At 42.1% G+C, this 273,000-nt stretch overlaps 11 protein-coding genes and 1 long non-coding RNA gene across 13 annotated transcripts in view; 3 read left to right on the top strand and 9 right to left on the bottom strand.

Annotated features, from left to right (window-relative positions):
- LOC117271672 (cyclic AMP-responsive element-binding protein 3-like protein 3-B) overlaps positions 1-2,960 on the bottom strand; it is a 15,479-nt gene extending 12,519 nt beyond the window's left edge. Inside the window, exons 1-4 of the mRNA XM_033649999.2 lie at positions 2,794-2,960; positions 2,426-2,524; positions 856-1,129; positions 42-172 (exon numbers count right to left, since the gene is read on the bottom strand). Coding sequence (XP_033505890.2) covers positions 42-172; positions 856-1,129; positions 2,426-2,524; positions 2,794-2,814 — 525 coding nt within the window. The 5' untranslated portion in view covers positions 2,815-2,960. The remainder of the gene's footprint in view (positions 1-41; positions 173-855; positions 1,130-2,425; positions 2,525-2,793) is intronic.
- Positions 2,961-17,248: 14,288 nt separating this feature from the next.
- On the top strand, positions 17,249-28,852 carry LOC117272281 (elongation factor 2b). Its single transcript, XM_033651116.2, has 14 exons — positions 17,249-17,440; positions 18,766-18,980; positions 20,203-20,384; positions 20,485-20,696; positions 20,788-20,963; positions 22,815-22,920; positions 23,247-23,499; positions 23,645-23,840; positions 23,975-24,098; positions 24,238-24,480; positions 25,413-25,766; positions 25,886-26,068; positions 27,853-27,985; positions 28,178-28,852. Exons 1-14 carry the CDS (start codon positions 17,438-17,440, stop codon positions 28,369-28,371), a joined length of 2,574 nt encoding a protein of 857 aa, XP_033507007.2. The 5' UTR covers positions 17,249-17,437; the 3' UTR covers positions 28,372-28,852.
- A 1,678-nt stretch (positions 28,853-30,530) lies between these two features.
- Positions 30,531-39,415, bottom strand: btbd2b (BTB (POZ) domain containing 2b). The gene is made up of 9 exons (XM_033651382.2): positions 38,844-39,415; positions 38,624-38,743; positions 35,683-35,839; positions 34,502-34,607; positions 34,210-34,407; positions 33,911-34,103; positions 33,536-33,623; positions 33,283-33,429; positions 30,531-31,611 (listed from the first exon to the last, which is right to left on the bottom strand). The coding sequence occupies exons 1-9, from the start codon at positions 39,398-39,400 to the stop codon at positions 31,450-31,452; spliced, it is 1,728 nt and encodes a 575-aa protein (XP_033507273.1). The 5' UTR covers positions 39,401-39,415; the 3' UTR covers positions 30,531-31,449.
- Positions 39,416-48,738: 9,323 nt separating this feature from the next.
- On the top strand, positions 48,739-106,501 carry LOC117272199 (protein unc-13 homolog A). The gene is made up of 42 exons (XM_033650982.2): positions 48,739-49,114; positions 57,383-57,412; positions 57,643-57,742; positions 62,828-62,945; positions 63,054-63,177; positions 66,726-66,796; positions 67,003-67,057; positions 67,497-67,526; positions 70,431-70,644; positions 73,106-74,200; positions 74,342-74,444; positions 78,278-78,321; positions 78,943-79,021; positions 81,290-81,295; positions 81,405-81,479; positions 81,618-81,837; positions 82,566-82,793; positions 84,379-84,520; positions 85,221-85,390; positions 85,566-85,681; positions 87,228-87,391; positions 87,795-87,948; positions 89,644-89,712; positions 89,959-90,048; positions 90,387-90,521; positions 90,636-90,763; positions 92,952-93,037; positions 93,193-93,319; positions 93,408-93,504; positions 96,154-96,297; positions 97,899-97,976; positions 98,479-98,556; positions 98,640-98,728; positions 98,826-98,969; positions 100,266-100,389; positions 101,024-101,080; positions 101,173-101,253; positions 102,797-102,944; positions 103,430-103,486; positions 104,298-104,384; positions 104,495-104,651; positions 104,977-106,501. The coding sequence occupies exons 1-42, from the start codon at positions 49,093-49,095 to the stop codon at positions 105,263-105,265; spliced, it is 5,625 nt and encodes a 1,874-aa protein (XP_033506873.2). The 5' UTR covers positions 48,739-49,092; the 3' UTR covers positions 105,266-106,501.
- An 8,661-nt stretch (positions 106,502-115,162) lies between these two features.
- LOC117272024 (RNA-binding protein MEX3B) lies at positions 115,163-122,568 on the bottom strand. Its single transcript, XM_033650686.2, has 4 exons — positions 122,246-122,568; positions 121,137-121,712; positions 117,972-118,219; positions 115,163-117,831 (listed from the first exon to the last, which is right to left on the bottom strand). The coding sequence occupies exons 2-4, from the start codon at positions 121,645-121,647 to the stop codon at positions 116,611-116,613; spliced, it is 1,980 nt and encodes a 659-aa protein (XP_033506577.1). The 5' UTR covers positions 121,648-121,712; positions 122,246-122,568; the 3' UTR covers positions 115,163-116,610.
- A 5,867-nt stretch (positions 122,569-128,435) lies between these two features.
- Positions 128,436-144,137, bottom strand: mbd3a (methyl-CpG binding domain protein 3a). The gene is made up of 7 exons (XM_033651452.2): positions 143,969-144,137; positions 140,412-140,577; positions 137,782-137,919; positions 137,388-137,478; positions 137,115-137,292; positions 131,241-131,399; positions 128,436-129,369 (listed from the first exon to the last, which is right to left on the bottom strand). The coding sequence occupies exons 1-6, from the start codon at positions 143,980-143,982 to the stop codon at positions 131,246-131,248; spliced, it is 741 nt and encodes a 246-aa protein (XP_033507343.1). The 5' UTR covers positions 143,983-144,137; the 3' UTR covers positions 128,436-129,369; positions 131,241-131,245.
- A 3,739-nt stretch (positions 144,138-147,876) lies between these two features.
- On the bottom strand, positions 147,877-152,354 carry uqcr11 (ubiquinol-cytochrome c reductase, complex III subunit XI). Its single transcript, XM_033649620.2, has 3 exons — positions 152,231-152,354; positions 151,340-151,470; positions 147,877-148,242 (listed from the first exon to the last, which is right to left on the bottom strand). Exons 1-2 carry the CDS (start codon positions 152,278-152,280, stop codon positions 151,350-151,352), a joined length of 171 nt encoding a protein of 56 aa, XP_033505511.1. The 5' UTR covers positions 152,281-152,354; the 3' UTR covers positions 147,877-148,242; positions 151,340-151,349.
- Positions 152,355-154,253: 1,899 nt separating this feature from the next.
- On the bottom strand, positions 154,254-186,943 carry tcf3a (transcription factor 3a). 2 transcript variants are annotated; one of them, XM_033650282.2, is made up of 20 exons: positions 186,405-186,943; positions 183,093-183,189; positions 182,637-182,709; positions 175,157-175,230; positions 172,939-173,014; positions 172,209-172,249; positions 171,925-172,060; positions 170,172-170,221; positions 168,650-168,749; positions 166,961-167,097; positions 166,680-166,824; positions 166,504-166,562; positions 166,314-166,392; positions 164,545-164,615; positions 164,226-164,399; positions 163,958-164,069; positions 163,696-163,828; positions 158,602-158,837; positions 157,135-157,266; positions 154,254-157,033 (listed from the first exon to the last, which is right to left on the bottom strand). In XM_033650282.2, exons 2-19 carry the CDS (start codon positions 183,144-183,146, stop codon positions 157,142-157,144), a joined length of 1,875 nt encoding a protein of 624 aa, XP_033506173.1. In that variant the 5' UTR covers positions 183,147-183,189; positions 186,405-186,943; the 3' UTR covers positions 154,254-157,033; positions 157,135-157,141. The 2 variants fall into 2 exon arrangements, with proteins under 2 accessions (XP_033506173.1, XP_033506172.1); XM_033650281.2 differs by lacking the exon at positions 158,602-158,837 and adding an exon at positions 160,951-161,189 and having other exon boundaries at positions 186,405-186,942.
- A 7,346-nt stretch (positions 186,944-194,289) lies between these two features.
- On the bottom strand, positions 194,290-202,542 carry map2k2b (mitogen-activated protein kinase kinase 2b). Its single transcript, XM_033649648.2, has 12 exons — positions 202,364-202,542; positions 201,626-201,763; positions 201,303-201,513; positions 201,041-201,187; positions 199,064-199,141; positions 198,620-198,671; positions 198,237-198,361; positions 197,698-197,911; positions 196,803-196,855; positions 196,659-196,720; positions 196,493-196,538; positions 194,290-196,282 (listed from the first exon to the last, which is right to left on the bottom strand). The coding sequence occupies exons 1-12, from the start codon at positions 202,525-202,527 to the stop codon at positions 196,172-196,174; spliced, it is 1,401 nt and encodes a 466-aa protein (XP_033505539.2). The 5' UTR covers positions 202,528-202,542; the 3' UTR covers positions 194,290-196,171.
- A 3,772-nt stretch (positions 202,543-206,314) lies between these two features.
- On the bottom strand, positions 206,315-218,483 carry LOC117272399 (organic cation/carnitine transporter 2-like). Its single transcript, XM_033651312.2, has 10 exons — positions 217,652-218,483; positions 216,660-216,763; positions 214,148-214,302; positions 213,706-213,877; positions 211,614-211,755; positions 211,394-211,488; positions 210,038-210,252; positions 209,752-209,934; positions 207,254-207,389; positions 206,315-206,990 (listed from the first exon to the last, which is right to left on the bottom strand). Exons 1-10 carry the CDS (start codon positions 218,006-218,008, stop codon positions 206,933-206,935), a joined length of 1,617 nt encoding a protein of 538 aa, XP_033507203.1. The 5' UTR covers positions 218,009-218,483; the 3' UTR covers positions 206,315-206,932.
- Positions 218,484-226,239: 7,756 nt separating this feature from the next.
- On the bottom strand, positions 226,240-243,495 carry LOC117271662 (uncharacterized). The gene is made up of 3 exons (XR_004502902.2): positions 243,218-243,495; positions 228,885-229,047; positions 226,240-227,348 (listed from the first exon to the last, which is right to left on the bottom strand). It is a non-coding gene; the product is annotated as an uncharacterized LOC117271662 (long non-coding RNA).
- onecut3b (one cut homeobox 3b) lies at positions 236,720-260,293 on the top strand. The gene is made up of 2 exons (XM_033649983.2): positions 236,720-237,805; positions 252,828-260,293. Exons 1-2 carry the CDS (start codon positions 236,728-236,730, stop codon positions 253,184-253,186), a joined length of 1,437 nt encoding a protein of 478 aa, XP_033505874.2. The 5' UTR covers positions 236,720-236,727; the 3' UTR covers positions 253,187-260,293.
- The last annotated feature ends 12,707 nt before the right edge of the window (positions 260,294-273,000 follow it).

Genomic DNA, 273,000 nt, shown 5'->3' on the forward strand with positions numbered 1-273,000 from the left:
TTCTAATCTTTAATAGAAGTATTCAGCTCTTCTCCACTTACACTCTGCCCGGGGCTGGAAAGCAGCAGGTCCTTAACTGTGAGAGTCTGACTGGAGGACAGAGGGGAGGTTTGGCTCGTAGTGAGGTAGTGTGCAATGCCAAATTGCTCTTGGAGGTCATCCGACTCGCAGCCTGCAGATTGAACCGGTGAAACAGCAGGCAATGATTCTCAAAATTGCCCACATATGCCATTCAAGCAAAACACAAAATATTTAGGTTGTTGCCTTTGTCTTGGAGTGGACCTCTGTGACTGCTGTGCCCCGCTGTTCTTTACAAGACACGACAAAATACATGTCACATTTTTCTCTGTGTTTGATAATCTTTGTGTGGTTGCAAATTTGGTTTGCTCATTCAATTTCAAAGTATTTTCAACACTGAGGGGGTGAATAATCAGCAGTGTGAAAGGGGACCATTATTCAAAAGCCACCCTCAAAAGACATTTTCCTCACGTGATTAATTGCACCTTTTATTCTTTGAAAATATTCAGAAATAGGAAAAACAAATTATTTGCTCCCTGAAAGAGTCCTTAATTGTCTAAAGGCTCAGACAGTCAGTCAGAGGCAGTCAGTCAGTTTGTCTCATTGTGCTGAGACAGGAAGCACAAATGGATAAAACTCACAACAAGGTCTTGGATTTTGACCTGGCTCACGATGTTCATCTAGTTTTTGCGCATCTTTGTTCTCTCTATTGAAACTATTCACTGTTCACAGCTCACTCTGTAGTTGTGCTTGTCACAGATATTTTTTACCAATATGAAATGCCAGTATTTCATATCCTAATTTCCCTTTTCCCTTTCCCAATAAATCCTGTCTTACCTAGCTCAATGAAAACGTCAGACGTTTTTTCATTTGGTGGTGCCTGGTTCTCTGGAGGTAAAGGCTGAGGGAAAGGCTGTGTGTTGAAGGCTGGAAAAGCTGTGCAGAAGGGTGGGTGAAGACTGTCTCTGTGATCTGACGGGGTGTCCTCGTTGATGCCGCTATCAGTGGTGCAGGGTGACCACAGGGGGGATGCTGGAACGGAGGAGGAGTCGCTCCCACCCAGCAGGGCGTCCAGGAAGTCATCAGCAGAACTTCCCTCAGGGCTCTGAGTCTGAGGAGGAGGAGGAATGTATGTATGCATCATCCCATGACACCACCACTGCTGCTGGTTAGATCGGCTTAATGAGTCACATCAGCACACACAAACACAGACAAGAACATCAATACACCAGACTTTCGATTCCTGTCTGACTTTCCTGTCCTGTCTTTACATTTAGTTAGGCCTGTTTTACCCTTGTTGATGTCACTGTTGCCTTCTAAATCTACAGCAAATGTATCAGGAGCCCTTTTTACACAGAGATCAGGCTATAGGGACACAAGAAGAAGTTCCCTCTCTATGCGGCCTTTGTATTTTTACACACAACCAAACAATGGCAGCATCATGCTGCTCCAGTGCATGATTTTAGACAGCATGCCGGAAGCGCAGAAGCAAAAGAGGCGTGATTGGTGTGACATGTAACACAACAGCCTCAGCCTCTAGTGTGCCTTGAAACGTATGCATCAGCAGCGCTTTATAAACAATAACAATGGCATAACATGGCAATAACAATAAAGTGCTGTTCCTGTTATATGGTGGCTGATCTTTTTCTCTGCTCTGAGGGCAAGGAGCTACCAGACCTCATTGTTTTCCCAATTTGTGGACATTTTCAGCTGCTGTTATCTGTCTTTGAGTTAGCTGCTAACTGCTGAACAAAGGAATACTTTACACATCTATTTCCAAACAGGTGCATCGAAGAGGTATGAGCAGAACCATCACGCCATGGCATTAAAATCATTATTTTTGCAAGTAAGATAGCGTGCGGGAGTCTTTCTGCAAGCTGTGTGCAGCTGCTAACTGCTATCAGCTACTTTTAAAATGTCCTGCGGTGGGTTGCACACATAACAAACATGTCCTGCTGGCTGTCACTTTTATACAGACCTCATTTCGGCGCTGTTACTACCTCCAATACTGGCTTGAAAGCAAGACAGATCTGGACCCCGTGGCGGGACCAGGTGGGATCCACTGGTTTATATAGAACAGAGAGATGGCATAATGGCGCGAATTCCTGCCTTAAGGAGGCAGTGTAAAAGGGGCTAGAGTGGCCATGGCCCCCCTTGGTCCCCCCCTTGGGGCCACCATTTTTTCTCGTGACTCTTTGCCTCATTGCTGTCAGTCACTGTTGCATTCATAAACAATGAAACTGAATGAGCTCCTACATATGTCATGATTCAGTCCAGTATCACATCACCCTCGTTGAAAATGCAGCTCGCCCTCAGATTTTCATAATGAGATTTGTGGTTGTGATCCCACTGTCCCCTGAGTGACTCTGCTCAGGAGCCAACAGTGCAGAATGGCCGCTGTACTCACTTCATGAATTGTTGTGGTCCATGGTTGGTTGTTGTGGCAACCGGTGGTTTCATCTGTGTTCCTGAGAAGGAGGTCGATGAGGTCCATCCCACCATGCACCTGAAATGAAGAACTGTGAGCGATGGGTTTAAAGTGGAGGTGTTCCTCTTATTCTCAGAGGAAAAGCCGTGTTGCCAGCCTGTGTGCCTGCTTTTAATAATATGACTTTGACTTCACTTGAGGTGTTGCAAACTCAGGTTGCTCAATCCCACATTTGCCTTTCACAAAAACTCCTGGAATCAATACACCTTTACCCACTCAGTCTGACTCATTCTCTTACACACAGACCTGTAGTTGCACCCAGTGATCTGACTACAAACGTATCTTACCGTGTTTGTATTCAGTGTCATAATTCCAACATTAAAGCAGCAGCTGATGAAATTACAGTGAAACTATCCAGCAGAAGTAAAAACAAGCAGGTCAATACATTCCTCTCTGTGACTCCGACGTCTGGAGAATGTCTGAGTCTGTCGCAAGAGACAAAGTTGAAAGGCCATTTCACACAAGTGTATTCCCCAAACCCAGCTGATCACCGTCCAATCACGTGTTTAGCAGGAAGCTGAGAGAGCCAATCAGCACAAAAGGAAGACGCTGACAGGATTGATTCCCTGTGTGGTTTCATATTCATTTTTTTTGTTGGGCAGGGGTGATTTAGAGATATTTTTAAGGCAGAATGTGGAGGGAGTCACACGTCTAACTTCATCTGTCACTGTCAGTAGACAACTTAAGATTATTTAAACAGGTTTTGGCTTGATCTGTCACTCAGGGAGAGACAAACACAACTCACTGCTCCTTTCGTCACTCAGTTGCATATATTTCTTGATTATTATAAATATCAATGGATAAACATAATTTTTTAAATATTTTTAATCAGTTCTCTATCACACTGTTTTCCAACCTGAGGATAGGGATTCTTACTATCATGAGATAATTACTCATATTTATTCTACAGATAATTAGTTTGTTTTTAGCAGCATTACCAGCCACTGTGCCAGATGGGATGGACAATGAGACTTTTTGTCCCCCCAGTTCCAGGTGGTGTGATAACACAGCCAGCCAGATTGCAGTCAGGTGCGTCCTACCAAGTGTGTTAGAAGTGTGCCAAACACACTTTTGTGTCATATCCAGGCTCCCTCGGTGCACCTGTGGCGTTCTTGGGCACAGATCAGAGAGAACTCGTTATGATAGGTGGGTGCATTAGAGGCTGTGAAAATCATGGCTTATCATATTCATTACTTCTACCACCGTTATTCAGAGTTCTCCTCGTCATGATGCACTGACAGTCTGTGAGTGCTGTAGAAAGTTTTCCTCAGAGGACACTTGTTGTCTGGGACTTGGAACGGAAATTTTTGAACTTTAGCTTTGCAACCAAACAGTCTCTATCACGTAATGTTACTCATCACAGCCACACATTTCCCTATAGGCTATTATAATTTACATTAAGGGGCTCCAGGAGACATTTTGGCCATTCATCCATTCATCTTCCTTAACCGCTTATCGTGTGAGGAGTCGCAGGGGGGGCTGGAGCCTATCCCAGCTGACACTGGGTGAGAGGCAGGGTACACCCTGAACAGGTCACCAGACTATCACAGGGCTGACACATAGAGACAGACAACCATTCACATTCACATTCACACCTATGGACAATTTAGAGTTATCAGTTAACCTGCATGTCTTTGGACTGTGGGAGGAAGCTGGAGTACCTGGAGAAAACTCACGCTGACACAAAACTGGTGGGGCTGCATGTGTCACTGTGTCGCCAACACACTCGTTGGTGTGCAGAAGAAACTGTGTAGAATAATAGAAACAACAGATTTGATAGACGCAAAAGCATGTGCTGATCTCTGGTTATTAAACAACAGTCTGATGCTGATGGCACAGATGTAACCAGGAGATCTGCCGTACGTCATTGCGGTTTCAACAGTGTGTACCATGACTCCAGTTAGTGACTATAGATGGAACAAATAGCTGTTGACTAAAGATGGCTGTAAAGAGAGTCACCAATATAAAGGCTGTCAGTATAGTACAAAGATGCACCAGAGAACATGAGTGTTGGTATTTATATATTGAAAAGACCCCTTCCCAGCACCTGCAAGCTATTGTAGCAAAAACTACCAAAAATAACTCAAACTCGATTAGAGCAAGCAGTCTCCTCTCGACATGATGTCATCCGAGGTTACCTACATTTTTTGGCGTCATAGTACCAGCATAGCATGGCTATACTGATGGCATACTGACATTTGTCCATCAGTGGGTTGTTTGGTCCACCACTTGTATATACACTCACCAGCCACTTTATTAGGTACACCTGTTCAACTGCTTGTTAATGCAAATAGCTAATCAGCCAATCAGGTGGCAGCAACTCAATGCATTTAGGCATGTAGACATGGTCAAGACGACCTGCTGAAGTTCAAACCGAGCATCAGAATGGGGAAGAAAGGTGATTTAAGTGACTTCAAACGTGGCATGGTTGTTGGTGCCAGAAACTGATGATCTACTGGGATTTTCACACACAACCATCTCTAGGGTTTACAGAGGATGGTCCGACAAAGAGAAAATATCCAGTGAGCTGCAGTTTTCTGGGTGAAAATGTCTTGTTGATGCCAGAGATCAGAGGAAAATGGCCAGACTCGTTACAACCAAGGTCTGCAGAAAACCATCTCTGAACCAACAACACGTCCAACCTTGAAGCAGATGGGCTACAGCAGCAGAAGACCACACCAGGTGCCACTCCTGTCAGCTAACAACAGGAAACTGAGGCTACAGTTCACACAGGCTCACCAAAACTGGACAATAGAAGATTGGAAAAATGTTGCCTGGTCCGATGAGTCTGGATTTCTGCTGCCACATTCAGATGGTAGGGTCAGAATTTGGTGTAAACAACATGAAAGCATGGATCCATCCTGCCTTGTATCAACGGTTCAGGCTGGTGGTGCTGCTGGTGGTGTAATGGTGTGGGGGAGATTTTCTTGGCACACTTTGGGCCCCTTAGTACCAACTGAGCATGGTTTAAACACCACAGCCTACCTGAGTATTGTTGCTGACCGTGTCCATCCCTTTATGACCACAGTGTACCCATCTTCTGATGGCTACTTCCAGCAGGATAACGCACCATGTCACAAAGCTCAAATCATCTCAAACTGATTTCTTGAACATGATGATGAGTTCACTGTACTCCAATGGCCTCCACAGTCACCAGATCTCAGTCCAATAGAGCACCTTTGGGATGTGGTGGAACGGGAGATTCACATCATGGATGTGCAGCCGACAAATCTGCAGCAACTGTGTGATGCTATCATGTCAATATGGACCAAAATCTCTGAGGAATGTTTCCAGCACCTTGTTGAATTTATGCCACCACAAATTAAGGCAGCTCCGAAGGCAAAAGGGGTCCAACCTGGTACTAGCAAGGTGTACCTAATAAAGTGGCCAGTGGGTGTATGTACAATATCTCAACAACTATTAGGTTGATTGTCATGAAATTTTGAAACAGACACTCATCGTCCTCAGAGAATGAATCACTCTAACTTTGGTGAGCCACTGCCCTTTAATCTACACCACTATGAGGTTGACATGAGCGTTTCTGAATGAAATGTCTCGACTACTATCGGATGGATTGTCAAGGAATTTGGTTGCAAGTGGACACTGATCTGTTTAGAAGGGACACATGCAACAAAAGTTTGGAACAGCTGCCCTCTCGTACTTCTCAGTGAGTCTGCAAAACTTCTACAAAACTCACTCTAAATTATATTTCGATTTTCAAAGTGGTCAAAGTGGACTTTTTTTCATATTTTTTGTGACGATCAAAGAGACATGCTGTTGAACAATGGCGATTTATTTTTGCTTTTCTCCACAGAACGACCTCACCACACCTCACCTTTTCTTATCTTTATTGCCACAATTAGGAGCATCTGTTTCATGCTATTTCAAGCATACACACCATAAAGCAAAGTAATTACGTAATATGTTCCCTGAGCAGTAACACAAGAGGAACATGCACACTTGTAAAGACATATCTAACTATTATCACAGTGGGGAGATTCTTTCTGTGGCAGAGCTATTATACTTCTCTTCAACACAGAAAAAAGTAGAATCAATAGTCTGTCCTGTAGTTTCCAATTTTTCCTAGTTTTCAACGAGACAACCCTTCCATCACTCACTTGACTTCAAAGTACTGTTACACCTCTGGGGAAAGAGAGCCTCATATGTAGATCTGGGAGCTCAAATAATTGAAAGCCATTTTCTTCTCTTTCCAGATGATTTCTTTTGACACTTCTACCTTCATCAGACAGTTCAAAGTAGACAAAGACATGATGTATTTTCTTTTGATTTTTGTAACTTTCTTTTCTGTGGGACATCCTCCCCCACTAATCCGCTGCAAAGTTTCAAAGTGGGGAGTAATGTGAAGTCAGAAAAGGAGACTCTCATGCCACAAAGGTCCCAGGTCAGATTCAGGTCTGGGGTTTCTTAAATGACACAAACCTTAGGAGTCGTTTTCTGAATCAACTATAAAGACAGGAAGGTTGTTTCTCATCTTTTCTGATTATGTGTCAGGCATGACACACTTTGAATAAATCAGACTCTCTGAAGGAGCTCTGAAGGGCGAGATTTCAACACTTTGAGGAGACAGACATTCGTTTTACAGCTCTTGTGGGCTTTTCAGTCAGAAATTGTGGAATAAAAAAACAGTTCAAGTGTCTCTAATGTTTAAAAACCCTCATACTTAAGGTTAAAGGAAAAGGTTCAAGGTTAGTGAAATGAATCCTTGTGGAGCCAGTGTGAGTCAGGGTTTCACTGATTCATGAAGGACTGGGCCTGATGAACTCATTTCTATTTTATAAAACTAAAATAATTCATAAACTGTGGCCCTTGCACGAACCCCATGTGATCACCATCCGTCAGTCTTTCAAGCACTCACCTTAAAGTGTATTTGTTGCATTAAAATCCACGTATCTATGACAGAGAGCCCAATATTATCAGCACTGTTATAGGCGTAATTGCATGGCAGCGGAGCTCTGCTATCTTTATTGTTGGTCTATCTTAGATTAGAGAGTTTCAAAGTACATGCAGATATTATCTAACCAGGACATTTAAAGCACATCTCTGGATATCAATAATAGGCTGCAGCTCAGTGAAGATAATTGCTGTGTTATTGCAGATTGTTGATGATATCATACTGTAAATCCTTACTATCTATCTGGATGCCTGAGACTGAGGGTCAAGAAGAGTTACCTTCGTTCATGGGTGTAATAAGGCATAAGGGAAAGGATATATATTCAATATTTCTGGAAGTCTTTCACCAAATAACATGAAATGTGCCATGAAATACAGTCGAGCTGCAGAATTCTCCTCCAGTGACTTTATTAAACCAGCACATATTTGTGAGTGCAACTCCAGTCCACCGAATATGATCTCAGAGTTCACACAGTCTGGTGTCCTCCACAAGGACGTATGGAATCGAAAACACACATGTTGGAAATACCAGGTTGAACCGGTGGGTGATGAAAAGTTACTGAATTGAATCCAGATATAGATGTGTTTTTCACACCCACAGGTCGGGTGGGAAGCAGAGCGTGCTCAAAGAATACAGCGTTATCACTCCACCAACTGTGAAATGCATGTTGGATGGCTCTTATCTAGAGCTCAGTGATAACTCTGACATGAACAGAGTGATTCAGTAGCTGCAGCTTGTGAGAAATCCCCTGTGTGTCACAAATATGAGAAATGAAAGCAATTCTGTGCTGGAGTGGAGGGAAATCGGTTGCTGGAGTTTGGAGCACTTAACCGGTAAAACCCTAAATTCAGCTTCAGGAAATGAAGTTCAAATACATGTCAACACAATATGGTGGCAGTCCAGCACATTTCCATTTCCCATCATTCTTTAATCGTCAAGATAAAAGGACAGTTCACCCCAAAAACAAAATACACATTTTCCTTTCACCTGTAGTGCTATTTATCTGTCTAGATTGTTTTGGTGTGAGTTGTTGAGTGTTGAAGATATCGGCCACAGAGATGTCTGCCTTCTCTCCAGTATAATGGAACCAGATGGCACTCAGCTTGTAGCACTCAGAGCCCCAGAAAGATAATCCACAGACCTTGTTGTGAGCAGTTTCATGTAGGATCTATCACCAACCGAATCACCGTGCAGAACGAAGTGTGCATTAACTGCTAGGGCTGGCCGATATAACAGCTATGTACGATATATCCATATATTTTCAAGCAAGATAAAAATTTAGACAACACTGTTTATACTGATATAGGGTCAAGTACATAACACATACCAGTGTGCCTCTCTCCTCTCTCACACTCTCCACACAGCTCCGTCCCACTGACTCACTCACAAGTTCTCCAGCAACACTACGAGACACAGAGCTGCTCCTCTGTTTAATCTGTCTGTTAATTTGTCTACAGTGCAACATCGGTCTATATGTTGAACAAGCTAAGGTAAATCAGTCTGTGAGATGAATGAAATTAGCGCAGTAGTACATATGCAATCCAGCACTGCGCTGATAGTTTGTGTGTGGGGTGGATCATAGCGTGTCGCCGTTCTTCTTGGTAGTTGTGGTCCAATGTGTGACATGGAGACAGCGCCTGGATGCAGACAACAGATTTGTTTAAAAAACACAGTGAGAACACGGACATTTTGTACACAAGACGTATATAACGCGAACGAAGTGTCTCTCGCTCCTTCCCTCCCTTGGCCTCTCTGAAATAAGATTCATAGCCTAAATAAATAAAAATATTTAAATCATTTTCCAGCACTAGATTCATTTGAAAGGCCAACAGATAGAAAACAACATTTTAACCCCCACAAAGATTTTTAATTGTTCCAAACTACAATGGATTTAGACCTACTTGATACCTTTATACTCATGCTATAAACCTGCAAACCTTTAAACCTCTGTAGCTTCAGTGCTGTGTGCAAAAAGTTAACTTACAGCCCTGACATTTGTTTTATTTAATTTTTCATTTTCATAATGTGCAGTATATTTTCAAACAGGAAAAAAATCCTGTCTTTGCATTTTATTTTGATCACAGTCTGTTTTTATAAAAGTGCTTTATCTACTGCTAGCTCACCTAGCACCACTGAGCTAGCTAACGTTACAGTTCAGCTGAGGAAGAAGCCATTAATGTTTACATCCTATGTTTCACAAGCGCAAGCCTCTTGTCCATGAATAGATGCACGCTTCCTTCAGCACGGTGATACAGTTGGCGGGGTGTAGTTCAGTAGAAAGAAAATGCTGATCGCAACAAGTCTGTGGATTATCTTGAGTAACCAGGTCATGATTTCTGGAAAGAGACATTGCTGTTGAGTTTTTCAAATGTGTTTTTTGGTGCTTTGAGCACCACAAGCTGAGTGCCATCTAGTTCCATTATATTCGAGAGAAAGTAGACATCTTGGCAGCTCACACCAAAACAATCAAGATTGATAAATAGCACCACAGATACGAGAATTGTACTTTTGATTTGGGGGTGAACTGTCCCTTTAACTTTAAAACTAAAAGTGTCACATCAGAGTTTTCTTGACTGCAGGACTTGTGCAGAATATAAAAATACAACTGGGTTTTTTTCAGTCCCTCAGGTTTTTGGTCAGCTCTCACATTTCCATAAAGAGCCTGACCTGCAGTGACTCCATCACTTATTTTAAGTCTAAATTCAGGTCAGTTTCTGTCGTGTTCCTCAGGGAAGTGGTGCAAAATATATCATCAGTATTTTATCTAAAACTGTATGTGTGACTGAATTTCATCAGCACAGGAACCAACACTTAAATTATGCCTGATGTTTAGAGGTGAATTATATCAAATTACCAGGAATTTTATCATCTGATAGGTTTGACTGAGCTTTAATATCTAGTATTCGATGCACCAAGTCTGTGCATTTCTCAAACCTTTTTTGCTGAGTGAAGGGAGCAGATTTCAGCTTCAGATTTCTCCCCTTGGTGTTTACAAAAGCTTTTTTCCAGCTAAAGCAGCACTGCAACAGTCAACATCCTACAGGGGGAAGCTTCAAGGCGACACCAGCTGTGCAAAAAATATAGGAAGATGTTACGCCATAAAGCAGTCACTATTTTTGACGTGAAGCAATCGGTGCTCATCACCTTGACTGACACCTGGAAACAGACACATTTGCACCGAGCATCACTGTTTCAGTAGGTCGACTCTTCTGGTGGAAACATGACACAGTGCTCCTGCAAATGAAATGACCACAGAAATTACTGGATTTTGGCTCTTGCTAGAAACTTTAATAACTTCCCTGCCTCCCTTGTGTTCATGAAGGTAGTAGAGATGAGTTAAGTTTTTACAGCCTGTTATTTTTAACTTTCAATTTCTGTTTGTGTGTTCGAGTTGTGATGTGGAGACAAAAAAAGGCAGCACCTCTTTCTACAATAGTCAAGTATTAATTGCAAATTTGGGGTTGTCAAGTTATGAAAAATACATTTGCTAGTGTGTATCCTCCTCCAGGTGTCACATCTGTCACTGGTTTATCATCTGCCATGTCCTCTACCTCTAATTCAGGGCCTCACTAACCTGCTGCCACTCCCTGAGTGGTCCTCCTCCTCTCTCCACGGTGTGTGTTTGTGTGTGTGTTTGCCTGCAGGTGTGTGACAGTCTGAGCAGAGCCACACCAGCTGCATTTCATCTCTGTAATCAATCTTCTACAAATACTCAGCCCTGCCACCTCCACTCTGCCAGATCGTAGTCTCTGCTATCAGTCGGTGTTGCTTTGCCACAAGCCAAGCTATTACCAGTTTTGCTGTTCTGTATTTAGTCCCTGTCGCCTGTTCTCATCCTGTCCTCCATTTGCCTTGTAGTCCTGCCTGTTCTGACTCTGATGTCTGATCCCTGCCTATCTTTGAACCTCATGCCTGCTGCTTTGCCCTGGAGCCCATAACTCAAGCTGGGTTTCCATCCAAATGTTGCACAAATTCTGACCACATTTTCAGAAAACAGGCAAAAGAAAATGAAAATTTATGTGTTTTACCATCCACTGCTGTTATGCAAATATTGGGCATTGTGTCATAGAGATAAGCACCAGCTAACTCTTCAGTCAGGTGACACTGCAGAGGAGGGTGCAATGAGATGACGTGAATAAAAAGGCAGTCAAACATCAAAAAATGGAAAACAATGGCTGTATGATTGTAGAGAGCACACTGGACAGTCGAAATATAGAGTTTTGAACAACTAATATTTGTGTTCAGACACAAGAGTATTAGAGATCATCATTCACTGAATCCGTTTCATTGCACTTGGTCGCATTTACATTTTATCGATATACGAACTTTTCAACCTCCCCCAAGTGTAAAACCTTTTCTGCAGCACTTTGTATGTGCACATTGAAAATGCACATACAAGAACCTTCAGTCTCCTCTGATCTCTCTCTGGACCTGCTTCCTCAGCCCTTAACTGCACTGGCCTCAGTTCCCGGCTGTCAGCTACCAGCTCAACCTTCTCCTAACCTGCAGCTCATCTTCCCCTGTGCACTGCAATGAATATCTTTAACCTTATTCCGGGTTCACCCGTTCTGCAGCCCCATCTGCTTTGTACCTGTATCATTCATATATTTATTTTCCATAACTGCTTATCCTGTTAGGGGTAGCTGGAGGACTGGAGCCTATCCTAGCTGACATTGGGCGAGAGGTGGGGTACACCCTGGACACGTCGCCAGACTATCACAGGGCTGACACATAGAGACAGACAACCATTCACGCTCACATTCACACCTATGGGTAATTTAGAGTCACCAATTAACCTAGCTTGCATGTCTTTGGACTTCCCCTGTGTCTTTCTCTTAAATTAATCAGGACAATGTCACTACCGATGCTTGTCCTCTGGAAAATAACTGAAGAGCATCTGGACAAAAGATCAGTTCCTTATTTTATCATTTTTCAACTGGTGAAAGAGATGTACCCATTAAAAAGTAAGTCGCTCATTTTTGCAATCTTGGTCAGAACCATTAAGCTGTCGGTCTGACTGCAATAAGCCTCTGGGGGCAACCATGGATGTATAAGGAGAACTGGACACAGCATTTGATGTGGGGCCGTGTTCATTCCTATGAACCTTTCTCAGTGGCACATGAAGCCAAAACTTCAGCCTCTGTGTGTAAAAATGATCTGATCTCCAGCTCTTCTTCTGCATTGCTGGACCATTAGAGCGAGCGCACTTGAGAATTATACTTTTGGTTACACCCTCTGCTGCTTAACCGACATCTCTTTCACAATGTAAGTCTATGAGAAAAAGTCTTTAGGCACAATAGCATCAGGACCCAAAAGTTGCAGTTACACAGTTTTGCCACTGTCACATTGGCTTTAAAGCCAGACACTGTTCTTGGGGGCAACGGCCAATATTCCGGGAGATCTTGTGTTACCAGGGGATATCTGGGCCAAGACTTTTTCTTTTGTCCATTCATTCATCCATCCATTTTCAACTGCTTATCCGAAGCCGGGTCGCAGGAGCAATAAGCCAAGCAAAGCATTCCAGACGCTCCTCTCCCCAGCAACGCTCTCTAGTTCCTCCTGGGGGACCCCGAGGCGTTCCCAGGTCAGACGAGATATGTAATCCCTCAAGCGTGTTCTGGGTCTGCCCCAGGGCCTCCTGCCAGTGGGAGGTGCCCGGAACACCTTCAATTGGAGGCGCCCAGGAGGATTCTGATCAGATGCCCGAACCACCTCAACTGACCCCTATGGACATGAAGGAGCAGCAGCTCTACTCCGAAGTCCTCTGGGTGTCCGAGCTCCTCACCCTATCTCTAAGGCTGAACCTAGCCACCCCGCAAAGGAAACTCATTTCAACAACCTGATTCCTGACCTCATTCTTTCGATCACTACACAAAGTTCATGACCATAGGTGAGGGTTGGGACGTAGATGGACCAGTAAATCGCTAGCTTTGCCTTCTGGCTCAGCTCTCTCTTCTCGCTCTTCTTTGGACAGTAACCTACTCCCAAACTGTCTTTACTTTCTCTTTTGTACAGCAGTTACTTCAGCTAATCTCTGTACACAAATACATGCATATAAATGTATATAAATATTTAAAATAAATCTAATAAATACCTAAATCGTAGTCAGACGACAGCTGATGCGTTCCACTTCTCACCACGGTCCATTTACCTGCCTCTCGATGCGACTGGTCAATACTACTCAGACTACAAATAGAAACCTAAACACTTCTGATACTAAAATCTTGTCTCTTTGCTACAGATTCTTCATATATCTGCAGATATCTGATTATAGGGATTGCAGTTTTTATGACGTTCTTTTTGTGAATTTCTTCCCAAGCTTTTATAAAGTCATATCTATTTTGTAATTATCCACAACAATAAACTGCTGTGGCAGGTACACCTCATCCACTCTCATACGGGTCCATTATATGCCTGTACATTCTTGAAGAATGGATTTTCAGTGTAGAAGTGAGCACATGGAATCCACTGGGGGTACAGGAAACATCCCATTACCCTCTGCAAACACACACATGTGCACATTTACACAGCAGCGATGTATCACCTGTTTCATTCAGCTTTTCCTAATTTCAGTGTCCCATTTCAGATTCGACCACGCTGAGATGTTCTGTGCTGCTCTGCCCTCAGCTGGTGGAAGGCTGCTTCAACATCCTGATACAACACTGCCACAGACCCTGTCCACAGAGGGTCTGCATTTTCCAAAGACAAAGACTGCTTATCATTTTTATTAAAAGCAGGGACAAATCCAACAGCAATGGCAGTGCTCCAAGTGCCTAGAAATATAATTCTGAAATGTATTAAAATAACCACTATACAGAGGCTAAACCATGTTAATCTAGGTGACAAAATAGCCTCAGGCTCCAAACTATACAATTTGAAAATAGCTAACTGTCCTTCAATTTTCTCTTAAATTTGTTCTATTGCTTTTTTCTCTTAATCACACAAACCCAGTGGAGGTGTTGTGTACTTGAAAGAAATGGATCCATCCACCAAACGAGTCACCTAAAGTCAACACTCAGTTACTACATTAGGCAAATTTGTGATGTTGGAAGATATTAAATGAACTGATTTGACCATCACTTGGGTGTGTGGTTTCAACCAAATAGATGAGAGCACACATCCAAGGCTAACTCAAAATAATAATAATTATATGTTAAAAAATACTATTGTATACATAAAAGATAATCAAAAACGATTACAAAAGTAACAGATACTCAAACAGATGCCAAGAAATATGTCAAACCCTGCAAAGTCAAAATGCAGCAATGACGTATTTAATTGAAACTTATTATGACTTGTTATGACGGACTCTAAGGCACACTAGTCATGCGCCTAAATTAGGTGCTCTATCATCTTATCGACACATGATAAAATAGAGACTTGACATTGGATAGCACCAACATACGTGTTACCCAGAAATCATGATCGCATATGTGTGACAAAAATACCAACAGAAATAAGGGATTATTCATTTAATTTAAAGTTTTTTATAGTTTATGGAGAGTAGGCATATATTTTATAACAATCAAAAGCATATATAGCAAATGGAGTTTTTCCTTTGAACACAGGCATATTTCTAAAGCCCAGTTCAAACCAAAGATTCGCACCAAGAAGAGTTGAAACAGGCAACTACTTGCAATGCGTCGTTCTGCAACGTTCTAAAAACCTGCCAGTTCACAACAATGCAACTAGATGAGACGGTGTATCATCTCTATGCAACAACTGTCTCTACTCTTGTTCTGGTTTCCAGCTTTTTTTGTGGCTGAATATAATTTGTAGCTTCTTAAAATAAAAATCTGGATAGTGATAGTGAGATACTGGCTACAGCTGCATTTGTAGTAGAGATGAAACGACGAAAAACAGAAACACAAAGGTAACTAGCCTAGCATATCAGGAAGCTAACTGCCATTTTAGACTCTTCTTCTCACTTTTAAAATGTAACTTAAGCTTTTCTCTTTGCTGTTGTAGGGCACCATGATTTAAATAGAATTAAATACATGAAATCCATGGTCAAGTTATTTTTCTTTCCCACTCAGGCTAAAACACAAACCCACCCAGCAGCACTAGCCTAGCATATCAGGAAGCTAAGTGCCATTTTAGACTCTTCTTCTTCACTTTTGAAATGTAACTTAAGCTTTTCTCTTTGCTGTTGTAGGGCACTGTGATTTAAATATGATTAAATACATAAAACCCATGGTCAAGTTATTTTTCTTTCTCACTCAGGCTCAAACACAAACCCACCTAGCAGCACCAGCCTAGCATATCAGGAAGCTAACTGCCATTTTAGACTCTTCTTCACTTTTGAAATGTAACTTAAGCTTTTCTCTTTGCTGTTGTAGGGCACTGTGATTTAAATATGATTAAATACATAAAACCCATGGTCAAGTTATTTTTCTTTCCCACTCAGGCTCAAACACAAACCCACCCAGCAGCACTAGCCTAGCATATCAGGAAGCTAACTGCCATTTTAGACTCTTCTTCTTCACTTTTGAAATGTAACTTCAGTTTTCTCTTTGCTGTTGTAGGGCACTGTGATTTAAATATGATTAAATACATAAAACCCATGGTCAAGTTATTTTTCTTTCCCACTCAGGCTCAAACACAAACCCACCCAGCAGCACTAGCCTAGCATATCAGGAAGCTAACTGCCATTTTAGACTCTTCTTCTTCACTTTTGAAATGTAACTTAAGCTTTTCTCTTTGCTGTTGTAGGGCACTGTGATTTAAATATGATTAAATACATAAAACCCATGGTCAAGTTATTTTTCTTTCCCACTCAGGCTCAAACACAAACCCACCCAGCAGCACTAGCCTAGCATATCAGGAAGCTAACTGCCATTTTAGACTCTTCTTCTTCACTTTTGAAATGTAATTTAAGCTTTTCTCTTTGCTGTTGTAGGGCACTGTGATTTAAATATGATTAAATACATAAAACCCATGGTCAAGTTATTTTTCTTTCCCACTCAGGCTCAAACACAAACCCACCCAGCAGCACTAGCCTAGCATATCAGGAAGCTAACTGCCATTTTAGACTCTTCTTCTTCACTTTTGAAATGTAACTTCAGTTTTCTCTTTGCTGTTGTAGGGCACTGTGATTTAAATATGATTAAATACATAAAACCCATGGTCAAGTTATTTTTCTTTCCCACTCAGGCTCAAACACAAACCCACCTATCAGCAGCAGCAGCAGCAGCAACAGAGCCTCAACATTAGGTTCGTTCGAGATGAGCCAGGCCTGCGCAGATTCGATCACCGGCGATCGGCGCACAATGCATGCCGGTTAGTTTTGTGTCCGACTTCATCCCGACTTGCTCTGACATATTACAAAAGTGGACGGCGATAAAACCGCGAGAGCGAGGCGGCCGCAGTTTTTAGAGCCAGGCGCTGCAGTTGCTCTCCACCGACTGCACCGCCTGGCTCTCACCTGATCTAACAGCTGATTGGTTCAGATGTCGACTCAACAAGATGACGTTTTAGATAAACTACTCATTTTTGTTGTATTTTAGAGATTAAGATTGTATTTGTCTGACCTGAAGGTTTATTCTGTGAACAGAAAACATGTTGTGTGACTGATGGTGAAAACAAACTGATATATGGGCCTGATCACTTTTTTAATGAATTGACATCATTCCAGACAGGATGTTAGTGTGTCTGTGACTTCCTGTACGGACTGAAGGCTGCTGGAAACTGTCGGGAAACTGTCCGACTTCACCGCAGCTTTTTGTCACCGCCCCCCGCTGCGGCCGCCTGCTCTCGTCTACTTTTCAGGCGAGGCGCAGTTCGTCTCGAACGAGCCTAGTGAGAGCAGTTGGCTCACCTCCATCATCTCTGAGTGTCCCGGCTGTTGAGCAGCAGCGCCACCTGCTGCCGCAGCCTCCGCCCTGCACCTTCACACGGCAGCCGCAGCAGCAGCCGCAGCAGCAGCGTCTCTCCTGTCACCGCCGGGACTGCCCGTTCCCCGAGGCAGTGTGTTAGAGCAATAAACCGCTACTCTCCAAGACCAGCGATCTGCAGACAAAATGGTGAGTCGATTTTGGGGCTCAAACCCTCCGACCATTGCTCATTTCATGTATTAGTAGCAGGTGAAAAGCAGGCTGAGAGCCGCCCCGCCGTGTAACCTTCTTGCAAGTTATAACGGTGCAACAAGCTGCAATGGAGCCCGTCAGGTGTGTGTGTGAAATGGATGCCGATGCTCTGGTGGTGTTATGTGTTCAGATAAAGGCTCAGTATGTGGTCCGTTGTAACATACGCAGCAGACAGCCAGCTGATAAGGCAGCAGGGCTGTGGCCTTTCCATGCACGGCCCGCTCTGCCTCTCTGTGACGTTCATAGCAAATCCTTTAATATCTGCTGCTGCTGGAACATGACTGCACAAATATCATGGGTGAAAATGCTGAGAGAAACAAAGCACATGCTGACATGTCCCATCGGAGGATCTTATTTTTATTAGGCTGTAGATTTAGGTGAGGTTACAAGAGATTGCGTCATAGCCATACTCTCATGTAACAGGCGACAAAATATATTATTACATATAATACGTCACCGGCCCAGAGAGCTGCAGTGAATTTGATTTCAGTGGTGGGATAAGGTTTTCTATCGGCTTATAATAAGTAATTATTATGATATAAGAGCCTGTGAATGTTTCAGTGAATGTCTGGACATCCCAAATTTGATATTTCTATTATTATTATTATGCAGGCAGACTGCATTTAACATGTGTTAAATAATGTTTTCTTATTATATATTGACAATTAAATTCATTATGCTGAAGCCCACATAGGCCTACAGTGAAAATGCCCTACCATACTAAGGGACAAACATCCCACAAAAAGCTTTCATCATCTTAAAAAAAAGGGGCTTAGTCTTCACTAAATTCCTGCATACATCCATTTTATTGTTAAATTCTAGGCCTCACTTGTATCTCACTTGTAATAGAGAGCATGAGCAACATTTATTGGTCTGTTCAAGATCAAATTCAGCAACTTAATATTAAGAATTTAAGGTATGAGACTGCAACACCCTGTCCCCTTGACTTGTGATTGTGAAATGGTTGAGCTGGGTCCATTCAGCCGCAGCATGTGAGCAGTGACTCAGTCATTCCTGATTTGTTGCTTGATTGGGAACCAGAAGGTAAAGTCTTCATGCGGTGCCCACACTCTGTCCTCCTAGTCAGGCTGGTGGATTCAGTTTCTAACATTTCTTTCTTTTTATAACTCTTCTTGGAATGGCTGCAGAGATCTGGTAGTGGACACCGATAAACATAATATGATGAATAAGATGAAAGCTCTGCTGGTTGTGAATGGATGAATATGTAACCCCTCACATACACTCGACCCTCCCCCCACCAGGTGAACTTCACCGTGGATCAGATCCGTGCCATCATGGACAAGAAGTCCAACATCAGGAACATGTCTGTGATTGCCCACGTGGATCATGGGAAGTCCACTCTGACGGACTCGCTGGTGTCCAAGGCGGGGATCATTGCTTCATCCCGTGCCGGAGAGACCCGCTTCACAGACACGCGCAAGGACGAGCAGGAGCGCTGCATCACCATCAAATCAACGTATGTGGTTCAGTAATTAAAGCCCTCAAATCACCCCCCAAAATGACCATTTGTATATCAATTACTCATCTTGTGTTATGCTGAATTCGTGAAAGTTTTTCCCCAAGCCTCTTTTGTGAACGAAGAATCCAAAAACCAAGAAACTCCACAATGAATTGAAGTCATATGGGTCTGCATTCGACAATGGCAAAACTATATCAAAACATCTGTCTCCAAACTCTCGTACAAATCATGTAGTATAATTCAAGTCTCATTTATCCAGTCGTACGCTCAATACTTCCCACACACATGCACTTTCGTTAAAAGTTTACTATTGAAAACATTCCTGCATAAGCAATCTCACATGAGGACGAGTAGTGTGTCTGCGCTGTTTATAATAAACTCTCCAAAGCAATTTTCTCTCCTGCTTCCTTTGAACTGGCTAACCTTTTATGCACTGCGAAACGTTGCCTGCAAAAATCATGGATGTATAATGAGAACTTGATAAAGCATTGAAGGTGGGGCCCCATTTATTCCCACTAAAGTTGCTAAAAATGTTTGACATCAATGGGTAAAATGACCTAAATCTTCCGTTCTGCTTCCGCTTTGTTTGGCCCATAGAGCAGGGGGGCACGAGAGACTTTCGCCAGCTGAGCAGCTAACTTCCTGTTTAGCCCTCCACTAACTTAAATAGAGATACAGTGGTTTCATTGTGCAGCTCTTCTAGACTTTAGAAATGTTATCAGACCAAATGGGTCAAGTTCTTCTAGTGAAACGAGTCATTTCGTGGGGTTGTGATACTAGAAAATGTATCCGCCGTCTCTTTCACAATATAAGTCTATGGGGAAAAGTCTTTTGGGCTCAATGGCATCATGTGACGTAACTGTAAGTTGTAAGTCCACAGTTTGGCCACTAAATCAAATTGGTGCTGTTGCTGGAGGCTTGGAGAGAATGTAAACATCGGCTCTTCCTGTTTGCTTGCCGTAAATTGTTTCGTCTGACTTTGTGGGGAATCAGACTCAGTGACAGGCGTTAAGAATAACTCTATAGAAATAGCCAATCCTCTCGCTGATGGTCTGCTTTGCTTATGTAGGTCAAATAGAGTTTCAAATTTAGACAGTTTTATATCCAGTTTAAACTCCTCATAGCTGCTTTAACTGGTGTTAAAGTTTATTTCAATGATGCAGTGGTAGGTGAACAGTGAACACGTTCCCAGCCTTCTCCTGTCCCCTCTGTTATTCAGGGCCATCTCCATGTACTATGAGCTTGGAGAAAACGACCTGGCCTTTATCAAGCAGAGTAAAGATGGAAACGGTTTCCTCATCAACCTGATTGATTCTCCTGGTCACGTCGACTTCTCCTCTGAGGTCACCGCTGCCCTCAGGGTAACTGACGGAGCCCTGGTGGTGGTGGACTGTGTCTCAGGTAATTACATAAAGGCTGACACCCTCCTAACCGCCTCCACATCTTCCTCGTGCACAAACTCGTTTTTCACCCGGGCTCACCTGTTTGTTTCCTGTGACAGGTGTGTGCGTGCAGACTGAGACCGTACTGCGGCAGGCCATTGCCGAGCGCATCAAGCCGGTGCTGATGATGAACAAGATGGACCGGGCTCTGCTTGAGCTGCAGCTGGAGCCCGATGAGCTCTTCCAGACCTTTCAGCGCATCGTAGAGAACGTCAACGTCATTATCTCCACCTATGGAGAGGATGAAGGGGGACCCATGGGGAACATCATGGTGAGGCAGATGCTCAAATAGCCGGCTAACTGTTGCTGTACATTTACAAAAGCTGCAATTTCAAAGAATACCGGACTTTTTGTTCCCTCAGATTGACCCTGTTGTTGGCACAGTCGGCTTCGGCTCTGGCCTCCATGGCTGGGCTTTCACCTTGAAGCAGTTTGCTGAGATGTACGTGGCTAAGTTCACAAAAGGAGACGCTCAACTGGGACCAGCAGAGAGGTGTAAGAAAGTGGAGGACATGATGAAGAAACTGTGGGGTGAGAGGTAAACATGATGACAAACATGTGTAGACAGAATTATGCTTCACATAGTGACTTAACACGAAGCTGAAAAGCAGCGTTTCTGCCTTCTCTGGTTGAAAGTTTCAAGCATCTTGTGTGCTACCTGGGACCACACCCAAACCTAACCAAATTTCCAGAAAATCGGCAAAAGAAAATTCGCATTTATGTGCTTTTCCATCCGCTACTGTTAGGTGAATATTGGAAGAGGGGTTCATAGAGCAGTAGATGCTGCGACTTCTCCAGTCAGGTGCCACTGCAGAAGTGGTCACCACGAGAGAACGCAACTAAAAGAGCTCCAGTGAAACCTCAAATGAAGGAAAACAATGGATATATGATACAGAAGAGCACACTGGTCAATGAAAATAGAGTTTTGAACAGCTAATATAACAGCTGTGTGCTCTAAGAAGAGTTTTGATAAAAGTCTTGTGTGCATAAGCGTGTCAAAGGGAAACTTTGGTATTATTGAGACTGGCCCTATGTTCCCATGTTCTTGCATCTAAATGGAGACGGCTTTTGAATTGGTCCAATATTGAGAGAGCCACAGCAACTGCAATGTATTTCCTACAGGCAATAGTGCACCGTCAATTTCCATCCACCTTCGGTGCTGTTTTTTTTTTTTTTTTTTTGCCACTGATGGGCTCATATTGTCATTGTCAGTGTCTGGAAACATTACAGAAAAGGACCTACAGAGAGATAAAACACTTCTCCTTACCTTTTGCTGATCTGGTGTGTTTGTTTGTGTGTGTACCCAAGTCTCGCTCTGATATCTTGACTTTCTCACATTGTTGAAATCAGCTAAATATTCAGCCATGACATTGACAGTTTTTTTTAGATAACACTAAGCTACGCTTTTGGTACTCCAACAACTACAAACTCATCCCGGCATTCCTCCTCCCTGACTCTCAGTAACGTCTCCGTCATTTGGATTTTTGTAATCTTATGTAATTTGTTCCATCTGATAGAGGTCCCAGACTTTTTGGATCCATGTATTGTATGTAGGAGGCTCTGGTTTCAGCCATCTGATGGCTACACACTTGCTGTAAGTGATACATATGTAAGAGGTATTTCCTATCCCCTACATTCAGACTTTCAGGGATAACAACCAGTAGTGCTACTGTAGGGTCTTGTGAAATAAACCTAACTTCAGACAGCCCACAGCCTAAATATATTGGTGTGATTGGCAGTGCATTTGTCAGACACTTATAATAACAATTTAAGCCTTACAGTGGCAAAAAGAAACACTGTTAGTGGATGTTAATTGATTGACAGTGCACAGTTTCCCATAGGGATTACATTGCAGCCTGTTTTGCTGCTATGGCTCTCTCAATACTGGACCAGTTTCAAAAAATGTGTTGTCTATCAGCCAGTTAGGCAAAGAAAAAGTGGGAAAATAGGGTCCAGGTTGAAAAATACAGAAGTTTTCCTTTAGAAGCCATCCAGAGACAACAAAGAGAGCTCGCAGTGGCCTATCCAGTGACTGGATGTCATAATTTATTTCCCTAGTCTGAGTTCATTGCACTTAGTCACATTTACCTTTTATCAATATAACTTTTCACCACCACCAAGCGTGAAAACGTTTTTGCAATATTTAAAAAAAAATATTTAGTTTTTTTGGCATTTCCATCCTTGAGTATGCTTGTACATGACAAGAGGTAAAACCATCAGAGGTCAGCAATACCTATACTTTTACCTGGTGTTAAGTTGCTCTTTAACTTTTCCTGAACACACACACACACACACACAAAGAAATCTTCATAATAACTGGCATATATTCCACAATTAAACAGGATGATGAGTTGAGTGTCATGATCTTACACGATCATTATATCCACAGATATTTTGACCCAAGTGCCGGCAAGTTCAGTAAGACTGCCACCGGTCCTGATGGCCAGAAACTTCCCCGCACCTTCAGCCAGCTCGTTTTGGACCCCATCTTTAAGGTGAATAAAGAGAAGAAAGGTGACATAAACTGACAATTAATGTGTTAACCATATCTGATGATCTTCGTTTGTTTTTATATTGTCTTAAAGTAATTTAAAACACCTACATGTAAGATTATGTCGTTGGAAACATGTAGGGCAGCACCAAAAAGATGTGGTAGATAAAGACAAAAACTGCCATCAAAATTATTTGAAATATCACATTAAAGTGTACACACACAGGGGCTTTACAAAGTTAAGGCTGACTCTAACGCATTGACTTTCAGGCGATGCCTTTGGGCTCAAGTTTGATGTCTTCTTTTTGCCCTCTCTCACCGTCCCTCTAGGTTTTCGATGCCATCATGAATTTTAAGAAGGAGGAGACAGCCAAACTAATTGAGAAGCTGGACGTCAAACTCGACGCAGAGGACAGGGAGAAAGAAGGGAAGCCCCTGCTGAAGGCAGTGATGCGTCGCTGGCTGCCTGCCGGAGAGGCCCTGCTCCAGATGATCACCATCCACCTGCCCTCCCCTGTCACTGCGCAGAAGTACCGCTGTGAGCTGCTCTATGAAGGGCCAGGAGACGACGAGGCTGCCATGGGTCAGTGGAACACACCCTTCACCACCTGGAGAGGACATAATTAGATATGGAGCTTTATGATGATTTGGCCTAATTCGTAAGCTTTGTGTTATAGCTGTAATATCCTCAGAGCTTACTATATCTCTGCTGTCTGCTGTCTTCTCAGGTATTAAGAACTGCGATCCCAAGGCTCCTCTGATGATGTACATTTCCAAGATGGTCCCAACCAGCGACAAAGGTCGTTTCTACGCCTTTGGCCGCGTGTTCTCTGGCTGTGTGTCCACTGGCCTGAAAGTGCGCATCATGGGGCCAAACTTCGCCCCCGGAAAGAAGGAGGATCTTTACATCAAACCCATCCAGAGGTGAGCATGTTGATGTTTAAACCGCTGCACAGAGGCCTGAGATGGTTGGAGGACATAGAAAATAAGTTCTGGATTCATGTTTCTCCTCTCATGCTTTTGTTTTCATGTATTGGCAACTTTTTTCCTCCATCCAGGACCATTCTGATGATGGGCCGGTATGTGGAGCCTATTGAAGATGTCCCATGTGGCAACATCGTGGGTCTTGTTGGAGTCGACCAGTTCCTGGTTAAGACAGGGACAATTACCACCTATGACCAAGTAGCGTATTGCTTTTCCCCCAGTATACTTAAGTTCAAGCACCACACAGTGGATCCTTAGTTATTATACTGAGTTATTGCTGTCAGCATAATTCTTCCTGTTACAACACTTAGCTCGGTGACTCTGGCTCTGTCCGCAGGCCCACAACATGAGGGTGATGAAGTTCAGTGTGAGCCCTGTGGTCAGAGTCGCTGTAGAGGCCAAGAACCCCGCTGACCTGCCCAAGCTGGTGGAGGGACTGAAGCGTCTAGCCAAGTCTGACCCCATGGTGCAGTGCATCATCGAGGAGTCCGGGGAGCACATCATTGCCGGGGCGGGAGAGCTGCACCTGGAGATCTGCCTGAAGGATCTGGAGGAAGACCACGCCTGCATTCCACTGAAGGTGAGACGAGCAGAACAGAGATTTTACCACTCTGTAAAGTTAAAGGGATAGTCTGGATCTTTTGAAGTGGGGTTTTATGAGGTACTTATCCATTGTCAGTGTATTATGTACAGTAGGTGGCGGTCGGCACGCCTCCACTTTGGAGAAGTAGACAGGAGTGCCGCCATATAAACTAAGGAATGTACTGCTTTGGATGTGAAAATTGATTTCAGTTTAAGTGTATGCTATATTTGGAATATTTTTTACCACTTTACAATACTGTAAGATAGCAATTTCCGACGGGAGACTGAAGCTGTTGTCACTCTTGTCAAAGCCAGACTCCATTGAGAAAAACAGTGATTTAACATCGTTGAGCACAGGAGCTGCTGGTCTACCACTGCCTCGATCAGTTATTTGGTATGTGCTATTGTGTGACTTTGGCATTTAAAGGGGTTAGTCTGGATTCACCAAAGTCTCACAATGACACCAGAAAAACTAACTGATTGAGGCAGCAGTAGACCAACAGCTCCTGTATTGAGCGAGGTAAAATTACTGTTTTTGTCAATGGAGTCTGGTGGCGTTTATGAAGCAGTACATTGCTTAGCTTCTGTGTCAGTACTCCTGCCTGCTTCTCCAAACTGGGGTCATGCTGACTGCCATCTACCACACTTGACTGTGGCTAAGCACCTCATACAACCCCACTTCTGAGCTATCCCTCTAAGAGCTTTACATGGCTGTGTTAATGTGTATAGTAACATTTGAAGACAGAATTTCATTGTAACAGCAAAGTTAGGAAAATAAAGCTCAAGTTGAGTATAACTAGAATAATGTCTTTCAGAAACACAAACGATTTTAAGGGATAAAACACAAAAAAATGCACATTTGCTTCTCACATTGTTGGACCACCATCTATACTCTCAACTTTGACTCCCCTTTCCTTCATCTGTTTCCAGAAATCAGACCCAGTTGTGTCGTACAGAGAGACAGTGACGGAAGAATCAGACCAGATGTGTCTGTCTAAGTCTCCCAACAAGCACAATCGTCTCTTCATGAAGTCCCGCCCCTTCCCCGATGGCCTGGCTGAAGATATTGAGAAGGGAGAGGTCAGCCATCGCCAGGAGCTCAAGGCACGTGCACGTTACCTCGCCGACAAGTATGAGTGGGAGGTGACAGAAGCCAGGAAGATCTGGTGCTTCGGTCCAGATGGAAGCGGGGCCAACCTGCTGATAGACATGACGAAGGGGGTTCAATACCTCAACGAGATCAAGGACAGCGTCGTGGCTGGTTTCCAGTGGGCGACTAAAGAGGTGGGAAATAGTTTTTTAAATTGGTAGCTGTGTATCAGATACACTGTTGTTCTGTTGTGTTTGTGCTGTACTTGTATGCTCCTGAGATGAAGCTTGCAGTCTCTGTCATCATCATGCAGGGAGCCCTGTGTGAGGAGAATATGCGCTCAATTCGCTTTGACATTCATGACGTGACACTGCACGCAGACGCCATCCACCGTGGTGGAGGACAGATTATTCCCACAGCTCGCAGGGTTCTGTACGCCTGCCAGCTCACTGCTCAGCCACGACTCATGGAGCCTGTATACCTGGTGGAGATTCAGGTGTGTATGGAGACAGATTACCTTCAAAATAAATCCTTAAAACAACATTGTGAAATGGTCCAACTATAAATGACCCGTATCAGTTGTGTAAATCTATAAAAACTGTACCATTACCATTTAAGTTTTTGTTATATATCACAATTGATATCTGAGGAGACTATACTTGATTATGTTATGGTTAGCAAATAGAAAAACGTGAACTATTGAAAAGGACAATGTGTAAGAAAGTTTAAAAGATTAAAAGAATGAACATCAACAGAATATGAAAAAGTAACAGCTTTGATTTTATGTCAAAGACATTAGCCCTGGGCCATCCTGTCTTGTAATACCACTTGTACCTCAAGAGGCGATAGTGAGTCACTGTAGCATCCAGTTTGCCCTCAGTCAAAGGACAATGAAGTCAAGTAAAGTATTAAGTTTTATTGTGTTGAGATAACTTGCGACTTGTAGTCCTATTATGTCCTCGACTTAGTCTTCTGCAACAAGAAGAGCAGTCTTTGGTTCTACCTTGCTTGCTCGGTGCAATGTATACGTGTTCCAGCAAACACATATCTACGCATCTGCACAAAGTACAAGTTACTCGGTTAACACGGCCAGGTGCAGCCCAGCCAACCAGGCCGAGTTAGTCACCAGGCTCACCAGCCCAGTTTGGTCCAGGTCCATGCTCACGTCCCAGTTCAGACAATCTGAGGTCTGAAATCCACGATACTGCTGCTGTCAGCCAGTACAGCCAAGCCCAGCTAGCTAGGCTAAGCTAGCTTGCAGGCCTATTGTTTGTAAATTTGCATTTCCGAGGACAGCAAATCCATGGCCGGCCCAACCCCCCTTTTAATTGGCTAGTTCTCATTGCCTTGGTTGGGTTGGTTAGGTTTAGGTGAGAGGAGTGAGATTGGTTATGGTAAGAACGTCAGGGAAAACCAGAGGCAGAGAAAGGCAAAGTAAGGCAGATCATGCCTTTGCTATCCTGGGAAACACAAATGTACTTACCATTCATTGCTCGTTCAAGTCCTTGACCTGAAATTGTCTCAATCCAAGCACTGATAAAAGCCAAAACGCGTCCAAAGTGTAGGCGGATTATGACACAATGGGCCTCTGGGTCTAGATGTGTAAAAGGCCCCCCTATCCCCCTGCACAGATAAATTAAAGGTTTCTTTCTTTCTTGTGACATTTTCAAAGTAAATTTTTAGGCCATTCCTTTGGTCCTCTTTCAGGACTTTAGGGGCTCTGTTATTAACATGAATGACTACGCCCCTTGACAAGAAATGCAAAGTTAATCACAGCGACTTCTCGGGCCGAGCGGCCCCCTGAGCCCTTGGCCCCCAGGGTAGGGCCTGTTTGATAAAACATCCACGGTGCAGAGCCAGATAATCTGAGGTCCAATATCCAAATCCATTGTTTTCAGGTAAAGACTGTCAGAAAGCCGAGAGACACACGGAGCACAGACAGTGCAACTAATAACACAATGGCGTTGATATATATGGTTTTGATGTGGCTGTTTTCTTGCTACTATGATCTTGCTAAAACTAAGCAAAGCAAGCTACAATAATAGCCTAAACTAAAGCCTGACGCCACACCTCATTAGTTTAGAGCATGTGGCCAGGCATTACACATTGCAGTCAGCTTTACGAAGGGAAAGAAAATGCCACCATTTTTTAGTTTACTGTGTTACAGAAGTGACTTCAGGTTTTTTAGGTTAGTCACTTATATGCTACGATGCTACGTCAGAATTATACGTGTGCCAGTTCACACTTCATGTCTGACTGCTGTGCTTCTTGTCGGTGCAGTGCCCGGAGCAGGTGGTCGGCGGTATCTATGGTGTGTTGAACAGGAAGCGAGGTCACGTGTTTGAGGAATCCCAGGTGATGGGCACTCCCATGTTTGTGGTGAAAGCTTACCTGCCTGTCAATGAGTCCTTTGGTGAGTTTGGTTTGTATAAATCCTCCTGTATTTTCAACTGTTTCACCAAAATTTGATACTTGTTAATATAATATGTTTAGTTTAAGAATAATTGACTTTATTTATAAATTTGGTCTCCGTTTTTTTTTCCTTTTTTGGCAGAGTACTCCACTATTTAAAACATTAGCATTTATCTGCATTTGTTGCCTCCAGGTTTCACAGCTGACCTGCGCAGCAACACTGGAGGCCAGGCCTTCCCTCAGTGCGTGTTCGACCACTGGCAGATTCTCCAGGGAGACCCCAGTGACGCCACCACCAAACCCTTCCAGGTTGTTGCTGAAATTAGAAAACGCAAAGGTCTGAAAGAGGGCATCCCTGCTCTTGACAACTACTTGGACAAACTGTAAACACTGAGCCCGGATTATAAAAATACCAAATCAATCTCTAAACCCTACCCCGTGGGCACTTTAAAAATTTTGCACAGGCTTAAAGATTCATCGCACAAATTGTTTTGACTTTGAGTCCGGAGCAGAAACAAAGCTTTAAGCTTTTGTTGTAGGCTAGTGGAAGCAGTGATGCTTTTTTCATTTCACAGCTACAGTACACCAAGTGCCTAGGGTGAGGGTTTTGGGGAACAATTGGATCAAAGCAGTCGTATTCCTTGTTTCTTCTTTTCCTCCACATCATCCCCCTTTTCCTCCCCCTCTCATCTGCCAGGATGGGCCTGTACAGTGCACTGTGATACTGCTGCAATAATGCAAATTTAAATGGGTCATGGTCAGATAGAACCATGGAAACCACTATCAAGTGTTACAGAAGTCAAACTCCCTGGATTGGAACTTTGTTCAGTGGATATAATTAATAAAAACATTCAACTCATGATGAAAATGTGACTCCTGAAATTCAGTCATTTCTCTAGTAGCGTTTAATTCTATTAACATAAATGCTTTTAAGGGAATAGTTCATCATTTTGAGACATACGCTGATTCACTTTGAGGCAGTGACGTAAATGTGACGATCGATACCACTCATTTGTATGCTAAATATAGCCCAAGGCAACAGCTAGCAGCTGGTTAGCTTAGCTTAGCACAAACACTGAAAAGAGGGAAACTATTGTTCCACAGGCGTACATCTCAGGGGGGAAGTAGGCGACACATCACCCTCATCATTTAGAGCATGTGCACTTGCCAGTTAAAACATGAAAGTAGCAAAGGACTTCTGCTGTGACAAAATTAAAGACAGTTACATCAAGTAAAGGCACACATTTTCTGGTGGAGGACCCCAAACTCCCCAACGTTGAAATGAAACCTACGGCCGTATATTCTTCTCAGCTCATCTATGGCAGAAATTGTTTAGCTGTCTGTCCAACAATATCAAAATCCACCTACCAGCATCCCCAGAACTCAACAGTTAACATGATATATTTAGCATGTTTACTCTTTGCAGAAGCCTAAGTGTAAAAACCACAAATAGCTTTTTTATGGTATGTGTCCAGAGGATTCGCCATGCCTCCCATTCATTGTCTATGTAAACAGCTGTGCAATGCAGTCTGCGTTCAGAGAGATGGGACATTAATCTATTTGCATGAAGCTGAATCTGTCCCACTTTACGCAAATCCGGGGCGTCCAGAGTGACTCACCGCTTCTGAAACTAAAGACTTTGAAAACTGAAAACTTTATATTGTATTACTCGGCTACATTGTAAATGAGGTCTCTACCTAAATGTATTTCCGAGTTGAACTAAAAGTTGAATGAATTAATGTTAAAAAAAAAAAAAGAGAACGGATTTAGCAACTGCATAGCTTATTCTCACCTTAAAGGTCTCCAGAGACACATTTTCGTAAACTCTTCTTGTAATATGGGAGAAAGTTTCCAAAAGTGCTGCCATGTTGGTCATGTATGAAATCTAGGAGCTGACAGGCCTAGTTGCACACCCATCAAGCGTCCAATGCTGGAAAATGGTGAGACCCCTTGCGTCAAAAAATGACCCTCTACCATAAGAGCTGTTGCCAGGCAACCACCGGATATTCTAGGAAGTTACTACGCAAAGCAAAGAAATCAAATTTTCTCAAACAATATAAATTGGCTGACAGAAAACTTGTTTTTTTCCAAGAATAAACTGTGATTAGATAATGGGTGGGTTTAGCCTAGCCTTATATTTAGCAGAAAAACAAAACATCAGGGTTCCCACAACTTCTTAAACATCAAATTTAAGGACTTTTCAAGGACTTTACAGGCTCACTTCCCTTAAACTCAGGTACCCTACTCGGCATAGTTTGAGATTAATTACTGTTACAACACAGAACTTTAATAATGAGAACTAGCAGAGTTCATAGAAGCTCACAGACAAGTAAAGTGTCAGAGGCTTGAATGTATGAATCAGTTGTGCTTTGTTACAGTAATGCACAAAATATGTAATTTAAAGCACTTTCAATAACCATGTCTATTTATGTCTATGTACAAGAATTGTTTTTCTCAAACTCAGACATTCAAGGATTTTAAGCCTGTAACATATCTTTGCCGAAGGTTAAGTGTGTGGGTTCTTTTCCAAAAACACAAGCACCACAGTTTTTTTTCTTCACTCTTTAATCAATAGTTATTTCAAGTTACATATATAATGTTAATAAATGCCACTTTAATATACAACCCTTTAACTTCCGCACCAAGAGGGAAAGCTCTTCCGCCCACACTTTTTAAAACAAAGCTAAAAAGAAACATATCTGAAGAGTTAGTGTGCATCCATAGAACAACCAAATGAACATAATGCAAGGCCGAGAAGTGCAAGGTATCTTGGGTATAGGCAACTACCAAGCAAGGACACGAGACATCACAGATCATACTGTATGTAGAAACCCGAATGTCTGCTTACTGTTATCATGTTGTTAAGATTACTATGGAGTTTGGTTCAAAGAGTTTGTGAAGCCTATGAGGTCTATGGAAGTTACAGCTGATGTGGAACTGAGTGTGCTGGTCTGTACTGAACGGTGATGTGGATCTTGTCTTGGCAAATCTGATAAACTGTACATTCATACAGTTGTGACTCCCTTGCACTAATGCCACGGAGTACAGGAAGGGGAATTGTACATCTTAAGTAGAATTCAGTGTCAAGCCTTATGGCGTCAATCCACAGCGGTGACATCAATACTGTGAATCATCTGAGGGGCTCCTCCCTCCCTCTCTCCCTCCCTTGTGGAGTCGGTAACAGTCATGTCTGTTTCAGAGGCTGGCATCACTACGACACAAAGGGATAAAGGAAGCCGCCGAGAAAGAGAGAGACAGCATCTCATACGACAAGCTACGCCCCATGTAATGACCTACATCGCTTTACGGCTATTAGTCATCCCACATGGCCGACAGTAGTGCACTATATGGAGGGAACAGTATGATGTCAGAGAGATTAGTCCCCAGAACGGCTGCTGAGGTGTGGCCCCGCGCTGGTGTCAGGTTGTCACATTTGATGGAAGATCATAGCTATGTCAGAGGTGACTATGTGTAGAAGATGACCTCGGGAATCTGTCCGTCCTCTACAGAAGTGCCGTTGTTGTTGCCCGCCGCGTAGCAGAAGGTGAAACACGTCTTTGTGCCAGTGGATGATGACTCATGTGTTACCTTCCGCATCCCCTTAGTCCCATAGTGAGAGTCTGGGCCCTGCAAGATAGACAGAGAGGGTGAATACACTGGTGGAGCCAACGGCGCACAGTGACAGATTAGATATTGCAATAAAGGGGAAAAGAACCTGTCCATTAATTGAATAATTTTTTTTATAAGTGATTAATTATTTAAAGCTGGGGAAGGCAGAAATCTGGAAAAGGAAAAGAAAACACACCCTCCTCCTGTAGTTCTCCTCTCTCTGTTCTCAGCCCCTCCCACCAGGCGACCATGGGCATTTGCACGCACTTCATACAGTCACCCAGTGTTTCCCATTCATTGATTTATTTAATCTTATTTCATTGTACAGCTGCACCCAGCTCATTCGCTCAACCCCTCCTTGCCTACTCCTGTAGACCACGTCCCCAGGAAAATAGCAGGCAGCAGCTCAGGAGACAGACCTCTGGTTGGTGGCTGTAGCATGGGTGTCACAGTGGGCTGATCGCCAGCGCTGGGTCTACGCTATGCAACGGCAGCCGAAAAAGACTGCTCTACTGGTGATGAGTCGGGGCGGTTAGGTCACATGGTGCTGGGAGTGTGGGTTACTGTGACCGCTGACTGGGGGTCAATCTCCGGAGCTGCTGCCTGCTCTCCCCCTGTTAAGGTGGTGTGTAGCGGTGGGCAGTGTGGCAGAGGACTCACTGTGATATGAGGCTCTAGCTAACGTTAGCTATGTAAATCTGAATTTGAAGCCGCAGCCATGAGTCTTTGGTTAGCAGACGGCTAAACAGTTAGTAACCTTTTTCTCTATCTCTCAAACCCTTGCAGATATTGACTTGTGTTTTACTTTATTTATTGTCAGTCTCTCTTTTAGATTCTGTTTTTGGTAAGTGTGTCTTTCTCTTCTGGGTTGCTCTGGAGTGTAGGCTAACATTGGAATAGCAACTTTCTCTGTAGGATTCTCTGCCATTCTCTGCCGGATGCAGCCGTGAGCCACGAAACGAGCTAAAACGGTAACGGAGGCAAATGCGTCCCGTATAAGTTTGTGCATTAAAAGTGCTTTTTTCGCCACTGACCAGTTCAGATCGCCAGTGTTATTTCTGTAAATAGCATACTAAGCGTTTCCCTTACCTTAACGCATTTGCCCCCGTTACCGTTTTAGCTCGTTTGGCAGCTCCCAGCTGCATCCGCCTCCCTCAATACTGAACCAATTTTAGAACGAGTTGTACCTATGAATCATACGCACACATACACATGGGGAAATAGGGCCCAGGTTGAAAAATACAGACGTTATCCTTTAAATCAGGCTTTTACCCGTCTCCCATCACAGCTTAGATTTTCTAAAGACTGACAACAGAACCAAGAGGAGGCACAGACATCTTGTTTCCTCTCAGTCCAGTTGAATTACAATATACTCAATGTTTATGATGGGATTTTTTTCCCCCAATGACGGCGAAATTAAACTGCCTACCCCATCTTTAAGTCAAGCTTTTCAAATGTGAAGATTTGACAGTTTTCCTTCTCTTCTATGAGAGTTAATTGAATATATTTGGATTTGTGCACTGTTTAACGCTGTGAAAACATTTTATAGACCAAATTATGATGGAAAAATAATCATTAGTTGCAGCCCTGGTAAAAACACATATCTTTTCCTAGGTTAGACATTAAACGCTCTACTCAACAGTGTAGTGCTTCATATGTATCTGGTATCATTACAAACGCATCACAGACCTTCAGTGTAGCACAGGCAGTGTAGTTAACGTTGGGTAATATCTCCACTGGTTCTTTGAACATGACTCTGAAGGTGTTGGCCGATCCATCGCAGCTGAAGCCTGTGTCATTCTGGCCCAGCACTGTGTTACTGTCTGTGTGAATGATCTGTGTGCAGCGAAGGCAGACATAAACACGTACAAAAGGTTATACTACATGCCTACGATATGGAGTGAAACTCATGACAACGTTTTTAAAGGGTTAGGGTTCACACCTGTATGTTAACTTGGTAGTCTGTTGGTCCGTGTATAGAGCCGTAGAGACCGAACCCAACCACAAATATCCTTCTGTTTACTGAGAACCTGAGAAGAGAAACAGAACAGGAACATATCAAGAGGAGGATATGATAGTTAACTGTTCGTTCACAGTGGAGGCACGCACTAACCCTTGGTGACTAATTGATGCACAAATGGTTAATTGTGAAGTGAAGTATTCCTTTAATTTTGTTCTCTAGTCACAAATCAGACACCTTCTTCTTAACAACTGGCATTTTCACTTGGCTTTGCAGAGAAAGCATTAACTATAGTCCTGCCACAGCATGCACTCTGCTATGTGCTTAAATTTTTTAAATCCTCTGCTCCTCACTCACCGTATGCGGTCGCTTGTCCCGCTGTAACCCCAGCGGCTCTCCACCTGCCCAAAGCGTGTGATGCTGCACTCCTTCCCGCGGAGGCAGCAGCGAGGCCGGTCGATGAATTCGACGCGAGGCTTTGGGTTTACTGTGAAGTGGAGGAAGAGACTCACCACCTCTCTGTCAGTCAGAATACTGGACTGGGCTGGACCTGAAGGGACAATGAAAAGACCCGAGGATCAGCGACTGGAGTACAAGATGTGTGAATGTTTCGGCAAAGAGAGAAGAACTGACAAAAAGTGAAAGCTTCTGTTCACCTGCAGCAAACTCCTCAATGGTCATGAGAGGGAAGCGGATGAGTGTGAGAGCTTTGCCCAGCACTTTGCGTTTATTCTCAGGCGTGGGCTGCAGCTGCTGCCTGTGAGCCTCGGCCTCTGCCCAACGCACCGCAGCACCAAACAAACGCACCTCCCTCACCCCGAGAGTATCCCTCTCCAACACTGCCACCAACGTATCTAAGGAGGGAGAGATGAAAACCACTGGTCAGTCAGACTGTTTTTCTGAATACAACATGTGACAGTAGTGACAACATTCACCAGACGACATTACCCAAATCTATGTCTGTAAAGCCTTCAGCGGCCAGAGCATCTCCAGTGTTCTTATCAATGTTTTCTAGGCAGAGGCTGGCAAGCTGAGGCTCATCAAACAACCGTGCCTGAAATGAAGAATACACTTTTTTTCAATGACACATCCCATTTAAAAATTTAGAATTGTGATCTGCACTTTAAAAGGATGAAAATTCAGTATTAAAGGAGCAGTGTGTGGGATTTAGTGGCATCTAGTGGTGAGGACTACAGATTGCAACTAGCTGAAGCTGGGACTGTGAACTCCCAGTTAGAATTCCTTTAGTGATGATTGTTCAGGAGGTTTTTACCAGGAAATAAATTATTTGCAGAGGTCTTTCCCTGCCCAAAACAAACGTACCCCATAAAACACTAAAATTAGTGTTTTCCTGCCCGTCATGGAGAGGCTGCTTACTATGGCGGCTGATGAAGAAACGGTCCTATCTAGAGCCAGTGTTTCATTTGTCCATTCTGGGCTACTGAAGAAACATGGCGGTGCAACATGGCAATCTGCTCAGACGAGGACCTGCTGCCTATGTACATATAAACTGCTTATTCTAAGATAACAAAAACACAATGATTCTTATTTTCAGGTGATTGCACACCAAAGAAAATATACTATACACTAACATCTATGAGTAGGACTGGTTGTTAAACTGTGACAATTTTTTTTTTTTTTGGGAACAGACTGAAATATGTTAAAAGCACCAAGTATCAATAACTGACAAATACCAAAAGCTGGCATCAAATGTGTGCTCAGGCTTGTGATCTTGTCAACCCATTGACTGATGGACAGATTCTGATTTAAATCAGAATTTTTGTCAATTTGGACAATATTTAATATTTGAGATCTTTGGCTTCTTTTGTCAAACAAAAACACATTTTCTTAAGTAAGGTAGTATTGTTTTGGTAATGTTTCCAAACCTCTGCTGTCCCATCAGCACCAGTATCAAAAAACCACATCCAACTCTGTCTGTGGGTTAAAAATTTCAGCTCTGTTGCACATCACACTGACAGTTTTGGCACACTGCATCTAGGGCAGCTAAACTAAGAGCTGTAAGAACCTGCAGCTTTTGACTAATGGTATATTAAGCAATAAAGGAGGTAAAATCAGTCCTACACATCAAATCGCATACAAGAAGTGGTTGATAGACGGGTGGAGCAGACCTGTGTGAGCAGCATGAAAGCGTTGTCTGCTCTCAGGTTCTTCTTGAGGAACTCCACACAGTGAGCCTCCAGGGCTGGCACTGCGTACTTTTTAGCTGTGTATAGTGTGGTCATCACCGTCTCAGGCCCGATCTGGACTTCATCGGAGTAGAGGAACCTGCAACAGATCCACACAGTTTAGTGACTTTATATATAGCCCCTCTGTATCTGACTGTACTCCTTCATATCTACACATCCTCCCGTACTCTGGGATCCTCCAATTGCAATATTGACTCCCTTTCTACTCGGGGTGGGAATCACCAGAGGATCCACGATAAGATATTATCACGATACTAAAGTTGATATTATTGCAATTTTAAATATGTTGCGATATGTATGAGTATCTTGATAAAATATATTGTGATATACAGTACAGGCCAAAAGTTTGGACAGACCTTCTCATTCAATGCGTTTTCTTTATTTTCATGACTATTTACATTGTAGATTCTCACTGAAGGCATCAAAACTATGAATGAACACATGTGGAGTTATGTACTTAACAAAAAAAGATGAAATAACTGAAAACATGTTTTATATTCTAGTTTCTTCAAAATAGCCACCCTTTGCTCTGATTACTGCTTTGCACACTCTTGGCATTCTCTCCATGAGCTTCAAGAGGTAGTCACCTGAAATGGTTTTCCAACAGTCTTGAAGGAGTTCCCAGAGGTGTTTAGCACTTGTTGGCCCCTTTGCCTTCATTCTGCGGTCCAGCTCACCCCAAACCATCTCGATTGGGTTCAGGTCCGGTGACTGTGGAGGCCAGGTCATCTGCCGCAGCACTCCATCACTCTCCTTCTTGGTCAAATAGCCCTTACACAGCCTGGAGGTGTGTTTGGGGTCATTGTCCTGTTGAAAAATAAATGATCGTCCAACTAAACGCAAACCGGATGGGATGGCATGTCGCTGCAGGATGCTGTGGTAGCCATGCTGGTTCAGTGTGCCTTCAATTTTGAATAAATCCCCAATAGTGTCACCAGCAAAACACCCCCACACCATCACACCTCCTCCTCCATGCTTCACAGTGGGAACCAGGCATGTGGAATCCATCCGTTCACCTTTTCTGCGTCTCACAAAGACACGGCAGTTGGAACCAAAGATCTCAAATTTGGACTCATCAGACCAAAGCACAGATTTCCACTGGTCTAATGTCCATTCCTTGTGTTTCTTGGCACAAACAAATCTCTTCTGCTTGTTGCCTCTCCTTAGCAGTGGTTTCCTAGCAGCTATTTGACCATGAAGGCCTGATTCGCGCAGTCTCCTCTTAACAGTTGTTCTAGAGATGGGTCTGCTGCTAGAACTCTGTGTGGCATTCATCTGGTCTCTGATCTGAGCTGCTGTTAACTTGCGATTTCTGAGGCTGGTGACTCGGATGAACTTATCCTCAGAAGCAGAGGTGACTCTTGGTCTTCCTTTCCTGAGTCGGTCCCCATGTGTGCCAGTTTCGTTGTAGCACTTGATGGTTTTTGCGACTCCACTTGGGGACACATTTAAAGTTTTTGCAATTTTCCGGACTGACTGACCTTCATTTCTTAAAGTAATGATGGCCACTCATTTTTCTTTAGTTAGCTGATTGGTTCTTGCCATAATATGAATTTTAACAGTTGTCCAATAGGGCTGTCGGCTGTGTATTAACCTGACTTCTGCACAACACAACTGATGGTCCCAACCCCATTGATAAAGCAAGAAATTCCACTAATTAACCCTGATAAGGCACACCTGTGAAGTGGAAACCATTTCAGGTGACTACCTCTTGAAGCTCATGGAGAGAATGCCAAGAGTGTGCAAAGCAGTAATCAGAGCAAAGGGTGGCTATTTTGAAGAAACTAGAATATAAAACATGTTTTCAGTTACTTCACCTTTTTTTGTTAAGTACATAACTCCACATGTGTTCATTCATAGTTTTGATGCCTTCAGTTAGAATCTACAATGTAAATAGTCATGAAAATAAAGAAAACGCATTGAATGAGAAGGTGTGTCCAAACTTTTGGCCTGTACTGTATATATCAATCTATTACCTTTTTCAACTGTAAATTATGTCTGCAAAGAAATGCTGTCAACATCTGTTTTATCTAAGAAGATAAAGTTTTCAGCCTTTTGTCTTCAGCCATTTTTGCAGCAGCAAAATGTCTCTATGAACTGAAAAAGCAACTTATTATATTTGTCTAGTTGCCTACCTTAAGTTTAATTTGTATTTCTAATATTATGATAAAAAAAAATCAATACTTGGCACTATGTGAAATTCCGATATTGCCACACAAAAATATCCTGACATTGTGCTGTGATGATTTTTACCCCATCCCTAATTTCCACCTTCAAATCCTGTCTGTAAAGATCTTTTCAAGCTGACATTCGGTCTGATTTAAAGGTGACACACACATCAAAATCTACACTGATGATGACTTTATAATGATGATTTTATACCTGGTACAATATGATTTTTATCTGGCTTTATTATTAAGTTATTATAAGATAAGATAAGATAAGATAATCTTTTATTCTTCCCACAGTGGGGAAATTTGCAGCAGCATTGGGTTAGTGCAAACAGGAAGCATCAGTAGAAAATACAAATATATAAGTGCATTAAATAAGTAAACTGTACAAAAACAAAGAGCAATTTAATAAGCAAACAGTATAAAACACTGTATATTGCTGGATTGTTTGATTTTATGATCTATGGATGTATTGCTGCTTGTTTTATTATTATTATTATTATTATTATTACTATTTATATAAACATAATTGCATTTGATGATGCAATGTCAGAGCTTAATTTTACCTGCAACTTCTTGTTTTTTCCCCAAATACTGATACGGCATGATGACACTAAAAAACCAACAATACACGCCCACTTTGAGGACACGCACATCATCTGTTTAAATGGCACGCTCTCCCCCACTCTTACTTCAACAGGGCCAGAAAAGCAGCTGGCTCCACATCAGGAAGCTCGATTTCCGTTGAGGTCGTCGCCATCCCACCGTTAAACATGGCATCAAACACTGCGCTGCCCACAGCCAGAACAAACCTGTCAACAAGCAGCGACACCACAGAACAAGAGGGCGGTCAGGCCGAGTATTGCAGCTCTGCACATTCACTGTTAGCTAACTAATGGTTTGTCTTCTTACCTGTGCGCAGGTATCCTCTGAACCCCCATTCCTTTGCCCACTAAAAAATGAACGTCACTGAGCACCTCATTGTTGAAGAGGAAAGCAAACCTCTCCTTGACGGTGCTCTTCGTCGCCTGCCAGTTGTACACCGGCTCTCGGTACACCAGCACGGACGCAGCAGCCGGGGTGGCGGTCGGTGCTGCCGCCGCCGACGCGTTTGACGCTGCGGTGGTTGCCATGTTGGACGCCGGGGTGGCCATGGCTCCTGCTGCCGCAGCACCTGCCGCAGCGGACTGCTGCAGGGAGTTCTGCGCAGTCGGCGGAGCTCCGCTCGAAACACCGTTGCTGTCTCCGCCGCCAGGCCCCAGCTGCGGATTGGGACGCCTCGCTGCTCCCTGTGCTCCGCCGGCCGCACCGACCGCTCCGCCGTTGGATGCAGGCATGGAGAAGACGCTGTTGCTGGGCTGGCTGTTTCCCAAAGGACCCGGACCGGAGAAATTAAGGCAAGGAGGCCTGCCGCTGTTGTCTCCAGCAGCCATCTTGAGCCGAGTGTAGGCGTAAACAACGCGCTCCATCGGTTCGAGTATTTCCAGTAGTCTCAACAGTTATAAGTACCCTTGGCTGCCACCTGCAGTTTGTTAGTGGTACTACAAGGCGCTGTTCCTTTGCACAGGAGGTCTAGTTTCCTCTCACACCAATATTAAATCTATGGACACGCTTGTTTATGATTACTTAGAACTAAAATACCAACTTTTTTAGGGTAATAGCGAATCAGTTGCTTTGTTTTTACCTTTTTAAAAAATAATAATAATAATAATAAGAAGAAATATCATTGTGATTATTATTAGTAGTAAGTAGTAGTAGTATAAATTTATTTTAGATTTATTTATTTATTTATGAAGTATCGCTAGCTGCACCAGTTGTCTTTATTTATTAGATAAAAGACAGTTCTTTATACAGGTGAGGTGTTGTATCCTGCATCGGCATTTGCCCTGTCGCACCTCCACCGGTGCCATAAGGTCAGCTGCAGGGTCGTCAGCTGGAGGCTGCCGTTCACTTATGTTTCGTTCACTTATGGCCTCCTCTCCTAGCTCCTTCACGGCCCTCCGCAGATTTGACCCTGTCATTCCAGCACTGTGGAGTAGTTTGACCACTGTTTTGTCAACAAAGCCCCTGGCATCCGACCTCCACGGGGTAAACCCTGGTTCAGGACCCTAATCTATAGAGTAAATACATTTTTTTTTTTACCACAAATGTGGTACAGTACAAGAAAAAAATCTGACATTTCTCTGCCCCTCTCATTTCCCTTGGTCCCTTTCCCCTGATCCCCTCCACCCCGACCCCCTAAACCCTGACAAGGAGAGTCCATAGTAGCTAGAGAACTGCAAATACTAGTAGCTTAACATTGACAAACAAATAGAATTATCAATGTAATTATTATCGCCATCATTACTATTAATTGCGGCCCTACAAGACAATGTACATGGACTTAGAGGAAGCACAAACCAAAAACATGCAGAAAAAGACAGACAATAAATAAATACATGAATAAATAAATAAAAACTAAATTAATAATATATCAAAGATAATACTAATAACAACAGAGTAGAATAGAGTTAATGAGGTTCAAATACACGATCACACACTCACACGGACACACACACATACAAAATACGAATTACGTTTGATACCACTTAAGTAAGCTACATAAGTGCAAGTCTAAAAAGATAGGTTTAAGATTTATTACTCACCATGAAACTTTTACTCTGGGGGACATTTAGTAGACCGGAGGTGGAGGATCTTAAGAATCTAGAGGGAATGTATTTGACCAATATGTCAGATAAGTAGTCAGGAGCTAGTCCATTAAGAGATCTGAAAGCTAAAAGGAATTTTTTTTCAAATGAATTCTAAAATGAACAGGAAGCCAAAGAAGAGCCTTTAAAAATAGGGTAATGTGTTCTTGATGTTAAGTCTTGGTGAGTAGACCTGCTGGTGCATTTTGGATCATCTGAAGGTTGTTCAGAGATTTCTTTGACAGGCCTGATAACAAGACTTTACAGTAGCCAAGTCTGCCTGAGATGAAAGCAGGAACAAGTTTTTCGGTGTCTTCTTTAGATAAAAGAGTTTGCACATGGGCAACATTTCTAAAATCACAATCAAAGATAACATCAGGGTTCTTTACTTCATGCTTTATGTCCAGAGCCAGCTTTTGTTAATGAGTATTAAATTGAAATTGCTTTTCCTTTGTACCAATGGTTACAACCTCAGTTTTGTCCCTGTTGGGTTGGGATTGTATCATCTGATGAGAATGAGATATACAATCAACAGCATTGGAAATCAATTTCATGCTCTCTAATAATATTTCCCAGAAGCAACATGTACAGATTAAAAAGAGTGGGTCCCAGAATGGACCCCTGGGGGACACCACAATTGACCTCAATCTTAGAAGACACCAACTCATCCAGGGACACACAGTCTTTAAATGTATCAATTAAAGATAATTTAAAACCTCCATTTTAGTCAACATTTTGGGTGTTTAGTATCCACATCCATCTTATCACTGCCTGGATCATCACCTCCGCCAAATAACTGCCCCATAAATTTCAGCAATGATTGCTGGGACACATTTGGACCATGGACCGTCTTGCTGTACATAGACAATATAAACCTTAAACCCACCATCAATCAATTTCAATTTTATTTATAAAGCCCAATATCACAAATCACAATTTGTCTCAGAGGGCTTACAAATAAATTATCCAGTATCAAAGCCATCATCATTACTGACTGGAAATGAATGAAAGTATACATGTTAGTGTGGCTGCCGCAGCACTCCTCCCTGTTATTATGAAAATCCAGTTTCTAATACTTTGATGCACAGTATTTTAGTTGACTTAACAAAATATAACTAGTAAAATAGGATTACATGAAGCAATGAACTCTATTGAAATTCCAGTTAATCAAAATATCTTCACTAAGAACAAAACTTAAGCAAACATTATTAATTTGGAGCAGCGAAACAAATAATATTTCCCTTACCTGCATACTTTATCCCAGACTTTCCAAGAGACGTATAATGTTTGTAATAAACTGCAATATTTTGAGGTTAAATATGATACAGAATTCCATAAACTACACAAATGTGTCTATGGATAAGTCGACAGACATGAACAGAGAAGACAAACTTTATATCAGGCTTCAGACGAGTGAAGCTGCATGTGTAATTTTGAGATTTAAGGAAATAAGATATCTTTATTATGAGATAAACCCACCTGGGTGCGTCCATTCATCAATTTATAATGACATTGTCTTTAATAAGGGTTGTAGCTGGCACTGAAAACAATCAAATCATCGTCGTCGTCGTCTTCCGCTTATCCGGGTCCGGGTCGCGGGGGCAGCAGCCTCAGCAAAGAAGCCCAGACAGTCCTCTCCCCTGCCACTTCTGTCAGCTCTTCCGCGGGAACCCCGAGGCGTTCCCAGGCCAGCCGGGTGATGTAGTCCCTCCAGCATGTTCTGGGGCGGCCCCGAGGTCTCCTCCCGGTTGGACATGCCCGAAACACCTCCCAAGGGAGGCGTCCGGAAGGCATCCTTACCAGATGCCCGAACCACCTCAACTGGCTCCTCTCGATGTGGAGGAGCAGTGGCTCTACTCCAAGTCCCTCCCGGATGTCTGAGCTCCTCACCCTATCCCTAAGGCTGAGCCCAGCCACCCTGCGGAGGAAACTCATTTTGGCCGCTTGTACTCGCGATCTCATTCTTTCGGTCACTACCCAGAGCTCGTGACCATAGGTAAGGGTTGGAACGTAGATTGACCGGTAAATTGAGAGCTTCGCTTTCTGGCTAAGTTCCCTCTTCACCACAACGGACCGGTTAAGCGCCTGCATCACTGCTGACGCCGCCCCAATCCGCCTGTCAATCTCCCGCTCCATCCTACCCTCACTCGTGAACAAGATCCCAAGATACTTAAACTCCTCCACCTGAGGAAGGACCTCCCCCCTGACCTGGAGTGGGCAATCCACCCTTTTCCGGCTGAGGACCATAGCCTCAGACTTGGAGGTGCTGATTCTCATCCCAGCCACTTCACACTCGGCTGCGAACCGCCCCAGCGAGAGCTGGAGGTCACTGTTCGATGGAGCTAGGAGGACCACGTCATCCGCAAAAAGCAGGGACGAGATCCTCCCGTCACCGAACCTGACACCCTCCACCACTCGGCTGCACCTAGAAATTCTGTCCATAAAAGTTATGAACAGAACCGGTGACAAAGGGCAGCCCTGGCGGAGTCCAACCCTCACCGGGAACAGGTCCGACTTACTGCCAGCCACGCGAACCAGACTCATGCTCCTTCGGTACAGGGACTGGATGGCCCTTAGCAAGGGGCCACCAACCCCGTACTCCTGGAGCACCCCCCACAGGATGCCCCTGGGGACACGGTCGTAAGCCTTCTCCAAATCCACAAAACACATGTGGACTGGTTGGGCAAACTCCCATGCCCCCTCCAGCACCCTGGTGAGGGTAAAGAGCTGGTCCACGGTTCCGCGTCCGGGACGAAAACCACATTGCTCCTCCTCAATCTGAGGTTCAACTATCAACCGGACCCTCTTCTCCAGCACCCTGGAGTAGACCTTACCGGGTAGGCTGAGGAGTGTGATCCCCTTGTAGTTGGAACACACCCTCTGGTCCCCTTTCTTGAAAATGGGGACCACCACCCCGGTCTGCCACTCCAGAGGCACTGCCCCCAATGTCCACGCAATGTTGCAGAGGCGTGTCAGCCAGGACAGCCCTACAACATCCAGAGCCTTGAGATATCCAGGACAAATCTCATCCACCCCCGGGGCTCCGCCGCCTCGGAGTTGTTTCACTACCTCAGCAATTTCTGCCCCAGAAACTGGACGACCCGCCCCCGAGACCCCCGTCTCTGTTTCCTCACTGGAATACGTGTTGGTGGGATTGAGGAGCTCCTCAAAGTATTCCTTCCACTGCCCGACAATGTCCCCAGTTGACGTCAGCAGCTCCCCGCCCCCACTGTAAACAGTGTGAGCAAGTTGCCGCCTTCCCCCCCTGAGGCACCGGATAGTTTGCCAGAACCTCTTTGGAGCCAATCGATAATCTTCCTCCATGGCCTCACCGAACTCCTCCCACGCCCGAGTTTTTGCCTCAACGACTGCCGCCGCTGCGCTCCGCTTGGCCCGCCGGTACCCGTCAGCTGCTTCCGGAGACCCACAGACCAACCATGCCCTGTAGGCCTCCTTCTTCAGCCTGACGGCTCCCCTCACCTCTGGTGTCCACCAGCGGGTTCGGGGATTACCGCCGCGCCTGGCCCCAGCGGCCTTGCGGCCACAGCTCGCAACTGCCGCCTCGACAATGGCAGAGCGGAACAAGGCCCATTCGGACTCAATGTCCCCCTCTGCCCTCGGGACGCGGTCGAAGCTCTCCCGGAGGTGGGAGTTGAAGATCATCTGGACAGGTTCTTCTGCCAGGCGTTCCCAGCAGACCCTCACTGTTCGTTTGGGCCTGCCAGGTCTGCGCGGCGTCTTCCCCCACCATCTGATCCAACTCACCACCAGGTGGTGATCAGTTGACAGCTCTGCTCCTCTCTTCACCCGAGTGTCCAGAACATATGGCCGCAGGTCAAATGATACGACTACAAAGTTGATCATTGACCTGCGACCTAGGCTGTCCTGGTGCCACGTGCACCGATGGACATCCTTATGTTTGAACATGGTGTTAGTTATGGCCAAACTGCGACCCGCACAGAAGTCCAATAACTGAACACCACTCGGGTTCAGATCGGGCAGACCGTTCCTCCCAATCACGCCCCTCCAGGTCCCGCTGTCATTGCCCACCTGAGCGTTGAAGTCCCCCAGCAGAACAATGGAGTCCCCGGTCGGGGCACTGTCCAGCACCCGTCCCAGGGACTCCAAAAAGGGTGGGTACTCTGAACTGTTGTTCAGTGCATAAGCACAGACAACAGTCAGGACCTGTTCCCCGACCCGAAGGCGCAGGGAAGCAACCCTTTCGTCTACCGGGGTAAACCCTAACGTACAGGCAGAGTCTGGGAGCTATCAGAAAGCCCACCCCGGCCCTCCGCCTCTCACCCGGAGCAACTCCAGCGAAGGAGAGAGTCCAACCCCTCTCAAGGACTAGGGTTCCAGAGCCGGAACTGTGTGTCGAGGTGAGGCCGACTATATCTAGCCGGTAGCACTCAACTTCTTCCACAAGCTCCGGCTCCTTCCCCGCCAGAGAGGTGACATTCCATGTCCCAAGAGCCAACTTCTGTAACCGAGGATCGGACCGCCAAGGCCCCCGCCTTGGTCTGCTGCCCAATCCACATTGCACCGAACCCTTCTGGATCCCTCTGCGGGTGGTGGGCCTGCAGGGGGACGAGCCCATGTAGCCGGTTCGGGCTGGGCCTGGCCAGACCCCATGGGCGAAGGCCCGACCACCAGGTGCTCGCCCACGGGCCCCAACCCCAGGCCTGGCTCCAGGACGGGGCCCCAGTAACCCTCCGGGCCGGGTACACGTGTCCTTGTTTGTATCCATCATGAAGGGTTTTTTGAACCGTTCTTCGTCTGACCCTTCGCCCAGAACCAATCTGCCATGGGAAACCCTACCAGGGGCAAAATGCCCCCGACATCATAGCTCCCAGGGTCATTAGGGCACTCAAACTCCTCCACCACGATAAGGTGACGGTTCTCAGAGGAGCAATCAAATCATGTTCTTTGTTTTTTTTTCTGGGAATTTGAGGAGTATGGGAGGTGGAGGAGTTTACATACAATTTAAACTACATATAGTTGGTCCACATAAGCTGATTTGAATTGAATTTTCAGGTCAACCTGATATATATGTAAAGGATTCAGTATTTCCTCGCTAACATTTTATCCCTAGTAGAGTGAGGCTTTGAAAGTGGATTTAGGCCTTCAGGTGGGAAATAAAATTTAATTAGAAAACACTGAGGGATTGGGACTCATGACCTTTATATTAAAAACTAAATCTCATATATTGCCCTCACTATTATTATGTCTTCCTTTCAAACACCTGTGGTAAGATGCAGTTAAAACATGGATTCACTGAAGAGTCTGCCACAGTGGTGTAAGGCAGTTACAACAGGCCCCTAGTGCATGCTAGTTGCTAATTATAAAGTACACACAGCTCAACTTGTTAGTCTTTTCATAGTTTGCACCTTAACTAGCATCCATGAATCGTATCATATCGCATCATATCGTATTGTATCATACCGTATCATATCGTATCGTATCGTACCGTACCGTACCGCATCATATCGTATCATCACAATCAAATACAGACATGACATTGGACGACATCGACATACATATTACCCAGCAATCATCACTGCAGATCTGTAGATGTCAAAATCAGCACTTTTTACACAGAGATCATGCTATATGTGCCACTACAAAGTCTCTTCTTTATACTGGCATTGCATTTTTACACAGGACCAAAAACAACGGTGGCGTCATGCCGCTCCAGTATGTGATTTTAGACAGAAGGCCAGCACGGCAGAATCAAAAGAGGCATAACTGGTGTGACTTATAACACTACAGCATTGGCCTCTCATGTGACACTTCACATATGCGTCGGCAGCGCTTTATAACCAATAACGATGGCATTAACATGACAATAACAATCATTTACTGTCCGTTAAATGGTGGCTGATCTTGTCATCTACTCGGAGAGTAAGGAGCTTCTGGACCTCACTGTTTTCCCAACTTGAGCACATTTTTAGCAGCTGTTCTTCTTCTTTGAGTTAGCTGCTAACTGCTGTCAGCTGCTTTTTAAATCTCCCGTGGTGGGTGGCACACATGACAACACCTCATCAAAACATGGATGGTAAATGGACCTGCATTTGCATAGCGCCTTTCTAGTCATCCAGCCACTCAAAGCGCTTTTTCCACTACGAGTCACATTCACAAACATATTCATACACTGGTGGCCGAGACTACCATTAAGGTGCCACCTGCTACTCAGTTTTTAACACACTCCCACACCGATGGAAGCATCATTGGGAGCAATTTGGGGTTCAGTATCTTGCTCAAGGATACTTTGACATGCGGACTGGAGGAGCCGGGGATCGAACCGCTGATCTTCCGATTGGTGGATGACCCACTCTACCTCTGAGCCACAGCCGCCAACATCACACCCGTACCACCCATGATCCCATTTCTACAGACATTGTTTTGGTGCTGTTACTACCCCTGATGCCACTTTAAAGGCAAGACAACTCTGTGTCCCTGTTCTGCGATTGTACCCTTCATACAGTACAGCAAGGTGGCATGACAGCGAGGAATTCCCGCCTTGAAGAGGCAGTGTAAAAGGGGCAACAGTAGTAGCTGGGTTGGGGCAGGTGCGGCAGTGGTTGTGCTGGAGGTGCTCAGACTGGGTTGCAAGTCAGCCTCCGCCAACTCGTAGAACCATTTTTTGTTCTGTTGAGGCTTCCCAAAATAATCAAAAATGTGTTTTTGTGCCATTTTGACAGTTTTTCAGTTTGCTACGTCACCAACAACAGGTCATAGGTAAATACCTGCTTGATCACCTGACATATAGCAGTTAAACTGCAAGGTGCTGCAGCGAAGTGCTTCAGTGCCAGAGGCGCCCCCAGCTCCCCTACTTCTTGGGATTATGGACGTGCTTTTTAAAATGCTGTATGGCATTTAATTAGTCTCAAAACCTGGCGTACACACAACAGTATCCACCAGCAGAAAAGCATCCTTGCAAGGGAGCATAGCAAATGAGGTCTGCGAACACAACACTGTGACTGTTCTGCCTAATACTTGCACAATGTCAAGAGTAGCACAATGCAAAAAGTTACATATTGAGACTGGAGGCGGGGACAGTGGCTGGGGTCTAGTTGGTCTTGTCTTCTGGACTGACCACTTGCACTTAACAAAAAAAGTAAAAGAGTAATATTAGCTAATAGCTGAAAGCACTCCCTACAGAAGTTCCTATAGCTAGCAGGAGTTACATCCATCGCTCGCACCATTGTAAAATACATGCATTATATATGGCACTGCTGTCAACACAAATATGTAACATTTTGGTAAGGGAATTGTAGAGGTGGTGTTCCTCACGTTTAAGTTAAGTCAGAGACAGTTTAGAAACCAGAGAGAGTCTGGAAATTAGAAATCAGAAATAGAGTATCGTTGGTTAAGTGACCTCTTTTTCCCTCTGACATCTTCTTGCGTGATGATTCTGCCAGCAAAAAGAAACTGCTGGTGTTGAAAGTGACCAATCAAAGGAGTGGAGACTTCAGCCACTGTCCCCGCCTCCAGTCTCAAAATGCAACTTTTTGCATTGCGCTACTCTTGACATTGTGCGAGTGTTGAGGAGAACCGAGCGGATAGGGAGAGTCGAGCGTGAGGATGCTTTTCCACTTGCGGATACTATTGTGTGTGCGCGCGGGTTTCGAGACTAATTAAACACCATAATGGTGGCCAATGGGGAAAATGCTTTGGGCTGCAGGGGACTTTGTCGCTGCAGTACCAGGGAGTGGCCACTGGGGTAAATTTGCTGCAAGGCTGAGCTGCTTTCAGGGGGCCTGCAGGGGCCCCAGTGCAACTACACTTTTAGGCTACACCCCTGGTCTGTCAGAGTGCTGTTTCCTGGCGCGTGCAATGGAATTAAAAATGCTGTTTACAAAGCTGGATGCATGAGCTGAAAATACCAGACAGACAAGGTTTCTAAAATGCTTTGTCAGTTCAGAAAACAATGAATGAAATTCCTGGCCGGCATCACTGAGTGCATCACACCATCCGGCCCGCTGTTATTCATCCCCATCCCGTCTCCTCCGTTCACCCCACTCTCTCTCTCTCTCTCTCTCTCTCTCTCTCTCTCTCTCTCTCTCTCTCTCTCTCCATCCCTGCCTGCTACTCATCAAGGCGTGACGTCAGGGCGGCGCGGCGCGGGTGAGTTGTCCTCGCGCGGAGGGTGCTGCTGCTGAAACAAGATGGCTGTGCGCGCAGGAGGAGCAGCAGCAGCAGCAGCAGCAGCGGAGGAGAGCTGAGGCAATGCAGAGGAGGAAGAAGAGGGGGGCGAGGAATTCACTCCTGTGTGTCTTGTCCTGCCAGAAGAGCAACAGCTCCGCGGAGAAAGAGACTTCCGACATGATGCTAATTGGTTTCCGTTACCATTTAGGGTGACGGTTAGAGTTTCCTTTTTTTCTATCCTGTAACCAAGAGACAACCGAACTGACCAAACAAATCACGGAGCACTCAGCAGAGGACAGCCGGGGACGCTCACGCCGCTATCAGAGATGTCCCTGCTCTGTGTGGGAGGTAAGAGATGGGATGAAAGGGGGGATGAAAGCCTGTATGTTTGGTGTTATTGAAGTATCACTAGCTGCACCAGTTGTCTTGACAGAGCCTGCAGGCGATCAGCTCCGGAGAAAAGTCTGTGTAGCCCGAGCAGCAGCAGCGGAGGGTTTGTGCTGATCAGTCATTAAATCACACAGCAGCTGGTCTTTACGGAAACACGGCACGTTTATAGTGGGGGATGCCACTGGGATACTTTAGCTGCACTGTTGCTGAATGATTTGTGTGATTTACTCAATGTATGAATGACAGCTAAGAATAAAAGGAGACTAAATTGTGACAGCCCAGTCGTGACTGTTCACACCAGCATTCACAGGCTGTTTGAGTTTCTATTAATGTCTACATGGAGGAGGAGAACCGCTGTTTCCTCCCATGGTGTTGCGGTGTGTGTATATGTGTGTATGTGTGTGTGTGTGTCATCCGCTCTGTTCATTCATGCGTGGGCAGTGAGAAAAAGGAGGAGGAGGACGAGGAAAAGCCCCTGCCGCTGCCGCTGCCGCTGCCGCACCGCCGCCGCGCCTCCGCGCTGCCGCTCCGCCAGAGTCGTGAGGGAATACTCGTAGATGCTCGTCACTTTCTTAACGTTTTCCCTGAAGCGATGCGTCACCTCCTCCTTCCAGGCTCCCAGAAAGCACCTGATGCTGACACTGTTGCCTCTCAGTGCGATGAATAAGCATCTGCTGTGACTGCTCATAAAGTAACACCACCCCCAGCTTCACATGCAGGTGGAGAATATATCCTATCCTATGATAGGAGAGAGGGGACCCCTCTTAAACGCATTTTGTGGATCTCCAGTTTTAGGCTCTTTTTTTGGGTAGATAGGGGTTGAATCAGGACAACTGCAGATACAGTGCTCTCAAAATGTGTTGTGTGAACTCATAGTGGAGCAAACAGGAATGACAATTAGTGAGGTTTTTTGGTGTGCAGTTTGTCCTCACTTGACTTGATTTTAGGCAGAGGAGGAGCAGCCTGATATACCAAAAACTGTCAAGCAGGAATCTGCAACTAACCATGATTTTAATGATTGCATATTCTCCCAATTAACTGATCAATGGTTGATCTATAACAGGGATGCTCAACTTGCTTTGCCATTGGATTATTTTTGCAAAATGACAGGAGGTCAGGGATGTATGTGCAGGGGCGTTTCTGAATTTGAGGACATTTGGGGCTTAGCCTGGATATCAAACACATTCACACTCACTTGTCACATATTGATGTGCTTGATCATGGACTTAGCATGTCCACATACGACATGAAAGGTACCCTGGGTGCGTTGGTTGTTCACGTTCTGGGACACCGTTTCAAGTTCTGCCTGTTACATGCATTGTCTTCTTTCAAAATACACTTCCGTTTTCAAAAGAAATTTAACTTTTACATACAGTCTCTTTCAAAATAAAAGCACTACGTCAGCACAGCAATGCAGATTTATGTGGCTGGATTTGACCAAAAAAAAAAAACCGCGAGGCGTTAAATTACAACGGCAACTGGCTACGTATCATGCCGGTGTTAAAGGACGCCTTTAATCATTGGTTTCTGACGCCACAAGTCACTGCCCAAGGGCCGGATTTCAACGACTTTGGAGTGAGATCGTAAATGAGACTGTAAATTTTGTATTGTATTTTGATTTAAGCGATAACATGCAGCCACCAGTTATTTCAGTGAGGTGAAGATGGTGGAGGGGAAATTGTTTCAAACATGGCAGTATGAAGTAGGGATGCATGATACTGGATGTTTTGTCCATATCCGATATTCCGATATATAATGACTTATTTGGCAGATAACCAACACTGATATCAATATATCCACTTTTTTTCCTAACTTATTTTAGTGATCATCAAGTCTCTTCTGTGGTGGAATCAACATCATATTATGCATTTGTACTCTTATGGCGATGGCCCACCAGCAGATGGAGACATAAAGTAGAATGCTTTTCAATGTATGTGATATTCATTCGTAGTGCAACTTAAGAAAAAGCTTGTTGGCTGATTCTAATAGTTCATTTTAAAGCCAATATTGGCTGATACCAATGATGTACTGATATTATCAGCATGTTTGCCGATTCAGATATATTTAATTTCAAAGGCAATATCAGCCAATACAGATGACGTGCTAATATTATCGTGCATCCCAAGTATGAAGTAGTAGCAGCCCACATGAAGGCGCACAGATTTTGCTTTGCCAGGCAGAGTTCACCATGTTGAACTTCTGCTGAACGCCACTTTGCTTTGGACGATCAAATGGGGGCGGGCATCAAGGAAGAAGAAAGACAACAAGATGGAGGAGCCATTAATGTTGGTGTCTGAATGCCTAGAGTTGTACAACACATTGCTAGCAACTTGTAAATACAACCAGAAGAGAAACTGCGCCTGCGATACATTTCCACCAAACTTTAGATGATGGGTAAATTGTCCAAATTTCTAGAAATCTTTGGTCATTTAAGTGTTGTGGTTACAGTATGCCATTATTTTCATGGTGCTAAGCTAGCTTGCACTTTCATCAGTGACGTTAAGTGAAACATCTGCCTGTCATCATAGCCCTGGACTGTGGTGGCAGCAACTGCTTTGCTATTTTAGGGAACGCTCTTGCAGGTAGGTAGTTGTCATGGTGGTTGCCATATGGTGGTGTAAAGATAGCTTAATGTATATTAAAAGCATTAAAATAAATCCTAGTGTGAAACATTTTATTTTCCCTGTGAATTAGAAAATGGTTTGGGGGACCACCTGGCATCCTACTGGGGCCAGATTTGTTGAATATCACTGGTCTATTAGATTCCCAATTTGAACTGAAACGACTGGTTTATTAGTCGATAAGTGACTCAAAGAAAATGAACTGGCAACAAGACATTTGAAGATGTCGCCTTGGTTTATAGGATATTGTGATGTCTGGTTTTGAACCACTGTCTGACATTTTCTAGACCCAATGACTAATCAATTCATTCAGAAAATTATACTGATAACAATCATTAGCTGCAACCCCAATTCCAATCACAATTGCCTGAAGCCTGAGGTAATGTCCTAAAATTGCTTGTTTTGTCAGACCAGCAGTCCAAAAGTGTGTGTTTGATCCCATAAGACAAAACAAAACTCACAATGGAGAAGATGAAACCGAAGAGTATTTTGATTTTTTTCAACAGCATTTGGCTGTTAGCTGGTGCTAATGTCCAGCCCTGATCATAACATTTACAAATTATTTTTCTGTTGATCAACTAATCAATTAATCAACTATCCTTTAAAATCTAAATCTGATCAAGTGCTGGTCAGTAAATGACCGTGAGAATGTTTGAGCAGTCGTAGATGAGTAATGGCAACGTGGGGACAAAATGGGGTTTCAAAGTCACCTTTTCTACGTCAGGCCCATTATGGATGCTACCCCACCTCATCCGGTCCCGTCAGGTCCACCCACTGACTGTCCCTGCTCTGAGTCAGTCCCAGGTGTCATTAAGACCCCGAGCGTTATTCATTCATAAACACCGGCTGCGGCTGTCAGTGTCGTAGACTACGAGACTTGGCAGAGAGCCCTCTTTCTGTTCCTGTTACATCATTCATGCTTACCTGACTGGAGCTATTTCTGGCCTCCACAGTACTTTGTGCCTCTTGAATAGGCAGCATTTCTTTGGAGCATCTGCCGACAAAGCAGAATTCAGACACAGATACAGATTAACTCTGAAAAACTTGGCATCTTTTCCTGCACATATTCCACATACTTTCAAGTCCAGTTTTCTCCCTGTCTTGATTTGGACACTAAATCTTGGGAGTGTAATGTCTCTGTCAGCAGTTGCAAGGACTACTGCAGATGTGCGTGTATATATGATCCTTCAGTATACGGCGCTGTCTATCTGAATCATGTCAGCCCTCATTTTGTCATTGGATGGCTGAACTCAGCTCACCCACTCCCTACTTTACATTCCCTGACAGTTCATGTTGAAGGGTTTGCTTGATTCCCCTGTCGAGTCTCTGTTTTCTTGGCAATCCGCTTACTTCCCATAAGTCAGAGTCTGCTGTGTCAGAGGTACTTCCTGAATGAAATCTTGGCTTTAAAAAATGGGGTTGCACAAAATTTACTGTTAAGTCTTACAGATTGTGCTGTGCATCCTCTGATTAAATAATAAAACAAGCCAAACACACTTTGATTTGATGTGTCCTTTTAGACATTTAATCAGATGGTGATAGATAGTTATAGCTTTGACCTCATTTTCTGAATCTAGGCTACTCACCCATAACCTACATATCAGCTGATTGATCTGATGTTATAGCCCTTCACAGCCTCATTGTTTATGAGTTATGGGCACTTACATGTACAGTATTTGTGTGTTTAGGTCGTCCTGTCTGCTCAGAATCATGCTATTGTGACAAAATATTGTTTGTGGGGCTTGTGGACATATCTCATCGTAACTCACCCTGTCAGAGAGATTTATGATTGCGTGGTATTATTAAGCTTCAGCTTTCCACTGTCGAAAATCCAATTCCTTTTTTATTGATCCTCCTCATGTACTGATATATTTCCAGGGCTGTTTTAGTGTTGACAGTAAAACACAGCGCGAAGGAGGCTCTCATGTGCTCTGCCTAAACAATGTAAAGGGCTGCTTAGCACATAACGAGGTTCCTTTTTTGTCTTCTTTCAGTTGTATTGGATCATTTTTAAACATGACATTAATACAGTGCCCCTGAAGGGAAACTTTGCCAATTTTCAACCAGATTTGTATCCTAACAGTGTGGGTAGTGTGTGTAAATGAACTGTGGTACACTTCCCTCTGTCTTACTAGTACCCAGATCTCCCTGCTCACCTCCCCGGTCGAAGTCTAGAGCTAGAACTAAAGATTGTACTTGCACATTCTCGTATGGCCGCCACCATGGACACAAGTATAGAAGCAGATCAAGAAGGAGTGCCCCTCTCTCTCTATCTGTCTCTAGCCCCTTTTACACTGCCTCCTAAAGGCAAGAATTTCAGGCTCTTATGCCACCTCACTATTCTGTATAAAAGGTATAATCGCCTTTAGGGCTGCCACCAACTAAGAATTTTCCTAGTCCACCAATAGTCGTCAGTTAGGGCCATTAGTCGACTAGTAGCCCGCATGTTTACAATATTAATTTAATTATTAGATTATATATTTTTGATGGGGCGGAGTTCAAGGTCTGAGAAAGAATAGTAGTCCGTGAGACAGATGTAAAATTCAGAGTAGCCCTGCACTAACATGATCAACTTTTCCGTATTTATCAGACTGAATATTTACGAAAGAAGGGAAAGATATCTGTCAGCTGTGATTGGTTTGTAACATGTCTCCTGTCTGACTTGCTGAGCGTGGCCACTTCCTTGTGTCTATCCTTTCAAATTAAATCCCCACATGGTCTGTTCATATAGCATTGGATTTATTTTGACAAGGCCCAGCTCCTAATTAAGTTTCACGCTTTTTGTTTTCTGCGACTAAGTGACCAATGACACCTTGCCGACTAATGACCTTTTTGGTCGACTAAGGATTGGTCAACTGTTAGGGGGCAGCCCTACCCGCCTTTAAGCTGGCAGCAGAAGTAGTAACAGTGCCTAAACAATGTCTGTGTAAAAAGGGCAGCCAATAGGTTGGGACCGTGGGTAGGACAAGTGTGACATTTTGATGACGTGTACGACCCACCTCCTGGAGATTTAAAAAGCAGCTTTTAGCAGTTAGCAGCTAACTCAAAAAAGAAGAACAGTGGCCGGAAATGACCGCAAATTGGGAAAACAGTGAGGTCCGGGTACTCCTTAACCTCCGAGCAGAGGGCAAGATCAGTTTTCATATAATAGGGACAGTAAATGATTGTTATCACCACGTTAATGCCATTTTTATTGTTTATGAAGCACTGCCGATGCTGTAATGCGAGATTGTTTGTTACCAGCTGGCTGCCATATTATTTCCTTGGTCGAAACGGACAAGCTCGCATTATGTCACCCATCACTGGGAGCGTTTATTGGTCAAGTGTGGCACCGTGCATTCTGCATGTTGTAGGTTTTCTAGCCCCAGCCCCTTTCTCTGTTTTCTCTGGTCCAGTTTCAAAAGTATTTGCATCTTTGTACTGCATAGAGAGCCCAGTTTAATGAAAAGACTATCTTTCATGCAGTGGAATACGTCTTCAAGTAAAGATGCAAACACACAGATGTGTTTATTTACACGTATGTTTGTATGTGTTGCATGTTGAGTTGCCATTAAGGTTGGTGAGGTATGAATGGAAGCAGTATATATTCTTATTATTGCTGCAGGTGTATGTGAGTGAGTCACTGCAGTTGGGTGTGTGTGCCTGTGTGTGTGTGTGCATGGCACTTAAACTGCAGTGTGTGTGTGTGTGTGTGTGTGTGTGTGTGTGTGTGTGTAGCAGCACTTAAGCTGCAGATTTAGCTCGAGTCTGTGTGTTTCATTAAAGAAAGACGAAGTTAAAGTGGTGAGAAATAGAAACAAGAAAAGTACCTTGCTGACTTAAGGCAGGTTTACATCAACTTTTCATTTTGCGGCGGTGACTGTGGTGAACGGGTCTGGTGTGGATGGTTTGTGGAGAACATTACAAGATAAGTTGTGGCTTGGCGTTCCAGTCACGTTTCTCAGGGGGCGATGAAGGTGCAGGTTCACTTACACAGCGTGTTGAGCTTGCGTTTGCATTTTATTAATGCAAACCTCTGTGCATGATGTATGCTCACCTGCAGTGTGGAGCATGTGTGTACGCGGGGGAGCAGCGGGTAGTAGAGCATTAAAAATGTATGCGTGACTTACGTCAAAGCTGGTAAAAAGGTGCTGCAGAGAGAGAGAGAGAGCCTGGGCTAAAATTCTCTGACACATTGTGTTTGATAAAGGTGGGAATTTTCCCTTTGAATGCTTGTATAATAAAATCAGGCATGATTGAGTCACTGCATGCTGATGTACTCACTGTTAAAGGGACAGTTCACCCTGAAAATACACATTTTTCCTCTCACCTGTAGTGCTGTTTATCAATCTAGATTGTTTGGGTGTGAGTTGCCGAGTGTTGGAGATATCAGCCGTAGAGATGTCTGCCTTCTTTTACACACAATGGAACTAGATGGCACTCAGCTTGTGGTGCTCAAAGCACCCAAAAAATACATTTGAAAAACTCATCAGCAATGTCTCTTTCCAGAAATTGTGGCCCGGTTACTCAAGATAATCCACAGACCTTGTTGTGAGCAGTTTCATGTAGGAACTATTTCTCTTCATGAAGCAACACCCGCCAAATGTATCACGGTGCAGCATGCACCTACTCATGGACGAGAGGCACGTGCTCGACGTCCTGCTTAGCTGGGCTGTAACCTTAGCTATCTCAGTTGTGCTAGGTGAGCTAGCAGTAGATGGATGTTTTCTTTTGTGTGGCGAAACGGTTGGCGGATGTAATTCAGTAGAAAAAAAATAGTTCCTACATGAAACTGCTCACAACAAGGTCTGTGGATTATCTTCAGTAACCAGGTCATGATATTCTGGAAAGAGACATTGCTGTTGAGTTTTTAAAATGTATTTTTTTTGGCTCTTTGTGCACCACAAACCGAGTGCCATCTATTTCCATTGTATTCAAGAGAAGGCAGACATTTCTACGGGCGATATCTCCAACACTCGGCAACTCACACCAAAACAATTTAGATTTATACAAAGCACTACAGGAAAGAGGAAAAATATGTATTTTTGATTTTGAGATGAACTGTCCCTTTTAAAATTCTGAAATTGAAATGGTTTTACACTACACCTACTATTACAAATTTAGTCATCTCTTTAATCTGTGCTACGTGTTTCTCTTTTATTTGCATGTACTGTATTTTCTGTTGCTGTGTCCATCACTCGTGAAGCACAGCGGGGAAGTGCCTGTGTTTTTCCAGTGCTGTGTGTTGCTATGTTTTGCCCCCACTCATCGTGCCAACATGTCTGGACCTTATGGCAAAAAAGGCAGCTCGTAGTCCAAAACTGCATAGTTGCAATTTCATTTTCCTGTGTCAACACTCATGTGTATGCACTGTATAGTCCAGCAGTAAATGGTGATCGGAAAATACATCTCAAATGTGTTACAATTCATGGTCAACATGGTGTTTTTACAGTAATTTGCAAATGTTTAATGTAGACTATAATTACAGGCTGTTTTAAATGATCACAGACATCCTCTTGCCGCCTGTTCTCTGTGTAAAAGCATGAAAAGAGGACGCAGGAGCGTTCAGAGATGAAAGCAGATGGTGTTCCTGTGTGTGACTTTGTCCCTCTCTGTGTGTCCACAGTGAAGAAAGCCAAGCTGGATGGACCCCAAGGTAAGACCTGGGATCCTGTAAATAGAAAGAGGGAGTGACTCGCCGTTATGTGACATAAATGTTTCAGCAGACTCTGACACATTACATGCTGCAGCCGGTAAATGGAAATGAAGGGATGGGACTTCAGTTACTCTGTAGATATAACGTCTTTATCTTACAGGGAGTGCATGATTATTTTCTAATGTAGATGATGTAACGCATCTCTTCCTCCATCCCTCTCTCCTTAACAGAGAAGTTCAACACTTATGTGACTCTGAAGGTACAAAATGTGAAGAGCACAACCATTGCTGTCAGGGGCAACTTGCCCAGCTGGGAGCAAGACTTCATGTTGTGAGTCCCTCATCATCTTCAGACAAAACCCTTTCGCTCTCCTCGCTCTTTCCTCCGCTTGCTCTTTTCATCCTCTCATCTGCTCTTCACTTCAGCTGCTTGAGTGCTTTTGTGTTGTTTTTTTTTATCTCTTGCTTTCAACCGACCTCTCAAACTTCCTCCCTCCCCTCTTTTTCCCCCTCGTCCATCCCAAGTGCCCTTCATCCTTGTATTGTTTCACGTAGCTCTTCCTCTCTGCATCCTCCGCACCTCCGCCTCATCCTCTTTTTCATCTGCTCTCCCTCGACACTTCTGCCCCTCTTATCCTCATCCTCAACCTTGGCTCCCCTCCCAGCCCCTCCTTCCTCTCCTCTGTCACTTCTTCTAAACACTGCTCCTTGATCTTCATCTACTCGGCCCCTGCTCCTCCTCCTCCTCCTCTCCCTCTTCTTTCCATTTCAACCTTACTTTTTTCACCCCATATTCCCTCTTCCCCCTCCTCCTGTTTATGCTCTCTAGGCATCATTAGCAGCGCTTTTAAATGAGTTTGTTTGAGCTTGTGTTTCGAGAAATCTTGGAATGAAAGCAATCATTAGAACATTACACAACACAGAGTATTTGGCATGCAGAGAGAACACCAGGGTGGTATTGACAGTGTAGCAGCATATGGGCGATAAATGGTGAGAATCGTTTAGCATGTGGGATGCAGCGGGCAGGCTGACTGCGGAGTCCTGTGCATTTGTATGATGCTCGGAGGCGTTGAGCATTGTACTGGGGTTGCATCAGTGAGGCCGTGTTATGTAATGTTTGGGCTGCAGAGAGAGCCTCATCCCCTCCTTCAAACAGCCTTTAAATGACTGCGCCCCCTCAGTCACTGCCATGAATCAAACAGGCACGTTTCCTAAAAGGAGTCACCACTGAGACGGGAAATCCAGTCCCCCTATTTCTTAATTAAAGTTCCCACTCTCTCCCTCCAGGCATGCGATACAATCACCTCCTCCACTGCCTTCATCACAGCCTCCTCTCCTTCCCTCCCCTCATTCATCCCCTGCTCTCTCTCCCTCTCTTTCTCACTATTTTCTTTCTGTCCTGCTTCCTGCTGTCTTGTAAATGTTTTATGTTAGATTCTCTCAGGCTTGTTCCCACAGAGACGTGTCTTATATTTGTCACAGTGAAGCCCACAAGTAATTATTGTGCATCGTGTGTGTGTGTGTGTATTAGCGCCTGTGTGTGTTTAGCATTTGTCTTTAAACGGTGGTGGAAGAAGATTCTTTATTAAAGTAAGAACACCAATTCAACAGTGTAAGAAGAAAAAAGTCCTTTGTTCAAACTCCTACTTAAACAAAAGTATTAACAGCAGAATTTACAGTAGTTAAATTATTAAAATCAAAGTACTTATAATGCAGAAAATCCGCCTCTGCTTCTGTGAATAGTAAGTTATCATATCGATAAAGATGTAACAATGTGTAGGATAGAAAGATTAGAGTTTAATCTACTTTATATACAGCCTGGTAGTTTTGTCCAGTGGTTATAAATCTTGTCCAAAGGGTCACAAGAAATTCGGAAAAGAAAAAAACAAAAAGAATAAACTGAAAGAAAGAAAGCTCTGCTACAAAATTGTTCCTTCATGTTTTGGACTTCTCTCTTATCTTTGCTTTTTTATGAATTATTTGGTAATTTTACCTTCAAACAACCACTGCAACACCTAATCCCCAGCAATGTGCTGTATTTTATATACTCATCATATGTTCTTTAATCGAATCTGAAAAGTAACTACAGCTCTCAAATAAATGTAGTGGTGCAAATACTTCCTTATAAAATGTAGTAGGGTAAAAGGGGAACTTCTGTATATTTCAACCTGGACCATATTTTCCCACATTTTTGTGTCTATAGCCCTATTCGGACAGGATTAGTTTTACATAGGTACTTGGGGTAAAGTAATAATTACCAGAGATTTTAGTCCTGCCCAAATGTGCCGTGTCAGTAATCATTACCGCACGATGTCAGTAAAGATTACCGCGACTTTTACCTTCTGTAAAAGGGTCCCGGAAAATTACCTCAGGTAATACTAATCTCGTGCGAATAGACCAGCAGTAAATACAGTCAGGTCCATAATTATTTGGACAATGATACAGTTGTCGTCATTTTGGCTCTGTACACCACCACAATGGGTTTTAAATGAAACAATGAATACCTGCTTAAAGTGCAGACTCTCAGCTTTCATTTAAGGCTTTTTTCAAAAATGTAGTATGAACCGTGTAGGAATGACAACCATTTCTTCACACAGTCCCCCAACTTTAAGGGCTCATAAGTATTTGGACAAACTAACATAATCATCAATTAAACAGTCAGTTTTAATACTTGGTTGCAAATCCTTTACAGTCAATGACTGCCTGAAGTGTTGGACACATAGGCATCATCAGATGCTGGGTTTCTTCCCTGGTGATGCTCTGCCAGCCCTTTACTGCAGCCGTCTGCACTTCCTGCTTGTGTTTTGGGTGTTTTGCCCTCAGTTTTGGCTTCAGCAAGAGAAACGCATGCTCAATTGGATTCAGGTCAGATGATATGACTTGGCCATTGCAGAACATTCCACTTCTTTGCCTTAAAAATGTCTTTGGTTGCTTTTGCAGTATGCTTCAGGTCAATGTCCAACTGCACTGTGAAGCATCGTCCAATGAGTTTTGAAGCATTTGGTTGAATCTGAGCAGATAATGGTGCCCCAAACACTTCAGCTTTCATCCTGCTGCTCTTGTAAGCAAGACAAGACTTCACTAGAATAAATACAGAGGGTTTATCACAAGATGCAAACCATTGGTTAGCCTTAAAAATGGAAGGCCAGATTAGAGTTTGTCAAAAACCATCTAAAAAGCCTGTACAGTTGTGGAATAGCATACTATGGACAGATAAAACAAAGATCAACTACCAGAATGATGGGAAGACAAGAGAAGGAAGAAGGGAAGGAACTGCTCATGATCCAAAGCACACCACCTCATCAGTGAAGCATGGTGGAGGTACTGTTATGTCATGGCCATGTATGGCTGCCAGTGGAACTGGTTCTCTTGTATTTATTGATGATGTGACTGCTGCCAAGAGCAGCAGGATGAAAGCTGAAGTGTTTGAGGCTACATTATCTGCTCAGATTCAACCAAATGCTTCAAAACTCATTGGACGATGCTTCACAGTGCAGATGGACATTGACCTGAAGCATACTGCAAAAGCAACCAAAGACATTTTTAAGGCAAAGAAGTGGAATGTTCTGCAATGGCCAAGTCATATCATCTGACCTGAATCCAACTGAGCATGCGTTTCTCTTGCTGAAGCCAAAACTCAGGGCAAAACACCCAAAACACAAGCAGGAAGTGCAGACGGCTGCAGTAAAGTGCTGGCAGAGCATCACCAGGGAAGAAACCCAGCATCTGGTGATGCCTATGTGTCCAACACTTCAGGCAGTCATTGACTGTAAAGGATTTGCAACCAAGTATTAAAACTGACTGTTTAATTGATGATTATGTTAGTTTGTCCAAATACTTATGAGCCCTTAAAGTTGGGGGACTGTGTGAAGAAATGGTTGTCATTCCTACACGGTTCATACTACATTTTTGAAAAAAGCCTTAAATGAAAGCTGAGAGTCTGCACTTTAAGCAGGTATTCATTGTTTCATTTAAAACCCATTGTGGTGGTGTACAGAGCCAAAATGACGACAACTGTATCATTGTCCAAATAATTATGGACCTGACTGTATGTGTGTAGATATTTTGTCATATCCTGTTTACAAGTGTTTTTTCATGGATTTTCAATCATGGAGGCTCTTGAAGAAGCACTCAGTTTTGCACTTCACAGTCGGACAAGTCCGTGTGAAACCTCAGGTACTGTGGGCCTACTACGAACACGATTCAAAACCAAAAGAAGGTCGCCATCTTCTGTGTTTTGCCTGGAAGCAGCGTCATACGCACATGATGACAGGAGGGGACAGCGGTGCGTGAATGGATTTACCCTTCCCACTTGTGGTAGTTTTACTGATATTTCTTATCTTGTGCAAATTGGCCATTAATATTACCGACGTCCTGTGGTAAAGTGACATTACCCCACGTGCCCATGTAAGACTAATCCTGTCCGAATAGTGCTTAAGTAACTAATGGAGAAAACAATTGTTTAAATTGGTCCAGTATTAAACGTGAGTGCTTCAGTCAGCTGCAGAAAGAGGCTGCCATCTAATTTTGATTGGCAGTTGCGCACCGTCAATTTATGTCCACTGAAAGTGCTTGTTTTTGCCACTGACAGGCTCAGATTGTTATTCTAAGTGCCTTACAACATTATGGAAAGGATCCCTACAGAGATGGACATTTTTTTAAAACAGTAAAATCCTTTTTCAGCCCTGAAATTGCTATTGCCGAACCCACCAGACTCCATTTAAATAAACAGTAATTTTGGCATAGTAAAACACACTTTATTCAAAGTTCACAGAAACAAAATAAAACTCATAAAATACACCATGGTCTGTCTTTCCACTGTTCCAACAATCAGCAACTCTGGTTTGGTTGAAATAAACCCTTACTTCACCTAGTCAGATGTGAAAATATGCTGACTCTATATACACACCAAAATTACTGTTTCCTTAAATGGAGTCTGGTGGGTTTGCCAATAGTGATTTTGAGGCTGTTTCTGGTTATAGAAAAATAATTTTACTCTTTAATAAAAAGGTCTATCTCTGTAGGGATCCTTTCCATTATGTTGTCAGACACTTAAAATGACAGTCTGAGTCTGTCAGTGGCAAAAACAAACACTTTAAGTGGACGTAAAATGATGTCGCCAAATGCCCTGACTTTTCGGTTGTCGGCTGCACCCCTCTCACTCAATACTGAACCAAGTTTAGAAATTGCTGTCTCTATTAGTTACTTTGACAAAAAAGGACAATAGGGTCCAGGTTGAAAAATACAAGAGAACTTTTTAATCAGCATAAAATGGATATAGGTGAGTAAAGTACAAATAAAATGTACTTAAGCATAGTAGTGGAATAAATGTGCTGAGTGTCTTTATACAGCTGTATTCTAATAATTTGACTTTATGACTTTTAACTTTACTGTTTGTCTTTCTCTTCCTACCCAGTGAAATTAATCGCTTGGACCTGGGTCTGACAGTAGAGGTGTGGAACAAGGGGTTAATCTGGGACACCATGGTCGGCACTGTGTGGATACCCCTCCGTAGCATCCGACAGTCAAATGAGGTTTGCCACTAACCACCAGAACAACTTGAGAAATACTGCAGTTGAACACTCTGTACTCAGCTGTACTCTGGGGAGTCACTCAGTCGCAAAATGTCTATCTGTACGCAGGAAGGTCCGGGCGAGTGGCTCACACTGGACTCTCAGGTCATCATGACTGATAATGAGATCTGTGGCACCAAAGATCCCACCCTTCACCTGGTGCTGCTCGACACGCGCTTTGAACTGCCTCTCGGTGAGAAATCAATATTCACATCAAAGTCAGAAACTGCTGATAGGTGGGGGAAGATGAGAATATGAAAATATAGGAAATCATCAACCCTCGAGGGAAGGAGAAGATGACTAGAATAAATGATGCCTGTCTGTATACTTTCACAGCAAACAGTGATATATGAACACCAATAATCCCTGTCTGATTAATTACTGACCTACTTTTCTGTGATGTGTATTTAAGGCTGTTCTGTGTGTGTGTATGTGTCAGTGAGAGTGTTTGTGTCCTTTCCTTCTCAGTGATCAAGCTGTGTTCCTCTTAACATTGATTAGGTGTCATTTCCTTACTGTTTCCCCTTCCTTTAGTCGATATTGTACACCTGACTCCTCATTTTGTGGACCTGACCTATTTATAGGGGTTTGGCTGTAGGGCTGTAAGTGAAAAGACAGATTTTCAATGTCACTGTGTTCTTAGCAGGCTTAAATAATATTTGCAAATGAGCTGTTTTAGCTTACGTCGTCACATCTCATGGAGTTTGTTTCAAAGAGCAAAACAGTTTTTTCGATTTACATTTAAATGATCCGATATCAACTCATAAAATCCGGAGATCGATCTTTTAATGTGTGCCTTTTGTTGTAGTTGCGTGACCTTTAACCCCCTTAGTCTCATATGGCCGGCCTTTGCTTCTTTGTGCAATGAGATCTGGACACATGAGAGACTATTGAACCTCAGTTGAATCAAAACATGCCTGGAGCTGCTCCATTAAAAGCACCAGCAAACCTAAAGGCGGGTGTCCAGTTGCATTTTTGGATTTATTTACAGTACAGGCCAAAAGTTTGGACACACCTTCTCATTCAATGCGTTTTCTTTATTTTCATGACTATTTACATTGTAGATTTTCACTGAAGGCATCAAAACTATGAATGAACACATGTGGAGTTATGTACTTAACAAAAAAAGGTGAAATAACTGAAAACATGTTTTATATTCTAGTTTCTTCAAAATAGCCACCCTTTGCTCTGATTACTGCTTTGCACACTCTTGGCATTCTCTCCATGAGCTTCAAGAGGTAGTCACCTGAAATGGTTTCCACTTCACAGGTGTGCCTTATCAGGGTTAATTAGTGGAATTTCTTGCTTTATCAGTGGGGTTGGGACCATCAGTTGTGTTGTGCAGAAGTCAGGTTAATACACAGCCGACAGCCCTATTGGACAACTGTTAAAATTCATATTATGGCAAGAACCAATCAGCTAACTAAAGAAAAACGAGTGGCCATCATTACTTTAAGAAATGAAGGTCAGTCAGTCCGGAAAATTGCAAAAACTTTAAATGTGTCCCCAAGTGGAGTCGCAAAAACCATCAAGCGCTACAACGAAACTGGCACACATGAGGACCGACCCAGGAAAGGAAGACCAAGAGTCACCTCTGCTTCTGAGGATAAGTTCATCCGAGTCACCAGCCTCAGAAATCGCAAGTTAACAGCAGCTCAGATCAGAGACCAGATGAATGCCACACAGAGTTCTAGCAGCAGACCCATCTCTAGAACAACTGTTAAGAGGAGACTGCGCCAATCAGGCCTTCATGGTCAAATAGCTGCTAGGAAACCACTGCTAAGGAGAGGCAACAAGCAGAAGAGATTTGTTTGTGCCAAGAAACACAAGGAATGGACATTAGACCAGTGGAAATCTGTGCTTTGGTCTGATGAGTCCAAATTTGAGATCTTTGGTTCCAACCGCCGTGTCTTTGTGAGACGCAGAAAAGGTGAACGGATGGATTCCACATGCCTGGTTCCCACTGTGAAGCATGGAGGAGGAGGTGTGATGGTGTGGGGGTGTTTTGCTGGTGACACTGTTGGGGATTTATTCAAAATTGAAGGCACACTGAACCAGCATGGCTACCACAGCATCCTGCAGCGACATGCCATCCCATCCGGTTTGCGTTTAGTTGGACGATCATTTATTTTTCAACAGGACAATGACCCCAAACACACCTCCAGGCTGTGTAAGGGCTATTTGACCAAGAAGGAGAGTGATGGAGTGCTGCGGCAGATGACCTGGCCTCCACAGTCACCGGACCTGAACCCAATCGAGATGGTTTGGGGTGAGCTGGACCGCAGAGTGAAGGCAAAGGGGCCAACAAGTGCTAAACACCTCTGGGAACTGCTTCAAGACTGTTGGAAAACCATTTCAGGTGACTACCTCTTGAAGCTCATGGAGAGAATGCCAAGAGTGTGCAAAGCAGTAATCAGAGCAAAGGGTGGCTATTTTGAAGAAACTAGAATATAAAACATGTTTTCAGTTATTTCACCTTTTTTTGTTAAGTACATAACTCCACATGTGTTCATTCATAGTTTTGATGCCTTCAGTGAGAATCTACAATGTAAATAGTCATGAAAATAAAGAAAATGCATTGAATGAGAAGGTGTGTCCAAACTTTTGGCCTGTACTGTATATATTTCTATATCCTCCTGACACCCGGACTTTTGTGGTATGCTTTTTCCAATTTCTCCTGGCTATTTGACATCAGTAGGACCCAATAAGTATAAAAAACTAAACATTGTCAACAATAATTAAGACCCAATGTCCTCAAACAAGAGGATAATGAATTCCTAATGTCCTTAAACCAGTACTTGCTAAAATTGGTCAAATTTGTTGCCATATCAAACTACAAACGTTATTAATCATAAACAAACAAGTTTCACTTGACTGACTTGGCAGAGATGGCTGCCATCTTGTTTTTACATGGATTAGTGTATTGTGCTCTTACTACCACTAGATGGCACAAATTGGATTGCCCCCTCTGGGTTGGGAGAGAGTTACTGCCCAGAGCGAGGGAGTTCAAGTATCTCGGGGTCTTGTTCATGAGTGAGGGTAGAATGGAGTGTGAGATGGATTGACGGTTTGGCGTGGTGTCTGCAGTGATGCAGGCGCTATGCTGGACTGACATGGTTAAGAGAGAGCTGAGCCGGAAGGCAAAGCTTTCGATTTACTGGTCCATCTACGTCCCAGCTCTCACCTATGGTCATGAGATTGCGGATACAAGCAGCCAAAATGAGTTTGAGAAGGGTGTCTGGGCTCAGCCTTAGAGTTAGGGTAAGGAGCACGGACATCCGGGGGGAGCTCGGAGTAGAGCCGCTGCTCCTTCACGTTGAAAAGGGTCAGTTGAGTTGTTCGGGCATTTGATCAGGATCCTCCTGGGCGCCTCCTGTTGGAGGTGTTTCAGGCATGTCCCACTGGAAGGAGGCCCCGGACCAGACCTAGAACACACTGGAGGGATTACATATCTCGTCTTGCCTGGGAACGTCTTGGGATCCCCCAGGAGGAGCTGGAAAGCGTTGCTGGGGAGAGGGATGGATGGATGGATGGATGGATGGATATTGAATTGAATTGAAACTCGAATCAAATTTGGATCTTGTGAATCAGCATCGAATCGATTCAAGAAACCAGTGGCGATACTCAGACCTAGTTTTTAGGCAAAAAGTTTTGTGAGTAACTATTTTAACAGACTACGTAGGTGGAGCTCCATCGGGGTTGTTTTATGCCACCTGAGTGTGTCTGGCTTGTTGTTTTCAGATATCCCCGAGGATGAGGCACGATACTGGGCCAAAAAACTGGAGCAGCTCAATGCCATGAGGGACCAAGATGTAAGCTGTCACCCTGTTTGATTTAATACCCCAGCATATTCTCACATTTTAGGAACATGCCAACATGATTAATTGGGGGAGTAACTATGTCACACATTACAAGATGAAATCCAACTTGTTTCTCCACTTCTTGTATGTAGGCATAAAATGTCCCTGTTGATACCGGTTAACCTCATTCATGGAGTTTTTCATTTGTCTGACTCCAGTATTCTTACCAGGAAGAGCAGGAACGCCCTCTACGTGTACCAGGAACCCAGTGCTGTAAGTGACCGATCACTGTTTGTACATACCAGTCATTAGTTTGTGCTGAACAAGAGAATTATGCGTTTAGCTGCTGAGATGTAATTAGATTGCTTAAGCTCAGCATGTGCATTATGCGTGTAACCACACATGGGTTGTTGTGTGTTAGAGGGGAAAGAATTGCTGCACTGTAAAGGATCGATAGCAGTATCAGATGTCCGGAGGCGAGCTCCTCCAGGATGCTGCTGTGTTTCCACTATTGGCCCAGTCTGCCGAGCCTGCTGAGCCAGCTGTCTGGTGCAGGTGGAAAGACTTGGAGGCTCAGCACTCCCTCTGCGCTCTGTTTCCATTCACCAGCTCCATCTGGGAGCGTCAGAGCGTTTATTGTGGGAATGCATGTTTATGTTTGGACACCAGTGCAATTCATAATCAATACTGACAACCTCCTGTTTTATTGCAGGTAACTGGAGTCTATGGGGAGACCAACAAAGTAAGTGTACATACAGTCCATACTGTACATACAGTACCATCCATAAGTATCTGGAGAGTCACATTTTTATTTGATTTGGTAATTCATTCGGTAATGTCTGAAATGAAACAGCAAGTTTAAGGGTAAAGTGCTCACCTTCAGCTTCAGTCTGAGGGTGTTTACTTGCATACTGGATAAACAGCTGTATTCATGTGGTGGGGGCATCAGGGCTCTGATGGAAAACATTTAATTTCTTCAACATATTCAGTTTTAGGTAATGTAATGGGGCCGTAGGTATGTGGTCAGAGTGGATATTTATGGTGGGTTGGCAGAAAATGTCACACCAAAAAAGCATAGCCCAGGCTCCTACTAAAGGCTTGGTTTGGCTTCAGTGTTGTGGGAGGGGTGACACATATTAGGTAGGATTTCTACTTGTGTGTCAGCTCTTAGTAGAGCCTACACACGTAGCCTACATACATGGCATACACTGTTGTGAGCATTTATACTTGTGCGTGGTGTGTCTGTGTCACTCTGCAGTTACACCTCCAAAACACTAGTGGGTAGCAGGGGTTTTGTGAAGTGCTGTAAAGTTTAGTTGATTCAAAACACACATTAAACACACAAATCAGCTTCACTATAACTCGCAGCATTCACAGACAAAGCATTTGTCTTTATCTGGACACATTTTCCCCACAAATACAACATGCTAACGTTATTAGCAAAAGCCTATGGCATTTTACATTGTATAAATTAGCCTAGCGACTAGCGGACACTCTGCTCATATGAAGCCAGGATAAATCACACACAGGACTTAAAATGCTATTTTAGTGGAGGCTTTATTGTCTTCACAATTTATTGTTTCTTATCTGTGAAATTAAAGTAAATAAAAGTTTAGTTTCCACTGAGGGAAATGGCTTCCTGCATTTCCTGCATTCTGGTGAATTTTAATGCATCAATTTATGATGGAAAAACTCAAAATCAGGCGGCAGGTGACAGTTCAAAATAATATTGTAATATAATGTAATATAATGCAGTAAAGCTCTCAGGCATTCTGTATAACCCTCAAATATTTATTCTTCTGTAGATCAACCTTTCACACTTAATGTTATCTCTGCTCAGTCAACACATGTGAGGTTGATTTACTCTTCAGTCTTCTTTTGTGTTTTTTGTTTGGGGATCTAATCTCTTTAAATGTGCATGTGGCACCTGTTCACATCAATGACACATTGACTCATTTGAATTATTAAAACCTCCAGGACTTTAAAAGCTCATATGTGTTGTCATGTTCACAGACACAGTGGAAAATGTGGACAGGAAGAAAGTTTGTCAGGGCTTTGTTAAAGTTTCTGATCAGTGTGTGCACATTTTTAGGTCATTTTAGAATCAAGAGGCTTGGCAAGATAATTTTAGCTTACCTTACTTTTTTTTTTTTTTTTTTGGACAATGCACATTTATTTCTTTCATACTGACATTGCATTGTATGATTTTTTATAGAGTAAGTGAACCTTTCTCAAAGCGTTCTTATTTGTAAGTTAACTTTTCTTGATGCAAGCTGATTTTAAGAGTATTTTTTAACATTGCTTTAAAAAGTGAGGGACAAAATCAGCCTTTTAAAAAGTGGTGGGGACATGTCCCTAGTGTCCCCAGTGTAAATGACACCTATGCTGTTGTCACTGTCCTTCTTTACCGTTTATAAATTGGAAATGTGTATGGAATGCGCTTTGAGTCTCCCTGTTCACCTTCAAACATGCTAAAAGCTCAATGTCAGAACCTAAAGAGCCACTTCATCTAAATTCCCCCAAACACATTGTTTTTCCCCAGTTCAGCCCAAAGAACTGCTGCTCACTGGATATTTTCTCTTTCTCGGACCATCCTCTGTAAACCCTAGAGATGGTTGTGTGTGAAAATCCCTGTAGATTTTCCGAAATACTCAGACCAGCCCGTCTGGACCACGCCACGTTCAAAGTCACTTAAATCAACTTTCTTCCCCATTCTGATGCTCGGTTTGAACTTCAGCAGGTCAACTAGCTATTTGTGTTAATGAACAGTTGAACAGGTGTACCTAATAAAGTGGCCGGTGAGTGTACATTACGTATATGCAAATAAAACTGTCTTCCTCTATGTGTCTTGCTCCCCGTCTGTCTTTCTCTCTACCTGTGATTAGCAGATGGTCTTATGTAAGTGTCTGTCAGACTCACCCACACAACTGCACAGACGGATCTCATCTCTGTTCACACTGAGGAAATGGAAAGAGCAGGGGGGTAATGATAGATGGTGAGCTGATGAAGTGAGCGAGAGACACGCGGGGACACGGTTGAAGTGAGAAACAAAGTTCGATGCCTTTAATTAGTGTTTACACGCCCAAACAGATGACGATGAAGGTGTAAGCGGTGCAGCAGCCTCCTTTGTCCGAGCGCCAGAGACGATGATGGATAATGATGAATGATTAATAGATGCTGGTTTCACTTTTGACTGATTCAGCACTGTCTCTCATCACTTCCCTCTGGGATGTTAATCTCTGATCTATGGAAACCACAGAAAAATAAAGCATGTCCTTCGTGAGCAGGAACGGGTTTATGTTCAGTTATGGTGATGAGAATGAGAAGGAAGCCGCTGATGACATTCATCATGTGCCTCATGTATGGATGCACTCTGAATGACCTATATGGGTCTGATGGGGGTTCAGTAGTGGAACGCTGCCATCTCATCTATATTATCTGTAATTACCATAGTACTAAAAGATTGGTTCAGTGCTGATTAGAGCCTCTTATCTTTGTGCCACATGACAAGTCGCCAGTTGGGATCATCTCTTTCATGATGTTCTTTTCTTTTTTCCCATCTTTTCTCTTGTCTATTTCTGCACTCTGTGAGGACGCCATCAAAAAGACTGATGAATGTTTTCTCTTGCCACGTGCCTCTGTGCAGATGAAGACCCAGACAGTGCTGTGGATGACAGGGACAGCGACTACCGCAGTGAGACCAGTAACAGCATCCCCCCTCCTTACTACAGCACATCCCAGCCCAATGCCTCTGTCCACCAGTATCCCATCAGCCACCAGCACCGCAGCTCCAGAAGCTACTCTTACCCACGCTCTGGCAACAGCCACGACCTCGACTACCAACATCAGAGGACTGTCAGGTGTGTGCCTGCGTCAGTGTGAGTGGGACGTGGAAGTAATGATCAGTAGGGCTGCCCATGACTAATTCTCCTAGTCGACAAATAATCGTCCATTAGTCGACTAGTTGCCTGCATGTTTATGATATTAATGTAATTATTAAATGATATATTTTGGGCGGGGCAACACAATGGTTTGAGTTGAAGGTGTGAGAAAGAATAATATCAGTAACATTGTTAACACTGTGCTACATTACAGAGAAATACAAAACCGTACTAATGAACCTTCATTAATAGGCCTATATTTTATCTACAAGTGCACGTCACACACTGAGCGAGCCGCCTGTTAATGACGCTGTGGGCTAATGGGCATGTAGCTACTTCCGTGTTTCAGATGATACGTCATGTTTGTAGTCGACCAATGAAGATGAGTTTACATATCACCTTGGGTTCGTCCTTCACCTTCTCAAAATGATCCCACACTTTGGATTTCCTGCCCGACATGTTATTAACTAGCCTGTGGAATAACCGCAGGTACCAGCCTTGGAAATTAACCTGACTCCTGCCTGACTGCTGAGCGTGGACACTTCCTGTGTCTGTCCTTTCAAATTAAATTCATACATGGTCCAGTAATATAGGTTTGGATTTATTTTGACAAGCAGCTCCTGATAGAGTTTCACATTTTGGATTTCCTGCCCGACATTTTACCGCCTCTCTTGCCCTCGCTGCCTTTCTCTTTATACATCCATGGTGTTTTCCCTGTCCTGTACACGAGCCCTGTGTTGCTCATTCCTTAGTATGTTCAGTGCAAGCCACTTCATTTGTTGCCCAGTTACAGAGCCAGGCCTGTGTACGAACACCACTACAGACAGCTAGAGCACCGTGCGGAGAGATTTGCTGAATCTGACATAAAGTGTATTGGATTAGAATCGCTGACTGCACCTTTAATGATGTTAATTTTCTCAGTTGACTCAATGGTTAATTAACTAATTGTTGTAATAATCAGGACGTCTTTGGGGGTTTGAGGACATTTTGATCAGTGTTAAATTAAAAAAGATCTGGTTTCAGGTTAGAGGCAAAATTAATACTTGGAATTTGGCCATAGTTTGGGTGCCTGCTTTGCAAGAGAAGGTACATTATATATATAATTCATCAGGCTTATCTCTTTTTCTTCATCCATAAAATTTTGGCATGCTATTCCTCTTGCAATGTTGCCAACACATTTGTAAAAAATACATCAAAACCTGTGGAATGATTGGGAATGATGTGCTTTGATTTTCCTCAGACATTCGCTAAGTCGTTTTTATGAAAATCGCAAAAGACTGCTTTAAATTTCTTTTTCAAAGTAACGAGAGATAGTTGAGAAATCAACGTGGACAGAGTTAAAGTCACTCCTCTTTTGGGCTTGAACAAATCGTCATACTTAAACATGGAAAAATGATTAAAACTTTAAACGGTTCATGAGATCTGGGACTTTATTAGGCTAAAAGGACATTTTGATAGCTGATACGGTTTTCAAGAAATCAGCAGTGGTAGCAGACACCTGATCAAAATCATTTTATTATTTAGACCTGTGCAGAGAAAAATGTCAATTATTGAATGACCATAGTCAATGAAATTCTCTCATGCAGTGTGTAAGTGTGTCCTTCACTGGGTCACACAGACCAAACGCTATTTCTCTTTCAGAGTTGTTTACAATACTGTTTCATTTCTCAGCTTGTATTGACGTATTTCTCACGGACCGGGATTGAAGCTATGCGTACCTTCACCCCTTCTTTTATGAATTATTCAACTCACAATCTAATGGTCAATACTGCACATAAGATTAGCAGCCTGTGTGACTGTATTGGACAGGGCAACCTGCCTACACCCCCGCCCATTCGTCTTCATCTCTCTCCTCTCAGCTCTCTCCACTCCGCTCTCTCTTTCTATTTGTCTCTGCGCTCTCCACTCCCTTCCTGTCTTCACTATCTCCCTCTCCCCCCATCCATCCTCCTTCCTCTCTGTGCCTCTATTCTGTTTTTAATAGCCCCATTCATCAGGGAGTATAAATACTTTTTCCCTATTTGTTGCATTTCTGGATGCTTGTTCTTTTTCTTTTGTCAGCTTTCTGGAGGCCTCTCACCTTTCTGTTCTGCTCTATTTCTCGCTGCTTGTCTGGTACGCTTGTATCCCCGGTGCTTTTCATCGATTAGCCATCAGCATTATTCCTGGCCACCCCAAGACATGTAGAAAAGGTTTTTAGTAGGGCTGTCTGATAGAGTACAAAGTGTACAGGCCTCTGAGTGTTCGGATAAAGTGCTCTGTAAGCATTTTTGGGATTATGGCTCATAAAGGGAGGGAAAACTGTTTATTTTATATGCGTACATGTATACATGCAATAATAACCTACGTGTTTGTTATGTAACTGTATCCTTAGATAATTAGTCCATCCTGGGCATACAGTCTTGTGTCTTATCTCTGTTTCTGTTTCTCCTCCCTTCAGTCCCTCAGGGAGTTATGCATCTTCTGCAGAGCTGAGTCGGTGTAGCAGTCAGCTGAGTGAGGAGGACTATGGCGGTGAGTATGGGGAGAGGGACCCTTACGACGAGAACGACTCTTACCACTCCTGCCACTCCTCGGTCAGCTACAGTAAAGGCTCTCCTGACTGGGACCCTGATGAGACCCAGGGGGCGTACAGCGATGAGGGAGGCTACAGCAAAGACGGAGGAGAGGAGGCGGCTCTGTACGAGGAGGATGATGGAGGACTGTACGAGGGAGAAGAAGAGGGCCTCTATGAGGACGAGGAGATGATGTATGATGACGAGGATTTGTACAACTTGGATGGGACCCTCAGTGAGGACTTGGAGCCTCCGTTTACCCCGACCCCAACGTCAACAGCCGCCCCAACTCTGGATGTGCCCAGCTCCAGACCTCCACTAGAGAAACAGCCGTCCTTGCACCAACAGCAGCCCCCCACTCAACCCCCCAACCAAACATCCAACCAGTCTCAGCCTCCTGGCATGGCCCTGTCAGTACAGCCCCCCTCTGGTCAACAAACAGTCCAACCACCTAAGCAGCCCCAGCCCCAAACACAGCCACAGCCAGCCCCGTCTGCCACCTCCTTCTTCTCAATGGCCAAACCTCTAACAGCTGCAGTCACAGGCTTGGCCTCTACTTTCCTGTCTTCTGTTCCCACCGCGCAGCCTGCCCAGGCTCAGCCTCCAGCCGCAGCCGCATCTCAGCAACAGCAGTCTACCGCAGCCAGCAGCGTCCCTCCATCCCACCCAGCCACCGTGGCTAACTCAGCCTCCCAGCCCCCCTCGACCGCCACGGGCCCTCCCTCCCAACAGACTCCGTCCTCTGGGCAGCCTCAATCCCATCTCAACGGTCCTGCCACCACACAGTCAGCTGCCCCTGAGGACCAGGCTGTCAATCTGGAGGAAGAGCCATGGCTGGAGGAGGAAGCGATGTTGGAGAAGGAGGCCAGGACGCCCCCTGCTCAGCCAGAGGAGACGCTCCCCATGGAGGAGACAGAGGGGCATTTTCAAGAGAGCCAGCCGCCGACGCCAGTAAAGGAAGAAGAGATGCCGCCGGAGAGGTAGGAGCGAAGGTTGAAAGGATTCAGATCAATGACAACAAAAATAGACCAGAAGAGAACCAACACATTCACCACCAATCCTATAAATGTATCAGCTGCAGACGTTTTTGTTAAAACTCTAAAAAGTTTTTTTTGTTTCAGTCCTCCAGTCATAGAGGAGCCCAAAGAGCCAGTGGATCCAGCAGTCAGAGCCAAAGAGAACTGGCTGAGGCTCTATAACAAAGTCTTAGAACAGCTTCGGGAGGTAAGATCACTGGTTTGAACCCCACCCTCACTCCAAATTCCAGTCCAGTCCTCCACAACAGTCCAGTCCGACTCCCAGAGCTGCGGGCCTGCTCGATTCAGCTCCACCCTGTAATCTAAAAGATACACCCGAGTTCAAGAGCCTCTAAAAGTGTCTACCAAGTCTCTGAAATATGAATGTGCAGTGCATTATTTATGTGCAAAGACAGGGTGCATACAGTAAGTTCTTGAGTTCTTTTTTTTGATGGTGTGTTTTTGCTGGACACCAGAAAGAAGACTTAAAGAGACAGTTCACCAAAAATATATTTCCTCTTCACTGTGTTGCTTTTTATCAATGTAGATTGTTTTGGTGTGAGTGTTGGCGATATTGGCCACAGAGACGTCTGCAAATTGTTCCCAGCTTGTCTCGTGAAATCATGACCCCGTTGATCAAGATAAGGAAGGTAACCCATGTAGGAACTATTTATTTTTCTACTAAACTACACCCACTAACTGTATCACCGTGCAGAAGGAGGCATCTATTGCTAGCTCACCTGGCAAAACTGAGTCCCTTTTTCCATTGTCACTCTTGGCCATGCCGAGCAAAGTCATGCTGCGTCGATTTTTGTTTTCTTTGTCAGTTTAGACGTGCCGTGCCACACCAAGCCATGCCGGAGATGGACCTTTGCTGGAGTACATCCAAAAACTGGGTTGTACGCCCTTGTGTGTAGCGGTGACCTCTCTCCAACCGACGACCCCTTTTCTCTTCCCCAAACAAGCGTGTGTGTTGTGAAACTTAACTCACGTTCGTCTGCAGGAGCCCAGAGAGAAAGGTGTTTTTCAAAGTCTCTCAGTACTAGCGTAGCTTCTAACTGAATCTCTGTGGCTTGGAGTTAAGTTTCTCTCCTGCGTCCTGTTTGTACTTTAGATATCTGCTTTATTTTACTGTTCCATAATCACTATCCACCGCATTAGAAGTTGTGTGAAGCTGCTGCTCGAAAACTCAACATTTCCTTATCTTGCTGCTTCACAGTAAAAGTTCATACTTTTACTTTTATTGTGAAGAATCTACAGGAAATTAAATATTATTACTGAGCTGGTGGAACTTTGTTAGCAGCTTCTCTTCAGTAAAAGCAACTCTGATAATACGGCAGGGAGGACAGTGAGAGCAGAAACAGCCACAGTGAGATGTTGATGAAGAGCTGCAGACAACATGCTCTTACTGCGCTTCTGCAAACAGCTCACCTCCAACAGGTAAACTAAAACACATGCAGCAAAAATAAAAGGGGACTTTAGCTGTGAATCAGCCCGCTGCTTTTAAACGTCATCACCCAAGACGAGCCATCATCAGCTGAAGACACCTTCAAGATGGTAGCCCTGTTGTAATGGAAGTGCAAATCCCTGCTGTGCTGGGCTGCAGCCCAAACCAAGCCAAGTCAAGCCAAGTCAGCCCATGACTGTTGAAAAGTGTATGAGTAAGCTAAGCTGAGTAGATGCACACTTCCTTCTGCGCAGTGATATGGTTGATGGGTGTGGCTTGTTAGAAAGAAGACACACAAACACATAAAACTGCTCACAAAAATGTCTGTGGATTATCTTGAATAACCGAGTCATAATTTCTGGAAAGAGACATTGCTGTTAATGTTCTCAGATGTAGTTCTTAAGCGTTTTGAGCACCACAAGCTGAGTGCCATCTAGTTCCATTATACTGGAGAGAAGGCAGACATCTCTACAACTGATATCTCCAAAACAATCTAGATTGACAAATAGCACTACAAGTGAGAGATAAACTATGTATTTTTGATTTGGGAATGAATCGTCCCTTTAATGTGTTTCATATTCTATGATAGCCACCTTTTGGGTGACAGACAGCAAGCTTGTTATTTTAGTTTGGGTGCAGCACCACACCGCTCCTCAACAAATCTGCTTGATTTAATTGTGCACATTCAGTTTTGCTTGATCAGTTTTCACTTGCACATTTTATTCACATATTCTGTTGCTATTCATTACCTTTGAATTCAGTTGTACAAAGAATTAATCACTTGCTTTGATGTTTATGTTGATGTGTGTCGCGTTGCGTTTTTGTACATTTGGCTTCCTTTCGTTTGTCCTTTTTCTTTGGTTTTGTTTTTGTTTGTGCCGACCCACTTTGTTTTCTTTCCAGTTTCATGTCATTGCCATAGTGACACTCACATGCACTTTGCTCGGCCATCATTGGAGCATGCTGACAGGTAGGTACAATCTGATTGGATGCTTGAGAGAAAGAAGGAGATGCGTGCAACAGATGTCTTGTTGAAGTCCTCACTGTGTAAACAGGCACCTTCACTATGCTCACTCATCTTCACAACAATTTGATCTGTTCTGTTGTGGCATGTAAAAGCTGTCATCCAGTCTGATTATCAGCCGCACTGCATCAGGTTCTCCAAAAGACAGTTTTGCATAGTTACAAGACCAGTTTATGTATTCTCTAATTAATAAGGGTGACATTTCTTTTTAGTTCCCAATTATGCTTGCCTATGAATCAAGTCTTGGCAGATTTCCTCAGGATTATTTCCCAGTTGTACAAATTGTGTTTGGCATCTTATGGCGCATTCACACCAGGATAGTCCAGGGGACTTGGTTTGGCTGGGCGGGGAATGCCGAAAACTTTCACACCTTCATTTGGTTCGGTTCACTTTCACATTGCACTTTTTAAAGCAGACCAAACCACCTGCACAACATCACACAGTTACAACAGCTGCTTTTTTTCTTCCTGGTCAGTGCTTGTTTCGAGCACTGACCTGGAAGAAAAAAAGCAAAAGGAAGAAGAAAATCTGGCTCAGCGATTGGCCAGGACCGAAAACGGAAATCCATCCCCTTCCATTCCCTATCCAGCATGTTGCTCTGTACATGAGACAAATGCAGCAGTACCAGAAAAGACAGCGGAGAGTGAGAGACAATGACATGCTGCTGTGGTTAAACAGATGCTGAGCGAGGTTTAGTTTAGTTTAATTTATTAAGGATCCCCATTAGCTGGTACCGTAGTAACCAACTAATCTCATTTTCAGACTGCATAAATGTCCATAAATCATACATATGCACTGCGCTCTACGTGACTTCCTCTCTTTGGTCTGCTGGATAGTCCGTTTGCATTTCCCACTGTAAGCGAACCGCACCAGGGTTCACTTGCAAGTGAACCAAGACACCCAGTTTTCAAGCGGACCAGGGTTAGCTTGTTTGGTCCGCACCAGAGTTCGAATGAGCGTTTGCACCACTCCAAACGAACCAAACTATCTGTGGAAGTGCACCAGGGTTCGTTTGAAGTGGATCAAATAGCGCCAGTGTAAATGCGTCCTTAGAGATCCTTGAGCATTAGCACTAAATAAGAGTTTTTACTGACCCAGCCCACTTTCTACCACTGAGGTGACAACAAACAAATGAAAGGATGTAGGCTTTGACATGCTTGAACATTGGGTGTAGGGGTGTCACATATATGAAATGTGGGGTTCGGGGAGCATCACACACTTAATTTCATGCATTCCGGTGAACTCTTATGCACCATTTTGTGCCCTTTCTGCACCATTTATGGTGTAAATGTCTTTAATTTTGTCAAAGTAAAAGCCCTCTGCTACTTTAATGCTTTTTTGGGAGGGGGGGCAAATACACATTTTAGATATTAAGGGGGACATGTCGCCTGCGTCACCCTTGAAATTTTAACCTACGCACCAATGAGATGGGATTTTAGATGTGAAGAGTCTGATGAAGCGCTTTCCTTTAGTGATGCAGCCTCATTCATACAGTATATGAATGTTAGTAAAGGCTGCAGGGATACAGTTAAGTTTTCTTCCTCTTACATTCTTTCTTTGTCTCCTTCAGGCTCGAGGAGAGACCTCCAACTCCCTGTGGTTTGGTAAAGGAGGGTGAGTGTCTGCTCTCAGTTCCTGCAGTAATATCTCTCACACAGAACATATTATAAATCACACGGTGTATTAGTCGAGCTAATGCAATAACTCCATAAATTAAACTCAATTAAAATTATCCTCAGCTCATCATGGAAACCTGCCGCCACTGCCGCCGCCTTAGATTGAAAATGCCCTTCTTTAGTCCGGGAATCCTCCGTTCCATTTCATTCCGATCCACAGGCTCATTCAGCTCGTGGCATTTGGCCAGTGAGTATTGAGCGGCGGTGGGCTGCCCTGACTTAGCTGGCAGGTCATTTGTAGATGAGGCAGACCTCAGAGTGGAACTGAGGCTGCATACTGAATAAGTGCTAAGTTAGCCAAATAGAAACCCAGAAATTATACCCAGGTGTGAGGAGTGTCGCTGCCACTATTTGAGACGAGGCAGTCGACGTAATTAAACTCCAGTAAAGCCCTTGACTGGAGCATTAGAAACACTGATGGAGGGAATTACATCTGCCCCACAGTAACAAAACATGATTTCACAGTAAGACATTTTGATGAGAGAATATTTTTTTCTACTGTAAATTTCAATGAACATATTTATACAAATGTATAATGGTTCGTACTTTTCTTCTTCAGCATGGGAGGTGCACTGTACAGTATCGACAGCATGCCTGACCTTCGCAAGAGGAAAGCCATTCCTCTCGTCAGAGATCTGGTGAGAAACAAACACGGACACAAGCAGTAATGTACACCAGTATGAGGGGGTAATCACTGTTGTTGCAGACTTTATTGGTTTCTCTGGATCTCAGTTTACTCTAAATCAACAATCTCTATTCCTGCCTCTCATGCTTTATAGTTGTTTTCTTACAATGAAAACATCTGAACTAGGGTTGCACCGATTGTGAAATTAACCTTCGTCCAATACACATTTTTAGCAAATAGAGCTTGATGCATCATAATTAAGCCTGCAGCCTCGTGCCTACGACCGAATCACAGCCGTGACGATATCACAGTACAACATCACGAGCTCGAGTGTGATATTGCTTTTATACTACAGTTCAACAGTTAAATAAGCAAGGCTGATTAAGAAATGTTGACAAATGAGGACAAAATAGATAATTTAAGCATTTTATTTGTCTTCCGCCAACAAAAATAGCTCCCTCAGGACTCCGGTGTCACCGTTGCTATGTAACACAAACATGGTGCGCCAGGCACTTACTCTTTATACACATTTATCTGCACATTTCCATTAATTGTGCAGCCGGTGAAATAAGTCTCTGGTGACTGCATGGTGGACTGTCGCTTCACAGGCACAGCCGACTCTGCCTTCTGATCTGACAGTATGTTGCTTTTCTCCAAGTCATTGAGCTCCGCTGATGAAACACTGACAAACCTGGATGTGTGCTCAGATGGATTCAGCTTCTCCTCTCCCTCATCTTCCTCTGATGACCATTCATAGTGCAATTCAAAACTTATTTTAGGAAATAAATCCATATTTTTGGCTGTTTGACAGTGGATGAATTAATTAGCCTACAACGCAACTGCTGACCTAACTGACACTAACCGTCAGTTTTGATTTGATTGTTGATTGCAATCAGCTGTGAGGCGGAGTGATACATACACAGTGAAATAACCGTGATGTTGTACTCCAATATCATCACGGTTTTACTGTCTCTCGACCAATCAGATTGCAGGGCCGGAACTAACTGTTGTATAATATAACTCAGCAGTTAGTTCTGCTAACAGCTAACATTAACTAGCTCTCCTTGTGCTGGTGTTAACATTGATTTGTTGATCACAATGTCAATATGTAGGAAAAATAGGGTGTGTCCTCTCTGATGTGTCAACAGGGAGACTTCTGCGTCCTCTGTTCGCCCTAAACGTGTTCTCTAATATTCCTGGGACACCATTAGTCTTGAGCTCTGCCTTTCAGCCTGTGCAAAATTGATGTAACACAACTGAAACACATCAGCTACTGCCATCAGTAAATGTCATCTTATTTGCCAACAAGGCGAATGTCGGCAAATAATACCCATGTTCGGCTGCAATCGGTGCATCCCTAATTAACATGATTTCAGTTCCCCTGTACGTCTCTGTTATTTTTTTGTCTATAATCCAAAGTGAATATACTCATGAAGACTCCTCATGTCGACGTCTGACTGTTGCCCCTTCCACAGTGTCATAAGCTCAATTTGTTGATAAATGCATGCATATCGGTGGTGTTGATATAATTACAGTAACTAATCAATGTAATTATGCTGTTCTCCTCTAGAGGTTAAGGCATACCTGTCAGATATGCATAGTGGCTCACACATACACACACAGGGGTTCATAAATCAGTCTCTCCAGGATTTTGCAAGCTTTTTTTATTGGGATAGTTGGAGCCTGAAATGCCTGATTTAACAGCTTAAAAACATGTTGTGATATTTTTAGGCATATTTTGCAAAGAAATTGTGTAAACAAACAAAAATTGGAAAGATTTTTAATGCGTGATTTATGAAAAATCAAAGGAAACTTGTTACAGTGAGAATCAAACCACACTGTTTTGAGTTTGGGATTTATTTTACACTAGATGCTCGTCGCTTTGGTTCTTTCAGCCATTCTCCAGGTGTCTTTGGCGGTAGAAGAGTGTTGTGTGTTGTAGTGGAACACATTGGTTTACCCCCACTTTTGTGCAGAGCATCAGGAAATACCTTTAGCAGCCATTTTGTTGTCATATGTGAGACGTCTGCATCTTGACAACCAGAAACAAGGAAGTCAGTTTGATGATGTTTTGTTGAAGACTTCTGTGATTGGTGAAACTTAAAGGAAACTGAGATGACTGGTCAGGTTTGAAGAAGTTGTGGTTCACAGGGATTGATAAAAATGTGCATGTATTGTACATACATGTATTGCTCGTGTCTGAAACCTAAACTAAAATATATTCCTTTCTGTTCCTCCTCCACATCTCCTCCTCTGTCTCATCGCTGCCCGGCCTCATCAGGCCATGGTGAGTACCTGCTTGTCTCTCACAGGAATCAAACATAAAGTCCACAGTCTAGTTCAAACATTCAAACATTCAAACATAAACACTTCTCTGTACGCCCTCTCGTCCCCAGTCTCTGGTGCAGAACTCTCGTAAGGCTGGAATCACCTCCGCCATGGCTTCCACCACTCTCGGCAATGAAGAGCTGGTGGGTTTCCTCATCTCACTTCTTCTTCTTCTTCTTCTTCTTCTTCTTCTTCTTCTTCACAATTCTATTCAGGATTTTCCGACCTTTCATCACCACCGGTGTAAAAACTCACATTTCTCTCCTTCATGCCCTTTGCAGAAAAGTCATGTTTATAAAAAGACCCTGCAGGCTCTGATCTACCCCATCTCCTCCACCACTCCACACAACTTTGAGGTGTGGACAGCCACCACCCCGACCTACTGCTACGAATGCGAGGGGCTGCTCTGGGGTATCGCCAGGCAAGGCATGCGCTGCTCCGAGTGCGGCGTCAAATGCCACGATAAGTGCCAGGATCTGCTCAACGCCGACTGTCTGCAGAGTAAGCATGGCAGCATCCGCTCACACACACATTTTTGCACACTTGCACAAAACACTCTTTTTAACTTATGCATCTATTTTTACTTTGGTACACACACACACACACACACACACAGCCGTCCACACAAACCCAAAACCTATTTTAGCTCCTCCTCTGTATCCTTCTGCCCGATTGACATCCCATTATTCTTGTTCTCTATCCACTCTCACATTCTCCTCCCTCTTCCTTTCCAATTTATCTCCTGAGTAATGTGCTGTCATACCCCTGCCTCTCCTCTCTCTCTTACACCCATAGCCTTTGCATCCATACTGCTTTGTCTAATTCACCTCCACACGGGGGTGACTTATCCAATTCCCATACTGATTCAAACGGAGTCAATCTACGCTATGCATAATTCATTGCTCTGCTGTCTCCAAAGAGTCTCACAAGATCTCGATGCCAACAACATCTCTTGGTCTTTTACTCTCTATCTACTTTTTTTCCTGACCAGATCAGTGGTTAAGTGGATTCAGTTTTTGCACGAATATTGGGAGGTTTGGGGTTTGATCCCCTGCCAAGAAATGTCAAAGACTTTAAAAATTGATTTGATGATATCTTAACTTGGCACTCAGCTTTAAAGAGATAGATTGCAGGGGGAAACAGGAGATAAGCTGCTAGTCTGTGCGCCATATTGCCTTGAATATATTTTACACTATAAACCGTTCTTCCTGCATCCTTCATCTCATCAGGAGCTGCAGAGAAGAGCTCCAAGCACGGGGCGGAGGACCGAACCCAGAACATCATCATGGTCCTGAAGGATCGCATGAAGATCAGAGAGAGGAACAAACCAGAAATCTTTGAGCTCATCCTGGAAGTGTTCGCCCTTGACAAAACAACACACGCTGCGCAGATGAAACAAATCAAGCAGAGCGTGCTCGACGGGACCTCCAAATGGTCAGCGAAGATCAGCATCACTGGTGAGTTAAGGGTGTCAAATGTTACATATGCACATACAGGGCCATATTCAAACAATCTGTGGTGCAAGTTCATTTTGGTGTCCAGTTCCACTTTTGCTACTTAAATGGCGCATAATGTGGACGCAGAATAATGTACAAGGGGGAACAGGGTTTTATTTCGTCCCTTAATTAATCATAAGTGGGTTTGGGGCATAACATGAATTCAATGAATCAGTGTCACCTCCCATTCTCTTTAAAAAACAGGTGTGCCTGCATCTGGCACACTGATATTTACATGCCGGTTTTGATAAATTGGAGAAGCGAGTGGTTTTCTACTGAGGAATGCAGTAAGAGCAGAAATGTCACCGCAGCAAATATTGTGGAACATCACAGCAGCAAAACTAAAAAAACTGTAATTAGAAACTTGACAGAGAAAACAGAAGTAAAATTTTAGCTTCTGAAATAGTCAACAAAGTTACGTTGTTCCTCGTGTAAATGACCACAGCGTCTCTCTTAATGGTGAGTTAGCCAGCAGCTCTGAGCCTGGGTCTTCAACAGGGTGTCTGCAACCTCTACGGGGTCCTCAGAGTAACCGCACTTGGGCCACCAAATTACTGTTTTATAATTTTATTTTTAACCTTTAATTTACTTTGGTTTTTGTTTTGTTTTTTCTTACAAAAATTATAATGTCTGTGAAAATACTTATCAACATAAATCCAACATATTATTAGTGGAGATGAATTCGCTAGGAACATTAGTGAGAAGGAGATCTCGGAGATCCGAAACCAACACGAAAGCAGTGGACTCAGGACGAGTTCATAAATAAATTAAATAAATAAAATACAGTACACAACATTAACGATAGCCTAACTATTACCCTTGAATCCTTGTGCAACCATTTGAGCTAGCTAACACTAATCACTGTGCAGCACCCGTACAAGTACAAGTACGTAAAATAAGTAAACTGTACAAAATCAAAGAGCAATATAAGAATCAAACAGTATAAAAACACAAAGCAATATAATCAGGAAGCATCAAAAAGAAGCAGAATATAATAAAGACGCAGACTGAATAGCTGCATTCACATTATTGACCGATGGAAGTATAGATATTGCACAGTTTAACAATACTGATATTACACCCGAGTGACTGATTGTAAGCAGTAAAAATAAAAACAGTTTATTTATAATGACTAATAGAGAGGCTGAGTGGCAGAATTGACCTTATTGCACATATCAAGTGTCGATACAGATATTGCACATGAGATTATTGGCCAGTCAGCTGTATTATTATTCCAACTGTGCTGTGACATTCCTGTGAGCCACAAAGGATCGTTTGGTAACTTTTTGAGCAAAAGACTCTGACACACTGTCCGCCTCAGAAACTAGTGGCAAAACTGCAGAGGGTGAGGCTAATATACCGAGCCATGCTCCAACTGCCGCTGACGTAGCAGCTACAGACAAATGAGAGGAGACCCAAAAATATTCAGAGAATTATCTCAAGTGTAACTCAGTATATGTAGTAATGGTTAGTTATTTTCTAATAGGATGTGTTAGTCAGACAGCTGTACAGGTCTGTGTTGAATGTCTCTGTGTCTCCTCCTCAGTGGTTTGTGCTCAGGGCCTGCAGGCGAAAGACAAAACAGGCTCCAGTGACCCCTATGTGACTGTTCAAGTTGGGAAGACCAAGAAGAGAACCAAGACCATCTACGGAAACCTGAACCCTGTCTGGGACGAAAACTTTCACTTGTGAGTACAGTGGAGGGTTTCCAATGCTGTTACCAGGCTGTCTGCAGGTCCTTAAAGAGTCTTAGATTCAATGTTACAACAATGAGGCCTTAAAAGTCATTAAATAGTCTTAAATTTGAAATAGTGAAGAAAACATATTTATCTAATTTCATTTATACATCTTCTAATTTATTCTTATGAAAATGAGTGAAGCTTTATTTATGTAAAATTCCATATTTCCAATGTTACAAACCTTTAAAAACTATAATGCTGTCATTTTATTTCACACTTGCACTTACCTTTTGGCAAAATATAGCCATATATTCCTACATAACACCTCCCTCTGCACAACACCACACAGGCTATACACTACTTACCTGCAATGCTTAGATAAGTAAGATATGATTTGTCCAAAATTCTGTCCTAAATTTGGTTAAAAGGGTCATAAAAAACATTCAATTTATCTGTCTGATACCTGTGGTCATCCTGGTTATGTCATTTTATGTCACTGTATGGACAGTGTATTGCCCTGATTTAAGGTTTTATCTCAGAAAATTAATTTAAGACACTTTATTATGTCTTTCGGATCACCAGAGAACCACGCAGTACTTAGAAATTAGTGTATTTTCCCTCGTTTCCTCCACCATCATGATTCGCTCCTCTGCATCACAGCTGTGGACTTCTTTGGTTTGCCAACACTTTCTGTCTCTGCCTCATCCAGTGAATGCCACAACTCCTCCGACCGCATCAAGGTCCGCGTGTGGGACGAGGATGACGACATCAAGTCCCGCGTGAAACAGAGGTTCAAACGTGAGAGCGATGACTTCCTGGGCCAAACCATCATCGAAGTCCGGACTCTGAGCGGGGAGATGGACGTCTGGTACAACCTGGGTGAGTTTTCAAGATAAGAGACAAGACGGTGGAGAATTAGAGACGGATGAGAGGAGCAGGAAGCCGCCACAGAGATAACAGAACAAGAAACAGATAATTGAAGTGCTTGTCTCTTGTAGATTGAACAGATTTCAGCCAACTAAGGAAGCATGTGTATCTTTCTTTCATTCGACAGACAAGAGAACTGATAAGTCCGCCGTGTCGGGGGCCATCCGGATGCACATAAGTGTGGAGATCAAAGGAGAGGAGACGGTCGCTCCGTACCATGTCCAGTACACCTGTCTACATGAGGTCAGTGTGAGCAGACATCTGGTGGAAGCCTTCCAAATGTTGTTGTGATTATTTGCACTTGAAATAAAGCATTAATTATGCAGGAGCAACCTTCTGAGTTAATTAGCCCCAGTCAATTTCATTCTGAGTTTCACATTAACACAATCAATCACCTTGTGAATTTTCTGTTTCTGCCTTCACACCCTGGGAAATGTGCGCTCCTTTTCAAAATAATAAAACATGAGGTTTGTCGTAACGGTGTAACAGTTGACTTCATTAGTAACTGTCTGGAATTATTGAGGCATATGTACCAATGTAGGTCAAATATGGACCTGCTGGATATGGGACAGTGTCATATATCAGCTCCTCATAAAGTCCTATAGACTATTTCACAGTTTCATATATAATCCTGTTAAACTGCAGGGTTGTAAGAAGGGGATGAGTCACTATCCTAAAATTACTGAAGAACTTTAAACTCATCAAGCTGGATTTAGACACATTTTCACTTTGACAATGTTTCCAGTGTTGTGCTGTAGCTGTCCATTAGTCACTCAGTCTACAACAGAAAACAGCACTTCAGAATAAAAGCTCTGTGCTGGAAATTTGCCATACATAAAAAATAAAGTGCACTGACATGTTAGCAATGTAAAATTATACTAGAGTAAGACACCGATCACACAGAAAGCGTTTTAGCAGCAATTGCTTTTAATAAGAGTGAAGCTTTTAGCTCACACTTCTGCGCTCTAGGCACCTGGCATTTTTGTCGGAGCGCTCTGAACTCCTCAAGTTAAAAAATATTCAACTCAGAGTTTAGTTAAGTTTAGTTTATTTGATTTATAAGAGGACAATTACATTATTAATTTACAAGAAATGAAAACATGGTTCCACCAGATTTAGCAAAAAACGCTAATTTCCAACTTTAGTCCTGCACAAAGCAAATAGATTGTTGGGCACAGGGAAACAGAGATTTGTGTGTGTACATGATAGGAAAAGTGCCGCATGTCATCTCCTTTTTTGTCATCTTTTTTTCCCATTGTCCAATTGGATGGTTTGAGAGGCGGGCCCTCTGTGGTGGTCACGACAACAAGTTTACAGTTGGTAAACAATGGAGGAGAAACTGGTGGTAGTGGTTGATGGATACCCAGAGCTATGCAGCCCAACGATAGACAGCAGGTTGTCAAACTGCCCCTGAGTCATCCTGAAATATGCCTGGAAACAGTCATCATGGAGGTGAAGCTCCTGGACCAACTGGTGGTACTTCCTGTGATCCACCCTCTTTTTTAGGGTCTCATGTACCCACACAGATCTGTTTCCCTGAGACCAACAAACTATTTGCTGACAGCCTCTCACCCTCAACCAGAGCTACAGCAAGAAGATGCTCCGAATGCTGCATACAGCTCCTTGATGTCATCAAGGCTCCTGGCTCACCAAGCATTAATACTTACAGTAGATCTGATCCTTCTTAACCTGATCTGTACAGCCTCGCCTTTTTATCTGGCTGGTTTGATGTAATCATTGTTTTTACATTTTTTTTCTTGTCACTTACCTGTCCTTTGTCTTTGTTCAGCATCTGTTCCAGTACACCACCGAGGAGCAGAACGGCGGCGTAGTAAAGATCCCTGATGCCAAAGGGGACGATGCCTGGAAGGTGTATTTCGAGGAGACGGCTCAGGAGATAGTGGACGAGTTCGCCATGAGATACGGAGTGGAGTCCATCTACCAGGCCATGACGTCAGTCCTTCCACCATTACTGTCAATGTTTAAAGTGGAAACAGACAGCTTTTCAATTTTTCCCCCTTAGTTTCTGAGTGGTATTATTGTTGGCGCCACTATTGGAAAGACAACCAGATTGCTTTCCATTTTACTCAGAGTGAGGCAGCTACCAACATCACAGGACACGCTGCATTTCGTTTTCCACAGTTACTTTTGTTAAATAAAAAAAGACTTGTCTATTTCAGCTTCAACCATTAAGTTATATAAGTTGTATGTTATAAGTTTTTGATTTTATTCCACTCACTGTTACATGGTTAGATAAGACAGTTGGATACATATAGTTTATGTTTTCCTTCCAGTACGTGGGTACGAGGAGTAATAAATGCATTAAATGTTCTTTTTGCCACTTCCCACCCCACAGCCACTTCGCCTGCTTGTCATCGAAGTACATGTGCCCAGGAGTGCCAGCTGTGATGAGCACCCTGCTTGCCAACATCAATGCTTACTACGCCCACACCACCCAGTCCTCCAACAATGTTTCTGCCTCGGACAGATTTGCTGCATCAAACTTTGGCGTGAGTCCCTGAGTAATATTTGGTCCTTCCCTCGTATATATGTGACTGTATACTACATGAGGCCTTATATTCAAAGTGAAACATGTTATACAAGAGTCTCTGCAAGTCTTAAAAAATCTTTGAATTCAAATCAGTTTTTCAAAAGTCTTAAAAAATACACGGAGACACGGAAAGACAGGGAAAGTAGGATTTTGTGAATTTTTTTTCTGATGTTGCATTGTAAAATCTCAAAATAATTGGTAACACCTGTTTTTCATAGATAATTTGCCAAACGTCCCTTACATTACGCATATTGAGATAGCTGAACCAACAATACTTAGGGAAATGCTTAGAGTGGAGGATCCACTTTCTAGCTGTCAGCTGGTGTTTCTCAAAGTTAAGGACTCTTCCTTGGAAGGATCCTACAGAGGCAAGAGTCCTCCTTAGCATTTAGTGAACACACATTGGAACATTCTAACGAGTGTCCCCAGGTGTATGTCATTAACCCTCAGCAGACTGAGGGGGTTTCAGGGTAATGTGACCATTTTGGCACTCTCTGATGTTGTTGTACAATTTGAACAAATGTAAGCAGTGTTTTCACGTCACAGTGAGCAGTGAGTCACGTGACTTTTAGGGAGAATATATTTCTGGATTATACTTAAAAAAACAAACAGGTAGGCTCAATGAAACCTTTGTGGCACTTAGCGCTCCATCAGTGCTGTAAATGATTAAAAACTTTTGTTTTATCGAAATCATGGTATCTTAAAAATCTCATTATTTGGCAGTGGACACATTTGAAAGTAAATTATGTGGTTTCTGTCAGTATTTTTCATGCTTGTATGATACAACTCCTGGAGATACTAATCCAAATAAATGACACATCTATCTAAATCCTGCCGAGCTCTGCTGATGCAGGTTTCATTGAAGAGGCCCCGCCCTCACTTCCAGCAAATCATGTGCAAAGTTATTCCCGCTGAGGATTCACACATGCATCCTTGAAAATTCTCTGAATGAGGAACTCAGTCCTCGGTAGAATTTGAGGGATCCTTTATTTGGAACAGTCCTCAGACGGGATTTGATGACGCACCATCTTTAAAATTCAGCCATTTAAGGATCCTTCTTTGACTTTGAGAAACACCCACTGTACCCTGGACGACATGGGGAAGTGCAAATTCATCAAAAATTGGCTATTTAATGAAGATTTTTGACTGAAACTGATAAAAGATAACACATTCAAGCCTCGGTGTATTTTATTCAAAATGTTTTTAGAACTCACAGCAGGAATCCAAGCAGTGAGTCCCATGTGCAGACTGGTGTTTCCCAGTACTGCTCTATCCTCCTCTCCGCCATGACACATAGAAATCGTGTTTTATGCTACAGTAAACATTTCCCCTTACTTAAGTAATTGATGTCAATTCAAGTTTTTGGTTATTGCAATTTTCATGGTGAGTGGCAGAAAAAAAAAAGTCTTACATTTAACTTGCCTTAAGCTGTAGGAACCTTGTTTACTACATTACTTTTAATAGTCATTAGAAAAGACTAGCCTGTGGTCCCCTTGGGCTGTAGGTAACAGTCAGTTAAATGTGGCCCCTCCCACTTCTCCAAACATCCAATCAGCTGAGCCTTATCAGATCCGGCCTGGGGTTTGTGTGTGGTAACAAGTAATCTGTCAGCAGTGGTGAGGTTTGTACCGTTTTTGTGTCTTCTCCTGTTTAGAAGGAGAGGTTTGTCAAACTGCTGGATCAGCTGCACAACTCCCTGAGGATCGACCTGTCCATGTACCGGGTACTGACCACTTCTCTTTCAACACTTTGAGTCTAAGTGCCACAATTTGTGTGTATACATGTACATGAATGTTTATTTATTAGTCTTCCTGGGGTCTTACTCATTGCCTCTGTTTTGGGATGAAAAGGATGATGTCTTGATGTCACTGCTAATATTTAATTCCTTTATCTTACTACCTGAAGGAAGAGAACATTTTTAACTTGTACCGTTTATAATCGTCTCTTTTGTGTGTGAACATGCCCTCAGAATAACTTCCCTGCTAGCAGTCCCGAAAGACTACAAGACCTCAAGTCTACAGTCGATCTCTTGACGAGCATCACATTCTTCAGGATGAAGGTGAGGATGACTGAAAGATAGATCTTTTCTTTTCTTTTCTGTTCACATTAGCAGTTAACTCCAAAAACAAACGTGACACAAATTTCCAGTACTTTCTGTAAAGAGGCCTGAGGCATAAACTGAGGATCAGCTGAACATTACCCTATCCAAACTGAAGCCATCATCATGAAACTCTGTTTGGATGTGTCAGGGTGTTGATGTATTTCTGGTGCGATTCACGCAGCTCAGTGGGTTTACGGATAATTCCCCACTGAGATAACCTGCTGCGACTGCGTGTGTCTGACAGCTCTTTGAAGTGAACTGGTTTCAACCATATGTTTTGTAACATTTGTGTTCAGGTCCAGGAGCTGCAGAGTCCCCCCAGGGCAAGCCAGGTGGTGAAGGACTGCGTGAAAGCTTGTCTCAACTCCACCTACGAGTACATCTTCAACAACTGCCATGACCTCTACAACAGGGAATATCAGACGGACCCTGTGAGTGTGTGTGCGAGTGTGTGTGTGAAGCAAATGATGCCATTACAGTATTCCTGCTCTTCTCGACAGATGCAGCTGTTTCGGTGTTAATCTCTAACCTCTTCCTGTCTGCAGTCCAAGGCAGTCCCTCCAGATGAGCAGGGTCCCAGCATCAAAAACCTGGACTTCTGGTCCAAACTCATCACCCTCATCGTCTCCATCATAGAGGAGGACAAAAACTCCTACACTCCATGCCTTAATCAGTGAGTCTGTGCTAGTAACATTTGCCTGATTCCTCAAATTTAGCATGCAGAGGCAGTGTTGGACCTTTCAAGGCTAGATTAGGAAAAACTTTTTTGAAGTAGGGTTGTATAAGGTTGTTATACATAATCAGTAGGGCCGCCCCTGACTAAGAATTCTCCTAGTCGACCAATAGTCGTCCATTAGTCGACTAGTCGCCCGCATGTTTACGATATTAATTTAATGAATAAATGATATATTTTGGGCAGAGCAACACAATGGTTTGAGTTGAAGGTGTGAGAAAGAATAGTATCAGTAACATTGTTAACACTGTGCTACATTACAGAGAAATACAAAACCGTACTAATGAACCTTCATTAATATAGGTCTATATTTTATCTACAAGTGCACGTCACACACTGAGCGAGCCGCCTGTTAATGACGCTGTGGGCTAATGGGCATGTAGCTACTTCCATGTTTCAGATGATACGTCATGTTTGTAGTCGACCAGTGAAGATGAGTTTACATATCACCTTGGGTTCGTCCTTCACCTTCTCAAAATGATCCCACACTTTGGATTTCCTGCCCGACATGTTATTAACTAGCCTGTGGAATAACCACAGGTACCAGCCCTGGAAATTAACGTGACCTGTCTGACTGCTGAGTGTGGACACTTCCTGTGTCTGTCCTTTCAAATTAAATCCCCACATGGTCCAGTCATATAGGTTTGGATTTATTTTGACAAGCAGCTCCTAATAGAGTTCCACGTTTGTTTGTTTTTTTTGCGACTAAACAGCCAATGAAATCTTGCTGACTAATGACCTTTCTGGTTGACTAACGTTTGGTTGACCTCTAGGGGGCAGCCCTGATGATCAGTGTATTGCATACAGTTGGTGGTGCTCAGCAAGCCTCCAGTTAGGAGAAGCAGGCAGGAGTACCACCAAGGAAGATGAGCAGTGTACTGATGTGAATGTGGGCGGCAGCAAAATGTGTTTTAGCCACTTAAAAATATCAATATTAGTTTAAATGAGAATATTTTCTCTTCTTTATCTTGCCGTCAAACAGCCCTTTCACATGGGGAACCGGTACTGTTATATCCATCTATGCTGTCTTCACCAGACTCCTTTGTCAGAAACAGTAATTCTACCTTGCAGAGCACAGGAGCTGCTGGTCTACCACTGCCTCTTTGGTTAGTTTGTTGGTGTTATTGTATAAGTTTTGGTTTTGGTGTAAAGGGTAAGTTCAGGTTTACCAAAGTCATATGATAACACAAACAAACTAACTGATCAAGGCATTGGTAGACCAGCAGCTGCGTTGTGCTCTGCAAGGTAAAATTTCTGTTTTTGTCAATGGAGTCTGGCTTTGAGTAGAGCATAGGTGGATATCATGGCTACAGTTCCCTGACAGAAAGGGCTGTCTGACTGCAAGGTAAAGCAGTGAAAATATTTTACATGTAGCGCACACTAGCGCAACTGTTACTGATGTTTGGAAGTGGCAAAAATTTGTTTTGCTGCCCCTGTTGACAGCAATACTTTGCTTAGCTTCGGTTTCAGTACTCCTGCCTGCTTCTCCAAACTGGGGGCATGCTGACCGATATACAACCTCATACAACCCCACTTCAAAAAATTCAAAGTATCCTTTTAAAATGAGAAACGATTTATGAGGTAACAGCTGTATAGGTTTGTTGTTTTAAGAAAACAAAACAAAGTGAAGAATAGAGATGGGGAGTGTCTGAGCATTAAAGTAAACACGCCAAACACTCAAACAAACAGCCTTTGTTTGTTTTGAAGCCACAGGTGTGTCCTGTCAGTCCTGAGATGGAAAGGAAAGCAAATACAGAACTGCAAACTGTACAAAAACAAAAGCATCCAGCTGTTCGACATGTTTCTGTATTAAAATGCATGTAGTGTGTGTTTATATTTGTAATGTAAACTGACAGTGAACCTTCAGCCTGAGTGTGTACAGACAAGTCATTCCTGTACAAACAGCCACTTAATGGGAGGGGGTAGTTTGGATCTGTATCTCATGCTACTTTATGAAACCTTCAGTAGCTTTTCGCACTGGTGCATTTTTCTGTCAGTGGCAGCTAAAAATATCCAGAGGAAACACTGATAGAGTTACATAAAAATGAGGCTGGGTTATCTTGTTAAATAATAGAGTTGCATTAATGCATCTGGAACTGGATTTAAGCCTGAGTACTGCCTGTTGTAGGTTTCCCCAGGAACTGAATGTGGGCAAGATCAGCGCCGAGGTCATGTGGAATATGTTTGCCCAGGACATGAAATACGCCATGGAGGGTAGGTGTTTGTGTGTTGTTTGGAAGGGGCAGGGCTGGAGAGGAGAGGGGAGCCATTAGTTTGTGTCAAGAGGTCTTTTTAATGTGTGAACCATGTCTGGAGAAAGAGCGATGAAGTGGGACTTTCCTCATTCTTTGTTTCTCTTTGATATTCAGAGCACGAGAAGAACCGCCTGTGTAAAAGTGCAGATTATATGAACTTGCACTTCAAGGTGAAATGGCTTTACAACGAGTACTGCAAAGAGCTGCCCACCTTCCAGAAGCACGTACCGGAATATCCAGCGTAAGTGTTTTACAGCACCCACGCTTTTAACTCTGACGTCTACCGCTGTGGCACAGAGACTCATCATTGCTTGTTCCTTGCTCTGCAGCTGGTTTGAACCATTCGTCATCATGTGGTTGGACGAGAACGAAGAAGTGTCCAGAGACTTTCTGCATGGAGCCCTGGAGAGGGACAAAAAAGACGGGGTAACTGATTTCATCTGCAAACTTAATCTATTTATGTTCCCCGCATCCTGAGTTCCCAAGGTCCTATGATGCCAGGTTTCTTTGTTCCCAAGATTCTATGTTCCTAGCGCCCTAACACCTTTTTCCACTTACGTATGTGTACAGAGACGAGGCAACCAGAAGTCCATTCATTCCCATGGTAATCTCTGTGATATCCTATGTGCCTAGGAAACTCCTCCCCTCTGTAATATTTCGGTCTGGAATAATAAGAGTACTTTTATGGTGGATTTTGGAGAGACTGTATGACAGTGTGCTAGTTTAGCTAACAGGCTGCTAACTGGCTAACAGGCTGTTTCCTTCAATTCAGTTGCCTGTGTTGACTGTCAAGTGAGTTTGTTTGATTAAAAAGAACTTGAGTAATGTTAATCTGCTAAAATATGGCTATACATTACATACAGTCAAATTGTCATTATGACTCGTACGTCTTTTTGATTAAATATTTCACAGAATATGCTGGCAAGTCCTGTTTTTGTCCTGATAATGTTCCAAGTGAATATTCTAAATAACTGGATGGCAAAAAGCGAGAGAAAAAATAATAATTTGCCTCTCCCCCATGGCTACAGGTAGTTTCTATCAGGTTTCTATTCATCTGTAAAGAAATGCACTTCCTAGCGTCGGACACTACAAGCATCATCGGTATATTTTTGGATCTACAGTCACATACGTAAGTGGAAACAAGGCGCAAGTTCCTCAGGTCCTTTGTTCTTCGGTTCAATATTGGGCTCAATACAATTCCTGCCCAACCACACACACTGAGGCGGAGCAAAAATGTTGGGTGCTGCCACAGCTGTGTTTGTCTGGAAGTCATGCAGCCACATTGAGTTTAGATTTAAAGTAGTCATTGGACCAAGCAGTGCTAACAAAACATTAGCAAACTGATAGTCTGCCATTGTTGTTTTTGTTTCTAGTGTATATTCATTACAAAAAGCAACAATTGACATGCACAAACTAAGGAGATGATATTATCTTTTTCCAAACGCTCCATTTTAAATGTTTACATGGATAAACAGTGACCAGAGTTTTGAAAAATCTGCACCATAGAAGGCCTTTTAATAAATTTACATTTTAGGGACCTAATTCTCCATTTGTGTGTGGACAAGAAGCCACAACGTCAAGGGAAGTATCTGTTTACAAAAAACGCTCAGACCGGCCAGTTCACACCTCTGCAACTTTTCTCTGCAATGTTCTAAAACAGTTTCTTCTCGTTGCAAATCTTTGGTCTGAACTGGGCTTTGGAGTCATGATTATAGTCCCTTAACCTAACCCATGCTCGAATACTGAGCTGGTGAACATCTTTTTCAGGTTTCCATAATGTGCTATATAGAGGTGAGAAACACAGGATCCTGGGAAAACACATATGCAGAACTGGGGAACATCTGACCCTTTGTCACATTTCCATTATGTGCCACATACATTTGGGTAGTAGAACCCTAAGAACATAGGGATGTCCCCCATATTTGTGTTGTCACAAAAGAAACCACAGTCTGTCACTTGCATCTCTTCAAGTGCAAAAATATGTAAAACAACACTGGTTTTACTGGTTTTACTGAAGGACATGTGCCAGACTATTTCTTGGGAGGGTGCAGTGACTTCCTGGAGTCTGCTGAAAGGCCCTGTGCTAAGCTAAGCTAATGTAACAGTCTCCTAGAGGTAGCACAGACATGACAGTAGGAGTGATCTTTTTATCGAACTCTCTGAACTTAAGGAAATAAGCATGTTTCCCAAAATGTCTAACTATTCATTTAACGAACACTGTCAGCTCTCTACAGCAGAGTGTGCAGGACAAATGTAGAGAAAAAACTTTTGAAAGAAAGAAAAGAAACAGACGGTCATGTGAGATAAAAGTTTGACTAAACTTCAACAATCAAATTCTGCTGAGACGGTAATAAACTACAGTCTGAGAGCTAAAATGCGAGCTCCTACCTACAGCATTTACCCCTCCAAAAATGTATTCATGCATTTCTCATGCAAATTCAGGCACTTCACACCATCTCTGCTGACTCAGCACATTCCAGGCTGAGAAGAGCGGGTTGAAGGCCTCAAGGCAATCAATAATGACTCAATACCAAAGGCAAATGGAAAAAAACTGCAGATGCTACAGCGCAAGTCGATGTACACACACATACCACACTCAGCCTCACTCGCACCTACATATCCATACAGCACGAAGGTCGATACAAAGCAGCTGAAGATTCTCCCGGCTCATATGTCAGGACTCCTTTGGGTCCAATTACTGTTGCCAGAGGCAGCTTCTGCATTCCTGCGTCAGCGAAAAAACAGCAGTCCCCAGGCCTAGTCACATCCCATAACACTATTCACTAATAGTCAGACTGTTAATGAGGGCCCTGCTCCTCGTCATAACCCTCTGATCGCCTCCATCGCTCTCATCCAAGTGCTTTCAGAGGAATCACCTCACAAATCTTTTGATTGCACTCAGCTGAAGAGGGGTCAGTTTTCATTTGTCCGTGATGTGTAACACCCCGTGAACTTCTCCCCAGGGTGGCCCTCGGGGGAATCCAATCCCTCGTTTTCAGTGTTAGCCGTTCTCAGATCATCGTGCTGCAGCATCAGCACCACAAGACAACTTACACCTTTCTTCTCCCTCTGCAGTTCCAGGTCACATCAGAGCACGCTTTGTTCTCCTGCTCGGTGGTGGACGTGTTCTCTCAGCTCAATCAGAGCTTTGAAATCATCCGCAAACTGGAGTGTCCCGACCCTCAGATCGTTGGCAACTATATGAAGAGATTCGCCAAGGTGACTTTCAGCTTCTAATGCTCTCACAGAATCACTTTACCTGAGTAGTCGCTCTTAAAGGGGACCTTTTATGCTTTTCCTTATATTCTGTCATGTAAGTAATGTTACAGTGTCCAAGGTTCATATTAAACCTGGCTAAAAGTTCAGATAATGAGGTAAAAGTAAAGTCTGTGAGCAAAAACCACAGGCTTCAGACCGTTCTGCAAACTCTTACTAATGATTTTCAGTGTTTTTTCAGTGGCTATAGAATTAGAATCTATAGCCACTTTTACACTGCCTGTTCAAGGTGGAAATTTTGCACTGTTATTCTTCAATCGCAGAATCAGGGGATAAAGTTGTCTTACCTTTGAGCTAGCAGCGGACATAGTAACAGCACAGAATCAACATCCGTGTAAGAGGCAGCCGGCAGGATAGGACAAAGGGATGAACGCTCAGCTCCAAAAATAGAAAATCAATATTTGGCAACAAATACTGGTATTGTTTCTGGCCACCACAAATAAATGAATGAGTGGGAAGCCCTGGTTTTTACTACTTTGGAGACAAGCTGGCCTTGTGACAGATTTCTTAATATGGTCATCTGCCATAAAAGCCCTGTTTCCACCGAGCAGTATGATACAGTTCAGTTTGGTACGCTTTTTCTCTGTTTCCACTGTGAAAAGTTGTGGATGGTACCAATGGAGCCGTTCCATACCGTCCCCATGTTTGGTCCCCCCTCTGTTGGGGTACCTAGCACACAGATCTGGTACTAAAAGGTGGAGCTGTGAACACTTCAGTCTGATTGGTCAATAGAGGACGGTCACTCTGCTCAGGGCTGAGTTGTGGCTGGTTTTGAGGCTCATGTAACCATTGTTCATACTGTGGAGAGTTTCACATATATTAGCAAACTATAAATATGAAATGAAAGGATGTTTTACTGCCTCTTGCAGCCGCTGTAGTCGGCAACTTTTAAGGTGGATCGTTAACTTGTAATGTTACTCAATGCATGAGTTGACAACATGAATCCATCTTCAAGTATTTAAAAATATATATTAGTATCAAACGGGTTATGTGAACTGCATATATTCTAATCCTCACTCAGAGAAAAAAAAAAAAAAAGTGTCATGGAGTGTTGTTCCTGTGGGCTCTGCCAACACTAAACCCCTGAGCTTGCCTGAGAAGGACTAAATGCACAAACCCACTATTTTTAAATATCCCATGGAGAGAGACTTTCACTGCAGCCTGTTCTATTTTGTTCTGAAAATGTCGGCGTGCAACCTCATTCTGTGGACGATAAACGAGTTGCAGACTGATAAAGGAAGAAATACAGTGAGTGACAACGACCCCGCCCACATTTAAGGGCACTGTTTGTGGTGGAAACACTAGGGTCTAGGTACCATGTCTGAAGGGTTACTGTTGGTTCCAAAGGTACCATACTGAAAGTGTTTGGTGGAAAAAGAGGCTAAAGTGGAGCATTTCAGACAGAGGGTGAATACAGGTGTTCCAGCACAGACAGTATGAGGAAATTAAAGTGTTTTTTGAATATTAAAGCACATAAACATGTTGTAGTAGAAACCCAAAGTACAAGTATGAACTCATTACATTATTCTGTTTGTTTCTCTCAGACCATCGGCAACGTCCTGCTGTCTTATGCCGACATCATTGCAAAGGACTTTCCCAATCATGTCAAGAAGGAGAAAGTGGTAGGTGTTCAAGATGTTTTAACGTAGAAGACATAACAGTGTGTCAACAGTTTGGCACAACAACGTACCAGATGGAAATTTGTGTCAGCGGAACAAACAGCAGTGACTGATTTAATAGTTTAATTTGAGCTCCATCAGGAGCTCTGGTGTATGTGGTCAGGTTGATTAATTTTAGCACAATAAACTGCTCTTCAGCGTAACAGCCGTGCCCAAGTTGCAGTGTTTCAAAGTGAATTAGGGCTGTGTAATTAGCTGAATGTGGTGTAGGCTCGGGGAAAAGTGGGCTGCTCTCCCAGAGAGACCAGGAGCCCCCAGAGGAGCAGTAATTACTGAAAACTCCTGCTTCTCCTGCCCCGTATCACCAAGAGTGCTTTTCGCCAAAGAAGCAATAAAGAAAGTTAGGAGGACTAACCTTGATTGATTACAATAAAATGCTGGGAGCAGACAGAGGAACGGCAGTGAGAAGTGTGTGTGTAATGATTTTTTCTCCTTCTCCCCTCAGCCATGTATCATCATCAATAACATCCAGCAGCTCAGAGTTCAGCTGGAGAAGATGTTTGAGGCCATGGGAGGCAAAGATGTGAGTTTCCATACATGCCGTTTATTGTTGTGACTGTGCCACTATAACGTTGCTCTTGAAGTCATCCTATTGTCTTCTTCCAGCTTAATCTGGAGGCAAGCGACTTCCTCAAGGAGCTGCAGAACAAACTCAACAGCGTTATGGATGACCTCAGCCGTATCTTCGCTGTCAGGTGGGTGTGTCTGTTTAATTTGCCCTGTTGAACTTAGGGATGCTGGAACCAGTTCCAGCTCCAGCTGATTTTAAGCTGTTTACATGTTGTTCTGCAGTTTCCAGCCCCAGATTGAGGACAACGTGAGGCAAATGGGAGACATCCTCGCTCAGGTAAAAGGTCAGACCGTCCCGGCCAACGGCAGCGTGGTTCAAGAGGCTGATAATGTCCTGCAGCCCATCATGGACTTCCTGGACAGCAAGTACGTACAGCTGGATATGGAATGTCAGTACAATTTAAGAATTGACCCAAGCATTTATTATATTGGATTAATTGACCGTGTATGAGTATGAATAATTCAATGTTATTTTTGTATTTATTACCAACAACACTCGTCTTTTTTATTTACGACATACTATACTATGATTACTATGTTTTTTTTCATATTTATTTTTATGACATACTATTCTATGACTTTTTTTAATGACATCTGTTTGATGTACTATACTATGACTTTTGTATTTATATATTCATTACAAACTACACCCTGACTTTTTTATTCATGACATTCTATACTTTAATTACTATGATTTTTTTGTATTTATTTTTTATGACATACTATACTATGACTTTTTTAAATTAAATTTTATGATATACTATAATATGACTTTTTAAAATTGAATTTTTATGACACACTACACTATGACTTTTTTAATTAAATTTTTATGACATACTATAATGACTTTTTTTAATTGGATTTTTATGACATACTATAATCTGACTTTTTTAATAATTTTTTTTGACATACTATACTATGACTTTTTTAATTGAATTTTTATGACATACTTTAATATGACTTTTTTTAATTAAATTTTTATGACATACTATAATATGACTTTTTTAATTCAATTTTTATGACATACTATAATATGAATTTTTTAATACTTTTTTTGACATACTATACTATGACTTTTTTAATTGAATTTTCATGACATGCTTTAATGACTTTTTAATTAAATTTTTATGACATTCTATAATATGACTTTTTTAATTGAATTTTTATGACATACTATAATATGACTTTTTTAATTCAATTTTTATGACAAACTATAATATGAATTTTTTAATAATTTTTTTGACATACTATACTATGACTTTTTTTAATTGAATTTTTATGACATACTTTAATATGACTTTTTTATTCAATTTTTATGACATACTATAATATGACTTTTTAATAAAACATTTATGACATACTATACGATGACTTTTTTTAATTACATTTTTATTACATACTATAATATGACTTTTTATGACATTTTTATTGCATACCATAATATGACTCTTTTAATAGAATTTACATACTATACTATGACTTTAATACATTTTTATCACTTACAATCCTTGTTATCAAAATTTTATGACATATACTATGACTTTGCATAAGACTTTTTTAAATAAAATATTTATGACATATTATACTATGACGTTTTTTTATGAATTGTCAGGACATACTTTGTATCAGTCAGTTGAGAGATTGTGTGTTTGCATGTTACAGCCTGTCACTGTTTGCTAAGATCTGTGAGAAGACTGTCCTGAAGAGAGTGCTAAAGGAGCTGTGGAAACTGGTGATGAACACAATGGAAAAAACTATTGTGCTTCCAACACTCACTGACCAGACGGTATGTTATATAAAAAAAACAGTCACTTCTGTTTTCTTCATCTTCTTTGCTTTTGAATTTTAGTGCTTGTCATTGCTGCTGTCCATTCTGATTGAACATTAATCCATCTATCCTGCCATTACCCCATTCTCTCTCCCTTCCTTCCTTTCTTAGGTTATTGTAAGTATGCGTGTGTGTGTGTGTGTGTGTGTGTGTGTGTGTACAGCCTCTGTCAGCATGAAGAAACACTCTGTATTTTTAACAGGAACTTTAACACCACCTTCTGTAGCTTTTGATTTTTACAATTCTTTCTCCCTCTCTGTGGATATCAGTGCATTAAATGGCAGCACGATGCACCAGAGACAACATTATCTGCTCTTGAGTCCCTGCAATACTGACTGACTGTACACCAAAGCACTAAAACCTTCTTTCTCTCCCAAGATGTTTATCATGAATGTTTATTTAAAAGATATACAGATAGGTATAAAATGTGTAGTGTTACTCTCCCCCTCACTCTTCAGACTCTTGTATCTGCAGCTGTCCATCCTCACTAAACCTCCTGAACTCACCTCTCACTCAACTGCAGATCTCCCAAACACCCCCTTTTGTTTCTCCTCTCAGTCCACTCACTTGTCTGTCCATCTCTCCATGACAGGGCACTCAGATGATCTTCAATGCTGCTAAGGAGTTGGGCCAGCTTTCTAAGCTCAAGGTGATGAAAACATAAAATGCATCTAAAATACAGGCTGCGATTTAGCAGGAGCTGTGGTATAGACTGACTCCTTTGTTTGATCTGTCCTGCAGGAGCACATGGGGCGAGAGGAGGCCAAAGCTCTGAGTCCTAAACAGTGTGCAGTGATCGAGCTGGCACTGGACACTATTAAGGTAAAGTATGGTGTGTCACACAAACACAACAGCTGGCAGGGAAATCTGTGCCCTCAAATCTTACTTTTACAGTCTTTTAGTTTGGTCTGTGTTTGCTGAACGTTTCAGGATTCTGGACGACATACTATGCTTTGACATTTTTTGATGATTTTGGACGACATACTATACTATGACATTTTTTGATGATTTAGGACGACATACTATACTATGACTTTTTTCATGATTTTGGACAACATACTATACTATGATTTTTTTTTGATGATCTTGGACGGCATACCATACTATGACATTTTTTCATGGTTTTGGACAACATGCTATACTATGACTTTTTTTGATGATCTTGGACGACATACTATACTATGACATTTTTTGATGATTTTGGACGACATACTATACTATGACATTTTTTGATGATCTTGGGCGACATACTATACTATGACATTTTTTGATGATTTTGGACGACATACTATACTATGACATTTTTTGATGATTTTGGACGACATACTATACTATGACTTTTTTTGATGATTTTGGACGACATACTATACTATGACTTTTTTCATGGTTTTGGACAACATACTATACTATGACATTTTTTCATGATTTTGGACGACATACTATACTATGACTTTTTTGATGGTTTAGGACGACATACTATACTATGACTTTTTTGATGGTTTTGGACGACATACTATACTGTGATATTTTTTCATGGTTTTGGACGACATACTATACTATGACTTTTTCTGATGATTTAGGACGACATACTGTACTATGACTTTTTTGATGGTTTTGGATGACATACTATACTATGACTTTTTTTCATGTTTTTGGACGACATACTATACTATGACATTTATTCATGATTTTGGATGACATGTTATGCTATGACATTTTTTCATGATTTTTGACAACATATTATACTATGACTTTTTTCATGTTTTTGGACGACATACTATACTATGACTTTTTTTCATGTTTTTCGATGATATACTGAATTTTTTACCCTCAATTCTTTACAAACCCTTACGTAATCCAACCTAGCATGAAAAAAAAAAACAAAACAAGACAAAACTGTTTAATGAAGAAACACAACATCATAAATCAGAAGCAGATAAATAAAGCAAAGATAGAAGTCATACCTTAGTGTTGGTCAAATAAATTACAATGAAAAAATAAAGATAAAGTAAAGACACATCATGTATCGCTGTCATGTCAGTCGTTTCTCAGTGTCAATCACAAATACATGTGTAAAATGTAATGTTTTTAAACATTTTCTTGAATTTACACATTTTCCTTAATTCTTTTAATTCATTGTTACAAGTCTAGGTTTAGAGGTATTTTAGTTGCCAAACTAGCTCTAAACTCAGCATGCTGTTGCTCCTTAGCTCCAGGGCCGACAAGGTTGTTGCACACAGTTTTGTCACAGTTGTACATTTCCCACATCAGCTCCCTGTGTCCTGCCCTCTGTCTGTCTTTCTGCCTGTCTGCTTGCCGTCCACCCATCTATAAATACGTGTGTCATGTCACATCTGTTACGCAGCAATACTTCCACGCTGGTGGTGTGGGCCTGAAGAAGACATTCTTGGAAAAGAGTCCAGACCTGCAGTCTCTGCGCTACGCCTTGTCTCTGTACACCCAGGCCACGGACAAGCTCATCAGGAAGTTTGTCCTCTCGCAGGGCGCTCAGGGTATGACTTCAAACGACAACAACACACACACACACACACACACACACACACTGTCACACGGCAGTTCAAACAATTTCACAGAAAAATGCTTTCAGTTACTCTCAAAGAGCTCCACTGCTTATTCTTACTGTAACTGCGGCTTATGGAATTAAAATGGGATTATGAGATTAAATAGAATAACTTGCTGACAATGTTGGAAGAAAATGTTAAATTCCTTGCTTCAGTGAATTACAGTAGGAACACCAGCAAATACTGGTTTTAGTTATACAGACTATAACTTTAATGCCCACAAATGGATTTTGATGAGCTGAAAATTGGAATGTCTTGCTCAAGGACACCACAGTTGTCTTGTTACTTTATCATCAGCCATAACACTTTCATTTGCAGTATTTAACAAGATGCATACATGCTTTTCCACCTGTTTTACCAATGAACACTTTGTGTACTATCCTCTAATGCTTAATTTTTCTCCTGTCTGCTCTCAGTCCACGGAGGGAAAGGGCTCAGGTGCACGGCGAACGAAGACACACCACCAGAGAAACGTACGTGTCAGCACTGTTACATAAAATTTGCATGTCCCCCACGGCAACCCGCAGCAGCTCAGACTTGTGCTCAGACATCTGTGTGATCAAACTGTCAGCAACCAAAGATAACCCAAGACAGTGAGCAGTGTTAGCCCTTGGCGCTCTGCTTCTTCTTGTTTTTTACCTCTTCTTTTACTTTCCAGATTGAACTCCTTTTTATCAGCTGAATAAGAAAAACCTGACTTATGCATAGATTCATTTGTTGTAGATTAAGTCTATTACATACGAAGAGTGCACAGAGAAAGATGAAGTCCAAATCAGCTGAGCAGGTGAGAGCTTGAACATAAAAACCGCAGTGACGTGAGAGTGAGGAGAGGCAGGGATGTGCAAGACATAATGAATAAAAGAACAAGTCGTGCACAGATTTTCTCCAGATTTTTGTGTTGCAGTTTGGATTGTTTCTGTTTCATCTCCTTTTCCCTTTTTCCTTCAGTGTGAATAGAGAGTTAAGAACAAATTACCAGCTATTACTGAGTTACAGTTTGCCATTTGCTCAGCAATAGAGCTGGCACAAAAGCTGCGCTACCCAGCCAAGTCCTGCTCATCTGATTATCACAGAGAACCTGTGTGTGTGTGTGTGTGTGTGTGTGTGTGTGTGGTTTCTGCATGTTTAAATTTAGTTCACAATCTGCTGATGCATCCCAATTCTGCAAGTCATATATCTCTGCTGTGCTACATTGTGTACTGCAAAAACAGACACACAGGTTATAGCTATGCAAAGACAAATGGCTCACACTCACATGAGTAATTACCGTGTTTGTCTGTACAGCATCTGGAGTGGATGCAGTTGGCGAGGTGGTCATGGGTGTGGACATTTTACCCCAGCCTAATGGAGAACACAAGATCAGTGTCAAAGGTAAAAAAAAACGAGAGAGAAAAGAAAAGCAGGACAGGCTACACCACCGTCCCAGTTTTCTTGTCTTCTCCTGTGTTCCTTCTCTAACGTTACCTGCGTTCATCCTCCAGTGGTGGCTGCTAATGACCTGAAATGGAAGGCGCAGGGCTTCAGGCCCTTCGTGGAGGTCTACATCATCGGCCCCCACCTCAGCGACAAAAAGAGGAAATTTGCCACCAAGTCCAAGAACAACACATGGTCACCCAAGTTCAGTGAGAGCTTCCAGTAGTGAGTATCACCTGTCTCTGCAGAATGTGATAGACAGACAGGACATGTAACACAACATACTAACAAACCATCATACTATATATAAACCCCTTAAAACAGATAGGTTTTAATTTATTTTGACAAGGCCCAGCTCCTAAAAGAGTTTTATGTTTGTTTTATATCTACTTTTGTTCTGCAACTATGCAACCAATGAAATCTTGCTGACTAATGACCTTTTTTGTCGACTAATGTTTGGCCGACTATTAAGGGGCAGCTCTACTAATTAGCTAGCTAATACAGTTAAAGACATGAAGTCAAACATTGATATGATTCTGTCTCGTTTCAGCTCATTGGGCACTGAGGTGGGTCCTGAGAGCTACGAGCTGCAGGTGTGTGTGAAGGACTACTGTTTCGCCAGAGAGGACCGCACCGTGGGCATGTCCGTGGTGCAGCTGAAGGACATAGCCAGCAAGGGCAGCGTCACCTTGTGGATGCCCCTGGGCAGACGTATCCATATGGACGAGACGGGCCTGACGGTGCTGCGGATCCTCTCTCAGCGCAACAACGACGACGTGGCAAAAGAGTTCGTCAAGCTCAAGTCAGAGCAGCGCTCAGCCGAGGAGGGCCGCAGCTGAGGGGGGGGGGGGGGGGGGAGAGAGCGAGGACACACGTGTGCACAAGACCACCAGAGACATAGTATTATGCACACTTAAAGTAGTCACACCGACATAGATAGACAACCATGTGCAATACACAAGCACACACATGAAAATGCTCTATTGTACATATATCTGCATACATTATGCAACATTTACATTGCAATGTTATCAATGCAAACATGGAGAGTTATGTTTATAAGCATTCATATTTAATTTTGAATATTTCAGCAGCTCAACTCGAAGCTCTCAGTTTAGGGTTAGCCTCACATTACCAAGCACTTGTCAACCCCTCACTCAATCTTTCCCATAACACATCACACCTTTTATACGCTGTACATTTAGATGTGATATAATGCAACGCAGAACTAAACCATGTGAATAGTTTGAGGACGACCACTTTGCACTTTTGCTTCTCTGTGTCTTCAGGAGAGCAGTCCTTGCCTAGCTATGCTCTGTCTGTCCGTCCGTCTGTCCGCTTGCCTGCCTGACTGTGTGTCGTTCTTCCAGTCCGTCGGTCTTTCTCTTTCCCCCCTTCCTCCTCCTCCTCCTCTCCCTCTCCTTGTCGTTTGCTCTGCGTAGTCTTCCCACGGTGTGATGTGTTGTGTAGGTTGGAGTTCAGGCACAGATCTAAGATCAGCTCCTTTTTTTTGCCCAAAAATCCAAAAAGAGAAAAAAACCACTGACCTTAGATCAGTGTCCAGGGGCAACGTCACTGCTTGTCTGTCCTGTAATGTACCAACATCCTGCATGTTGACCCCAGGAACACTGTGATCCACTTTGCTGTAACCATGGCAACCCCCCCCCCCCCCCCACATAAAAGATGGGTGCCTCCAATATTTTACCCGTGTGAGCATGGTGCATATATAACCCTGGTACAATAAGGTTTTATAATCATGACCCGACTAACCATCATTATCATGGAGAAAACACACCGACAGTGGGAACATGCTGAGCCTGATGTGTGACGTGTTGATAGAGATGAAGGTTGTGGCCGCAATGTGCTTTTTCTTTTAAAAACTTTTCTTGCTTCACATCACGACAAACGGAGCAATACCCCAGCGTCTAACACATCCACACCCCGAGAGTGCACATTAACTCCAAAAGGGCTACAGGATCAGTGGACTGGGATGTCAGTTTACGCACTAATATATGCCGTCCACGCTTCTGTCGGCAAATTGACCACAAGGTTTTCCCACGAATCCCCCTCCACCCACTATCTACCTGTGTGTCTACAGACACATCGCCACACTGCAGACACGCTCCGATTCAGAAAGTCTCTCACGAGAGACGCTGTGGAGGACGGCCAAAGGACATGCGATGCTGAAGGACACTTTCCTCCTGATCGACTGCACACGTAACCTAAACCCATCTCTTTAAGGCAATAGTGGTTTGTTTGTATGTACACTGAACCTTGTGGTTTTTACGAAGAACAAACCCCCTGTGAACACTGCTGTGTCTTTTGTTATTGTGTGTGTGCATGTGTGTGAAGGTGATCTTGTATTTGCTACATAGTGAGGACTAAGAGAGAGGACACTTTTGTAAAGTGAGGACATTTTGGACGGTCCTTACTTTTTCAGAGGCCTGTTTAAGGGTTAAGACTTGGTTTTAAGGTTCAGGATACAACTAAGTTTAAATAAGGTTAAAGGTTAAGGGGGATTTATGCTTGTGTGGCAGACCCTATGCCATAGCCTACACGTGGCCTACGCACGTGGCCTCAGCGACGGAGTGCTGTGAAGTTTAGTTGATTCAAAACATGGATAAAACATGGCTTAATAGTGAGAATTTCAAACACAAGTACACACATCAGCTTCACTATAACTGACAGGATTCACAGACAAAGCACTTGTCTTTTACTGGACTCTTTTTCCCCACAAATACAACATGCTAATATTTTTAGCACAAGCCTATGGCATTTTACATTGTATGAATTAGCCTTGCAGCTAGCAAACTTTCCTCGTTTCATATGAAACCAGGGACAACAGCAACATTTAACAAAGGTAGCGTCAAAAAATTTGGCTCCATTACAACTCACAAGGTTCACTGACAAACCAACTGTCTTATACTAAACATGTTTTCCAAACAAATACAACATGCTAACATTATTAGCACAAGCCTATGGCATTTTACATTGTATAAATTAGCCCAGTGAGATTTCCTCTGCTCATATGATGCCAGGATAAATCACACACAAGACTTAAAATGCTATTTTATCTGAGGTTTTATTGTCTTCACAATTTATTGTTTCATATCTGTGAAACTAAAGTCAATAAAAGCTTTGTTTCTACTGAGGGAAAAGGTTTCAGCTTAAGAAAACAGACAGAAGGTCTGCGTTACATTTCTGGGGAGGTGCTCGTCAGGCTACAGAGTAGGGTAGGGTACGGCAGCGATTCAACACAGAAGTACAAATTCCGCCTTAGGCATTTTGTCATGATGGTTAAGGTTAGTGTAAGGAGCTAGAAATACATTGTGTAAACGAGGGTCCTCACAAACATAGAAGTACAAGATTGTGTGTAAGTGTGTGTGTGTGAGTGCGTGTGTGTGAGGGGGGTTGATTGTCACACCTGGCAAAACGGGCTCTGAGATTGTGAGCAATATATTGTATCTACATACCCTAAATGTATGCGCTGTCAATATAAATACAGGAGCACCAACTGCAATATCCAGATCCAAGGAATGGGGAAACTTATGATTCTGTGTTTAATTTACTTTTATGTATGGACTCATAAAATCCCCATTCCTGTTGGACATTTGTAAGCTTTTTCTCACGTGTTGAATAAGAAGGAAAGTGTTTTGTCCTTGAATTCCTATTTGCCTTTTGGACCAAATTTGCACGAACCAGTTTATTTTTTTGTTTTTCAAAGAAAGAAGCCATCGGAGTCACCGCCAAGCATTTATGTTGTCTTAGTTTAAGTCTTGTCAAGTGTGTTAACAACCCCTTTACCTTTCACTGCAAAAAAAAAGGTGAGCAAACACTCACAGTCGTAGTCCGGCTCGTGTTGTATTCTCTTAGTGAAACTTAACAGTGTCAGTGACAGCGAGGTTTTCCTGTCGCTGTGTGGGGCTTCACCAGACTGTCACTGCTGGCCTGTCACATGTTGTCTTTACTGAATACTGTTGAATTCTACCAAAAACAAAGCTTCTGAATGTTGTTTATCTCAGCAGAGCCTTCTTTTTACGAACAAAGGGATGGTTATATCCAAAACCACGACTAGCTTGGGGACACCGGCTCATGCCTTTACAAAAAGTAAAACTGATATTGCCATTTGATTTAGGCGTCCAAATTTCACTTAAAGGGAAACTTTTGTATTTTTTCAACCTGGACTCTGTTTTCCATGTATTTGTGTTTAACCGACCTATGGAGACAATCATCTTTAAATTGGCCGAGTGTTGAGAGATTCGTAGCAGTAAAACAGGCTGCAATGTAGTCTCTGAGGGCAATTGTGCACCATCAATTTAAAGTGCTTGTTTTTGCCACTGACAGGCTCATACTGTTATTGTAATGGCTCATTCATGCTCAAAGTTAGATAAGTATAGGGACACATTATAGGGTACGTTATTACGACCTAGCCCACCAATGCCATGTTTGTTGTCAGAAACTTTTGACTCTGCCCTTTGGTGCCATCTAGTGGATGTATCTATACTAACATAAAGGACGCAGGGAAGTATGTGGGTAATGACAGTTGAAATTAATGCATCCGTTTTCGTAAATAACGGGAGTATAAGGCCCCGATCATACAGAAAGCGTTCTAGCTGCTGGAGGTGATTTTTTGTAATTGTCTTTATTGAGAATGAAGCTTTTTGCTTGCGATTTTTGTGTTGGGATGGGCCTCGCGTTTCTGCGCTCTAGGCACCAGAACGCACTGAACTCCTCGAGTTGAAAAAAACTTCAACTCAGAGCAGAAAAGCGCCCAACGTCATCTCTTTTATTGGTATCTTTTTCCCATTGTCCAATCGGATGATTTCAGAGGCAGGACCTCTGTGGTGGTCATGACAACAAGTCTACAGTTGGTAAACAATGGAGGAGGAACTGGTGGTAGCAGTTGCTGGATACCCAGCCTGACGATAGACAGCAGGTTGTCAAACTGCCCCTGAGTCATCCTAAAATATGCCTGGAAACGTCCATCATGGAGGAGAAGCTCCTGGACCAACTGGTGGTACTCCCTACGACCCACCCTCTTTTTTAGGGTCTCATGTACCCACACAAATCTCCGTTTATCTGTGCCCAACAAACAATTTGCTGACAGCCTCTCGCCCTCACCCAGAGCTACAGCAAGTACCCTCTGCCTCAACATTTTAGTAACTAGATACTAATTACTGTTAGAGTAAAAAAAAAAAAGGGTAGAGGGGTGCTTAAAGTGTCTGTTCAACATTGAGGAAAAGAAATATAACGTTATTGTGACCAAGTCTTGACTTAGAAGGTGACTTATTGCAGGAAAAATAGGAGAGACATGGATAGAGGAATGCTGGGAGGAGTTTGTTGTGTTAGAGTACAGAAAGCGTAGCTCAGTGTTATTGCTGAATATTCTGCTGATATTGACAATGTGGTGAAGTCTGAGAGATTTTAGAACGATACTTCACCTTGAGCGAGACTTGGTCACAACAACAAACAGACCAGTGGAAGTTAAGGAAAAATGTTTCATTCCTCCCTAGGGTCCGTTTCATAATGCTGCCAGACACTTCGAATAACAATCTGATTCTGTCAGTGGCAAAAGCAAACACTTTTAATGGACGTAAAAAGGATCGAGGTTGAAAAATACCTAAGTTTCCCTTTAAATAAAACGGATAATATTGGGTGAACTAGCCTTTTTAAAGGAGCTTTCCGCCCAATTTAACACACAGTGCAGTTACATTATTTTTATGTTTTGATCCCAGGGCTCAAGACAAAACTTGACACGTCAGGTTGTAGCTGAAAAAGCAACAAAAAAATAACTGATTATCCAGTTTGGGGCTTGTTGGTTGCCTGCTTCATGTATGTACGCACACACCTACACACACCACTGCACACACTAAAGACATGCACACACCTACACACACATCCACACACCGATCTCTGCTCAAGCACAAAAGGGCACACGTAAGATGACACACATGCATGCATGCACGCCGACACAACTCCGTGGAGACCAATGACGCCCACCCTGTGAATAGAATCAACTTACAATTGCATGATGGGAAACTTTATCGTGCCAGCACGTGTCTCTTTGATGTGACTTTTTTTTTTTTTTTTTTAATTTCCGAAGCTATGTAATGATAAGTCATCAATGTTCTTTTTGTTTTCCAACAACGGCTTGTGAATACGTCATCTGTAACCAATATGAATGTAGTGTGAACACAGAACTCGCATGAGAGAATTATTTTCTACTAAGGATGTTTCTAATTTGTTTCTTATCATTATTGATTGTTCTTTAATGAGGATGAAGTGGAACTGGAATGCAGCCTGATTGTGATCTGCTTCCTATTAAAAGGACATTTGTGTCACGATCTAAACGTCTGCTTTATTATTCACCCCGCCGCGCCTGTGAATCACATTACTGCAGTTAGATTTGTATGTGTGGGAATGGTTTTATCCAGTTATTACATCTCAGGATCGGCTACACACACGTCTAACATACTCTCTAATAATCTGAACCTTCAGTGCGACAAGTTATGAAACGTTGTAAAACTCAGACAAGTGTTTCAGCAGATGTGTTTCCCCTCTCAGATGAAGACAACAGGCTTTTATATTAACACAGACCTTCAGCTGGAACAACGGGCTTCCACTTCAGTGAGCGCTCAGTCTGTTCTCCATGTGACCTCTGACCTCTCTGCGGAGGGGGGGGAGGGGAGCATCGCACACCACTTTACACAAGTTGAACCAGATGTTTTGGCTCCTTCTCCGCAGTCGACAGAGGGGAGGGGAAAAGCTCAGCTGCCGTTAGTCTAAACAAAGAAAGGCAAATCAGTAGGAACTTAAAGAGACAGTTCACCCCAAAATCAAAAATATACCATCCCTTACCTGTGGTGCTGTTTATCAGTCTGGAGTTGCAGAGTGTTGGAGATATCAGCTGTAGAGATGTCTGCCTTCTCTCCACAATAATGGAACTAGATGGCACGCTCATAGCACCAAAGAAAACGCATTTGAAAAACTCAAGAAATCATGACGTTATTCAAGATAATCCACAGACCTTGTTGTGAGCAGTTTCATGTAGGAACTATTTTCTTTCTACCAAACTACACCCACCAACCAAATCACTGGGCAGAAGGAACATGCATCTACTGCTAGCTAATGTTACAGCTCAGCTAAGGAGGACACCATTAATGTTCACATCTCGTGCTGCTACGATCCTCTCATCCATGAGTAGATGCACTCTTCCTTCTACATTGTGTAGTTCAGTAGAAAGTAAATAGTTCCACATGAAACTACTCACAACAAGGTCTGTGGATTATCTTGGGTGACCAGGTCATGATGGTGATGCAGGCACTAAACAAGTGAAAGACATGAAAAGGACATTACTATGTGGGAGACAGGACATGTTTAAAATGACAATCAACACAAAAGACAAACACAGGCATATCAGTATAACATATGCTGACAGTGTTGAGTGGTATTTTGAGTGTTTGTTGGTGTGTGTGTGTGTGTGTGTGTATGAAGTTGATGAAGGAGGGGGAATAAGCTTGAACAAGGCAAAAAAAGGAGAGACAAGGGTGCAGATGTGTTGAGTTTTTCAAATGTATTAATTGGCATTTTGAGCACCACAAGCCGAGTGCCATCTAGTTCCATTATACTGAAGAGAAGGCAGACATCTCTACGGTGATCTCTCCAACACTCAGCAACTCACACCGACAATCTAGACTGATAAATAGCACTACAGGTAAGAGGAAGAATATGTATTTTTAATTTGGGGGTGAACTGTCCCTTTAAACCAGCTGTGGAGTAAAGAGGTCAAGCCTTGGTGACCAATGATTGTTTTCATTATGAATTAATCTGCTAATTATTTTCTTTAAGCTACAACTTGACTAAACATTTGGACTATAAAATGTTAGAAAAATGTCTCACAATGTTCTACAAGTAGCTTAAAAACATCCAACAGTCTAAATCCTCAAAATATACATTTTACAACAGTGTAAGGCAAGGAAATGCAGCCAATCTGAACATCTGAGAGGCTGGAAGCTTTAAAAAGTTGGCAAAATTGACTTAAATTTGACTGAATATTAAAAGTTCCCAATTAATCTGCTGTTAATTGTCTTAGTGTTTCATCTCAGCTCTGTTTTAGTTTATAAAATGTCAGAAAACCACCAAAATATTAGAATCCAAACTGACATCCTGGCCAGACCAGCAGTCTGTATTTAATTAATTTATACTGATTTAAAACATAAAAATGCAGCAAATATTCACATTTAAGGTTTATCTTGTTTGAAAAATAAGGCACTCTTGTTTGATGAGGGATTTAAACTCTTGAATCAGCTCTACTTTTAACACTTTTCTTCTAAAGCTACACCAAAATCTATGCATGTGTTAGATCCAGGCCCACACCACTGTTCTGATTTTCCAGGAAACTACCCGATGTCTGGTCTCAGATTCACAAACAGGCCTGAGCTGCACCATGATTCATGCAGCTGTCTGCTGCAGGTGTGTCTGTGCTGCCACCATGTGGCCAAGACGCAGCCGCTGCAGTCTGCTGCATGTTCCCCAACTGAAATGAAGACACACAAAGGCGAGCTCTTATTTTACAGTAAAAAAATGAAACCAAAAAACAAGACTTTATTAAAGAAGCATAAAAAATAAAACTCTTGATACATTTCTCATAACCGTCAAGTCAGCTCAAATTATACGATTATACAATTTTCCCGGCTCACGGTTAAAAGGTCCATAAACTTTCAAATAAAATATATTTCAATTTTAAAATTTCTTCAATAATTTTCTCATTTTGTTATAAATTGCCTATATGTAGTACACAGGAAATAAGGAAAATAAAAAAATGGAAAATAAAAATAAATTTGAAGTAATAAAAAGGGTCACATTATTGTCTGGGATATTTAGGTAAGCAAATAAATTGTAAAAAATAAAATGTGTAAAAAGTTTTTTTGTTTTTTTTATCTTAAAAATTATTAGCTAATGCCAGGTGGCTTGAAGACATGCAGATGGTTAACTTACAAATAATGATACATGTTCTTTAGAAACTACACTTATCTTCAATTAAGTCATTTTGCTTTTGAAAACAAGATCCCGTTGATTGTATTCAGGGTATATACACACACAGGTCGGGCCTGGAACCTAGTTTGCCGACGTTTTACATTTTGGTTCTGCATACAAAGAGAATTAAAGCAAAAAATAGGAGAGCGGAGGCTTAAGGGGTGTCTGTCACCCCTTTCTGGCGTGGCTCTCTTCGCACCCCCCCCCCCCCCCCTCTCTAATGACAAAAAAAAAGGTCAGAGGTCACTGGCTAGCATGCCTCAGGAAACCCTGTTTTCAAACCTTTAAGGAAGGAAATGGGGGAGGGGGATAAGTTTGGCTAAAAAAAATAAAAATCAGCAGTCAATCTGAAAAACTTTGTACCTTTTTAACAATGAAACTACTGTACATTAAACCCTAACATTCTCTCATTGGCCAGAAAAACACCCCAGTTCAACACCAGGATTTACATTAGAGCCATCTGGTAAATACAACACGTTTAATTCCTTTAACACGTCGACTTGGACAGTTTGAAGAAGGGCTTCGAGGTTGGCCTCAACAGACTCACACGACAGTCACGACGAATCTGATCATAAGGACACGTTCACGGCCCTGCATCTGTTCCGAGTGCGCATGAGACGAAATGCGACGTTTGACACCAGAGCCCGACGAGGGGGTGGGTTTGCCGGTTAACAAGACGAGGTTGTCAGATTTACGGAGCACTGCAGAAGTCTGAGAGCTATAAGAGGCCTCCCACCGCCCCCAACTGGGGTTTGTTCATCGCCATGTTTCAGTAGGGAGTTGCACCAAAGCACCATGGGTAGTCGTCACTACCGGTTCAGCTCTTGGGGCAGAGTTTTTTTCCTACACATGAATTAGTGCACTGCTGCGCTCAACCAGGACAGCGGCTTATTAGATTCCTCTGTGCAGCTGCTGCCCTCGTCACCTAAAGTAGCAAACGAACAGTCAGACAGCAAATAAGTTTAACATCATACCGGCTGGAGCACCAAAGCACAGCAGCAACTGCCCAATTACTCACTCAAGTAGAGTTACCCTTTTGTTTCCTGGACATTAAAACCCTACACCCTGTCCTGATCTGAGACTACGTCCAGAAGAGGAGGACACACTGTGACTGCATGCCCTACTGACAGGATCCCGATGTGATGACCGTGTAGGGACAGTTAGAAAATATAATAATTAAAAATAAAAACAACGAGCAAAACATTCTGCAGCTGCTGGGATTTGAACACAAAGAGTGTCTGGAAGCCCTGGATGACCTAGCTACTAGCTGCCATAAAGGATACCTACTGCGTGTGAGCCTGAAAATGTGATCGTGTGTCTGTGCAGTCAGAGGAAGCCCTTGAGAATTAGGTGTGTCGTTTTAATTCTGTCGTCATGGCTTGTCTCATTCTATGAGCCGATTTCCACACATGTTCAACCAAAAAAAAGGGCCACTGACGGCAACCAACATCGCCCAAATCATACATACAGTATTAACACTATAAGAGGCAGTTACTGCAAACTCACACTGAATTCTTTAAAAACCACTAACACAAAACAGGATGCGACCGCATCAACGGGAGTTACTCAGTAATGCTATGAAAACATAGGACAAATCTCACACAACTAATCATATAGTGCACCAAATGTGGCTGGGAATACAGCGCTATATGGACCGTGTGTCATCTGAGAGAGTGCCATACAGTTTTGCTGTGAAGAGTGGGGTGGAAGACCGAAACTACCGAAACAAAAACAGTTAAGAGCTGTTTTTTTTAACCTTTTTTAGAGGGGCCTGGAGTTACAGTGCATGAAAAGAAAAAATGGTTCGATCGAGCCCCTTGTTATTGTTTCATGTGCAGCCGCCTCTCCGTATTGGACAGAACATTCACGTGTGACATCAGAAAAGCCCTATCTTATCCTAGAGTTCAAAATATGTCTGCGAGCCACACACTTGACAGTCAAGAGTCAGAATCTAGTAGAAAACGCTAAACGGAGTCGATGTGAGCGTAACAGACGGGATGTGAGAGGATGGATCGGAGCAAAGCCTTCCTGTGAGACTCAGAGTGAAGTGAAGGAGAGGGGCAGCGGGACAGAAACCAGACGTTCTCACGGTGAAGACACGTAACGATGCCGATGAACAGCAAGAGCGGGCGTTATTCACACACACGCACACACACAAGAAAGAGAGATGTAAAGGGATTGTCAGGCAGCCCAAACGCACAGAGAACTGACCTCAGACACATTCCTACAGTATCACTGATGGGACGTTTCTCACTTATTAAAACACATCATGTGAATCTAATGCAGCAGCCACATCTGAAATGTGTTGCATTCAAATTCATCCCACAAGTTATGGAATTTGATCAAGAATTAAGAGACGCCTATTAATAGCATTCATTTGGCATAACTGATGGCTAATTCTTGTGTGGCAACGAGAAACAGGAAGTCATCCCGAAGAGGTCCCTCTTATTGTTCTGATAGGTGCCCGACTACACGCCGACCTTTAAAAAAGTTCCAGAAAAATAGCAACCCCCCCGCAACAGCATGAGTGAGAGCAAGAGGAGAAAGCGAAGAAGGGGGGGGGGGGGGGGCAGGATTTATTGGAACGGTTTGCGTCCTGTTGAGAACATTAAAATAAGGAGTAGAAAAGTGCAGGCCTCATTGACAGCTTCATCGAAAAATATCTGTTAAGTACAAAAGTGTCAAAAGGAAAGGCTGTGAGAGAGAAAGCAGGCAGAGATCTGAAGAAGCCAGAATGAAGAAAATGTCAAGACAGACCGGCAGCCGGCGGCGCGGGCTGCTCCGGGTCAAAATGAAGGCCTGAAGAGAGATAAGACACTAGTTTCCTTCCATAAGTTCACCACTGAGAGACTGTCTGAGCTCCGACTGTCTGCAGACCAGTTTCAATTAACTTCACTCTGAAAATAAGTCATTGTCATTATTATTATTATTATTATTATTATTATTAATCTTGACAGTTACCAGCAATAAATCAACATCCGTATAGTATCATCATCTCTATTATGCATTTATTATGGTCCATCGTGTGTGTGTGAAAGTTATTAGTGTGAATCCTTCCATCGCCTCTCCCACAGCTGGTGCCCCACTCCAGTCTTCTTCCTGCCTCCCTCAGATTTTACCCCCCGCCCCGCACCCCCCTGCCGGGGCATTAGGAGAAGATGCGGATGCACTGTGTGGTGGGGGTGTGGCAGACGGGGCACTCCGGCTCAGCTGACTGGCAGATTTGCCCAGCGCACTCCATGCAGAACAGGTTGTGGCCACAAGGCACCAGGGCTGCCGTCACCTCGCTCTCGAAACACACAAAGCAGTCCCTGTTGATCCCGGGGCTAACGCCGACCAGGCCCGCGACCCCGGGGCCGGAGCCGCCTTTCAGTCGGCTCAGCATCCCGGAGCTGAGGCCCACGCCGCTGCCGCCTCCCTCGGAGTCAGTGGGCGAGCCGCCTGGCAGGGAGGAGGCCGAGCAGGAGGAGTAGCCAGTCGACGAGCCGCCGGAGCTGGAGCTGGACGCTCCGGAGAAGGAGCCGCCTCCTGCGCTGCCGGACTGCAGCCAGGAGAGAGTGCTGAGGGGGTCGCTCTGTGCACGACGGGCTAATGGGTGATCCAGGGGGCCCACGCCCGTGTCCTGAGGCAGAGTTGGAGACAATCGTGGAGTGATGGCTCCGCCGCTGAGGCCGCTGCTGTTGCGACGTAGAGGCTGCTGTTGGGCAGAGCCACCCGTCTTATTGCCTGTTCCACCGTTGACGAAAGGCGCCCAGATGTTGGCAGCGCTGAACTCAAAGCCCAGTTCATCTGACGAGGGCAGCCCTGGGGTGGAGTCGCCCCCGAAAGTGAATCCTCCTCCAGCGCTGCTGGAGCCTGTGCTAAAGGGGCTCGTGGGGCTGCCGCCCTCATTGGCCTTGCGAGTGGTGCTGAAGTTGTCTGAGCTCATCCCGCCGTTGTGCGTGTGATAGGCAACTGATGAGGACATCTTCCGGCTGGAGGAGTGGTGCATGGACATGGGGAGAGGAGGAGGAGGTGGGGAGGGTGGAGGAGGAGGGGGGGCAGAATGGTGGCCGGTAGCCCTGGACCACAGAGATGCCCCCAGGCCTCCGCTCAGGGCGCCGAGGCCCTCTAGACTGACGTCAGTGCCGTTGGAGTGGAAGTCATTGTCTCCCTGCAGGTCTACAAAGGTTCCAGTTCGCAGGGTGATATGGGTCTCAATCTCCTCCCTCGCTCGGTCCACGTTCTCCGGCATGCCGGTCACCTCGAACACCGGGTCTTTCTCTCGACTGGGCGTCACGATGTAGGTGTGAGTCTGCTGCTGGATGCGCTTGATAGTTGCTCCTTTTGGTCCAACAACTAACCCAACTACTCTGTAGGGCACCCGCACCTGGGTTGGGGACAAGAGAAGTATTTTAACGTCAGAGAACAGAGCTGTACTTTTCTTTCTCAAACAGATGTTATATATTGTCATCTGGCAGAGTAAAACAGTAACACAGTATGATGACTAAGCCACAGGGAGGTCTGTACCTGTATGGTGGTTTGTCCAGGTAAGTGTGGCGGTCCGGGAAGGGAGCCGCCGCCTCCTCCTCCAGGCCCTCCGGCTTTGCAGCGGGACGCCCGGATCATAGAGAAATGCTCAGCGGCGGAGACAATTTCACGTTTGGCCATCTCCACATCCTCCCTGCGTCCCGTCACAATGAACACCGGATCCTCGCCTCTGACTGGAGTCTTTATGTAAGTGTTTGTTTTGGCACGTAAGGCCTTGATCTTACAACCTGGAGGACGCAGAAGCACAGAAGCATCACTTATACACGTTCAAACACACACCCACACATATATTAACACTTTTAACACAGCCACACACACAAGTGTGCTTATATTATGTACATTAAGTCTGAGACAACAGGTCAGATACACTCTGGTAGCAGCCTGTCAAGTACACCTCGTTAAAACAGTCTGACACAACAGTGCTGTAATAAATCGAACCTACGTGAATGTTCAGTTTTGAAATTGAGATGTTCATCTGACATCTGGACGCTGTAGTTTTTCGTGTTTTTACAAGGTGTCTACAGGTATCAGACACTTAAAATGAATGCTTTTTAAGACCTTTTCAAGATCATTAAAAACAAATTTAAGACTGATTTTAGGACAAAACATCTTTTTTTTTAATTCAAGCATTGCGGGTAAGTATAAAAGGTAAATAAACCATGTCAGATCCTGTGCAGAGATCATTTTTTTGCAGAGATAGAACGAGTAAGGTAACTCTACATTTTGCCAAACAGTAAGTATAAAGGAAAAAGACAGTATCAGGTTCAGTGTTAGGTTTAAAGATTAGTAACATCAGAAATGTGGACTTTCGTGCTGAAGAGCTCGACTCATTTTGTCAAAAAGAAATTAAAAAATGGATAAAATGTTTACATAAAATTCAAATTTGAGACTATTTAATAACTTTCAAGGGCTAATAAGTTTTAAATCTTAATTTATGACATCTTAGGACTTTTTACGGACTTGCAGACACCCTGTGTTATTTCTAGGGGTGGGAAGAGGCACCATGATACTATATATATAACAATACTTAAGTCACAATACATTATTATTACTGCAAGTCTAAATGTTTTACAATATCCTGAGTACTGCGTTAACATATATTGTGATTACTTATTGACATGTTTAATTCATTAAGATAATGTTTTCAGTCTGTTCATCTCACTTTGATCATTTTTATAGCAGCAAAATTTATCTTGTGGACCGAAAAATGAACTGATTTTATTATTCTAACTCTGTTTTCAATATTCATATTTTTTCCCTGTTAATGGTTTTTCTGACTTGTTGTAAGGGTCCATCGACAGAGGGTTGTCATATGCTGTAAAGTCCCCTGAAGCAAGGTGTTATTTGTGACATTGGGATTTAAAAATAAAACTGAATTGAATTTGATACTGTGCTAATATGCTATCTATTCCCCCCCCACACATAGTTATTTCTAGTATTTAGCTGCACTCTGATGTAAATGAGGTAGACAAAATATTAAAAACACCCCTTAATATAAAACAACCACAAACTGCAGCCTCCAGATTAATCATAAAGTTAAATCTCCGCCTCTCTAAAACTGTTTCAACAAAAACTGAACATAACAATCTTCATGATGGTAGGATTTACTGCAGGACTGCATTCATTTTAACTACAGTAGGTGTATTAACTGACAATTATGTTATGTAAAGTAGTGCCGCATAATAAGACAAAAAAAACTGATTTAAATTATTTTGACTAGTATTGCAGTGTGAGTCATGATTTTAGTGGGAATGGTAATTTTTGCATTTCATTTTCACTGAAAAATTATATAAAAATTATTGTGATGTGATTTTTGCTGGAGTCTGTACCAAACAAGCGTGTTACCTTACATCTGAAATATGATTTTAAGGCTGGGGCATCTCTGTATCACCATGTTGTTTTGTTTTCCGTGGTGTGTTGTGACATATTTTACCTTTAACTAAAAGTGCAACTCCTGTAATTTGGATATTACACTTTGCCATGTTGCTGTTTTGATATTAAATCTGAAGCTCTAATGTGCAGAAACACATCATCAACTGTTTCAAAACATATGCAGATCAATAATAAATCAACATGGCTGCATCAACATGCTGAATATTGAGTCCTCAAAAACAAGTAATCAGCCCAGCACTCCAGTTAAAGCGCCTTAACGATGCATCATTTTCGCATCATTACAACATATCCGTGGCAGCAGCAGCAGCATGCACGCAAGATATTCCTGAAGAGCCTGTCTGCCCAAACATAAAGTCAATATCTGCTGCACTGCTTGTGTCAACTCATGCTCCTCCGCCAGCATCAGCTGCGCTCTGTTTCTTTAAATATGGACGCTCGCTGCTCGGCGACCAATCGGGCGCACGGAGTGTGATGTCATTCTGGGAAGCAGAAAGCATGGCTTTTTCAAACAAAGAGAACAATGCCGTAACGCTGCCGCGGCCGCGACGGGCAAACCTAATCCATAACATGGGTGTATTTCATGTAGAGGACGCATATTGGTAGAAACAGGAGAGAAAAATTGGATGTATAAAGCGGAGCGGCTGCGAGGCGAGCAGCAGCATCGGCAGACAGAGCTGGGTGCAGGGCGTAACACCGCCCAGTCCCGTGTTTGTGCGCCTGCTGCCCCGTTTCAGCTCCAAATTCTGCTCCACAGACACAATAATAATCTACTGTGAACATATGCATGGGCTAGAAATGCGAGTCCAGTGTTAAAAGCTACCTCTTGTGGTCTGCGATTTCTAAAATGAGCGCATTTTGGTGTATTTTCTTTGTTTGGTGCAGGCTGCTAGACATGTCCAGACTCCCGACAATCTGCCGCTTTGTCTGACCCTCTCCCACCCCTCCCCCTCCCTCCTACTCATCAACCACACTCTCTCAGTCACTCTATGTCAATGCATTGTCTAAATACTGCTAAAAATGGAGTGTTAATATAGAAAGCGAGGCTTTTTTGAATAGAGGAGCCGCATTATGCTGACATTAAAGACCCAAATAGAGGAGTGCAGCCCGACCAGAGCACCGAGCTCAGGCTGTAAAAGTTCAGGAACCCTCCTCTCAGCAGACTGCCACCCAAACAAAGAACAACCAGGCTGCATGCTGCCTGAACAAGCTGTCCACAAACACCAAATAAATCTCACACACTCATGCTCTTACCTTGTCTCCCCACTATCTCTGCCACATGCTCAGAGCTGGGCACAGGCACACATTCAGTCATGTTGACACTTCTTTTCCTGCTGCAGAGGACGGAGCTTTGTTCCCCGTGGAGCATGGGGTGCGAGCCGGCCATGTGGTACCCGCCCGAGCCGTAGTACTCCGGGGACGGAGAGCAGGACGTCGGCGAGTCCCGGGACCCGTTGGGATGCTCCAGCATCTGTAGATCCACGTAGCCCCCTCCGCCCACGCCGTTGCAGCCCTCAGAGCCGGGACCCTGGGTCCCATCCAGAGTGTCGACCAGCCCGCCGCCTCCGCTGCCACCGCCGCCCCCACAGTCCACCTTCTCCAGGGCCATGAGTGACAGCTGGTCCAGGGCGAAGCGGAGCGCCTCTTGGTGGTCCTCTTCCCGGGACTCCTGGTCCGTCTCTCGGGGCAGACCGACCCCGTTGTGCTGGCTGCTGATCACCACGTCGTGGTCCATAATCTCGGGGTGGAATAAAGGGCTAGGCATAGTCTCTCCGTGGATCTCACATCAGATCACGGATGCCTGTGTGTTGGGAGTGAGCTCACCCTCTTCTGGAATTAAAAAAAAAGGAAAAATAACAAATAAAGTCAGCTGTTTGTTTGTAAATAAACACACAAAACAAGGTTGGGGATGCGCACCGTGGACCCCCGGATCATTCATAAACAGCAGCATACATTAGCAGTGTTGATTTGGGCGCCTTGCTTTGTCTGTTGTTGCTCCTTGTCTGACAACTGAAACCATCCAGAGGCTGCTTGTTTAGTCAGGATAAAGCATGTCCGCTTTTACACCCGTGGAATAACTATTGCTCAGTACAGATACAAAGAACACGCGTGGCATTACCTCCAGACACTTTTACATGCGCTGAACGGATTAAAAAAATAAAAGATAAAATAGGTATATGAGCTGTTGTTAGCTCCAGCAGCCAAGCTAACAGGCTAGCTCCACATAGTCGGCACTCAGTCACGTTGTCGACCCCTTTGTTTGGGAGCACCACAGCTAGCTTGTTAGCTTCGCTCTGACAGACGAACTCCCTCCCAGCGGCGATTTTTAAAATTAAACAAGTGTAAAAACCACATGAACTCACTTTATCTTGCCTTTGTCGACGAGATCCTCCCTTCGCCCGTCGCCCAGTTTTTGAGGGAAAGATGAGAAGCAGCCAGGAGGAGGAGGAGACCAACGCTAGGGAGCTAGCACGGTTAGCTAGCTAGCACGCTAAACGGGGGGGCGTAGGAGAAAAACGTTAAAAACCGAAGAGAGGGCAGTGTTGTTTTTTTCCTCTTTCAGGAGAGTCACAGCATATTCCTGGGAGTGTCACCGGGTCTTCATTCTGCGTACCGACACGCGCCGCAGCTGAAAATCCAAGGTTAGCAGTTACCTTTTAGTAAAAAAAAAAAAAAAAAAACAGTGGTTCTCGGCTCTCTGCTGCTGCTGCCTGACCCCGGTCGGTCCGCCGCCTTTGTCTCGCCAGGCGCACGCCGCTCCGTCTCCCGCACACGGCACTGACGTCACCCGCGACACAACAATGGGTTCAAAGGCCACATGCAGCAGCGAGGGGAGAGCATCAACGGCGAGCTGCTGTCACTGCCATTGTGTCTGTCAGTCTGCAGGGCACTACTTTATCCCCCCTCCTCTTTAATGCATGTCTGTGCAGCCAGACTGTACACGCATTGATACATGCTTTAAAAATGTGGTCAGAGCTGGGTGTGTTCATCATGGCTACCAATGAGGTGTTTTGGGTGGTCCAACACAAGTGATGCTCATGCAGTGTGGGGGTGCTTGCTGTTATTTGTGCTTTCTAGGTAATCATCATATCCATCCTTTATTCAGGGAAATTGATTGAGTTCATTTTAAATGGGCTGGAAGTATACAAATATATCACTGCAATAAAGTGATGAAGTCTATAAGACATCAAGAATTATATATAAACAGCAATAAAAACAGTAATAAGACAAAAAAGTTAAATAATATAATGTATCTAGTGGACTGAAAAAGCAACTTATTTTCCTGTTCTAGCTAAATTCATAATTTCAATATTCATAATTTTTCCCTGTCGTGTAAAGCCCTCTGAAGCAAATTGTGATTTGTGATATTGGGCTTTAAAAATAAAATTGAATTTGTATAATATAAAGAAATCAATAGTTGGTGCCTGTATATTGGTACAATATTGCCACGCAAAATATCGCGATACTATGCTATACCTATTTTCCCCAACCCCTGATTATTTCTAAACTAAGCACAAAAAGTAAGGACATTTGTGTTTGGTAGATTATTTCTTTTTTTGTAACAATGCTTCTTGGCAATAAATCTTATACCGTTGGAAAGCCTGTTTATTTCCCTTTTAAATAGTGCCACATTTGTATGGAACATGAGTTTGTGGGATGAGCAGCAGAGCTGAGTATGTGAGTGTTCCTGTTTTTGTTTATTTGTTGTTTTATATTTTATGACTTCTGTGTTCCTGTTTTTGTGTTTTTTAATGGCCTGAGGTCTTTTTAACATCATGCCGGAGGACTACAGTTGAAAATTAGCCTTTGGCTAACACCGGCACATTTACAGCAATGTTCATTAATGTGCACTGTCCTCTAAATAAATAAAATGAGAAATGTGGGTTGTCTTCTCTGCCTATGCCAAACAGCTTTTTTTTTTTTTTTTGATGTTGCTATTGACTCTTGTTTTGAGCCTCTGGTACCCCCAGGTACCTGTGAGCACAGGCCCTGCTACAGTGGTCAGTTGGTGTCTGCTCCAAGAATTGGCACGCCACTTTGATCTGGATAGGGCCCGTGCGATAGGGCAACTTCAAGCTGATGTTCTGCAAAACCAAGTTGCGGCATTATTTGGAGTGAGCCCTGGTACCCTCTGCAAACTGAAGGCCAAGTTCCATATAATGGGGGATGTCAGAGACAGGCCGTAAAGTGGGCGTCCCAAGAAGACGGCACCCCAAGAAGATCGTTTCCTCATCCTGTCAGCACTTAGGAACCATAGGCAGGGTTTGCAGGACAATATGGCCTATGGCTCTATATATTCATATTAAATACATTACACACACCATGTGTGCTTCAGTTATCTTGTGCCACTATTAATCATGAACATACAGTGTGTGTACAATTGAAAGGTGTGTGGTGTATATAGATGTTATTTTTTAATTTTATGTTATCTAATTTACATCTTCATCATTGCTGTTTTCTTATTGCTGCATTCAAACATATTTTGCTATTAGTAGTGTGTTATCACTTGTATTATTTTATGTATTGTTCATTATCGTTCTGTGCTTTTGAGTTCTTAATAATTTTGTGAAAATGTTATTAGGTGGAGGCTTCAAATGAGCCCTCTGGGTTTTTGCCTCTCCCTGCACTGTATTTTATTATTCTTTTTTTTTTTCTTGCCTTTTTGTGTTTTAATTGTGCATTTTTAATTTTTTTTTTCTTTCTTGCTTCTGACTCTTGAGCTGCTGTAACATGTGAATTTCCCCGGAGTTGGATTAAATAAAATTAATAATAAATAATGGAGGGCGATGGGTTCATTTCAAAGCATGTAAACACTTCAAAACATTCAAGGCAACATTGATTCACTGTGTTTGTTGATGCAGAAAGATTAAAAGGTTCTGGGAAGAGTTAAGAGTTATAAATGAGAGGGTTATTTAAAAAAAAATGTCACTTGAGTCTGTTCTGTTCTTTTATTCAGAGGTAACTATAGTAAAATGAAGGAGCATTTAAAGACCTCAACTTGCTTCAAGTCATAAAATGTAAAGTAAGTTTATGAAAAAACATTCACAGACCAGACACTTCTCAGGGGATAAGATGGACGTTATCAAGCCTTCCATTACAAAAGATAACTCATATATTAACGGCTCAACAGCAGACATTTGAGAATATACGGAGACACTTCATAAATTGTTAAGGATCAAGTAGATGAATACATTTCTGTGAATAACGCAGTTTCTGAGTTTGTATAATTTTAATTTTCCTTTTAATACTTGTCACATTTTGCATTTATTTCAATTACTATACTCCAGATAAACATTTATTAACCAATGAGGAGCGTTCTTCTCCCTCTGTTCTGTATCAGTGCAGCAATTTTGTTATGTTCTGTATTATATGAATGTAAAAGGCTGTTTTACAGAACTGAACATTAAAATACACTGCCTGGCCAAAAAAAAAAGTCGCCACCTGGATTTAACTAAGCAAATAGGTACGAGCCTCCTATTGGATAATTACTGCATGGGCGATTATCTTTCAGCTGGCAACAAGTTATTTAATCCCAACTGGTGCAATGAGTTGCTTCTCATTTCCTAAACAACCATGTCGAAAGACACATCCCGTGGTCGTGGAAAAGATGTTAGTCTGTTTGAGAAGGGTCAAATCATTGGCATGCATCAAGCAGAGAAAACATCTAAGGAGATTGCAGAAACTACTAAAATTGGGTTAAGAACTGTCCAACGCATTATTAAAAACTGGAAGGATAGTGGGGACCCATCGTCTTCGAGGAAGAAATGTTGCCGGAAAAAAATCCTCAATGATCGTGATCGGCGATCACTTAAACGTTTGGTGAGATCAAATCGAAGAAAAACAACAGTAGAACTCAGGGCTATGTTTAATAGTGAAAGTAAGAGCATTTCCACACGCACAATGCGAAGGGAACTCAAGGGATTGGGACTGAACAGCTGTGTAGCCTTAAGAAAACCACTAATCAGTGAGGCTAACCGGAAAAAAATGCTTCAATTTGCTAGGGAGCATAAAGATTGGACTCTGAAGCAATGGAAGAAGGTCATGTGGTCTGATGAGTCCAGATTTACCCTGTTCCAGAGTGATGGGCGCATCAGGGTAAGAAGAGAGGCAGATGAAGTGATGCACCCATCATGCCTAGTGCCTACTGTACAAGCCTGTGGGGGCAGTGTTATGATCTGGGGTTGCTGCAGTTGGTCAGGTCTAGGTTCAGCAACAGTATGTGCTCAAAGAATGAGGTCAGCTGACTACCTGAATATACTGAATGACCAGGTTATTCCATCAATGGATTTTTTCTTCCCTGATGGCACGGGCATATTCCAAGATGACAATGCCAGGATTCATCGGCCTCAAATTGTGAAAGACTGGTTCAGGGAGCATGAGACATCATTTTCACACATGGATTGGCCACCACAGAGTCCAGACCTTAACCCCATTGAGAATCTTTGGGATGTGCTGGAGAAGGCTTTGCGCAGCGGTCAGACTCTACCATCATCAGTGCAAGATCTTGGTGAAAAATTAATGCAACACTGGATGGAAATAAATCTTGTGACATTGCAGAAGCTTATCGAAACAATGCCACAGCGAATGCGTGCCGTAATCAAAGCTAAAGGCGGTCCAACGAATTATTAGAGTGTATGACCTTTTTTTTTTGGCCAGGCAGTGTATATATATTTATTGTGGAGAAGAAATATTCAAGGCATTGCCTCTTGTTGCACCATAAGTTGAGAGGAACAAATTAAAGGTTCACATGTTTTTAAAGTTTATCTTAGATCAAAGCTCACCTACAGTGTGGTGGTGTGGAGTTATTGATCACTGTAATCACTCCCCGTGTCCATACTGGCTGTGGAGAGATCTCCTCCTGAAATGTTTGTCTTTAGTACCATACTCCCTCTTTGTGTTTCCACACACAGTTTAGAAATGGCCTGTGGAGCGTGACAAAAAGCTCAAGGTGTCGACCTGGCTTCTAAATTTCCCAGGTCCCAATCTGCTCAAGGATTCTTGTGATGTGCCGGTACCCCAGATGTACCCCTAATCCAAGGTGGGGCCTCCTTGGATCGGACTTGGCTCTGACCTGTCGAGGCATGGACACAGGATCTCTGGGAGTGTCCTGTGTGTCTGGCACCAGTGCATTGGCGACAGATCCATTTAGTCCAGTGGGTTAGTGGCACGTGCCACAGATGCTCATTCAGATTGGGATCTGGGGAATTTGGATGCCAGGTTGACACTTTGAGGTCTTTGTCAAAGTCCTTGGGCCATTCCTGAGCCATGTTTGCTGTGTGGCATGGTGCATCATCTTGCTGGGGGGGCACTACATCCTGAGGGAGCCTGGAGTAGAGCCGCTGCTACTTCACGTTGAAAGGGGTCAGCTGAGGTGATTGGGCATCTGATCAGGATGTCTCCTGGGCGCCTCCCGTTTGAGGTGTTCCAGGTACGTCCCACTGGTAGGAGGCCCCGGGGCAGACCCAGAACACGCTGGAGGGATTAGATACCTCATCTGGCCTGACAACGCCCCCAGAAGGAGCTGGAAAGCGTTGCTGGGGAGAGGGACGTCTGGGGTCCTTTGCTTGGCCTGCTGCTCCTGGATAGGTGGATGGATGGATGGATAATCGATGCCCTAGAGGTGACGCCTGACGATACTTCAGCTCTGGAGGAGCTCACTGGACCCAGTAAAAAACAGACAATCCACTGGCTGTATGTGGGTCTAGCAAAATGACAATATCACAGAGGCTCTTGAAGAGTCCAATGATCAGTACGTTGGAGAGTCAAAAGGTGTGGCAAATCAACTCCGACTGGTCGTGTCAGAAAACAGATCAGCATCTGGGCATGTTTTTTTATTCGTTGTAGATCTAACCTTAAGAATAATCCAGTAAGTCTTACTGGACGATCCCAACTCGTCAAGACGTGCCATTTCCAGCGTGTAAATAGTTAGCTTGAAGGCTGTTTCCCTTGGCGAAGCGGACTTGGTAATGCGCGATAGTGGAAGGACGGGAGAATGTCGGCTGAAATCAGTGGCCGAATGTCAGGCTCATAGCCACAGTCGACATCTGGTGAGTCACACTAATAGATTAGTTAATTGAAAGAAAATGAATAGCCGACCATTTTGATAATTAATCGTTTGTCATTTTTCAAGCAAAACTGTTAAAAAATTGACGGTTCAAGCTTCTTAAACGTGAGAATTCACTGCCTTTCTTTGTCATTTATGACAGTAAATGAAGAATTGGGTTTTTGGGTTTTGGATTGTTCATTGGATAAAAAATTGAAGAAGTCACTTTGGGTTCTGGCATTTTTCACAATGTTTGACATTTTATAGACTATACAATAATCGTGAAAATAATCGGCTAGTCAATAATCAGATAAGTCAATAATGAAAATAATCGTTAGTTGCAGCCCTGCTGTGGATTTTGGAAAGCAGGAATCATTACAGGGACTAGTAACATCAATATACATACAGGCATGTGAGTATTGTTTTAAGATAGACTTGAACAATGTGAGTCAATGTGAGACCATAAAACCTCCTGGAGTTCTGAATAACGACCAAGCAAAAAACATCAGTCATGAAAGAGCTGCATTTATTTGACAGTGGTACAGAGACAAATAATGAATCTTGTAATGAGGTACAGTACATCTTGTTATGAGGTACATCAGTGTTGTGTCTGAATCTTCTGAGGGTACGCACCTTTTCTGTTAATGTTTAAACTCAAATGTAGCTGTTGAAGCAGTACTGGTCATTCTTTCAAATGAATACCGAGCGTTAAACTTCTAAACCATGTACACTCAGGATATGGTGAGAAGTAACACTGTGCTGAACTGTTAAACCTGTAATCAAACTAAATTTTTATATTCACAGCCTCAGCGTGCTGCGTGCATGTAAACATACTGCACCGTTTCTATGCTTCCGAACATGAACACACTACCTACAGTGCCAGAGTAAAATATAAAAGAGCAACATGTTAAAAAGAAACACACTTTAAGACATCAACATGAACTGATACATTCAACACACACACACACACACACACACACACACACACTTCAGTCGCACACACACACGCAACAGGTTTGTGTTTTAACTTTGAGCTTGAACAGCTGTTAAATGTAACACTGCATTGTATAGAGCATCATCCAGAACTGTCATAAACTGCTGTAGGAACAGTAATTTCCTTTGACTCCCTATTGTGTCAATGGCGAAATGGTGATGTCATTGTTTCCTGAAAACACTAAACAACATAGAGTCTAAAGAAAGTCGGCATACATTAGTATAGTAAAGGTAAAAACAAACTGAGAACCCAAAGCACCCTTTCAGGATTACACCGTCACATGTAAAAAAAAAAAACACAAATAAAAGAAAACAGTCTTTGAGTGGGTAAACAGAAGCTGCAGAGTATCTGCATGTAGGGTCTATCTCTGGTGAAAGTGTATAAAAATCTTCATGGAGCCAATTATTTGAAACTGAGGAGTTTACCTGCAAACTTCATGTCAAACAAACCTGTGGGAGAGACGGGAAGAGACATGTTAGAAGACTCTGAAGAGACTTTAAGATCAAGTGTGTAGGATTTAGAGGCATCTATTGGCAGGAATTGTGTATTATATTGAAAACAATAACAATAAGAATCGTATTTTTGTAAACTTGGAATGAGCAGTTCATATCTACATACTGAGCAGGTCCTTGTACAGGCTCCCAGGAAGTGTGCCAATTTTTGTAATGGCCTAACAGTGTTGTTACATCCATCACATGATGCCCCACAGCCCCCAAACACCTTTTCCCATTGACTTAAATGGCGTAAGAGATGTGTGAAAATCAGTGGTTACACTTTTGAGCATCACGATCTTGAAATGAATCAGTTCACCACCAGAATTTTATCTATTTGGCCCGATAATATTTGTCAAGCCTAGCAGAGCATCATGATTAAATTATTTTATGCTCATTCAAGTTAACGGAGCGCTAAACCGATAATAGCATTGACCATTTTGGCTTCATGCGCTACAGAGCAACTTCTATAGGAACGGACAGCCCCAGTTCTCTTTATATATCTTCTTCCATGGAGTCCACCATGTTGTTTTTACAGTATCCCAGAAAAGAAAAATCAAACGCTTGGTTTAGACAGGGCTGCTTGTGTTTTCAGCCACTGCTGGATGCCACTAAATCCTCCACATTAGACCTTTAAATCTGACACCCGCTCACATCTGAAGACACGGGGCCTCATTCACTAATATGTGCGGAGAAATGCTCTTACTTTGCCCACAAAGTTAGGGTGCGTTTAAAATTACCCTTGGATTCATGATGCAGTGGAATGGCCAATTTTGTTCTTACCACTGTGCATACATTAGTGAATCAGAATCATTCTAAACTGACAAGCGCGTGTCCGCTATTTGCATTTCCACTTCATTGCTGCTGCAGGGAGTTACATAGCTGCAGCAAATCTTGTCAGTCTTTGCAGTCATAAACAGCTGGTAAGCCATCCGTCACTCTTCAAACATGTCATGTCGATCAGAATCTTTTATACCCCGCACGCCTGTTAACAGAGTGGGATCTTGCAGGGTCACTATTTCCAAGTCTACATCTAGATTCTATTTTAAATTATAACCCAGCCCCAAAATATTGAACCCAACTCACTTTAGCGACACATTAATTCCTGATGTGTCTACAAAAACACGTAACTCTAGAAACAGGAGGTAAAAGGTGTCATATGTCGACAGTGTACTTGTCAATGCAGCATCAATACAACTGTATTCGCATACAAACGTTACATTTTGGATTTGTCGCCTCAACTCACTGCCAGCCCCCATTGGTTGGCTGCGCTACTTTAGTGGGAGGAGACGGTGGGAATGAGAGGCAAACTGCTTCAAAAACAAGATTTTTCAATAAAAACAGCACTGACTGGTGCATCAGATACACACTGAATTAAACGCTCCGCCAGTTTCTCCTCCTTTTCACAGTTAAAGACGATCTGGATTTGTTCACGTTCTTGCGCGTCCCCTCCATTTTAACGGTCTACCTGGTTTGCTGCTCCTTGTTTGGAGCTCAGCTATTGGTTGTTGAAAATGTTCACGCCATTGAATTCCATTATTTGCATGAGCCAAGACTAAAAACTTAGGATAATATTAAACATGTTTAAATTTGTCGGAACGTCAAGACAAGAAAAAGACTGACTTAAGACAGCTTGGACTGAGTTTTATGATCTCCCTTACACCGAACAATCGACAACTCTATGAAAACGATACTGCTTTAAAAGTCATTTGGTGTTAGGCCTGCGTCACATGTGCCGCAGTTCATAACTATGTAAGACAATCAAAGGGCAGTGAATGATGAACCAGTAGAAAAGCACTGAGTGGAACCAGTGCTGCAGTTTTGTGTACCTTGGCTATAATTCCTCCTTCTCCACCTGCTCAACCTTCTCCTCCACTTTGTTGGCTGCTGCTGCGTCTGCAGCGGTGTCCTCTATATGAGCCAACATATCAGCTGTGAGGGCTTCCTCCAGCCGCCTCCTCACATTCTGCACCAGGTCTTCCTGCTTCCTGAGACGCACAGACAAGGAAAAAATAAAACACTGATGAAAACAAACCTTTCATGGAAAAGACTTGATGATGACGACAAAGAGGATTTCACAGAAGCTGTAACGTGTAGTGCAGTCTCAGCCCGTACAGATCTGGCATGAGTGAAGGACTGTCCCCCTGATCTCGTCTCTGTGCTCATCACACACTGAGCTCCACAGGCTCTCAGCATCAACAAAGGAAAGCATCAGTACAGTAGCTGTTGTGTAACGTATCAGAATCTGCCACAGTCATTCATTCAGTTAGACTATGTGCACAATGGAGAGTGAGATTACTCAGTATAAGATGAGCAACACAGTGCGACTCACTCAGGGTTCCTGCAGCTTAAGACGAGTTACATTTAAGACTTTTTGTAATGCCACCTGAATTGGTTGCACATAACTGGGAAATACCTGCAGTCTGTTGGTGAATTTGCTGGCGATTCTGTGTTTATCACTTTGTCTCGATTCCCACTGTGCAATTTGAAAAACTTTCTTGCATAAAATACGTCGAGCCTTGTATTCACTACCTTCTACTGGTTTTAGACATGCCGCAACATCTTGGTTAAATCTCCAATTTTCATTGAATTTTGAATTCCCTGTGTCGTCCAGAGTACAGTGACGGTTAGCTAGCAGACAGTGGATCCTCTGCTCTGAGTATCCCGGACAGAAACAAAATATGAGTGTTGCTGATTTTACTATCCTGATGTGGTGACGTTAATGTGAGAGGCATTTAGGGAAAATAAAAATGAAAAAAGATGGAAAAAATAGATTCTGACAGCATTTTACAGGAAAATCCAAAGAACAACGATTCATAAAACCCTTCTTCCCATGTCTTAGAATTTTTAAGACTTTTGAAATATTGCAATAAGACATTTTAATACCAATTAAGGCCTTATTTTTGAATTATGGATTTCAAAGCCCTTTAAATATTTTTAAGGATCCATGGGAACCAGGGGGCTTAACTGGGGATTCTTGATCTCCCTGTCCCAACAGCATATTCACCTCACTGGTGGAGTAAAATCCACTACACCGAGAATGTCACAAGTCCAGCCCAGGAGCCAATTATGGCCTGCGGACTGATTTTAAACAGCCTTTGGCTTGACTTTTAAAATATACTATATGTGGCCCACCACACAATACTGGTTAATCAAGCAAGATCACTTTGCATTTTTTCCCTTCATACAGTTTGTAGAAACGCATCAAGTAGGAACTCCGCAGAACTCATGTTTTCATAAACAGATGGTAAACAAGCACAGGAATGGTTAGCAAACAGCGGACATTTCCTGACAGGTAGCAGACATGGCCATAGCAAGAAAGCGTAAAGTCGACGGTGAGGACTGCTGCTATGGAAAGTTGAATACATTGTTATTGCAGGAGGAACAGTCGCATTTGTCTCGTTTGTGATTTCTATTTTTTAATAACCCATTTGATGTGTGAAGCAGCTGCCGCCAGGTATTTTTCACATGATCTAATCTGACCCCCACTCAAAAAACGTTTGGACACCCCTGCACTAAACAAACACAGCAGAGTGAGTCAGTCTCAACACTTAACTACAGAACACAGTGTATTGTGTAACCTATCATAAAGCAGACGTAGGTGAAACATCAGGAGACTATTAACAGTTTAAAAGTATCTCAGAATAAATAATAACTGTGTTGACCAAATCTACATGCTGACAGCTATGAGTGAAAAGCACTGAGATGTAGAAGACAGCAGCTTCCTCCTCACAGTGTTCGAACAGAAATACACTTTACAGTAGAAGCAGTGACAAAAACTCGATACCAGCTTGGTAGCTATTTAAGTTGACTGCAGCACATTTGAAGCAGAGTGCTCTGTCTCAGGCAGAAGACACATGTACACTCTATACGTAACACCAATTACAAGTGTTCAAAAACTTAACATGATTATTAAAAACGAACAATAGGTTTTACATCTAGAGTCAAGTCAATTTCCAGTTTTACCGGTCTGGTCTGATGTACGTACGAGTTTAAACCCATCTGATTTAAATGCAAACAGGCTGAACCTGCGTTTGTCTTGATGGCACATTCTGAAAAATTAAAAAGTTGTCTACATCAGCAACTTGTGCCAACGGCGTCACAGCCCAAGAAAGAGAAAAATGTACAGACAGCAGGAACACAAGGCAAAGAGGAAAGGATGATTGACTTTGTTCCAACCATCGTAGCATGTGCTTGATGGTTTGAGAGAAGCGCTCCCTAACACCATCTTGCTTCTGGGTGTCATAGTAGCCATTCCAGCAGTCTGTAGCATCATCAAGCAGGTGAGCTGGAGTTGCTACGCCTACACCGATAGCATCACGGTGATAAATCCATTTGTACTGCATTAGTTACACACAATAAGACAACGTGATTTAAATATTATTTTTGTTTATAAACGGACTAACGTGGCCGCTGCCAGTGTCTGAGAGGACTGAGAGGACTTACTGCCGAGCCGAAGCAGGACACCAACAGCAGAGGTGGTAACAGAGCCAAGTCTCTTTATTTTCTACTCTGAAGCGGCTGCTGGGTCAAGTAAGACACCTAAGGCCCGTTTCCACTGAAGTAGTTCCTGGTACTATTTGGGGGACAGGAACTACTACAGGAACGTCCTCTCGCTCAGCCCTCTCAACCGCCGTGTCTCCACCACAGTCTATATATGGTCTCCACTGAGAAGGTCTCCACTGAGAGAGCGGAGTAGGAGGAAGGTTCCTGTAAAGTTACCGGGCTCTGGATGTGATGTAATTGTTGCACAACCATTTTGACCGGGGCGACGTAGTGGCGTAGGGACGCTGTTAGCTGTTAGCCGATAGCCGATAGCGGTGTCTGTAATAACTCACTAAACTCACAAAGTGGCCCGTGAAAAAAATATTTTTTCAGCAGATGTCTTAGTTACAACATGATTGCGCTAACTGGAGTAGTTTCATGTCGTTTCCGACAACGGGAGGCTTTTAACAGATGATGTCCTGATGTTAGCTTTGCTGCTGCTGTTAAATGTCCCTGTCAGGTGATGCTTTCTAGACATCGTGATTTCCCAAAACTGAATAAATACCACACATCACAACACAAAACTGCTTTGCTAGCTCAATCATGTTGTAACTAAGATATCCGCCGGAAAAAATATGTTTTTTCACGGACCAGTTCTTGAGTTTGTTTACATGGCCGTGGAAGCAAGCTAACTCTCGTCTGCCAAGTTTTAAAAATGCCAGCTATTTTGTTGCTTTCTGTTGACGTCACATTCTGCCTTGAGGAGTCTTTCGGGGCCGTTCTGAGTACCTACCCTGAGGCAGGGACTTGTTTAGCCCCTGTAAAAGCTCCGGAACTCTGTCCTTCGGGGGTGGTTCCTGCGGTGGAGACACGCACCAATGGCCCCGGCCCCGTAAATTTACCCCGAAGTTCCTGCGGTGGAAACGGGCCTCTAGTGGTAAAATTCGGTACACCGATAAAGTCGCTGTTCAGCTTAGAGTCAAACCGCTTTGAACATTTTTACACCACTCCAACCCTACTACACAAACACAGCAGAGTAAGTAAGTCTCAACATTTAACTACAATGTATTATGTACGTGTACTTTTGTCTCATTTACAGAATAATTTTCAGCTGACACGTAGGTGAGGCATCAAAACATTATGAGACTAATAACAGTTTTATAAGTGAGGAAGGCTCAGTCTTATCTAAGGGTTCAGTATGGGGGCTGATTTTTACCTGCTCGGGACTGGCTATACTTAGCTAGCAACAAACAGCCAATAGGAGTCATTTATTAATGTAGCCTAATCCAGACGACAAAATAAACACTCTGCGGAATATGTTTCCTTCAGGTAGGCTAACTCAGGTAAAGGCTGCACAGAGGGCAACAAGCACTGGAGAATACTCTCTTAAAAGGGACAGAAACATTCCCTCCAGACAGCAACACAGCCAAAGAGAGTCCAGACAGGGTTTGTTATTTTATAGTTTTGTAATAAAGTAATTAATAATGTCAACTGTCAGGCATATCTATTGGATTCATTTGAATAACTTTAATAAACTTCAAGTGTGCGCTGTGCAGCTGTATTATCTAGGAAAAGAGAAGTACTGGCTCAGGACAGATAAAAAACATTGTGCAAGATGGTAAATTACTCGGATCAGGGGCAAAAAAAACTTGATCTGGACATCCTTATTTAAAAGTATCGTAGAATAACTGTGTTGAAGAAATCCATATGTCAACAGAGAGGAGTGAAAAGTGTCAAGAAGCCAAAAACAGCAGCTTCCTCCTCACAGTGTTCGAACAGAAATACATTTTACAGAAGGAGCAGTGACAAAAATTCAATACCAGCTTGGTAGCTATTTAAGTTGACTGGAGCACATTTGAAGCAGGGAGCTCTGTCTCAGACAGGAGACACATGTACACTAGGGTTGTGCTTAAAAGACGATCTTAGAGTCGACGATGGTCAGAGTGATCGCCAGTAACCACTTTGGTAATGTCAAAATGATATTTAGGTTGTTTTCCCATCAATGTATTAAATAATCATTGTCATTAGCTGTAGAAGTACTAAATTAATATTACATTTAATTTGCCCCACAATAGTTTCACATTGGCATCCCCTGCATATAACCGACACTTGCAACACTGATGAGTGTGCGGGTATGCACACCAACACACTCTGACCAACTGACCGTGCGACGCTGTCCTCAGTGCTGAATGGAGCAGAGGAGAGATAGACAAAACATATAGCTTTGCTTCAGCTGCTTGCAAGGAAGAGAGACTCTGACACTGTTGTTAATTATGACGTAAATTTTAGCAGTCATCAGCCAGTGGTTAAAAGTGTTCCCGAATTTTATTATTTAGCATCTTGGAATAAGAATAAGGGTGCTTTCAGACCTAGAGTTGTCTTGCTTTGGTCTGAATCAGGGACAAAATTAGTCCCTGATTCAGACCAAAGCACTCCAGGGTTGTTTTGGTGCACATCTGAGTGCGATTGCTGTGTTCACACCTGCCCAAACGAACCACACTTAGGGGGCAAACAAACTTGAGTTTGATTGAACCAAACCGAACAGGGCAGGTGTGACAGCACCCTAAGAAAAAGAGGAATACATATTTTAACTCCAGCAGACTATGAGGAGGAGGGAGGGAGGCCAAGCTGTAGGCTTGGGCTGCACCAGGGGCCTCAGCCAGCTGTCCTCCCCTCTCTGGCCCACACACCCCTGGGTCCTGGACGCTTAAGCAAGGTGGAATGGGTGACAGCTGAGTACCCTGCCGCAGCGGAGAAGGGCAAGTTGCACCCCATCCATTCCCCAAGCTACACCTCAAACCCCAGCTAGAGCATCCCACTGGACTTCCACATAGAGACAAGGTGTCCATTGGTAGCTATGTCTGACTTATGCAGGCCCAATGGGCACCCCTCTCCAACCCTGGAGGGTGTGAAAAGAAGGGAGAAAGGGGAGCGCCAACTGGAGGTCAAAGTAGACTTTAAGATTTGCAGGGCTTGGCTTATATACGATGTGCAGTGCCAGAAACAGATTATTATAACGAGAAGAAAAAAGGTGTGAAAATTTGTCTTAAATTAGAGGAAATACGGGAGAATAGTGACCCTGGGAGGAAACCAGGAGTCTCAGGAAAATACATATGGGTTGGCAAACATTTGACACCTTGCCACCAGCGATGGATTCAGCCTAATTCCAGTTTCCAGTTTTCATGATTTGATTAACCCTGCAGTAGGGAACACTTTACCTGATGTCATCATCAGTCACTACGAAGGCTTTGCAGAGAGGCTGTGTCGTGTTGAGCCACACTCCGGGATTTTTCTCCACTGCAGCAGTGAGCTGTCCAGTGACGGGCGCGGGGCTGGTGTGCAGAGCGCTGGCGATGGCAGAAAGCAACGTTTTATCTGAACACGCAGGACCAACACCTGGGCAGAGGACAGCAGAGAAGCATAAGTCAAGCTTCTACAATAAACCAGCTTTGAATCACAGACAGCTGTCATATTTGTTCAGTTACACTCACCCTGTAAGCCTTTGGGAAGGTCCATAGTTTTCACCAGCTCGTCTGCGATATCAAACGCATTTAACCCGCTGAGCTTCCTCTCCCAGAACAGCTGGAGATTAACACAAACCAAGTTTTAGGTACAACTGCACACAAACTGAACATATGCATCATTTTAAGGACACTGAACAAGGTTTCAACGACCTGTCAGCACTTTCTAGATAACAGCAAAGCCAGAGAGACATAAGAGAACATCAGGTTTTATCTTGGTCAGCTATGCAAAACATTTCAACTGCTGACAGGATCAGTAAGTTCTTTTTACTCACTTGCCTTTCTATTGTATTGATGGTGGAGTTATAGTTTCCTGAAAAGTATAGAGTGTCTAACTGTGCATGTTTTCTGCCCTGTGACTTACTTGTTTGGGTTGGTCCACAGCCTTCTGCGGGTCTGTCTTCACCTTGTTGTTGGGATGATTTGTCACCTTGGTCACTGGTTGTTTGAAGATGGATGCCGTCTGTCGAACTGGTAGTGTTGTGTTTAAGTCAGGCTTGGCCTTTAGGAGAGACAACAACATGACTGACTGTCCAAAATTCTGATGACCAGCTCTGACCAGTTCTCTCTCATAATCAAATACAACTGTTACATTGTGACATTTGTGATGGGCCAGTTATCTGGAAAAGGCCAAGGAAATGAGGAGGAGCTCTTTATTGAGATGGTGTGTGAATGATTGGTGGTTCCTTGTGTGAAGAGCTCATTTTTGAGAAACACTTATATCCACTGATGAGTTCAAGGGCATCATAAAGAATGTGGTGACAGAGACATGTGCTTGATTTTCTTGAGAGGCTTCTGTGTTTGAATAGTTGTTGTTTTATTGTGGATTTTTGTATTATATGTCGTATTTGTTGTATTTTATGTGTTCTGATTGGCTGCTACCTCGGCCAGGTCTCTCTTGCAAGAGATTTTCACTGTCAATGGGACTTCCTGGTTAAATAAAGATAAATAAATTTGGTTTTGCGTGTGCAATGACCAGAAGGTCGCTGTTGAAAAGATGGTGTCTGAATGACTGATTGTGAGAAGTTACCAGAGTTGCCAACTTGGCAACTTTCTTGCTATATCTAGTGACTTTTCAAATTCAGACCCTCTTAGAAACTTTATTTCTAAAAAAGCAACTATCGACAGATTCAGCAACTTCTTCAGACCATCAGAGAAAACATTAGAGAATACATTATATTTTAATTATTCCTATGCATGTCAGTGCGGTCTCTCCTCCTCTCTCCTCTTGCACCATGCATTAGATATGGGGCAGGCAGGAGGAGACGAGACACTACTCGCCATGGGAGTTAAAGTGAGTTTCTATGGTTACGTTGATGCGCTCACTCTCTGGCTTGGAAGCGAGAGACAGTAGCGCACTATAGACTAAGCACCACAGCTCTTAATGCCATTCAAATTTTCTGTAGAAAATATTTCTCTTGAATCTAATTCAGCAAATTTTAATGCTTACATTGATGCACCATGACCTCACTGATATGTGAATGAGCGTATGACGACTGTTGGAGCTATTGAACCTACTTTCAATGGAACAGAGTTGGCAACACTGAAAGTTACTGCACAAATCTACATATTTGTTTGACTGCGTTAATGTCAGTGTTGTCAGTACCAAACAGGCGGTACTGTTGCATCCCTTACTTCATTCTTAAAAGTGTGAAGAGACAATGTAAACGTTACAACAACCTGGTGTAACTATTATGATGCAAGAGCAGTTTAGAGGGAGAATTCTCTCAAGTTGAACAGCAGATAAAAGGCTTAACTGATGTCAGTTTTACAAAGTACATTTCCTTGTATCGCAGTCATCAGTCAATCATAAAACAATTTCTGTGGGAGAGGTTTAAGAGCGAGGAAGGCAACAACCCTCTGAAGTAGCTACAGAGTTTCTCTGCGAGGATTAAGAGTCTAGATGTGTCCAAAATCTCCCTTTATTCACTGCCTTGTACATTATATTTACCATCAAAATTCTATCATAAGATAGTGTCAGAAAGCTACACTGATGCTACAGTAATCTACTGAATGTTTATTATATAGGTCATAGGTCAAGTGTTGCCCAGGCTGGTTCAACTGTATGGCACAGTTGCAAAGAAAGCCACAGTTAGAGGAAAAAAAAAGTCTCATGACACACTAACTAGTGTTTGCCAGAGGGCACGTGGACTCTGAAACAAAGTGAGAGAAGGTTTTATGGTTTAATGAGGCACAACTGAGCCTTTTGGCCGCACTGATTATCATTCCCACTATGTTTTGGGTTCAGGACAACACTTCAAATGTGTCATGGAGTGACTAATTTAACCTGCTTCCTCAATAGCTTCCACTTAAGCTTGGTGTGGTGACACCAGCATTACGACAGGAGTGGAAATATATGGAAAATGCACATGTAATGACAGTGAGAACTTATTTTTCTTGATGTGTATCAGGTTGTTTGGGGTGTTTTGTACATAGATACCTCCAGAATGTTCTTTACACTAAAAGAAAAGGATAAAATTTGGAGCTGCAGTTATTTATAGGTTATTATGCAATGGTTTTACTGGTGCAGCCCACTCGAGATCAAATCAGTCTGTACGTGGCCTATGAACTGAAATGAGTTTGACACCTCTGGCCTAAATTAATCCAAATGTGTGGCAGGTCCCTGTGTAACCTGAGCTGGAGCAGGTTTGCGAGGAATGCTGGAGAAAAACTGCCTTGTCAAGATGTACGGAGCAGACACAAACCTACTCACATAAACTCAGGGCTGTAATTACTGTCAAATGTGCCTCCGCTGATCCCTCTGGAACACTTGAATATTAAAGTCTCCTGCTGTGTTGGTCAGTGTCAGAAAGTCTTATTAAAAATGCTTTGATTGAATGATGTGAAATAATAACATCCTAACCTTCAGGGGAGGTGAATGTGTTTTATGGGCATTGGTGTCCAGAGATCACTGAAAAAGCACCGTGTCCATTCTGTTTTAGCACCGCTCAGTCATTTATGCTTCATAAATACCAACACCAAACACAGTCTCACCCTGATCTGATGGTTGATGTCATAGAGATGCTTGTGCCTGCTGCGCTGCACTTTGGTCAGGAGCGACCATCCACCCCGGGAGTGGCTGGCATTCACATCTGTGTGAAGGTTGCTGCCCAGAGTGCGGACGATCTGGGGCTTGTTGAGAATGCGCTTAACAGGAACACTGGAAGGAAAAACAGAAAACTCACCAACACAAGATTTACCTCGTCGATAACTGAGGCATTAAAGGGACAGTTCACTCCAAAAATTCTTCCTCTGCATTGTCTTGATATGTTGTTAAAGTATCAGTATGAGTGTTGGAGGTATCAGCTATAAAGATGTCTGCCTTCCCTCGAATATAATGGAACTAGATGGCACTCAGCTTGAGGTGCTCAAAGAAAAAATACATTTGAAAAACTCAATAGCAATGTCTCTTTCCAAAAATCATGACCCAGTTACTCAAGATAATCCACAGACCTTGTTGTGAGCAGTTTGACGCAGGACGTATTTTCTGCCTACTGCTAGCTCGCCTAGCACCCCTGAGCTAACTAACGTTACAGCTCAGCCGAGGAGGATGCCATTAATGTTTACACCTCATTCTGTCAGGTGCCTCTCGTCCATGAGAAGATGGACACTTCCTTCTGTGCAGTGATACAGTTGGCAGGTGTAGTTAGGTAGAAAGAAAATAGTTCCTACATGAAACTGCTCACAGCCAGGCCCCCGGGAAGTATGCCAAGCTCTGAAGCCAATTTTCATAGTGGCCAGAAATGGAACGACACCGTCAAGTGATGTCATTGGGCCCAAAAAGACTTTTCCCCATAGACTTATGTTGTGAAGAGGCATGTAGATACATATTTTGAGCAGCACAACCCCCGCAAATTGACTTGTTTTACTATCGGGATTAGATCCATTTGGTCTGATAACATCTGGAGAGTCAAGAGGAGCCACACCATTAAATAATTTTATCTCCATTTAAGTTAGTTGAGCGCTAAACATGAATCACTGGCTCTGCCAATAGAAGTCTCTAGTGCACTTGTTCTATGGATGCATACAGTGCCCATCATCTGGGTTGATTGTGTCTGGCTTCATGAGCCACTGATGGCCCCTTTGCAGCAAATAAGCTCTGGTTCTTGAACTGGTTCCATTCAGGATTTTTTTTAACCTTGGTGCTTTCTAGCAAACCAGCCTGCATTCCCACCAGGTTTGCATGGAATCATTGTAGTTAAGGATCTGTCATCAACAGAGGGTGTTGCACAAAGTACAATGTATTTAAACAGTAGTAGCAAAATTGTGGATCACATTGATTATCTGCAAACATCCGTTCTGTTATTACAGATACTTGTTTTTACCTAACAAAATAAGCCTGAACCAACTATTAATGAGACCACTGCACACTCTCTTGTGTGGTGATTTCTTACTTGTCTTCTCCATCCTCTCTTCCATCCTGTAGAATATAACACGCCCACTATTGATGTCACAGTTCTAGTCAAGGAAAACCTGCCATTTTTGGTTTGAGCCGGGAACCAACTTCTCAGATTCTAACTGATTTAGTTTTGGTCAAAATGCTCTCAGCGGTTCAAAATTAGGTGCAGGATCTAGAGTTGCAACAGTATGAGATTTTCACCTGAGAAAATATTGCAGTTCCACAGTATCACAGTATTACTGTTGTTATCAGTCAGAATGACCCTAAGAGGAATGAAAACTGAGGATTATTGTTGGTTTTGTTATCATAATTGAAACCTGAAATCATTTTGTTAATGGAAGTAGGGATGGGCAAACAATCAAAATTCATTATTCGATCATCAAAAAAATTAACGATCAATTATCGATTAATTGATAAGCGAGTATTTCAAAAGAGAGAAAACAAAAGAGTGCAGTGCAGACTGTTGCCGCAAGAGAGCGCAGATGCCCCAGTTTTGAGCTTCAACCCCCCAGGCCAAAGAGGAAGAATGGCACGCATGCGCAGTTCACCCCTGGGTGTTTACAACCGTTGCCAGCCAGAGTTATAGGCTTCAGTTTTCAGAAAAACCTCCGTCTTTCAATGGCGTAGTGTTTTCAAAGGCCTCAAGGGAAGCCGCCGAGGCTTTGGAGAGCGATGAGAGCTTCCGTCTGTTTCTGATTTTTTGCCTGGCATAGGTCCGGCGGGGGTCTCGTAGGCCCGTCGAGCCGCCGTGCTCGCCGGGCGGAAGGGTCTCGTTGGCATGGCGACTTGCCGGGCGGGGGGTCTCGTTGGCACGGCAGCTTGCCGGACCTATGCCAGGCATTGTAGGGTAAACACTGCGACTATCGATCAAAATTATTTGTGATCGATCAAAAGCCTTAACAATCGATCATCGATAATCGAAAATTGATGCCCATACCTAAATGGAAGTATGAAAAAAAAGTCTCCACTTAGAAAATAACGAAAATAAAGGAGAGATTCAACATGCAGTTGCATTTTTTTTTCCCAATATAGGAACAGAAACAGAGCCAGTTCCATATCGTTGGAAAAGGGGTATGAGCAACTTTCAAAAGAATGAATGGCGTCCTGCTTCCTAGCTTTATCCAGTTCTACATACAACAACAAGGTCTGTGGATTACCATGAGTAACTGGGTCATAATATCTGGAAGGAGACATTGCTGTTGAGTTTTTTTCAAATGTATTTTTGGCGCTCTGAGCACCACGAGCTGAGTGCCATCTAGTTCCATTATATTTTAAAGACGTGACATCTCTACGGCCGATATCTCCAACACTCTGCAACACACACCAAAACAATATAGACGGTTAAAGAGTACTACAGGTGAGAGGAAAAATATGTGTTTTGTATTTTGGGGTGAACTGTCCCTTTAAAGCAGTTATGGCTCTCATACATGACCTCTGTCAGGCTGATGGGGCACAGCTTTATGAGGTCACCAAGCTTCATGTTATCACTAACAATGATCAAAAGGTATAAGCTGTTCCACCCTAACAGGTGTAATCACAAGGAGTACGAAGTGTCAGGTACATGTGTGCACGCGCACAGGTGGTGTAACATCCACAGTGAGTGAAAGCACCTGTGTGATGATCTTTAGGTGAGTAGGTGGAGCCTTAGAGTTGAGAGCTACAGCTCTGTAACTGTAACACAACAGCCTGCTGCCTGTACAAGCTGTGGTCACAGTGAGTCATATAAGAGACTTACAGGCAGCACTGAACTACACGAGGCAGCATGTCCTTCACATACAAGTTAAAACAAGCTAACAGAGCCGCAGCTGAGGGTTTCACACCGTGTGTTAGTGGAGCTGTGTCGGGCCCAACGCGCCGCAAATCAAGCGTGTGTAAACAATGAAAGTTAGCTAGCTAATCAAGCTAGCGGCGTCGCTAACGACAACGGACCAGCGTATCAATTACTATTGTTCGAAGTTGCTACTTTACAAAGCTAATGAACTAAAAACGATATGAAGCATTCGTTGAGCTAACGAAACAAAAGAGTAAATAACAATAACTTGATCGTTTGCGAAGTGTTCAAGTGTGCAAGACGCATGTATGCATGCGTGTATTTCCTGCAGAGAAACTTTCATTTTAACAACTCCTTCGCCGGAACATTTAAGAGTCTCACCCTTTTCTCTCCATGCTCTCGGCTGTCTTGGTTTTCTTGTCTTTGATTCTGGCTTGTGAAACGATAAGTAGCCAGCTAGCTGCCTTTTGTTGCAGTCATAATTTTCCACCGAGTCTGTTTGTTATCGATCCCCGCTGGCTGTCTGTCTCCCGTCAGGACCTCCGACACTACAGATCACTCCGCCACACTACTGTAAAATAGTCCGCGCCAGGTTTTTCTATGTATTTTTGTACACACACATCTAAATCTACTAGTTCAACTTGAAAAATAAAAAAAGGTGATAATTAACATGCATTTTTCAAGTAGTTCCAACCCTGGCATTGTTATATGTCTTTTATAATCTGACTAAGTCAATTAGTTTAGTACAGCCAACATGATTTGCTTTGACCTAAAAAACTTTAAGTTGAACCAACATAATATGTATCCAAATGTTGTGTTGCTAATTAGAGGTCAAATTGTTTCATTTAAGATATTCTGACTTGTTTATTATTTTTACCTGAACTAACATATATCAAAATCTTTCTCTCTCTCCCTCTCCCTATACATATATATATATATATATATATATATATATATACACATACACACATATATGTACATATCTATTTATATATACGTACTTATATATTTATGTTTATACACATATACATTAGAGATGCGCGGATAGACCCGCACCCAACCCACGCCAAACATTAAGTTATTGTATTTACATTTAAAGTATGTCCAGCCGTTCGTGCTCATTTGCTTTTCATATAGGCGCATTTTCTTGACTTAAACAATTAAAAGAGTATAGGCTACTTTCGAATGTGGTCACATTTCTAATGTAAAAATTACTCTAGCCTAATATTGTTTGGTCTGTTGCAATAATAAAAGTCTTTGAAGTAAGTCAAGTCCTCTTGTGCCCTGTTTTACGGAGTGTGCGGTCCACCCGCAATCCACCCGAAATGAATTACAATGTAAATTTTTATTGGCCCACCCATCTGCGGATTGTGGATATCCGCCGATGTCGCGGATATATCCGCAAGATTTGCATCTCTAATATTCATACACATCTAAATCTACTAGTTCAACTTAAAAAAAATGAGGTGATAATTTTTATTCATTTTTTAAAGTAGTTGCAACTCTGGCATTATTATGTCTTTTATAATCTAAGTTAATTAGTTTAGTACAACCAACACGATTTGCTTTGACCTCGAAAACTTTAAGTTGAGCCAACATAATATTTATCCAGATGTTGTTTGTTGATATTTAGAGGTCAAACTATTTAAGATATTCTGACTTGTTTATTCTAATTCCATCCTACTCAATACTGTCTATAATGTTTTTGATTTTGACCAAGTTCCTAAAATAAGTTGTCAACAGTCAACCTTTATTTTAAATGCTATAAACTAACCCCATCATTTTTTTTCAGAGTGTACATTCTATGTTTGCAACTACTGATTTATATCACTTCATACTTCCTTATATTTTATCCTTTATTTTAACTTGCACTTACATCTAAATTATTTTTGTTTCTACTACTGCGACTTTATTATTTATATATATTTAAATTGCCTTGTTGAAGAGAGTCTGTGACCCAAGATTTTCAGTGTCCATGACTACTCTGCAATTGTTCATTTCAAGATAAATAACTTTAAAGTGCCACATTTGAGTGCAGTTAAGGTACTTTTGTATTTCTACAGTGTAGAGAAATATTGGTACTTTCTAACCCTTGATATTTGTAGCTACTTTCCACACAGAGTAATTGCATGATAAACACTGTATAATAAGAATGCAATATTCATTCCTCTGCGTTAACCTGTTTTTATTCTTATGAGTATTTACAATGCACTTTATTACACTCTAATGTTGTCCTGTCCATGTTGAATGTCTTCTTAGCTACATGTTCTTTACTGCGTCTGGATTTGTGAGTAACATTGTGTTCATTGTATGCTGGTGTATATAGAATGACAATAATAAACTGAATTGAACTCAGGTAACAACACATTCTAAGTTAAACTATGCACAGTAGACTGGCTGACTGGCTACATTAAAATGCTGGTTAGTCAGCTTTTAACACCATCAATGGATCATTCAGCGTGAGTAAAAATATTAATGATATTTAGTATATTTTGCTGATTATATGTATGTACTTTTTATGTAATTTCAATCCTAATACTACCTAATACAGAGTGATGGTGTCATTTTACATTATTGCCTTAGATTTACTTTGAAGGATCGTTCTACAACAAGTACAAGATCTGTGGAAATGCTTTAACTCCGTCGTAACCTTTCGTTAAACTTGACAAAGTATGTTAAGCCTTGTACACACAGACACATCTTCATAATGATTACAGCTGGGTTTGGCACTATTGCACAAGGAAATGTCTCACCGGGAACAGTACGGTACATGTTATCTTATCTTTCATGCAGATAAACAATCCAAACAAGTAGCCACACCATCTAAAATCAAAATTCAAGATAGGAGTTTTAGTATAGGATTACTGTAAAAATTCTATTAGTAGCCTGGGCTATTATTTGCTTAAATTACTGAACTCAACAGGCTTATATTTGGGATAGACGTCTATATGGGACAGACCTTTACAAAGATGAAAAGTACGAGTAACTAGTATGAATATTACTTGTATAAAAACTAGACTTCAAATAACATGAATTATTTATTTGATCTAGCTGCCTGAGACAGTGCATCGAAAACAGAGATAGTTAATGACGCTTGTTTTACGGCACTCAATGATTACTGGCAGAACACTTTATTCTGTTGAAACAATATTTACAACTTAGATGGAATAAGAGTAAGAAAGTCGCCATTATTTTTTCATCTCTCTCGTTTCCCAGGGCGGTAAACCTCAATGAATAACTGTCTTCTTTGGTGCTCATACTGTAGTAACAGTAATTGAACAACAATTGAATTGAATTGAATTGAATCGCGGAGAATATAACCCAGCTAACGATATGTAGCATTTCTATATTGACAAAAGTTTAAACATATATATTTGTATGTGTATCGAAGCAGCTAACTAACATCAGCTCAAGTGGGTAGCCAGCAACTTCTTTTATATATCCAAAGAACTTCTATTAAAATGAACTATTTGATAACCAGACCAGGCCTCTAACTGAGACAGGCCTTTGTCAAAATGTGTAGCCACACCAGCCCCATATCAGGTATAGGTGCCTTATAAATGCTGTGAAAGAACCGAAACGCTCAATCCACAAAGAAATGCACACAGTCCGTATTCACCAACTGTGCCTTTAAATGAGCCATCAGGACTTCTGTTAAGTTGTGATGTCACAAATATACTATAAAAGGTGGAAACTGCGGCTTGTTTTAGTTATTTAACAGCTGTATTGTGGGTGCAGAGACACGAGTGCAGATGTTAAAGACCCAGACATGCGAACCAATCAGAGCAGACGGGGCTTTTTGGCAGGGAGGCTTAAAGAAACAGGCCTTAAAACGGCGTGTTTCTGACAGTGGGTGAATATCAGTATATTCAGGCAGACATTTTAAGAAAAAGAGTGTGTTTTGTGAGCATTAAATCACGTGAACATGTTCTAGTAGAAACCCCAGATACAAGCATGGACCTAAGAATGAGCATCATATGGGACCTTTAATTCACGGACTGAGTGTTATGATGTTTTTAAGGGTTTGTTTTCATCACTGATTTCTGTTCACAAAGCCTTTTTTTTTATTATGATCAGCAGCAGTCTTAAGGGAAATACTAAGAAATCAGAGGCTAAATTCAGGATTTTTAATTACTATGTCGTTCAGTGAACCGACCCAGTTTTAAGTCAAAGCAAACTGTGGCCAAACTCCACTGATGGGACTGCATTCATTTAGGATACAAATACCATTAAACTTGATCTTGAATCTTTAAGTAATTGCAAGCAAATAATTATGCACAACCACAACACAGGACACATCTCATACTTTACTTCTTCTCTCCAAAACAATTACAGTATGACATGACGGACAGATTTTCCAATTTGTGAATCAGGTTTGACCCACAGCAGACTGATGATTAAAATAAATACCTGACCCTCAAAACCAAAGTCCATATATCACCGGCGTTTTCATATTCCTTCCATCCACGTTTTCCCCGAAGGAACGTTGAAATGACAAACTCCAGTGCACTTCAGAGGATGATGATGGTGAACAGTTCAATGTTGACTGAGCTGCAGGGTGAAGATGACAGCTTCCAGTGGCCCGGCACACCAGGCACGAGCCGCAGCAGTTTTTTGTTCATCACTTAAGTCTTTGTGTAAAAAACAGCAGCGACCTGACCGGAGGAAAACAAAGTCATTAGTTTGAACAATAGAAAAGAGGTTTTGCTGTGACACACTAATCAAAGCTGATGAAAAAATGTTGTTTAGGTGACACCTGAAAGCACATTTGTCTGTTTGCTGTATTTTATTTTAAAAGCACAATATAAAATTCTACACTCAACAGCCAACACTGTTCATAGACTTTCTGATTTTTGTGGGTTAACACATGATTTAATTTTGACATTTCCAAGCCAAAAAACTAGGTCGCAGAGTGGTCGAAGGTTTGCCTGTCTTATTAGAGGCTGCTACTTGTGGTCTTAAAATAGGCCACTGTCCTGGATTCTGGTCTCCTGACACCTTTAAACTACCTGGCTTACAGTCTCTGACTTTCACTCTGATATTGTCCTCTCAGTCCTGATGGTTTCCCACAGTTTCATCAGGTTTCATCACATCAATGGTGTTAACCAGGTGACATTCACCTCTTGTTTTTACCAGATGTGGCACTTAGTATCTAATGAGATGTAGAGACTAACGCTAGGTTTGTGCTCGCCGTAGTGAAAGGGTGCGTGAGCAAAAACTTCACCATGTATTTTGCACAAAGTGCGAAGGCTCTGCAACTTGTCTCAGTGTTTGTCATCACATCCACCTCTGAATGTTTGTAACTAGATGCCTGCTGTGTGGGGGGCTTTTCAGACATGATTGCCACAAATGTTGATGAAAGCAAACAAATAAGAAGTGAAATAATGGATTAATTTTCATTCTTAATATGACACAGAGACGACATGATTGAGATCTATAAGCTTGTTTACCAAATATATGATTAAAATGATTCCAACTGGGGTGTTTTTCTGCAAAGAGAGAAAATTCCTCACACATTGTGCAGTAAAAACATGGAAAGAGCTTCCAGAGGATGTAGTGCAGGCTCCTCAGTTAACTCTTTAAAACCAGACTGCATACATTCAGGTCAACAAATGATATTTTGTATAATTTTAAAACTGATTTGTGACTATATTTTGTTATAAATATTGTCATAAAAACATGTATATTGTGGTCTTGCTGTATGATTTATTTGTTATAGCTGGACAGTCTGGTGTGGAGGACTTTTATCCTGTGTGTGTGTGTGTGTGTATATATATATATATATATATATATATATATATATATATATATATATAAACCCGATAAATTTAAATAAATGTTTCAAGATGTTAGAAAGAGCCAATTTGTTTTCATATTCTTTAAAAATAGGAGACTTTAAAAACCTACATTTGGGTAAATATTTTTCCAGCTAAATTAAATAATTTACAGGATACTCAAACTTTCAACCTTTGATTGGTATACACTTTTTGTACCAATTATTTGACTCCTTTCCTTCCAGTGGTTGTATCAAGGTGATAAAGTATGTCCATGAATATTTGATATGAGACATGAGTTTCCTACTTGGCTCTGAAGCGTTACATGTTTGGTCTATAGCGTTAGGTTGGTAACTCTCATTGATGTCTTGCTTGTTCACAGGATACTGCATACTGCAAAAAAACAATGCTTACGAGGCACCTGAAGCCCATGCCACGCTGTCTTACACAAGTATAATGATGGCTTTAGGTTGCCACACTACAAATTTTGGGGAATAATTCAGACCTCTTTTACATTTTGTTTCATTACACTTATGTGTAGTTTAACTGTAAAAACTGTGTCGACTAATTTTCCCACTTCTGGGACACTGTAACGTTATGTCTTCTTCACAACAGTCCCAATGTTAACAAAGGCAGAAATGTTCAGAGAATCCATTGCTACAACTTTCTTTGGCACTCAGTTAGGGCTGGGCGATATTGAGAAAATCAAATATAATATCTTTGACAGAATACCTCGATGTTAATGCAGTGACATTGTATGGTTGACTATTGGTGATTTCACAAAATATTTACATAAGATTCAAGATTAAAATGCAGCCTTTAAAACCATGAAATTAAAACACTTGGGATAATAAAATATCTCAAATCAGATAATTTATTATAATATCGGGGCGTCGGTGGATTAGTGGTAGAGCAGGCGCCCCATGTACAAGGCTGTTGTTGCAGCGGCCCGGGTTCGAGTCCAGCCTGTGGCCCTTTGCTGCATGTCTCTCCCTGTCTCTCTCCCCCCTTCACACTTAACTGTCCTGTCCATTAAAGGCAAAAAATGCCCCAAAAATATCTTAAAAAAAAAAATAATAATAATAACAATAATATCAATATATTGCCCTCTCAAACTCTTAGGTTTTTAAGTAGCAAAACATGCATAAGAAATAGTGTCCCTGAGTATGCAGTGATGTCTATAGTCTCAGAGGTATTTCGGAAAACCAACATTGGTCGTGTTTGTTCAAATACATTGAGTATGTAACCCAGTGCAACAGTATGGCTCTGAGTCTGACAAGCATTTAATAGTTTTTAGACAACATATAGTTATATCAGATGGAGCCATAAGCTGGTATCAGGCTGTGGCTACACAGGAAACACTTGTTATCTGCTGTAACAGGGGCAGACCTTCCCCCAATGCTGCTTGTGGTCTCTGTACACAGGTCTGACCCTGTTTCCACACAGCCTGTGGGAGAATGCTACACTTTGGTGTCATTTTGCAACTGTTCACTCGCAGTGCTGCCACCATAGTAAACAGAGAAATAGATCTTCCATGCCCCTAAATCATGTAGTATGTGAAAAGACTCATCACGGAATTTCTCTGCATAGTTCAATAATTACACAATAACCATTAATGCTGCAGGTAGACTGGTGTGTGCCCTTTTTAAAGCATGCATAAGTTAGCGGTAATCAATATGGAGTTATAGAACAAAGGGTCTAAAAAATACTATAACTATTTAAAAAATGTGTTTGCTTTTCAAATATTTCTTGTTTTGTCTAGATAAATAGAAACAGATAGGTAGAGACCATTTTAAATTAATGCAATAGGTTAGAAATGTGAGTCTGAATAGTTTTTGAAGTCTGTAAATGCAATTCAGATGTAAAGATTAAAACAGAGCGGGGCCATTGTACATCGTGCAGCAGTGTCAGGTTCTTGTTTCTGGCTTTAAAAGACACAGAGGCTGCAGAAATAATGATGCTTACACAAAACACTAACCTGAGTGCCACTACTCGTCCTTCTTGAATTTGCCGCTGACGTAGGGGACATAATCCAATATCACTCGCCAGTCTGTGAAGTGGACGAGAGCTACGCCTCCAGCTGTGCCCCATGCAGCCAGAGTTGGGATCCTGTGGAGCAAACAACACTGTCAAGATTAAGCAACTTTACTTCAAATTAAGGTGAATGAAATGATCTGAGAACAAACTGAATTCAGTGAATGTAAATGGTGATTTTAAGGACAAACATCCATGCAAACATCACACGCCTTGTTGACTCCTTAAGAGATAAGTATTGGAACAACTTATTGAGTAATGCATGCATGAAATGAGCAACTTTAACTTCTATAGTCAACTATTATACTTGTTGTGTTAAAATAAAAACAGATTTACTGGCTACAGCTTCACAAATACAAACACACCGTTTCACATCATTAATAGCTTGTTACACAAAACACAGATTTAAGGACACTGATTTGTCCTGATACCTGATGACTGTGGACAAAACGAATAATGGATCTATATAATCTATAACGAAACCAATAGCTTCAGCCCTTTAGGAGAGATCAGTGGATCAGTTGGTTAGTTGATTAGCATAAAGCTATTCAAACTGAATAACAAACGTATGGAATTCACATTTTGCTGTCATGCTGAAAAAAGTCACTGTGGGATAAGGTAACACTGACTTTGTTTCTTACTTCATAACGGTCATTTTATGCATCTTTAGGCCGAGATTAGCTGCCAGGTAGCTAAAGTCAGCATGTCCCCAAAGCAATGACCTCGGCTAAGCTAACAGCTAATGTTAGCTAAGGACACATCGAGACTCCGTTTAACAAAAGTCTGACTTATTCCCGCCTTTTACTACTAATAAGATATTAAAGAAACATCTTACCATAATTTAGCAATAGCTACATACTTCGCACCGATCACTTTACTGATCATTTTGGCAGGAATATGTCCTCCTAACGTTGGACGTGCCGCTTTAAGAGTTTAGAAGAACTTCCGGTACTGGTTTGCTCATTACGCCTAGTGCGCATGTGCGTGGGGTAACTTCCGGTTACTCTAAAATAAAAGTGCAATGGATAAACCCAAATAGCATGGATACCATACTCGCCCATGGTTTCGTCCTACCGCCGCCATTTTGGACTGTCAGCAGACGGCAGCAGACCCGCTTGCATACAAAAACACACAGACAAACGGAAGTATATCGCTATTAATTATGCTTACAATGCTACTCACCTCGTGATAGCTTGGTCACAGCTGCTTTTTCACGTTTTTGTAAAGCAAAATATGGACTTCAAAAAAAAAAAAAAAAAAAAAAAAAAAACACGAAGAAAAACGGCCGAGACGGCATCTCTACATATTACATCCACTTATGAGAATTACTCCTTCAAAATCACCCCATAAGACAATCTACCAAAAAATAAAATCAATATTTTTACCAGAAACCATAGCTAGAAACACATTAATGGTGACGCCACAGCCAGGAATAAAGATTTATTTACAGTTTGTACAGTAATAATAATAATAATAATAATATAGACTATTTTAATATGATAGGCTATATTTTAATGCTAAAGCAGTAATCAGTTCTGATATAAATGGTCCAGGAGGCCATATATATATATATATATATATATATATATATATATATATATATGTGTGTGTGTGTGTTACCTTCCCTCCAAAACTGGCATATTAAATTGATATTAAAACACTTTAAAACGTACACCTCAGGAGTTCTTACCTGTCGGGATCCTTCAGGAAACGGTGGAAGGCCAGGTGCGGGGTGTTCCACTGATAGTTGTTGCAGTTAATTGCACTACACTGTTTTCTTACTTTTTTTCTCTTCTCTCCTTGACATCTTGCATGTTGTCTGGGCGCAACAGTCCAAGCTCAACAGTCCAAAATGGCGGCAGCGCTACCGCGGCGCCCCTAGTGGCTGTTGGCAAAAATTCAACGGAGCTTCGCCTCTTGGTATCCATGCTCTTTGATAAAACTGAGGAGCAGCTTCCCGAGTTTCCCCATTTGTTACACCTTTATTATTCCAGTTTAGAATAAATTATTAATTATTATTCCAGATGCTGCTTTATTCTACATATATGTGTGTTAATTTAAAATGTCAAATATTAATTTACACACAGCGAACAAGGTAGCTTTTCTGCATAGGAGGGCTGAAGACTCTACTTTATATAAATTTACGATATAGAATTATCAATATTGTTTAAAAATAATGGACATTTATGAAACCTTATAAAATTAGATTTTGATATAAATTTAAAAGAGTATGTATGTATATATATATATATATATATATATATACGCTTTTAATGGCGGTTGGCAAACTAGTTTTTACGTGCATTACTGCCACCTGCTGGATTGGAAGCTGTTATTAACTACCTTCTGTCTTCATCACATCTGTTGCCATCTATCAGTAGTTTTGACATTTTCCAGTCATTATAGTGTGTAAATATACCAGGAGGGCTCTTGCCTATCTATTTAGTTAATTTAATCCAGTATGTCATATTCTCAGATGGGGAATAACCATCTCTTCTCTTGGGGCTTCTACTCCATATTCCACCAACATCTGCATGTTTTTAAATACTGTAAATATGTCTTCCTGTGTCACTTAAGTCCCAGTATTCCTGCCAGGTTTGTGCAATATGTATTCAACTGAGTGCGGTGTGCTTTAGTGGCGATGGAAGATGAGCTCACAGTGGAGCTAATTTCTGCGCCGCAGTGAACAAATCATGCTGTGGTGCTGCCGTGAAAGCATGCCTACCTAACTGGTCTGTCCCGGCTGGGTAAACCCAATTTCACAAACAAAACATTGAATGGAGCAACCTCTACCTGGTTGCATTGCAAAAGGGAAAATACATATGTGTTTTCAAATGTCTTGGTTTTAAAAAGAGACATTTTGTTTGTTATTAAAAATGGCACATTTATTGCTACATTACTGTTATATACACAACAGTTCTCTATATCTACTTTATATATAAAAAATAGGAAACTGGAGGCACTTTGAGGACATAGCCTACATAGATGTTGTCCCCAAACATGAGTGAAGACAGAGAGATTTGTAGCAGTTCATCTGTTGTGAAGGACAGAAAGGGTTCTGTTAAAAACAAAAAAAATATCTGGTGCATGATTTGATCCTCGGATACTGCAGAAAAAACTTTCATGTAAAGAAATAAAAAGTACAAGTCTTCAGTAGAGATTTTTCATATCACAACAAACACCACGTTTTTTCTGCCGAAAGGTTAGAGTAACTGAAAGGTAATGCTTGGGGCTCGTCCGCGGGGCGGGATCTGTGACAAAACATGACAGGTAGAAACCAAATACTGTTACATATCAGTATCAGCTTACAATGATAAAGCTGACGTATCATACAGCTGTACATACATATCAATGCACATGCCAGTCAAGGACAAAATTATACTTAACAAAATCAGTACATAAAAGATGAAACATTTTAAGTAGTTTTCAGCGTCAAAGTTGAATACCAGGGGTCTCATTTATAAACTGCGTGCGACACTTCCCACGCAGGAGTTTTGATCTATAAAAACAGACTTGATTGGAGAAGCTTTGACCCATGCTTATAAACAGTTAGAGATGGGAAAATGGCGACACAGATGGAGAAATTATTGTTGCACGCACATTTTTAGTATAGATCCAACGTATTCTTATAAATGAGATCCCTGGTTATTAGTCATCTTACATTTAATGACATGGACACTGAAGCAGTCAGCGTCACTGAGTGTAATTCTTCATTTAGATGTTCTGAGACACTGTCAGATGAAGTATATATGTTTTATACATCTGTAATATAAAAAGGTACAACCTATAAATCCTCAAATGCAACGTCATCCACCATGTAGCAGTGAAGTATTCAGGCACTGGTGAGTAACCATTATCAAAACTCCCAAAGTCAGGAAAATGACTAAGGCCACCCTATTTGATTCATTTTATGCTTCATATCACAATGAAACAGTGAATTATGTTGCAGATTGTGCAGACCGCCCCCGCTGCCCCTTCCTCAAACTAATCAACACGCTCATCAGAGAGCTGGACATCAGGGAGCGGAGAGGGGGGCGTGCTGAAGAAAAATATTGTTTCATTTAAGAAAAAAAAAATCTGTCGCAAACACCAGAACCATCCAATTACAACTGGCCTGACAGCTTTGTGCTGAAACATGCATTGTGTTTTTTGTTTTTTTTTAAAGAGAGCAATATCACAACATGTGATGTTACAGCCAGATAAGTTTGTCATTTCTAACATTTCTAAGCACCTGGCACGAAAAGAAAAACACCTCACTTTGTTCCTGGAATCTAAAAATTGAGAGTCGTGTTACATTTAAACAATGTAAACAAAAAATAAAGAAAAAGCATTCCAAAATGATAAAAACAAAACTCATACAACTATTTTACAAAGTAAAAAATAAAACAATTAAAAAAAAAGGTAAATCAATTCTACAAAAGGAAGATCCTCACAACAGGCTTTGCAGTTGTTCAAAAGGGGAAAACAAAAACACGTAATTCTCAACACACAGCAACAACCAAAACAAGTCCGTCAATGGCGAGTAAATTCTCTACAGGGCAGCAGAACACTCATGATCCCTTTCAATACTCAATTATTTCTGTCTTCTGGCAAAATGTGACACAAATCGCTCCGAGACTTCAGTTTAGTAAGTTCACCATGCTGTAACAGAGTCTTTAGGTGTGGTGTGACAGGGGCAGGCTGAGAGTGACTGACTTCATCATGGAGCTGAGCAGTGAGGATGACATCTGAACGCTCGAGTCCAACCGGTCAGGATGTGCACGTTTGAGTCAACATCACTGTGGTTCCTGGATCTGTATCGAGTCTTTGCTCGCGTTTGTGTCAGTGGAGGGTCTCTCTCCGGCTGTCTTTTCGTTCCACTTGCATGGCAGTGACCATAACAGATGTACAGGACTTAAGAGATAAGACTCCACAGTTAAAAATAAAGAAAAAATAACCCATCACGTGTGTGTGAGTCAGTGACTGTGGCACCTTTTCAGCCAAAGCAAGAAATTTAAAAAACACATCCAGAAATACAAAAAAGGTGTCAGCTCTCTGATTGCCATTTAGTAGCTGGATGTCTCCAAACCTGCCTCTGTAATTCAGTCATCACGTGAGAAATAATAATGATGGCTATTTCATCTTAAACACTATGCATTAGGCCTCTTGTGGGCACGCTTTAACGGGTTCATAAACCCAGTGTCCCTCTTTGCCTGTGAAGAATGTAAGACCTGCTTTTCAGATGGGAATGCCAATAATCATCCAACAATACAAACCCTAACTCTGCTCACACAAGCAGTTGATCCAAAAAGTTTCATTTGATCCAAACAAGTTTTGCTCCCAACAAGTAAAAGCAATTTTTCCAAAGTGTCTTACAAAAACACGATCGTAAGAATGTCCTCATATCCAATTTTCCGCCGTCTCCAAACCGCTGTCCTCGGTTCAAAGTGTTGTCACGTTAAAGTTAATACATTTCCGCTCATTCTGCGAGAGTGTGCTTGTTACTTTTGTATTCGTAGTCAGGAATGTGGCCACCTGCTTTGTCAGTAATGAGGTGTGTGTGCGTGTGTGCTTTCCAAGAGTTGATTAACACACACTGAGATGCATGACAATGATAGATTAAGGCCACGTGTTCTAAGGGCTGTACAATCAACAGGAACTGGAAGAGAGAAGAGAAAAGACAATGAGTATCTTCACAAAACGAAACCAAGCTATTGTTCAGGCACCATAAATCCCACTGCGCACACTCTGTAGACTGACCTGAGAGTTACATATGTCCATCTCCTCCTAGACCAGGGTGCCCCCCACCCAGCTGCATCTGGGGGTCCACGCCTGAAACTTTCTCCTCCTCTCTCCTCTTGAGGCAGGCAGCCTTTGGGTTCAAATTACGCTCTTTGGGGAAAAGGATCAACACAGAGATTAGACACAGTAAAGGAAGAAGAACAGGACGTCTTGAGATTATCTCACTATGCTTTACCCTCAGGAATCTTTTTAAAAGGTCCAGTTTGTAGGATTGAGGGGGATATACTGGCAGAAATGGAATATAATAAGTGTGTTTTTCTTAGTTTATAATCACCAGAATATAAGAATCATGTTTTCGTTAGCCCAGAATGAGCAAACCAAACACACACTCTAGATTGGGCCACCTGAATTTTTGCATCAGCCACTGTAGTGAGAAGCCCCTCCGTGATGAACAGCTTTAGAAAAACACTGATCTTTAACGTGAAACTGTTTTATTCAGCGGTTTACTGGTTTAAATCACTAGGTTCATTTGTTTTGGAGAGAGGGAGACCCCTGCTGATAATTCGGCTGCAGGTAAAAACCTCCTGAATGTCTGGATCTTAATTAATCAAAGGAAAAAACATGAGCAGGCGTTAGCAAGTGCTGGGAAAACGGGCTGTCTCTGACATGCCAAACACCATTAGAAAAACACTGATTTTCAACGTGAAACTGCTTTATTCAGTGTTTACTGGTCTAAATCAATGTGTACGTTTATTTTGGAGAGGAAAAGACCTCTTTGGATAATTTGGCTCACGGTAAAAACCTCTTGTCTGGATTAGAAATAAGATGAGCACAGATTAAATTGCCAGAGAAAATAGGTGAGCACACATTAGAGTTTGTCTGTGAAGAGCCAAACAGTATCAGAAAAACACTGATTTTTAACATCAAACTGCTTTATTCAGTCTTTTTACCGGTTTTAATCACCTGGCCTAAATGTTTCGGAGAGGAAGAGACCTCTGTGGATAATTCGGCTCCTAGTAACAACTTCCCGAACAATGAACACTGAAGGAGTTTCCTTCCTAACCATGAAGTTTTAGTTGGTTGCAATCTGCAATCCTCACTACTTCATGCCACATAATCCCCCTGAATCTTACAAACTGCTCCTTCAAGACATTAAAGCAGAGTTTTGAGTGCACAAACAGTCAGTAACAGACAAGGAGAACAAAAAAATGGGAAAGGTAAGACAGGAAAATGAGAAGTAAGATGGAAATTGCAGGCGTTTGGCAGAAAGCAGGGATATACTTCCTCAGATATTCTCCCTTTCTCCTCCATTTCTCAAAGTGATACGAGCAAATAGCAGAGAGAGAGTGAAGGCTTCACAGTAAGTGAGAACAAAATTAGAGGAGCGATTTTCCTACAGGTGAGTGACTGGCAACTTGTCCAGCTATGATAAGAGATGGTTGGTTGGTTGATGTGGATCAGACCCTCCTGTATTGGCTGACCTACCTCGCACCTGCTTCTCCAGGCCCATTATGACCTGGACAGCCTGCTGCAGGATGATAAGCTTGGTCTGGGCCTTGTCGCTCTGCAGGTGGACCTGACACATCCTGCCCAGCTCTCTGAAGGCTTCGTTAATGTCGCGCACGCGCACCCTCTCCCTAGCGTTGTTAGCATGGCGGCGCTCGCGTTCCCTCTGCTCCTTCTCCTCGGCAGTCAGGTTCTCATCGGTCACCGAGACAACGCTGCAGCCAGGAGGAGAAGTGGGGGTTGGAGGGGCTGGTTAACAAACCCAAATCACAACCCTTGCTGAACCTAGGCTACAACTGCAGTTACACTCTTTTAAACCTGTAACACAGCTCTTAGTGTGCCTTCCTTCCTCTATATATGATGCTGACCTCAAGCTCTTTACCCAAGATGAGACAGGTGGAACTGCTGAAGAAGATCCCAGTGGAGTGGGGCTGTGCTGCAGGAGAGTGAGCGGAGGGGTGGGAACTGTTTTTGTACATCTAAAATATGAAAATGATAAATAATACATCTAAAAATGAATGGATGTGTTCTCAAGAGCTTTAAGTTTAACTCTAAATGATCTCAAGCCAAGAACACTGACGATCGAGATACAACAGTCGACCTGAGCGACCAGGTCTAATGGATCTGTCCTGAAGTCTAACCAACCAACAACGATTTCTTTTGGTCATTGGGGTCCAGGATGGAAGTTTAGGGGATATGGTGACTGTCCAGCAGAATGAGAGAAGTTATGAAGAGGGAGAGAGAAAGGGAGAGAGAGGAAGCAAAACCCTCTGCCAACATAGAAAGAGCCACAGAGAAAAAAAAGCCAAGAGGAGAGACTGAGGGCATCGTGTTAAATACATCAGCAGCAGGAGATGTATTTATCTGAGTGTGAGGAAGAGGAGGTCACTGTTGATATCTGTAAAAAGAAAATGACAGAGGACGGGGGAGTGAGTGGAGAAATGGAGAGGTTGGTCTCGAAAAAACAGGGTGGCAAAAAAATGAAAGGGTTAATGCTCAAAGGCTGGGACATGCGGCACAGAAACACTGCAACGAAGCTGACGACAGGTTAATACACATGACAACAGACAGCCCTGCTTTCATGCTAACCGGGGTGCCAGTGAACAGACAGGTATGCTATGAGTGGAGGGTTTATAAAAAAAAAAAAGAAGAAGAAAAAAGAAAAGGACATCTTAATGTGAAATAACGTAGAAATTAAAATGACTTTGTGGTTTAACAAAAGCTCGATGAAGGAAAAAGCAAATGAGCACATTAAAAGATGTGTTAATACAGTCAGAGGGCGAGGCAGAGACATGTAAGCATTTACACAGTGGAAACAGACAGCCAATTATAAGACAAGGCAACACATACTGCATCAGAACAAGTAGACGTCCTGTATGTGTTACCAGAGGACGAAAACCTTAGAAGATGAAGTGGAGAATGGGCGTGTCTTAAAACAGTCACACAGCTTCACTTCCTTATGCCGTGTCCTCTTTGCGTGGATCATTTCTGGGATGGACTAGCGCTCACTGGCGTTTGGTTTAGCTGTATTCTGAATTCAGCTACTGTCTTTAAAAATAGATTACACGAAGGGATTGCTTTATTTGTTTCTGTAGTATTTGCTTTGACACCCTGCCCTAAATGAACGCAAGGTGTTTGATTGCATTGTTTTATATTGAAATGTTCTAACTGGCCACGAGCAATGCAGCCTCTGTTTTGACTTTTGTCAGACGCCCTGTTTCTATTTATTCCTGGCGTTCACTTATAAAGCTCCTCAACGGACGAAGAACGGCTGATTTGTGAAGGTGAAATGAGGAGTTATTGACACAACACCTCCTTATTTGACAACAAAAACCTAAATAAGATGGCAGCTGGTTTGAGGGAGATCACCAGGGAGATTAAAGTTTCTGGTAAATAACCATCGCTAAGAACAACCTATTTGCTTTTGGCTATATTGTGTGTCATTTCCAGTAAATGTCACATTATAAAACATGAGTTTTAGGTTTAAAAAGCACAAAGATCGAAAGATAGCAAGTTCTTGCCGATCTTTAAAGTGGTTACATCTTCAGTCGAGCACCCAAGACATAACAGAGGTGCATGTATTTAGTAATCTTTAGAAGTATATGTTTTAAAAGTAACCCCCCTAAAACAGGTGCTCACTGGTATTTAGCAGGCGTAACGTGTTTACCACCACAAGTGGAGTACCATGAATTACCACAAGTAATTTTTCAAAGTTTTATAATGCCTAACAGGATGTGTCAGGAGCTGGGAAGTGAAGCTGTGGGAGAGTTTTATTTTGCAAAAGAGGCCCTTCCCCTCCTCTTCCTTCCTCCCTGGACACCCACTGACCTCGAACTTGCTGCTCCAGGTTGAGAATAACGTTAACGGCCTGTTGCAGCACGATCAATTTGGTCTGCGGTTTCTCGTGGCTCAGATGGAGCTGACACATGCGGCCCAGCTCCTTAAAAGCCTCGTTGATGTCCCGCACCCGTAGCCGTTCACGGGTGTTGTTTGCCATCCTCCTCACTTTCTCCCGCTCAGCCTTAATCTCCACTGGCAGATCTTCATCGTCTTCCTCATCATCCAGACTAGTGAAGAGCCAATGGCAGGTGAGGAGGGAATGAAACAACAGTATGGGTACAGTTCACTGAAAATAAATTCCTAATTATAGTGTAAAATAAATTTTCAGTAACAAACACTGCTACAGAGGTGGGTCACATTAGCATTTGGTCGCAGCACTTTGTCAGTTTTTGACCAAATGATACCAGAATGATGGAGCCTGAGGAACAGAATCCACATCTGAAGAACAGCACAGGAACCAAAATTTGTACTTGGTTCCTGTGGTCAAAATGCTGGTAAAGAATCAACAGAAAATATTGCTGATAAACACTTAAATGTGAGATAATGTGATTGACTGTAGCAGTGTTTATAGCTGTGATTTTATTACTTCAAAGTTCAGGTCCAATTTCGTGAAGTGTTGATCTGGTTTAAAGGAATACTTCACCAACAACTTGTGCATCAATTACTCCATGCCTGTGACCTTGAATTTGCCAAGAAAACTGTGTTTCTCACATGCCTCCTGAACAGAAAATCTAAAAAGGCGTGGGGTCCACGTTTAACAACAGCAATATACTACAACGCATGTGGTATAATCCAAGTCTCATTTAATCAGTTGATTGCTCACTAATTCCTAGGGCTGTGTGATATGACGATATATATCGTGTGACGAGAGAAAAATGTCTATCGTTTCATATTTTGCTCTATCGTTTGTATCGTTGTGACGCAAATTACACTTTTTACGGCAATATTTTTCTTCATTTGGAGTCTGTCCATCTTTTGCACGGATCTCATTGATAAATTACTCCTCGTGGCTTTTTAATTCAAGAAGCTTTTACGGCACTTACAGTAACATAATGAGTTTATATAACTCCACCGCTGACTGTCTCTGCTGCGCTGCACTGACGGCTCAGCCCCACAGAGACGCAGCGAGATGGCGAAAATATTCAGACCAAATCAGGTGGAGCCTCAGTGTTGAGCGGGAGGTGTGTGGGGGTGTGGGCGTGTTTGTGCTTTAGAACATAACCGCTGTGAAACAATCAGAAAATAACGTTTTATTGATCTGATTCACCAGCTTTCTCGCTACCAGCGCTCCCTCTCTTCACTCACTCTCGAGCTTGCTCGACCACAGCTGCTCACTCTCGCTGTCTTTTTCTCTCGTCTTCTTTAAAATTAGTCGGTTGCCCGACTCATCGTAATGTTATCAAACGAGGAGAAATGCCCTCCCCTCGTCCTAGTAACGTTTTTGTACTCCCTCATGGCAGAGTTTAAAGCTCTGATCAGTCTGATCCCCGTCACACCTCTGAATCCAGAACACCTGCATGCTATGTAAAAGCACACACAGAGGCACATTTATGCCGGGGGGTGGGGTGGGGGCAACTTTTGATTCATTGGATTAAAATGTGCTATATCGTAATATGTATCTTTATCGGAATATGAAATGACCTGTATCGTGATATGAGATTTTGGTCATATCGCCCAGCCCTACTAATTCCCAAACACATGTATTTTCACTAAAAAGTCTCAATATAAAACACCTCCTTCTACAAGTAGAGCACCCTGAACTTGCCTGGGCACGCAAGTATGTTAAAGCTCCGCTTGAGCAGAGTTCAAATGCACACGTGCCCAGGTGCACAACTCTTCTGCACAAAGCTGTTTGTCCTGACAAATATTGTGTGTTTGGGAAGCACTGAGCAAAAGGCTGAATAAAGGACACTTGAATTATACTGCACAAGTTGTTTGAGAGTTTGTAAACGGATGTTTTGATATAGTTTTGCTGTTGTTAAATATGGACCGCTATGACTTCAGTTTATGTAGAATGTCTCCTATGTTGGACTGTTAGTTCACTGTGGAGGAATACTGGAAAAGAATAGTTTTCTTCACAAATTCAACGCACCACACGGTGAGTTACTGATCCATTAATGGTCATTCTTTGGCTCAAGTATTCTAACTCTTAAAACCAAATTTTCTTCTAATTACTGGCTATGAAATCGTCTTTTGTTTGTGGTTCATTAACCTTTATATCTGATACAGATATTATATCTGTATGGACGTCGGGTTTACATAAAAAGTTGGTCTTTTTACTCAGTGCTAAATTTTCTTGGATGTGGATTTTATTTTTGGACTCTACTGATTCAAAATTTGAAATGGGATAGTGTTTTGGTTATGTAGTTTCTTAAGTCTTCCATTTCCACTTAAAAGTAAACGATAGCCCCTACTTGTGATCTTTCCTCCATACACATGATGAATCTTAACAATCCAATACAGATTTAGAAACAAGAATATATTTATAACTGAACAGTCTCCGATACCAAAAAAAGAAAAGGCTGGAGCACAACCAAATTATATATTGCATGTTCTGAGCTTAATGACTAGTGCCCATAAGTCTATTAATTAAATAAGAAATCAATGAGAATCATATCTAGAAAGGCTCAAAGACTTCTTTCTGACACATATTAAACTTTGACCACAGCAGGAATATCTCATGCAATGATAGAGGAGTATAAATATGTGTGGGGAATAAAAAGTTTTAGGCACCTTGTTCGAATGCGGTTCTTCATGTCTTTTTTCTCGTCCTCTGACCTGTCGGTGATGGAGCAATTTTCATCGTCCTCCTTATCCTCTCGTTTGATGTCAGAACCACTGGAGCGACTGAGGCTACTGGACAGACCTGCACAGAGAGTTCAGACACAAAGATACTGAATAAGATACAATCAGAACCAAAAAATATTACTTAACATCCAGTGATGCCAAACTTGTTCTTATTTCTCTGACAGGAAGAACAAATGGTGAGTCTCACCGGTGAAACCTTCAGGCTGAGAGCCAGGCTGCACAGAGGAGGGGCCGTGGTGTCCATGCATTAGTCCTCCACTAGATGGCAGACCAGCAGAGTCCTCGTGGTGACCTGACACCTTCAGGACAACAATTTAACAGGGTTTCAATGATCTTGTCAGACGTTTGTAGTACATAAGTAGCATAAGAGCAACAAAACAGGTATTCATTTAAAATATCAAACTCCATTCAGTCATTTGCAGACAGATTTCCTTTGCTGCTACTGTTAATCTCACCAGTCCAGGCAGGCGACCAGCCAATCCAAGTGCTGCGCTGGTGAAGGCTTGAGGTAACCCTAAACCAGACGAGAGCAGACTGTGCATTTCAGCCAGGCCTGGCCCTCCTTGTCCACTGGCGTGACGCTGAAGAACATTGATGGCTTCATCCAGGCGGTCCTCCACTTTACTCGGCTACAGAGAGTAAAGAATAATGCGACGATGAGACAGTAGAAGGTGATGCATGAGTGACTGTTGCATCCTGTATTTCCATTTGTATTTACTTCAACAAACTTTTGTTGCTTCCCTCGCGTGAAAAAGAAAAGACATGTTGACTCACCATGGACTGAACCTCATAGTTGGGTGAAGGTGTGGCCTGGCCGGAGGATCGAGTCCACTGGGAAGCAGAGCCTAGACAAAAAAGATGACAAGGTTTTGCTTTGTACATTTGCCCTTATTAACTGCATCAGCTATTAACTGATACATACATATTACACACAGGTAATGCCCCAGACTTTGTAGTGGATTATGATACTTCATTTATCTCCAAATGGATATTCCAGTTTTTGCTCGCCCCCATGTTCACAGGGACATGTGAGCGCTGAGTCGGTCAACAAGAAGCACTCCTGAAAATAAGCTTTTCATGTCTCACTCTCAAACACCAGAGTAGACGATGTAACTGGGGCTTGAGCTTGGGTATTGCTGTTGAGTAATGGTCTCCTTATACTAACACATCATATCAGCATGCTCAGTCAAAGACATTCGGAACTTTATGTCCAGGTTTTACTGTTTTAAGCCCTACACATGCAAAAGAAATGTCTTTTTTTAACACACTGATGCTTTTATCATGTGTTGAACATGAAACACGGGATGACTGAAACTGTGTTTTTGACTGCACCTTTTCAACATGTGAAACCACTGTGATGGGGATATGAAACATCCAATTACATAAGATATTCAACTTAAATTTGTCATCGCTACTTAGACAAAGTATGACTTGAATAGACAATTTTAAAGTAAGGTCATTTATTTTATTGGAATCATACTTACCTCAATTTCCCCGTTTTCTTGATGTATAAAATATGTGATGAGCTTACTCATGGACTCAGTGTAGAGACAAATGGGGAAGTGACCCCACCCTCATTTTATTTATTTATTTTTTTCTGTATTTTCCCTTCCTCTCTCATAAGTTATATTTGGATGGTGTGTGTGTGTGTGCGTGTTTGTTTGAAAGATCAAGTGAAGGTTATACTGATGACTTCCATTTACAGTATGTACAAATAAAAATGCTACTGTCTGCTTTTCAAAATTGCCAAAAATGTTTAAAATAAATGAAAGAAATTTCAACAAAATCATGGCCATAGAAGTATCCATTGCATCTTGGAAAGATTTCCATTAATAGGTGAAACTTTTCTTACAGCTAACTCACTGCTAAATCAGATGACCTAAATGTCAAGACAGTCTTGAATGCCAAAGTTATCTCTGTTTTGTTTGTTCAGTGCCAGCACAAGAAGAATGTCACTGAAAAACAACAATCTGGGTTATTTATATTATGCAAACCAATCAGATAAATCAAGGGTGACCCTGAACTGTGCGCGGCTCAGCCATGCTCTGAGTATAATGCTGTGGAGACATTTTGTTTGTAGGTCATTACCTAGACTTGTCAGCTAAGATGATCGCTTGTCAGTGTTCCCAGTCAAAAGTGAGTTATGTCACAAAAACAGTCACTAATTCAATATAAAACTTGTGCAAAAAGGATTTTCTTTTGGACAGGCCCATAACAAGTAGCAGCGACCGGCTTCCTGGGACATGTAATGTGTTCTGAGTAATATGTCTGACTCATTATAATGATTCATATTGTGATGGAATTTGCACACAAGAAAGTAAAGCTAAAGTAATGAGTTTTAAAATGATGTTTTACTTCCACCTTTAACCCAATAGATGGAGCTACACTGTCATGAAGAACAGTTGAGGCTTAGTCAGAATAACAACAATGCATTTTTAAGATTTTATGATCCCCTTACACAACAGGAAAGAACCTGAATAAAACTACAAATCAACCAGCTCACTTTGAAGCCTCAGTGAAAAATGACTAGAGCTTCCCCTCACCTGATACAGCCTGTGGAGAGCCAGAGGGAGTAGACGGAGATGGAGGGAAGGCGTTACTGTGTGGATCTGAAGGATAGATCTGGACACAGGAAGAATTTGTTTTTAATTAAATGAAGTTCATCTTATTCCTTTACATTTTTATGCTATGGTAATATATAACATTTAAAGTCTTGTGGCTCTTGCTACTTACAGATGCCAGGGCTTTTCCAATCTCATCACCTGAACTGCCAGGTACTGCACCTCGATTGGCTTTTGGGGAAGAATAGAAGAATTTCAATTAAATCCCATGTTCAATAATTATTCTGCTACGTGTAAATATAGCATGAAACTTTTCACAAAGAAAAGAGCACACACTAAAGGGTTTACCCATAATGGTGTCAGCCATCGGGGGTGTGTGGCTGGGGACTCCGAAGCTGCTGGGGCCAGAGTGGAAACCAGCGGGATGAGCCCCGTTCACTTCACTGCCATGCATGGGGTAGTTTTGGGGAGAGAGGGGCAGTGGCTGCCGTTTCTGGGAAGCAAATATGTTTAATGATTTAAATACACGACCCGACAGAAGCCCTCATTGATGCATTAGTCAAAAAGTGTCAAAGACCTCATTATGCCCTCAGAGATAAACAAGAGCAAAGTGTGAAGCCACAACTCACCAGTCTGTCTTGGGGGTTGATGGCAGTGAAGGGAGCATGCTGGTTCAGATGGGGGGAGTTGCTCAGCATGGCAGAATAACCAGGCTGAACCATCGACCTGGCAGAGCCCCATGGATCAGAGGGCGGGTGGAGGCCTTCTGTCAGGGGACATCCAGCAGAGGAGGGGGGAGCAAGAAGGGTGAGGGATAACAGGCCACAGGAGAAGAGAGGACAATGAAGGCCACATATGAGACATGTCACATTACTGTGATGACTTCATTCAACTGTGGTGCACTATTCAGCACCCGGGCACCACAGGGTGCTCACTAGGCTTGCCGCGATAGTCGGTGTTACTGGTGTTACACGGTGTTCGGGCATACAACAATTAGATTACTCGCCCAGCGCTTCCACTGTCATTTTGCTCTCTTTACTAGTCAGATGATAGACCTATTTGGCAATATTTGTGATTCAAATTCCAAGCTGATAGCTAACCTGATGATGTTAAGGAAACTTGTACATGCTTTATCTCTAGCAGACGAGACTACTACATTGGTCTGTTCACAGGTCTGCTGAGGGTAGCAATCAGACAGCTTCAGCTGATCCAAAATGCTGCTGCCAGGTTTATAAAAAGGACCAAAAAAGGCTCAGAGTTTAACTCCCATTCCTCACAGAATCAACTTCAAAATTGTATTGCTTGTCCATAAATCACTGCATGGTTTGGGTCCAAGATACTTGTCAGATCTTCTGACCCAGGACAAACCTCATAGACCTCTCAAATTGGCTGGTTCTGGATAACTGGTTGTTCCCAGAGTCAAAACTAAACATGGCAAAGCTGCTTTTAGCTTCTATGCTGCTCAAATGTGTAGCAAATGGCCAAATGAGCTAAGATTAGAGACTTGTTCTACTGTTTTTGTTTTAACTCTATGTGCTATTACCTGTTTGCTGTCAATGTCTTTAGTCTATGTGCTTTTGCTTATTGTTTTTATAATTTGTTACTTGTGCTTTTCCCTGTATAATGTGTTAAGCACTTTGAGGTACCTTTTGGCATGAAATGTACTATATAGATACATTTGTCTTGCCTTGCCTAATGAAGGAAAAGGCATTGATTAAACTGCTAAAAAGTCGGAGGTGTGCAGCATGTCGTCTGCAGCTCTTCATCACACTGTAGCTGCTCCTTCTTATTCCATTACTCCCCGCAATATTTCAAAACTGATCCACTACCAACAAATGCTGGAAATTACCGTTATCATATTTTGTAGATGTATTTATTATGAATGAAAGCAGCAGCACTAATCTTAGTAACAAATGCATTTCCTGTGACCACTTCATAAAAAAAGTCAACTCATGTTTGCCAGTTTTAACGGGAAGCTACAGCAATAGAAAATGTTGGCAGTACTCTAAAGATACAAAGAGTCATCCACAAATGTCCTGTGTGACCGGTAACACCAGCGCTGTCACAAGTTTATTAACCGGTGGGAAAATTTCCTCACCATGGCAACCCTGGTGTTTTCTCGCATACGGCTACAGCTCCTAGGTTCTTCAGGACTTCCGTAAGGATATCTTTAGGAGCTAATTCCAGGTCATAATTACCTTTGTACGTGTCCGATACATTTACCCACACGAACAACAAGTGTCTCAGTCAGTCTGAACTTCTTGACCCAACACAATGAACAAGGAGACGCTTTGAAGGCAAATCTTGTTTCGACTGACCTTGCATGTAGAATGGTGGTGGGTAGACGTTTCCTGTCTTGGAGGCCGGGTAGCCAGCATTGTCCCTGTTAAAATCCTCTCCTGAGGCTGATACATAAACCTACAGAGGATACACGGAAAAAAGGTGAAAGAGTTCAGCTCAGTGTTTGTGAACTGTATCACAAATCACTACCGTAAAAAAAGTCTATCCAAGGCGTTGAACGTACAGTGCATACTGCATCTGGCATACTTCTGTTGAGATACTCGTAAAAAAGTTCCCTCGGAGAGTCCTTGTGCTTTGTGCTTAGGAGCATGACCACAAATTAATTCCCCATAAAAATAGTGGCGGGAATTGAGTTAAGTTTTTAAACTAAAAAAAAAAAGATAAATGCATTAAATACCTGATTAAACACAGCTCTTAAAAGTATGTGTTCCTTACTAGACAAGAATCTATTTTTACGATCTGGTTTTACAACTTAATTCAATAAACAGTCTGTTGCAACATTTCTGCAGACTGGGGCACTGAGCATTATGTATGAATGTGCAGTGTCAGTGATTTCACTCACTGAGCTCTCCCATCTCTATGGGGCTTTACATTTTATCCTGTTAAACAGAATGGCACTGAGAATGGTTTTCAGATACATAATTCACACCCTTAAACACATTTATATGTGACCACACAATGGGAGATGCAATCGGATTTGAAGCATGGTATATGGGTATAAAGGACCCAATGTTCTGAACCATCACATCGCTCTCAATCAAGACTATTCTAGACGAAAAGCAAGTATCAAACTGCCTCTGCAAAACTCAAATCCAAATGGACTGAAGTTTTCTTCTGTAATTTGATTAAACAGAGAGAAAAAGTAGAGGAAAAAGAAGGGAGAGGAGAAGAGGGAACGGAGAGATGCACTCCTAATTACTGAACCATCTGCCGAATCCTGGACGGCAGCCAACTCCACTGGCAGCTGGGATAGAGGGATGGGGGAGGGAGAGAGAGAGAAAGGGGAGGGAGGCGGCGGGAAGGGGGGGGGTGCGGTGGGAGGGGTGCAGGGTAGAGAGGAGGGGGGAGGGGGAAGGAAGAAACAGAGAAGAGGAGGAAATAGGGTGCCCAGAGAGCAAGAGTGGGAGGGAAAAAATGAGGTGGAGTACGAACTATCAAACCCCAGTATGAATTCCCTTCAGTGATCTAACGGGTAAACTTGGCAGAGGGGAAGAAATGTGGCCATAAAGTAAAGGGCCTACAAATACAACACACTATAAATACATGCTGCAAATGACTGACTGGGTGAATGAGTGGCTTCCCCCCCTTTCCTACTTTTTTTTTTTTTTTTAAACATCAGTGGTGCAGTTTCACAGCTGTAAGAGCTGGATGTCCTGTATTGCAGCTATTCTACTGCGTTGCAAGCCAAGGAGAGGCTTAAAGATGCCGAATGGAATGCGAAAAGCAGTGTTAAAACATGACAACATGAGCTCCCATGAACTGACTGCGAGGGCTGAGATATATTCCAGGGCTGCAACGTTTCTGGATGCTTGTACTCACCGAGGAGGGCAGGCCAGGGGGCACCTTCCTGATCTTTTTTGGCTGTGGTCCTGAGGGGAGGAAGACAGAGGGAAATTACATAAGCATGCTCACACACACAAAGGCCACATCCACACTAAAATTTTCAAACTCCGTACACACACAAGTGTTTAAGCACCATATCAGACATAATCTCCTTCCATATTAACACACTTGAAAATGCATATCCCATAACCAGGCATGCCGATGTAAACAGGAAGCAGACTGTCTACTCTGCGGTTGGCTACTTAGTTACAGAAAATACGGAGATGGCAAAAAGTAGGACCAGAGAGTTCTTTGCTTGGACAGAGGAAAAGGCGGAACAGTTACTGAAAGTATCATGAAAAGACAGTGAAGGCTGCGGAAAACAGATTGGGAGTTGTTGCAAAGCAAATAGGGTGTGATATAAGAGTGGTAACAAAGCATTATCCATCACTGGAGGAAGCCATGGCAATGAGAAAGGGGTGCCCTGACAAAAAGGATAAAATCACAAAAGGTACGTAGGCATAGCTTTAGACCTAGCTATGATGTTTTTGCATGACATGCCGGGACTGAAAAGCGAATGTGTGTGTCTGCGTAATTGTTTTCTGAAGACTCCGTTTTTGGTCGTCCAAGCTAAAGTGCAACCCCAGAGTTTTCACACTAAAACAGGGTCAGCAGCATTTTCAGAGGCCTCCGTTTTAGGGGTTCCAAAACACTAGAGTAGGGTGGACACTAGGTGTGAAACACAGCAATAGTTATGCAGTTTAAAACCAAAATGTGAGGGAAATCACAAAAGCATGCTCGCATACACAAAGATAACTTATAAGGTAACTTATTGCTCATACAACCACCAATGTAGGGATTCATTAATGCAGCCCCCTTCCTTCTGAAGCCCTGCTGAACCACTCTATCCTTTTTATGACTGCTCACTAGCCCCTTTTACACTGCCTGTTCAAAGCAGGAATTTTGCGCCATTATTCCACCGCGCCATTCTTTATGAAAGATAGGTTTGCGAAGTGGAAAGACAGAGTTGTATCGCCTTTAAGAAGGCAGTGCCTAATCGAAGTCTGTGTAAAAGGGCCAGCTCGCAGGATGTTACCATGGACTGGATGGGTGTAACGTTTTGATGACATCTTAGGTGACCCACTGCCAGGAGATTTAAAAAGCAGCTGGCAGCTAACTCAAAGAAGAAAAACACTGACTGAAAATGTCTGGAAAACATAAAGGTCCAGGAGCTTCTTACCCTCTGAGCAGAGAATGAGATCAGCCGCCATGTAACAGGGATGGTAAATTATTGTTATTGCCATGTTATGCTATTGTTATTGTTTATAAAGCGCTGCTGATGCACATGTTATATGTCACACAAGAGGCTGACACTGTTGTGGTACACATCACGCCTGTCACACCTCTACAATCACACACTGGGGCGGCATGATGCTGTCATTGTTTGGTTCTGTGTAAAAAGGCAAAGGAGAGGTAAAGAAGAGACTACATAGCTGCGCTACAGCACGATCTGACTATTAATGCCCAATCAAAAGGTATTCTAATCTCATGTCATTCAATGACCTCTCTCATTGGTGATTTCACTTTCTTTAACTAAGCAGAAGTGAGATTTCTCAAACACTTTTTTAAACCTCAGCAGCAGAAGTGATGATGTACATACACTTAAATATAAATCAGCACAAAGAATTTTTTTCTGAAACGAAATCTCATGACTGTGTCCAACACTTATAACAGTCCTTTACAATCTTACCAACGGGCTCCTGTGAGGGTCTCCTGCGAGAGTTGCCTCCCTCATAGGAGGAATAAAACTGGGGATTGGACTTCAGGCCAGACGGGGAGAGAGCATCAGGACTGGGCATGGGCATCTCACTGGGCATAAAGCCCGGCTAGAGATGGTGGAAAAAACACAAGCTCATGTGGTGTAGAAGTAAATCATTATAGCAGTAAAATCAGAGTGATGCAGTGAAGGAAACTGACTAAGGGACAGAATTTCCCTAAAAGAGCATGATGAGAGACGGTGATGATTCTGACTACCTGTGTTGCAAATGACGAGTATGCTCCTCGCTCAGCCTTCCCTGTGAGGAGAAAGGAATATAAAAAGAGGTCATGATCGTGAACATTGGGCTTTTATGTCAATACTAAATCACAATCTGGCCATTCCCCCTTTCTTCATTTGGGTGCCTCCCATCTGCTGTGCGAGTGTATATGATGATGTGTGGTATTTATGGCTGTGGACAGCAAAACAACAACAAATTGGCCCATTATAAATGGTTCAGGGGCAATTGTGCCAAACCTCCGTCCCCTCCCCTGACAGTTTAACAGAGGAGAGCTATAGGCTACCACTGTCCCAAGGGAAAGCCTTGTTTGTGCATGGGTGCCCTTTACATCCTCCCACCCCCTCCTGCCCTGAACACACAAACTGCAACAACAACACATGAAAGAACCCCTCCTCCACATCCTCCCTGATTACCCTGCTCTCTTCATCCATTACCACCTAAGCATAAATATGGCTTGCCCTAAAGTGGTACATTAGTGTCTATTCTATGAATGACTGCTCTCTCAAACAAACAGCTCGTTGTGTTGGTTCAGTCACACAGTCCATTGATATAAACTTAAATCAGCATGTTCTTCTGTCATGAAGTCCTATCATTAGAAACACTGGGCCCCAAAATTCCCCTGATTCTTTTTGGTTTTTTAAAAAAAGCCCACATGAAAGTTGTGGTGTCCATGCTTCAACAGCTTTATATAATTCAAACCTCCTTACCTACAATTCCTGATCCATACATGGGGGCAGAGGCAATGCCTTCTTGCTCACTGTAAAGGCCTTGTTCTCCGTAACCCTGAGGGAAAGACAGCAGAGACATCAGGGACATAGAGATAGAAAACATATATAATCAAAATACATTGCATGTTCATGAAATGAGTCAACAAAGATTATCCATCTTGGCTTTGAGACTGGGGACAGCTAGTATTTCACGAGGCTTCACACTGCTCTGTTTTGGGATGACAGGGTAACATGGCATTCTTTAGCAGCTACACAGTTACACTACTGGATTAGTGATCCATAAATTGCATTTACCAATATTTCTCAGTTTGCATTTAGGTCTAATGAAAATGTCTGTACAAGTATGTGAGTAAATGAAGTTCAAAGTGTGGACAGGTCGACATGTCTGGGAGACTCTGCACCATCCATAAACCCAAGATACCCAGTGGGGTTGGGCAGCTGGACAAATATGTCAGCTATCTGCAACTGTCTGAATACATCAACAGTTGTTTTGTTTTAGCAATTTTGTCATTTTATTTTACAATTAAATGGTCTGTCTCCGAAGCATGAGTGAGAGCGCTGCTCAGTCGGCAGCAGAGAGAGACAGTGGGAATCAGGGCTCAACATAAATGCCTGCCCGAGGCATCTTAAACCGCTTAGAAAACGCCAGATTGGGCACTGGTTGCTACTCTTGTTTCTACTCTGTGCCAAAGGGTGTGGAGGCAGGTTGCTTCTGAAGTTGCTAAGTGACCATAACCGGCACTGTGTCATAGCCTACTAACCAGAAATCCTGAGTTCGGAGCTGATCTTCTTCCAGGTTTTTTTTCCCAAGTGTGCATTAAGCCAAAAATATTGTGCGTGGGACAGGTGTAAAGCTCTGGGTAGCCCTACACTGCAACAATCAACTTCTTCTCCATGTTTATCATACACTGATGTTTATGGAAGAAAGGCAAGATGTTTACCAGCTTCACTCTCACTTGTGAATGCACCTACAACGTGTCTAGTTTGAAAACACATTAGGATTTGAGGGTGCAAGAAACGTGGCATGTGTACAGGTCTGTAGTATGGCTAGGTGTTGGTACTAGATCCCTTTATGGTATCGACCAAAATAACCCAGTGCCAATTAGTATCAAGACTTCTACAGTCAAACAATACCTGCATTCAATCCTTCTTGTACCCAGATATAGCAGAAACAGACGACTTCCATGGTTTTGCTCGCAGCCAATCACCGCAAGCATTCTTTGATTTTATGCAACATGTGATTGGCCCACTGCCGCAGCAGCTACTACACATACAATTTGTGGTGTGGTTAAGTCAAGGGCGGTGTATTTGTCGGAAGTGACAGTTCAGCACGCTGATATGCCCCCTAAAAAGTTTGGCTTTACAATAAAATGCCACAACACATGACAGGCCTGTGGCATCTGGTGGCATTTTCCACAACTGAATGCTCCCATTCACATGAAGAAGAAATAAAGGAATCATATGAAGTCATATGAAGTCATATGTAGTCTGTTGGTATCGGTATCACTTTAAGGGTGCTGGTACTGGAACTGCTTTTGTATTTTATTAAACCCATACCCTGGTTGTTACTACCAGTGTTAAACTGAGAATATCTAGTCATTTGACTGATTTAAAAATAAGATCTTAACCCTCTTAAATAGCTGCTCCAATAACTGCAAACCTGTTAAATAATAGTAGGACTCTGGACGGTAGAATTAAGGCTTTTTGAGCTTAACAAGTAGGCTCACAATACTCAGTGAGATCCAAACCACTGATCTATGAGACATATAGAGATTAATGAGACAGACTAACGCTTGTGACAGAGCTGGTGCACGGCTCCCTCTCCAAAGACAATCCTCGTAAAATTGTGTAATGTGTGACTCACCATTATTTCACTGTTCCGTGTGAATATGTTTATGGTGTTGTTCCTAGAAGATGTGTCAAATGTCTCCTTATGTGTGTAATCCACTTTATTTCTTGTGAACTCCTAAAATCTGAGCCAGGTCTTAATCTAAGGTGTTTTTAAACTAAGGGTGTAGAACCAGGTGATAACTTACTATTTACCCACGACCAGTTTTGTGCTGTATCAGTGGGTCAAATTCAGTTTGAAAACTTATTGTTCCATATCATACATTGTGTGTGAAAGCTTGTGTTGTGTTTCTCTCAATAGCATCTGCTATCGGCCAGACTCTATGTAGTTAGTGAGGATAAACCGTACCCGTCCCTGGTTGAAAGATGGACTGTTCTGTTCTCCTGGCCCCCAGGGACTGGACCCACTCCTATCATCTAAACCTGTAAGACAAAGAACTGGGTTAGGCCTATTAACCACAAAAAGGCAGACACATTCTTAACAAGAATTTACACTCAGGCTTTGCAAAAACTAAATCTAACTTATGAGAATGATGAAGTTGACCTGCTTTGATACAGGTTTTGCAGGCTGCTCAGAGTAACCTCAATTGAAGAGCTTCACTTCACAGCTCACACAGAGACAGCATAGTGACAGCGCTGTCACATAGTGTGGATATGAGCTGTAGGAAGTTTGAATAATTAACACCCAGTATGAGGCTCCCAGAATCATCCTCGACATTCTTCATTCTCCCACTCCACTCCTTTACATTTTCCATGGCAACAGTCATTCGTCCCCCATCTATTCACATTTGGCCTACACCTTCCCCTTAACACAGACGCACACTGAAGGTCTCAGTCTTACACGGCTGACACACGTTATCCCTGGCCAGAGCACTCCGGCTTTCAGAAAGATGAACGCGTTTGAAAGGAGTGATTTTAAAGATTGGTGAAGCAGAAATTCCTGCCCGTCCCCTTTCTCTCCATCTCCTCTCATACTGCAACACAGCATCTCTAGGGGAAAGCTGAAGCTTAATTGCGTACTGATTTGCATAATTGTGCATATTAATGAAGCTCAGCTCTATGAATATTCATATTTTTGTTTTGTTGTCTAATTAAAAAGCGGAGAGGGGAGAGGGGAGGGGGGGAGAGGCGGGCTAGAATCATGACAGGATCAGCAGTAGAACAGACTGATGGGTCCACAGCGCTGAGAGCTGCTAGATTGCCGTGACAACTGTGATCTATACACACGACACCAGCAGAATAAGAGATGAAGGAGACAATGTCTTGTCCCCTCTCTATGGCTGACTGTCACTCTCCACGTCAATCAAAGACGATAAAGAAAATGCGCCAACCATTTGTTTCCGCTGTAAGTCATCTGAACCCAAGCTCCAGACAAGAACAGGCTCCGATTCAATGTTTTGTGTTTAACACTGCATTACGCTTTTCTTGACAGTTTTGTTATCAATACTAAATTTAGGTAAGCCAGTTGCAGCGTCACATAAACAGTATTGCAAAATAAAATGTACAGACAAGTGGAACAAGCTTCAATTTTCAGGACCACATTTCGTCCGTCATGCACCTACATTACTACCACTCTACGCACTCGACATCATTTTCCAGGACATTTCCAGTAATGATCTAGTTGGTACGACAAACAGGGATCACACCTAACACTAATACAGGGTTCCCACACATTTTTACCAATGTATTTCCCAAACATCTCCATAACTTTTCCATATTATACCCCATTTTCATTAGATTACGTTGTTTACAATAGGCAGGCCTATATGACAATAATAGGGTGCTCTTACTCCGCTGCTACTACAACTGCCCAAAGACAGGCACTGTCGCTGAAATGCGGCATGTAATATGGGATGGAATCCCTTTGTGTCGACACATGCAGTAGCCACAAAGTGGTAACGTTATCTGGCCTGGCTAGAGCAGAAATATGTGTCGATGCTGGCAGCCTGTTGAGGTGCCTTTTGGTTCGGTTGATGCTCTTTCCTTTAAGCATGGTTGAACAGGGCCACTTCCACCATGTTGCCAAGGTCAAACATTTTGGTGCAGACTGAGTCTACATCCAGCGCGACCAGGGTCTATCTTGAGCAATGTATTACATTAGAGCCATACATTATGAAACGCACACTCTCCAGGCATATTGGGATAAGCAAACTGCTAGTGCTTGCTATCATTCATTACACGTTCCCACCACCACCTAGCTGCATACGCCAATGTGTATTACATGAATCAAGTGGCGTTTCAACTGACAGATTTTAAATTAGAAATACAAGGAATGTATTTCACAGAATGAATATCCAAAACTTTTCCAAAAATTCTGTTAATTCAAAACTATTTCCAAGCCTGGAAAACAGTTAATTCCATAAGTTTTCCAGGAAATCATGACCTCTGCTAATATCCTCCTCTCTGTGGAAGTCTGATTGATGATATCATCTCTTACATGCTTAGAAATTATGTTCAGTTGATGAACAAATAATGCAAACAAACCTGCAGATATAAAGCACTTCACTTTATTAGTACTTGTGCAGTGCTCATCCAAAATGTGCCTGTTCAAATGATTTGACTTATTGGTTTCCAGTATTGCCGCTTGCAGCTTTATCAAGAATCGCTCATCCAAACGACTTCACACTCGACACTTCGCTTGACTGACATTATTCGGAGTTTCAGCCACTTCAAGGTAACGTCATCCAACTTGCTCGTGCTACCATGTGGCGTGACTTGTGGGTGTGTTTACAGTATTTCATAACATGAACGAGAGTAGCCTTCTCAAAATACTCTCGTCCATAAACTACCATTTGAATGTTAATATGATCCTGAACATAACCTGGCCCTTTCTGATAGAGATACTTTTTGGGGAGCTCTGATAGATTGCCTAGTAGTTCATTCTCAGCAAAAGGAAAATATGAGAATGTTAAAATAATTTTTCAGGAATTTTTGCTTTTGCTCCATGACTGGAAAATTGCTCAACTGTTTTCCAAGACGCGTGGGAACTCTACCATGTGTTCAACCGTGTAACATATCAGCAAAGTCTGGAAAAAAAAAAAAAAAAGATGCAAAGCTAATTAGCGAGACACGAACATGTGGTATTTTTACCCTCTTGAAATGAGGATTGTAAGCCACTAGAAAAAAGAAATGTGAACTGTCACATTTCATTTCACAAACAGCAGGGTGCATATTGCACTTTGCAGAAAACTAGCACAAAACTCCTCTTTGAGAAGAATGCCGAATTCACGGCAGTCAAGTGTAGGGTTAAGAGGTGTTATGTATGAATTTGGGAACAAGTTTAATGGAATCAGTGGATTTTGTGGAGGAAATAATGGGAAGTTTAATGTGAATATTCACACCTGAAGGAATGGAATTATGGGATAAATGTTTAACACATGAGTGGAAATAAGATTTTTCTTAAAGTAAAGAAGTGTAATAGGACTCTCTTTAGGTTGTTTTCTTGAGTCTTGCTTCTGTGAGCCTTGTTATTTCATTACAAATAGTTAGGTTATTATGTATTCATAATCTGCTTGAAAAGTGTAAATGCTTTAAGCAGTATCAACATCTGGGTTTTGGATCTTTACATGATCAGAATAGCACCAAAAAAGGCTTGTATCCACCTGACCCTTATGCTTCTATAGCCCTCCCTATAGTGGCAACACTATTAAATTATTATCATGTGTAAAAAACATGAAACATGATTTCTATGTTCCAAACAAGCGCAGTGTTTGGGTTTGGATATGTTTCTTTCCTTGTCTTCACTGTCTACACCAAAGTTTCCTTGATTCAGAATAATTTTGCTGTAGTTATTTGTCTTTCTTTGAAGTTTTGTTCAGTTTGTAATGTGTTGCTTTTCCTTTCACCACACTACTCCTTTGTCTTATCTGCACCTGTTATGGTTTTCATCTCCACAACAGATCACACTGCTGCTTGTATGATTAAGATTTCAACAGAGGTATCAGGTGAAATCACATTTTGAATGACAAAATGGCACAGAATCCTGTGTCATTATTCCATTAGCAACACCAGAAGTGAGAAAAGCATGAGTAGTGCACTACTCAGACAGACTACCAGGGCTGGAGAGGGAAAATAAAGAAAAGGGTGAGTAACATCAGACATATTCTCTGGTGAACCCCAATGCACTTCTCCTCCTAGCATGCAACGCCCCTTTAAGCATGGCTAGTCTATAATTACACAGGAAGAAATACTGGAAACAGACAGCCAGCCTGAGTCATAGGCTTCATGAGCAAATCTCCGGCACATACATTGACCAAACTTGCAGACATGTCTTGGTTTTTACATGAACACTGCCCCAGGCACCAATAACTGAGTGTGTCGTTTTGTCTACACACCTTCTTCCTTCCCTTGGCAAAGTGAATCACACAGACACAAAGCATGATGTCAGGTCAAATCTCAAGAGAGTGAACACTGTTAATGAAATACTGAACAATGTACAATAACACAGGCCTGCTTGTTTTAACCTGTGAGTCACCGTAGACTTCTCAAACACAACAGTATGCGCTAATCCATTAATAAAGCTTACATTTCAATATCCTGGTTCTGATAGTGGATGAAATTATATACACTTGAAAAGCAATATGCGTCAGAAATTCAAACTTTAAACTGCAAATCTATCCGTGAATTAAACATCCTTTTGTCTCTGTGATTCTCCAACACATCTGTGTGAAAAAAATGAACATCTCATGCAAATTTTGAACTCTCCCCCTTCTGCATTTCAGCCCATAACGAAGTTTAAAAATACATTTCAAGATTCTCAGTTTCCAGCCACCAAAAAACGAAAGTGCACTGAAATCATTTTAACTGGCTAGTGAAAGCGACTGAACAGGCACACAAGACCCGAGCAGAGATAGTATCATCACTGAAGGCTCTAAAAGGGAGGCTCCCCATAGCCACACATGTTAAACCTCCACATATCCCAAACCTTAACCATACTGGGAGAAAAGGCATCTAACTGACTCTATAAGAAAACACGTGGCAGCTGCTCCACAAACAGCAGGAATACAGTTTGACCAAGGCAGGTTCTTAGCACAGATTTAGGTACACAGAAAAACAGAAACGCTCTTAAATGACCAACTTTGCTGCATGCAGACAGACATGTTTCTTAAAAAGTATTCTTTTAGCCACATATGCTACATGAATATCCAGCAGTAGGCTATTGCGCTGACACATCCCACTGCCAAAGTATCCAAGACAGAAAGTACAGCCTTGAAAAAGATTGAATAATTCATATCTCGGAGGTGTGCTTTCTTTCTAAGATTTGTACACAAAGAGGAATGTGGAAACAATAAAAAATAGAAAAGTACATGCTATTCCTTGATGAACAACAGTTTATCCATCTGCCCAGCACTTCTGTGCAGTGCCTCTGCCTGCAGCATGGGTTGCCAGATTCAGTGAGCACAGGTTTTAGTATAGACTTTGTACAGGTGGTACCAAACCTGGCAACCTCACGGCGACAACAGAACATCAGATAGACACTGCATCCAATAAAAATAGTTACATCATGTAACTACTCCTAAAAACCACTAATTATTGTTTTTTCATTTCTGTTTATGTACAGATTAAACAAACGAGATAAAACTTTTGATTTAATGAGTCTGCTTTATAAAAAACATTGGTAGGACTATTTCAGACGTTGGAAAGAGCCAGGCTAGCCACTACCCCTGCTTCCAGTCTTGAAGCTAAGCTAAGCTAATTGCTTCCTGGCCCCAGCTTTGTAGCAAACACTCAGACATGAGGGTGACGAACAAAAACCCTTTAAAAGCTTAAAATGATGACTGTTGAAAATTCCTAATTTGCTCATGGACAAAGAACAGCCGCTGTGGTCGACTTAAAGTCCTGTCAGTTAGAAGATGATGATTAAATTTCACAGCAGTTAAAAAGGAATTTTAAACATCCTAAGAAACAATTTTATACCCCTCCCGCATCATAATCGGCGTCTCCACTGTTCATCCATTTGCTCATTATGTTCCAAACCATCACTGTTTTTCCAAAGTGTGGCTAAATACCCTGGAACATACTGAAAGGACAGGTGGACAGCAGAAAAGTGGTGCAGGAGTGATGTAGTATGAGTTTCTATGGACCTTGTGAAACATTTTTCCTGCTGTAAAAACTTGTCCCTTTGGGAATCCACTGTAAATATCATTAAGCAGACCACAGAGCTGTTCTTTTTGAAGAAGGAAACCACAACCACTCCAGACCAAAAATCTGTCAAATGCTACTAAACATTTTCATCGGTCACACAGGTGTGTCTGATGTTTATTACATTGGCGCAGGTAATGTGGACCCAAAGTTCACAAGCACAAGTTCTGCCCAAAACCTTTTAGTCGTTTGCCTACGCTGTTAGCGACATATGCTGAGCTCGGAGTTCCTGGTCAACTACAACAACATTGGAGAGAGTTGTGTATGAGATGAGGGCGGTGTGTCAGCGTTACTCAAACATGTAGGGTATGTGAATGGAAACACATCAAACATTCTAGCGCACATTCGACAGCATCACAGAGACGTGCCAATCACTGGGTCAAGGAAAACAATAAACCAGAGCCGAACTCCTTTCAAGCACTCTTTTAGACAGTCACACAATTACTGACGCAAAATTTACATAGGCATATAGCTAAGGTGGAACTAACCTAAACAATCCTCTGAATGCACATGGTTTATTTTTTCTTTTCACAACAGTACAATCATTGCAAAAAGTTAGCCTGAAGCATCGTTCATTTTTATTACAGCTGACAAGGGTGAGTTTTTGTTAATAAAAAAACAGATTTGGGGTGGAGTATAATCGTAAGGCTGACGGACAATGCCATGGGAAGCCGCTGGATTGATAACACCAGCGTGTCTCTTTTGTAAGCACACACCTTGCTGTGACAAAAGAACATGTAAGTGGCCCTCAAGTGAATAGAAGAAATAGAGTCCTGTATACCCCACCCAGCCACCACTTGTCTTGTCTTTCATCTTAGCTTCAATATCCTGTTTCAGTTCTATCGCCAGCCCCAAGACCTACTGCACCTCTAGAGATACTGCAGTGACAGAGGAAGGTTAATGTAGGGCAAGGGGGTCTGCTACAGTGGGAATAAAGGTGGACAGGTAGGCTTTTTTTTTTTTTTTTTTTTAAGCTAAACACTGAGGATGACAGCAATACAGAGGGACTGAGAAACACTGAAAAAAAGGACACAGTCTCATTTTGAGTATCTCCAATGCTGCTTGTTTATAGTATTCTGCATGTATGCATGTAAGGCTGGTAAAGCCGATGATGAGGCTGGATACTGAGTAATGTAAAGAGGAAAAGTAGGGTGTGAGATTGCAGGACAACGGAAAACACTTGAGATTAATTGAGCTGTTCCCATCAACCCCCACCCTCTGCCTTTGTCCTTAAATGATTGAATGGCAACAGCTGAGAAGGTGAGGGAAGGGACACCTGCAAGGCGAGGATGAGGAAGTGCTGAGGAGACGATGCTTGATCTACATAACATGAAATAACCGGGTAATCTTTCCTGAAGTTCCTTCCAATAATCAATTCATAAGAACATGTGTGGCACAAGAACAAATTCCCTTTCTGTTACCATTCAGAACACCATGAATGGATAGAGTGGAGTTGTGAGACAATAAGAAGCTCTGACAGCCCATTATCACCATGCTTTACTGTCAGGAGGTGCACTAGGGAGCCTTTCAAACCAATAAAATAGTTTCAACACTAGCTTTAGGGGAGAGGAAGGAAGAGAAAGTAAAATGTTCTTTAATATTCACTTCAGTTTATTTGGAGGCAAAAGAAGACAAAGCCAGAGTGAAAGAAAATCATAGAAAAAGGAGAGAATCTGTTTTTGTCTTACCTGAACCTGAAAACCGACTGCTGCCGAGGGTAGTCGGCTGGTTCTTGCCGTTTGAAACTGGAGGCTCAAACATCTGAAATGAAAGAAATTAAGTTGTAAACTGAAGACTTTGCTGAGTTATATCCTCTTTACTTGTTTAAAAGGTTCATTAGGTGATAATTCAAACTATCCTATCCTTTATCCTGTCCTATTCAGGACAGGGTTTGAGGCAATCTTCACATGCCAGCTTTGACTAAGTGACTGCTAAAATTAAAGTGACGTGACAACAAGTCTTGTAAAAAAGATGACTAACGTACGGGGTGCGATCCTTCAAATCCTGACCGACTCGCTCATTCTGAGATGCCCTGACACATTTCAACCTACTTGAGAACTGCTCAGGACTGTTCAGGACTCGGAGCACAGAATGAGCTGGAAAGGATGCACATTCAAATCAAGCAAGCCTCAGAGAAATCTTACCGCGCTAAAATCCAGCAAGTCGTTGAGCTCCTTGTCTGTTTCCACTGCAGCCATTCTCTGCTGCTGTTCACTTGGCTCTTTCAGTCTCAGCAAGCCACTGCAAAGATAAAGGTAAAGAAGTTTACCTAAGTCCACTAAAAGGGAACTGCATTACTGCTATTTTGCAGCCTTTAAAACAAATCATTTCCTATTTGTTTTACAAATCACTTATTTCATTGTTTTGTTCATCATGCATTTATGGTAGAGGTGCAGGTATGCGGTTATATAATGCCAGAGGCAACTGGACATTAGAGGTTCCTTCCGTTTCACTTACAAATAAGTGGTTTAGAAAATATAGTTAAACTGAAGACTTGTTTAAACATGTCTGAGTGCCCGAGTGGTTGCCTCTTCAGTTGTAAAGTTGTGTCTAGTGGTGATGTTGTGTCCCCATATCTCATCAGAAAAGCTAGCAAACAAAATTATGTCAAACCTAATAGGAATGGTGGCAAAAGTTATGAGAATGAGAAGGGGAAAAAGTTTGCTTGAAGATACATTACAATAAACAACTCCTGACATACATAACCTACTATATATTTTTTTTAATTAAGACTCCGGTAATCTTTCTACAATTAATGAAGTTAAACCTGAATAACTGATACCTATATTGTAATACAGACTTACTGTTCTAGTGGCACGTTTGTGCAAGATACTCGGACTAGTGACCAAAACTGAAAAATACAGTCAGTTTTAAGAGTTTCCCTGGTAGCCCACATCTAACAGGGGCGACCATGGTTTAGCCACAGGCCATGCTTCACTCGTTGTTAGTCAGGCTCTGGACTCAGGCAGCTTCCTCCACCTCAAAAACCAACCTGCTCTACAGCTCTCTTGGAAAAACGTACAGACCATTATCACGACATGCTCAATTTTCAAACAGGAAATGCGCTGTATGACCAGCCTGTATCAAATGCATGTGTGTATGTGTGTGAATCACCTAATGGTTTCTACATGAAACCAGCAACCCAGCAGAGACACTTTGCAATACAAAATCATTGCAGTAAATAGCAGCTGGGGGAACGGTAATGTTATGATTTTGTTTGTATTCAGAAGCGTTGATTAAGAGTTCAATTTCGTGGCTGCAGTTTGTGATGCAGTCTAGCAAATATACAATTAAGTGTCTCTCAGTTGGTGTTGACTTGAGGACACTGTTCCTCGAAGCTAATGAAGTTTTCCTGAGTTTGGTATATGTTGTCACTCTTGAGACTTTAAATACATTTGAACTGTTTGAGAAGGATGCTAATCCTGTGTGCCTCTGTAAATGGCCTTAACAACTGACCTAGTATGCATTTCAACATCTGCTAATGTTGCAGCATTTTCACTTTATCATTGGTATCAGAAATATTGTCTGAACTGCTGCAATTGCTTAGCCTGCAAAAGTATATGTAATGTCAAAACAACAACAAATAAACAAAAAACACTGTTGCCAAAAGAGAACACTGAGTGCAAAGATCGGTCACAGAAAACCAACATAATGGTTACTTAAAAAATGTATGAGATTAACATTTTTTACAGTCAATCAACAAAGGTTGACCACTGTAAGATACTCCAAATAATTTACTGCATCATGACGTGTTTCTATTAATCTGTCCAATGTTTTGTTTTGTTGCAAGTAGTTAGTTCAGTGAAGAAATAGGGGTCAAAAATGACCAAATACTACAACAAGCACACAGCATCTTAAACAATTTAAACAGCACTTAACGCAGTTACAACTTTCAGAGTCGTGACCTCAAGTTTATCTGTAAGATGTTCCTGAGATGATTTCACTTCTACCACTTGAATAGCTCAGTATCGTTTTCAGGGCATGACCAAAGATTCACTTTTAGTCTAAAATAATACACTGAAAACAGAAAAACCAAATTAGTTTCAGTATTTGGAGCTGTTCGTGGGAACTTCAAAAATATTACCCAGCACATTAAAATACATCATGCAATGCTGTGTGCATTACAGGAGTGCAGTGACCCTCCTGGAAATAAACAAAGTGATCTCACCAGTTTGTTTATAATCAAGTTAACCCGTGATAGCAGCAACAATCAACAATTTGCTGAAACAACATCCTCATCCGATTGTGAGGGCATGAAAGGATGCAAACATTCGATCATGTCTAACAGGCAAAAGCAATGTAAATAATAGTACAACAGGTAATTACCAATTAATCACAGATGACAAACGTGTTAATACATCAGAGCAAGCCAAAATACCCTGGTGCTACATAATGTAGTCATCTCTGTCTCTGGCTGAGCCGAGGTCAAAATGGGGGATAAGTGTTTAGCCCCTCCTAACAAATGGAAGTTGTATACGCTTGTCTTGAGCACCCCCACCTCCGGCCTGCCCATTTGGAGGAAAAGTTTGAAGGCACAAATACCCACAGAACAAACCATACCTGGGCGTCTAACAGGAGATAGTGTGTTATCGACAGCCTGTGTTTTCATGGCTCATCGGTGGGTTAAAATCCTGCGGGACGTTTAAAAGGGCCTTAAAACCTGTTGCCTGCCCCTCACGTCGAGCAGGAGAATGGGCCACTAATGAACACAAAGACTCGGGTAGCCAAAGTTTCATTTGGACGGTCAAAACGCATCAATATGGGAATAAAAAGTCAAATTTTCATGACATAATTGATAAAAATGTAGTATAAATTGAGCAGGATGCTGAGAGTTAAATGAGGCTTTTGCTGCATTTTTACTACTTGTTACGATGTTGGTGAAAGAGGTGGAAAAATAACAGTTATACTTTTAAAAATGATTTTATCAGCTCCATTTTGTGTTTTATAACTACGCTGACTTAATCCACATCTCTCAAACTCTAACATCTTGATGCCAGGTGGGAAAGACTGCCATTTTAGCCACAAGCAGGAATGTCACACCGCTAGCTAAAAACAAATCAACAACGTATGTGTAACGTTTAACAGCTAACTTCATACGTTTGTTTCTATTACATCGATATAAATGCTAAATTAGTACAGACAGCTAAATCCTGACAGACGGGCTAACTCGGTGCGGTGATATGCTAATGTGCTGTAACGTTATAGCCCACTGAAGTGAACAAAGAAATCTTTTCCAGCACACATAAGCTACTAATACTCGTTATAGTAATACTGCTGCGAGCTCGCTGAGGCCGAAGGGACGAAAATCCAAGACCCCGCTTTTCCCGGCTGTGGCACTCGGTAACAACTTGAACGATGCGCTTAAAACTTGATTATTACTACTGTAACAACGCCACAGACGATGCTGTCTGACATGCATATGCTTGTTAGGAACGTGCATTTGTACACATATTTACCTGGATTCAATTAAATGGCATCCAACGGGGAGAAACCAACGGCCGCAGCACAGAGAAAAACAAAGTTAGGGATAGGATCCTTCCCCCCGTGGTCCGGACTGTGGGCTCGATAAAACGAGGAAAGACAAAATGAACCACTCCTCCGTCGCCTCGTTTCGTCGTCGTCCTCGTCACGAAACTGGAAACACGTTTCTAACGCGAACCATAACTCTTACGCCGCTCCGTTTCCTTATTGTTGGAGAAAATGTAACCATTTCATTTTCCAAGTAGACATTTTAACAGCCTCCACATTGTCGGCACCGATGAGATGAGTATCACTCCGCAGCACAGCCTACGGGGGACATGGACGCTGAAACATCAGTGGCATCAATGTCGGCTAAAACGCAGTCACCAAACCGAGCAGGTGTCACGATTTTATTCACGGATACGACAATTATTTTAACACCGCAGAAAATGTCACTGTTTCGTGGCTGTAAACGGAACACAAAATGAGCGGAGTAGCAATTCCCGGGGACCTATGTCGATTGGCGGATGAGGACAGCGGAAAGCCCAACAGCCAGTAGAAGATGGAATGATAATATCAGAGGGAGGACCAATGGGATGCGGCCAAAATTTGATTGGCACGTAGGACGCCCAAATATATTTCATCATCAAGCTTGAGGGCAGGCTCACTTTGCCTACGGGTTGCCTGCGTTTTAATTTTGTTCTCAAGCTACAAAAATATTCGTGTGTCAAAGAGAGATGGGAGTCCACTGTGCTCAACATGAATAAGAAAGTTTCTCTTGGGGTGCAGTGTAATCGGCCATATTGTCTCAATTAATGCCCCAAAACATCACATAATGAGGTGACCTTGCAATAAATAAATCTCACAATGTGTAATATATATTTGATAAGATGGGGTAAGACGACCCCACCCCCTTAATTCCTCTCCTAACGAATATGTGCCATTAAATCTACTCTCAACACATGTATTGAAAGGCTGTGCTTAGTGCAGTGGTTCCCAATAGATGGGTCGAGGTCCAAAAGTGGGTCACAGGCCCATTCTGAATGGACCCCACACATTTTATTTTTAAATATAGTAGATTTCCAGCACAAAACTTTTATCATGACGCGCCGTTTCCGACTGTAGAGTGAACGATTACAGCCCCGTTTCACATGATAATAATTTAATAGTGTTGCCATTATATGGAGGGCTATAGAAGCACAAGGGTCAGGTGGATACAAGCCATTTTTTGGTGTTATTTTGACAATGTTCAGATCCAAAACCTGGATGTTGATACTGCTTAAGCATTTACACTTTTCAAGCAGAGTATGGAGATATAATAATCTAACCATCTGTAATGACATAAGGATCACACAAGCAATGCTCAAGAAAACAACCTAAAGAGGGTCTTCTTACACTTCTTTCTAACATACAGGGAGCGAGCGAACTCTTGCACATGGAGCATAATAAAGTGTCCTGATACACTATAGCCCCGTTTCCACCAAACACTTTCGGTATGGTACCTTTGGAACCAAAGGTAACCCTTCAGAGATGGTACCTAGACCCTAGCGTTTCCACTGCAAACAGTACTCTTAAATATGGGCGGAGTTGTCATCACTCACTGTATTTCCTTTAGTGGTGACACAGATGGGAGTCTGCACCTTGTTTATCGTCCACAGAACGAGGCTCACACCAACATTTTCAGAACAAAATAAAACAGGCTGCAGTGAGAGTCTCCATGGGATATTTAAAAAATGGCAGGTTTGGGTATTTAGTCCTTCTCAGGCAAGCTCAGGGGTATAGTGTTGCCGGAGCCCACAGGAACGACGCTCCACAAAGCTTTTTTTGGATTAGAATATATGCAGTTCACATGACCTGGCCCAAATTAATATATATAAATGCTTAAAGATCCACTCGTTACTAAAAGTATGTCATATAAAAACTAAATTAATGGTAATATGGAATATTTAAGATGTGCTGATGGATTTACGTCGTCACATCACTCAAAGTAACATTACAAGTTAATGTTCCACCTTAAAAGTTGCCGGCAGTCGGCCCAGTGAATTCAGTTATTTTTTCTCAGACTCCAGCTGCTGTGAGAGGCAGCAAAACATCCTTTCATTTTATAGTTACAGTTTACTAATTAAACCCTCCACAGTATGAACAGTGGTTACATGAGCCTCAAAACCAGCCACAACTCAGCCCTGAGCAGAGTGACCGTCCTCTGTTGACCAATCAGACTGCAGTGTTCACAGCTCCACCTTTTAGTACCAGATCTGTGTGCTGTGTGTGTGTACCCCAACAGAGGGGGGACCAAACATGGGAACTGTACGAACGGTTCTGTTGGTACCATCCACAACTTTTCAGTGGAGACGGAAAAAAAGCGTACCGAACAGACCACTACCTGACGGAGACAGTAAATTAGCGGAACAACATGGCCAAACACAAGTATGACGCTGAATGTATTAAACTATGGGACCTTGAACTAATGACTTAATAGAAATCTGGACCCCATGGCGGGACCAGTTAGGAACTACTGCTCTAGTGAATTGTGATATTTCATCTGCGTTACTGCATTCTTGAGACTTATTCCACCAGACCCATTTTAGGGTTAACTGTAAGGGTGGGGATCACAAGAGGATCCAGGATACAATATCATCACGATACTAATGTCGCGATACAATATTAATGGGATTTTAAATATGTTGCAATATGCTGAGTATTCCCATAAAACATATTGGGATGTATTAAATTATGCCCCCAAAGGAAAACTATCTCACCTCAGCCATTTTTGCAGCAGCAGCAAAATGTATCTATTGGACTGAAAAAGCGATTGATTATATATTCTAGTAGCCTATCTAAAGTTGTATTTGTAATATTAATAATCTATACCAGTAGTTCTCAAATGGTGTGTCATGTTGGCATTCCAGGTGTGCCGTGGGATTTAGTGATAACCACACATTATTACTGCAATATTAAACTGGGCCTACACAAAAAGTTATGAATGACTTTTTAATTGAGTGTATCAATATGTTATGCACACCCATTTTCTAATAAAAAGGCAAACTCTACCAAAACAAAAATAATTTAATCTGATTACATTAAAAACCGACTGGAAAAAAGTGACCTGTGTATTTATATTATGTTGTACATTAAAACCTTCCTCCTTTAAAGTAAATATGTAAATTTCAACCCTTAGTGGCAAGATGCCCCATTTAGAAAGACAGTGAAAACCACCAGGGCATCCTGCCTCAAAATATTGTTTATTTAGATTATGTGTATAGTCATATGTGACTTTATGTGGTTTATATCTATATGTAGTAGTGGTAGTATATTGTTGTAGCTTTAACAGCTTGCTAGTTTTATTAGCTTGCTAGCTAGCAATCATTAGCATTGCTAGCTATCTAGAGTTAGCAAACATTTTTAGCCAGCTTTCTGGAGGAAGACATCCTGAAATAAAACAATTTGCCTCATGAAATGGCTAAAAGGTTTCTAGATAATCCATACATGTGTCAGAATTGGGATTTTAGTTTGTTTTATTTAGTTTGACAGCTAACTGTGTAGCTTGGGGGCTTAGTGGGGCATTACTTAAACAGTGTGTTGGTTTATGCATCATCATCCTGAACATGCTAAACTCTTATCCAAATATTTTTTAATTTTACAGTAAATTGACTTTGTTCTAAAGGGGTTTGTCTTCCCCATGTTACCTTACAATCTTGCAGTATTAACTATCATCACCCCTTTTTTGTAAAATAGTCATGTCCTGTGTTTGAGGAGAAAAACATATGTGATTACATTATGTTGTGAAGACATCCCTGAAAAGCATTTATAGCACATACAGTATATCACAGTGGCCTATATGTATGATATTTGACATCTTTTAATATTTCATTAAACTACATATTCACTATCTGTCCTGCACTTTAGTGTTAGGGAAGAACAGAAACATCTGCAGTTAGTAAATGAGTGCAACATGTGTGACTGCAGGACTGTGTTTTTATCTACGCATGGACGAGAGACAGAAAGTGGTACAAAAAAAAGCAATGGTACATCTACTTCCTTTTGTCGAGCTGGAATCAAAAGAGTTTGCATGAGCCAGCATCGGACTCATATAAAATGGCCTGGCTGCTGTTTTCTCATGAATTGTACCTCGGTGGTTATGTAAACAAGACTGCAGCGTTTGTTTTGAGACTTTCTAAAGAAAACCTCAACTGGTTTGAGGGGAAACAACCTAAATAACATCTGTGCTGGCCTTTACGAGAAAACTCAGCCATCCACTTTGTGGTTCGCAAACACACACTCACGCTCAGCATGCTTTGCACACATGCAACTCAGGCACACACCTGTATGTCATTAACAGTGGGACTAAAGACTGGTTGCAATGTTATCCTTCTAAGACTGAATAAATATATAAAGTGTACGACAGTATATTTTACTTAGCCCCAGGAACAGCCAATGCATGCTTTAAAGAGAGATGCAGTTAAATGGGGTGAAGGTACAACTCAGGAGCATTCAGTCAGTGTAAGCAGATCAACCTCATTATGACAAAACTGGTCTCATGTCACAGATTCACTTGAGAAGCTCCTCCAGTACACCTGGGGGAAGATGGCGCACGTATTTGCCGTAGACGTGATGGTATCGCAGCTCTACACAAAACATCAAACAATGTTTGCTTTGTTACCTTTTAAAAAGTAGGACGAACGGCACGGAGGCAAAACAACATCAAGGTTGTACGATAAAGCCTGAGACACACCAAAAAGCTATATTTAGAGTGGAACTCCATTTTCCTACCCCCCTAAGTGTGTACCCTCCTCTCCACCCACTCTTTCCTGGGCTCTCTCTTCTTCTAGACAAGCTCCCATATCTTTGTAAATGGGTTACCCCCATGCAGCCACCCACGCATCAGGTACAGTATGAAAATTTGGGGCATCCTGTTATGACTTCTGGTTTCCTGTTTCCTGTGAAAAATACAGCCCCCTCACTCTCACACACACATGCAAACACACTCATGAACTCCACTGCTCGTCTCACCGAACAGAGCAGGCCTGGGATCAGCTGCTGACACCCCATTCCAAATATATTGCATTAGCGCTCGTAATCCTGGCTCAGCTATTTGGGAATGTATTCAAAATATAAATATCGTACTGATATGGTGTCATGCGTTCTCTTTTGATATTATTCCCAACCAGACTCAGTCTAATGTCTTTTTGATTGGGTGTCACAGACAGTCAGGGGCGTAGGTTTCCTTTCAACACTGGAGGAGGGGGGCACCAGGCGGCAATCTCCAGGCCTGGAAAATGAAGCCAACACTGCATTTTTACAGCATTGCGGAATCAAGAGGCGTGATGGGTGCGACACATAACACGTTGGTCTCTAGTGTGACATGTAACATACGTGTCAGCAGCCCTTTATGAACAGTAACAATGGCATTAACATGGCGATAACAATCATTTACTATCCCTGTTATATGGCGACTGATCTCGGAGGTCAAGGAGCTCCTGGACCTCATTGTTTTCCCAATTTGCGGATATTTTCGGCCGCTTCTTCACCCAACAGCTACTTTTTAAATCTCCCACGTTGGGTTGCGCATGTAACACATCATCGAACGTCACACCCTGACGTCTGCTGCTTTTATACAGAGGTCGTTTCGGTGCTGTCACGACCTCTGATGCCGGCTTAAAGGCGAGACAACTCTTTCCCACCATTCCACGATTGTACCTTCTATATTCAACAGCGAGGCGGCATAATGGTGTGAAATCCCTGTCTTGAAGTGACAACCTCAGGGCCAAAACAATGAAGCCAACATTGCATTTTTACACAGCTGCAACATTGCGCTCCAGTGTATGATTTTAGACAGCATGCCGGCATTGCTGAATCAAAAGAGGCGTGATTGGTGTGACATTAACACATCAGTAGTGTGACATATAACATATGCATCAACAGCCCTTTATGAACAGTGACAATGGCATTAGCATGGCAGTAACAATCATTTACTATCCCTGTTATATGGCGGCTGATCTTGTCCTCTGCTCGGAGGGTAAGGAGCTCCTGGACCTCATTGTTTTCCCAATTTGCGGATATTTTTGATTGCTGTTATTCATGCCAGCAGCTACTTTTTAAATCTCCCGTAGTGGGTCGCACACATACACTGTCAAAACATCACACCCGTGCTACTCATGATCCCCTCCTGCCAGCCGACTTGTTTATATAAATGTCACTTTGGAGCGTTACCTCCAATGCTGGCTTAAAGGCGAGACAACTCTGTCCTACCGTTCCACGATTGCATCTTTTATACACAACATTGAGGTGGCATAATAGTGCCAATGGTGTGAGAAGGCAGTGTAAAAACAGGCTCATGGGGGCACATGAAACGGGGGTGGGTTGAGGCACCCAGAAAATATGTCAGACACTTAATTTGTTTGTTGTTGTGTTCTGGTGGTTCTTTTATGCCCCAAGTTGTGCATTTTCTGCATCAATTCATGGTGTTAATGTCTTTAATTTTGTTGGAATAAAAGTCCTCTGCAAAATGCACATATTCTAAATATTAAGGGGGACGTATCCCCTATATCGCCCCAGAATCTACGCCTGTGCAGGCAGTGACATTATTGTGAGTACTCAGCTCTGTAAGAATACACAAAACTGCTGCATTGTGAGAAAGTCATTATGCCATAAGGTGACAAGAGCAGCTGTTTTGCCCCATTCCTCACAACATTTAATTTGTTTTTATTCCTTGTATACATATTCTCATTTCACATGCCAGAGAGGAAGATGTACAAGTGTCAAGGGACCACTGAAACAGCGTTAACAGCAGTGTTTGCTCATGTGTGAACTGTAGCCCCCCCCCGTTCCCCAGAAATATGAAAATAACGCTGTTTGTGACACACAACATGCCGCCACTGCACGCCCCCCGCCAAGATACCTGAGCATCTCTCTCAACAGGGGTCAGTCACATCACTCTTAAATGAGCTGAAATCTCTCTTCCTTCCTGTGGCGGCTGTAGCCTGCCATGCTGATCGCTCAGTGACAGCGTGCATGGTTGATTGTCTTGGCAGAAACGCACACTCTGGTTTCCCCCTCTTATGATGTGGCTTCTGAGAATCTTAACATACTTGTTTAATGATTTTTTTTAACGTGCAGTTCCTTTTTATCAGTTTTGGGTGGGCGTTGTCGTCTTTATTTAAAAACTGATGCATCGATGTTCAGTATTTCTTCTGTTCAAGAGGGCCTTTACATTCTACAGACCGCTCACTCACTCTTTTACTCGTTTTTTTTGCAAGAAAAAGCACAATAGCATCCTGTTCTTTTTCCTCGTTTTTAGCTCATCATCCCCTCCCCCCTTTCTTGCAGATTTGAATTCATTAGCAATCAAAGAGCCACTGACAAACGCCCAATCTTAATTACCCTCTCATTTGCATATTTGCATATTAATGACTGCAGACTTTGCTGTTTTTCTGCTGCAGCATTCCCCCTCCCATCAACACTGCTCAGACTTAGCCGCCCCACACACTGCAACACTACGTCTTTCTCCGAGCCCAAGGCCTCACATTTTAAGCCAGGAGTTGACTGACATTAAAGGGAAGACATTTCATTATCACCCCAGACATGAGCCAAACAGATGAGCCATTGTGCTGGTAGTTTAAATGGACTAATGTATTCCAGCAGGGCTTTGATTCACTGTCCTGCTCTTCTTCTCAGTCAGTATAAGCATGAGCCAACTTGTAGTGTATATACAGTGCACCACACACACAGTGATAAGTATATTTCTATATTTTCTGTATGGTAGCACACTTCAGTTTGTAATTGTACCAGAATTCCTCAGTGCATTGCACCTGAGTGCTTCCCCCTTCTGGTGAAAGGAGTGTAAAACACTGAAGTGATACTCCGGCAAATGAAGACATCATGTTACAATACATACAATTTATTGACAATTCTGATTTTATAGACAAAGCTTTCCATGATTTTGCCATAAAAAAAAATCTATATTTGAAGGGACAGTTCACCCCAAAATCAAAAAAACATATATTCCTCTTACCTGTAGTGCTGTTTATCAGTCTAGTTTGTTTGGGTGTGAGTTGCAGAGTGTTGGAGATATCTGTCGAAGAGATGTCTGCCTTCTCATGAACACAATGGAACTAGATGGCACTCAGCTTGTGGTGCTCAAAGCACCAATAAAATACATGTGAAAAACTCAACAGCAATGTCTCTTTCCAGAAACCATGACCCAGTTACTGAAGATATACCACAGACCTTGTTGTGAGCAGTTTCATGTAGAAACTAATTTCTTTCTACCGAACTACATCTGCAAACTGCATCAACGCACAGAAGGAAGCGTGCATCTACTCATGCACTTGTGACAGTGTGAGATATAAACATTAATAGTGTCCTCCTTGTCAGAGCTGTAACATTAACGAGCTCAGTGATACTCTTGAAATCCATTATCCTGGGGCACCCTGTAGCTCACCTGGTAGAGCAGGTCCCCCATGTACAAAGGCTTTGTTCTTGCCGCAGTGGCCGTGGGTTCAATTTCGCCCCACAGCCCCCTGCTGCATGTCACCCCCCCTCTCTCTCTCTCCCTTTCACCCTAATACTGTCCTATCAATTAAAGACAAAAAGCCCTAAAATACCTTTAAATAATCCTTTGTCCTTCAGTGACATGGTTTGTGGATGACCAGAAACATGATACGGATTGCGGGTGTAGTTCAGTAGAAAGAAAATAGTTCCTACATGAAACTGCTCACAGCAAGGTCTGTGGATTATCTCAGCACCACAAGCTGAGTGCCATCTAGTTCCATTATTTCAGGGAGAAGGCAGACATCTCTACGGCTGATATCTCCAACACTTGGCAACTAAAACAATCTAGATTGATAACTAGCACCACAGGTAAGAGGAAAAATATGTATTTTTGATTTTGGGGTTAACTGTCCCTTTAAACATTTACTTAAAGGAGGAAGTACACAAATAGAACAAAACAAAGGAGCGAAATGCCCTAATCCTGCCACAACACAGGATGTACTTCAATGGCAAATCCGTGTCCTGTTGTTTACATGACAACGAATACAAAGAAATAATCACTTGTTTCCGCAGAGACTGCTCAGTGAGTCGTGATGCATCTTGCTCAAGAGATAAAAGCGGTCTTATTACGGCAGGTAGCGTCCAGGGATGAGTCTCTGGTATTTTCAAAGACAGCCTCTGCCCCAGTGTAGCTCATCTGAAGCTAATGGTACCACAACAAGCTAAGGATGATGCTTAAAGATAACAACCCTGAAATACAGAGGGCGCAGAGGGTGCTTTTAAGGTTGTAACTTTTTTCATTTTTGGCTTTGACATGAGGGTCATGCTAAAATGTTTTAAACATTGTGCTTCACCTCAAGACATCTTTGTAGAAATCAGTCACATCACCAAATGCAAAAAACACATTCTTTGACTCAATCATCTCTTGCTAACACAGACACACATAACCCGACTTGTTCAGTAAAAATAAACTATCCTTACTCTTCTAAATGTGTTTGCATGACACATATGAAAACAAAGTCACACATGTATCACATATGACTGTAATAACTGACACACTTGTGCTGTAGATAGAGCATCTTTCCTGGCTTACTTGTCAGTAGAGTTCATTTGATAGATGGAGACTTCAGAGGTTCACCTGAGGGAGGACGTGGCAAACAACGTGTGTGTGTGGGCATCAGGTTTTAGGCAGCAGCTTCTCCATGTTTTTACATGTGTGTGTGTGTGTGTGTGTGTGCGTGCGCGTGTGTGCGCGAATGTGGTCAGTGTGTGTTCAGTCTGCAGTGCGTGTGGGAGTGCTAGGTTGGTTCAGCCCCATGGTTTTACAAAGCCAGCCAGCAAAGTCTACCTCCTCCACCTCAGACCGCTTGATAAACATATGGTTCTGCAACAAAACAAAGTATAAATACAGGTAAGATACTGAACATTGAAAATTTAATCATATAACAGAACAAAGTTTTCTGCTGCTGACTCTAAGTGTGTATGAATAAGCCCCAGTTTGTGATCTAGACCTTCAACCTGTCAGATATCACAGAAAAGGAAAAGCAGGAGCTTAAATTAAAACTTAAGCCACAGTCTAACTGAGATTACTCACCATCAACATTTTCAAGTCAGCCCTCTCTGATGGATTTTTGATGAGACTGAGGAAATGACAGAGGAAAGATGGCTCTTTAAGGTATGACTTTCCATCCATTAAGGAAAAAAGAAAACGTGAATGTAGACAAAAGACAACTGCATGTTTCCAAGATAAAATGTCTCACCACTTTGTCACAAAGTCCTGGAAATCAGAGGTGAAGACGCCGTGTGGTAGTTTGGGAGGGGGCTGAAATAGAGAACAAAGTTGAATGAACATCTGATCACAGTAAATACTTTACGGAACCAGTTTTTCTTTGGACAACTCTTACCTCATTTACTATGTAGTCTAGAAGTTCAAAGATGGCCATTGCAGGACCATGACCTGGAAAAGGAGCCAAGTTAAACTGTGTTTTATACTAAACATTTCAAGCAAGACTTACGTAAAAACACTCATTTTTATCAGACTAAATAACACTGAAGAGCCACAACAAAACCCTTATGCTGGTTATCATCACACATAAAAGATTCATCCTGTTTCTCACAACAGGAACTGGTATATCAAAACATAAAAACAACATGCAAACTGTCCTGACAACAGCAGCAGGAGAGAGCTGAAAGATGCGCTCCCTTGTGGCACTCAGTAGACTGGCCAGGCTGGCATACCTCAGAGTGTAATTTACTTACTTCATGTGTCACTATTTCTCATACTGCCACCTAGAGCTGCCTGAGTGCAAAGTTATCTATAGATTGCTCCAGGAATGAGTCCTAAACCCCAGAAATGAGTTTGCATTTTAGCACTCTCGGTCCCCTTGTCTTGAAGTCAATGGTGTTGACTTTGACTTTGGTGTAGAGACTTCCAGGTTTCATTCTACGACATAAAATCTGTAGGTAAATACATCACTCTTAAATTTTGAAGCTGTTATGTGTCTTTAAGAAGGTGGTTGCTAACAAGTGGCTAACTGAGGCTACGTCATCACGTCGAACACAGCTTTACAGCATCATTGAGATGGTGACATTGAAGTACTGTTACCGTAGTGTAGTTCGTTATAGCCAAACGTTAGCTTTTACCTCTGGCGATTGCATTCAGGCTTCAAAAATCATTAAAGTGGTGTTCATTTGTGAAGGTTATCTTGCTGAACAAAACATGCAAGTATCGTATCGGCCTAGAGAACAACGTCATCCCTGGAGCACTCTATTGCACTTCAATATAGCTGTGTTGCTCACCACTGACAGGTCTACCCGGCGGTCTGGGTCTGGGCGAAGTGCTGAGCGTCTCTTCTTCACTACCAGCCAAGATGGGCCGTCCAAATATGGCCTCCAGTTCTTTGGCATCTGGAGGAGGGATGGGGAAGCGCCCGATTGACAGCTCCACAAGGGACAGGCCCATGCTCCACACATCTGACTGCACAGAGTAGTGAGTTCCCTGCAATCTCTCAGGCTACACAGCAAAGATAAAAACACAGAACAGAATAATTATATCAACAACTACAAGGAACTGTTGCTCACTGCACAGGCATTAAATGATCTGAAATCAAACAGCTAAAATATTGCTTATTTTTATATGTAAATTGAGGCACTGGTTGAAGTTAGGTCAATAATATCTTAAAGGACATTAGTGGTACACACAATACGATGATGGATGGGAACATTTCATTTGAACAGCCTCAACAAAAAGTTCAACACAACGGTATCACATCACAGTAATACTGAGTAACCAAACTGAGTTTATCGTTTCAAGCATAATTCAGTGAGGACCAACATACCGACATATAAGATCTTGTCCCAACAAAGGAATTGGCCATGGAGTCTATGAGCTGCCCGCTTACACCAAAGTCACACAACTTGATCTCCCCACGGGAGTTCACCAGGATGTTTGAAGGCTTCACATCTGGGGGTACAAAAGGCATTCAAAAACTTCACCTGACTGGACAACGATAACAGAGTGCAGTGAAAAAGGGCTCTCTGTACAGCCCTACAGTAACATTAACATAAAGGTTAGGATATTTGTTATCTTTGGCATATGATCATTTGTATGACCAGGTTAGCACACATGATTTAACAAACTACAATGCACTATGCTACTGTACATCATGTCTTGCAGTTGAAATACAAGACTCTGTAATTAATCCCATGAAAAAACAAGTACCTCTATGCATGATTTGATGTTTGTCTCTTAGGTACGCAAGGCCTCTCAAAACCTGTTTCAAAAAGGGCAGAAGTTACACAAGTCAATAATTGTAAGCAATCTTAATGTGAAAGTAACAGATAGAAACAAAGGTAAAACTCAGCTAGGCCCGTGGTGTGTGTGTGCGCTTGTGTGTGTACATTAAGGCCACAATTGTTTTATTATTGCCAATATCATGCAATATTATACGACATTACAATACAGAAGGATTCCCCCTGGGCACCTCCCGTTAGAGGTGTTCTGGGTACATCCCACTGGTAGGAGGCCCCAGGGCAGACCCAAGACACGCTGGAGGGATTATATATCTCATCTGGGGTGCTTTGCTTGGCCTGCTGCCCCCGTGACCCGGCCCTGGATAAGCGGATAAAAATGGATGGACGATATAAAAGACAACCATACACTTACAGCAATGCTAACTTTGCCCAGAATCTCTTCAGGGATTCGCTTTGCTTCTGTCAGCACCTGGTCCAGAGATCCACCGTCCTGAACAAAAGACAGACAGCAAAGAATACAAGAGGTCAAAATACAGACTGCTAAAAGAGCATTCTGTCTAAAACAGAATTTCAATTGATCACACCTTTCCCATTATTGTGATGTGCACTGAGTACATTTACTGGTTTTTCTGTGGAACATATACATGTCTGACACAGTACTGTGCAGTTTTATGCCATGCTTACCACAATTAGGGATGGGAGATGATAAGATTTTACTGACACCAATGCCATTATTGATTGTGCTTATCGGTCCAATTCTTAATCGATTCCCTGATTGATTCCTGATCGATTTTCGGTGTGGGAAAAAGTAGGCCTCTAAAACTTTTCGGCATCAACATAATGGTTTCATTATCTCTGGGTCGGAACTAATGGTAGCAACACTCTGTCTGGCATCATCTAAAATGAATCAAATGAGATAATATTTGTAAAAGTATTCACTTTCATTGAAGTTTTCTTATTCAAAGAAAAAAGCGACCTGTGTGTGTGTCTCTAATGTTATTATAACAGGATATTTACCCTCAGTAACTGACATGTCGCTCAGTTGGTAAGCAGTGGCACTCATGTTTAGACTGTCAAATACATGGCATTACTGGAATTTAAGCCCATGTTGCACAGAAAGATGTTTCAATTATTTCTGGGTTTTCCACCCTGACTTGAAATGATAATTTAATAGACATTACAAGCAGCACTGTTGTCATCTGTCTTCGTGAAATGAAGCCACACTTTGGACCATATCCTCCTTTACACTGTGACTCCTTGTTACAAGTTTCTAGCAGTGTAGACATATGAGTTTAAAGCAATTGGTTAAGATGAACTGATAAGGCTGGAGGCATACAATTCTGATGAATCAGACAATTTGGACTAGTTCTTAACTGGAATCAGTCCTCAATTCCCATCCCTCACCACAGAAAATTTGCTTTACATTTACCTAGTGTTGCACAGTATACCGGTACTAAAATAGTACCGCGGTACTAGAGTATTCCAAACGGTACTATACTGCATTCGGAAAATACCGGTACTTTGAATCTGATTCAATTCATTAATTTAGTTAATTTATTTTACTCAATTATGCACACAAACGCCTTTCTTGTTCCTATTGGAGCACAGATTGCACAAGTGGTGTGTATGACAACACCTGTATCAACATTCGCAGCTGGCGCACGTGAAAAAAGACGAGAGAAAGTCTGCCTCGCAAAGGGAGACAAAACAAGACAACACAAACTTGGTGGAACATTTGAGTTACCAAACCGTGATGTCCGTACCGAGGTACTTACCGAACCATGATTTTTTTGGTACCGTTACACCCCTACTATTTATTTTTCTAAAGGTTTGTATCCAAAAGGACTTTTCCTTAGGAAAAGTACCGAAGAGTATCGAAAAGTATCAAAATTCACAATGGTATTAGTACCGAAACAAAGATTTTGGTATCATGACAACACTACATTTACCATAAAAATCACCCTCTATGAGATCTAAATTTCTTTGTAATCATTCGGTGGATGCTTTTGTCTAAAGTGATGTACAAATGAGGTGCAATCCAACCACAGTACATCAAGGAGAATTCAAGATTAGCATTTTAACTGTTTTTTTAATTGCATTATCTTTGCTTAAACATGGGACTGACACATATTCATATAGAAAGGCCAAAGAGGATCTTGTATTTTTTACTTTATTCAATATCACTGTCCTTGAAATAAGCATAAAAGGAAACTAGGACGCTAACTCAGTTGAACATTTTCTCTACCTGACCTTCTGCACTGGTATACAACATGAAAAATGTGCAAAGTGGAAAAAGAAGATCCATTTGGGGATAAACTGATCGATACAGAAAAACCCTTAATACTTTAATCTGCCACCCACACACAGTCACTCCCTCCAATTGACTCACCATGTGCTCCATGCAGATGCTGATCTCTCCATCACTATAAAATGCTCCATAGAAGCCGACAATGTAGGGAGAGTTACACTCATGCAGCACCTGAAGCTCTCGGATGATCTGGTTTCTGATGGCAGGTTTGATTTCAAGATGAATGAGCTGAACGAAAAAGAGAATTGTTATAGTGAATGTGTTTCAACAATGTTTTATTACCGTGTTCAGTATCACTTTTTGATCATATTCACATCATATGATAGTGTTACTTGTGGCTCACCTTTCTGGCCATGATTATTCCTGAAGGTCTGTGACATTCCTTGTTGACAACTCCTCCATTGCCCGCACCCAGCTCACATACTCGATTGAAGTCATCATCTCTCAACTCGCCCACCTTGGCCTTCTGGGTGAGGAAAGCTTCTAACCTTTTCTTCTGTTGTTCATCCAGGTCCAGCTCCTCCATTATTCTTTTAAGTGCCTCTAAATTGGCCCTGCGGGAAATGTCACAGAGCAAATAAGGCACCGTTCAGATCACAAATATGAATGACATATTTAGTTTATATGGTATATTGAGATATTTATGTGGTTAGCAGAATAACTTACTCAGATGAAACATCAGTGTTGGTGGAGGTGGATAACCCATCACTAGCAGGAGCGATGTTTAAGGGCATTGGTCTCTTTTTAGGAGCCATGATCACTTGTGGATGAACTGGGCTGGGCTTAAGAGAGACTTTTCCTGGGCTATAACTGAAAAAGATTAACTTTCTGACTGGGAAATGATAGTCAATGATATTTGGAATTAGCATAAAGTTTAACTTCCCATGTAAAGGTTTGGCTAATTAAGTAAAACAGGTATTATCTTGCAGATGCTGTAATGGGGCACTGTAATGCTAACGTTAGCTAGCTGGCTAACATTAAGTTAACGTTAGCTTGATTATAGTAATGTTACTTGTTTTAAATGAGACATAACGGTACTTACACTGGTTAGCACGATAACTAACATTATTGTCACTACACTTACGTTAAATAATGTTACCGGTATGAACACTTAAATTAATCTGTGCTACATTACCTACAGTATGACGGCAAACATAATATTTTAAACCCAAGAGCCATCACTAGCTGCACTTCACGTTAGCTAGCATGCTAGGTAGTTAGCCGTTGAGTGATACATTCAACGCTAGCTGATAGCAACCGACTGTTTTACTTTACTAACGCTGTGTCTGTGCTGTGTCCCCACACTGTCTGAGTTAGAAACAACAGCCTAATGGGACTCCCTTATTTCTGCTAGCAGGTGTGTGGTCACTGCAGACAGATATATATATACACACACACACACACCGGTTCCCAGTATCAGCAACAGAGATGGGGGAGCGACGCGGAGCAGCATCCGCACACAGCCCGGTGGGTTCAACCGTGGAGTCAGTCTCGCGATATTTCAAGCAATGACAGTCAGCTGTGCAGTCGTCGAAACCTATGGTCGAAACCATAGGAGTAGATTTCATGGGGGTGCTGGGAACACGTCCCCCTCAATATTTAAAACAAGTGCATTTGTCCTCCTCAAAATAAAGATGAAAGTAATAATAATAATCATACATTTATTTGTAAAGCGCTTTTAATCAAAGTGGTGAACATCATTTAAAACAGAAAAGCTACTAAAAACAGTATACAATAAATAAAACACAATAAAACAATGAAAGACAACAATAAACAGACAAATCAAGACTTATTCCCAGTAGTGAACAAATGGGTTTTTAGCTTTGCTTTAAAAACATCAACTGAACATGCCTGCCTCATACCTATAGGTAGACTGTTCCACAAGGTTGGTGCACGAAATGAAAAAGCACGCTCACCAAACGTCTTTCAGCGGACCTTGGGGATGTCGATGTGGAGCCTATGCTGTAGCTATGGCGTTGATTCAACACAGAAGTATTAAATGCGTGTTAGTTTCGCAGGACCAATAATCTTCATTTCTGTCTTAAGTAACAGGAAATTTCTAGATAACCATCCCCTAACTGCAGTTACACAGGTATCAAGTTTAGTTATATCTGACCCATTTTGAAGGATAATACAACTGTAAATCATCTGCATAACAATGAAAAGAGATCCCAAATTAATGTAAAATCTCACCCAACAGTGCCAAGTATACAGAAAATAACAGTGGACCAAATACAGACCCCTGTGGAACCCCATGACCAACAGCATGCGGTTCAAAGAATGTTTTGTTATATAAGACACGTTGAGATCTGTCTGACAAGTAAGATCTCAACCAAAGGAGCACCTGACCTGAGATGCCAAAATAATTTTCAAGTCTGTCCAATAAAATAGAATGATCCAATGTGTCAAATGCCACACTTAGATCGAGCAACAGTAGCACAGATGCTGATTCTGAATCTACAGCCAATAATAAATCATTTGCCACCATGGTGAGTGTTGTTTCAGTTGAATAATTTACAGCAGACTGAAAAGGCTCAAGGAGGTCATTTAATGTCAAGTATTTCAAAAGCTAATTTGAGACAACTTTTTCAAAAACTTTTGACAAAAAGGCAAGATTTGAGACAGGTCTATAATGCTCTAAGGAGTTGGCATCCAAGCCAGGCTTCTTTAAGTAATAGAGGACTTTCATTTTGACAAAATTAAAGACATGTCCACCATAAATGGATGCAAAAGGAAAGTGTTTGAACAAGCCCGGTGTGGCTACACATTTTGACAAATAAACGCCTGTCTCAATTAAACACCTGGTCTGGTTTCCAAGCAGTTCATTTGTTAATTGAAGTTCTCGGATGTATAAACCCAGGTTGCTGGCTACCTCAAATTATGTGCCCATTCTTTGATTACCCTGTCAGTTTATTCATATTCTTTTAGTCCATAAGGGTCCTCAGATCAAAAGAATCAAGATGCTTTTTCATAGAAATTAATACAAGTTCTGAGTATTGTTTTAATGGGATAAAGTGGTGTTGAGTTGGTATGCTAGGTGCCACAACAGTTTGTGTAAAAGGGTGCCAGGATGGTGCCTTTTCATTCCAATGGCATTGCTTACTTGGTTCATACACCAAAAAAGATTCTAGCTTCCGGGTTTACTTATGCTTAGCTCATAGACTTTACTTTGTGATGACGTCACTGAGATTTAAATCGCTTTACTCGGCTCAAGGAAAGTTTTAAAAATATAAAACCTCCATGGGTTGAAAATTCATTCTAGAGAGTCATAACTGACTGTTTGCAGTCCAAGGCATTTACAGTGGTGGTCTAAGGGAAAATGGATTTTGGGCTGCAGGGGATTTTTTTGTCGACAATACCATGAGTGGCCACTGAGAAAAATTGGAAGCAATGAAGAGTGGCGTTCCTGGGGGCCTGGTGTCCCCCAGATGTTGAGAAAAAAACTTTACCCTTGGTTGTAATGATATGGAAATGGAATTATGAGATGACCAAAAATACCATTACATATAGGATCATGTTCATTTTCTAAATATTAATTATGTTATCTTTGCAGTATTTGCTGTTGGGCAGCCCAACACGGGCCCATCTTGGGCTCCCATTGGCACTCACCACCCCTACGTAGGCTACTGCTTTCAATGAACTGTGAATGTACCCTGTGCACCCAAGGTCCCATCAGAAACAGTGCTAACAGTCATCATGGCATGTCCATGTCGGAAGACCTATACTAGAATCGTGAGTGCTGTTTCAAGGTTTTATATACAGTACAGGCCAAAAGTTTGGACACACCTTCTCATTCAATGCGTTTTCTTTATTTTCATGACTATTTACATTGTAGATTCTCACTGAAGGCATCAAAACTATGAATGAACACATGTGGAGTTATGTACTTAACAAAAAAAGGTGAAATAACTGAAAACATGTTTTATATTCTAGTTTCTTCAAAATAGCCACCCTTTGCTCTGATTACTGCTTTGCACACTCTTGGCATTCTCTCCATGAGCTTCAAGAGGTAGTCACCTGAAATGGTTTTCCAACAGTCTTGAAGGAGTTCCCAGAGGTGTTTAGCACTTGTTGGCCCCTTTGCCTTCACTCTGCGGTCCAGCTCACCCCAAACCATCTCGATTGGGTTCAGGTCCGGTGACTGTGGAGGCCAGGTCATCTGCCGCAGCACTCCATCACTCTCCTTCTTGGTCAAATAGCCCTTACACAGCCTGGAGGTGTGTTTGGGGTCATTGTCCTGTTGAAAAATAAATGATCGTCCAACTAAACGCAAACCGGATGGGATGGCATGTCGCTGCAGGATGCTGTGGTAGCCATGCTGGTTCAGTGTGCCTTCAATTTTGAATAAATCCCCAACAGTGTCACCAGCAAAACACCCCCACACCATCACACCTCCTCCTCCATGCTTCACAGTGGGAACCAGGCATGTGGAATCCATCCGTTCACCTTTTCTGCGTCTCACAAAGACACGGCGGTTGGAACCAAAGATCTCAAATTTGGACTCATCAGACCAAAGCACAGATTTCCACTGGTCTAATGTCCATTCCTTGTGTTTCTTGGCCCAAACAAATCTCTTCTGCTTGTTGCCTCTCCTTAGCAGTGGTTTCCTAGCAGCTATTTGACCATGAAGGCCTGATTGGCGCAGCCTCCTCTTAACAGTTGTTCTAGAGATGGGTCTGCTGCTAGAACTCTGTGTGGCATTCATCTGGTCTCTGATCTGAGCTGCTGTTAACTTGCCATTTCTGAGGCTGGTGACTCGGATGAACTTATCCTCAGAAGCAGAGGTGACTCTTGGTCTTCCTTTCCTGGGTCGGTCCTCATGTGTGCCAGTTTCGTTGTAGCGCTTGATGGTTTTTGCGACTCCACTTGGGGACACATTTAAAGTTTTTGCAATTTTCCGGACTGACTGACCTTCATTTCTTAAAGTAATGATGGCCACTGGTTTTTCTTTAGTTAGCTGATTGGTTCTTGCCATAATATGAATTTTAACAGTTGTCCAATAGGGCTGTCGGCTGTGTATTAACCTGACTTCTGCACAACACAACTGATGGTCCCAACCCCATTGATAAAGCAAGAAATTCCACTAATTAACCCTGATAAGGCACACCTGTGAAGTGGAAACCATTTCAGGTGACTACCTCTTGAAGCTCATGGAGAGAATGCCAAGAGTGTGCAAAGCAGTAATCAGAGCAAAGGGTGGCTATTTTGAAGAAACTAGAATATAAAACATGTTTTCAGTTATTTCACCTTTTTTTGTTAAGTACATAACTCCACATGTGTTCATTCATAGTTTTGATGCCTTCAGTGAGAATCTACAATGTAAATAGTCATGAAAATAAAGAAAACGCATTGAATGAGAAGGTGTGTCCAAACTTTTGGCCTGTACTGTACGCCATTAAGTTATGGTCATTTTTATTTAAAAAAACAAAACAAAAAAAAAAAGACTTTTTTGCACCATGACAACACAAAATCAACTAAAATAAAAAAACACATCACAATTAGGCCTACAATTCAACACAAGGTCACTGTGTTACACTGGACCACAGGATATAATGCACATGATTAAAATACTGGCCACATTATCTCCCTGGCAAATTCAACAGTGTTTTTGCTGCTGCTGTTTAAACGCTGTTGGTCCCTGTGTTGTACCATGATACTAAATGAACCCTGACGTCTGTTTTTTTAATTTATCAAGAAACTATAGTGGTTTGAGGAAAATGTAGCCTAGCTGCCTCTTGACATATAAACACTGTTAAAAATCTTTTCACAATGATGCAACTGATATTGAGTATTCTGCACCATGTATGAAAATGAACCTGAGAGGCTCAGAGGATCTGTCTCATAAACAACATTAATGTCTGTCCAACACATCACAAAACAAATACTTCCCATTTGTTTTCCAGTCTTTTGTCTGTGATCAGTCAATGTTTGCTGTGTGATTTTCTTCCAGCAGAGGGCGCTCTGCTCATTTGTTTAAGCCTTCACAGTTGCATCTGACTGGGCTTCAGCAGTTTCCTTTGGACAACAGCAGCTTTAAGACACAAAGAGCCAGACAGAGAACTGTTACAACGCACATGATCACAAACTAAGAGATAAAGCTGTCATTCAGTTTGCTCAGTGACATTTTTGCTTCATTGTGTATGCACTTCTTATCACTCTTGATGCAATACCAAAGTTACGCAAAATCCTAGTCAGGGCACAAGATTTTCTTTGTCTCAGTTTTATAGGAGTCTGGTAGTGATCATTGTTTCTGTTAATAATTATTCACATATTCACAGACACACACCGACATACCCTCTGATAGGTCTGGCCTGGCTGGTAAGATCAGGAAGTTTGCTGTTTCTGGTGTCTGGCAGCAACATGCTAACAGTGGCAGCCATGATGCTGACTGCCCCAAAAACAATGTACGGCAGGATCTTGCTGTACTCGCCTGCAAACAGAATAAAAGACACTTGAATTAGATTTGTCACTGATATGTTTATTTCCATGTGTTACACCCATAGGCCTTTTCACAGAAGACATTTTGACATGCCACAGCAGAAAAATCACAGGTATAAATAATACCATTTAATAATTCCCTGCTGGCTGTTTAAGTTTCAGGGTGCTGGGATTGTGACAACATTTACACACACAAAATAGTCTAGTTTTGCCCCTATTCTGAAAAATACACTGCTCAAAAAAAATTAAGGGAACCCTTAATGGTCATAGTATAGCACCAAGTCTTCAGGGATATCAATCTGTCCATTTAGGAAGCACAAGTCATTGTGAATCAGTTTCACTTGCTTTGGTGCAAATGAAAGTGACATCAGGCCGCAGACGCTCTCTCCTCATTGGAAACAATTGAAAAAAGACGCTGGCCTTCTTCTGGCGCTCAGAAAAAGGTGCTATGTGGACACAGGGCCTAACATCCTTCAGTGAAACCTGTGCTCACAGCCCAGCACTGTGCAGATTGGTTGGCATTCACCAGAGAACACCAGAATTGACAGGTCCGCCTTTGGTGCCACATTCTCCTCACAGATGAGAGCAGGTTCACACTGAGCACATGTGCCAGGCGTGAAAGAGTCTGGAGACGCCATGGGGAATGTTATACTGCCTGTAACATCCTCCAGCATGACTGGTTTGGTGGCGGGTCAGTGATGGTTTGGGGAGGCATATCCTTGGAGGGTTATAGCCAGTGGTACCCTGACTGCTGTTGGGTACTGGGATGAAATCCTCAGAACAACTCTCCTGGTGCTGGACAATGCCCAGTCTCATAGGGCCAGAGTTCGTAGGCTGTTCCTGGATGATGAAGGCATTGGTGTCACTGACTGGCCCGCCCATTCCCCTGACCTAAATCCAATTGAGCACCTATGGGACATTATGTATCAGTGCATTGGACACTGCCAAGTACCGCCACACTGTCCAGGAACTCATGGATGCCCTGATCAAGGTCTGGGAGGAGATTGCCAGGACACCATCCACCAACTCATCAGGAGGATGCCCAGATGTTGCCAGGAGCGGGGGCCATTCACACTACTGAGCTGCCATGATAAAATTCACACAAGTTGAATCAGCCTGTGGTTTCAATGATGAATTTCAATTTTGAATCCAGCCTTCAGCGGGTTGGTGATTTTGAACTAATGTGTGATTTAAGGGTTCCCTTAAGTGTACGATAGTCCTACTAAGCTGTTTACATGGCTAATGAAACTAATGTGTGGTGGCAATTTCTACGAGACAAAACACATCGAGTCAGAAACTTGTCTTTCTGTAAGTTTAATTCAACATCTGCAGATGGACTCATAACAAACGCTCAAGAACGACCTGAGTGCAAAGAGTGAGCCCTGAACACATGGGATGTCAGATACTTATTGACAACTGCCGAGGTCAGGGATCTTTAACTAGCATCATCAGAGGGGTGACAAAGGGCCAGCTTATCTAGTCATGTCTTTGGACATCAAGTAAAGCATTCACAGCTTGTTACACACTGACAAAGAGTAAACGCCATGTACGGCACATGGTACAGAGGCCTCAAAGTTCCATTACATATGTGTTAAATGTTGCATAGATTTTACATAATTACATCATTTCTATTATATTGTTGATTACCTTTCAATTATATTAATAATTTCCAATACACATGCAGTCGTGCAGACTCTGAGTAACGTGCCTAACATGTCGTTTATCATGTCAAAACTCAAAGTTGCCTACTGGTGGTGGACTTGACAGTGTGAACACAGCCTCCCTCTTTTATTCTTTCAGCCACCCTCTTGAAGAGGTTGGTGTTGTGGTATTTGCCCATCCATCCATTTTCAACCCCTTATCCAGGGCCAGTCGCAGGGGCAGCAGGCCAAGCAAAGCACCCCAGACCTCCCTCTCCCCAGCAATGCTTTCCAGCACCTCCTGGGGGACCCCAAGGCAATCCCAGGCCAGATGAGATATATAATCCCTAAAGCGTGTTCTGGGTCTGCCCAAACGTCCCTGCCCAGGGACGTGCCAGTGGGAGGTGCCAAGGAGGCATCCTGATCAGATGCGAAAACTGATTTCGGCTGCTTGTATCTGCGATCTCATTCTTTCTGTCACTACCCAGAGCACATGACCATAGGTGAGGGTTGGAATGTAGATGGACCAGTAAATCAAAAGCTTCGCCTTCTGGCTCAGCTCCCTCTTCACCACAATGGTTTGTTCACTCACGTGTATTAATGTCATCTACAGTGAGTTATTCCATTCTCTGTCTCTCTCCTTCAAAGTTCTTCAGTTTCAACAGTGTACACAAACACAACCACAAAAACAGGAAGAACCAAGACAACACTCACCCATGTAGATGACATAGGGACAAATGATGCTGCCTATGCGTGCAGCTGTGGAGGCGACCCCTAAGCCCATGTTCCTGACAACAGTGGGGATCAGCTCAGTGAAAAACACATAGATGAGGCAGTAAGCAGCAGATACTCCAATCTTTCCCACCAAAGCTAACACCTGGAGCATGACTTGCATGTCTGAGAAAAACAAACACGATTATAAGACAAGGAAAATATCATCCGTAATGTTTTTCAGTATTTTCAGAGATGCCTGATTCAGTCACTATTAGAGCATACAGACCTTCAGGAAGCAGCATTATAACTAGAAGCATGATGCCACAGAACGTCAGCATGGAGAAGAGGAGTGTGGGTCGTGACACATGGTTTACCAGTACCCAGGTGGCTATGTACGTCAATATGTCAATGGCTGCTGAAATGAAGCAGTTGAGGTAGGCATTTCCATTTAAGTTACTAGTATTGAGAGAGAGACCGTAGAAGACCATGGAGGTGGACATCCTGCAGACATACAAAAGTAAGACTGGATGAAAATGCAAGGCAGTGTGTCTGAGGGAGCTGTATGTGACATTTAGAGCATATCTATGATTCAGAGTCTGGGCTGGGATTGTCTGCACACAGTTCTCAACATGGAGGTGGCTGAGTGGCTAGCAGCTAACCATGCTAACTCCATAAACAGTGCTAACAATGGCAGCAGTGCTTACAGCACTGGGGGGAAATTAAAGAGTGGGCGCTACAGTGACCCTGTCCTGATAGCAGTGGTAACCGCCGTATAAGCACAATGCAGAGCAGTGATGATTAGACAAAAAATTTATATAGAGTTGTTTTTAACATTTTAATTTTCATTTATTATTCTTGTAGGCCTATACAAAAAGAAACACACCAAATAAAAAACAAAACAAAGAAAACATACATCTATGGCCTAGCACCTTTGTTTGCTTTCACTGCCAATGCTGCAAAGTTCGAGGTGGCTGAATTGGCAGCTAGTGGCTAACAATGCTAACTGTATAAACAGTGCTAACATTGGCAACAGTGCTGACAGCACTAACATAGTTAACCTCAGGGGAAACTGGAGAGTGGGTACTACACTTCAACCGATATCAGTGTTAACCACGATATCAGCGCAAAGTGCGGTGATAAGCTAATCAGTGGGATACTGACTAGCTCATCGCCGCACTCTACATACTACCACCTTTACCGAAAGGTTGTCTGGCCACATTTGGTTGTGACGGAGGAACAGCACTGGTATTTGTTCATTTATAAAGCTTTGATGCAGATGCCTCCATCCTGTATTTCATCCTTTTTATCTCTGACCTCACATAATCCTGGTACTCACTCACAGAATAGGTTGTTGCTTCACACTCCCTTAATCAGAACTGAACTAGGAAGTCTGTCATTCTCTTACAGAGCTCCTTATACATGGAATAATCTACAAAAGACTTTAAAATGCCTAATTTCTGATCTTGTATAACTGAGTGTAAATGGTTTCAACTATACATCTTTTCCAGGTTATGGGAGGCAGTCTGACAATCAGAGTGAGGAGCACTTATTTGTCAAACAAATGACTTTCTTTAATTTATAATAAAGTGTATGTGCACCCATATTCAGGAAAGTTACAAATGGAGAAAAGAAGACATGTTACCATATAATAACACTCAGAATTGTTATATTCCTCATGTTAGGGGTGCGTATCAGGTCCAGAAAGGAGTATGTGTGCTCCTCTTCATCTTTAGTTTTCTGAATTAGACATAAGAAAAGAAACAAACAGTCACGAAGCAAACACGCTTGTCAAGGCTTGGGACATATTCAGTACTGTAACACAATAGTTTCCACAGCATGAGGAATGAAAATGGAATAAATACCGTTAGCTCCATGCACTCATCCGTCCTGAATATGATCTCAGGAGCGGGGACTCCGTTCCTTTTGGCGGCAGTGCGAATGACCATCTCGGCCTCCTCCAACCGACCTTTCTGTAAAAGCCAACGGGGAGACTCAGGGATCAACCTGAACAGAGACAAAGGGACAGAAGTTCAAAAGTCAACAGGCGCATTTGGTGAGGATTGCAGATTGCAACCAGCTAAGACCTCTCCTGGTTAGAATTCCTTCAGTGTTCATTGTTCAGGAGGTTTTTTATCAGGAGCCAAATTATCCGCAGAGGTCTCTTCCTCTCCAGGACAAACGGGCCAGGTGATTAAAGCTGGCAAAAAACTCTGAATAAAGCAGTGTCACTACTGTCCCTCCTTCGTGGATCAGAATCAGACCATGGGGATGCTCTTTTAGATTTTATTTCTTGGTGTGATAATAATTTCTTGGACCTAAATGTGTCTAAAATGAAGGAGTTGATTATTGACTTTGGACGTAACAGAGACACAGCCAAAGAAAGCATTTTTTAAAAGAACATTTTAAAGAACATCTTAAATTTGATGTAAACACTGCAGATATTGTGAAACGAGAGCAACAGAGAATTCACCGTCTTCGTAAATTAAATTCCTTTTCCGTCAGTCCCGTTGACCTCTGCCATTTTTATCAGTTTTTTATTGAGAGCCTCCTGTGTTTTTGTTTCACAGCCTCACGTTGAAAGACAGTAACAGTCTAAACAGCATTGCTAAAATCTGCTATATGAATAGACTCACCTCAACAACTTCAGGACATCATACACTTAAAAAACGTAATACTTATCATATTATATTCCGTTTCTGCCAATATATCCCCCTATATCCTACACACTGGATCTTTGATGGGCATTAAAAGGAGGATTTATAAAAAAACTAATTCGTAAAAGAAATATTAATCCATCAAAAATTAGTTCAAATTTAAAGAAGATTTACAAAACAGACATAACATTGAACAATGATATTTATCAGCCCACATTCAAACTTACCAGTGGTGAATGAAGTGAAAACCACACTTTAGTAAAAGTACAGATTTCTTACCAGAAAATGACTTGAAGTTAAAATCGCCTGTTCGAAAATTACTCGAGTAAAAGTCTTAAAGTATCTGATATTTACTGTATTTAAGTATCAAAAGTAATTGTATGATATTAAATGTCTTTAGATATTGAAATTGAAAGTACATGTAAATGCTGTTAATAAAAAAAACAAGCCGCGAGATTTTTTTCTGATTATGATGACGTAAGATGTGTGCCTACATTACATTTGAATAAAAACATGTTTTATTCCCAACTTAAAGGATTTAACCCTGTGAAACCTGAGCAAATTGGCATGAGAAAGAAGGCAAAGAGCAATAAAATGACAAATTAGCAAGAAATTCGTAAAAACAAAAAATTAAAAAAGAAAATTAGTAAATAAATAAATAAATAAAAAAAAAAGTTAAAAATGAACAAAAAAACAAACAGAAAAATGACCTGGTAAAAAATTAACATAATTCTAAATATATATCATTTTAAATATATAAATTATGATAATTATAAATATAGTTTTACCCTAGATTTTCCCCCCTAATTTTTAAAAATAATTTTCTAAATCTATTTTTTTTTTTTTTTTTTTTTTTTCAATTTATGGAACATTTTTTACCTAGTTGCTCGTTGCCTTTTTCCCATAAGTTTTTGAAAGAAATTGCACCAATTTGCTCAGGGTTCAAAGGTTTTAATACTTGTGAAAGGTGTCTGAAAGCAGAACAAGAAAAGTGATGTCGCTCCAGGTTTCAGAGGGTTAAAGAACAAAATCCAGTTTTTCCATCTCTCTCACGTTTTCATTCGTCCATTTGTCCCTTCCTTCCCTCCTTCCCCTCTTCCTTCCCTATTTTGCAGTAACTAAGATGCTCAGGGGAAATGTATTAGAGTAAAATTATATGTTTTATTTTGGAAATGTAGTGGAGTAAAAGTGAAAGTTGACAGATATATAAAAACTCAAGTTAAGCACAGATACTCCAAAAAATACTTAAGTACTGTAACAAAGTATTATTACCTCGTTACATTACAAGGCTGAGACCTACCACCATGCTGGAATAAACAGGAAGCCGGGGATGGCAGAAGCGACCAGCAGCATCCTCCATCCTCGTATGAAGAAGGCAAAGAGCGGCAGCAAGGCGTATCCAAAGCCAAAACCCAAACTGTGGCCCAGCAGTGAGAAGCTCATCCTGGCCCTCGAGCGAAGGATCTCGGAGCCTGACCGAGAAGAGGATCAGGAGCATGACGTCAGGATGAGAGAGAACATGAAAGTGTATGATGTTAACTGAACACAGAGAACTGTGAAAACTGTCTGCAGCCTGACTAAAGTCATTGCTTCCTTCAACAGCCTGAGCACAAGTCAGTGAACATCTCCAGCTTACCTCACAGGAAAGCACAGGTAAGCTACACTTAGTCACAGGAAGACACTGGAGAGGAGACAGAGACAGGGACTCTTTGAGACAGTCAGAAGTGCGTGCGCTGTCTCACCCAGTACGAGTGACGTGATGTAATTGGATATCTGGCCGACTCCTCTCAGACAGTTGAGGACACAGAACATGACCCAACTGACGGAGCTGGCCTGGATCAGGGGAGTGACTGTTTGTAAGGCCATGGTGGCAAAAAACACCGGCTTTCTGCCAAACCTGTGAGACAATACACAGAAACATGACATGAAGAGAACATGTGTGATCTGTGAGTGAACATCACATGCAAAAACCTAAAGATATTACAGTGGGCTCAGGTAACTCAGTTATCAATTAATGAACTGAGAAAATAAGCAGCAGATTAATTCACAATGGCAGTAATTATTAGCTGAAGCTCTGATTACAGTCAAATATACAATCAGCTTAAAGCTATTAGCAAATCAAATGTATCTAAATTTAACATTTCAGTTTTGTTGGTTTCAGTTGTCATGGACTTCCTCTCAGCTCCATTTACTGTACATTCACAGCCCTGGATGAAATGTTGGCATATGTTTCTGCACAGATATGTTACATTTGTATCATATCAGTATTTCTAAAGTGACATAGTTCAGATTACATGTATATGAGCTGAGTTTCTCATGAGGAGGAGCACATAGTGGGTGGTGTGACACCTCAGCGAGACCCTCTGCCAAGCAGCAGCAGCAGCAGCAGCAGCAGAAGACCACTCTTTCAAACAACAAAAGTTTGAAAGACGTCGGGATTTCCAGCCGTGTTTGTTGAAACAAATCAGGTTTTGTTTTTTTTTTAAACAACCAGGGGTTTTTTAATGAGATGTCAGGACATTTACGGCCAATTTTTTTGCGACAAACTGGGTACTTTAAGCCAAAACATGATCTTTTCCTGATAGTAACCAGGTGGTTTTTGTGTCTAAACCTAACACAGTGTTGTCACAACATAAAATTGAAAATCGAAACATAAGGAAACATATCTGCAACATATGATGGGTATGTTACAGCATACCCATGGTTTGAAGCCAACACATTCTCACTCCGACATCGTCACATATCAGCGTTTGGTTATGGACTTTCCACATCCAGATACGATGTGAAAGGTACCCTGGGTGTGTTGGTTGTTGATGCTCTGCCTGTTACATACATTGTCTTCTTTCAAAATACACTTCTGTTTTCACACGAAATTTAACATTTACATACAGTCTCTTTCAAAATAAAAGCACTACGTCAGTACAACAATGTGAAGTGACATTTTTTGCCAATCAGGAAAAAAGTAAATTTTTGCTTCTAACAAATGGAGAGATAGTTTACACTCTAAACACATGATTTTAACACTATTTTAACTTATGCAAAGTTTATTTTAGTCCGCGGTGATAGTGTTGATATTTGACATGAGACACCTGTGTGACAAGAACTAGGAAAAAAAGATGTTTTCTTAGAAAAATAATCCAAACACTGTTAATTGTCTCTTTATTATAAATGCAACGTTTCAGTCCGATAGACCTCATCAGTCATTTTCTGGACTATTTTTCTACACTTGACTTCAGTAGCAGAAACAGTTTGGCATCACTTCAGTGTTTTATGTGACATAAACAGAGTAGTTTCAACATCATCCAACTAAATAGCAAAAAATACTCATTACTAAAGCCTGGTGATACCTATATGTAATCGAAGTCTCAGCCAACTGTGAATTTTTGGACAGTATTTTCAATGTTTCTACATTTCCGTTATAAGATTTAAGTATCGCTTACATCCAGCATCATTTACATTTTACTGTCTCGCAGTCGCAGACACTTTCAGTACCTTTTCTTCACATATCATATGAAGTAGCCGACATTCATGTTCAGATGATGTTGCTTCTGATTAACACCCCCGCCTCTTTCATATGAACGTGCTCATGGCTGGATAGAAAAAAACAGAGTTGACTGAACTAGCTGAGAACCAGCTTTGTACCACTGGTTATCCAGACGGACAGTGTTAGGGTTAGTCAAACCAGATAATAAAAAGATATCCTGGGTAAGTTGAACTGGTTTCATAGTACAGGCCTCTGAGCAGATTCCCAACAGATCGTTCGTTGTGTTAAACGTTGGCATGACTTCAAGTCCTTAATGGAATCATAATGGAACCACACAGTCTGTTTAATCAGAAACACACTCACTGACTGTGGTGTTTGGGTGGATGTTTGGCATTCCCTGCGTTTATGGTTTCTTATTTAAATAATAAATCACTCTAATGAAGGCCTTGTGTTGAAATGTGTTTCCAGGGTGAATGTGAAGAGATCTCCCTGCTCAACCTTATTTTCTAAACACATTCAGTAGCTCATTTTGACAGACATTTCTCCAAAGGACAGACGAGCTATAACTCCCCTTAAAACACTTTTGTCTCTGGTAGCTCATCCTGACAGAGCAGCTGTTTTATATTTGTACTTATTTTTGCACATTTTTTCCTTCTTGCTCGTGCATGCCTCTCCTTGTTTAAGTTGCCTTTTTTGTCTTAATTCATCATTAATTTCTCCATGTTCTGCAACTCGATATGACTACTATTATTTCTACACAACAGACTTACCGGTCTGACAGGTGACCAGAAATAAAGGATCCAATAAGGACTCCTACAAAGAATAGGGAGGTAGAAAAAGGGACCTTCCACGCACTGTCACACACCAGATCCCACTGTAATAAACAGGAGAGATGATAATCATTCAGGTTACTGCAAGACACATTTCAGAGACAGTGAAGTCGAATCTTATATAAAATTTTGGCTGACCTTGAGGTGTCAGAAAACAAAACAGATATAAAGATATACTTCATATGTTTTAGGGCAACACAAGTCATTCCACTTCTCAAGTGAGCAGAGAGCACAACACAAAGTCAGATAACGTTGGGACTCTTTTTCATAGATTACTAAGAAAAGCACCTGAAGTTGTGGGGCCACAAAGATTCTGAGAACACTCTGAGAGAGCTCCTAACTTAGCCTAAAAACTTCGTAAAGTGATTTAGGAAAGTTCTCAGAGCAACTCTGAGCAAGGAAGGGAGAGAAACTTTTACCTTAGTGAGGAGGTGTGGTTGACCCTGTTGCTAGGTGTAATGCTTGCTTTTAACAGATGTGATTGGTTGTCACAGACCTGCCCTTTTGGATGCACAGTGGAAATGAAATGAACTGCTGACTGTGAAAGTGTTGTCATTGTTAGTGTGATCACTCTGCTGATGGAAGGTTGAGACAGACTCAAGTCATCGCTGCTGCACTGTTGCATTTTTCCAGTTTTTTAAACATCTTAGTGTTGTGATCATTTTATTTCTGGCGTTATAGCATTATTTTGTTGGGTGAGAAATGTGTGCTCATCCTAACTGAGACCCCCTAATGCACAGTCTCATCTGTAGCATTTCAATTACTCCCTGTCATCCAGCATTGGGAGAATATTTCTCTGACCTCTTCGTGTTTCCACCATTTTCTCCTCTCCATAAGAAACTTTTGAGCTTCTTAAGAACACGAAAAGTGTGACAGCCATCCCCGGTCTCCCCTTCCTGATGTCCCACACCCATCACTCTGCATGTACATACCTCAGACACTATAGTGGCGGTGTATCTCTCCCGGCTAAAGACCCACCCATCCAGACATGGCTCTGTGTCGTTGCTGGGTCCCGCTGTCTCCGTCCAGTTTCCGTGCACTTTGTACCGGGAGCAGCTGTCAGGTCCGATCCAGCTGCTCTGCTCCACATCTGTGCCGTTACGCGTGGAGTTGCCCGACACTCTGCAGTGGTGCTCGGGCGTATCCGAAACGAAAACCACGATCGTTCCCGTGTACCCGCATGTGATTGTGCTTAAACTGAGCACAACCATGATGAGATACTGAAAGAAGCCGTAGTCTCCCAGAAAAGACGTGATTTCATCGAAGTCTTTGATGTTTCCACCCGACATGACTGAAAACACCGCTGATTCCAAGTGCGAGAAGTTCGACAGTAATACAGTGCGACTAATGCGCCAATAAACAGACACTAAATCGGGCAGAACCGGTTTAAAAAATAACCCTAACTAAAGCTCATTTGTCACTGCAACAATTCGAGACTTGCACATGCAAAGGCAAGGCAATGAGTGTCTAAGAATGGTGCTTGAAGCAGTAAAACCTGTTGGACAGATTTAATTCAGGTTGTGCAGGTTGTCTTGAGGTCACACAGATAGTGTTATCACACAGAGCACAATAAAGAAGGTCTTCATGAGGTTAGCTAAATGGCAACTGCTGGTATGTCTTAAAGAGACTTGTGTTTCCAGTGTTGCCCCTCATTCACAGGGAGTGCCTCCTCATTAATTTAAAAAAAAAAAAGTGGTGCAAGTACGAGCCCATCAACTGGTTCACCCCTCCTGCAAGTGAAGTGCATTCTGAGACACCAGGTTTTGACTATACCTTGTTTGACTGCAGTTTATTGCCGAGTCGCCACTTTGAGGCTGCTGATTTTCTGTCGTCTGTGTTACAGACTCTAAACATGCAACTCAAAAGTCACAAGGCACTGACAATAAACTGATAAACATGTCTTCTGTGAGTGTTAATGTGTGAACATGCACCTTCATTGTGGCAACACAGTCATTTTCAAAGACCCTTTTGAAGGACTCACCTTCTGGAGCAAAAGCAGGTGTCAAACATGTGGCCAAGTATATGGTATACTGGTGCTCTCTAGAGTACCAAGCTAGATGGAAACATACAAAGCTAAAAAGAATTCTGAGGCGAATGCCAGTCAAGCTGCTCGGTGCCGGGCTGTGAGTGCAGGCCCCACTAGAGGACATCGGGCCCTCATGCCACCCTCATGGTGTCTTACAGTTTGGTCAGAAACATGCACATCAGTAGCCTACTGGAGGTCATTTTGTAGGACTCTGGCAGTGCTCCTTCTGTTTCTCCTCACACAAAGGAGCATTTACCGGTCCTGCTGCTGGGTTGATGTCCTTCTATGGCTTTGTCCAGCTCTCCTCATGTAACAGCCAGTCTCCTGGTATCTCCTCCATGCTCTTGAGACTGTGCTGGGAGACACAGCAAACCTTCTTGGGACCACACGCATAGATGTGCTGTCCTAGAGGAGCTGGACTACCTGTGCAACCTGATTGGGCTGCAGGTACCGCCTCATGCTACCAGTAGTGACGAGGACACTAGCAGAGCACAAAGCTAGAGAAGAATCAGTCAGGAAGGATAAGGAGAGAGCAACTGTCTGTGGAAACCACATGTAAAACCATTGTCTTTTTGGGGGTTGTCTTGCTTTTGCCTCTCCATTGAATCTGTTGTCAGGAGATGCGTGGCATTCCACTGGGGGACCACTGCCTTCAGTTTACAACTTTCAATACATGTCTTCAGACCAGCTGACAAAATAACACCTCATTTCTCTTATGGTCTGTTCATTTATCTCAGCGTTGCACATGTGTCTTTGCTTTAGTCCTCAGGTGAAAGGTCAATTTTCCATGGAGTATAGTTCCTCTACAATGTCCATCCACTGTCCTGGACTCAAGAGGGTCACGTTTCAGCCAGTTCCTGGTAACAGCCTTTTTACACGCCAGTGTAAGGATTTTGAACAGATACTGTAAGTGTCCCTCTTACGAATAACATCAGGTATTAATCCCAAGTACACAATCCATGGGTCCCTTGGGATCTTGTAACCTAAAACTCTCTCATCATTGAGAATAATCCTGTCCCAGTTCTATCAGCCCTGATCTCATCCTACAAGATGCAGATGCACCCAGATAATTAGGAAATGGGTCCCAAAATCATTTTGCAGGAGGAGTATTCCCTTAAATTCTGTGGTACTAATATATCTCCAGTTCAGTCGGCAATCAACATTTTCCTATAGGAGCAGTTTGTTTGCAAATTAAAACAGGCAGATGACATCACACATAATACATAAGATAATATAAAACAGAACAGAGGGTGATAAATCCGTCAGAATAAATAAATGGATCAGGAACAGCCATGAAGAACCCACCACAGTAGTTGTGAACAACCACCACTAGATGGTGCAGCACAGCACAAAATAGACAGTGATGTGCTAGTGGGAAAGGTTCAGCTGCCCAGATAAGCGTTTGCTCAGGAATGAGGTCTTATAGTGTGTCTTATATTATTATTATATTATAATAATTATAAAGGTTGTGATAAAAGCAGTGGTGGAATAACTGCTAATAAATAATAATATTCATATTTTCCTCCTGTATTGGAAATACCATGTAAAAAAAGCAAATTATACTCTGTATAAACTGTATTTATACAGCACCTTTCAAAACACAGTTACAAAGTGCTGTACAATAAAACTAAACACATTCAAAACACCAGGAGAATAAAACAAATAGGCCAAAACTAAAATCAAGATAATAAATGGTCATTAAAATCAATAAGACAGCAATAAAATAGACAGACAGCTCAGATAAAGTCAGGATATGCTTTCCGATAGATGTATGTTTTTAGGAGAGATTTAAACGAAGCCAGTGACTCAGACAGCCTTATATCCTTAACTATTTTATATACACTGAGGTAGTTTAGTTCCGAGTTTTTTATCCTTTTAATTTGAAACTGATCTAATATTTCCTGCAGGAATGTAGTGACAGTAGGGAACCCTAACCCTCAAGTTAGTACCATAAAGTGTACTTAAGTACAATGCAGGAGTAAATATAATTAGTTACATTCCACCACTGAATAAAGGTTTTTAAATTTTTATTTACAAAACAGATAAAACAAAGCACCATTGAGAGACCTTTGATAATGTTGAGGGTTTTTTCCCCCTTAAACTTTACAGTCAAAAGTTTGAGTTTGGCTTTTTAAATTATAGTTTTTTTAAACAAGGAGTTTTTCCTTATCTGCTGTGAGGGTCCAAAGGACACAGGGATGTTGTATGCTGTAAAGCCCTGTGAGGCAAATTGTGATTTGTGATATTGTGCTTCATAAATAAAATTGATTGATTGATTGAACATATTCTTTATACTTAAATAATTAATTGTGGAACTATTCATAGCGTACATCTTTATAGAATTCATAGTGTGCGCTTTTTTTTAAATGAAATGTCTAACTTGTGTTTTATGCTGCTCTTTTAACAGCCTTTCTTTGCCTTTTTTTATTTTATTTTTTTTACAAGTTGATTTTGAGAGATTTGCACAATTCCAGTATACCTGTACTGTCCTGTACCTGTTCACACGGCAATAATTTAATGTAATGTAATCAAAAAACATTTATTTGGTCTTTATTATTATATGATTTATGAGCACAGATGTAAAAGGGTCAATTATACAGCAGTAAAATCTGTAACAAAGTCAAATGTACCCCACCTATAAAGGGGTGTCTCAAGCCTTGCCTCTCCCCTTCTGTTGTTTTGCTCCATTGGAGAGGTAAGCAACATTGCTCTCATAGTAATTTCCATGTTTTAGTTAAGCTGTTTATAAGTTCATTTTTCAGCCTAAATGTATTGTATAATATGTGAATATATTCCTGTATCACATAATTTGTGTAGGGGCTCAAGTTATTTGGTCATAATTGAGGAGGATTTTGTTTTTACTTTTGCTGTCAGGTATGTTTTCTGTGTTTTATTGTACTTAATTTAATGTAACATGGCCTCCCACGGAGCACTGTTGTGCTCTGTGGGAGAGGGGCTGGAGTTATATGGTTTTTACCTCTTGCAGTCAGGAATAAACGGAGCTCACCTCTAAAGATTTCCACGGTCTGGGCCTCTTCATATCAACACAACGCAGACAACACCAGAGTCCACCGGTTACACAAATAACAGTATAATTATGAATCTTTTGTTCCCAACAGGTAAATCTTTAGATTCCAACTAAATTATCAACCACATTAAAAACAAGTGTCAGGGTGGTACATTCAGATATTTGGCTTCACATGTTTGTGCTGTGTGTTGAACTGTTTTCAACAGTAGCATCAAATTAGTCATCAGATGTTCTGCATTCATGAGCATTTGTAAGAAGCCTTGCAGCATGAGATCATACTGTAATGGTTACTGAACTGGTGGGACAGTCACACATTTTACCCAGCTGCCACTGAGCAGCATCACATCGTCGTTCAGTCCATCCACGGTAACCCCTCTCCTCCTAAACACCACACCTTTGCCATTCTTCAGCCAGTGCCGTTACTATAGCAACGCCTCTCTGGCCAGCACACGGCAATGCCCTCTGACCCCTGGAGAGGAGACCTTTGGCCCGAGGGTCATCAAACGGGGTCAGGGGGTCAGCTCTTGCTAGAGGACAGTAAAAGCACTTCACTGATTGGCTATCATTTGCCCTTTCCATCCCCTCATCTATGTAATTGGCGTATTGACCAACTGGCCCTTTGCACATTGTTAGCAGCACCTTATCCAGTTTACATAGGTTGAGGTGTAGTGTGGAGGGTGGTGATTTTATTTATGTGCCTGCTAATGTTTTGTAAAAGGTGTGTTTGCCTCTTCTTCCTGCCTCCGCCTCTAATGATCTCTGAGTCATGGAGGAGGTAAATCAACTGATGAAGGACTTCTGAGATTCTGTCGACAATTTCGTGAAGCTGGCAGATGTTTCCTGGGCAGAGCCAGCTGAGTAAGGCTCAGTCCACAGAGTAAAATGTTGGCATTGTGTGTTTCTGCAAAACACAGATATGTAACGTGTGTATGTTCCATATGTGTCATATCAACCTTTCTAAAGTAACATAGTTAAGATTACATGTATATGAGCTGAGGTTCTCATGAGGACAAGGAGGGGATGGTGGATGGCGTGACATCGAGGCTGCTGAGTAGTGGACCACTGTCAAGACTTTTCCAGCTGTGTTTGTGGCAACTAAGCAAGGTACTTCTTTAACAAGACACTGGGACATTTCCAGCTGTGTTTGTGGTCACAATACTTTTGATGAGACAGTGGGACATTAATACCTGTGTTTGTGGCAATCAAACCAGGTATTTTAAGCCAAACATCTTTTCCTAACCCTAACCAAGTGCCTAAACCTAACCACAAGATGGCTGCCAAGCAGGCTGCAGAGTAGCGGACCTGTGAATTTTACAGCTGTGTTTGCGTAAACATGAGTATTTTTATTGAAACATCAGGAAATTTCCAGCTGTGAGTGTGGCATCAAAACAGGATATTGTTTTTTAATGACACGACAGGACATTTCTAGCTGTGTTTGTGGCAGCAAAATGGATATTTTAAGCCAAAACATGATGTTTTTCTAACCTTCACCAAATGGTTTTTGTACCTAAACCTAAACCTAACCTTAACCCCAGCTACAGCTGCCAAACAGGCTGCTGGTCAGCGCACCCCTTTTCAAGATCAGTTCCATTTCCAGCTGTATTTGTGTTGACAAAAACTAGGTATTTTTAATGAGATGTTGGGAAATATCCAGTTATGTTTGTGGTGACCAAACCTTTTAATTTTTAATGAGACGTTGGGACATTTCCAGCTGTGTTTGTGACAACCAAACCAGGTATTTTAAGACAAAACATGATGTTTTCCTAAACCTAACCAAGTTGTTTTGTGCCTAAACCTAACCACACATTAACCACACGACAGCTGCTGAGTAGCAGACCAACAACTTTTCCAGCTGTGGCAACAAAATGAAGTATTTTTTATTGAAACATCAGGAAATTTACGGCTGTGAACGTCTCATCAAACTGCCTATTTTTTAACTAGATGACAGAAGATTTCCAGCTGTGTTTGTGGCAACAAAATGGGTATTTTAAGCCAAAACATGATGTTTTCCTAACCCTAACCAAGTGCTTTTTGTATCTAAATTAAACCACAGCCACAGCTACTAGCCAGGCTGCTGGACAGCGGACGACTGTTTGAGATCAGTTCCATTTCCAGCCGTATTTGTTATGACAAAACTAGGTATGTTTAACAAGACAGTGGGAAATTTCCAGTCCTGTTTTCGATGGCCAAACCTTTTATTTCTTAATGAGACATCATTTGCTGGTCCTTTTTTCTTTTGTTCTTTTGTTCATTTTTTCTGTGTATAGCACTTTAAATCTCCTCATGTTACTGCTCTCTAGTTCACGACCAAACATGGTGTTTTCTACACCTCTGCTAGACACTCCCCCTACTTCTCTGGCAGTTCTGGTTGGTCCAAAGGTCTCATGTGCTTCCAACACGCTCACCTTTATTAGTGATTGATTGGCTGAGATATACAGTACAGGCCAAAAGTTTGGACACACCTTCTCATTCAATGCGTTTTCTTTATTTTCATGACTATTTACATTGTAGATTCTCACTGAAGGCATCAAAACTATGAATGAACACATGTGGAGTTATGTACTTAACAAAAAAAGGTGAAATAACTGAAAACATGTTTTATATTCTAGTTTCTTCAAAATAGCCACCCTTTGCTCTGATTACTGCTTTGCACACTCTTGGCATTCTCTCCATGAGCTTCAAGAGGTAGTCACCTGAAATGGTTTCCACTTCACAGGTGTGCCTTATCAGGGTTAATTAGTGGAATTTCTTGCTTTATCAATGGGGTTGGGACCATCAGTTGTGTTGTGCAGAAGTCAGGTTAATACACAGCCGACAGCCCTATTGGACAACTGTTAAAATTCATATTATGGCAAGAACCAATCAGCTAACTAAAGAAAAACCAGTGGCCATCATTACTTTAAGAAATGAAGGTCAGTCAGTCCGGAAAATTGCAAAAACTTTAAATGTGTCCCCAAGTGGAGTCGCAAAAACCATCAAGCGCTACAACGAAACTGGCACACATGAGGACTGACCCAGGAAAGGAAGACCAAGAGTCACCTCTGCTTCTGAGGATAAGTTCATCCGAGTCACCAGCCTCAGAAATGGCAAGTTAACAGCAGCTCAGATCAGAGACCAGATGAATGCCACACAGAGTTCTAGCAGCAGACCCATCTCTAGAACAACTGTTAAGAGGAGACTGCGCCAATCAGGCCTTCATGGTCAAATAGCTGCTAGGAAACCACTGCTAAGGAGAGGCAACAAGCAGAAGAGATTTGTTTGGGCCAAGAAACACAAGGAATGGACATTAGACCAGTGGAAATCTGTGCTTTGGTCTGATGAGTCCAAATTTGAGATCTTTGGTTCCAACCGCCGTGTCTTTGTGAGACGCAGAAAAGGTGAACGGATGGATTCCACATGCCTGGTTCCCACTGTGAAGCATGGAGGAGGAGGTGTGATGGTGTCGGGGTGTTTTGTTGGTGACACTGTTGGGGATTTATTCAAAATTGAAGGCACACTGAACCAGCATGGCTACCACAGCATCCTGCAGCGACATGCCATCCCATCCGGTTTGCGTTTAGTTGGACGATCATTTATTTTTCAACAGGACAATGACCCCAAACACACCTCCAGGCTGTGTAAGGGCTATTTGACCAAGAAGGAGAGTGATGGAGTGCTGCAGCAGATGACCTGGCCTCCACAGTCACCGGACCTGAACCCAATCGAGATGGTTTGGGGTGAGCTGGACCGCAGAGTGAAGGCAAAGGGGCCAACAAGTGCTAAACACCTCTGGGAACTCCTTCAAGACTGTTGGAAAACCATTTCAGGTGACTACCTCTTGAAGCTCATGGAGAGAATGCCAAGAGTGTGCAAAGCAGTAATCAGAGCAAAGGGTGGCTATTTTGAAGAAACTAGAATATAAAATATGTTTTCGGTTATTTCACCTTTTTTTGTTAAGTACATAACTCCACATGTGTTCATTCATAGTTTTGATGCCTTCAGTGAGAATCTACAATGTAAATAGTCATGAAAATAAAGAAAACGCATTGAATGAGAAGGTGTGTCCAAACTTTTGGCCTGTACTGTATATAGATAGATAGATAGATATATGTGGATGCATAGGATTGGTCACATGCATGCATTTTTTATTTTTTTCTATTCTTTCAATTTCAAATGAACCTATTTAAATGATGTGTGCAATATGTTTCTTGATGACCCTGATGAACGCCACAAGCCGAAATGCGTCGGTCAATAAAGTTTTTTTCCACACCACAAGTGTTGCTGGAGCTCTTTTGACATTTAATGAGACATCAGGACATTTCCAGCTGTGTTTGTGGTATTTTAAAACAAAACATGAACTTTTCTTAACCCTAATCAAGTCTGTTGTGCCTAACCCTAACCACACGTTAACCACGAGATGACTGCCAAGTAGCACACCCGTGACTTTTCCAGCTGTGTTTGTGGCAACAAAAGTGGGTATTTTAAGCCAAAACATGATGTTTTCCTCACCATAAAAAGTGTAACTAAGGTTTTTGTACCCAAACCTAATTCTACTGTTTAAAATCAGTTACATTTCCAGCCGTATTTGTGTCGACAAAACCAGATATTTTAACAAGACGTTGCAAAACCTTCTTTTTTTTCTTTCTTTTTTTTTTTGTATTTATTTTTTGACAAGACATCAGGACATTTCCAGCTGCGTTTGTGGCAACAAAGATGTGTATTTTTAGAGAGACATGGGGACATGTTTGTGTTGACAAAGCTGGGTATTTTTAATAAAAGATCAGGACATTTCCAGCCGTGAATGTGGTATCAAACTAGGTATTCTAAGCCAAAACAAGATCTTTTCTTAACCCTAACCAAGTGTTTTTTATGCCTAAAGCCAATCACACGTTAACCACGAGACAGCTGCCAAGCCAAACAACGGAGCACTGTTCAATACCAGTGACATTTCCAGATGTGTTTGTGGAGAGTTTCAACATATCCGTTACATATGAAATATAAAGATTAAACATAAGAAGAGTACAAACTTAACATATTCCTGGTTTGAAGAAACATACAGTGAGCTGGTGTTGGGTGGATGATAGGGAAATCCCTCGATCTCTTTGGCCTGGCCACATCCCAGCCCTCCTCTCCTCTCCCTCCTGATGATCTATGCTTCCCAGGCCCATCACTTGTCAATATCTCTACATTAATTTGAGAGACTGCGTGGCAGTGGAGACAGTGGGGGTGGGGGAGGGGCTCTCTGCAGGTAGAGGGAGGCATGGTGGGGGAGCGGTGGCACACAAGAGACAAGGACACAAGAAGGAGAGAGCCGGGCGGAGGAGGAGAAACGAGAGGAAAATGAGGAAATGGAAGCGGGATGAAGGATGGGAGAGGCGAGCGTGGGTGAGAGAGAGAGAGAGGGGTCAGGACAAAGAGGCTGTGTTTTGCCCATTAACCATTCTTATACATGGCTTCCCTCAAATATCAAAAGCCCTCTCCATTTGTCCGAATGAGCCCTGAAGTCAGCAGGATTCGTAATGATAATGGTTGTTTGAGAGCTGAGCCCCAATGCGAGGAGAATCCATCATTCTCCGCCATCAAACCTCCAAAGGCTCTGCAAAGAGAAAGCAGAGCACAACGTTGATTCACGAGAGGAAAAGGGCCATGCATATCCCGCACTACACCTGCGCCGAATCTTGACTCCACTGTGGGTGCTTGAACCCCACCTGCTGTCATAAAAGACTTCCGGTATATGGAAGCTGACAATAAAAATGATGGCTTGTTCAATAATCACCCTCTCCTCTATTACTCTGACATCCGTCCTTTGGGCTGTGTGGTATTTTCGAGGACCAAAGTGACCCTTCACCTCTCACCCCTCCACTCTGACCCCACCCTGCACAGTCCAGATTACACCAGGGAGCGACAAACCTTGTAACAACATGACGTCTTTCCTGGTGACACACACACACACAAAGACACCTGCACAGAAATACACGCACACGGAGTCATCTTCCTGTTTCATGTGAGATTCACGTGAGTCCTGATTAGCTCTTTGTTTGTTGTATTTGTTCAAGAATTTTCTCCCGGTTTTCATTTTTCAGACTCTGTAATGGCTGTCCGAGGCCCGAGGACTGGGTGGTTAATAGCCATGTTTGTCATCATCTGATTATGTTCACAAGATCTTACATCATCTTCCTGTTTAAGGCTCTGAACACATTCCCTGTCAAGTTCTTGGATGCGACACATTTGTCTCTTCGCAGCCCAGAATTTGCAAAAAGAAGTACCTTTGCTTCTTTTCTGCTTCTGTTTGCATTCAAATTCGTCACCTGTTTCTAATAGACTCAGAACATTTAAAAAGGCTTGGGGGTGAGTATCGAGTGAGACTTGCTTCAGTGAATATTTCTGCCTAGAGGAATTCTTTGAAGTAATGGTCTGCTAAGTAACTTCACTGCATTGAGCTCAATAGTTCCTCCACACTACTTACAGAAATGATTTTTCTTTTGCATGCGGCCATAGTTGAAAAATCGTCCGTGTCATGCTTATTTGAAAGTGAAAAATATTTGCAACATTCAGGAAAGGCGCAGGCGTGTGTGAGTGTGTGTGCAGCCGGAAGGATTTCCAGATTTTCCAGCTCTCCTGCAATCTAATGGGTTATTTGTCATCTGCAGAGTAAAGGATTTTTAAAAGTCAAGCCAGGACCGACTCCCTCCCTATCCCTTCTCTCACCCTCTCACCCTCCCTCTCTTTCCCACTACCCCCCTGACACTCGCAATGGGAGATCGATAGGTTATTGATCAACTCTCTCTATCGCCAACCCACCAGACTAATCACCTTAACACCAGCCCAACTCTCTCCCTTCCTTTCTCTCCTCCTCCTCCTCTTCTTCTTCTTCTTCTTCCCTGTTGCTCTCTGTTTATGTCCCTCGCTCTGTTGCTCTGTGTCACACTCATTTTGCAAAGTAAACGTCGCTTCTTTCCGCAGTTGGAGTTTGAAGCCAGCTTGATAAGTGTTTCCTCCTCTGAAGTAAACACACACAACGTTTAAATCCTCCCAATATTAAACGCTCCTCCTTGTATCTCCTTTCCCACTTGCCAATAATTGGCAAACAGAATCTATGTGGCTATGCGTTAGATAAAACAAGAAAATTTACCATTGTGGCAAGTGCTCTTCATCCATCTCTCATTTCTCTCGCTCCTCCTCTCCTCCGCGCCTCTGCTCTCTGCCTCCATCTCTCTCTGTCTGTCTTTGTTCGAGGGCAAAATCGATGCAGTGTATGAAACCAGCATATTTCTCTGCCTCCTGCTGTAAGAGACCTGAGGGGAGCAGACATGGAGAAGGTGGTTTGGTAAATCTGTACAGTTCTACTTGGTCTTTGAATGTCTTTTATTATTACAGTGAGGTTTTTAAGCACTGGAACAAAAATCTCATATATTTAAATGGAGAAGTTGAACTGACAGAAGTGTGTTTTCATAGAGATTGATTTGTCTTGAGTTGCAGTTTTCACATCACGATCAACTGTGACCTTCCCGGGTACAGACCATGCTCACTGTGGCTAGTAAAGACAATACAGTTAATGTGACTTTGCAGACACTGCTCTCCCAAGTCAATGTTATTTACACACCCCAATTCACTCATTTGTCTCATAGAGCTTTACAATCCGTACAACATAAGACACTCCTCTGACTGGATTCAGAAAAAATCTTCACACACAAACACACAAAAACAACCCTTGGAAATCCTGGATGGATCACTGAACAGGCCTACAGGGCATAGGCCCAGGGGCCCAAACTGTCAGGGCCCCCTGGCCTTCACCTGCAAAATGTAGACCAGAAAGGGGCTCAAAAGACAGAACAGAACAAACAATTCAAAAGCAACCAAGCAAATAAAAATAAAAGACACAAAGAGATGCAAAAGTACTGCAAAGAGACTAAATATAACCACAAAAAAAAGGGAAAAAGGCCACAAAGAGATGCAACATGACAACGAAGACACACAAAACAACAGACCCCCCCCCCCCACCAAAAGGGACACAAAATGACTACAAAAAGATACAAAACAACCAAAACAGATATAGGAGAACCACAAAGAGACACAAAATGACCAAAGAGAGAGACAAGAAACGCCCACAAAGAGAAAAGGACCACAAAGAGCTATAAAAACAACAACAAAAAAGAAACAGAATTACCTTAAAGAGACACTGAACAACACAAAAAGACACAAAATGATCACAAATAGACACAAAATGACTGCGAAGACATACAAAACAACAAACAAAGACACAAAATTACCCAAAACGAGACACAAAATGACTACAAAGAGATACAAAACAACCAAAACGGGTGTAGAAATACAACAGACACAAAATGACCAAAGAAAGCCACAAAATTATTGCAAAGAGACACAACAAACAAACAAACAATCCCAAAGCAACCAAACAAAAAAACACACACAAAGAGACCCATGACCACAAAGGGACACATTATGACCACAAATAGAAACAAAACAACCAAGAAAAGACACAGAATTACCCCACAGAGACACAAAACAATGAAAAATGACACAGAGTGACCACAAAGAGACATAAAGCATCCAAAAAAGAAATACAATTACCTTGAAGAGACACAAAACAACAAAAAGACACACAATTACCCAAGAGACAAAAATTACTACAAAGAGATTCAAAACAACAACAAAAAAAGGACACACAAATGGACACAAAATGAAAGCAAAGAGACAAAAAATGACCACAAGGAGACATAAAACAATTTAAAAAAGACACAAAGTGACCACAAAAAAGAAATTTAACTACCTCAAAGAGACACGAGACAACAAAAAAGACACAAAATTACCCTAAAGTGATAAAAATTACTACAAAGAGATGCAAAACAAAAAAATTTGAAACAAAGTGACCACAAATAGACAGAAAATGTCCACAAGGAGACATAAAACAACAAAAAAGACGATGAATTACCTCAAGGAAATACAAAAAAAGACCATAAAGAGACAAAGCAATTAAAAAAGATGCAAAATTACCTCAAAGAGACAAGAAACAGTAAAAAAGAGCCACAAGGACCACAAGGAGACACAAAACATCAGAACAAAAGACACAAAATGACCAAAGAAATATACAAAACTACTGCAAAGAGACACAAAATGACCACAAGGAGACATGAAACAACAACAAAAAAGACACTGAATTACCTCAAAGAGACACAAAACAATGATAAAAAACACAAACTGACCATAAAGAGACATAAAGCACCCAAAACACACACAAAATGACGTCAAAGAGAAAAGAAACAACCAAGAAAAGACAATGAGTTACCTAAAAGAGACACAAAACAAAGATAAAAAAAAAGACCATAAAGTGACATAAAGCAATTAAAAAAGATGCAAAATTACCTCAAAGAGACAAAAATAAATAAATAAAATTACCTCAGAGACAAAAATGGCAAAAAAAGACACAAAATGACCACAAGGAGACACAAAACTACAACTTGGTGCATAACAACAACAAAGAAATGCATAACAAAAAAAGAGGCATCGTCACAAAGTCGCTGTGTGTCATGTTCCTATGAGGTGGGGGGGCCTTTTGCGTATCTGTGCCCAGGGGCCCATTGTCTCATTATCCGCCCATGTTAGAAACAGATGTGAAGAAACATTTGTCTTCTTAAATTTCCCTGTTAAACAATTCAACAGTTCAACAAGACTTTAGAGTCTGTTGAAGAACTCCAGAGAGGTTGGGACTGTTTTTGTTTTCGGAGCCGCTTTCGATCCGGGGCAAACAAACGATGTCCAATTCGTCCCTTTTGGGTACACGTAGGCAGCAAGAGGTCCTCCGCTGGTCCTGCTCACTAATAATCTGTTGCTTTGCCTCTGTATGCTGAAGATAAGAGTTTCCCCCGTTTATAAGCCTCAAACTGCGCTGAGTGATGTGATGAAAGCAGTTAATCCCCGCAGGAGAAGCCAGGCAACCTTTGACCTCTGGATATAAATGGTTGAAGATGATGTTGCTCTCAGTATCAAGTGGTTGAAATGACAAGTGTGGGAAACAATCCTGGAATTTATGATCTCTTCATATCACGACCTACTTTCAAGATTTAATTGCTGAAGATAAAAAGATATTTCAAACGTTTTAATTTTAAAAACACACATACTGTATATTCTCACAGCTTTGCAGCCGACTGCAGAAACACTACGGCTGTGCAATACTTACACAAACACCAAGCACACACACACTCACAGACACACACACACCTCACAGGAGAATTGATTGACTATTCTGTCTCAATACATCTCTCCTTCTGTTACTTAGCAACCGGTGCCTGAGAGGATATGGATGCTGGAGAAGTTGTACTCCTGAGCATTTTCACTTGATAAAGAGATATGATTAATGAAAATGTCACCGTCACTGTGAGGAGGGATGACGGGAAGAAATGACGCAGACGTAAAAGAGGGAACGTGGTGTTTTGGATCTTGTTGTTTTCTTACTGTAACGTGTGTCTTAAGTCTCGAGTTAGGTTAGTCCTCAGCTGAAGGAGAGTGAGGATCAATGTGCAGAATATCCTAATTTGATGTTTCAGTGTTGTGCCTGTTGAAGGAGCCGATTAGGTTGTTATGTTTGTATGATTCTTTAGTTGTAAATGCAGCAGAACATGTAAAAAAAAAATGCTTTTGTCTCGATAAAAACTGAAAAAAAAAAAATCCCTAATTTAACAGTTGTTGCTTTAAATAGAAACAATATCTTACATGTATTTTTACTTTTTAATACAGATATTCTTGAGATGTAATTATGTTGATTTTATTTCCTTCACAGTGTTTAATTCCCTGTTTGCTCTGACTCATTAGACTTTAACAAGGAATATATATTGGTTATAGGGTGTCATCTGGAACAGCTAATAATAGACAGACTGTATTTTCTGACTTTGTAGACACACACTCTTCACTATGCCTGCAACAGAGACAGAGTGGAGGACATGTCGTGTACGGCAAAGCAAACGTTCAATACAACACTGAGGTGCTGCTTTATAAATATAAATGTATCTCATGTGTGAGGTTTTACACAAAACACTAGATTTAATAGCTTCTTTTAAAGGATGCACTCGCTGCAGTAAAAGACTTTTAATAGGTTGGATTAACTCTTGGAATCAGAAGAAGGTTATTAGGAATTTGTCTTGATGTTTGGTGTAGATTATAAATACAAAATAAACACAAGTAGAGGAAATAAAAATAAGACAAAGTGTCTTGTGTTTTGTAATGACTCTAAATGTAATGCATTTAAACACATTACTTCCCCAAATACATAAACGTAATCTCACACTGACTGTGTTGATATTTAAAAGGTTTTGATACAATAAATAATTAAAATAAAAAATAAAAAATACAAAAAGTATTTTTTTAATTAATATTTTTCTAATTACTGCACTGTTGCTCACAAAGCTACATTCAGTCAGTTTGTAGAAAATATCTGTGCAGCTCCAGGATTTATCTCACACTGTAAATTTCTTAATATTTCCTTTGAACTTCCTCTTGCAGCCAGCAATGTATCTTATATTTTGTTTTTTAGTTTTGCATTTAAATATCTCCTTTAATGTGTCTCATCTCACAGAAAGAAGAACTCAGTATCTTTAGTTATTCTTTTTGTAAAACGTGCAATCAATGCCACATGTTACAGGCTTTGTGATGTTGGCTACAGGCAGCAGATAAGCATATGAGACGCTGCTGTACTTGCACATAAACAAGCTGCATGTGGTGCACTTCAGCACATTTTGAGGACAGAGAGGAAACATCTAAAATATTTAGATGATGTTAGATCATTTTTTGTCAGGGTTTTTTGGCCTCTGTAAAATGAAGAGGTGGTGAATTTGGCTGACAGGGTGACGATGGATTATTTGAGATATTGAAGGAATCACACACATCTGAATATATAGTATATATAATAGTATACAGTAATATATAATAGTGGATATACACACAAAAACTGTCCTCTCATTCTGCAGAGATTTAATTTAAATCTAAGTAAATAAATAAATTAATAAATTATAAATGCACTGTTATGTTGCTGTAAACACTTGAATAAACATCTTACATATATTTTACATTTACACACGCGCCTATTGTCGTCGACGTGAGAAAACCATGATGTCACAAGTGCAGAAAAATGTGTTGAGCTCACTGCAAACCCAAAATAACACAATCATTATGTGCTGTGTTACTGTAACTGACCCTGACCACAATAAAACAATTATTCGATAAAATACAATAAATAAGAATATTTCATTTCCCTCCTCCTCATCGAAACAAGCTCTTTGCTGTGAAGCCCGTCACAGTCACGAGCTAAATTACAGGCCCACGCGGAGATCATCATTATCGGGAGGAGGAGGAAGCAGAAGTTTTTAATGGCCTTTTACTCAATAAGACAATAAAACAACAGCTGACATTTATTTTCTTCTTCTTCTTCTTCATATGTGCCAGTCACATGTGCTACAGGTCACCGCCGAGCCAAACGATCCCACACAAACGCCTCTGTGTTTATAAGGAAACAGCGCCGCGCGGGATTGAAGTGATCGATGATCAATATATCGACCGCGGCGATCAATTTCTGAACTTTAGCCGAAACAGCTTAGCCATGAAGCTTTATGATATCCGGGAATAACTGTGAGGATGGATGGATTTTTTTCCGGTTCAATTTAAAGCCGTACTTGGTTATAATTATTAATTTTGACCTCGTGCTCTTAAAAAAATACATTTATGATCAAAATCAGGTGAATAAAAGCAGAAAAAGTGAATTAATGTCTTTATATTTTAGGGTTATTTTGGTTTGAGGCCTGTGGCTCACACACAGCAAAATATGTGCTCAGAAAAGTGTGTGTGAGTGTGTGTGTGTACCTCTCTGGTCAGCTTTTTAATATCTTAACAAAATAACACACCATAAATATCAAACTACTGAAAATATATTTTCTATTAATGTTTATTTTAGGTTTAAAAAAACCCGCAAAAAATCATTTTTTCAGCTGAGTGCAGCATCCAAAGCAACGAGCATTTAATTAACTTGTTTAAACTATAACCTCATTCACAGCATTGATTATAAGTTGTAAAACATCCTTTTCTAAAAAAGCTCCATTTAGCTTTATTAAGGACTTTGTTTGAGCTTTGTCACAGGTGAATTAAAGGAAGAATCTGCCCCTCTGTCTGTGAATATTAAAGTTCTGTTAATGGTTAAAGAAGAAACTGAATAAAACGGATAGAAATTAATATAAATATCTTTATCTTATGATATTTAATTTCTCATTTGTCCTGTAAACTAAATTACTGATGGAATCACAGATGGAGAAGACAAAGAGAGTATTAACACGACAAAGTGGCACAACTGCCTCTCAGATTTCACACACACACACTCACACACACACGGACAGTCAGATAAAACGGGCAGCAGCAGCAGATCAGCCGCGGTTGAAGAAGCGGATGGTCCACGCATCAATCACCGGTGTAGCTCTGCTCCTGCAGCTGACCGAGTGTCCATTTATTTCCGTTAGTTAGTGAGCACAGAGATTAGACACCCACTGTCTGCAAAATAAATAAAAATAATAATAAATAATACACAATACTACATGAAATAAAAAAAAGATATAGGCTCATTATTATTATTAATAATAATAATAATAATATTAGTAGTAGTAGTGGTATCAGTATAATAGTTGTTGCTATTATTATTATTATTATTATTATTATTATTATTATTATTATTATTATTATTATTATTTATTATCAATAATAAAATAAAAAGCATTGTAAGAAAGCTCTTTACATTTCGTTACACTACATTTAAAAAAAAATCTAAATTATTGATTTAATATAAAATCACAGGTGACCCATCTGCCTCACAAGTCACAGTTAGGATATGTGTTATCTAATTATTTATTATTTATGTTAAGGTATAGGCCCCCCACTTTTATCATTTCTAGATAATTTAAAATTAACCTCTTGCTCTGTTACTTTCCTTTGTGATATTCCTATTTCAGTGTGTGATAGAACAAATATAATTAACACAGTATTATTAAGGATGGACAGAGCTGCTCTGAACTTCATCTCTGGACTTGGTGAACTTCGCCCAAACCCAACCAGCGGGCTCCTCTCTCATTGGTCTGCGGCGTTAGGATCCTAACTCACTTTGTGACCTCCTTCACCCCCTCCCCACCTACACCCACCCACCCCCCCTCACCGGCCTGCGCCACGTCATTAATCTCTGTCAATCAATACTTCGATCAGGTTTATCACTAAGCGCATAAATGCAAAACCATACAGTCCGTGGGAAAACAAAGTTTATCTGTAAGGAACTCCTGCGACCGGAAACTGATACTGACTGTGTTTTATACTCCACGTCAGGCCATCACCTGTCCGCTGATTGTCATGTGTGTGCAGGTACACGCGAGCTGCACGCGTGCGTTTAAACCTCAGATGCACTTTATGAAATATTTACAACTTCACGACACTAAATTGTTGGTATGATGATTTAAACTGTGACATATCCGCTGTGAGGCTTCGTGTTTGCACCGGACGCGTTTTCATCCCAGTGAGGAAGACTATTAAGAAAACTCTGCTCGTACCCGCCCCACATTTTAAATACACAGAGGCGCGCTCCCATCTCTCTGACACGCGGCACAGCCTGCTCTTAGTGGAAGCGCTGTTGGACCAGAGATGAGATATCGCCCTGGAGAGCTCTCGTCCACATGAACGCATAACGCGCTACGGCGCCGCGGAGACGCTCGGTTCTGTACCTTCCGGAACATCAGAACTTATCTGCACCACACTGGATTGATCGGAGACTTTTAATCAATGGATTGGCATTCAAACGGTTTGGTAATTTTATCGCTCCAGGAGGGTTAGGGGGCTACGAGAGAGCGCGCGTCCCTGAGTGAGCGTGAGAGACAGGAGCGAGAGACAGGGGGAGAGGGTGGGGAGGGTGGGACAGGGGAACATATATCCTTTCAGCTATGGAGCTCACCATGGAGAACCTTCACAGCGTCTCCTCGCACTCCCAGGCGGGAGACCTCATGAGCTCCCCGCACGCGCGGCCGTCGCCGTCCCCCAGCTCCGCTCCCCGGAATCTGGTCTCACACGCTCCCGGCGCGCGGTCAGGCATGGTGTCCGGCATGGCCTCGCTCCTGGAGAGCTCCGGTGGGGACTACCGGACAGACCCGTCGTTGGCCGGACACCTGCACCCGTCCATCAGCATGTGCGACACCGGGATGAGCCTTAGTAACACGTACACCACCCTGACCCCTCTGCAGCATCTACCTCCGATATCCACCGTCTCGGATAAGTTTCACCACCCGCACTCACACCACCACGCTGCCGCCCATCAGCGACTCTCCGCCGGGAACGTCAGCGGCAGCTTCACGCTGATGCGGGACGATCACCGGGGGCTCGCCTCCATGAGCAATCTGTACAGTCACTACCCCAAAGAGATGTCCGTGTCCGGCATGGGTCACGGCTCGCTCTCCCCTCTGTCCAGCGGGCTGGGTTCTTTGCACAACTCCCAGCAGCCGCTGTCAGCCTACGGTCCGAACGCGCACCTCTCCACCGACGCCAAGATGCTCTCTCCGGTGTCAGGCTTTGAGTCCCACGCCTCCATGCTGTCCCGAAGTGACCAAGAGCACCTAGCCAGGAGTTTAGGAGGCCACGGCCACGGCATGATCTCAAACCTCAACGGCATGCACCACCACCCGCACAGTCACCTGCACTCCCAGGCGAACGGCGCGGTCATGCTGGGGGACCGGGAGCGGCACGGCCATGGAGCCGGGCAGGGAGTAGCAGGGTCGGGGATGCAGGCGGAGGAAATCAACACAAAAGAAGTGGCTCAGCGGATAACGGCAGAGCTAAAGCGGTACTCCATCCCGCAGGCCATATTCGCCCAGAGGATCTTGAGCCGGTCGCAGGGAACCCTCTCAGACCTGCTACGGAACCCCAAACCCTGGAGTAAGCTCAAGTCAGGCCGAGAGACCTTCAGGAGGATGTGGAAGTGGCTGCAGGAACCAGAGTTTCAGCGGATGTCTGCTCTCCGGCTGGCCGGTAAGATCCTGTCCTTACACTGTTAATATCTCACATTAAAAGTGATCAATCTGAAGTAACAGCCGGTCACCTTCCACCGATATTCCCCAAAATATTATCAGGCACACTAAACTTGCGCGGGGTGACAGATTCAGCACCACGGAGAGCTCAAAACAAAGCGCGGCTTCACCAGTCAAATATCTTTATTCCCTAAAACCTGAAACAAATATAAATTATTTATAGCAACAGAAATATGTAACTGTAGTGCATTTAGAGCTCTGCGAAACAAAGATGTTAGTGATTGTTTTGGGGCGTGTACGTGCGTTTACGCGCGCTGTTGCAGACTAAATTTGCAGGTCTATATTTTTGATCGGCACATAGCAAATCGTCATTGATTCACAATAAACCTCGAAATGGTTTCCCTCCCCCCCGACGCCTTTTTTCTCCCCCTCTCCCTCTCTCCGTGTCCGACTATAAACACACAGCGGTGGTGGGGTTACTGGGCCAACTAGTTGCGCGGGAGAAGCGGGGTGACCCCAGGCTGCCTGATCAATACGCCAGTTCCCACTCTCCCTTTTAAATGTGGCACACGGATCAATACTCGTATCGGAGCTGAAAGACGCAATAACCGCACGGTCTCTCCGGCTTTGCATTTAGTGGGCTACAGTGTAGTAAAGGCTCTAAATTTAGAGCACGAGGCAGGTGTGATGCAGGACAGACGCTTCTCTCGAGCAAAATGTCAGCGTGAATTTCACTGGATTTAAAAAACTGTAAAACACTGATCATAATAAACCCTCACACAGGACATAACTCATATAAATACAGATATAAAAAACCTTTAAAAACATGGCTTCTACTATTAAACTCTGCCTCCAACCCGGCCCACAGTGTATATGACCCCCAGATCCATTTCAAGGCAACAATAAGCTTAAACTGTGGAGATGAAATATTGATTGCAACTGGGATGGGGATTGCTAACAGGGACCAGTAGCCTATAGATAGAGCATATGGAGCATATAGAGTTTGTGATAGTGTAAAAGACAAAGGGTGATAAACATTAATGGGAATTCTGCTCTGCTTTAACTGTAAATAGCTGCATGTGAAGTTATGTGAAGATATTCAGTATCCATATTACAGTGAAATGCATCAGAGCTTTGATACTTCTTTGCAGGTGGATATTGCAATCTGCCACAGTAGATTTATCAGAATCACCACAGTGTTTTTAGACAAGATTTAACACTAGATCAAGTGCCAATAAAAAGCACACTTTCTGCTCTGTTGAATCAGATGGGTTTAAATGAGTTTTCTGACACTGATCAACTGAAGGGATAATTAGAGATATAGGTGTAGATTTCAGGAGGGCTTGCACAGGACATGCCCCTCCTCAATATTTAGAACATGTGCATTTGTTCCCGGACTTAAAAACATTACGAGGACTTTTGTTTTTGACAAAATTAAGACACTGACATGCAGCCTCACCCCCACTATTGAGTGCCAATAAAAAGTATCCACTCTGCCTAGTAGTTTTTATTGAATCAGTTCAATCAGAGAGGATTTAATCTGTTTGTTTTTTTTGACATTGAACAACAGAATAGATAGATGACACACAGGTATACAGGCATAAATTTCGGGTGGGGGTGGTGGGGAGAAGGGGACATGCCCCCTTCAGTATTTACGACATGGGCATTTGTCCCCTACATGTAATTAAAAACATGAAAGTGGCTTTTTGACAGAAGAAAAGCATCAAACTGGTGCATAAATATTCCCCATAACGCAGGAAATTAAAGTGTTAGAAGCTCAAATTCTTTCAATGGAAGACCACCCCCCAAAGTTGAACGCAGCCTACGCCCTTGTGACAACAACATTTAGCAGAACCACTAGTGTATCTATACATATAGTGCCTATAAATCAGTTGCAACAGAGGAGTTTTCGTGTGTTTCTTACACTGATCAACAGAAGACACAAACGGATACACAAGCGTGTCTCTCTAAGGGGGTGCGGGGGACACGTCTAACTCAATATTTGTGCATTTGTCCCCTGCACTTAAAACCAGGACAACAACAGACGACTTTTGTTTCCACAAAATTGAAAGACATGAACATGCAGAAAAGGCACAAAGTGGTGCGTAAAAATTTCACCTGACGAAACCTACACCCTTGACACATACGTACATACATGAGAGTAGATTTCAGGGTCCTGTCCCCCACAATGAAAAACATTGCAGAGGACTTTTGTCTTGACAACATTAGACACATTAGAGACATTTAGATGCAGAAAAGGCAAACCTTGGTGCATGAAATTAGAATGTAGGAAATTAAATTTTCTGATGGAGATCAATCCCCATGTGGAAACAAAACCCTATGCCATAAAGTAGATGTATCGACAGATAGACAGACGGATACATAGGTATACATTTAGCGGGGGATGCAGGGGACACATTCTCCTCAATATTTGTGCATTTGTCCCCACCATTAAAAACATGAAAGTAACAGAGTACTTCTGTTTCAACAACATTAAAGACATTTACAGGCAGAAAGGCACAAAGTGGTGCATAGATAGACAGATAGATGCAGATTTCGGAGGTTAGGGGAGGGAAGAGGGGACAGTACTTACAACAAGGGCCTTTGTCCTTCACAATTAAAAACATGAAAGTAACAGAGGACTTTTATTTTGACAAAATTAAAGGTATTAACCTGCAGAAGAGGCACAAATTGGTGCCACAGGAATGCAGGTAATTAGCTGAAGTGTTTAACGCTCCAGAAAATTTCTAGAGACAAAATCTACACCCATAGATAGATGGATAGATGGATGTGTAGATAGGTTCGTAGCTAGGTGTAGATGTTTGGGGTGGGGGATGACGCAGGGAACATGTCCCCCTCAATACTTACAACATGGGCCTTTGTCCCTCAGCTAGAAACTTGAAAAGAAGCAGAGGACAAAATTAAAAACCTGCAGAAAAGGCAAAACTTGGTGCAAGAAATCACAAGAATGCAGGAAATTAGCTGAAGTGTTTGACGCTCCAGAAAATTTGGAGCCCCCCCGCCCTTTAATATGTGCCCACCTCCCCAATATGGAAACAAAATCTGTGCCCTTGGATAGACAGATAGCTGTAGATATGAGGGATAGGGGGGATGCAGGGGACATGTTCCCCTCAATAAATAGAACATGTCCTCCACAGCTAAAGACATGAACGTAGCAGAGAACAAAATTTGACTCAACTAAAGATGTTTACAGACAGAAAAGGCAAAAACTGGTGTATTAGATAGATAGATAGATAGATAGATAGATAGATAGATAGATAGATGAGGATTAGTAGCTGAGGCTGTGAGTGTCATTAATAGTGTAGCTCTGTCCTTTCAGTGTTTGCCTGGCTTTGCACATAGGAGATCAATAAGGTCGTTTCCCCTTCCCAACCCCCTTCTCTCCCACTCCCTGGTGCTCTCCCTCTCTGTTTTTCTTTCTCTCTCTCTCCGTCTCTCCCTCTCTGCAGCACATGACAATAATATCGCTAATCTTTCACTGGTTAACCTGGCAACAGGCAGGCAGGTTGTTTGGCTTCAGGAGATCAGCGCCACAGAACAAAAACAAAACAAAACACAAAAATCATTGACTGGACTCTGGAGGACGAGGATGAATGAGAGCTGTTTCATAAAGTCAAACAATGCACACAGCCATTTTCCACTCTCCCCTGCCTGCCGCTCTTACCAGACCCATCTTTTAATGTCCATCAAACGTGCTTGTGGCATGAAAGATTAATACCAGTCTGCTGTTTCTTATTTTCTTTCTGAAGAACCCAAATGGAGCAAATTGGGATGTGCAAAACTTCATTCGGCGCGGCCTAAGTGCAAAAGCGAGAAAAGCAAAAACTGACATGTGGTAAAAGAGCCGGGAGATGCCATTGATTGAGTGAGGGCAGGCAGGTTTGGGCTTTGTGTGAACAGCCAGATAGAGGCAGGGTAGTGAAAGGATCAATACCGACCTTAATAATTGATAAGTATAAGGGAGACGGAGGGGAGAGGAGAAGAAAGAGAGAGGCTGTGTTAGCGCTTGTAACAGCATCTTCTAGGTAAGCAAAGTCAAATCTGTGGTTAACAGCTGAGGACCACACGCCTAAACACCGCGGCAGAGGGTGTGTAAGTGGTTTTCAGGAACGCTGTTTACACCCAAAAACATCCTGTGAAATATCAACAGCGTCGATCTGACACCCGCAAGGATGGTGCAGACTTCCAGTGCTGAACAAACACACGTATGAAGCCATCATAATACAGAAGTGCAACATCTGTAGTGAGAGCAGGGCCTGTGTCTGAACACACACATGAAAAGACTGCAGCTTAAGAGCATCTTACAGTAGACAAAGAGCATCAGAGCGTCCAGTTGCCTATCGAGTCGTAGTAATGAGTGATTTCTGCTCATGTCAGCGAATCCTCAAAGCAATCCAAGGTTGTGATGTCATTTGATTTTAAAGGTTGCAATGCTTTATGGGGTTTGTAATGCGCCTTTATGGAGGCATGCAAGCACATTTCACCCAGCGTGCGTGCACGTGTGTGTGTGTGTGAGTGCTTCCACATGTGTGTGTGTGTGTGACTGGGTTATAGAGTGTGTCTGCACTATACATTGTTCAGGCTTATCTGACTCACTCTGAATCGGTATTGATTTCCTCTCCTCTGCTCTCTTCGGCTCTCTCCTTCCCTCCCTCCTTCCCTCCCTCATGCCTTCCTCCCCCCTTCTTTCTCTCCTGGCTGTGTACCAGCATCAGCAAAGCAGATCCTTTGCCTTCCACCCTTATTTCATTTCTGCTCTCTGGTCATCTCTCTCTGTAACAGACAGACTAATTCTGGCACATTGCAGTGAAATATTTTGACACTCGGTATGAGTGAGAGTGAGTGTGTCCAGAAAATATGACAGCAGAGAAGTCTGTAGATGACTTATTGCAGATTGTAAAACAAACACAAGCCAAATATTTAATAATGACATACAACTGATGAAATTAGATATTTGCAGAAGTTCTAGTCAATCATATCTTATTGTTTTAACTTCTCAAATGATGCAGGGCTGCAACATTTACTTGAAACATGAATGTCTGCACTGAGGCCAAGACGTAGAAATATGAAAACCCTCAACTTTGCCCATTTTTTGAGTATAAATTGCTTTAATTCACCTGCAAAATGACCATATCCACTACTCACTGCATAGTCGAATTTCCTCATGCCAGATATTTTAATTGACCTTTTATGACATACAACTGATAGGATTAGATATTGTGGCAGTAATTCCCTATTTTAATCAATCATATCTCATTACTTTAACTTCCCCAAATGATGCAGGGCTGCAACATGTGGTGTAAACATGAGGCCACAAGACAGAAATATAAAAACCCTCAATGCTTTAATTCACCCCGGAAATGACCATTTGTGGCTTTTATAAAATACTCACTGCATGTTATGTTGTAATCCTGGGGGAAACTTTTCCTGCAGGCCTTCCCGGTGACCGAAGAATCCCAAAAGGTGAACACTCTTCATGAACTGAAGTAGCCTCAACGGCGACCGTGTTTAACAACAGCAAAACTATATGAAAACATCCGGTTATAAACTCTCACACAGCCACTGCAGTATAATCCAAGTCTCATCCAGCTGTAAGCTCAGTACTTTGCAAACACGTGCATTTTCACTAAAACACTACAATATAAAACACTTCCGCCAGGAGCAGCGCGCCCTGGGCGTGCCTGAGCAGGCGCATGCGTATGATCTCCGCTTTAGGTAGAGATCAAACGCACCTGTGCAGGCACCTGCTCGGGCATGCATGAGACTGTTTGTACTGGCATATTAATTTATCAGATGATAATGTTTGAGCACAGATGCACGTGTTCAGGAAGCACTGAGTGTAGACTGTGTAAAAGAGACTTGGATCATACTGCAGGAGCTGTGTGAGAGTTTGTGAACTGATAATTTCACATAGTTTTGATGTTGTTAAGCGACATATCTTCACTTTAATTCATGAAGAATGTTTGTCTTTATTGGATTGGATGCTCACAGTGAAGGCACGCGGGAAAAACAAAGTTTTCAACAAAGGCATCGTGATAAATATGAATAAATAATAATGATGTTGACGCATCTGTTAGTCCAAACTCTTAATTTGCAGCACAGTAATTTGGAATTCAGTCACTGGAGCACAGTCTTCCTCTGCTTTGATAATAATTGCCTCGTGTCGGTTTGGAAAAGGCCTCCTGATGTCACACACACAGCAGACTGGTGTTAAAGGCGCGAATAAAACCTTTAAACGCGCCAATTTGTCCAGTTAGTGAGGATTAAACTGCAACTTTTAACTTTATTGTCCCCGAGGAGAAATGACTATCTGTCATTGTGTGTGTGTGTGTGTGTGTGTGTGTGTGTGTGTGTGTGTGTGTGTGCAATAAGTAGCCTATAGCAGGGCCTTATTTCAGTCAGACCTCATCAGTTCCAGTCACATAATTTTCCATTTAGCCTTTTTTTATTTATTAAAATGGCCGGCAGGAGAAACCGACACACACTGCGTTTTTATAAAGGTTTTTATAAAGTTAATTCTCAGTTAAAGTTCAGCATTTATATTTAAAATTTTAAAAGGTAAATTTAGGTTATATTAAGAATATTTGTTTTTTTAAGTGGGCCTTAAAATAAAAACAACATTTTTGTTTATAGTTTCACAAACTTCTAATAATCCTTAAAATTTTCAAGATATAACAGGCCGCACATTTCCTCATAATTAGGCAAAACACTGTTTCGATTCTTGTCATATTAAAAGCTGAAATTGTACACATTAAGATAATAAAATAATCATAAAAAAAAAATAAAGAGACCGTGTTTGAAGCTTTCACGAAACACCTTCTCCCAAAACAAAAACGCCGAATTTACATCAGCCATCATCACTAATATAAAATGGTATATTTTATATTATTATAGCTTTATAATACATATTTTATGCGCTTCTGAAAATATTTCTGACCGCTCTGAACTCTCCCCTCTGTGTCTCGTCTTTAATTTCGTTTGCACCGATAACTCGTTTTATTCTCTTCATACTCTCACCGTGTTTAAGTCCTTACAACCAGCAGGAGCTGTCTGACACCAGCCTGTGCTCCCTGGATTTAATTGGCCAATTTATTCCGAGTTGTTTTGGAGTAAATAAACTACACCATTTGGTTAAAGGGGGAGAAAAAAGGAGAGGCATTAAACACGGTTTATAGACTACAAGCCAATATCTGATAGGCTGTAAAGCTGCCGATCACTCGTCTCAACAAGACAACACAGGCTTCCCATCGACAAATAAACCAAAGCTTTCAAATAATCCGATCCTGATCAATGGGGAGGATTCTTCTTTTAGGACGGGGTTTGAGTTTCACCGCTGCTGTGTGTCCATGCGGGTGGGGTTGATGGCGTTTTTCCTTTTTCCCCAGCAATGAATAGGCCTATAATATGATCAATACAATCAATAACCGTACATCTGAGAGGTGTGACAGAGAGTGATTGACGTCAAACTGTTTCTCGCCTGCAGTAGTCCGTCCAGGGCGGGAGAGGGCCCGTCTCACCGGACACAAAGCCCGATCTCATCCGTCCGTCCAGCCGTCGACTAGCAGCAGCACGGTGCGGTTAGTTCACCGTCTGCACCCCCCCTTCCCCCCTCACCCCCCCATACCACACTTACACGAACACACACATACACACACGCACACACACACACACACACACACACACACACACACACACACACACACACTAAGTTAAGACACACATAACACACATTACATTATTTATTTATTCATTTTGGTTCTCTTCCTTTTGAGGATTACTGTCATTTCAAACCTGCTTTTTCATTTCATAGATAGATAGATAGATAGATAGATAGACAGATGGCCATCTAAATGTGACTCACATCCACTTATTGGCTTTCATCTCTGTGTAATGGCACTGTGATACCTTCAGGATGAAGCTGCCATCTGAGAGTCTCATGTTACTCTTGCACATTCAACATTTCAAAACACACCACGTTGAGTGTCTTCAGACCAAATCCCACTGTTTACCTGAGTCTGTCATTCAGCCTGTAACACATGTACACTTTTGTGTTTGTTTTATTTGATTAAGGAGGAAATTTGAAGTCCCCCTCCACTCCAGAAAAATGTGTTTTGCTTTTTGTTTCTGAATGATGCATGTGCAGAGTTTAAAGCTTTCCGCCTTCATTTGCTAAAGAAGGTAGAGTTTGTCTGTGTTGGTCTGAGCCAGCTGTGGGTCATTTTGCATTTTATGCAAGTAGGAAGTGGACGCCTGAAGCCTCCAGGTCCCCTTAAAGTTAGAATAGAGTTTTCAGCAGGGTGGATCTGGTGTTGTTTGTTTCTCAAACACCCTGAATCTTGTAGGTTTTAAAAAATATCTTCAGCTTTGTAGCATTCAGATATTAATATATGCCCATGTTGTTTATGCTACGATGCTACTCCCTTTAGAAATCTAATAAAATTGAGTGAATGTTCTTCTTTCGGCCTGACGTTGATTTCAGAGTAAGACCACACTTACTTGGCATTGTTGGGGATCCTTGATGTGCAGTTAGAGCAGCCCAGATTATTATGGTATGGATTCAAATAGAGCAGATTTATCAGCTAAACATTCATTCTGTAAACTAACACAGAAGGTTATGCCAAATTCTGACGTTATGTCACTTAAAAAAGTAACATTAGACAGTTGTTGCGTCTTTTTTGGTGCAGAAGTAAAACTGAGTCATCCTCAACATTCGTTGTTGTGCTGTGGTTTCAGATCGATGATGACAGTTGGAGAACAATTAAATCAAAATAGGATGTAGGCTCTACAGTATCATTTTTATTTCTTGGCAACTACCATGGTTTTTTCCAAGTGGTGTACAGACTTGTAAGCATATTGTTTTCTAAAACAGCTTGAAAAATAGAGCACATATCTGCCGTAAATGTTAACAACATCTGGTTTTCAGTGACAGAGACAACCTGTGTCTGTTAGTTAAACTTTTGAAATGAAAAATATTTGCATATTCATAGATTCTGAATTTTTCTGTGAAGAAAAAGATGTAGTTTTGAGAGTTTTTAATGGGATAATTTTACTTTTTTGTGGAAAAAAATACTTGAAAAGAGACTTTGTGCAGTTGCTAATTGACTAAATTGTTTGGACGTGTACTCAGAAAACGACTCCCAATCTTTACCAATGCTGTATATCGTCATATGTTTATTTTCTCACCCATGTCCATGATGTCCTGATAACTTCCAGTAAGTTTCAACACAAAACGTCTAATAAATACAGCCATATAAATTTTAATCTGAGCACAGTCGAAAACTGTTTGCTTCCTAACATCAGCAACATGCTTACTGGCATGAGCTTAAACATCACGGCCTGCGTTAGCCAGTGACATAAGCACCTCGTGGCGTGGCGGGACGATACATTTGACATTAATCAAACATGTGGCTCCAACACTTTGTATTTCTATATGTCTCAAAACACATCTGGAAGAGGATCTTTACGGAAATTGACTGAATATGATTGTTGTCCAATCCAGTGACTATTCTCAGCCTGCTCGCTCTTAGCTGTAGCTTCCTAATTCAAGAGACAACAGTCAACCATCATCCTCGTACTGCTCTTCCCATCATTATGTATAAGTGCACAGTCTTATGAAGGCAGTCGAAGGCAAAGCAACAGCATCTGCTTAAGTGATAAAGCAGAGTGGCTTGAGTACGACTCAACATGCTGCACATTCAGTGTTTTAATCTTTGGATCGGCAAGAGGTTGAGATTAAGCGAAGTGCCTTTAGCATCATTGACACCAGGACATATGAAAGAGACGACACGAGCGAGTGCCACTTGAGACTGCTAAGAGTCATCACTTGTCTCTTCAGAAAAGCCCATTTGGTAATGAGGCGACTAAAGATAGCCTACGACGCCGTGGTTCTGGTCTCGAGAGAGGTTGTTTTAATGAGCAGCTCCCTCTTTACCTTCCCTGTGGTCCTATTCATTGCTGTGGAAGGGGGACGTTCAGGGGTCTCATTTAAAATGGATCTATTGATTATCTGAAATATGTATTGACCAAGGTCTGCTCGGTTTCACTCGGTTGTGTTGCTCTGCGGGCCTCGGAGCTGCGGAGCTGCAGAGCTTGAGCTGATGGAGGAGAACCAGAGTGGTGTTGGCATTGTAAAATGGCCGGTAGCACAAGTTGTTCGAAAACAGGCGTTACATATTAAATTATCACTATATTAGCACTAGCATTCAGTCATTACATTAGGGAGTATTGAGTTTGGTTTGAGACAGCACTTAGAGAGCCGCGAGGAGATTCTGGCATGGCTGGGCCTGAACCAATTGAATAAACGTTCCATGAAATGGTTCTGAAGTGCGGATCAATCAATATGGGGGCTATCAATCTGAGGGCAAATTAAAACAATTGAGAAAAACAACAAGAGGGAAACAGTTGAAGAAGTCCAGGAGGTTATCTGTGGAGGCTCCAGCGCGGGGTACAAACGTATAACCCGTACGCTCTGCTCAGGAAAATATCTTAATTATGCTTTGCTTGCAACAAAGCATGAACAATGGCAGTTCAAACACATGCACGCTCACACACACACAGGCATGCATACACATGTGCACATTCATATTGATCTCCCTCCTCACAGTCAAATCTGTTTACTGCTGTTGTCTAAACCTGCTGTAAAGTCATCAATCATTTGCATACACCACCTCCACACTGCAGCCTCTCTCCATCCTTTCCTCCCCTCACCATTCTCCCCTCGTTTCCTCCACAAACACCTCAACACCGGGATGAATGTAATCCCTCACTTTTCTTTCTTTCATCTCATGCACGCGCACACCTTTTTATTTATTTTTTAATGATAAGAAATAATCAGTGACGTGTGATGAGAGACATTCCTTTGTCCTCCTCCTCCAGAGCTCCCAGACTGGATGACTGCCACTCTTTTCCGCCACATCTCCTTTGTTCCTCCACAGATAAACAATTTCTTCTCCATCTGTCTGTCACAGAGCGCGCTCCCGAGCTGTACTCCCCAATGCGAGGCGCGCCACACACACACACACACACACACACACACACACACACACACACACACACACACACACCTCGGATCGATGGGGATCGATCGGGTGGGGAAGGGAGCCCTGATTACTGGACCACGTGTTCAGGAGAAAACCGCGGAAAATCGATCATTGCAGCTTTTTAGGGCAGCAGAACAGAACAGACTCCCTTCAGTCTCCACAGCTACAGCCGAGCCTACTGACGGTGCATCCAGGCACAGCACGCCGCTTCTTTGTCAGCATTTCACATCACGCTCCTCCAGTTTCAACCAGACACACAGACCCACAATGAAAACCTTGTATCCACCACAACCTCCTTTTTCTTAAGAGATCTGTAGCCTATCTATAAACCAGAAGAATAAAATTAAACCTTAGTTCACACTGAACAACATTAACCCCGTCAGCCTCTGTATTAAAGCACCCCACTGGTGGGTTTGCATGTCGTGGCCCATTATCCACAGACTCACCGTGCAGCCCACTTTACATTACTGATGACCGTTTTCCAAGCCTTCTGTAAGTTTTTGGATTGATTTCCTATCTTCCAGGCGGCCACCAGTTTCACTTCATTTCACTGCACTTTAAAAATCAACTTGTAGAGATTTGAAACTTGCCTGAAATAGGGAATCCATCCTGATGAACGATCAATCTCATTAATGTTTGTTTTTTAATGTTATTGTCATGTTCTGCTGCAGACGTTAGCAGGGGCCATTTAAATCATGATGCTTTGTTAAGCATTTAAAGGAACACTTCACCTCCCAGATGACCATTTGTATATCAGTTATTCACCATATGGGTTGAACTTTTTTTCTCAGATGCCTCAAGTGAAGGAGGAATCCAAAAACTGAGAAAATTCTTGATGAATTGAAGTCATAGGGGTCCACATTTAACAACAAAAGTATATCAAAACATCCATGAACATAACCCTTGCGGCATCAGACGCTGACGAAAAAAGCTTTTCCTTTAACGTCGACAGTCGCCATTATAGTTTAACGATGCCTGGCAGCATCAGGGGGAAATGCAGCGGGACATGAACAAAAGTTTAAGTGGCGAAAGTCCGAGTAGGGTGGGTGGGAGTGGTGGTGGATGGGTCCAGCAAATATCGACTTTCACCTGGGAGAGTGGTGTTCGTGTCTCGTAAGATTATCAGCCAAACATTGATCTTTTTTCCTAAACCTAACCACATGTGTTAGTTGTTGGAGGAAAAAAACGTCAATTCATGTTGTTGTACCGACGTAGTGTGTTTATTTTTAAAGAGACTGTATGTAAACGGTAAATTTCCTGTGGAAACAGAAGTGTATTTTGAAAGAAGACAATGCATGTAACACGCAGAACTTGACACGGCGTCCCAGAACATCAACAACCAGCGCACCCAGGGTACCTTTCACATCGTATGTAGACGTGGAAATCTATATAGAAATGACAGTGAAACTAATCTATGCTTTCCTCAAACCAGACTCCATTGACAAAAACAGTAATTTTACCTCGCTGAACACGGGAGCTGCTGGACTACCGCTGCCTCGATTGGCTACTGTTTGTGCTATTGTGTGACTTTGGTAAATTCAAATTAGCCATTTAAAACACCAAAGTCACACATTAACAAAAACAAAATAACCAACTGAAGCAACGGTAGATCACTAGATAAAAGGCAAAATGACTGTTTTTGTCAATGGAGTCTGGTTTGAAGAGAACATAGATACGTGTCACTTTCAGTTCAGGTCTCGTCAGAAAGGACTGTCTGTTTGGGAAGTACTGAGCATACGACTGGATAAATGAGACTTGGATTATACTGCACGAGTTGTGCAAGAGTTTATAAACAAATGTTTTGATGTATTTTTGATGTTGTTAAACGTGGTTGCCTATGACTTCAATTCATCAAGAATTCTCCATTTTTGGATTCTTCGTTCATTGTGGAGGCATGTGAGAAAAACAAAGTCTCTTTACAAATTAGACAAATCTAGACAAATGACAACTTTCTGGGTGAAGTACTCCATCATGGATAGTTGGACATATAGGTGTTGATATTCAGCTGCTAGAGTTGTTCAGCGACTGGGTCTCAAATCTCTGAGTCTTCCTGAAGACACCGGCAGGAAGACTTTTCAGACCTTCCTTTTTGAAGTAGACTAACACACAGAGATCATCAGACTTTGACAAGAACATTAAGAACCGTTAGCTGTCAGGCAACTTTTAGAGCTCCTCAAGTTGATTGTCATACCACAATGAAATAAATGGAAAACAAAGACTGCCTGGAAGATAAGAAATCAATCTTAAAAACTCTGAGTGTACTTTGGCAAATAGCAATGATAGATATACTGTACAACATTCTAAAGGCTGAAACGTACAAATGCCACAGTAATGGCCATTAAAGGATCCCAAGGGTGCTCTGGTACTCCACTTGGAAAGCAGTGTTTTAGGCGAGACAGTACATCTTTTGAAAGTGATCGGACATCTCAGGTTTTGTTTTTATAACCTGAGAGTCAGAGAGATGTTTGAATTTGGTCTTTTTCACTCAGTGTTGACTCACTGACTCATTGCTTTCCTTTCTGACTTTCTACCTTTCCATTCTCTCTTTTGTAGCCTGCATACCCTCCTGTTATTCTCCCTATACTACATGTATGTGTTACTTTAAAAAAATTTTCATTCCAATTTACATTTTAACAGTGAGTTTAACACATTCAACTGAAATATTACAACTCCTATCACACAAAACATTCATGCATGCACACAAACACCTGCATTGGTCCATTTTTAACCCGTGTTTTCACCATTTGATTTGTATGGAACCCAATTTCAGCCAGTGTGATGAAAAAGAAGATCCCTAAAGTCTTGTTAATGACAAAAGTTGTCAAAATAATGACTTTGTATCTCAAAAATAATGAGAATCTCTCAGAATAATGAAGAACTTTCTCAAAATAATAAGAAACCTTTTCGAAAAAAGACTCAGTATCTCAAAATAATGACAAAATTTCTCAAAATAATAACACAAGTACACAAATCAGCTTCACTATAACTTGCAGCATTCACAGACAAAGCATTTGTCTTTATCTGGACACATTTCCCCACAAATACAACATGCTAATATTTTTAGCACAAGCCTATGGCATTTTACATTGTAAAAATTAGCCTAGAAGCTAGCAGACTTTTACTCTACTCATATAAAGCCAGGGAGAACAGTAACATTTAACAAAGGTAACGCTAAAAAATTTGGCTCCATTACAGCTCACAAGGTTCACTGACAAAACAATCGTTTTATATTAAACACGTTTTTCAAACAAATACAACATGCTAACATTATTAGCACAAGCTTATGGCATTTTGCATTGTATAAACTAGCCAAGCGACGAGCGGAGATTTCCTCTGCTCATATGAAGCCAGGATAAATCACACACAAGACTCTAAATGCTGTTTTTGTGGAGGCTTTATTGACTTCACAATTTATTGTTTCTTATCTGTGAAATTAAAGTAAATAAACATTTCCTTTCCACTGAGGGAAATGGTTTCAGCTTACAAAAATAGACAGGAAGTCTGCGTCACCGCAACATGTAGCTACATTTCTGGGGAGGTGCACATGAGGCTACGGCGTAGGGTCTACGTATGGCATTGATTTGACGCAGAAGTATAAATCTCTTTTTAGTAGGCTATCATTGTTTTCAGTCATTATGTTGAGATACCAAGTCATTAGTTTGAGATAAGTACATCATTATTTTGAGACATCACACTGGTGTAAATGGGCCTCCATAGCTTTGCCCTTTACCTATTTTAATTGTCAGTTGTTAACTCTTTGGCATTTCCATTTATGTCATCATTAGGTTTCTAAGGCATCCCATCCTCATCTTGTTGCCATATGTTGCATCTGTTCCCACCCAGTTCTGTATTATGTGTTCAGAAAATTTAAAGGACTCTGAAATAATTTGATGGCAATAAAACTCCTTTTCTTTTGTTCTGTCCTCCCCTCCTTCCCTCTGCCCCTTCCCTTCCTCTCTACAGCATGTAAACGTAAGGAGGAGGACCGAGGACGAGAGCGCAACCAGGTGCCAAAGAAGCAGCGACTGGTCTTCACCGACCTGCAGCGTCGCACCTTGGTAGCCATCTTCAGAGAGAACCGCCGCCCCTCTAAGGAGATGCAGATCACCATCTCCCAGCAGCTGGGCCTGGAGCTCTCCACTGTTTCCAACTTCTTCATGAACTCACGCCGCCGCTGTACGGACCGCTGGGACACAGAGGAGCTCAGTCACGGGGTGCACGGGGGCCACGGTCATGCACACACTCCTCACGGGAACAGCAACAACAACTCTTCACCGATCCAACCCGGTACCTCCTCGGCAGCCACTTTCTCGAAGGCTTGATGGTGGCAGGATGGATGGTTGAACGGATGCATGGAGGATGGAGGGGGGGATCCTGCAGCTACAGGGTGTGTAGCTTCAGACCACTCATCTGGTTCATCTGCTCAGAGTGCTGACGACTTGTGCAGATGAACCAGATCCTCTCGATGCTCCATGTGTTTTCTTTTAATCTGAATGTTACTCATAGGGGCTAATGTGCATTTCAAATTGTGGCTCTTCAAAACCAAAGATCCAGTAGCTTTAAGAGTTGCCCTCAAACAACCACACGTGGCTCTTAGTAAATCCACCTGAAAACCAAAGAAAATCCATCCACACTAAACCACTCTGTTGGTCTGTGTTGAAGCCTTGAAAAGGGAGGGATTGTCTTTAGGAACCTCTGCTGGTTGTCAGGATGTAAACACACCAAAGAATCACCCGTGACAGGGAACAGATAGCTTTAAGACAGGAAACCTTGAGCAGCCACACGCTGGTCTTCAAAAATCAGCCAGAAATCAGACAGTGGATGTGTCTGCTTGGCCGTGATCAACCGCTCCTCATTTCAGTAACAGACACTGAGGCTGATTGAGAGGTGCGTTTGCGTGTCAAGTGTCTGTGAAGTGCTCTCTGCAGGTCCTTTGACCTGCTAACCACATACCACCTCGCTGCATCACTGCAGCCATGCGTGTGCATGTGCGTAATGTTCACATGCTCCTTGAGTGTAATTCCTCTGCAGTGATTCGGCCTGCTCCACATCAGAGTAACAGTGCCACCTGCTGTCCATTTAACCACATCTTATCATGTTCTGAGCATGTAGCCACATGTCTCCAGTAGGCCTACAGCTACACACTGTAGACTTCTAATACCAATACTCCATATAAGCAGAAGTATAGCCCTGCAAACACCAAATAGACTGAGACGAACACGACAACTCACACACCCTTTGATACACATTTGAATGTTGTCTCGTTGCATGGCGACATGGCCATAGACCGCGTAGCCGCTTGAGAGGTTATTTTCAGGTTACAAAAGGAGAACAATCAAACAGGGATGACACTCCCCGCGTTTTAAAAAGTGTCGTGCCCGAGCGTAGGGAGTGAGGGAGGGAGGGGGGTCTGCTCTGTTCTAGTGGCCAAACGCAGAGGTCAAATGTCACAATATAGGATCCTGAGTGCCAATGATGTTTGCCTCTTTATGATAATCAGAGAACAGGTGCAGCCCACTCCGTCGCCATGCGCCCCTGCTGTGTCTGGCCTGTGTCATTACAACTGCGAGCACTACACGGGCACCTATTCCATACCTCAGATAAACATTGATGTGATTGACGTGAAACACAATGAAAATGACTGTAAATAATAATTTAGTTTCATCTCTCTTTCTCTCTCTGTCTTATCTATTCTCTATTTATCTGCTCTCTTGCTACTCCCCCTGTTGTGTCCTTCTTTCCTTTCTCCCTCCTTAACTATTGATGCGGGTAATAATAGTACCATAGACACATGGTTTCTCTCTCGTGACTATTGTGCTATGTTGTGCTGAGACTATATGTAAAGAAGCACCTTGTCGACAAAATGTAAAAACTTAAAGATGAAAAAAAAGGAGAATCAACACAGACTGATCCTATGCACAGACCAGGACGGAATACAACAATTGACGAACTGTGTATATTTGTGAATACGTGATGGAAGGACCTCTTCCTTGATCTCTGAACTTTGAGCCCTTTGAACTGGACTGTCACTGCATTCCTCTGCTGATGGTGTTTTTTGGTTACCATGAGAACTGCCTCATTTCTTTGTGTCTTTTTTTATCTTTTATTTTGTGGGCGAAGCCACTTGTTGTGTAGCATCTTCTAGCGGGAGATAATCATTTTGAAGAGGAGACGCAGACAGGAGGGAGAAGGGTGCAGCAGGAGCATCAGAGGCCCATCATCAGACTGGAGGGAAACATTTACGTGACATTCCTCCATAGTTTTCAAGGTCTGGGAGGGAAAAAAAACTGTAGCTTTCCAGTGCAGATATTTGAAGCTCAGACCCAAAGAGTTAGCGATGGAAACAGTTGTGCGTGTGTGTGGCTACCTCACAGAATAGACTGGACTGTGACACAGCCATCAATACCAAAGATACTTCAAGCCTGCCGTGTTCACACTGGACCAGGGACATGCACACACATGCAAACACACACATGCAGATACGCTTCTAAGAGCCTGTTTACACCTGGTATTAACATGCATTTCGGTGATCCGAACACAAGTGGACATCCAAATGACCACTTGTGTTCAGATTTCGTTCCTGCCTATGTTACCTGTGCTAGGAGGTTGAAGGTCTATCGCATAGTTATTACGTTCACACTCTCACTTACTGCTCGCTAGCCACGGATGGATTACTGAACAGGCCCAGGGGCCCAAGGGGTCAGGGGCCTCCTTTGGCCTTCACCTGCAAAATGTCGCTCAAATTAACATGTTACAGAAAGAAAGATACTAAAAATTACCACAAAAGCCCCGTTTCCACCAAACACTTTCAGTATAGTACCTTTGGAACCAAAAGTAACCCTTCAGACACGGTACCTAGACCCTAGTCTCTATATACAGACTCTACATTCACTGAATGTAGAGTCTGTAGACAAACCCCGGAGATCTTGCGTGATATTGACCAATCACGTTTGAGCCGGCTGCAGTTGTTGCCAGGTTAAACAGTCCATGCGGTGAACTAACAAGGCGGAACATAATTGGTGTCACTGCAAACTCTGAATCCATCGCAATGGTTCAGCATATTTTCTTATATATCAACGGAAGTTGGAAACGGAAATTCGCCTCCTCCGCCCAAATCAAACCAGAATGCCAAAAAATCGGGGGTCTGCCCCCAGAGGCTGTATCGCCGTCTGCCGGAAGTCAGACGCCGAATACAGCTGATGGGTTCCGAGAATGCCTAGACCCTAACAGTACTCTTAAATGTGGGCGGGGTTGTTGTCACACACTGCTCTGTCCAGCATTCGCTGTATTTCCTCATCACTGGTGACACAGATGGAAGTCTGCTCCTCATCTGCCGTCCAGGGAACAGGATCACACACTGACATTTTCAGAACAAAATAGAAGAGGCTGCAGTGAAAGTCTCTCTAGATCCAAACTGCTTGGTGGAAATGGGGCTAAATAGACACAAAAGGACGTGTAAATAACTGCAAACAACCACAAAGATGCACAAAACAACCAAAAAAGACTTGAAATTAAAAAAAGAGACACATGACGACAACCAAGACCCATATAAATTGTGTAACAACTACAAAGAGATGCAAAACAACAACAACAAAAAAGGCGAAACCACCACAAAGTCTGTGTGTCTTGCTCCTAAGTCTTGTGCCCAGGGGCTCATTGTCTTAAAATCTGCCCATGTTGCTAGTCATGTTAGCGGCTGTGTCCGTACTACCGGAGATACTGCTGTCAGCAGAATTCAACATGTCTCCTTCCAAAGGGCCAAAAGATGGACAGTCACGCAACACCTTGTCCAATTTGTTGTCACTGTCGCTGTCACCAAAACAACCACCACGTCCTGCGCTGATGATGCAGTCCTAGTCAGGGACGCTCAAGATGCATTAGCGTTTACATTGCAGAAGCTATGTGGTCAAATGCGTCCCAGACCACCTCTGCAAGTGGTTTGAGTGATCGCATCATAATGTGTCTTGGTGTATTTAGTGTTGTCCACCTGTGTTCAGATCACACATGTTAATACCAGGTGCAAACAGGGCCTGAGTGCACATACACACCTCCACAGAGCAGTCGTGCTGCATGGCAAACACACGGAGGTGTTTGTTATGTGGGAAGAGTTGAGTGCCTTTTTCCTTCAACCAGGGGTCGGACTGCTCTGCACACACACACACACACACACACGCACACATACATAAACACACACAGTGTTTAAAGTGAAGGGGGGCACACACTGGGTGAAGGGGGAGCAACACAGGAGGAGGTCCTCATGACATTAAAAAAATTCCGCCTGAATTCAAAGAGCACTTTTTTCACACAATGAGGGAAAAAGATTGTTTACCGCCACCTTTTTGTTTTTGTTTTTTTACTACATGCTGGTGAGACTTCGTCATCTCACCGAGTCCTCTCCACAATACACACATGCACACACACTCCCACCAGAGATATTTTTGTGTAATTTGTAAACCGAGTGTAGGTGTGTGTGTGTATCTGACTGTTTACAAAAAGTCCTCTGATCCCGCTCTCTCATTGGCTTGCACCTAAAACTTTAAGCTTTGTAACCAACCGACCAATGATAAATCAGTAAGGAAATGACGAGACCCTTCGACTCACAGACACATGACGCCTGCCGGTGAGCCCCGCCCATCCAAACCCTCTTCGCTGGTCCCTCCGTCCAGGGTAGCATCACAACGAGGCAGGCATGTGTAGACAATTCATCTTGATATACCTCAAATCTTTATTGTAAAGGTTAATGTAGTGAAACAATAATGACAATGTTTAGCAATGAGAGTGACATTAAAGTCACAGCAAAATGATTGTTCCTTCTTTTTTTTTTAAGTAATTTATTTTAATTTATTTTAAGGAGTGTGTGCAGTATAAGCTGTCTTATGGTTTGACATTTTTTGAGACGGTTAATTTATTGTTTGTAGGTTTGCACGTTGTCCTTTTGGAGTTAAACGAATACTTCCCCCCTAAATGATCTTTGTCAATCAATTACTCACCCGGTGTTGCGTTTAATTCGGGGAAAAATACTTTGTTTTTCTCACATGCCTCCACGGTGAACGAAGAATCCAGAGACAAAAAAAAAAAAATTGATTAATTGAAGTCATTGGGGTCCAAGTGTAACAACAGCAAAACTATCAAAACACCAACGCTAGCACTGTTTATGTGGAAGTGTTTTGCTGTTGTTAAACGTGAACCCCTATGACTTCAATTCATGAAAAAGTTTCTCCGTTTTTTCAACACATTCTCCCAACTCGTCAAATATCGATGCTTGGTCAGTGACCCTGCATGTCAAAATATGAAGTGCTAGGTACCTCTTGTGTCAGTTGCAGATGTTCAGGGACGACATACATTGTACATTGCCAGTTTTCACAGGTAATGTACAGTTTCTGCTGGGTAAATACATACAGTCTCTTTTTAAAATAATGAAGGCTTTGTTTTTATGTTTACTTCTTTAGGTTTAGGCAAAAAAAGGAGAATGTGGTTAGGTTTAGAAAAAACATCATGATTTGGCTTGTTTGTTACCAACGTAATGTCACGTCATGTGACACATCGCTAGCATAGTATACTACAAATACTAGCACACCACGTTGTTATTAGAATAACTCATATGACTTTTGGTTTCACACGGGACACAAACAGCGCGCTCCTGAGTGAACAACACATTATTCTCACTCCGACCTCGTCATATATTGACGTTTGGTCATGGACTAGATACGATGTGAAAGGTACCCTGGGAGCGTTGGACTTCTCGCTTTTTATACAACAGCAGTTGCTTGGAACGTCAAAGAACACCACAGCCTGGTGCGTCTCATACCGCTGATAAAGGCTGCCTCTGTGTCTAACGCTGAGGGACACTGACAAAACGTTGGTATTTGATTGGTTGGGAGTGAGACCAGGCTTGTTTTTGGATTCTTCGTTCACCATGTAGGCATGCAAGAAAAACAGTGTTTTCTTCCCGAATTCAACGTAACACAGGCTGAGTAACTGATACACAACTGATCATTTGGGGGTGAAGTACTCCTTTAAGAGAAAGATTAAAAGCATATAGGATATAAATGAACAGGTAGGAAAATACATGATGATAATGATGTAGCAGTGGGGGAGGAAGAAAACAAGATAACGGATACAAGACGTAGTTGAAAAAAATGTTTAAGACCAAGGTGAAAATGACACATCAAGGACGCATTAATTTCTGTTTGGATAATTTTGTGTTTGAAGATTGTCTCCTATGTGTGTTAAAGTGATTCCCATATTAAAAAAAAGAGAACCAACCAAAGCACCTCTGTCATTAGGGTTGGGACGAGCGATTCTTTTATGCATGGATATTATATAAGTGTATATAAACTGCAGGATGAACTGTACCTCTACAGGTGGAGGAGAGGGGGAGAAACAGGGAAACAACAACTGGGTTTTGGTTTCTGAGGACATTGTTTTTAGCTCTGTGTCTTTTATGTGCTGTTTGTATAAAATCTGTGTATTTGTATGTGTACCAGCTTCATCGCTTTGTGTCTTTCCTCCTGTTGTAACCCGTCCCTTTGTGTGGGAATAGTCTCCACACCTCCATGTCTGTATTTGTATCTACCCTTTGTTTCATCACATCACACAGGTGTGAGTGTGTGTGTGAGTTTCTCTTGTTTCGTTCCCGTATTTCAGCTCATCCGTATTTAATCTAAATTCGATCGGCCTGGGTGTTTGTCTGCTTTGGGAGAAGCATAAACAAACAGACAGCCAGGCAGCTGAAATACGGGTTTCTTCCAGTGCATCAAAATGGCGTCATTTGCTTTTTTCCTCTGAGCTCTGGAAGCCCCAGTGTCGATGTTCTCTCCCTCTTCCCTTACCAATCAATCAATCAGAACCAAGTGTCTTTGTGATGGTAGAAGACAATCAATTTCAAATAGAGCAGAGACAAAAAAAAAAAAGAAGAAGGAGGGAGAGAGAAAGAGAGCGATGGAGGAGGGCAGAGAAAATGACTGGACAGGAGAAATGGGAGGAGAGGAGGAAAGATGGCTCTCAGAGAAATCAGTGTGTGTGTGTGTGTGTGTGTGTGTGTGTGTGTGTGTGGTCACCTTTAACCTCTGTAGAGTGCCCTTTACGGTTGGGGCTGAGACACCCAGGACCCTCCCCCGTCCACGATGGAGGAGGTGGGGGTCTGACTTGTTAAGTGGACATCTAATCGAAGATGTTGATCAAACGCCTGCACACACACACACACACACACACACACACGTTGGTCAACCAGAGAGCCGTTCTTCTGATCTTCATCTCCCAGTGACACAGTGAGTCTGTCAGTCACGTTGGTCTGCCTTCAGCCTGTGGAGGGAGACTCAAGTAATAATAACTGGAACAAATAATACACCAAGTGAAAACCAGTATGGTTAAATTGTGTGTTTTGACTAAAACAAATAAAGAAACAAGCAATTGGCTGACTGACTTCATTTTCTGTGTGATGGTTTCTTACTGGTGCTCTGTTGCCATCTGCTGGTGTCAAATAGGAAGTATGTGCACCCTGTACTGCTGGTATGGGGCTGTTTCTCCATCCAGATTGCAGGAAATCTACAGCAGTGGGTCCCAACTGGTGGGTCGTGGTCCAAAAGTGTATCATGGGTTTGTTGTTAATGGGCTGCAAGTGACTTGCAAACATGTCATATTTGTAAAAACACACTTAATTTCCAATGGCTGGACTGGTTGGGAACCACTGAGATACAGCATCAAAGCCATAGCTAGGATTTTAGAAACACTGAGGTCCCCTAAATGCATCGTACCCCACCCTCAGAAAACCTGAGCTTCACCTTTGATTATTGCTGCTTCTTTAGTCATTATGTATTCATGTTATAGAAAAAAATTCAGGGGCTTTAATTTGATTTCAGAAAGCTTGTTTCAAAGTCTTCTCCACACTGCCAGGACAGAAATTTCAAGGAGGAAATACTAAATCCTGTAAGTTTTTTGACCTTTGACCTTTTGTTGACCTAAAAATAATAAAATGCAAATACAGAGTATAAAAATATTAGAATCTGCTTATGAAATACCCAGTGCATTCTTAATTCTTTAGCTGAAACGAATATTTCACTCCCAAATGATCATTTGTATGTCAGTTACTCAAGCTGTGTTATGCTATGTTTTTCTTGCACACCTCCACAGTGAACGAAGAATCCAAAAGCATTCTAGGCATATTCGAGTAAAAGTATCAGAAGATCTGCTCACAAACTTACACAAATCATCCAGGCATATGCTCAGTACATCTGAAAACCCATGACTTTTCACTAAAATGTTCCTAGTTAAAACACTTCTGCATAACTCTCACACACAGACGAGTAGCACCTGCACTGTTTATGCAGAAGTGTTTTAAATAGTATAAGGTTTAAGTAAATATGCATGTGTTTGGGAAGTACTGAGCATACGACTGGATAAATAAGACCTGGATTATCTAGTTTTGCTGTTGTTAAACGTGGACGCTTCTTACTCCAATTCATCAAGAATTTTCTTTGTTTTTGGATTCATCGTTCAATGTAGGGATGCAAGAAGTTTTCTTCATGAATTCAATGCAACAGGTTACGACTATAAAAATCATCATCTGTGGGGTGAAGTATTCCTTTACTATTTTCACTGAAAGATCATTTCAAAGTTTTCTCAATGCTGCCAGCAAAGAGATTCTTGTAAGAGGATATTAAATTCTGTATTTGTCAATTTAATGATACATTGAGTGTGAAGATATTTGAGTCTGCCTATAAAACATCGGTGTATTCTTAATCCACAGTGTAAGTGTATAAGAGTTATTACTTACTCTTTTGTTTTCCCAGATATGTTGGAGCTGTTTCACCTCCACCCAATTTATTCAATTGTTCTCCAGCTGTGAGCTTCTCCTCCATCTCCTTGTGTAAATACAGCAACAGTACAGACTGTATTCAATAGTCTGCTTTTAGATTTATCTTGTCATGTTTCTAGAGTGAACACGTTACATATTCAAAATCAGCCCAGATCCAGCCTTTGTCAATCAAGACAAACGAGGCAGAGCCAGTTATGTGATTGGCTGTCCATTCATTAAGTCTGAAGCAACAGCCAATCAACATTATTGGCTCCGGCCTGTTTCTTTTAACAGACAAAGACTTTGTGATGATGATTGGCATTTTGAAATAAATCAGTCTTCACAAAGATGACTTATTTGAAATAAAACGTGGTGGATTTAAATAAAGAGGCCTATTGAATTCTGTTTCTGTGAAAGGAGCAGGATAAAATAATACAATAACGATCTTTAATGGTGATATTAAACCAATTTTATGGAGATATGGCAAACTTAATAGCTAAAAGTTACACATCCAGCAGTTATGATGCAACATTATTATTCGTGCAGAGTTGTGTTTTTGTTTTACTGGTGAACATAAGCCAAACATTTACTCTCTTTTACCTCTTTTTTTGGTCTCCACCAACTTCAAATTGAACATCAGCTTTAAGTATTGTGTGTGTGTTTAATCATATCTATTCACATCATAATTTCTCATTTATTTAAAACTGATTGGGCCTCATACTTGCACCAAATGCCTGACCTCACTGATGGTCTTGAAGCTCACTGGTTTCCAATCTGGGGGTCCCAATCTGCACTTGGGCTCACCAACCCTTCGGGGGGGTCGAAAGGCTTTCTTGACTTTAAGCAGTGAAAGATACATTTTCTTTTCAAATATACAGTATATCTCAGCATTTCATTCATTTCTGCAATTGAGAACTAAATGAAACTGTTACTTTTAAGTTAAGTTTAGATTATTATTTAAAATATAAACTTTTAAAAAGTCTCACAGGATAAGGACACAGTGAAGACCTGAACGCAGAGCCTTCACTCGCTGCTAAATAACCTCATCCTGTGTTAGAAAAGTGTGCAGTTAAAACAACCAAATAGCTAACAGGACAATGGCCAAGTGTCAGGGAAAAGAAAAAAATGAATTTATCAAAAATGATTGTTTAAAATAACATTTAAAAAAATAATACCGAGACCGAATAGTGCAAAACGTTACTAAAAATATCAGGAAAACTCATCTCTTCTCTTGCTCTTTTTACACAAACTTCCTGCAGTTACTGTGTTCACTATTTGGGTTAATTGTAGCGTTTAGGCTGTTCTGTATTGGTATTGTTATGCATCGATATAATATGAAATATCTGTCACTTACACAGGGTCCTCAGTCTACTAAATAATAGAAAAGGGGTCCCTTCAGACTGGGGACCACTGTTGTAACTCAATGGGAGCAGCCGGGTTCTAAAATCCAACACATTCTCACTCCGACTTCGCCACATGTCGACATTTGGTCATGGACTTTCCACGTCTAGATATGACATGAAAGGTACCCTGGGTGTGTTGGTTGTTGACGTTCTGGGACACCGTGTCAAGTTCTGCCTGTTATAGCATTGTCTTCTTTCAAAATACACAAATACACACATGAAGTTTAACGTTTACATACAGTCTCTTTCAAAATAAAAGCACTACAACACCGCAAATTGATGTTTTTTTTTGCCTGCAACGAACACACATGGTTGGGTTTACGCAACAAAAACACATGGTTGGGTTTACACAACAAAAACACGTGGTTGGGTTTAGGCAACAAAAGGAAGTGGTTGGGTTTAGTAAGAAAGAACAGGGTTTGGCTTTAGAATCTTACGGGATGCGAACATCACTCTCTCGAGTGAAAGTCGGTGTTTGTTGGACCAATCCACTACCCCTCCCTCCCGCCCCAGTTGGACTTTTGCCACCTTAACCTTCGTCTTTGCTCTGCTGCATTTCCCCTGACACTGCCAGGCATAGTTAAACTATAATGGCAAGCGGCTGTGTATCATGCTGACGTTAAAGGACGTCTTCTTTGGTTGGTTTCTGACACCTTAAGTCACCGCCCAAGAGCTGGATTTCAACGACTTACGACCGGGCTCTAGAATCTTGTGGAAGAACCTTACGGAGAATTGAAGGCTGTTAAAACAATATATTAATACCCCGTTTTTGAAAAAAATGTTAGACAATCATATTGGCTGTGTGGTGTAGCGTGTGTGTGAGTGTTTCATTGTTTTGAGCCACTGGCGACACAGGCAGGTAACGAGAAGAGACACACGGGACACTTCTGACAGAGTCACATCATGCTTTTATGACGAAAAAGGAGTTCATTTACAAGACAGACAGTATATAAAACATACATTGAAATAAAAAAGAACTCATATGTGTTTTATAGACAAGTACATTATTGTCTCATCCTTCCCTTTGAGACCAAGCAGCCATGGGACTGAGCAAAACATGGGTGATCCCTGGAGAAAAGAAGCAGCAGTTAAATCCTATATTACTATACCTACACTATTTACAGTTCAACAGTCATTTTCCTCTGTCAGACATGGCAAGGAGGTCTACAGATTTGATGACATGATATGGCTAATAGATCTAATATGTACAGGTTCTGTTCTTCACATCCAAGGATCCACACAGATTTAAATGTTATAATTCAGGTACAGTCCGATGTTCCTGCAGCCAGTGAGGATGAGAGTCCAAATTTGATGCTTACTGTATAACAGACTCTATTATGAGCCAGTCATATGCTTTAATGATTGATTAGAGGACATTATTCAATCTGACAAGCCGAACAACTTGTCTTTATGATAGCTCTGCATTTAATTGGAGCGCTCAGCACCCATTCCTAGGTTTCAGGAGTCGGTAACGACCGTGTCAACAGGGAACAAATGTGCATTAGTGCAAAAACTAAGAGTGATCAATGAAAAATGTTCTGAAATGTTTAACGAGGTCGGTGCCAAGTTGATAGAGACAGTAAGAGAGAGAGAAGATAGAGAGAGGAAGGAGAGAGAAAGACAGTGAGAGAAGAGGGAATACGTTTACCCCAGCCAAATTTGAGAAATAAACTATATCTTCCATTAGAGGGCTCCAACAAATACAGAGCTATACCGTAATGACAGCTTCCTCTGAAGAGCAGGAGACGTAAGAGAGCGTTACATCAGCTCAGACCTGGGAGAGAAAAAATAGTCGAAATCTGGCACCATCTCGTTCTTAAAAGAGGAAAATCATCTTAAAATGGAAACCTAGGAATGAGTGCCAACCAGGTCTGTAAGAGCTCTGTACGCCTCCTCCTGCTCCAGAGGGATTCTGGGAGAGTGGCAAGGTTCAAGATAGATCAATGAAAGTATGCCATTAATAATCCTATCCCCATACAGCATTGATCAGTCCCACCATCCTGCTTGGAATATCAATCGTTTTATCTACAGCTTACACATCCTCTGTGTGTGGATAGATATGTGTAAAAGTACAATCATCCCAAGTAAACAAATGCTTCTTTTGTAAGATGCACGCTTCTTTGAATATTCGTGAATGCAGGTGCAGGTGATTACTCGCCCCTGGCTTCAATTTGTACCACGTTAAAAACACTTTAAAGGGGACCTATTATGCTTCTCTGTACTTTGTGTCTTATGGTGTTACAATGAAGGATGTTTAAATCACATGTGGCCAAAATTTCAAATGATGAGGTAAATGTATGTAGAAGTAATCCCCATTAGCAAAGAAAGTTTTCTACCATCTACCATACGAACGTTTTTTTTTGGTGACCGATTTCTTTTTCATCTCCTCCGGGTGAACTACTGCCAGTGTTTACATTATGTAGCCTACACTGCTACATGTAGCCACATGCTAACATCAGGGAAACATGTAAACTTAGTTGCCAAGGTTGCTAATTTTCCCCTGATTTTGGTTCAAATTCCTGCTGGAACATGTCTGGTTGTGCTCAGAAGCCTTAATTGGTGATCTTTCACGTTAAAATATTTTCCATTACACTCCTTCTTAGGCTGCAAGTACACTACTAACAAACACATGGCTGCGTGCTAATGTCAAGGAACCGTGTTAACTTGGATGCCAATGTTTTTCTCGCCAATTTTTGGATCATATTCCTGCTGGAACATTTCTGGTTTTGTTAAGAAGCTTTTACTGGTGATTGTTCATGTTAAAAATTGACAACAATTTCTGTTACAGTCCTTCCTCGGCTGCAAGTATACTACAAACAAACATGTGGCTACATGCTAATGTCAGGGAGACATGTAAACTAGGTTGCCAAGTTGTAAATTTTTGGGTCATCTTCCTCATGGAACATGTCCGGTTGTGTTTGGAACTTTTATTGTTGATTTTTCATGTTAGAAAGTGCTGCTATTCTCTGTAACAGTCATTCACTGGCTGCAAATCAATGTGTGTAGCTACATGCTAACATCAGGGAAACATGTAAACTTGGTTGCCAATGATATAAATTTCACCGTGATTTTGGATCATATTCCTGCTGGAACATGTCTGGTTGTGCTTAGAAGCTTTTATTGGTGATATTTCAAAGTAAAAATTGTTGCTATTCTCCATCACAGTCATTGCTCTCCTGCAAATTCACCGCTAAAAACATGTAGGTACATACTAACATCTGGGAAACATGTAAACTCAGTTGCTAATGTTGTAAATTTCTCCCCAGTTTTTGGATCATATTTCCCATGGAATGTCCAGTTGTGTTTAGAAGCTTTTCTTGTTGATTTTTCATGGTAGATAGTGCCACTATGCTCTGATACAGTCATTCCCCTGCTGCAAGTACAATGCTACATGTAGCAACATGCTAATATCAGGGAAACATGTAAACTTGGTTGCCAATGATAGAAATTTCTCCCTGATTTCAGATCATATTCCCATCAAAACATGTCTGATAATGTTTAAAAGCTTTTTTTCTGTGATTTTTACAGTAAAGCGCATCGCTATTTTTCCATTACAGTCCTTCCTCGGCTGCAAGTACAATGGTACATGTAGCTACATGCTATTGTCAAGGAAATGTGTAACTTTGTGTGCTTATGTTGTGAAACTCTCCCTGATTTCGGACCATATTCTCAGCAAAACATGTCTGATTGTGTTTAAAAGCTTTTTTCTGAGATTTTGACAATAACAGTGTTTCTATTTTCCATTACAGTCATTCCTTGTACATGTAGCTACATGCTAACATCAGGGAAACATTTAGCCTAATCTGGGTTGCTAGCGTTTTTAATATTCTCCCCGGTCATGGTAAAAAAGTGCCACTATCCTTAGTCATTCTCCGGCTGCAGTGACAGTGCAAAGATGTCAAAATACGGTCAGGAAACGTTGACGAGTCAGAACAGAATGGCCTTTTTTGGGAGGTGGGCTTAAAGAAACAAACGGAGCATTTCAGTGTGAAAACAGGTGATCCATCACAGACAGTGAGGAAGTGTTTTTTTTTTAAGATTTAAATATGTAAACATGTTCTAGCAGTAACCTTAAATACAAGTATGAACCTGAAAATTAGCATAATAGGTCCCCTTTAATGGTCCCACCTGCTCTTACAGGAAGTCTGTTTCAACCAGTCCCATGGCCAGCAACAATGGCACCCATAGCTCTCCGTACAAGTGTAGGTGAGAGTTTGGCAAGACCAATCACTGTATACAAAAGGCATGCATAGATTAAACCTGCTAAGACCACAAGAAAGAAAGTTTTGTTTTCTCTATTGTGAGGAACCGACCGTTTTGCCGATCAGCTCTCAGTCAAATACAGAGAAAGAACAATGCTGTTACGTTTTATCATGGTTTGTTATTGTTTGTCGTGAGACTGGCGGAGGGGGCGTCAGAAAGTATTTATTCAATCTACAGACTGAGTCCAGGCAAACCAGGTCAGAACTGCTGCTTTTGATCAGATGGAGGCCTCTCCTTATTACTCCCTCACAGGTGGCTGAGGGCAAACATCGCCCCCAGACACCCACAGCGGAGAGGAGGTCACGCTATGGCTATAAGAAAAAAATCAGTAAAGCACTGACTTATGAAGCTAACAGTCAATTTGCTCTCTTTAGTGTTTCACTGTATGAGACCCAGAGCTGTTGTTTTACCTTCCCCACCACATAATAACACTGATACATCAGCATCGGCAGTATGGTCCCATTTGTTGCTGTTACTCACATTGACCACTTGGGATCAGTATTGCCACATAGAAAGGGGGGCAGTGGAATTTGTCTGGTCAAGGTTAAGATGAAGCATTTGTCTGTTCAAGGTGCTTTAAACAATCCTTCAGCAATGCTCTGCCACATTATACCTGAATGTCAGTTAACAGCGACTGCTTTAGTACATCACCATCTCCAATTAAAACTATCATATGTAATATCTCTATCAAATAAAAGGTAAAATGACACCATGAATTCAGCCTCCAGTCTTGGCGTGAGACACTGTTCTGCGAGGTCTGTTATGGAAATGGGACTAATAAGCCAAGTAATCACCCAATCAGCCGAGCTCACTTCTCCGTCATCCCATTACTGCTCCTCTCAGCTCTGATAATTCAACTCAAGTCTAATCCAATCGCAACAGCAGCTGTAGGATCTGGAGTAGGAGATGGATTCATTTAGAGCTAATATGGAGTCAGAAATGACATGAAACCAAGAAAATGCACGTAGAAATGCAGTCGTCTTGGCCAAATAGTGAGACAACAGCAAAGAGGGCTGGTCCTTCAATTGAGAAATACAACTGAAACATTAGGAAATTATGATAATAATAAAAAAGGAATAATTCTGGCTTGGCTGGTAATGACGCCATGATCATTGGTGCCAAAGGGTTTGTCTTATTTTGGTGTGCGTCTTTGAAGAGGTCCCCAGCGGAAGGAACGGTTGTTGCTGCAGTTGCTGCTGCTGCTGTTGTAAATGGGGCGTCTAGACTACAGTACACCAACCCCAGGCAAGGGCGAACCGGAGGAGGGAGCGCGGGGATCGCTCAGCCTACTTTCTCAAGTATCACGGCAGAGGAGATGAATCAAGCTCAAGCTCCACTGGTATCTACAAACACACAGAGTCTGACAGCCAGACTGAGGCAATGGCTTGGCTGCAAAGCCGTGTGTACTGGCACCTTTAAATAAAACGAGAGAGCTGCTTAACAATTGTTTGGCAAAGTCTCCATCAATTAAAATTTTTAACGTATTTCTAAAGCCTTTGATAATGGATCTCTGGCAGGAAATTGAAGCTGGAGGGGACAGGAAGGCATTCAAGGACTCGTGGGGCTTGAAGAGACACAGGCGCTTATTTTCAACCCTGACCAACATGAAAAATGTCTGTTTTCAGTGAATGAGCTGCTTCCTTGACAAAATGACTCCACAGTAGGCAGAAAGTGAGTGTAGGCTCAAAGTCACGGTATTAAAACAACCCAACCCCCCTTTCTACATTTGTAAGTTAAAGTGTGACAAGATATCATCAGAGAAAATACATACAGTACAGTCTGTGGGGTTTCATAGCCAGAGAAAGATCCCAGAGCGGCACTGAGCAGAGCGGGGAAAGTTCCAGAAGTGGTTTTTCGGGAATGAGTAGGGCGTGAAATGGGAACCAATGTTTTTTTTCTTTTTTTTAGGGAACCTGGGTCACCCCTTTCATCTTTTGTCTCCACTGATCCAGTCACTGCTCCGTGTTGGATGGCATCACGAGGAGCAACAAATCATAACACGACAACACCGACCACACAGGACACGTGTCTACTACCACACAACCATAATCCAGCCTAATACTGTGAACAGGGACAACGAGGGGTGGAAATGTTAAGAAGACAGGGAACGGGAAGAGGGGAGGAGGACCGCAAAGAGGGGGAGAAGGAGAAGAAGAAGATAAAACGAAAACACACCCTCATCTACGCTTACATTTGTGATTGATGTTTGCACAATAACACCATCGACAATCACTACAGACATTCTCACTGTCTTCTAAAACCTAGTTTCCACTGAGAAATACCGGGGAATGGAAACACAAAAGGGTCAGCTCAGGGAGAGGAGACATCCATGAGGGCGACATCCTGTTCTCAACACAGAAATGGCCGCTGACACTGTTAAAGGGAATGGAGAAAAAAAAAAAAAAAAAAACAGGCCAATTTGTTCATCTATTCTCATTCGGCCTCATGAATCTTTAACAGCTGCTGAGTTATTCATCCTGACACAGAAGCTGTGGTTTCATCATCCCTCACTGGGGACAAAAATGGAGTTTGCAGGATTTATTTTGCAAAAGTTTGGAGAGTTTGAGGTTCTCTGTTACCTGGGGCAAATTATTTCCAAACCGTAAACTTGTCTTTATACAATGTCGAGGTGCTTCACACCAGTGGGTCCCTACTTTCTACAGCATGACCCCTAAAATGACGCAATGTGTGCTCCTCATGATATATTGCACATGTCAATGAATTGAAAAGCACCAGCTGTGTATAAATCTGTCACTAAGCTTTAGATGTTATTAACTAAAGTGGCAAACACTATATTAAATTGTTGGTCATCTGTAAATGTAGGTTGAGTTTGTTACATTTCTGCACACATGGTTCAGAACAGACAACTCGTGTTTGTATGTTTATTTCAACAGCAGAACATAGAGTTTGGCGTCTAAACTCCAGTCTCATTGCTCCCCACAGATATGTTTACATGAGATACTGGGGAGTGATTATTAAATACCCCCCCTAGCCGGAGACTGCAGGTGGATGCTGGGGTGGAGGTGGGGCTAAAAGAGCAGCATAGACCATGCAAAGGGAGCACTGGGAAAATTTAACAGCTTAAATAGACCGCCAAATTGGGAGGGTGTGTTTTGTAGATGACATATGACTGTCTAAACGAGCTTGCAGTCGTCGCTCCGTAAATGTGTTCAAGAGTTGGCCATATAAAATAATCAGAAATAACTGATTAACAACCATTTTAACAACAGGGTAAAAATATGTTAAAATTACAAAAATTATGAATGCATTTCAAATTTTGTATTTATGTATTAAAACAGGTTTGTTGGAAGTCATCTTCACCTCTAATTTTAAACCTGCACATTTTGCACACTGAAATTTATTTTTTGTTGACCACTGCGTAGTTTTTGTATGCAAACTTAATTATCTTTGGTATCATTCTTTTATGCAAATAAAGCTTTGAGTTAGTTCATGCAGGACACTGAAGTCATACGTCCCAGCTGTAATCAGCCCACACAGCCCATTCCTACACAAGGTGGTCCATTTAAAAATGGCCTCCTACTCACTGATCCCTGCTACACCAATGCTGCCACACACCACTACTGCTGCTGCTGCTGCTGCTGCTGCTACTGGCAAAGCTTTGCCTCCTCCACCCCAGCCTCCACCTTGCTAATCCCAAGTGGTTTTAAATGTCTCGCTTTGGCCCACTCTTGGACACCCGGGGGCGTGGGGGGTGGTGGCTGCAACTTGATTGGATGTTGCTGGATTGGTTTAAACAAAGTGGATCTGCGGAATAAAGTGGCGACTTGCTAGGAATGAATAGCGTTACTGTTAATCGTCGGTTCCGGAAATTAAGGGAAATTAAATGATTTGTAGCACATTTCTAAACAACATATTGTTTAATCTTTGGGCTTAGGGAGAAGGGATCAAGTTATTTTAAGTCAAAAGGCTAAGTCCAAGTGGAGTAACGACTCATTTGTGTTAAAGTTAAAGTTTTTTTGATTTTGCTGAATCTAAAATCATCAAATTTGTGACTCTATTCTTACTTGTCATATGTCGTGAGTTCACACCTCTGAATTTAAGGGATATTGGGTAAAAAACTCCCAGTTTAAGTTATAATCAAACAGCATTTGGATCAAGTGTCAGTTTAAATATGTCGACCATACTCTGTTAGCTCTTAAACTCTTCACTGTCAACAGGTCAAATGATTCAGTTAGCTATACAACAGTTACACCTGGCTGTTACGTGTGTAAATATTAAAGTTTCAAGCAATCTCGAAGTAAGAAATCGTTCGTTGGGTGCCAGCAATTAAATCTAGTGATTGGTAAATCTCTACTTAACACTTTTAACTAGGTTACGTTACAAAGAGCTGGTGCATCGACTCCAGAGAAGCTAAAACTATTCTATAATTGAATAATTTAGTGCAGCAGAGCTATGTTGTTTTTTCTTTTTCTCATCTTATTTATCATCTTGGCACATCCCCAGTTGAACATGTGACACTAGTTTAGGAACCACTGCTTTGTTTCTTGATTGAAATATCGCTCTGCCTGGTTCTGGCTGATGTGCACGCTGAGATGTGAAATGCCACGAGCACTATCTGCTGCGTGAGAACTTTTTTGGGTGTTGAGAACAGAACAGCCCCTCACAGAGGACGGGGAACTTTAAAACGGTAAACAGCCAAAAGGTCACGGAGAACAACAACAACTGAGGAAATTAAAATGGAGGACAAACAAGAATCAACAGAACACTTCAAAGAAAGTTTTTTGTTGTAAATTTTTTTGTTGTTGTTTTTTTCAAACCACAGTACTACTCTCCACTATACGATGCACATGGCGTGGGTAGGGTTAACACGACTTCATTTACATTTTGAATCCTCGGTCTCCAGCCAGGGACCCCTCCCAAAGGAGGACCCAGTGGGGGTGTGTGTGTGTGGGTGGGGTAGGGTTGAGGAGGGGGGGATGCACTGGGCTAGGGGGGCAGAGACATTCGCACACCGACCGTCTCAGAGACAGAGAGAGACAGCAGTCGGCGTCATGAGCTTCATCAGTTTGTATGTTTATTCATGTGTAACTGTGATTGTTGTTGCTATCAATCTAAGAAACCTTGATGAGGCTTTGCCACTTCTATGTATGTGTGTGTTTGTGTGTGTGTGTGTGTGTTACGGGGTGCAACTTTATGCAAGCCCAGCGACAGCAGATGGTCTTATGATCATCACACCAGCTTGTAAGATGGCAGTAGCAATAATTATTATTATATAACTGAATCATGCACACATTACTGTATAAAAAGAAAACAACCTACACATACTATGGCTTTGTTTCTTCACTCAAACATTTACATCAGTTCTCTCTGAGAGAATGAATTTTGGCTTTATGGCTCTACATACAGTATTGCTGGAATGTTATATCTTTAACAGAGCATGTATGTGTGCTTACACTCACTCTGGAGGCTAATTGTTTCACTTCTCCTGAGAAAAGGTGCTGTACATGTGTTGCTATGTGCACTAGAATGTGTGTTTATGTGAAGACCCCGACAGCGTGTCCTCTGTCTGCCTCTGAGTATGACCCAACTCTCCGGGCTGCTCCCCCCTGGCAGCACTGGGAAGGTCAGGCGTCCACCAACACAGCAGAGGGGCAGGGACAGAGGGTGGGCCGGCAGGTTGAGCCTCTCCTGTGGATGAAAGAGCATGAACGGA

Source organism: Epinephelus lanceolatus, chromosome 12 (assembly GCF_041903045.1).
Source record: "Epinephelus lanceolatus isolate andai-2023 chromosome 12, ASM4190304v1, whole genome shotgun sequence".
Lineage (NCBI taxonomy): Eukaryota > Metazoa > Chordata > Actinopteri > Perciformes > Serranidae > Epinephelus > Epinephelus lanceolatus.

Coding starts and splice junctions, on each gene's coding strand:
- LOC117272281 (XM_033651116.2), top strand. Junction 22,921..23,246: donor TTTTGGACCCCATCTTTAAG/GTGAATAAAGAG, acceptor CCGTCCCTCTAG/GTTTTCGATGCCATCATGAA. Junction 23,841..23,974: donor TACATCAAACCCATCCAGAG/GTGAGCATGTTG, acceptor TCCTCCATCCAG/GACCATTCTGATGATGGGCC.
- btbd2b (XM_033651382.2), bottom strand. CDS start 39,400: ATGGAGCGCGTTGTTTACGCCTACACTCGGCTCAAGATGGCTGCTGGA. Junction 38,744..38,843: donor CAGAGGATACCTGCGCACAG/GTAAGAAGACAA, acceptor GCTTGTTGACAG/GTTTGTTCTGGCTGTGGGCA. Junction 33,624..33,910: donor GGGACAAGCGACCGCATACG/GTGAGTGAGGAG, acceptor TTCTCTTCTCAG/GTTCTCAGTAAACAGAAGGA.
- LOC117272199 (XM_033650982.2), top strand. CDS start 49,093: ATGTCCCTGCTCTGTGTGGGAG. Junction 85,682..87,227: donor AGTACACCTGTCTACATGAG/GTCAGTGTGAGC, acceptor GTCTTTGTTCAG/CATCTGTTCCAGTACACCAC. Junction 90,522..90,635: donor GGGAATATCAGACGGACCCT/GTGAGTGTGTGT, acceptor TCCTGTCTGCAG/TCCAAGGCAGTCCCTCCAGA.
- LOC117272024 (XM_033650686.2), bottom strand. CDS start 121,647: ATGCCTAGCCCTTTATTCCACCCCGAGATTATGGACCACGACGTGGTG. Junction 118,220..121,136: donor AGAGATAGTGGGGAGACAAG/GTAAGAGCATGA, acceptor TGCGTCCTCCAG/GTTGTAAGATCAAGGCCTTA. Junction 117,832..117,971: donor CTGGACAAACCACCATACAG/GTACAGACCTCC, acceptor TCCCCAACCCAG/GTGCGGGTGCCCTACAGAGT.
- mbd3a (XM_033651452.2), bottom strand. Junction 137,920..140,411: donor ACATCAACCATCAGATCAGG/GTGAGACTGTGT, acceptor TCTCTCCTAAAG/GCCAAGCCTGACTTAAACAC. Junction 137,479..137,781: donor CTGTGGACCAACCCAAACAA/GTAAGTCACAGG, acceptor GTTAATCTCCAG/CTGTTCTGGGAGAGGAAGCT.
- uqcr11 (XM_033649620.2), bottom strand. CDS start 152,280: ATGATCAGTAAAGTGATCGGTGCGAAGTATGTAGCTATTGCTAAATTA. Junction 151,471..152,230: donor GTAGCTATTGCTAAATTATG/GTAAGATGTTTC, acceptor TTTGCTCCACAG/GATCCCAACTCTGGCTGCAT.
- tcf3a (XM_033650281.2), bottom strand. CDS start 183,146: ATGGCTGCAGTGGAAACAGACAAGGAGCTCAACGACTTGCTGGATTTT. Junction 173,015..175,156: donor CATCTTTCAACCAGGGACGG/GTACGGTTTATC, acceptor TCTTTCCCTCAG/GGTTACGGAGAACAAGGCCT. Junction 166,393..166,503: donor TTGGAAAAGCCCTGGCATCT/GTAAGTAGCAAG, acceptor TCCTGTGTCCAG/ATCTATCCTTCAGATCCACA.
- map2k2b (XM_033649648.2), bottom strand. CDS start 202,527: ATGAAATCTACTCCTATGGTTTCGACCATAGGTTTCGACGACTGCACA. Junction 198,672..199,063: donor TGGGCAAAGTTAGCATTGCT/GTAAGTGTATGG, acceptor TTTTTGAAACAG/GTTTTGAGAGGCCTTGCGTA. Junction 198,362..198,619: donor ACATCAAATCATGCATAGAG/GTACTTGTTTTT, acceptor TTGTACCCCCAG/ATGTGAAGCCTTCAAACATC.
- LOC117272399 (XM_033651312.2), bottom strand. CDS start 218,008: ATGTCGGGTGGAAACATCAAAGACTTCGATGAAATCACGTCTTTTCTG. Junction 211,756..213,705: donor CTGTTTATTCCAGCATGGTG/GTAGGTCTCAGC, acceptor GTCTCTGTTCAG/GTTGATCCCTGAGTCTCCCC. Junction 210,253..211,393: donor ATTCTGAGTGTTATTATATG/GTAACATGTCTT, acceptor GTATGTCTGCAG/GATGTCCACCTCCATGGTCT.
- onecut3b (XM_033649983.2), top strand. CDS start 236,728: ATGGAGCTCACCATGGAGAACCTTCACAGCGTCTCCTCGCACTCCCAG. Junction 237,806..252,827: donor GTCTGCTCTCCGGCTGGCCG/GTAAGATCCTGT, acceptor TCCTCTCTACAG/CATGTAAACGTAAGGAGGAG.